At 42.1% G+C, this 243,793-nt stretch overlaps 9 protein-coding genes and 1 pseudogene across 14 annotated transcripts; 7 read left to right on the top strand and 3 right to left on the bottom strand.

Moving 5' to 3' along the window:
• Window positions 1–2,853: 2,853 nt before the first annotated feature.
• AGK (acylglycerol kinase) lies at window positions 2,854–79,697 on the top strand. Its single transcript, XM_008150526.3, has 16 exons — window positions 2,854–3,245; window positions 6,747–6,861; window positions 37,625–37,664; window positions 40,344–40,423; window positions 48,578–48,653; window positions 52,284–52,376; window positions 54,415–54,447; window positions 55,747–55,841; window positions 58,351–58,420; window positions 61,987–62,066; window positions 64,526–64,583; window positions 69,103–69,250; window positions 69,686–69,783; window positions 75,863–75,933; window positions 77,763–77,847; window positions 78,841–79,697. Exons 2-16 carry the CDS (start codon window positions 6,761–6,763, stop codon window positions 78,976–78,978), a joined length of 1,266 nt encoding a protein of 421 aa, XP_008148748.2. The 5' UTR covers window positions 2,854–3,245; window positions 6,747–6,760; the 3' UTR covers window positions 78,979–79,697.
• A 104-nt stretch (window positions 79,698–79,801) lies between these two features.
• DENND11 (DENN domain containing 11) lies at window positions 79,802–123,208 on the bottom strand. Its single transcript, XM_028158985.2, has 11 exons — window positions 122,942–123,208; window positions 106,236–106,335; window positions 105,103–105,261; window positions 94,307–94,460; window positions 91,979–92,117; window positions 90,927–91,058; window positions 90,606–90,756; window positions 89,956–90,024; window positions 87,754–87,960; window positions 80,812–80,848; window positions 79,802–79,813 (listed from the first exon to the last, which is right to left on the bottom strand). The coding sequence occupies exons 1-9, from the start codon at window positions 123,201–123,203 to the stop codon at window positions 87,765–87,767; spliced, it is 1,362 nt and encodes a 453-aa protein (XP_028014786.2). The 5' UTR covers window positions 123,204–123,208; the 3' UTR covers window positions 79,802–79,813; window positions 80,812–80,848; window positions 87,754–87,764.
• An 8,915-nt stretch (window positions 123,209–132,123) lies between these two features.
• WEE2 (WEE2 oocyte meiosis inhibiting kinase) lies at window positions 132,124–149,560 on the top strand. The gene is made up of 11 exons (XM_054726317.1): window positions 132,124–132,192; window positions 133,122–133,318; window positions 135,461–135,512; window positions 138,381–138,553; window positions 140,002–140,123; window positions 143,122–143,259; window positions 143,966–144,073; window positions 144,192–144,277; window positions 144,874–145,044; window positions 147,112–147,254; window positions 148,772–149,560. The coding sequence occupies exons 2-11, from the start codon at window positions 133,140–133,142 to the stop codon at window positions 148,953–148,955; spliced, it is 1,356 nt and encodes a 451-aa protein (XP_054582292.1). The 5' UTR covers window positions 132,124–132,192; window positions 133,122–133,139; the 3' UTR covers window positions 148,956–149,560.
• A 5,318-nt stretch (window positions 149,561–154,878) lies between these two features.
• SSBP1 (single stranded DNA binding protein 1) lies at window positions 154,879–167,103 on the top strand. 3 transcript variants are annotated; one of them, XM_008150464.3, is made up of 7 exons: window positions 154,879–154,968; window positions 155,652–155,714; window positions 159,491–159,551; window positions 160,126–160,266; window positions 160,484–160,571; window positions 161,903–161,991; window positions 166,947–167,103. In XM_008150464.3, exons 2-7 carry the CDS (start codon window positions 155,691–155,693, stop codon window positions 166,988–166,990), a joined length of 447 nt encoding a protein of 148 aa, XP_008148686.1. In that variant the 5' UTR covers window positions 154,879–154,968; window positions 155,652–155,690; the 3' UTR covers window positions 166,991–167,103. The 3 variants fall into 3 exon arrangements, with proteins under 3 accessions (XP_008148686.1, XP_028014776.1, XP_028014778.1); XM_028158975.2 differs by lacking the exon at window positions 154,879–154,968 and adding an exon at window positions 154,971–155,033; XM_028158977.2 differs by lacking the exon at window positions 154,879–154,968 and adding an exon at window positions 155,068–155,327.
• A 17,601-nt stretch (window positions 167,104–184,704) lies between these two features.
• TAS2R3 (taste 2 receptor member 3) lies at window positions 184,705–185,658 on the top strand. Its single transcript, XM_008150463.3, has one exon. The coding sequence runs from the start codon at window positions 184,708–184,710 to the stop codon at window positions 185,656–185,658; it is 951 nt and encodes a 316-aa protein (XP_008148685.1). The 5' UTR covers window positions 184,705–184,707.
• A 12,273-nt stretch (window positions 185,659–197,931) lies between these two features.
• LOC129151484 (60S ribosomal protein L27a-like) lies at window positions 197,932–198,406 on the bottom strand (annotated as a pseudogene).
• Window positions 198,407–199,226: 820 nt separating this feature from the next.
• Window positions 199,227–200,117, top strand: TAS2R5 (taste 2 receptor member 5). Its single transcript, XM_008150462.3, has one exon. The coding sequence runs from the start codon at window positions 199,227–199,229 to the stop codon at window positions 200,115–200,117; it is 891 nt and encodes a 296-aa protein (XP_008148684.2).
• Window positions 200,118–200,664: 547 nt separating this feature from the next.
• Window positions 200,665–201,572, top strand: LOC103294078 (DNA-directed RNA polymerase II subunit RPB3-like). Its single transcript, XM_054726258.1, has one exon. It carries the CDS (start codon window positions 200,689–200,691, stop codon window positions 201,514–201,516), a length of 828 nt encoding a protein of 275 aa, XP_054582233.1. The 5' UTR covers window positions 200,665–200,688; the 3' UTR covers window positions 201,517–201,572.
• A 9,731-nt stretch (window positions 201,573–211,303) lies between these two features.
• Window positions 211,304–216,312, bottom strand: PRSS37 (serine protease 37). 3 transcript variants are annotated; one of them, XM_008150460.3, is made up of 6 exons: window positions 216,273–216,312; window positions 215,803–215,922; window positions 214,761–214,902; window positions 212,847–213,100; window positions 212,107–212,243; window positions 211,304–211,543 (listed from the first exon to the last, which is right to left on the bottom strand). In XM_008150460.3, exons 2-6 carry the CDS (start codon window positions 215,834–215,836, stop codon window positions 211,403–211,405), a joined length of 708 nt encoding a protein of 235 aa, XP_008148682.2. In that variant the 5' UTR covers window positions 215,837–215,922; window positions 216,273–216,312; the 3' UTR covers window positions 211,304–211,402. The 3 variants fall into 3 exon arrangements, with proteins under 3 accessions (XP_008148682.2, XP_028014905.2, XP_028014904.2); XM_028159104.2 differs by having other exon boundaries at window positions 212,847–213,070; XM_028159103.2 differs by lacking the exon at window positions 216,273–216,312 and adding an exon at window positions 216,069–216,124.
• A 142-nt stretch (window positions 216,313–216,454) lies between these two features.
• Window positions 216,455–229,376, top strand: LOC114234769 (probable inactive serine protease 58). 2 transcript variants are annotated; one of them, XM_054726273.1, is made up of 5 exons: window positions 216,455–216,473; window positions 221,153–221,294; window positions 227,053–227,300; window positions 228,560–228,696; window positions 229,096–229,376. In XM_054726273.1, the coding sequence occupies exons 2-5, from the start codon at window positions 221,197–221,199 to the stop codon at window positions 229,243–229,245; spliced, it is 633 nt and encodes a 210-aa protein (XP_054582248.1). In that variant the 5' UTR covers window positions 216,455–216,473; window positions 221,153–221,196; the 3' UTR covers window positions 229,246–229,376. The 2 variants fall into 2 exon arrangements, with proteins under 2 accessions (XP_054582248.1, XP_028014774.1); XM_028158973.2 differs by lacking the exon at window positions 216,455–216,473 and adding an exon at window positions 219,108–219,539.
• The last annotated feature ends 14,417 nt before the right edge of the window (window positions 229,377–243,793 follow it).

Raw genomic sequence — 243,793 nt, 5'->3', positions numbered from 1 at the left:
TCTCAATTTGTTATAAACCTAAAACTGCTCTAAAAATAAGATCTTAAGAAAGCTACTTAAGTTTGTTATAGATAGAATTTCCACCTTCTTGTTTCAGAATATTTAGAAATTGGGTTACTCTGGCAGACTGGGTTTTGCAAAACAATACTGGAGACTGCTTGATGCAATCAACGTGGATCCAGTCTTTGTCCCTTTTCACTCCTATATTAAACAGGCAGTTGGAAAGTGCCAGCCAGGGCCCAGATGTCATCAGGGGGAGTAGGTGGCAACGGATGACAAGGGGACACATTAACAAAAGAAGTCACATTCAGGAAAAGGCAGAGCCCGTATAGATCATGCACGAGAATGGGCATTACAGAGGGTTCTTGTAAGAGCCCATGTCATACTCTGGAAGACATTCCCTCTCCTAGGACCCACTGGTTTCTTGAAAGGTCTCATTTACATGTTTCCAATCTGATAGTAGTAGATGCAGTAGGTATTAAAGGTTACAATAAGGAAGAGATTTGAAGCATAAATACCATAAGAACACCATTTCATACTTTTTCTTAAAGGAAAATGAAGTAGGCTAAAGAAGGATCTGTGTGCATAAAATAAGTAAATAAACCAACATGAATGTTAAAAGAATTTGTAGGTAATTTTCTGTGATAGAAGTTCTGACTGGGGAGGATCCATTTACTACATATAAGGCTATTCAAGGTGATATTGGGGTTATATCACTGTTTCTGAACCTTTAACTCTGTTTTATTGTTAATAAACCTGTAGAATATGAGTATGGCACAGGTTCAGGGAAATAGTTGGAGAATGATTTTAGGAACAAGAAAAGTTTAAGCATACCATTGATGTCAGTTACTGTAGCTCCTTTCTGCCATCTATTTTTACCTGTTTTGTTCCTTTAAAACCACCTCACTTTTTTTAAAAAAAAAACACACCATCCTCACTGTGTCTCCTATCCATTAATAGCTTGTGGCTTGTAGTTTATCAAGTCGGTGCTCTTGACTTCAGGAATCAGAAATCCCTGACTTTGACTGGTTTAACAATAAGGAGTTTCATTATTTCACATAATAGGATGTCTAGAGTTTGAGCAAGCTCTAGGCATAGAAGAACCATTTGGGCCAATGATGTCATCAGGGACCTAGGTGCTTTTCATCTTTTCCCTCCCATCCTCTGTGGGCTTTGCCCCAGGCTGACTCCCTTCATGGCTGAACTACGGTTGTGGCAGTTTCAGGTATTATGCACACCTGTGCTCCTAGCTAAGGGAAAATGTGGGACCATCTCTCTTTTAAACAGCTTTTTGAGCCATAATTCACATACCATACAATTTTCTCATTTAAAGTTCCTAATTCAGTGCTTTTAGTATATCCATGAAGTGGTGCAACCATCACCACAACCAATTTTAGAACTTTCACCACTCCAAATGCCAACTACATTCCTTGGTTTATGGTTCCTTCATCTTCAAAGCCAGCAGATACCATCATTTTTCTGTCTCTCTTTTTCTCCTTCTCTCTCTTTTTCTTTCTCCTTCTCTCTCTCTCATCTATCTCATCTGTGGTCTCCTTCTCATAAGGAACCCTGTGATTACATTGGGCCCACCTGGATAATCCACGATAAACTTCTCATCTGAAGATCCTAAACTTAATCACACCTGTAAGGCATTCACAGGTTTCAGGGATTCAGACAGACATCTGTGTGTGTGTGTGTGGGGGGGGGGGGGGGTGTCATTCTGTGTAACATACAGTGTTCAGTGTTCAGAATCAACACCTGTGAAAAAGGGCGAGCGGGAAGCAGGACTGGGCAGAGGGAGAAGCTGAGCTGTGATGCAGCCTGTAAATGGGGGAACCAGGTTGCAAGCCCTATGAGGGCCGGAGCCTGAGGGGCGCTGTACTTGCGTGCATGCCTGGTGCCTCGCAGGAACACACTTAGCAAATGTTGTGTTGACAGAATGATGAACTGAAGGAGGAAGGAAAGAAGCCTGGACTGAATGGGTTGGCCTCCACACCACCTGGGGTTGGGGGTGGGGAAAGGAACTGAGAATTAGAACTGCTGGTTTATCTGTAGCTTTCTTGTTTTCTAGAATCATTCACTATATTGTGGCCAGAGAGACATGTAAAATGTAAACCAGATCACATCATTCCTTGGTCTGAATCCTCTCAATGCCTTTCCATCCCAATTTGGTATAATGTCTGAACCCCTGACCACCATGGCCTGTCTTACCCATCTCTCCAGCTTCTTCGCTATCCTTTACCCCTAGTTCCCTTGGCTTCACCCGCATTGACCCCTGACCTGCCAAACTGCCTCAGGCTTTTAGAGTTTTGCTCTGGCTGTTCCCTCCCCTGGGCTCTCTGTTCCCCTGGATCTTTGTTTGACCTGCTTCTTCTCACCTTTCAGGCCTCAGATTAATTTCCCCTCACTCAGAGAGGCCTACCTTTGCCTAATTTAAAATAGTTCACCCGCACCCCGCTCCCTTTATATCACCTGGTTCCGTTCTTTGTGGCCCTGAGCACTATCTAACATTGCCCTGTTCATTGAGTTATTTCCTTGATGTCATGCCAGGTCCTAAAATAGTGTTTGCCTTGGAAGGCTTTCCATAAAACATCGTTGAGCGATGGCTGGATGGATGGCAGGCTGGATGGATGAATAAATAAGTGAATGAAAAATGAAGGTAGCCCCCAGGTGGTGGCCTTTGCACTCCGCACTCCTTACGTGTCAGGAGCCCGGGGCGGAACCCGAGGGCGTCGGCAGCGGTTTCCCTCAAATGAGCGGAGGGATCTGGAGGGAGCACACAGGAAGGCGGGCGCGGAGCGGACCGGCGGCGGTGAGTACAGCGGGGCCGGCGCGGGAGGAGCGCGGGCCCTGGGACTGGGCGTGAACGGAGCCCGGACGGCGGGTCGGAGTCGCGCTCGGCCGAGGGGACCCGGCTTCGGGGCCGCGGGTGCGGCGGCGCCCCGAAGGCCCAGCGCCAGTGTCGGGGGGAGGGCTCCGCGCAGATGTCGGGGTCCCCGGTGGTCACGGAGGGAGTCCGCCGGCCGGGGTTCTGGTCCCAGGGCTGTCGCTAGCTAGTGTGACCCTTACTCACTGTCTTCCTTTGGGCTTCAGCGTAGTCGTTTGCAAAATAGGGTGAATAATCTCTGATCGATTGGTTGGTTCATTCATTCCAGGTGCTTTGCTAGGTTCTGTTCGCTAGAGGTGCATGGACCGAACCAGCCTGTGAGGGGTTCACGTCTAGTGAGAGAACCCCCGCCTTACAGGTGAGGAGGTCGAGTACAGTTAGATTTTAGCAATTCTTTGGGGAGAAAAAGCCCAACTCTGCTTTTCAGGCAAGGGGTTTTTATCAGAACATATAACATTTAGACTTTTACTAAGACTGGAGAAGAATTGTGTTGGGTACTTGGAAGGAGTGTACATTGTTAGCTAATATATTGCATATTGGGATGACAATATAAAGGCTTACAGAAAAATATGCAGAGTGCATTCAGAGCCCCATCAGATGTGCTCCTTACAGCCTAATTAGTTAATCAGAACAGGTGGTGTATCCTCATTTATTAATGAGGAAAGTACGGTACATTCGCAGCCCTATCAGATGCGATCCTTACAGCCTGATGAGCTCATTAGAACAGGTGGTTTGTCCTCATTTTACTAATGAGGACGTACGTAGGGGCAGAGGCTACATAACCCACCCAGGCTCTCACTGCCCGTAAGTGACAAAGCCTGGATTGAATCTAGGCCTCGTGGCCCTTGAACAAATGCTCTTTACAATTCCCTGGGCAGCCTCTATGTTTCCACTCTTTTTACAATATACGAATTATTCATTGGGTTATAGATGACCTTTAAACAGACATAGGGACTCTTAGATGCTTTTCGCTCCCTAACCTGGGATGATTTTATCTGCACTCAAACTTGACCTCCTTCATAGCCAAGAGTCCCAAATCTCTACGTTTTACCCTGACAATTTCTCCTAGCTTCAAACTGCTAAGTCCAGACCTTCACTGATCGTTTCTACTTGGATGCCCTACAGGCATCTCAAACTTAGTATGTCCTAAAGTGCACATACTACCAAATGTAAGGATTGAAATCATTATCATCCAATTAGTCACCCAGGTATGATCCTGGTTTGATTCCTTCTCTCTCACCTCTTACAATTAATTGATCACCAAGTGCTGCCAAATTCTATTTTATAAAGCTTTCCCAAATCCATCCTCTACCTCTGTTGCTCCTTCCTTCCTTTTGGTGACTGGAGGTTATGGTAATAACTTCCTACTGGCTCTCTCTAGTTTAAGCTCAACCTTATCCAGTCTAGTTTCCATTCTGCTCCAAAATGATCTTTCTACAGTTCAAATATAATCATATAACTCACTTGCTTAAGTCCCTTCAAGGTTTCATCATCTTCAACATAAAATCCAAAGTCCCTCACATGGATTCAAGGCCCTTCCTGATCTTTTCTGAACCTCCTTTATCTCCCAACCAGTGTTTCTCGAAGTGCCGTGTGGTGTTGACTTCCGTTAGAGACTCCTGTGTACTTGTTAAAAAATAACAGTGACAGCCCAACTAGAACAAATCGGGATCTCAGGGGTAATGCTCAAGCATCTGCATTTTACACAAGTTCTCAGCGTTTTAGCAACCTTTACACTGGCATTAGAGAGGCCTTGTTCAAGATGCTCTCCCATATTTACCCTCTTCTTTATACTGACTACCTATTTGTATTTTCCAGAACATACTTTGGTATTTCTTGTGTCTTTGTGCTCATTAGTCTCTTTAACTCCTTTCTTGGTAACTCCTCCTCATTCTTTGAGACTCAGTGTAATGTCATGCCTTTTGGGAAGACTTCCCTACCATGCACCACTGTGTCACCTCCAGTCTATTATCAGATGTGCCTTTGGGTTCCATTATGAGCTAGCCTGGACTGTGTCCCCAATTCACGGGAAGTTGTGTTTTCTGGGCTAGTCTCATTATTGCTGGTGATAAGGATGTTTCTTGCCTTCGGAGGAATTTTAACCAATGGTGGTGTTAAAGAGAAATATTATTTAGTAACACTTGTTAAAGAATGGTAAGGCAGACGTTACTCAAGGGCTGGGGGGAGAGGCATCTCCCAGGATGTAGAGAACACTGTAATGGGCATCTTGGCGTAGGGGAGGGAGGTCGGACTCAGCTCCCACCACCGAGGATGGGTGGGGGTTGGTAGCCAAGAACCAGGTGGAGGTCAGTGAGTGAAAAATTACTTAGAATATCAGAGATAAGGGATTCTTATTACAATGACTCAACAGAATTCTTGCCAGGGTGGTCAGATACCAACGGTGTTTTTTTGTTTTTGTGCTAAACTGACTTAACAAAATTCTTATTCAAACTGGATTCTGTTAGGACAGAGGGAAGCCAAAGGCTGGGCCTCCTCCTGCAGAGAGCTCAGAGGAGCCTGATTAGAGTTAGGCCAAGAAGAGAGTCTTTGTGGTTAAAGGGAGTAATAAGAGAACTAGAATTTTCATCGAAAGCAGGGGTTTTTTATTCTTAGTTTATTTACCGCATGCACACACAGTCATAAAATTTTTTCTGTTTAAATATTTATCTGTTTAGAAAATAATTTATGTTCATTTTAGAAAACTTAGAAAATACATTGCAATTTAATAAATAAAATGAATGTTACCCATTATCCCACAACTAAGAGCAAACTACTTCAATTTTTTTGTGTTTATTTCTACTGGTATTTTCTCCATTTATATTTGTGCTTGGACATAATTGGGATAATACCAATTATATATGGCTTTTTAGCCTGCTGATTTTACTTAACATTGTGTTTTGATTTTTTTCCACATCAGTAAAAATTCTTAGTGAAGAAAAATTTACTGTAGGGGAGAAAAAAGTTTTACTTGACCCTCATAGGGTCCCAAGCTGGGTCTGTAAATTAACCTGACATACAGATTAACAGGAGAAAAGCATGCACATTTATTTAATGAGTTTTACGTGATACAGGAGCCTTCAAAAGAAATTGAAGACCCAAACAGACAGACCTGAGTATTTTGTGGTAGGCTTGAGGAAGAGTGGGGGATATGAACGCATAGGAATCTGAGGTAGCTGTCCTAAATCAGAAACTTAGCAGGGGCTGCTTGCAAGGATTCTTCTTGGCATCCCTTGTCTTGGGAGAGAAGGATGCTCTTTTCCTCTAGGTAAAGAGAGGGCACCTCTCACAGGGCTTTTTGACCGGTTTCAGGCTAGTTGGTGAGGTAGGGGAGGAGGTCAGAGTGACCTTTCCACTTCTACTGTTTTCTCAGACTCTTTCAGACTCCTGTGGGACCAGGCTGAAACTGGCAGTCTGACATCCCCCAGGGGTCCTGGCACAAAGGCCAGACCGAGGGACCCCACCGGTGCACAAATTCGTACACCAGGCCTCTAGTATACATATAATAGATTGACAAATACTCTCACAGTGACTGTAAGAAGAAAGGAAAAACAAGAAGCCTAGAATTTCCTTCTTATTTTTCTGCCCCTCCTGCCTCCTAAGGTAAAAGTGATCAGAGAAGGAAACAGTGTAGTTTTAGGTGAGAAGAAGTGAAGAAAGAAATTTTAAAAGGTAGGTGGGCAGGTGAGGAGATGAAGACTGTGAGACTAGATGGGAAGAGGCCAGAGAGGCCGCAAGAAGGAAAAGAGCAAGGGAAGGGGGATAGGGAGTGGTTGAACGAATGAAAGACAGATTCGTAGGGACTGCATGCTGACCTTGGATAATCGTGTATATTTTTTCTTTTTCTGCCTCTGTAACCTAGCAAATCAATAGAAGATGACTATGTTCTTTACAAAGCTTCGAAACCATTGGAAGAAAACTGCAGCTGGAATCTGTCTGCTGTCATGGGGAGGCCACTGGCTGTATGAAAAACACTGGTAAATATCTGAGAGCCCCCCTCCCACCCCACCTTCACCTCCCACAGCAAAACTGTCCAAAGGGCCGAAGGTTAAAATGTCATTCAGCTGGGCTTGTCTCTATAAAACATTGTGGTGTAGAAAGAAAAACAGGCATTGAAACCACAAAGACAAAGGCTTCTTGTAACCAGTTCTATAAAATGGAACTATGTGGAGCTACTAGCACTGATATAGATTATAGTCATGAGATGGGAAGGGGAAAAACTTAAGGCCCCGCCTCGAGAGAGAAAAGTCTCCTGCCAGGTCAATAGTAGACAGGGACTGGGACTCAGGCTCCTCGCAGTTTTACTCCTTCAGTTCTTACTATAGCCTCTGGGTCTCTTATCACTCTGGTTGCTGGACAGTTACTGAATCTGCTTCCTCCAACCCCTGCGACTTTCCTCATCTGTCCCTTTAGCCTGGGTTAATTTGAATGAGACAAAGACTTTCAAACCTTTTGTTTAAATAAGGAATTCTGCAGAGCCCCGGTTTTATTAGCCTTCAGGCCTAGAGGGAGGAGAGAGTGCCTGAGCTCCTCTTCTGATTTAATATGGTAATAAGATTTAAATAAATAGAATTTTTACATAAAAATTATGCAGGTTATTAAAAGAACAATTTACAGGCTTTTGGGGGATTAAGGGCTACATCTTAAGTATATAGCAAGTCTCTCTGCGATCCAGGTGTGTTCAGTGACTGCTTATCAAACAGAAGACCGCGCAGCGAGGCTTTGTGATGGTCTCCACATTAGAAAGGAGATCCGCACTGATGCTTTTGTGAACATTCTCGGTTCTCCACGGCAGGGATAATTTTATGATGCAGCACAGGGTCTAGTATTTTGCAGTTGTAGAGAAGATGGAACATTCCCCCCTTTCTTTCTAAGTATCCTCAATGCTAAGCACTTGAATTCCATTAGCTAGTGTATAAAGAACAGGCCTGAGGAGCTTGAAGTTGGTAATAGATAAAAAGGAAAAGGGTGGAGGAAAGCTTTAACAAACGGAATATGAAGCATATGGTGTTTGCCTTTTCCTCCCTTTTCTAACTACGCTGGAGTCCTCAAGGAAAGGCTCTGTTAAAAAACAAAATTCAACTGAATAAATATGAAGATCTAATGAATTCAGAGATTCCGAGTCAGGCAGTAAGCACCCCTTCTAGCAGCTAGAAGGCTGCTCTGAAGGGATGTATGAAGGGGAAGGTTTTGATAGGAAGAAGAGAGGGGCTGGGGAGCTAGTAACAAAATAAAGGATTCATTTTGCTCCAGGATGTTTTTTTGGGAGGGGTAGTGGTGGAAGAGAATGGGAAGGGTTCAATCATGCCTCTTCTATGTATGGGGGATGGAGAAGGCCATGTGACAGTTAACTGGTTCTTGACCAGAAAATTCCTGAGTGATTAAGATTATGTTTCTGGGCAAAGTTGAAACTGCAGTTGGAGCAGGTCTTACGTCTGGATTTGCTATCATGGGCATGAGTGACACCGTTTGGGGCCTGGGGTTTTCTCCTTATCAGCTTCTTATACCTCTGCCACGGTAGGAATTAGGGTTTCCTTTGCAGGAGCACCCAGTGTAGTCCTTGGCAAGCTCCATCAGGGAGAACCTGAGGATTACTGCTGTTTCTTTTACTAGGTGAATGAAGATTTGAGGAAATAACCATGTCCTCTGTTCAGGATGTCTTTTAGAGGTGCCACAGTAATTTCTTGTCAGTGTAGTCCCATTAAGTCTCCAGCATTAAAGGCCTCATTTTTTTTTTTTAAGTACACAGTTCGGTGGTATTAAGTACATTCACAATGTTATGCAGTAAATCTCCAGAATTTGTTCATCTTGCAAAACTGAAACTCTATCCACTGAACAACAACTCCCCATTTCCTCCTCCCCCAGCCCTGGCAACCACCCTCCTACTTTCTGTGTCTGTTAGTTTAACTACTTTATATTCCTCGTATAAATGGGATCACATGATATTTGTCTTTTGTGACTTGCTTATTTTTTTAGTGTAATTTCCTTAATTTTCATCCATGTTGTGGCATATGGCAGACTTTTCCTCTTTTTTTAAGGCTGACTAATATTTGTTATATGTATATACTACATTTTCTTTTTCTTTTTTTTAATTTTTAATTTCTTTATTGGTTATGGTACCACATAATTGTCCTCATCCCCCTATTCCCATCCCAAACCCCTCCCCACATATGCCCCCACCCCCCTGTTGTCCATGACCACTGGTTAGGCCAGTGATGGCGAACCTATGACACGCGTGTCAGCACTGACACACGTAGCCACTGACACGAGGATGAAACATTTGCTGCTCCTGAGGATGAAACATTTGCGAAATAATGTTTTTTCCTCAAAGTGACATACTACCCGAGTTATGCTCAGTTTTTTGGCGAAGTTTGACACACCAAGCTCAAAAGGTTGCCCATCACTGGGTTAGGCTTATATGCATGCATACAAGTCCTTTGGTTGATCTCTCCCCCTTCCCCCCACCCTCCCCTGCCTTCCCTCTGAGGTTTGACAGTCTGATCGATGCTTCCCTGTCACCGTGTCTGTTTTTGTTCTTCAGCTTATGTTGTTCATTATTTCCCTTAGATGCGTGAGATCATGTGATACAAGAAATACACTTATAAGAACCGAAAATGAGACAAGCCATAATGATTATTTGCTGAGAGGCAAATGAATCAGTCTGTAGTGAGTTTCTTTCTGGGCCAACAGTTCTTTTGAGTCCCAATTTCAATGTCGAACATTTCCTTATGTGTACATGTCAGCAATGATATTTCAGTTCTGGGTGGTGGACAAATGGTAGTGATGGAGGTCCGACTGTCTCTGGTTTGGTCCTGGGCATCCTTTAGCGGCGCACAGCTGCTGTCTGCTAGTATGGCAAGGCGTTGTCAGCGTCTTCCATCTCTGAACTGTTTCTCTTCTGTCTTCATGGCTGGAGCAGTCCTGTCAATTTCTCTCTATTGCAGGAATCCACATGGTCTTGGAGTTATTTTCTGAAAATATACGAACATATTCTCGACCAAAAGTTAGTAAAGGAATATTTTCTATAAATTTGACTTGGGATCCTTTTTCTTTTCTTTTCTTTTTTTTTTTTTCCCAAATGATTTTCCTCTGGCTTGTTTTGATACCATGTGTGTTTTTCATAGGTTTCTTGCTGTTAGCATTACAAATTAAACTTAATTTTCTAAAGTAAAAATTTTCTAGATGTAATTTACTTACAGGATATTTCTCCTTACGTGATATTCTTCTACTATCACCCTCTTTTTTTAAAAAATTTAAATATTAGGAGGCTTTTGGGAATTTTATAATGTAGTCTTGATAGCTTTTAGATTTTAATTTTTTGCACTAAAATATGACTGCTTTAAGTTCATTACATGTTATGCAATTTTACCATGAGATGAATTGCCAATCAAAATTTTTGTTAACACTTTAAGAACAGCTTTTGGTACAGTACATTCAGTTTTTCTAGAATATTCGCTTGTTTCAATTAGCCAATTTAAATTACTCTGAAAACTTGACTACTATTCTACTGTCAAACTCAACACTCTAACAGCAATCTTATTTTACCCTGTGTATATTAGTGGAAAGGATTATTTGCCTTCTTGAGTAGACCCTGAACATTCCTGGTTCTAGGCTGGATTTGGATATCAAAAACCCACTTCCCCACGCCATGGCTACAAGTCATCTCAAACAAGTCTTGTTGCAGTGAGAGGGCATCTGCTGTCGGCCAAGTCTCTGTTTGTTATCTGGGTCCCGATTTGAGCTGTGCATGGGAAGCGAAGCAGCCATGGGGGCAGGAGACCTCCCTCAGAAGGGGTGAAGGTTCAGGCGCCTACAAAGTTGAGGGGGGTAAGGGTCTGTGCCCCACCTTTGTTGACCCCCAAGTTCTCTCCTGATGGCCCCTCTGCAACTGTGCCTGTCTTAGGTTGTTCCTTCCCTGAGAAATCTTACCCGTCTCTGGCTAACCAGCCATCATCCGGGGCCAAGCAGGGTGATGTGAGGTTCAATTCTGTCTCCTTGGTATCCTGTGCCCCCATGGCCTCCACGCCCAGCACCTGCCTTGGGATCCCCTCGCCTGCTGGCGAGGCCCTGGCACTGATCACATATCTTGGGGAACCCAGGTTTCTTCTCCAGGGGGGGGGGGCCCAGCTCACCCCACTGGGTGAGAAACAGATCCATGGTACCAGCTATCATGATGCTTCAACCTCGGCATGGACTGAAAGCTCAGGCAACAGCTGTGGGCAACTGGACCACAAGAAGAGGGTCCCTCTTGGCAAAAAGGGCAAGAGGTGCCAATATAGAATGCTCAAGTGCCTTCCCAGGTGGCCCTCTGCACAGTGGAAGGGATTAAATCCTTTCACGTCGTTTTTAAATTGCTGCCAGACATTCAAAGAATTGGTTTGTAAGTTTGTTTGGGATAATTGTACATTATGCTGTTGTAATTCTAAATTATCAAGAGATGTGTTACCTTTGTCTCCAATCACCAAAAAGATGATTTTTTATTGATTCCCAAGGGTGCGATGTACTATTATAGGTAATGGGGCTAATACAAATCTGGGGAAAATTATAATGACATTGTAGAATAATATCATGTAGGGATATTCTTTGCTCTAGGCCATGGCAATTCCATTTCAAACTGGCTGTCAATTTCTTTTTGTATAGACAAGGTCTTAGTTACATTTTCTGCACCTCTCCCAGGAGCAAGTAGTGATAGTCCCTTTCTTTGGTGTCCACGCAAGCCAGAAACCTCTCTTTAATTTCACACACAAAGGAGCAGTGGTTTGATTTTGTGTTGTACAAAGGGGAAGCTGGGTGGCGACCCCAATACTACATTTTCTTTATCCATTCATCTGTTGATGGATATTTGGGTTATTTTAACCTCTTGGCTAGTGTGACTAATGCTAATACAGTGAACTAGGGTATGCAGCTGTGTCTTTGAGATCTTGTTTTCAGTTCTTTCAGGCATCTATCTATATATATAAAAGGCTAACATGCTAAGTGTTCGACAACCTGACTGGTTGCTATGATGCGCACTGGCACTGCGGACCTGGTGCCCACAAGGCAACACTCAGCTTCCCCCAAGTGGGACACAGGCCCCGCCACCACCCTGGAGGGACAGCCCACCAAATTGCAGCCGACACTGCCAAGACCCCATGGTGCAAAATGTGGCCCACAGTCCAGCCTGGAAATGGTCACTGTGGGCTCCGGGTAATAACCTCATGTAGCAATGCCCGGCTTCCTCTCCCTAGCGACGACTAGCCTCCTTGCAGTTTCTTCAGCCCAGGAACACGACTTGCTTTATAGCCAGGTGCAAATATTTCACACTTTAACCAAATGTCTGTGAAGTGTTTTCCTGTGCCTCATCTCATTTGATCCTCACAGAAGTCCTGGAGTTGGTAGATAGGAGACTCGGTGGAATCCTGTTTTCTTTTCATTAGCTGGAAAACGGAGATTTAGAAAGTTTAGAAACTTGACCCGACTGAAAAGAAGTAAGAAATGGTGGACCTTGAAAATGACTTCAGGTTTTCTCACTGCGCAAAATATAGTCAAACACTGCTGTAGTTAAATATTTTACCTTTGTTCTCCCTGCATGATCTACAATAATAATCTGCTTCATGTTGACATTTATTGCTGTGTTGCTGACAATTACCTGAAAGAGAAGTTGGAGTGCTTCACTAGGCTGGAAAAAGTTCAGCTACATCAGAAAGCAGGTTTAATTAAGCAAGTTTATTCTATATCTATAAAAGGCTAAGTTGACTTGCGCATGCACGATCCATATAAAGCTCTCACTGGTGGCAATTGCACATGTGTGTTTTGATCTGTCATTGTCAATCATGAATTTGGTTGACACTTTTATTATAGAGAAAGGACGAATAGCGATATTAAAATATTTCTTCTAATTAATTTACTTTCAATGTGCACGAATCTGTGCACCGGGCCACTAGTATACTCAGAAGTGGGATTGCTGGATCATATGGTAATTCTATTTTTAATGTTTTTGAGGAACCTCTATACTATTTTCCATATCAGCTGTATCATTTTACATTCCCACCAACTGCACAAGGGCTCCAATTACTCCACATCCTCACCAACACTAATTATTTTCTGTGTTTGTTTTTATTTTTTTTATAGGGGCCATTTTAATGGGTGAGATATGGCATCTAGTGGTTTTGATTTTCATTTATCTAATGTTTACTGATGTTGAATATCTTGGTCATTTATCTTCTCTGGAGAAATGTCAAAGTCCTTTGACCATTAAAAAAAAAAAAGGCAGGTTATTTGGTTTTATGTTGCTGAATTTATGCATTGTTTAATCCCTTATGAGATATATGACTTGCAAATATTTTCTCCCATTTCATAGATTGCCTTTTCACTATGTTGATTGTATTATTTGATGCACAGAAGTTTTTATGTTTGCTGTCATTCCACTTATCTATTTTTGCTTTTGATGCCTCTGCTTTTGGATCATATCCAAGAAATCATTACCAAATCTAGTGTCATGAAGCTTTTCCCATATGTTTTCAGCTAAAAGTTTTATAGTTTTAGGTCTTACATTTAGGTCTTTAATTCATTTTGAGTCTTTCCCCAATTGTGTTATTTTGGCATCCTTATTGAAGATCATTTAATTATATATGCCTGGATTTATTTCTGGGCTCTCTATTCTGTTCCATTGTTCTACACATCTGTTTTTATGCCAATATTATTATTTTTTTGATTACTATAACTTTGTAATATGATTTAAAATTAGGAAGTGTGAGTCTTTGAACTTTGTTATTTGGGGTCCCATGAGATTTCAATTTTAGAATTTTAGATATAAATTTTGGAATTTTTTTCCTATTTCTGCCAAAAAATGCCACTGAGATTTTCATAGGCATTGCATCTATAGATCACTTTGGGTACTATGAATATTAAGTTTTCCAATTTATGAACATGGGTTATCTTTCCATTAATGTGTGTCATCTTTAATTTCTCTCAGCAGTGTTTTGTAGTTTTTAATGTACAAGTTTTTTGCCTCCTTGGTTAAGTTATTCTTAAATATTTTATTCTTTTTAATGCTATCATAAATAGAATTATTTTCTTTTTCATTTATTTAAATGAAATTTCTTTTTTATTCTCACCCAAGGTTATGTTTTTACTGATTTTAGACAGAGAGCAAGGGGGTGGGGAAGAGAGTGAGAATCAGCGATGTGAGAGAGAAATATTGATCAGTTGCCTCCCACCCACACACCAACCAGGGACCAAGGATCAAACTGCCACCTAGGTATGTGCCTTGATCAATAATCAAACCCACAAACATTTGGTGTCTGGGACAATGCTCCAACCAACTGAACCACTCAGCCAGGGCTTATTTTCTTTTTCAGATTGTTCATTGTTAGTGTATAAACATGCAACTGATTTTGCATGTTGATTTTGTATCTGTCAACTTTGCTGAATTTAGTTATTTTAACTTTTGTTGTTGTTTTGCATGGAATCTTTAGGATTTTCTACATATAAGATCATGTTTGCAAACAGAGATAATTTCAGTTATTGCTTTCCAATTTGGCTGCCTTTTATTTCTTTTCCTTGCCTAATTGCTGTGTAGGACTTCCAGTACTATGTTGAATGGAAATGGCAAGAGTGGGCATTCTTGTCTTGTTCCTGATCTTAAAGGAGAACCTTTAAATCTTTCACTGTTGAGTATGATGTGAGCTGTTGGCTTTGCACATATGGTCTTTATTATGTTGAGATAATTTCTATTGTCTTTTTTAAAAAAAATCTATATATACCTAAGTTTGTCATATAACAGTCCTCACATTCTTTCTTTATACTAATCTAGTTTCTTTTTCCCTGAGAAGCTTTTTTTTTTTTTTTTAATATATTGTATTGATTTTAGAGAGGAAGGGAGAGGAGAGAGAGATAGAAAATTCAATGATGAGAGAGAATCGTTGATCGGCTGCCTCCTGCACACCCCCTACTGGGGATCGAGCCCACAACCCAGGCATGTGCCCTTGGCTGGAATCAAACCTGGGACCCTTCAGTCCGCAAACCCACGCTCTATCCATTGAGCCAAACCAACCAGGGCTTTCCTGAGAAACTTTTACCCTACAGCTCTTTTGAGTAGAAGCTGCCCTGCCCCTTCAATGGGTTGGCATTCTCTTAGATCCTCAGAACCTATTCCAAATCATTCATCTTTCATCTTATAAAAATCTCTTCTCCTTTGAGGCTATATCATAAAACTGTAAACCTTCCAGCTTTCTGGTATCTCACCTACACTAGGCTTAGGTGCCTGGATTATCAATGGCCTTTCTCTCTAAGTGTTGTTAGCTTCCTGGGTGCCTTGAGTGTTCATGTGCGTGACCTATCTGACACTCTAACTTCATCTATTATTGGGGCTCTCTCTATTATTCTGCCCTATTTCCACTCCAAGCACTCTCATTGGTTGAACTCTTGCCCTTGTTCCACTTTGGAAATATGAAGCTTCAGTATCGTAGTTTCTCATATGACCTTCTATTAGTCCAGTTTTCTTCCCTTCTACTTTCAATGTTATCAAGACCTCTTGTCCCTTGGACTCTCCATTTTTGTCCAAATATATACCCTTTCATTTTTCCTATCCTAGATCTCTTGATTCAACTAACACCTCACTCCCTAACTCCATTTTTCACATGTTCTCGCCTGGCTTTTTCAGTCTCTCATTTCCTCCTCTTTTTCATTTAAAGTTTTTGAATAGGTTTTCTCTGTTTCCCTATGCTTCTCATCATCTTCATTAGAATTATTTTCACCAGTTTTATTTTTCATTCTTTTTGATCACGCAGCTTTAGACATAGTTGACCCTCCGTGAAACACTTTTTTCCTTGGTGTCTAACTCCCAAATTTCTGTTTTTCCTCCTATATGTTTGGCTGTTCTTTCTCATCTTTTACTCCTCCATCTAGCAAGTAGTAGGGAAGTGGTTATCTTGGATTCTGCCCTTGGCCCTCTTCTCCTTACATGGTCTCTTCCACTCACAATGGCTTCAGTTTGGCTGTATGTAGACAAACCCCTGGTTTATGTTTCCATAAAGATACCTTTTGAGGTCCATACCTGTGTATGTATTCAACTGCTTACCTTACCTGTCTACTTGGATGCTTCACAGGTGTCTCCAAATCAACAGACTAAGTAATATAATCAAAAGGTTTCCCATTCAACCTCTTCCTTCTCAGTGATTAGTACCACTCATCACCAACTCATTTCCCAAACTAAAAATTTGAACATCATCTTCCATTTGTCCTTCATACTTATTCCCCACATTCAGGTTATACATTCTAATAAATTCTGCTTTTTTTACATCTCTTAATTCGATTTCTTTTGTCTGTCCTCACTGTCACCACCTTTGTCCATATTACTATCATCATCTCTGGCCTGGATTCTTATTAAATGGCTCCTAACTATACTCCTTGCATCTACTCTTGTCTGTTTCTAATCATTTTTGCACACCATTTCTGGAATATACTTATCAAAAGTGCAGATTGCTGTTGTTTTTAGACTCAAGTTCAAAATTCTTATCAGCTGCACATGATTTGGCCCCGTGTGTATACATTGCTAGCCTTGCCACACTCTACGTTGTAGCATAGAGAACTTTCAAGTCTTGCAAAGTGACATGTTCTTTCTGTCTCAGGGTTCCTTGAAGGGACTTTGCATATGCTGTTCTCTCATGGAATTCTTTCCCGTACTCTTCCCATTTCACATAACAACAGTCCTCTGCCATTTCTCCAGGTCTCAAATATTTATTCCCTGTGTGGGGAGACAGTCTAGGTTAGTCAGTCTTCCTACATTTTCTTCATAGCACTGTGAACTTCTCTGTAATGCTCATTACTATTGTAATTATTCCATTTCTTCTTTAATATCATCAGACTCTAAAGAGCAGAGGTCTTGTTTATCTTTCTCAGTGTTGTTCCCAAGGCCCAGCACAGAGAAGGTACTTGTCATATATTTTATTTATGGAGGAAGGAACAAGTATGAGAATGTAGGTCTTGCCGAAACCGGTTTGGCTCTGTGGATAGAGCATCGGTCTGCGGACTGAAAGGTCCCAGGTTCGATTCCGGTCAAGGGCATGTACATTGGTTGCGGGCACATCCCCGGTAGGGGGCGTGCAGGAGGCATCTGGTCGATGTTTCTCTCTCATCGATGTTTCTAGCTTTCTATCCCTCTCCCTTACTCTCTGAAAAAATCAATAAAATATATTTTAAAAAAAAGAGAATGTAGATCTGAGTCAGGGGGCAAAATCCCTGGCCACTTCGGAATTCACAACCCCAGGCTGTTGGATGTTCCTGTAGAGAACTAACTATACACGAAATCTATAGCCAGGTTACTCGTCACTTTTCCACAAATTTATTTTGATATATTCCCAGATTTCTTCAGTTTCCTGCTCTGCCTTTTCCATATTCATTCTTAGACAACATTAACTCCTATTCAAGGAGAAAATAAAGAACACTAGACAGTTGCCCGTGTACACACGTTTGTTCTTTGTCGAATTGGGTGAGGTTGGTATCCTCCTGCCCAAGGCCAGCCTTGCCAGCCCTGATCTGCATCCCATTTCCCCCTCTCATGATTATCCTTTTCCTCACTGTATCTTTAACCTCATTTTTCCTACTTATTCCCCCTCCCCCCTTTTGTCAAACTTTATAGCTTAAGTCATTTCCCAACTGTGTATCCCCATTTATTTACTACCTCTCTCTCTTCTGTTTATACCATTTTTGAAAGTGTACTTCACACTTGCAGTCTCTGTCTCCACTTTAGAATAAGCTTAGTATAGATTGGTTTCTATGCCATCATTTGGTTGAACCTGCTCTTGACAAGGTTAGTAATAGCTCCTTAGTTATTCAAATCAATGGATACTTTTCTTTTTTAATTCTCACCCAAGGATATGTTTTTGTTGATTTTTAGAGAGAGAGAGAAAGAGAGAGAGAGAAATTGATGTGAGAGAGAAACATTGATGTGAGAGAGAAACATTGATCACTTGCCTCTTGTACACACCCCCACTGGGAATCGAACCCACAAGCTAAGTATGTGCCCTGACCAGAAATCGCGTCCGTGACCTTTTGGTGCATGGGATGACGCCCAACCAACTGAGCCACCCGTCCAGGGCTCAGTGGTTACTTTTCAATCCATATCTGCCACATTTGATTCTCTTTGATCATATCCTCTTTAGTTCTCTTTGGGGTGTCTTTTTGCTCTGCTGGTCCCTTAAATAAAAGTTGATGTCCCCCAGGTTCCATTCTCATTCTACTTACTTGTTAGGTGATCATAGCCACACTAGTGTTTTCGGGTGTGATATTTAGATTTTGGAGTCAGAATATTTCTCTAGTCCATGTCTTGTTTCTGGTGACATTCTATGTTAACAGTGTCCCTGGAGTTGTACAGCCATCAGAATATTCTTTCTAAAAGAGAACTCTGACCCTGTCACTCTTCCACTGACAGCCCATAAATGGCTCTCCAATACCTAGAAGACAAAGACCCACTTCCTTAGCATGGCCCTTCCTGTTTCTGTCCTTGTCTTCCTCTCTGGTCTTTTCTGATCCCTTCTCATCCTCCCTCCATAACCTTAAACTCCACCTCTGTGCTCCAGCAGTCTTTAAAAGAAGGCCTCTTTGCTGTTGTCCCCATCTCTGCCTTTGTGCATTTTCTTTCTTCTACCTGGAACACTTGGCTTCACCTGACCAATAACTCAGAAAATGTGTCACAAAACTATGTTAAGCAATGATGGCATTATTAGAATAGGAGGAAAGAAAAACAATATCTAATGAAGAATTACTTTGTATCTGGTGCTGGGCTAGTCATTTCCATGTATATGGTCTCATTTAATCCTCAAAATCACCCTGTGAGAGAGGTATTAATATTTCTATATCACAGATAAGGAAATTGAGGTTCAGAGGAATTAGTAACTGTCTGAAGTCATATGGCTACTTATTCATGACATGGGAATTTGGACCCAGGTAAATCATGCTCCAAATCTCAAATAATTTCTTTGCTTGTGACAACTTTGGAGAGCAATGTTCACTTTAGTATATACACTGTGCTATTTATTGATGACATTACCTTTTAAATGCCTTTCATATAACTTTATCAGAGCTGTACTGTTCTGTTATGTTCCTGCTGCATTTTTGTTGTGGTTGTTCTTAATCCTCACCAGAGGATATTTTTTCATTGATTTTTAGAGGGAAGGGAGGAAGGGAGGAAGGGAGGGAGGGAAAGAGAGAAAGAGACAGACATCAATTGGTTGCCTCCCTCACATGCCCCAACCGGGCTGGGGATCGAACTTGCAACCCAGGTACATGCCCTTGACCTGAATCGAATCCAAGACCCTTCTGTGCACAGGCTGATGCTCTAGCCACTTAGCACACTGGCCAGAGCCTGCTGCATTTTTATCTGCTCAGATGGAATGAAGCTCCTTAATAAAATAGAAGACATTTATTAGCATTTAATATAGATTAGTGGTGACTCTAGGCACATTGTCCAAGGGCCAAGACACTCATTGCAAAGTGTTTAGGTTCTGCCGTAACCAGTTTGGCTCAGTGGATAGAGCATCGGCCTGTGGACTGAAGGGTCCCGGGTTTGATTCCGGTCAAGGGCATGTACCTTGGTTGCGGGCACATCCCCAGTTGGAGGTGTGCACGAGGCAGCTGAACGAAGTTTCTCTCTCATCGATGTTTCTAACTCTCTATCCCTCTCCCTTCCTCTCTGTAAAAAATCAATAAAATATATTTAAAAAAAAAAGATTTTAAAAAAAGTGTTTAGGTTCTTACTCCATGCCCTCAGTTTTCTGTATACGTTTTAATTTATATTTTTGTCTGACTCTTTAATTTGTTCTCCTTTTTACTTACCTTCCACTCTGCCTTTTACTTTTTTGTCCTTTTTTTTTTAGCTGCCTTTCCTGTTTGTAATATATAGAAAAGTATATTTTTCCTATATTCCAAGAAAATGTTCAAACATCAGCAAAGTTGGAAGAATTTTACAATAAACACTGACCTATCTACTACCTGTATTCCAGATTTTGCTCTCTTTGCTTTATCACATATCTATCCATCTCTGCATCTCTTTCTCAATCTTACTTTTTGATGCATTTCAAAGTAATTTGTAGACATCAGTGTACTTCCACCTAAATATTTGAATATGCATAGCAGTAATTAGAGCTCAATATTTATTTATAGTTTGTTTCCCTTATAACATTTACAATGAAATATACAAATCTTTTTTCTTTTTTATATTATTTTTTCATTTCAATAAATCTTTATTGTTCAGATTATTACAATTGTTCCTCTTTTTTCCCCCCCATAGCTCCCCTCCACCCGGTTCCCACCCCATCCTCTGCCCTTACCCCCCCAATGTCCTCATCCATAGGTGTACGATTTTTGTCCAGCCTCTTCCCGCACACCTCACACCCCTTTCCCCTCGAGAATTGTCAATCCACTCCCTTTCTATGCCCCCTGATTCTATTATATTCACCAGTTTATTCTGTTCATCAGATTTTTTATTCACTTGATTTTTAGATTCACTTGTTGATAGATATGTATTTGTTGTTCATAATTTTTATCTTTACCTTTTTCTTCTTCTTCCTCTTCTAAAAGAATACCTTTCAGCATTTCATATAATACTGGTTTGGCGGTGATGAACTCCTTTAGCTTTTTCTTATCTGTGAAGCTCTTTATCTGACCTTCAATTCTAAATGATAGCTTTGCTGGGTAGAGTAATCTTGGTTGTAGGTTCTTGCTATTCATCACTTTGAATATTTCTTGCCACTCCCGTCTGGCCTACATAGTTTCTGTTGAGAAATCAGCTGACAATTGTATGGGTACTCCCTTGTAGGTAACTAACTGCTTTTCTCTTGCTGCTTTTAATATTCTCTCTTTGTCTTTTGCCCTTGGCATTTTAATTATGATGTGTCTTGGTGTGGTCCTCTTTGGATTCCTTTTGTTTGGGGTTCTGTGCGTTTCCTGTACTTGTAAGTCTATTTTTTTCACCAGGTGAGGGAAGTTTTCTGTCATTATTTCTTCAAATAGGTTTTTAGTATCTTGCTCTCTCTTTTCTTCTGGCACCCCCATAATTCTGATGTTGGTATGCTTGACGTTGTCCCAGAGGCTCCTTATACTGTCTTCATATTTTTGGATTCTTTTTTTCTTTTCCAGTTGGGTGTTTTTTGCTTCTTTGTATTTCAAATCTTTGACTTGATTCTTGTGATCCTCTAGTCTGCTGTTGGATCTCTGTATATTATTTTTTTATTTCAGTCAGTGTATGCTTAATTTCTAGTTGGTCCCTTTTCATATCCTCAAGGGTCTCACTAAATTTATCGGCCTTTTCTAGAAAATTCTTGAAAAATCTTATAACCGTGGTTTTGAACTCTATATCCAGTCGTTTGCTTTCCTCCATTTCTTTCATTTATGGCCTGTTTTTTTTTTTTTTTTTGTCTCTGCATTTTGGCTGCTTCCCTGAGTTGATAGAGTGGCTTTGTGTGCTAGGTGTCCTATAGGGCCCAGTGGCTCAGCCTCCCCGGTTACCTGAGGTGGACACTCTTGGTGCACCCCTTTGTGGGCTGTGTGCACAGTCTTGTTGTAGTTAAGCCTTTATTATTGTTGGTATCAATGGGGGGAATTGACTTTCAGGCCAATTGGCTGTGAGGCTCAGCTGTGTTTACGATGAGAAAACTTCTGTGCTGGAGGTACCCTTATAAAGCAAGACTTGCTTCATTGGGGCTTTGGTGCTCACTGAGTTTGCCCCCTGAGTGTGTCCCTTATGGATCTGAGGAGTTGTAATCTGTATGGTCCCACTCTGATCCCTGGGTACACTGGCTCTTGGATCTCCAAGGAGGTGCTAATTTAGCCTCTGTCTGAGGCCACTCAGCAGGAGCTACGGAGAGATCTGCAGATTCCTCTTCTTTGTTTGGGTTTTGGAGGTGCCCAGATGAGGCCCAACTGTGAAGCACTGTGCAAGCTGCTGCGGGGCCTTGGGCCTTCTTTTGGATGTTCTGGGTCTCACTGACTCAGCTGCAGTTTATTAGATAAGTTTAGTTTTCAAAGGATCAGGCCATTCATATGCAAAAGCCTCTGCACACAGCTTGGATGGGGCGGAGTCTCAGGGCGGAGCAAACAGCAATGGCTTCTCGTCAGCCCTGCCCTAAGAGGCCCCCAGGTCTCAGTGTCCCTTGGTAATCACTGTAAGCACCTCAGAGAAAGCTGCCCTCGAGTTCCACCTGCTGTCAGACAGTCCAGTTTCTCCCCGTATGAGTCTGGGTCCCCAGAGTCTCGCCCAGAACTGGAGTTCAGAGCAGTCAGGAGCTTTTGTCTCCCTCCCGCTTGAAAACGCCAGCTGCGTACTCAGTTGCCAGCCCTCTCCTCGCGTGCCTCCGTACCGCTACCTTTACTTCCACAGCTCCTGTAAGTCTCAGTGTCCTTTTCTCTTTCCTTCTAGTTGTAGAATTTCCACTCAGCCAGCCTTCCTGTGGTTCTGGATGATGTCCGTTTTGTCTTTTAGTTGTAGTTTTGGAGTTGTTGTGCAAGGCAGCAGTTCAGGTGTTTACCTATGCTGCCATCTTGGTTTCTCCTTGAAATATACAAATCTTAAGTGTACATTTGCTGTGTTTTGTCAGATGCATACACTTGTGTAACTCAGATTCGCAGCAAGATGCAGAACTCTGCCGTCAGTCTGTATGTTTTTTCTTCATAGCCTTGGCAAGGCTTTTTTCTCTCAGCAAAATGGCTTTGAGGTTCATCGTGTTGTTGTATTTATCTGTAGTTCATTAGTTTGTTCCTTTCTATTGCTGAGTAATATTCTAGAAGATAATCATAGGATAATTCTTATTTTATACATACAGAATTTTAAGTTCCTTGATTTCAAAGATGAGTGAACATAGTATTTTATATTTCTTGTTTTAAATAGCAAGCAAATTGTTTTACCAGACACATTTGACTTTTTTCTGCCCTTTAAAAGGAAAATAATATCTCCTGACTTAGAAATCATATGACAATAATAATTGCCTATATTTTAATGTTGATTTTAATATTTTAATAATGAACATGGAGTAAACTTTGGTTTGCTTTTAAGGAAAAAAGTTTTTTTCAACAGATTTGGAAAAAGTGCAGGTATTAAATCTATTTTTATATGGCCCTTTTTTAGTTGCTGCTTTTAATTTGTCTTTAGGTACAGTTATTGTTTATTTATAGGCGAAAGTCAAGTAGTTACTGTATTTGTAAGTTTTCTTCTCCAATGGGGATCATGTCCCTTTTTTCTCCCTTTCTCTCAGGGTCAAGAAAAAAACCTGGGCTGTTTTTCTCTCTGCATTCCCCCACAGCAGCTTGCAGAGAATTTAGGGATTGCTCATTCCTCTTCAACTGCTCTTCCCCAGCTTTCTGGTCTCCCTGGGGAGATTGTGTTCCAGGTTGTTCAGTTCATCATGTCAGCAGTTACCTGCAGAAGTCTCTCACTCATTCCTAGCCCTTTAGTGGCAAAGGTCTGTTAATCAAAAGCAGAGGCAGTGTAGTGTAAAAGTTGTCTGTGGAGTCGGACAGCACTGACACTTGTAGCAGTGTGACCTTGGGCTCCTCAGCCCAGGTTCATTCATGAAGTGGGGATAGTAACAGTGCCTCACTGGATCACTGAAGGATCAAGTGAGATGACACTAAAGTTCTTAGTGTAGTGCCTGATAGATCCAAGAGTTCAATAAATGCTTGTGATTGTGAGTAGACGTGATATAATACACACTAAGTACTTTGGGAGTTAGACTGCATTAATGTTTGTTAACGGCGCAATGAATGATAGAAGAGACAGCCAGTGGGGAAGGAAGACAGGACCTGCCAGATGGGCTAATAAGATCTGAGCCTTGTATTTATTTCACCCTCTGCAGCAAGACAGTTTGGGAAAGAATAGTTTTAAAATGCAGAACATAGCCTCAAAGGAGGCAGGGCGTAGCAGTTGAAACCAGCAAGTCCTGACCACTGTGCATCTGACTTGAGCTCTTAGTTCCTTTCATGGATGGAGACCTGTCCTCGCTATCCTGGCTCTGGTCTCTCCCCCATGATTTTGGCTGTTGAGCCTCGGTGCACACAACTCCTCCACTAACCCTCTTGGCTCAGCAGCTAGCAGTCACTGTGCTCCTGCTTAGTTCTGGCTCCTGGTTCTCGGCTTACTCCTTCGTTTCCGTGCTGCTGGCACCAATTCAGCCACCCACCTTGGCCTTGACCCAGGACTCCCTCCTGCTTATTTCTGTGGAGCATCTAGCCTCTCAGCTTAGCAGGAATGTGTGGTACCTTCTTGGAGATATTTAAATCCTAGCAACACCATAAATCCCTCGACATTACTAGTAAACTTGCAAAGCAAATGTGATTCTGTAGTGATGGATCTGGGTCCCAGGTCCCTAGGTCTTTTCTAATATTGGAGGTTTTTCTATCCTCTGAACATAGGAACTTGAATCTAGATTACTATGCATTGGCTTTCATAAACATTGGTGGGAGCTCACCTTTCAAATTCTTAGAAGACATACAAATAAATGGTTATGAATTTGCTGGAGGGTGGGTTCAGAGTCATTCAGTTTTATTGAGAACTTAGGAATAATGACAATAATAGCTAATACTTAATCAGTTCTTGCCACGAGTCAACCACGACTCTAAGCACTTTACATTATTAACTCATTTGATCTTCCTAACATCTTTATAAGATGATTATTAATCTCCTAGTAGTTTGAGATTAATAGCCCTGTACAGATGAAGAAACTGAAGGACAGCAAGATTAAGTCAGCTGCCCAAGGTCACCCAGCGAGTAAGTTTTGTTAGAGCCATGATTCAAAACCAGGCAATCCTTAGAATGGCTCCGATGTTAGGTAGCTCGAGAGAAAGGAAGAACTGTAAGCTGAGGTTGCTTATGCCATGAGCCCTGTGTGGCATCAGATAGATATTATAATGTCTTGCTTCAAACCTGGGCTTCCCAGTCCAGCCTGGGCTCCAGCCTTCTCTTAGTCACCTGCTGGATGTGTGCTTTGGGCAGGTTATCCCGGCTTGCTAAACTTCACTTTTCTTCACCCACAGGAACTCACTACATTATTGTGACACTTAAGTGAGATAATCACTGCTCGGGGCACATGTTAAAAAAAGCAGCTGCTACTGTGATAGACCTAGAAGGCCCTCTGTGCTGTGAGTTGTTCAGTCCATGGGAGGGCTGCCTAAGGATAAAAGGATTAGTTACTTTTTTTGTTATGGAAATTTTAAATATAAAAATTAGAATAGTATAATGAATCCGCATGTTCCATCTTTAGCATATAGTAGCATTTTACTAATCTTGTTATCTTTCTACTTTTATCCTGGAATATCTCACATATTCTATCTCGTATCATTTTATCCATAAATACTTTAGTACCTTATCTCTAATAAGTAAGGACTTAAAAAATTCACAATGCCATTATCATGAACCTTACAGAATTAAAAATCTCCCATATCACCCAATAGTCAATCTGTTTATATTTCCCCTATTGCCACCCAGTTGTCTGTTTTACAGTTTTGTTCCCATCAATATCAAAACAAGTTTCATAGATTGCATTTGGTGTCTGTCTCATAAGCTATACCCCTCAGCCCTCCTTGTTACAGGACTGATTTGCTTTAGAAACCAGGCAGGTCTCCATTGCCCTGTGGAATTTTTCATACTCTGCATTTGGCAGCTAACACAGTGTTCAGTGCTGTGAAGCCATACTGGAGTTGGAGACAAAAAGAAAAATCAGTGATACTGATTGTCTTTATTCTAAAACTGTGATATTGGGTGCACCATGGGGCTTTTTGGCATTCATTTAAATTTTTGTGTTAAAGTATTCATCTCCATTACTGTGTGTTTTTTTTGGCATTCTTTTGAATTTTGCACCTGAGGCGAGCGCCTCACTCCCCTCCTGCTAGTCCTGGCCATGAGTTAGTTGTTTATTTCTCTGTTTTGTAAACTGGGGATTAGGGCCAGATTCTAGGCTTTGCTACTCCAAGCACGGGTGGTCGTCCAGCAGCACAGGTTGTTCCTGGGGCTTCTTAGAAATACAGAATCTCAGGCCCCACCCCAGACCTGCTGAGTCAGAATCTGCTTCAGCCAGAGCCCCAAGGGATTTGAGTGCACATTGCAATTTGAGGAGCACTGCTCGGGAGGCATAATCAGATTCAGGTTTAATTGTTTTGGCCAGAATGCTTTGGAGCATGTGTGGATTTCTTGCTGTGTCATGTCAGTAAGTACACAGGTCTGATGTCCTGCTTTGGGTGATGTTGAGATTAAACTGTGGATTCAGATGGGGTTAGCCTCATCCCCCCACTAGAAAGTTAAGAGGGGGGCTCCTGAGAGTTCATTAGAGTAACGCAGTAAAGAGGAGAAGCAACTGCGTGTATGGATTTGAATGTGGACTTTACCCTTACCAGCTGCGCACCCCTGTGGGTCAGTTCTCTGTCTGTAAACAGCTTACCCACCTCAGTGGGTGGTCATGCAGGTTTCCTCATGGGCCTGGCACACAGAAAGTGCTCTGTCAGAAGTAGCACTTCCTTCCTCCTCTTTTGGCTTTTTCCTCCTCATCAGAGAAAGTGTCCTAAGAAAGGTGTCATTTGCATCGGGCCTTGAGGAGCGAGTAGGACAGTGTTCTGGGTGATGTTAATGACCTGAACATAGGCAGGAAATGGAAATGCATAGTATATCTTGGAGATTGGCAAAGAATTTGACTTCACTGTAGAGTTGCATTTAAAAAAAAGTTTTTATTGATTTCAGAAAGAGGAAGGGAAAGAGATAGGAAAGACTGATGAAAGAGAAAAATCGGTCAGCTGCCTCCTGCAGGCCCCCTACTGGGTATCAAACCCACAACCCGGGCATGTATGTGCCCTGATTGCGAATGGAACCAGTGACCTCCTCGTGCATGGGACGTCGCTCAACCAACTGAGCCACTGGCCTGGCATAGAGTTGCATTTTTTTTTTTTTCATTAGAAAGTCTAAAAGGTTGAGAGGGTATCTGTAGTTTACATATGAGGTAAGAAAGGCCAGAACGAGAGTGGTGGCATTAGAAGTAGGAAAAATAAAAGGGCAGGTATGAGGTTGTCATGGTGTGAATGATACCTGAGCGTGGGCAGTATATATAGGCAGATACACTTCTGTTGGGCTTGGGTTTTGCTACTTATTGGCTATGTGACCTTAAATTACTTAAGTTAACCTTGGTAGTGGGGATGATGGGATCTGTTTAGCAGGTTGGTTATAAAGATTGAGAGAGATGATGCATGTTAGGTGCCTGATACTGGGCCTGGCTCATAGCTACATCCCAGTAAGTGCTAGCCCTTAGTATTACTAGATGACTGGATGTTTGGGTCAAGGAGAGGAAGGTAGGAAAATCACTTTTTGGCTTCAGGACTAGGATAATTGGCTAACGAGGAAAATTGCCAGGAGAACTGGTTTAAGGAGATGGTAGTATATTCCCTTTCAGAAATGTTGAGTTTGAGATCCTGACAGGATACCCAAGGGGAAATGTTAGATTCCAGGGGGAAATTATGCATGCACTTACAATAACCATTAAAGTGGCGGTGGGTAGGTAGAGAGAGATTGACTAGACCTGTTTTTTGTGTTGTTTTTTGTTTTATTTTGTTTTTGGTACAGATAATGATTTTAGTAATGTCTTGTGCTTCATTTGTCTGTATCTCTGGGATTTTGGGCAAAGCAGATGTTTTACGTGACGTCGGAGAAGCCCCTGGCTTGGCAGTCAGGGGTCCGGGCCTGGCTGGTTCAGCCGCAGCAGAGGGTCGCCAGAGCTTCTCCCCCTCATGGCTTCTCTTCATTTCAGATTTTGTTGCAATTTTAAGAAAGCAGTTTGTTTTACTTTTTAGCTGTTTCAAGGTTTGTGTGTCTCTCTGTGCATAAGTGGATGCTGAAATTTGGGGTATTAATAGGTGCTATTTAAAGAAGCTCATTTATGAGCAATTAAATAATATGCCTATCAACCCAGATTTGATTGGGAATCAGGGAACCTTTTTATTTTTTTTTTTTAAGTGCAATGTAATTTCATTATGTTCCCTTTTCTTTCAGCTCTTTTGGCAGATTGTTTAGAAACAGATTTTTCTTTTAAAAAATAAATCTATATTATTTTGTTGCTTCCTCATGTTTATTGGTATTTGGGCGGGGGCGGGGGCGGGGGCGCTGAGATGGAAGGGCAGGAGATATATTTAAGCTATAGTTTTGTTGATGTTATAATTTTTAGTGATATTTAAATCAGCGGTTTAGCTGCTCCCAGCACTGCAGATAGAATAATCATAGCTGATGCTAACACTGACCCCTCTCCAGGTAATAACTGACTTCTCAAATATGTCATGCCATGGAACAGCACAAATACTGACAATATAATTTGAGTTTATAGATCAGAAGTTGTCCAGATCTACCCTGTATCCTGGAGCCCAAAGTAAATACCCCTTATGCACACGGTTTATACAGAATAACTTGTTGGGTGGGAGACAGCTTGTCTTCTTGAATAGCTGTCATAATCTCTATAGATTCGAGTTACCTTGTGTATAATCGACACTCAACATGTATATGTTTGTAGTTGTGTATGCAAATGTATAATGGTCAATAAAACAGAAAGAGCTAGTGTTTTGATTGCCTAGTAAAGTTAATGTTATACAGTAAGTGGAAGAAAAGTATCTGGCATAGAATGTTTAAATTGAGGTGTTGAGTGAGAATGAACAAATGGGAAAAAGAGCAGGAAGTAGAAGAAGTAAATGAACCATAAAAGAATGTCACTGGGATACTTAGGAGAATTATGCCTGGGTAGAAATCATTGGAAAAATGGTAGGTGGTAGCAGCTCAAAGAATGATGCCCTTTAGTGGCAGCAAAAGTCTTATCCGAAGGAGTTGCAGACTGGACTTGAGCATTAATGTAGCAGCCAGTCTGAGACAGTCCATGGAACTCCGCCAACTTACTTGGCTCCTATGAATATTAGGATGTTGGAGTAGGATAGAAATTGATATTTTGTGGAAAGCTGAGGCTTGAATAAGAGGGCGAAGATAGAATAATTACATGTTCTAAGAGGAGGAAAAGAGCAAGATGTGGCCCTGGCTATTGTGTCTCAGTTGGTTGAACACTGTCCTGTGCACTGAAAAGTTGCTGATTTGATTCCTGGTCAGGGCTCATGCACGGGTTGTGGGCTGGATTCCTGGTAGGGGCCATGCAGGAGGCAACTGATTGATGTTTCAGTCTCACATTGATGCTTCTCTCTCTCCCTTTCCCTTCCTCTCTCTCTAAATATCAATTATATATATACTAGAGGCCTGGTGCACGAAATTCGTGCACGGGGGAGGGGGGGTCCCCTCAGCCCAGCCTGCACCCTCTCCAATCTGGGATCCCTCTCAGAATCCAGGACTGCTGGCTCCCAACTGCTTGCCTGCCTGCCTTCCTGATTGCCCCTAACCGCTTCTGCCTGCCAGCCTGATCACCCCCTAACCATTCCCCTGCCAGCCTTGATGTCTAACTGCTCCCCTGCCAGCCTGTTTGCCCCCAACTTCCCTCTGCCGGCCCGGTCACCCCTAACTGCCCTCCCCTGCAGGCTTGATCGCCCCCAACTGCTCTCCCTTGCAGGCCTGGTCCCTCCCAACTGCCCTTCCCTGCTGGCCATCTTGTGATGGCCATCTTGTGTCCACATGGGGTAGGATCTTTGACCACATGGGGGCAGCCATCTTGTGTGTTGGAGTGATGGTCAATCTAGATAGGATAGAGGCCTGGTGCATGGGTGGGGGCCGGCTGGTTTGCCCTGAAGGATGTCCCGTATCAGGGTGGGGGTTCCCTTGGGGCTTGGGGCGGCCTGGGCGAGGGGCCTGTGGTAGTTTGCAGGCCGGCCACGACCCTGGTATCTGGGATTTATTTATCTTCTACAATTGAAACTTTGTAGCCTGGAGCAAAGTCAAGCCTTCTGCTCACTCTGTGGCAGCAGCCATTTCTGTTGGGATTTATTTATTTTCTATAATTGAAACTTTGTAGACTTAAGCGGAGGCCAAAGCAGGCCAGGGCTGCAGAAGCTTGGCTTCCTCCATCGCCAGGGGCAACCCTAGCTTCCTGCTCTCTCCAGCTCTGTGGCTGCCACCATTTTTGTTGGAATTTATTTATCTTCTATAATTGAAACTTTGTAGCCTTAAGCGGAGGCCTGGGCCAGGCAGGGTGTGCGGAAAGCTTGGCTTCCTCCATCACCGGGGAAACCCAAGCCTCCCTCCTGCTCTCTCTGTGTCCGAAGCCATCTTGCTTGGGTTAATTTGCATACTCGCTCCTGATTGGCTTGTGGGTGTGGCTTATGGGTGTAGCAGAGTGATGGTTAATTTGCATATTACTCTTTTATTAGATAGACTATATATATATTTATTTATTTTTTTTTTTAAAGAGTGAGATATGAAGATATAGGCTTTTCCACTTCCATTTTTCTCAGTAGAATGGAGGGATAACCTACAGAATCCATTTCCATCTTTTTGGTTGAGGAAAAATTCTACAGAATAGACCAAAATGATTAGCTGAGTTATGTGAGAGACCCCCTCAGGGGATGCCATTTTTCATTAAGTAATTTCCTATCCTGAATTGGAGAGGGAGCAAATTGTTGTGGAGAAAACCCAACAAGTTAGGAGGTACTTGAAATCCCTACAAGCAGTGGCTTGTTACATTGAAGTGCATATAGGTACAGGGTGGGGCAAAAGTAGATTTACAGTTCCTTCCCCTCCCTCTCTCCCTCTCTCCCTTTCTTCTTCCCCTTCTTCCTTTGTAATCCAGCAAATTCAGTCTTGGGAAAATGCTCTTGTTTGCTTTATATTATTATTGTTAAAAATACTGATTTTTGCATTGCCAAATATACCACCAAACTAAAGAAATCCATTCGGAGGTACCATTTAACCTCAAAAGTCCTGAACACAAGTGTAGTTACTTTTTACTGGTCCAGATGAAAGCAATGCCACACACTCATCCTTTGCATTTGATGATAGACATTGTTAACTTTCCTTTTCTTTTGCTAAACTTTTGCCATCAGCAACAGAGATGATGGAGTTTTAAGGCCAGTGATTGCCTGTGGGGCTCCTATGTTCTCCCTTCTTTTATGCACTCTAAAGGGTATTGAAATGAAGACAGTCACCACTTACTGTATGGTAATCAATAGGATTTCTTCCTGACCCTTTCTACTTTCATGACATTAGGGAAGTTCTTTATCTCATTGTGCTCAGGACAGATAAGAAGATATAAATTCTTAAGTAGCAGGTGACATGGTGGGGAGTCCTGGAGAACAAGAAGACACTATCATCCTTTGGTTGGTGGAAAGACCAGACCGGGAGGCCCTAAAATCCTTGTAAAAATCATTAACATTTTTACTGCTATCTTAGAGTTTCTGACCTCTCACACTGCGCATTTTCTCCTATCTGAGGGAACAATCTTTAGGTCCAGAAGGTCAGGCGTTCTTCCTTAGCATTGTCATTTCCCCCTTTGTATACGTCTTTCTCTTGGGCAGACGTGGTCAGCATTTTCCCATGGATGCAGAGCCTCACTGCCAAATCATCATCTGTGTGGGTGGGGAGTGGGTGTATGGGAAGTGGGGGGTGATGTGTAGTTTGAAAAAGCTCTCCTGCTCTGCACACAAGAGCATCCCTTCTCTGAGGTTCATTTTCATCCTTGCTTCCATTTCTATCCCATTCCCGCTGTTACATGGGCAACCAGTGGGCATCGCCCCTGGCAATGTAATGATTAATTATCCTGGAAAGCTTGGATAAGTGGAAGTCGTTGCTATAAACATCGAAACTTGAAATGTGTTTTGTGTGAAGCAAAAAGTATTTGCATACACCAAGGGAAAAGCGGGTGTTAGAAATTGTACGACTTGCCTCTGGACTGTAGCGGGAAATACTGGTTTTAGGGAAAGAGGATGGATCAATGTGATTTTTCTCTCTGTGTAAAGTTGTTATTGAAATAACAACTTATCTTATCTTGCAGTCCTAAAGTAATAAATAAAACATTTATGGCTTAGAATAAATCGAGAGCGTCTCATTTCCTGTGGAAGCAGGCATTGTCGTGTGCTCTAAAGCCTTGGGCTGAGTGACATCAGCATGCTTTTTCATTTCATAATCCAGAAGCTTCTAATTCCTCAGAAAGAAAACCCGCATTTGAGGACTGAGCAGGGCTTTGGGGACCCTTTCTGATATGACTACATCTTGTAGCACCTCTTTAAGTTGTGTTTAACCACAGTTCACCCCGGAGACAGCATGGTGCAGTGCAAAGAGGAAAGAACATGGGCGAACAGGGTCTTTAGCTCACATTCAGATTCTTGACCCATTAGCAATCAGGGATTTCTCTGATGACCAGTCTCAGCCACTGGAACATTTCTTGTGGTTCCTTGCTTAGCCTTTTTAGAGGATTCTAGTTCCATTACCCTCTCCCCAAACACACACTCACACACACACACCCTTGGGTCATCTTGCTCTAGTAACACTCCTGAGACTGTTGTAAGTTTTTAATCCTCTCCTGTGCTCAGCACAGTGATGCTTCCTCTTGCCTTTGGTGGTAATCACACTGAAGGACCATCCCAGTTGATCCCTTGGTTCAAGCTTGCCAAATACTAGTACTCACACCAAGAATAACCTTCAGTTTTCCCCACAGGACAAAGCCAGCCTTTCTGAGCACAGTGTGTCAGTCTCTCCTGTTCAAACATTTGCCCCGTATTGATTAAACGGGTATTTATTGAGTCCCTTCTATCTGTGAGTCTGTGCTATAGAAGACTAAGTGGTGAATTAGCCAATCCACGACTTTAAGACACAGTTACGGAAGAAAGCTAAGACAATCAGTTTTATGTGTGGTGGGGGAAGGGTGTGGGTGGTATGTGTTTGGCCTTCTATTTCTTAAAGATGGAGGGATAAAATGGTCAGTCCTTGGAGAGGTAAGTCATTGTGTCTTTTAGGAACAGCAAAACATGCAGTTTGTCGAGAGTAGAGGCAGCATCAAGGAGAAGATGGGAGATTAGGAAAATGTGCTTAACCTTTTCCTCTGTCCCACCGCATTTTTCCTTTGGCTTTCAGATGAGGTGCCATGTCAATTTCCTTGGGCTTCAGTTGGTGTTTTCTGACAGCTGTCCCAATGCCCAGCGAATCTCTTTCTGCTGCTTCTACTGCTCACCCTACTCGTACAATATTATCCACTCTCATCCCTCCTCTCACCATGTATATCTTTAGTCAAGATGGCAGACTGCACTTCCAGATGTGTGTTTCCAGCTGTCTCCTGGACACCTCCACCTGAAGTCTGCTCACTATCTCAGGTCAACAGATCCAGAGCTAACCTCAGCTGCTTCCTCCTGGACCTGTGCCTACCTCCTCCTGCATTTCATCTCTGTGAAGAGCACCAGCTTAGGTCAAATGGGTCAAGGCAGAAACTCGGGCACTGTCTTTGATCCCTCCCTTTCCTTTAATTTCCACAAGCCAGCTCTTAAGTTTACCTCCTAAATACTGCTGAATCTGTCCTCTTCACGCTGTCCCTGCTGCCAGGCTCCAGGTTCCTGTCATCATCGCTGTTATTACCGACCTGCAATTCTGGAAGAGCCCTCCCTAGATAGCCTTCCTTTGACCAGCGTCATGTTCACACTGCAACCAGAATGATCCCTCGGGAATTAAAGCTAGTTACATCAGTTCTCTTCTTAAAACCTTCCAATGGCTTCTTATGGCCCTTAGGATAAAATCCAAATTCCTTAAGTCGCTTAAAAGGCCCCTGACTCCTCAAACCTCTTCTCTCACTGCCCCTCCCAGGGCTGCTGCCTCCAGCTGCCCCACACTGCCTTCAGGGTCCCACATTAGTCCTGTGCTAGCACTTGCGGGCTTTTCACTTGCTGCTTCCTTTGCCCAGATTTAAATTCCTTGTTATTTTTGCCTGGTTACTTTTGATTTCTCCCCTGGATCTCAACTCCAGGGTCACTTCCTCAAGACTAGGTTAGCTACCCTTTATAATGTGTCCCTTTTATGGAGCAGATAGAAGTCAAATCACATGATGATTGCCCGTTGAGTTGTCCTTCCTTCTAAACAGTGAACTGTATGGAGATGGGGAATGTTGGGCTTATTTACCAGTATATCCCAGTCACCTAGCATAGTGTCTGGCATATTATTTATCAAGAACATGCCTTTTCCTATACCACTGATTTTTACCAAAAGCTGTTCTTTGTCATTTGGTCCAGAGTTTCTTCAGGACAGGACCAAATTGTGTTTATTGTACTGTACCTGGCACTTCGTGTTTAACGAGTTTGCTTCACCAATTATTTGGGGCAGTTTTATGCACCAGAGCTTATACAAATATTAAGTAATGTATATCTAAAAGTTAGATTAGATAAGACTAGAAGTAATGTGATGAAATTAATAAATGTCCTATAAAATATACATCCAAACGATCATTGCCCATCTAGTATTGTCTGACATTATGAAGAAAATGCACTGAAGCATTTGTATCAGCGTCAGGTTGGCATGGGCTTGGATCTCAGCTCTGCCACCTAGTAACAACGTGCTCTTGGGCAAGTCACTTTCCTTCTCCGGGCCTCAACTTCCTCATCTGTTAAAATGGGAATATGATGCCTGCGGTGCCAGGTTGTTACAGAGATTCAAGGTTTATGAAACCGTGTGCTGTGGGACCCAGTACATGGTAGTTGCTCTGTGAATTTTAACTTACTTTCTCTTTTATTCCAACAATGCTGCTGTTACAGAAACAGTTTTGGAATTTCTTTTTTGTAATAGTTTTCAGAGCTTGCTACAGACCACCAGAATTATCTCAGTGGGAGAAATCTTTTTTTCTTTGAGAATATGTTTGATTTTTAGAAACAGCTTGGTTCACAGAGGAAGGTCAAGGTGGTTAACACTATTTTTGATATTTAATAAAAGTATGATTTAATGAGGTTTTCTTCTATAGTATCTAAATTGACACATATTCTGGCTTTCTCACAGATAGGACTGATAGCATAGTCCATTTGACACATTCAAATTCAGCAAATTAACTATCAGAAAAGTCTTTTGATTTTGACAGCACTCTGATAAAATAAGCAGTGTTGGTAAGCTCAAGAGAGACATCGTTAGTAATATTCTTAATTACAAGTTAACCATCAAAATTTTACTTCTAGTGAAAAAGAATTGAGGAAAACATGATCCAAGGTGCTAGCCCATATTCTTGTCCATATTTGGGACTATTCTCTTGCCAGCTAGGTCCACAGGAATCAGTGTGGCAGAAATACCGTGAGTCAGATGGTCTCTGCTGTGATCCAGTGGAGCCGGAACCTTCAGAGGCCTGTCCCTAGGAAAAGGGAGGAGCCGGCTGGGGAAAGGACAGGGACATTCTCTGCTTTTATAGAAGCAGAGAGGACTTGTACAGCGTAATCCTCAGGATATGTTTGTAGGATCAGAGATTGGAGACACAGGTTAATCCCTGTACTAGAAAAGGCATTAAAGCAGGTAGTAGGAGGAGCAGTCGGCCAGGCTGGAAGCGGCATCCTCAGGGTAAGGGGGCGCAGCTGGATTGGGGATTCCAGTCCAGGGGGATCTGGTCACAATGCTCAGGTTAGCACACGGAACCTAGTTGTATTCTGTGATGCATGGTTGCTGAGGGCTCAGTATTTTACCTTGTCATTGTATAAAAGATTATGAATGTGAGAGATCAAGTCAACTATAAAGGGTTGTGGACATGTTAATTATTTTAAAATGTGTTACTAGTTTGTACCCTGAATTTTCCTCATCGTGTGTGTGTGTGTGTGTGTGTGTGTGTGTGTGCGTATACACATATGTATATATGTACCTGTATTTGTTGATGTTAGAGTAATTCACTAAGGGCCGTGATGGAGAGGGATGAGGGTTGGGGAGAGGACTGCATGAATATCAGTGGATCTTGGGTGAGGGCGGAGAGGAAGCTTGTACAGCTAACTCCCTTTGCCACCGGGTGGTCGTGGAGCAGTGTCACTCAGGCAACTGGGGACTGAGCCTGGCAATAATGGTCCCTGCGGGTGAGACTTCACAAGGGACTGGTGCCCATAGGTCTTGGTTAGACAGCGTGCACTTTGCGGTGTCATTGTGGTTTTAATGGCACAGGGATCTGAGGTTAGATGGGCAGCACTGATGTCTCCCCTTGGCTAGTGTTTCCTGGTTGGAGCTGAAAGCTCTCTGAAACCTGACACTGGCTCTGCAGCGGGCTGGGGGAGAAACGTCATTGGGCAGCCTTGGACTGCACCTGTGGCAAAAAGCAAGTGGTGGTTTATTTTAATTTCTTTTAGTTCAAACTTAAATACCAAAATTAGATTTGAGTTACTGTAAAAGTGCAAAATTTGAGGATTTTGATGTTACGAAAAAGGTCTAAAAAGAGAATTTAAGTGAAATACCCATTTCTTAATTCTTTTCTATAAATTATTTATTGGTCATCCTTTCTGGGTACTTGTTTTCTTAACCTCAACCTAATTAAGAACAGATATCTCAGCAGGGCCAGCAACATGTATTAGAGATGTCTCTTACAAGTGTGAGGTGATACCTCATTGTCATTTTAATTTTCATCTCTCTGATAATTAGTGATGTTGAGCCTTTTTTTATAGGTCTCTTGGCCGTCCGCAACCTTTTTAAAAATATATATATATATTTATTGATTTCAGAGAGGAAGAGGGAGAGAGAGAGAGAAACATCAGTGATGAGAGAGAATCATTGATTGGCTGCCTCCTGCAAGCCCCCCACTGGGATCGAGCCCACAACTCAGTCATGTGCCCTTGACCGGAATCGAACCTGGGACCTTCAGTTCACAGGCCAACACTAAGCCAAACCGGCTTGGGCATCCGCAGTCTTTTTGATGTAGGGATGATGCTCCAACCAACTGAGCCACCAGTGCAGCAGTCAGCCATTTAAAGTGCTCTTATGATATAAATAATAAGCACATTTTAGAGACCTTGATGTTAGATAGATAACATATTTTGACAGAATTTTTATTTTTATTTTTGCAAGCCAAAATTTTGCCTCATGCCACAATTTTCCATTTATGATTAGTGAATGTTTGACAATGTTATAAAGAAAAATAAGCGAGTTAGATAAAACAGTAGCAGAAGCAACTAAATATCAGATTTATTTCTGGTGAATAACCTAAGGATTTCCACTGGTAAGAAAATGCAGGGTAGGTGCATTAGTTTTCTGTGGCTGCCCTAACAAATTATCACAAAGTTAGTCATTTAACACAACACAATTTATTATCTTAACAGTTCTGTGGGTTAGACTCCAACACAGGTCTCACTGGGCTCAAATCAAGGTGTCGGCAAGAGCTGCACTCCTGGAGGCTCTAGGGAGGAGCCCATTTCCTTGCCCTTCCAGCTTCTAGGAGGAATCCACTTCCCTGACTTCCGTCTTCAAAACCAGCAAGGTTGCCTCTCTGAACTTTGTTCCATAATCGGATTTGCTGCCCATCACAGCCAGCAAAGGTTCCCTGTGATTAATTTAGGCACACCTTCACAATCCATAATAACCTGCCCAGCTCCACCCCTAAACTTAATCACATCTGTAAGGTAACATACTCTCTGTTTCTGGGGATTACGATGGACGTTTTAGGGAGCATTAATCTGCCTGCCTTATACTGAAATAATTAACACAGTGTTTCATTTGGAGAAAAGTATTTTTCAGACATGGTCATAATTTGTTATAAGGTCTTTAAGAAACTTTCACTTGGGCATTTTGTAGGGAAGGTTGTACATATTTAAAAAAAAAACACAAGTTTTGTTTGGATTTTGATCTACTTATTAAAGCTAACCTTCACTATCTTTTGTTTCCTTTGATAGTGATAACCTGCTAAGGAGAGCAGCCTGTCAAGAAGCTCAGGTAATGCCATTTGCTGTGGAACAGTTAGAACCGCCTTGTCTCCATCGTGCAGGAAACTCGTGCTATTCAGGGCACTTGTGCAGTGCCTTGCATCTGGGAGGTCTGGCTGTTTTTTCCCACTGTCAGGGGATGAATCAGGCCAAGAGCCAACTCTGAATAGAACCGGCGGAAATTGACCATCTGGTGAAGAGCAGTTCTAACGCCCACCTCTTTAGACTTGCTTACTTCTGGATTAGTCCTAAGAGCACATGGGAATTAGTTCCCATCTGTAGTTGTCCTTGAGGATGGGACATCCTGAATCATCCCTGATCCGAATAACCCCCAAAAGATATCAGTTCAGAACAGGTGTTACTTCAAGTCAAACTTCTTAAAACTGTTGGTTCATATTTTTAAAGCCTTTCTCTTTTAGCCCAATTGATTCATACCATGTGCATTGTTATCCGGCCCATAGAGGGTGCACTTCAATGTTCATGCATCTCGCTGTATTAGTTACAGTTGACTTGTGAATCCTTTTAAGTTAAAGACCATATTTTTGGTCTTCCCTTTCCTCCAAATTTGTACATTCCACCTTGCAGGTGAATTTCCGTGACGGAGTTGCCCTTTTGTTATATGTCATTTAAGTTTATGATGTCAGAAATACCAAAAAAGAAACAGGAATTCAAAAAGGTATTATGCTTATAGTAGGAGACGTGGGAGGTGAGCGTACTGATTGTTCCTGAAGTGTTTTCATGGGTGACAGTGACAGTGACAGTAGGTACTATTAGTCAGCTCCTCTCTTGAGTGGTTATCTAATTGTTCTAAATCTGTATTTCCAGAATTTGATTACTTCTTTGCTTGTTTTATCTCACATGACTCTAGTTGTTTTGGAAATCAAACTTTATATTCAAGTAGAGGTGGTCCCCACCCCAAACTAATTTGCCATTAGCAACTGGAAAGTTCCTTGGGACGCGGAACCTTTTTCCTCTCTAAGAAAATAGTGGTCGTAGGGTCCTCCCTTTCTTAAGGTAGGTGCCTCCACCTCTGTTCTGAATTTCATCTCCTCTTACTTTTTCAGAGACTCTGTTCCTTGAGTTGTTTCCTCCCTTCATATATTTTACCTCTTCCCACTGTTCTAATTCTCCACTTCCCAGCACACGTTTAGCTCCTCTATCTGAAGTAAGTGAATTTATTCTTATAGCCTCCTGTGGTTACTTTTCCTGTTTATGTCCTTCCCTTCACAGTCTAAATTCTTGAAAAAATATGATTCTTTTTTTTATCTCATGAAAACTTAGCTCACTGTAGTCTTACATAAACTCATTTACCAGCTATAAACCTGAGACTTGAGTTGCAAGTGAGAATTATAGAGACTAGAAACCAGGATAAAGAGGAATAATCTGGAACTATAGATCTGGAGTCGTGTTGGCATGGGAACCTGGTTCATTATATTCTTTCTGGCCACATTACAGAAATAATATGGATAGAACAAGAACAAATTATAATATTTGGAGATTTGGCAGCAAAATGTTAAGGTCTAATTCAGTAAGAGTGAAAACAGTAGAAATTATAATATACCAGAATTTTTTTTTTAACAAAGAAACAGTATATCTTTCTGAAGTATTCAGAAAAAGTTTATTTTTTTAAAGCAGGAAATAGACAATGGTGAGAAAGGATCTCCAGTAGACTTTCAGGGTGGAGGTGGATTTAGAGACAGCTATTTAATAAAAATCTTATTAACTTTCATTTTTTCCTATATTTACTTTGTACTTCTATAGTTGAATTCTGCCTTCTTGGCCCAGACCTGCTCCCCACCATCTAAGACTTGGAATTTTGTGGTGCTTTCTTCCTCCCATTCTTTTTGTTGATCTTGTCTAACCCAGACACAATAACAGTAGCTCCCTCTAGTCCCCAGGCCTACACATCTGCTTCTTCATTCTGCCTTGTCCTCGATCTGCTCTTTAGAATTGATAAAGCAGGAAAAGTTTGGGTTTTGGCTTTAGATAGATGTAAATTCTAGGCTGCAATTTATTAACAATGTGACTCTGAGTTAATCTTTCTGAATCTTGTTTTTCTAATCTATAAAAATGGGAATATTTAAGACCTCTGAGGTTTCTGAGAACTAAGAATGTGTGAAAGTGGCAAATACGAGGTGCTTAGTAAACATTAATTACATTTCTTTCCCTGTGACAGATGATGCTATTTAGTTATCATACAAGGTAGCAAAGAAGAGGATGCAGATAGCATATTAGGGTAATTTGATATATATAAAGATATGAAGATTAATTAATTAATAACACAAAGATTCTTCATGAATAAGCTTTCGTAGTAAGTTGAAGTAGGAAAAGATTATACTCTGAAATCTAAAGACAAGTGGATTAAAATTCCCTTCTGACAGACTGATGTCTTACTCATGTTGGGTTTATAATAAACCTAGCCATATCATATGGAGAAAAGAAAAGTTACTTCTAGTAGATAAAGTAGGGTTTGTTTACTACAATATAAAAGTCAGCTTATTAAATAATGGCACACTTTTGTGCTGTTGTTTATGGTGTTTTTGTGAATATGAAATCGAGAACATTTTTTCTTCTGCTGGAGTAGATATTACATCTTCTGGGAGTAAATTCTTTTGCAGCGAAAGAATATATGTGATCACTAACTGAATAAAAGGACATTGACTTACAACTTGTCTTTTTTCCTTTTTAGGTGTTTGGCAATCAGCTCATTCCTCCCAATGCACAAGTGAAGAAGGCAACCGTCTTTCTCAACCCTGCAGCCTGCAAGGGGTGGGTGTCTTGTTACATATTCAGGCTTCATAAAGTGAAAAAAATCACAGACTATCAGGCAGCTAGTTGGATTGTTTGGGGTTGGAAGGACTAGGTTCAATACTCTTCTAGCAATAAAAGATTTATTTGTAATGGAGAAATAATGGTTAATGGGATACAACTGTAAAACTAACTGATGTTTAGCAAACTTGTCTAATCGAAGTTCACTAATCATTCCAGAATTAACACTTGCAAATAAGTCTTCTTTGCTTGACAGTAGCCCCTTGCGAAAACTCCTGCTGCTGTGATGTAAATTATTAGACCTTCTCTGTTATGAGATGTTCAGAGATGGCCCAAGGCTCTGTGGGCTTGCAAGGTCAAACACACTCTTTCCTAAAGGAGTGATCCCTGAGCCAGGTCTTGGAGGTCAGTAGAGGGAGAACACTCAGTCTTCTTGACTGAGGACATCTCCATGAGACAGGGGCCCGGAGACAGGAGTAACTAATCATGTCTCTTGCTGTGTCACAGGATAGTCAGTGAACTGGTCTGGCTGGCCTGGAAGGGTCATGCGAGGGAATTGTGGCAATTAAGGTGTGAAGAATATTTAGATAATACTTGGATAATAATCGTATCCATGTTCATTTATTCTAACAAATGTCCCACACTGGTGTGGGTCGTTGAAAGTGGGGTAGGCTGTGTGTGTAAGGGGGCAAGGGGTTTGAGGGAACTCTTTGTACTTTTAAAAAAAAATTTGGGGTAACATTGGCTAATAACATGTTTCAGGCATACAGTTCTATAATACATCATCTGTATATTGCATTATGTGCTCACCACCCAAAGTCTAGTCTCCTCCTATCACCATGTATTTGACCTCCTTTTCCCTTTTCATCTTCCCCCCTCCTTCCTCTCTGTTGTCTGTCAATGAGTTTATTTTTGTTTGTTTGTTGCTTTCTGTTTTATATCCCACACTAGAGGCCCAGTGCATGAATTCATGCACCAGTGGGGCCCTCAGCCTGGCCTGCAGGATCGGGCCGAAACCAGCTCTCCGACATCCCCCGAGGGATCCCGGATAGCAAGAGGGCACAGGCCAGGCCAAGGGACCCCGCTGGTGCACGATTGGGGTGGGGAGGAACGCGGGAGGTTGGCCAGCCGGAGAGGGACTGCAGGAGGGCTCCAGGGCATGTCCAACCTGTCTCACTCAGTCCCGGCCGGACCCCAGCAGCAAGCTAACCTACTGGTCGGAGCATCTGCCCCCTGGTGGTCAGTGCACATCATAGTGACTGGTCGACCATTCGACTGTCTGCCCCCTGGTGTTCAGTGCATGTAGTGGTTGAGCGGCTTTAGCATGTCATTAGCATATTACACTTTGATTGGTTGAACGGCTAACTGGTCGACCCGACACTTAGCATATTAGGCTTTTATTATATAGGATATGAGTGAACTCATATGGTTCTTATCCTTTAGCATCTGACTTATTTCACTTAGCATGATACTCGTAGGATCTATCTATGTTGTCGAAAATGGCAATATTTCATCTTTTTTATGTCTGAGTAGTATTCCATTGTGTGTATGTACCACATCTTCTTTATTCAGTCATCTGTCGTGAGGTTGTTTCCATGGCATGCTATTCTACCTAATAATAGACAAATATGCAAATTGACCATACCTCCGACACACCCACAAGCCATGCCCACCATCCAATCAGAGTGGGTATGCAAATTAACCCAACCAAGATGGCTACAGCCACAGAGAGCAAGGTTTCCTAGGTATAGAGGAAGCCAAGCTTTCCGCCTGCCCTTGCCAGGCCTAAGCCTCCACTCAAGCTACAAAGTTTCAATTATAGAAGGTAAACAAATTCAAACAGAAATGGCGGCAGAATGGAGCTTGAGAGAGCAGGCCAGGGTTGTCCCCGGCAACAGGGGAAGCAAAGCTTTCCGCACACCCTGGCCGGGCTCACCCGCTTAAGGCTACAAAGTTTCAATTATAACCCCAACAGAAATGGCTGCCGGCCGTGGAGGGAGCCCCAGGCTTGGCTCCGCTCCAGGCTACAAAGTTTCAGTTGTAGAAGGAGAATAAATTCCAGATACCAGGGCCTCCCTTTGGGTTGCCAGGGGGCGTGGCCGGCCTGCAAACCACCACAGGCCCCTCGCTCAGGGGGGCCCCACACTCCAAGGGAACCCCACCCTGATCAGGGACACCCTTCAGGGCAAACCAGCTGGCCCCCACCCCTGTACTAGGCCTCTATCCTATAATAAAAGAGTAATATGCAGATTGATCATCACTGCAACACACAATATAGCTGCCCCCATGTGGTCAAAGATCCTGCCCCCATGTGGACACAATATGGCCACCACAAGATGGCCAGCAGGAGAGGGCAGTTGGGAGGCACCCAGCCTGCAAGGGAGGGCAGTTGAGAAGGACCAGGCTTGCAAGGGAGGGCAGTTGGAGGTGATCAACCCTGTAGGAGAGGGCAGTTAGGAGTGACCAGGCCGGCAGAGTAGGGAAGTTGGGGGCAAACAGGCTGGCAGCGGAGTGGTTAGGGGTGATCAAGCTGGCAGGCAGAAGCGGTTAGGGGCAATCAGGAAGGCAGGCAGGCAAGCAGTTGGGAGGCAGCAGTCCTGGATTGTGAGAGGGATGTCCGACTCCCCATTTAGGCCCGATCCCCATGGGCAGTCGGACATCCCTCGAGGGGTCCCAGATTGGAGAGGGTACAGGCTGGGCTGAGGGACAACCCCCTCCATGCACAAATTTCGTGCACCGGGCCTCTAGTTAAGAATAATGCTGCAAGCCGAAACCGGTTTGGCTCAGTGGATAGAGCGTCAGCCTGCGGACTCAAGGGTCCCGGGTTCGATTCCGGTCAAGGCATGTACCTTGGTTGTGGGCACATCCCCAGTAGGGGGTGTGCAAGAGGCAGCTGATCGATGTTTCTCTCTCATCGATGTTTCTGGCTCTCTATCCCTCTCTCTTCCTCTCTGTAAAAAAATCAATAAAATATATTAAAAAAAAAAAAAAAGAATAATGCTGCAATGAACATATGGGTACATATATCTGTATGAATAAATGTTTTCACATTTTTCAGGAAGGTACCCAAAGAGGGATTGCTGGGTCATATGGTAGCTCTGTTTTTAATTTTGGGGGACCTCTATACTGTTTTTCATGGTGGCTGTATACATTTATATTCCCACCAGAACTGCCTGAGGATTTTTTCTTGCCCACATCCTCTCCAACACTTATTTATTTGTCTTACTGATGATAACCCTTCTAACAGGTGTGAACTGGTATCTCATTGTGTTTTGATTTACATTTCACTTACAGCTAATGAAGTTGAGCATTTTTTTATGTATCTGTTGGCCATCTGTATGTCTTAGGAAAAGTATCTATTCAGGTCTTCCACCCTTTTTAAAATAGGATTGTTTATTTTTTTGTTGTTAAGTTATATGAGTTCTTTTTATATTTTGGATATTAATATTAGCCCCTTTTCAGAGGTATCATTTGCAGATATCTTCTCCCTTTCAGTTGGTTGCCTTTTGTTTTGTCGATGGTTTCTTTTGCTGTGCAGAAGCTTTTTAGTTTGATGTAGTCCCATTCATTTATTTTTAGTTTTACTTCTCGTGTCTTTGGTGTCAAGTTCACAAAAACCCCTCTGAGACCATGGTCCATAAGTTTAGTTCCTATGCTTTCTTCTATGTATTTTATTGTTTCAGGTATTATGTTTAAGTCTTTAACCCATTTTGGTTAATTTTTATGTATGGTACCTGATAGCAGTGTCTGGTTTTATTGTTTTGCATGTGGCTTTCCAATTCTTCCAACACCATTTATTGAAGAGACTTTCCTTTCTCTATTGTATGTTTTTGGCTCCTTTGTTGAAAATTAATTGTCCATATATGTGTGGGCTTGTTTCTGGGTTCTCAGTTCTGTTCCATTGGTCTGTATGTCTATTTTTTTGCTAACACTATACTGTTTTGATTAGTATAGCTTTCTAATATAGTTTTATATCAGGGAGCATGATACCTCCCATTTTGTTCTTTTTTAAGATTTCTTTGGCTATTTGGGGTCTTTTGTGGTTCCATATAAATTTTAGAATTAGTTGTACTAATTCCAAGAATGCCATTGGTATTTTAATAGGGATTGAATTGAATCTGTATATTGCTTTAGGTAATAAGGATATTTTAACAATATTAATCCTTTCAATTTATGAGCAAGGTATATCCTTCCATTTATTTGTATCTTGTTTAATTTCTTTCTCCAATTTCTTATAGTTTTTGGTGTACTGGTCTTTCACCTCTTTGGTTAAATTTAGTCCTAGGTATTTTATACATTTTAGTGCAATTGTGAATGGGATTGTTTTCTTATTCGTTATTGGTGTGCAGAAATGCAGTAGATTTCAATATATTGATTTTGTGTCCTACAACTTTACTAAAGCTATTTATTAGTTCTAACAGTTTTTGGGTGGAGTCTTTCGGCTTTTCTATATGTAGTATAATGTCATTTGCAAATGATGAGAGTTTTACTTCTTTCCCTTTTGTATGCCTTTCATTTCTTTATCTTGTCTGATTGCTGTGGCTTGGACTTCAATGCTATGCTGAATAGAAGTGGTAGAAGTGGTGAGAGTGGGCATCCTTGTCTTGTTCCTGATCTTAGAGGAAAGGCTTTCAGCTTCTGAAATAAGCTTCTCTAGTAATTTCTTGGGACTGAGTGCAGCTCCACAGGTATGGGGACAAGTCATGCCTTCTTTTAATTCAGCAGTTTAAGGTATTTACCTACAGATTGTTTAAATTGGCTCCATTGCTCTGCCTAATTGAACCCTATTTGCCTGGCATCGTTAAAGCCACTTCCTTCCCCCATAAACACATCAGTCATAATGCCTATGATCATTCTTGTTTAACCACATTACTAAATAATACCAACAGTTGAACAGGTCCTAACACAACACAGCGATAACTAAGTGGTCAGTGGTGGTCTGTGTCAGAATGCCACAGAACTCTGTGGGCTTCAGAGTTGGAAGGGTCAGATCTATAGACTCTTTTCTGCTGTGTGATACTGTGGGAGCTACTTAATTTAAATGCTCAGTTTAGTCATTTGTAAAATGGGAGAATAGCCCATCCCATATAAAATTACCATATATAATAGGTGCCTTTGGATTAAATGAGATGATCCCTTTGAAATGTTTGACTTCTTTCCATTTCATAGTAATAGCATGGATAAAAGGAATATAAGCTGCTGCTGTTGTTGTTATTTACCAGTGGGCTGGGTTCACAACATTCTCTACTTTGCTCTCCCACCCTTCCCAAAAGTCCTTGCACCCTTCCTGCTGCCTACTTGAACTATTCTAGGTCCTATTCCTTTAGAAACCTAGTAAGTTAGCCACTTGCTAATTCTGATGAAGGAAAATATATGGCAATATATTTTTGAGCTATAATCAGTTATTTTGAGTTTTTACTTCTAAGAGATACGTACATTTTTTAAAAATTAAAACTATTTTTTAGGTCCATTTACATTTTACATATAAATGTATTTGCATTTTTAAAGGTAGATTATTGTTTAAAAGTGTAACATCTTTCTCTAAGGGTGAGGCTAAGGAAAGGCTTTCTCTCCCAAAGTCACTGTCCCTTTCGCAGGCGAATCCCTGCACAGCTCTAGGAAGCAGCCACTCTGGAACTCTCCAGCATCTCTTTCAAGCTGTCACCAAAATTGCACTCTTTGTCATCTTGACTCTGCCCTGACACATAATTAATAATTTATTGTGTAGCTATTTCATCATGTAGTACTGGTTTAAAAGTACATCAGAGCTTTAAGAAATTAGATGACTGTGTGTTTAGCATTAATAAATAATACATTAAGGAGTAATTATTTTTTTGTGCTTGTGTGAACTTGGAAATTGCTACAAGTATATAAAGTTTTTATTTCCGGTGCTATCTCACCCTTAATTATATAATAAATAATGCATTTCTTACTGGTAGCACCTGTTTTTCAACCTTTTATATGGAACGTTAGAAGGAAAAAAAAGTCTTCACTTTTATTTCAGAAATTTTCTGTACCCATAGCATCACATAAAAGTGTGAATAAAGTCCAAATGTTCCAGTCTTACTTCTTAAGCCAACATAAAGGAGTTGACAGATTTGCTGTACGTGAATATAGCAGATTGAGACTTCTCCAGAGTCTTGCTTCTCAGAGGTAGATCCAGTCCACTTCAAGCAGATCTTTTCTCATCAATCTAGTAATAAAAGCATCCCAGGAAGGAGAAATATTTGCATTATCACTGCCTCAGCCCATTATTGTCGGGTTAAGGCCCAAAAATGGTGAGCTGGGAAGGAGAAACTTCCATTTAGTTTTTCATGTTCATTCTATTAAGCATTCAGAGCAGCAGAAAACATAGGGGACATTTGTTTAATTTGCTTATTACCTGCTCAGTTAGGCCCTGGGTTTGAGATATTCTCTTGAATGGTTCTTGTGAACATGTATCCAAGCTTCTCAATTTCCATTTAATTCATAATAGGAAATGTTTTGTGTTCTGTCTGCATTGGTGGTGGTTCTCTTTAGTGTAGTGGATGTTGAGTTTGGTCTATACATGTTCCTCACTGGCTACCTCTGCATCTCTTTCTAGTATAAAACGTTCTCAAGAAAGTCAAAGCATGCATCTCTGGTTAAAAATTTTATTTCTTTAAGAGAGCCGAGTAATGTGGATGTAAAAGTTAGATGTTTGGCTAGTTGACTGTTTTGAAAGTACTAATCAGTTGACCTGTCTTTTACCCAAACATTTCTCCAGGGATTTTATTCAACTTTGAGACTATGCCATTGGGGACTTTCTGCAACTTCTACATCCTTTGATTCCTAGGCGTTTTCAAATCCTGACGTGACTTGGACATGAGTCACTATTGGAATGATGTGTGACTTTTAAAATACACAGACTCTTCTAAGGGCTTTGTAACTGTTTCTCTTGTTAAAGACATCACAATCATGTCATTTCCTTTTCCTCAGAATTTACAGGCCTGCATTTTTGGGATGGGTTTATTCATTCATTTGTTTATTAACTCATTAGATACTTATTAAATATGTTCTCCCTGTGCCAGACATACTCTTGAAGGCTAGGGAATTCAGAGATGCATAAGATTTGATGTCTGTTTGTGCAAGGCTTCAAGTCTAGTCCTGAAGATTGTCTTGCAATTCACTAGTCATCATTTGCTGTGAAAGTTCCCAAGATAGGTGTGTACATAGTGCTGGTTAACACACAGAAGGCATGATGGTGCCTGGAAGTTTGGGGCAAGCTGCTGATTATCCTGTAGTTAGATAATTTCTAACTTTTCCCTATCCCAGCAGAAATTTGGCCCTTGTGGAAAAAAATTTTGCTCTTCAGGGATTTTACTGCAGGTTTAAGACTTAAGAAATGGATATAGTATTTGGAATTGTTACAAATGATGTGCTTCTTCAAACCCAAAGGTTGTGTCCACTGGGTTAGAATTAAGCAATATTCTGTTTGGTTCACTCTGTTCCCTTGGGGCATATGAAAAATGTTACAGTAAATACATTCTCTTCCTTCCACCACTGGAATATAAATAAGCTCCTTGAGGATTTAATACATTATACTTAAGTTACAAGTATTTTTATCTGCTTTGTCATGTGGTATCTCCAGCTCCTACACCTGTCTAGCACATAGTAGGTACTCAATAAATACTTGTTGAATGAATCAAACATTGCTTCCTGAGTGGAGCCATATCCCATGTACATTCTTCTCTAGAGCAGGGTTGGGGGACCTTTTTTTCTGCCAAGGGCCATTTGGATATTTATAACATCATTTGTGGGCCATACAAAATTATCAACTTAAAAATTAGCCTGTTATATTTGGTCAAACATTTAACTAACTCACCTCTAATGCCTTGGCAGAGCCAGACCAAATGGCTCATGGGCCAGACATTTCCCACCCCTGCTCTAGAGGAACCACCATAAACAAGCATCCCAAATGGATAAGAGCTTATTGTATTAGACAAACAGTAAACTCCTGAGGCCCCTGAGTGAGAGAGTCTATGTTTCTATCAGTAGAAACTCATTTCTCATTGTTATTTGAACAATGAGTCTTCCCTAGTCTGTTTGTTCTACACTAGAGAAGGTGGTTTGGCTTTCTGTTCATCCTCTTGAGAGCTCATGATAAAATTTTTGTATTTTTTTCTTTGTCTACAGCAAAGCAAGGACTCTGTTTGAAAAAAATGCTGCCCCAATTTTGCACTTATCTGGCATGGATGTGACAGTCGTTAAGGTGAGACTGCCCCAGAGTGTCGACTTGATCCCAGCTCCTACTCCTTGTAACATAGCCTCTTCTCCTTACTTGTTTGCAGAAATCACTTACCACTTAAGAGCAGAGCAATCAATGTTGTGTACTTGTTCTGATAATTAAGGCAATTTTGTCTTTGTAAAGCATTGTCAGCTTTTCATCTTCAGAAAAGGATTAGATGGAGGCATAAGCTTGATTTCCTTTCATGTGAAGATAGGACGTGGAATTATTGTCTCTTAGAAGATGAAAATAGTGTGTTTTTTCCAAAAAAAAACACCATAAAACCCCTGCAAATCTGAGTAATTAATTTAATTTTTTGCTAGTTCCACAGACAGGTAAACATTTTTTCTCTGATGAGGAATTATCTCTGGTGAGGAATTTAAATGGTAAAGCTTCAGAATTTGTAAGATTTAGGTAAGAAAAACAGGTGACAAAAATAAGTTTGAGGGAATTGTGTTGTCTCAGAAGATGCTCAAAGACTCCACTTTTGTTGGCTTTTTAAAGTGATATGTGTGTGGTGTGTACAAGGAGTGCATATTTGAAAATCACTGTTACTATGTTGGTAAGTCTATGAATAACCTATTTTTAACATTACACACTTTCATTAAATAACAGAGTAAAAGGTCATTTAGTCTAATTTACCATTTCATGGTGAACTCTCTTCTCTAGTTTGTCTGAAACTAGTGCTAAGTTGTCTGCCTCCAGGATGGAGGAACGGGGAAAAAAACTAACATTTATTTAAGTACCTGTAGTGCATACTCTGTGTAGTAGAGATCATAGAATGTTTACTTAACACTACTATTACTAGTTCCTGGAATGTTTGGTTGAACTCACAAGTAAAACGATCTGGGCCTGGAGCTTTCTTTTGGGATTTATTTATTTATCTATATTAAATTTATTTAATGGCTCTAGAAGAACTCAAGTTCTATTTCTTCTTGAATTAACTTTGGAAAGGTAAGTTTTTCAAGGAATTTGTTCATTTCATCAGTGTTTTCAAATTGAGTTGTTCAATACTGTCCTCTTTTTAACTTTCAGATTTCTGTAACATCTGTACTATCTCATTTTCATGCTTAATATAGTTTATTTGTCCCCTCTTTTTTTTCTTTCTTTTTTTTTATTTAATATATTTTATTGATTTTTTACAGAGAGGAAGGGAGAGGGATAGAAAGCTAGAAACATCGATGAGAGAGAAACATCGATCAGCTGCCTCCTGCATACCCCCTACTGGGGATGTGCCCGCAACCAAGGTACATGCCCTTGACCGGAATCGAACCTGGGACCTTTCAGTCCGCAGGCCGACGCTCTATCCACTGAGCCAAACCGGTTTTGGCATCTTTTTTTTTTTTTTTCTTTCAATAGTCTTGTGAGAGGTGTGTCAATTAATCCTTGCCAAGAACCATCTTTTGGCTTGTTGATCCTCTCATTTGTTTCATTAATATCTAATTTGTCTTTACTGTTTCTTCATTCTACTTTCTTTGGAATTTTTTTCTGCTGCCCTTTTATGACATTTTAATGTGGATATTTATTTTATTAATTTTACCCTTCTGTCCTATATAGCATTGAAAGCTATAAATGTACTCTAATTCAGCTGCATCCTAAAAGTTTTTGTTCTGTTAAAATACATTTTTATTGCTTTCAGAGAGAAAGGGAGAGGGAGAGAGAAATAGAAACATTGATGATGAGAGAGAGGTTCAATTTTGGTCAAGGGCATGTACCTTGGTTGTGGGCACATCCCCAGTAGGAGGTGTGCAGGAGGCAGCTGATCGATGTTTCTCTCTCATTGATGTTTAACTCTTTATCCCTCTCCCTTCCTCTCTGTAAAAACTCAATAAAAATACATTAAAAAAAAAAACAAAACTACCTACACTTTGATGTTGCTTCACTGAGCATCTCACTTTGAGCCTAGACAGTCAATTGGTAACTAATTTAATTGTATTCTAACATATTATTGCCATATTTCCCCACCATGTCTCCAAGGATATTATTAAATAGCTTGCCAGGTGCCTTGCTGAAAACCAATTATAATGTCTGTCTTGTTTCCCAGATCTATGGATCTAGTGACCTGTCAGAGATGAGCATAAGTCTGAAATGTGTCAGTCAAACCCATGCTCATTCCCAATGATCACCCATTTCGGGGTGCTCACAAACCATCCTTTTAATTAGGATTGGCATATTTTTTAATGAAATATTTGAAAATATCTATATATATAAAAGGCTAAGTGATCGTCCGACCGGTAGCTATATTGTGCAATGATCACCAGGAGGCAGACGCTCTGACCAGTAGCTATGATGTGCACTGACCACCAGGGGGAAGATGCTCAACACAGGAGCTGCCGAGCTGTGATGACTTGACAGCGGCCTTATTGCAATCCGGGACCCCTCGGGGGATGTTGGAGAGCCAGTTTCGGCCCAATCTCCGCAGGCCAGGCTGAGGGACCCCACCTGCCAGAGGGTCCCCGCTCACTCCACAGACTCCCTTCAAGCCACAGGGCCACCCCAGGTGTGGCTGGCTGGGGAGGGACTGCGGGAGGTTGGCTCCAGAGCATGTCTGGCCCGCCCGTCTCGCCCAGTCCCACCCTGCCGGCCACCTTCTAATTAATTTCTGTTCAATGTGCATGAATCCATGCACCAGGCCTCTAGTATAATTATAAAACCAGTCATTCCAATTTTTAGAATAAAAGTAGGACCATTCATCATAAAATTAATCGTGTTAGTTTAGGGACTTCCTTTTTCCTTTGTGTTAACTGTGACTTATTGGCTCAGGTGCTTTAGCCTACGTGAAATTCAAATCTTCAATTTTTATCTATTAGTCTAGTATAGTGTCAGATGGAGGGAGTATTTCCTTATTTTAGCATTAGTTGCACTATGTCTATTAAAATTCAATGTTTGGTTTTAGAGGTGGTGGCTTAGATGGTCCATTAAGTCTACGTATGTATCTGGGATAAAATATTATCAATAAAAATGATGATGCCTAGGTGCGTCTTGACTAATTTGAATTATACCTGTATTTTATGTACAATATTCCTATGTACAGTAATAATCTCCTTTGATTTAGTACAGGACCAGTTATGAGCAGTTACTTTGCTAGTTGCTTTACAATGGTATTATGGGGAAGCTATGATTATCCCCTCTCCTAACACACATACTTTCATTGATTAGGAAATTAAAATCTGAGAGTTTAAGGCTTCTCAGCTAAAAAGTAGCAGAGTTGAGACTTAATCTAGGTCTCTTGGGCTCCCAAATCTGTGCTCTTTTCATCCCATTTGCTTCTCCTTATTTGCACTTGCACTTCCTGCTTTCAGATAAAAGGCACTGGTAGATAATGTCATAGACTGTACTGGACTGGAAATGGGTTCTCTGATGAGCTTACTGTTAACAGATAAATCAAGTAAGGAGCTGACTGGTTTCTGAGGTCCCTTCCAGTTCTAAAGGTATAAACTATAAAAACTGGACAGAGTTGCTTTGTTAGCTATTTAGTGTTTCATGTCTATCAATTATGTAGAATTTAAGAAAATACTCAATGTAAAACTTTAGAGCAAATAACCTGTATTTTTTTAACCTTTCACCAGTGGCCCTAGGATGATAAATTGACCCAAGGCTTCCTTTGTATTTCAGACAGATTATGAGGGCCAAGCCAAGAAACTCCTAGAACTGATGGAAAACACAGATGTGATCATCGTTGCCGGAGGAGATGGGACATTGCAGGAGGTATGACCCTTTTCCTGTGTGAAACCATTTGGTGAGGGAGACAGAAAGTTGATCTTAGAGAAGTGGCATACAGTGGTTATAATTTAAGGAAATTATTTTCTTGTAATCCATTTTTTGAGATTGTTTCTGAAACAAGTATAGCATTACTTTTTTCTCATGCATTTTTTTTTTAAAGTCTGATAAAATTGAATAAAATAAGAAATAAAATGGTGGTGGGTACGGTAAGCTTTTTATATTCTGAAGACTGTTAAGACAATCATAGTTTCAATGATGAGGAAAGTTTCTTATAAAAGTAACAAATACAGATTCCTTTAAAAGAGGCATCTGTCCATTTTCACTTCATTTCTATCACATGTTTCATCTCCTGAGAGCACATTAGGAGGCATTGGTCTCCATGTTCAGATGTATGCATCTGCCTTTGTTCTGAAGTTCCATATCCTTAGTGCTTACTTTGGTCCAATAAGGACAGGAAGTGCATTGTCCTGAACTGCTCTTCTTTTCTGAGCAATAGCCTAGAACCGCCATTATGTATTGGAAACCCCTGAAGAGCCTGGCACAGGCAGCCCTTCCACTCACCTTCCCATCCTGTGTACAGTTCACATCTACACCTCTTCTCTGATTGCCTTTTGCCCTCATTTGGTGGTTTCATCGGTGTTCAGGAATCAGGAGCTCACCGCAGACAGGGCACTGTCCTATGTGTTTGTTTTTTTAACTATGCTTTTACTGATTTTAGAGAAGAAGGGAGACAGGGGTAGAGAGAGAAACATCGATAAGAGAAACATAGATCAGCTGCCTCCTGCATGCTTGCTACTGGGGATCAAGCCCACAACCCAGGCATGTGCCCTAATGGAATCAAACCCAAGACCTTTTGGTGCATGGGACAATACTCACCCACTGAGCCACACCGGCCAGAGTTGTCCTATGTTTGACTCAACAATTATGTGAGCCTTAGTAAGCTTCTTTTTAAAAGGTTGTGCTAATGATCTTGTAATTGTTTTTATGGCTTTTTAATGAAGTGTGAAGAATACTGATAGCATGCCAACAAAGAATGAAGGAGACCTCCTGACAGCCCCATTTAATCCTAGAATGCAGGAAGGCAGGAGATGAAAGGAGATGGGCATTAGCCTTTTTAAGAAAGATACCAAATTGTGCATTTGGTATGATCCAGCCACAAAAATATGCCCTGATGAAAAAGGAATTTGCGGGCAGTGTACCAAAATATAAATGACTGACTAATGATAGTTATTCTGCATAGTGGGTTTATGAAGAAGTATTTTTTCTTTAGCTATTTTTCCATTTTTACAAGACATATGTACCACATTTTTAAAATGAAAAATAAATTATGTAAAAATTGAAATAAAAAGTATTCTTTTCATAGGGGGACTGCTGTCCCCCGTGCCTTTACCTTCATCAGTGAGAAACATTTGTGGAGAGCAGGCATCTCGGAGTGCAGCCACAGGGTATGTTTTTCCTATATGTGCACTTCATTGTGGCAGACTAGGCTCTTGTATACAATTGATGTGAGCACACATTTAGACCCATATTCTAGAACTAAAACATAATTTTGCTAATATAATGTGGAGATTTTATAGTTATTTTATCTGAGTCTGGCCAGCATGGCTCAGTGGTTGAGCATCAACCTATGAACTAGGAGGTCAGAATTTGATTCCTGGTCAGGGCACATGCCTGGGTTGCAGGCTAGATCCCCAGTGTGGGCCGTGCAGGAGGCAGCCAATCAATGATTCTCTCTCATCATTGATGTTTCTATCTCTCTCTTCCTCTCCCTTCCTCTCTGAAATCAATAGATATATTTTAAAAATTAATTACTGTATCTTAGTCTTGATTGTACTATGGGCCTTCAGTCAAGAATAAAATTTAAGTTAGCTGTGATCCTATTGGAGAATACTGTGTGTTTCAATAGCCAATGCATAGTTGACATAGTTTCTAGGAAGAAGTTTGTGGCCCATGAAAACTGAATCCAGTTCTTTTATGATAAAGGAAATACATGTTGTTCATAATTTTTCCGTAACATTTGTAGGTTGTTACTGGAGTTCTTCGAAGAGCAGATGAGGTGAGCTTTTAAGAAGAGTCATTGCATTTTAGTTTTATGTTTCTGTTCTTCTTATATCTCTTTACTTCCTTCTTTTACCTTTTCCCCATTTTGTATTTTACGGCAGCACAAGTGCGGGTCCTTGGATTGTAGAGGCAGGTGGGGCTGCCTGTGTCCTCGGACGCCTTTGTTAGCCCGGGGCGGACTGAACTGCTTTGGAATCCAGAGTAGCCAACAGCTTCCACCAGGAGTTGTTTAAAACTTACAACTTCTTATACAATGTTTTTCAGATGATTCCTTTATAAATAAATTGTGGTATAAATATTTACATGGTGAAATCTAAAAAAATATTAAGTAAAAAAGGCAGGTTGCCAAAGTACATTATACATTTCTGCAAAGTTTTAAAATGTAGAAAATGGATATATGTTAGTGGATGCCTGGTGTAGTAAAAGAGTAACAACATGGATGGAAAGGCATCACACCCTTGGGATAACGGCTTCCTCTGCGGGGGGGGGGGGGGGGGGGGGGGCAGGGGGGTGGGAGAGGAGGGGGGAGAGAGAGAGAAATAGGATGAGAAGCAACTTCAGTTATTTCTGTATCATTTTATTTCTTAAAACATCTGAAGCAAATATGGCAAAAAGTAACATTTGTTAAATTTGGGTGGTGGGTGTATGAGTGTTTGTGACATTATTTTAAACTGCTGTTCTACAGCAGTTTAAAATATTTTGCAAATAATACGAAAGAAGACCCTTCCTGGTCCCTTTGAGGATAATAGATCATCCTCAACATAGTCTTTAGGGCCTTACAGTGTCTCTTTGTTTGTGGCATTTAATTCAGTGGCTGTGCCATTACTTTCTGCTACACAAACTTGCTGATCCCCTTTGCCCTAGTTATACTCGAGATAGTTTATAAAGCACTTTCCCTGTCATCAGCTACTGTACATGTGTTAGATATTTTTAGTTGAATTTGATCTGCAACTTTTTCAAATGATGTGACAACATAATACACTGTCACAATTGTGCATCCATCTAATATCTTTAAAACCCTCCTTTTTTTGACCAGATTTCTTTAAAGCAGTTGCTATTAATGAGCACCAAAATATTTCTTTCAAATTCAAAGTCCTGTCATTTTCCTGGACGGCCTCCTTTCAGAAATTGCTCTAGGCATGGCCCGATTGCTGGTCCAGGGCCTGGGAAGGGAGACAGGGATGTGGGCCCAGGTCGCCTCCAGTTACTTGTCTCATAGTAGACACATCTGTGCCTCTCTTTTCAGCCTGCTTTTCTGACCATGACAATAAAACTTTCCTCTTCTTTCTCCCAGGCTGCCTTCAGCAAGATTCCCATCGGATTTATCCCACTGGGGCAGACCAGTAGTTTGAGTCAGACTCTTTTTGCCGAAAGTGGAAACAAAGTCCAGTAGGTTGTCAATGTGGGATGTGGCATTTGTGGCTGAGCGAGCCTGGGAATGGGCAGTTCCCCTGTCGGATATGATATTTGTGTTCAGTTTTGATAGCTTGGATCCTCAAATCATTGAGAGGACCTAGATCAGAGACTAGCCTATCAGTTCATTGGGAAGTTTCCCTGTTGGGTTGTGGGACCCTGGTGATCTGACATGAAGTTTCCAGGTCAGGTATGGAGGTGAATACTGAAATCCTTTTCAGTCATAAGGATGGCCTCCCTGATTCAAACTGTTTTCATACTTTTGCATTGTAAGATTCCCTAGTGAAAACAGATTTGCACTAATCATTTGTTTGCTTTAAATATACCCGATGACAAATAGCAAGTCCCTTGTGAAAATGGGTCCAGTAGCCTTGGCTTCATTATCTTGATTGTATAAACAGCTAAAACAAGGAAATACAGTCACATCCTTTGGGGAATGCCTGACGTGGAAGGTGTATGGATAAAGCAGGCAGGGCGAGCAGTGTAGCCTTGACGTCTAAATTAAATTGCTGTGAGTCTAACGGTGTCTTCAGGAGTCGGGCAAATTGTTATTGCTCATTTCTATCCAAAGCATTGTGTAGAAAAGCCCTTGCCTTCCGAGGAGATAGGATTCCTGAGTTCAAGGCTTGAATTAGGGATTAATATGAACTGGAGCAGATGGTTCCCAGGCTCTCATGGTCAGTTGCCTGACCTTTACCGTAAGCTAGGTGACACCTGAGGGGCGGTCAGCTGAAGAATATTTGTGGAATGAATTAATTAAAATCTTATGATGTTTTTGGTTATAACCCTTTAGAATCAATAGCAATAATGATACGCAGGTGATTTTCTTCTTTCATTTTTTTTTCCCCTTCGTATTTGGATTAGGCTTGTTTTGTGGATATATTTTTGCTATTGTAATTTTAGGAGTCATCTTATATCTTTTAATTCTATATGTCCTCTATTTTTTATAAAAACCTGGGTTCGCATATCAAACACTAGACATAAACATAGACATATATCAGAGCCTTCATTGAAACGTTGCTTGTGTGTCAAACCTTAACTAATAGGAAGTGTTTAGCTCCTCACAGTCATGCTGAAGCCCGTTTCAGTTCACTGTCCTTTCATTCCCAGCTTAGAATTTCTGGGGCAGTGGACATGGCAATGAATGACTCGAACAGTTTTGTTTACCCAAGATAAACCCCATCTGGTTTAGGTCTTGGTGACTGTAGAGAGCTAGTCTTTCCCTTTGTATCAATAGTGACTATTTGACCTGCAGAGCCAGCATTCTCAAATATGTCACCGATCAGGAGGGAGCCCATGTCCTTGGAGAACCCCTTGCCAGTTTGTGCCCAGCGTGGCCACCCTGAAGGTCTTCATAGCCTTCGGCCTTGGGGAGCTGATTTTCCCTGTAGTTATTATGTTGCTGCGTCTAGCTCTAATTTAAAGATTTAGGAAACATAATTTAGAGCACCCCCCCGGGCTCTTAGGTAATTAAGTCAGTCTGCCCTGGGTTCAGAATTGGGTGGGCCTCTGAACATGGCAGATGCCTGAGGCTATTGGGAAGAACAGGCTTTGCTTTTTGTACTGCTGTCAAGATTTGTTGTCCCACAATTAGTGTGGAAGGAATCTTGGATTGGAAGATGGCAGGTAAATTATCATTAAAAAAATAGCTGTAATGTGCTATGGTGCTGATCTGTTTAGAACTTGGCAGTTGTTGCTGGAGAATAAATTTAGGTTGCGTTTTAGCTGTCTTCTGCCAAGCAGTTTTGAAAAAAAGTATTAATATAAGAAGGCTTTTTTTTTAAAATAGTTGCAACATTTGTTGTTAAGGTCAGTCTCTCAGAAGCACTTCCTAAACCCTCTCAGTGTGCTAACTACTACGCAGAAGATGTACAGTGACTCCGACCCTCCCTACTGACTTTCTTCACAACTAACATATCACATCTGGGTCGTCTAAACTTGTGGTACTGCATCTGCTTTTTCCTAAATTGAATCTCATTTTCTAAACTGCTATCCACTTCATAGATAGTATCTGTATTGGAAGGAAAATATGGGGTAAAGGCACTTTGATAAAGAAATATGAGAATGTAAAATAGGTTGTTTCTTATGTCCCAGCTTGCTTACTAAGGAACCCAGAATATAACCTAAGCATTTGCATTAATGTGCATGTTCTTGGGTTTTAAGGCCTCTGAAGTTGTATCTAACTTCGTTAGCAATACCCCTTCAAGTGGATATCATTCAGCCTGACCACACCGAGGGGGAGGTCTATAGGGCTATGTCAGAGCCTTCCACTATATTTGTGTCAGTCGTTCTTTTATACTTCTTTGTTCTGTGTTCTCAGTCTTTTGAAGAACTATGTGTTTTTTTCCTGAGCCAATTATTAGTACTGTGGGTGGGAGTGTGTGTGAGTGTGAGTGTGTGTGTGTGTGTGTGTGTGTGTGTGTGTGTGTTGGGGGGAGCTGTTGCTTATTTTTCACAACATGATCATTTCCTTGTTATCTTTCAGACATATTACTGATGCTACACTTGCCATTGTAAAAGGAGAGACAGTCCCACTTGATGTCTTGCAGATCAAGGTAAGTCCTTTCTTATGTTTGAAAATATTAACCAAGTAATACACATAAAGAAAACAAAATGTAACATTTCAAATGAGATCATGAAAGCTGCAGTCCCTCTTCTTACCCTTTCCTACCCCAAGTATAACTTCCCAGAGAAAAAAAAACTTTGCCCATTTATTCTAGTCACCACAAATAAATATGCTTATGATGCTATTTTTAAAAATTGTGTTAAAAATATACGTAAAATTACCATCGTAACCACTTTTAAGTGTCCAGTTCAGCACTGTTAAGTATACAATACTAGTTTTTGATTTATAAATTTTAGACCTTATCTCTTGGCTTCTTTGTTATACATAAGAATTGCTCTGCATCTCCTTTCAGTATAGTTGTCACTATTTTTAGTTCCTTTATTGATTAACTTTGTACCTCAAGTATTTCTCTGCCTCATATGGCTGTTTTGAGTATCAAAAGAGCTAATAGCTCTGACTGGTGTGGCTCAGTTGGTTAGAGCATCGTCCCATACTCTGAAAGGTGGCGGGTTCCAGTCCTGGTCAGGGCACATACTCAGGTTTCAGGTTGGATCCCCAGTCGAGATGTGCATGGGAGGCAATTGATCAATATTTCACTCTCACATCGATGTTTTTCTCTCTTTCTCCCTCTCCCTCTCCCTTCCTCTCTCTCTAAAATTAATTTTATTTTAAAGCATGTCCTCGGGTAAGGATTTTTTAAAAATTGAATAAAAAGAGCTACTAAATATAAAGCATTTAGGGCCTGATTTCATCTTACCTATTTGCATGGTAGCCTTCTCTTTCTCCCATGTTCTGCTGATGGTAAAATCCTTCTTTTGTTCCGTCTGTCCTTTGCTGGGGCTTGTCATTCTTTGGAATTCAGGTTACTTGGTTGTCTTGCAATCTCAGTCCGCAGGTGGGCATAAGAAGTATTATGATTTTGTTAGATTATCTGGCTTTTCCTCCTTTTGAGGATGGGAACAATGTTCTTTGTAACTTCCTACATCCTAGATGGGAGCAGAATTTCCCATTTTTCTATTGGGCTGTCTCATGCTTTCTGAGTGATTTATAGATGAACTCATGAATTGTGTTAGAAATATATTTGCTAGCTATGCATATACCCTTAGTGGCCAGATTATTATGATCTCTGAACGCATAATAATCTGGCCACTCAGTGTGTGTGTGTGTGTGTGTGTGTGTGTGTGTGTGTGTGTGTATCCTATATAATAAAGAGGTAATATGCAAATTGACATCACTCCAACACACAAGATGGGTGTCCCCATGTGGACAAAGATGGCCACCAGAAGATGGCCAGAAGGGGAGGGCAGTTATGGGTGATCAGGCCATCAGGGGAGGGCAGTTAGGGCCAATCGGGCTGGCAGGGGAGTGGTTAGGGGGTTATCAGGCTGGCAGGCAGAAGCGGTTAGGGGCAATCAGGCAGGCAGGCAGGTGAGTAGTTGGGAGCCAGCAGTCCTGGATTGTGAGAGGGATGTCCAACGGCCCTCAAGGGGACCCAGATTGGAGAGGGTTCAGGCTGGGCTGATGGACATCCCCCCCCCATGCATGAATTTCATGCACCGGGCCTCTAGTATATATATATATATATATATATATATATATATATATATATATATATATATATATATATATACACACACACACATACATACACACACACTAGAGGCCCGGTGCATGAAATTCGTGCATGGGTGGGGGGTCCGGCCAGCCTGGCCGGGGGAGGGGACATGGGCGATTGGCCGGCCTGCCTGCTGGTCGAACTCCTGGTCAAGGGGACAATTTGCATATTAGCCTTTTATTATATAGGATATACACTGAGTGGCCAGATTATTATGTGTTCAGAGATGATAATAATCTGGCCACTCAGTGTATATTGCTTAGAACCAGTAGCACCCAAAGCAGTGAGCATCCTGGTACCCAAATTTTGGTCTATAAAGCCATTCTCTAAGATGAGTTACCAGGACTCCGTGAAGGGCTGGCTTTCAGAGGCAGGGCAAAGAAGTACTCAGAAACTAAGAGAGGCAACACAGAAGACATAGAAGACAGCCTGATGGTACCCAACTGGCCAATTTTAAAACAGTTGGAACATTAAAAAGAAGTATAATGCAATGGATTATAATACATTAAGTAAAAATGAAGAGTCCACAGTGATATTACAGAAGAGTTGCCAGTTTGTAAATACAGAAGGAATGATAGAGTGAGAGAATTACCATTTTGTAATCACCAATGAAGTCATTGATTTCAGGCAGAGATCCTCAATAGCTGCTAAAACTATTAGATAAATGGTTGTTGGGAAACAAATACTCTTACAGTATCACAGATTACTTAGTAATTGCAAAGGGAACATATGCCTTAATATAACTGCCATCCTAAAATGTTACTATTAGTTATATAGTGTATGCTGTAGGCATATTTACAATTGGCTAACCCATGAGTTTTCAGCCTCTTTTCTTTTGTTCTTGATATTTGGACTCTCCACCTCATTGGTCACAATAAACATAATTTAAGTTGCAGTTGAGTCTTTGGCATATAATAAAGCTAAATTGTTCTCACAAAATGGGAGGACTGTGCTAAAATTCTAACCTAGCAAAGTTACTACAGATCAGCGTATATGAAGATATTAAAACTATTACTCAAGAAGGTGAATATGGATATATCTTAATAATTGAGTGATTTAAAAGTTTGCTGCTTCAGGTTGGATCCCCAATCGAGATGTGTTTGGGAGGCAACTGATCGATAATAGATATTTCACTCTCACATCAATGTTTCTCTCTCTCTCCCTCTCCTTTCCTCTCTCTCTAAACTAATGTCACCCTGCACCTGCTTATCTGGTACCAAGTGTGGGAAGTAATGCATTCCAGAGTAACTAGGAATTAACTGGAAATTATTTTATTATATATCTTGGTATATATATTCATACTTTAAGGAAGTTCCATCATGGAGCATAAACTCTCAGAGGTGGCTCCATTGTGTATGTTCTCTATGCATTGCTTATCTCACTGACTTACTAGAAACTTGCTGATTATAATATGTATATGCAATATTTCACCATAAAGCATTGGACCAAATTCAAATCACTTTGTGTTCTGACTTATTACAACAAGCAGCTGACTGTATTTTCACATATTCAGGTGAACTATTCTAGAGTGCCAGGATTCTGATCTTACTTGAGAGCCCCTGGCCCTTTAAAGGGGATGCAGGCTCAAATCCTCTTGAGCTCAGGCAGGTGTATGAGCAGAAGTTCTGGCAGATCCAACACCTAAAAGGTCCAGGAACCAGAATAGTTAGGTACTCCTTAATTTCCAGGCTGAAGTATGATAACATGTTCCCTTGCCAGCCGGTTTATGATATCTAATATATAAAAATTAGTTTCATTTAGAGTATGGTTTATTCAAGTACTTTTCCTGAACACTCACAGAGTTGATTTCTTAAATTGTGAACATCCTTTTAGAATTTGCTTGATGAAAAGTAGGCCGTGATCATTCGCAGGGTACTTACCTGTAGACAGTTCCAAGTTATTGTCAGCATTACTTTAAATTACATGTGTTTTACTTCCAGGGTGAAAAGGAACAGCCCGTGTTTGCAATGACTGGCCTTCGGTGGGGATCCTTCAGAGATGCCGGTGTCAACATTAGCAAGTAAAGGATTACTGTATGGATTGTGATGGTTTTTATGAAATCTTTTTATTCTGTTCCTGTCTCTGAGGTATCATTATACATTGATCTTCCAGGAATAGATGTGGTGGGTCTGGAGGTTGACTTATCTATGACTAATAGAGTCAGAGGTTTGCATCTTGTGTCCAAAGGTTGGGGGAAGTTCTGGTTTCCTCCACACTGGCTTGGTGGTTGCCAAGGAGGAGAGGGGGACCTGTTTCTAGAGGTACTGCTTCAGGCTCACGCTAGACTGAAGGGGAACTAATGGCCTGTCACCCTGCACCCGCTTATCTGGTACCAAGTGACAGGCACGGCTGGGGACACAGTCTCGGCAGCTTCCCCAGCCCTGGCTGGAGGACTCCCTGAGAGCTCTCTTGGAAGGCTGGCAGGTTGGGAGACCCCAGGCTGCCTCTTGGAAGGATGGCTTTTAATGGGAATGGATTTACTTTTGGAAAATTTATGTGTAACATAGAACTCTTGGCTGGGAGAATGGCTGCATCCTGTCTGTTTGAGGGGGAAGGAAAGGGCAGGCAGAGGCCTCCTGAGACGGGACCCAGGGAGCCGCTGTGTGAGGCTGTCCCACCTGGTGGGTGTTGATTTTGACCTTTCCAAAGATCAGGCTTACAATTTCAGTATAGTTTGAATGGATTAGGATGTGTCTCACACACAGATTTTATCTTTCACTTCATGGGCATTCCTGCCACAATTTCTCCGCAGATTTCTCTTGCTGTTGACTCATTATTCCTGCTAATGATGTTCCCGACACTGGAATGTCAACAGAGGTGTTACTGTGTTGTTTTACACTCTGCGTTATTTAATAGTTCCCATCTTTTTATTTGCAAGTCTGCCAGGAGTACCTTGTGCTTGATCTGTAATGTCAAATAATACCAGCAATTCACTGAGAGGAATAGCTTAGTTTTCCCAGAAAAAGTCTGGTGAGGACAAATTGCTTTCGAGTATGTTGATCAGTAGTTACACACAAGCATAGGTCAGCCCCTTTTAGGACTATCTCACACACTTGCCCATATTTTGATTGATTTCTGAACAATGAATTTTAAAATTCCACTTGTTATGTAATACCTCAACCAGGACCATCCTCGCAGTTGCTCTGTTTATGAGGAAACTGTAAAGGGGCAAGAAATGACTTCTAACTGGCCATGCAAGGTGACCAGCATAGTGACAAAATTTGCTCTTGGTAGATATGAAGGGAACTGCAGACATTTGGAAATAAAGTGCCTTCATCGGGATGTATTTCTGACTACCAGGGAGACAAAGCAAATCATAACATTAGCTGAAAAATGCTTAGCGTGGCTCCCCATGGCTCCCTGGATTTTCTCCTCAGTCTTGCATTCAAGGCCCACCTTAGTCCATCACCACCCCTGATTGCACAGTTATGTACATTTCCTTTTTAGCTTTTGCTCTGCTCTGCTCTTATCCTCAACATTTCCTGCACCCTGGCCACTCCTTTTGCCTAGAATGAGTTCTTTCCCTCCATCATGTACAGTATCTAAGTCCAGTGCCTCTTTCTAAAGTACACGCCATACTGTGTGCTCGTGCCATTTGTTGTACAAGCATGGCTGTTCCAGTGATTTTAAGCCCTTAATGATTTCTGTCCCTTCTTGACTCTCCTTTCCAATAAATAGTAATCAGTTTATATGATATCATATATATTTATATAGTTGCCTACTGTTTTCTGTTACTTTTTTGGACCATATTTTCTCAGATTATAAGCCCTCAAAGGCAGGAATTTTATACTCTATATTTCTTTAGTTTTCTCCACAAGCGCTAAATAAATGCGTATTGATGAGAATCAAATAGGGAGCAGTTAAGATGGGCTGGTTGTGACATATAAATTTTAAGAGGAATCTAGTTTTTACCACTTTTCCAATTCCAAGGAGGCACCTTTCTCTCTTCAGCAGCTTTTATGTATTTCACAATATGAAGTAAACCCTCTTCACTCCCAGGTTTTATATTTGCCGTTTTAAAGTTGCATAACACGAGCAACGTGAAATTATGCTGCTTCATAAATTTTAATGGTATGTTTGTCTGTGTGAAGGCACATTTAGCTTGTGGGTAACACATCAGGTCACCAGCATTGCATCTCATTGTGGCTTTGTCATTCTTTACTCAGTGCTCCTTGGTTGTGTACTCAACTATATTCTGTGGTTAAGGATGCATTACAGCAATACTTATGAATTTAGAGATTCAAGGAGACTCTGATTATATATCCCTCCTAAATTGCAAGGATCTATCTCCTGTGTAACTAATTGCATACTGTTTGACATGGCATTGAAATTCAGATTTAAAATGTTCTATAATACTCTCTTATGCTAAGCCATAATCCCCAGGCCTCAGAGCAGACACTCTTAGTAGGGGGTGTAATTTCTATCATGTTGATCATTCCTTTAATATTCTAATTAGATTTTTATCTTGATTTTTCTCAGGTACTGGTATCTTGGGCCCCTAAAAACCAAAGCAGCGCATTTTTTCAGCACTCTGCAGGTAAATGCAGTTTCTAATGTAGAAGTGATCCCTGAGTTATCTTGTTATTATACCAGGATGTGCATATTTGGATATTTAAAAAATTCTTTGTATCTGACAGATGTATCTGACATGCTCCAGTACTAAAATGGGGGATATTTACTTACAAGTTCAGAAAGCATTCCTCATGTACCAACTCATTCCTTCCATTACCAAGCCTATAGTTAATTTCTTTCTTTTAAATTTTTTAAAAAATAAGTTTTTATTGATTTCAGAGAGAGGAAGAGAGAAGGAGAGAGAGAAAAAAAAAACATCAATGAGAGAGAAGCATCGATCAGCTGCCTCCTGCACACCCCCTACTGGGGATCAAGCTGAAACTCGGGCATGTGCCCTGACCGGGAATTAAACTGGCAACTTCCTGGTGTCTGGGACAATACTCAACCAACTGAGCGACACTGTCCAGGAGTTAATTTCTTTTTTATATTTTACTTTCCTTTGTCTATTCATTTACTCACTCTGGCCGGACAAACCTTGAACAGAATGACCCATATCTCATCAAATCATTTGCATGTCTGAATTAGTATCTAGAAATGAAGATTTGTGTCTGAATATATCTTATCATACAGGTTTGATGTATTTCCCTGATTAAGATTCAATTAAGTCCCACCAGTGTAATAACAGGTTTCAAACCATGCTAACCAAATATGGGTGGTGGTTACTGTATTGGTCAGTCCATCCCCAGAGGAGGTTCCATTAGTGGTACTCCTATAGGCTCTATACTGAAAAATGTTCACATGGAGAAAAACTGAACAATGTGTGTTAATGAAAATGCTAATATGTATCATCCTTACCTGTGGACTACACAGTGTTCAGCTTTTATACAAATCAAAGTAGTATATTTACAATTTGACTGGCTGATCTGACGACAGGCAGATGAAGTGAAAAGTTTGGTTAATATTCAGATTATCATGTGGTTTTCTAATTATGGAAGTAGTATATGTCCATTGCAAAACATTGCTCTCTTTACCTTCCAAATAAATTTCGTTTAGTAAAATGCATTAATTACTATTGCTCAAAGGAATCCTTTCATTGGTGGAGTAATGAGTGCATTTAGGAAGAAATCTAGTAACTATATAGTTAAGTTGTAGAACCTGGGTGAATCAAACTATTCCAACTATTTCTTCATCAAACAATTATTGAATATCTGTTGCGTGGCAAGCCCTTCTATGTGCTTGGAATGCAGAGTCCAATAAGACAGGTTTCTGCCTTCAAGAAGTGTGCATGTGCTGAGAGTGAAGTACAAGTAAACCAATTTGGCCAGTGTGATGAGAGAAACACAGAAGGACTAAGATGGAGGAGAGAGGAGGGTGCCCACCTCTGACTGAGGGCCAGCAGTCTTTGCAGGGCAGGTGCCACTTCTAAATATTGAAGTATCTGTAGGACTAGATAAAGGACATTCTTGGTAGAGGGGCCAGGGTGTGTGAAGTCACAGCGGTGAAACCTGGTCTTTCATATGGCAGTAGCATGGCCGGAAATGGACTTTGAAGGTTAGGTACGGGCAGCTTATGGCAGGTGGGATCTGACATTTATTGATAAAGCACTGGTGGGGACTTATTGAGTCTTAGGGAAATGACATGAGCAGATCTGCATTTTAGAGAAATCTTTTGGCAGCAATGAGGACAAGAGATTGTGTATGTAGCTAAAGGCAGGGGCATCAGAAGATTGTTAAAGTAATCTGGGTGAGAGTGATCATGAGGTGTAGACTGAGGTGGTAACAGTGAGCATTGATAACAGAGATGGATTAAAGAAATAATGAGGTGGAATCCTCAAAGTTGGAAGGAGAAGCTAGGATTTTGAGATTTCTGGTTTGAGGGACCAGTTTGGTAACTAAGAGCTTTCCATTAATGTTGATAATATTGGCTTAAGATCAAGTTTCTGAAGAAAGATGAAATTTTCAGTTTGGCACATACTGAGTTTAACATACTCCTGGTACAGACAAGTGGAGGTACAGTTGTGACTTAGGTTTAGAATTTGGCAAAGAGATGTGGGCTGAAGAAATAATTTAAATGTCTGAAGCATATAAATAGCATTGAAACTATGGGTTTGGTGAAGTTACCATTGAGAGAACAGATGGTCAGAAATAGCCCTTAGGAACCAGGGAAGATGCCTGAGAAGTGCTAAGAGGAAGTGGATGAGAAAGTACTGATATAGGAGCCAATGGAAGAGAGACTTTCAGGAAGAAAGTGAGATTTCAAGAAGCAATAGCAAAGAGTAAGTAAAGACAGGAGAGTATCCATTGAATTTGGTAACCTCTGAAGGTTTGGTAAGTGGAGGGGCTGAGCCATACTGAAGAAGGTTAAGGAATAAACAGGAAGGTAAAGTGGAGGCACCAAGGGTAAGCAACTCCTTTAAGAAGCTTGACTTTGAAGGGAAGTGAGAAAGGCAAAAGCTAGTGAGAAAAATGGGATCAAAGGAGTGTTCATTTTTTTAAATGGAAAGATATCCATGTCTTTATACCGTGAAGCAACAGAAAAAAAAAAAAAAAAGAAAAAAAGAAGGGAAGAGGTGAAAGAAAGAGAAAAAGCATGACTGAGTTGGCAAAATCCGTGAGCAGGTATAAGGGCATGGGATCTAAAGTACTGGGTTAGCCTTGGACAGAGGAAGAGACACTTGTTCCTTGAGACAGGAGAGAAATGAAGGAATGGTCCAGATGAAAACAAACAGGGCGAGTTAAGGCAATTTTCACTGAGATGCTGGTATCCTCTCTGAAGTGTAGGAAGCAACGTGATCTATTGAAAATGAGGTGGTGATGGTGGTGATGGTGATGATGGTATGGGGAATTTAAAGATGAAGAAAATAGGGAGGTTTAGAAGGATTATCAAGTGACATTGAGGAACTGAGACCAAAAATTGGTTGTGACACAAATATGCTTGCTTGGGTGATTGTTTTCCCTGTATCAATGCTCAGCAGGAATATTTTCCCCTTCCAGTAATGCTGAGCCCTGATCAAGTAGTTCAGAAACTTAGTGACAAGATTGATCCAGAATTGGGGCTTCTCAGGGCATGTATTGTAGAAGACTAAAGACATGAGAGGGCTAAGAGTGATGGAAAAAGAGCATTAAAGTAATTAATAATTAGGCACTGAGGGAAAATGGTGTGGTCAGGGACTGGACTTCTCCATGTGATAGAAAACTTTGGTGTGGGCAGGATCTTGAGGGGCCAAAAAATAACTTCCCTTTCTTCCTCTTCTGAGTTTGAACCAAGTTATAAAAACAAATGCAGGAACAGGCAGATGGAGATGAAAATATTAGCTTTAGAAATGTCAGCAGGAGTGATGGACACAGCTGAGATGTGTGGTCACTGTCTGATTTCTCAATACCCCAAACTGAATTTATCCATTCAACACATCTCCTTTAGGGCAGACTGCCATAGTAAGCTCATTGCGTGACAAAGCAGCACACGTGTGAGTCAGAGAAGAGGGGCTGGGTCCATGCATTGAGGAGAAGTAAGAGATGGAGTGAGAAAAGTCAGAGTTGTTTCTCTTTTGTAATTCACCCGTGAAAACTTGAGAACAGGGATTAGTTTGCCCAAAAAGACGTACTGGGCTCAAAAGAATCAATCAGATAAGTAGATTATTGGTATGATTACTGGGGTATAGATGCCCAAGATGGAATAATTTTGGGTGGCAGGAAGGACCAGATGTGGCTGTGGAAATGAGCAGCTGTGGTGAATGAGAGGTGATGTTGAGGGCTAGGCTGTTGTTTTAGTTGTTCCTGTGCACACTGTTGAAACCCAGTATGACACTGGACTTGGGTGCAGGAAGTAGAAGACAAAACACCTAGAGTATAAGCATGATGATCTTTGAATCAGGAGGAGCCTGGAGCTGGGTTGCAAGGCTGGGCTACATCATTCTGGCTGCCGTGGGGAAGATGATTCCAAAAGTGAAGAAAGTATTGATGCAACTGAATTCTTCAGTTTCTTTTATGTGTCATCATCAGTTTGCCAAAGATAAATTTATCCTGGAGTAGATTCTATGCTCATTCATATTGGGGTTTGTGGACAAGTATAAGCAATTGTTGATAATCCACATTGATCTCCTCTCTGCTCCACGTGACAGATCAGTGGAGGCAGCAGTCACTGAGTTCATGGTTTTCAAGATAGGCCTTTAATAGGAAAAGAAAACCTGAGGCTTCCATACTCCAAATTAGAGACAGTTCCATCCAGTGAGAAATTAGTGCCCTGACCGGTTTGGCTCAGGGATAGAGCATCGGCCTGAGGACTGGAGGGTCTCAGGTTAGGTTTCGGTCAAGGGCATGTACTTTGGTTGCAGTGAGGGGTGTGCAGGAGGCAGCTTATCGATGTTTCTCATTGATGTTTCTATCTCTATCCCTCTCCCTTCTTCTCTGTAAAAAATCAATAAAATAAATTTTTTTAAAAAGAAATTAGTTGGCTTTCTAGCAGGTGTAGGTAGAATACTAACCATTGCATAGAGAAACTCCCATATGTTCATGACAAATGTTTTTCTCTCTTCACTTTAAAAGAAGTGGCCTCAGACTCATCAAGCCTCTATCTCGTACATGGGACCTAAAGAGAGACCTCCCAGTGAAGCAGAAGAGACCCCTCCACGGCCCTCTCTGTACCGGAGAATATTGCGAAGACTTGCATCGTACTGGGCACAACCGCAGGATGGTGAGTGGGTGCTCGAAGATTGAGAGTCCTGGTCGGTTCAGGACTGCCTAAAGCAGACTCCAAAATCAGTGTCAGGCTGACCTGGAGCAGATGCCTCTCAAGGCCATTGCAGTCAGCCTTCTGTGCGCCACACAGCAGGGCCCAAGCCAGCACAATGTCCCGTGAATGGGACACCCTGGGACATTTGAGACAAATAGTGGCTCCCTCTTTCAGTCACTGACCTTTATGTATTTCTGGCTGTGTTGGTATGATGTTTCAGGCAGAGACTCCATTCTGAGCCTGGCTCTTTATCCCATGTGTAAAAAGTATGCAATGAAGAAAAAGGTGGAGTCAGCAGACCAGCGGAGGCCAGCTAGCAGCTGGCAGCTGGCCGTGGGTGGTGGAGGGTGAAATGTTAATGGGAGAAATTGACCTGTGTCTAATACATTAACACAGGCATTTCCAAGGAGGTAAACCCTGAAGTCTGGCAAGATGTGCAGCTGTCCACCATTGAACTGTCCATCACGACACGGAACGGCCAGCTTGACCTAACGGTAAGTGTGCTTTTTATTGGTATCTGGGAGAAGTGACAAAGGTGACATGCTCTTCCACCAATTCAGTATTTTTACTTTTACCCTGTGGCGGTAGAGAGGAAGAAAAAATAGCAATGAGAAGAAACAGCTGAGCAAAGTAGTGGCTGAAAGCTTAAGGAGCTTGATCACATATTCTGGGCATTGCTTAGTAGAAAGACTGAGGGCTAAAGACCCTTAGAATGAAGAGTTAGCCTGCTCTCATTTGTCACAGGAATAAAAAGTCATGTAACTTTCACTTGAGTGACTATATTAAATATGTAGGTTTAGGTCCCCAGGAGAAAAAACTACACATACACACACACACCCTATCACAGAAGTTTACTGGCCCCCGATATAGAGAAAACCTTAGTACTTTATATTAATGAGAATGCCAATAGAAAAGTTATCCTGAACTCTAGACTAATATTATAACCAGGTTTTATGCAAATCAGAATAGTATGCTTACAGTTAACCTGGTCAGTCGGGAAACGGGCACATGGAATTGAAGGCAGTGATGAATGTGTGAGTAGAGTGAGGAATGCACTGAAAATTTTTAATCCAATGTTAATATTCAAAGTATTGAGTTGTTTTCTAATTATAAAAGTAATGCATGCTTATTGTATAGCATAGCTCCCTTTACCTTCTAAATTAATTCCAGCTGGATTAAGAATCAAATGTAAAGAAATAGAACCATTAAAGCCCTAGAGCAAAATCTAAGTGATTATCAATATAAACTTGGGGAGGACCAGGCCTTTCTGAGCATGGAACCCAAGGTAAAAACCATATTGATATATTTGTCATGTATTATTAAAAAGAAACAATAGACAACATCTTTAATGACAAATTGTGGGAAGTAATAGAATATGATAGACCAGGAGTTAATAGCTTTCCTTTATAACAGACTCCTTAGGATAAATCAATAAGAAATGGGCAAAAGACTAAAATAGACAATAGGCAAAGGGCAATTTATTTCTTCACCAAAGAAATAAAGCTGAAAAAAAAAAAAGCTTATATTTACTGAATATATACTACACGCTATGCCCTGTCCTTAGAATTTTACATGTCAACCTTCATGTCTACATTAGTAGGTAGATATAACTTTTAGCTGTATTTCATAAGTAAGGAAACAGAACAGGTGCTCAACATCCAAGAAATGCAAATTGAATAGTAACTACTGAACTGTCATAGATTAAAAACCATTCTAGTGTTCAGTGTTGGCGTGGGTAGGGAAATGGGCAATCTTGCATATTTCTGATGGGAATATAAATCAGAACACCCTTCCTCAATGGCATCTTGGCTGTATATATGAAGCATCTAAAATATAATCATACCCTACAGAAGTCATCAGACTAATACTTAATGTAGACAGCCCCTTATTTCTAACAGCATGGACTTCTGGAAACACTGGTGAACGTGAATGTATTATGGTTTAAAAAGGTAGGTTCTGTTCTAGAGGGATTTAAAAAAGAAAGATAAGATTTCTAATTGTACATGTCCTTTTGTACCCAATCTCTGATAATATGTATTTCCAGTATTTTGTTCATGTTCTTGAACACCGTTCTTTTCTCTGATGATTGAATACCAGTGAACTGATTGAGTTCAGTGAGGGTGCGATTGTGGCTCAAGATTAGCCACATGCAGCAGGCTGAGTGCTTTTATCTCTGTGGCAATTATAAAAGTATATGATACTGTGCTGCTTATCACTAGTAGCAGCACATTCATTTTTTTTCATACCTCTTTATAAAAATAAAAGCAACTGCAATAAAATATTCAGAGACAATGAAGCTGCCAAGTCATAGCTCAAAATGTTCCTTTATCATTTAAAGATGTATATTCAGAGTCTCAAAGAAGCGTCAGGGGTGTGGAATGTGTGAAAATTAGGATCTCTTGTGCAACTATGCTCAATGTGTAACAGCAGAACATATGAAACAAGCTAATCAGGGGACTGATTCAATCCACTTATTTAAAAGGTTGTCTCTGTATTTACTGACTTGGAACGATGATCATCATGTATTGTTAAATGAAAACCAGGTTAAATTGATTTGCACCAAATGATTCCATTTTTATTTTGAAAAGGAATACTTCCACCTATAAAGCAGTTTTGTGAATGGTAGAGGTAAGGCCCCAATTTTATATTCTTTCCATGTAGAAAGCTAGTGTTAACTACTTATTCAAATGTCTACCTCGCCTCACACACACACACAACACTGATTGCAAAACCTGTCAAACATTAAGTGTCTGCATACGTGGAAATGTCTGTAGTTTCTCTATTCAGTTGCTCTATTTTCCTATAGTTGCACTAGTTCTGAGCTTAATTAGTATTGTTTTACAGATCCATTTTTTCCTTATTTTTAAAGAGTCTCCTAGCTCTTCTGGACTCTTTGACCTCTATGAACCCCTTGGGATGTTTAGTTTATTAAGTTCCACATAAAAATCTGTTACACCGATCAGAATTACATTGAACCTGTATATAAATTTGAGAGGAAATGACATTTCTACAATATTGACTCTCCTATTGACTGAATGGGGCATAGCTCTATATTTATTTAGATTTGTATTTTTTTATTGAATTTATTGGGATGACACAGGTTAACAATTATATAGGTTTCAGGTGTAAAATTCTATAATACATCATCTGTATACTGTACTGTGTGTTCCCCACCCCAAGTCAAGTCCCCTTCCATCATCGTCTTACTCCCTTTACCCTCTTCTATCCCTCCCCCATCCTCTGCCCCTCTGGTAATCACCATACTATTGTCTGTCTCTGAAGGGGTTTTTTTTTTTTGTTTTTTTTTTCTTAATCCTTCCACCTTTTTCACCCAGTCCCAAAACCTCCCTGCCCTGCGACAGCTGTCGGTCTGTTCTCTGTGAGTCTGTTTCTATTTTGTTATTTTATTAGATTCCACATATGAGTGAAATCATATGGTACTTGTCTTTCTCTGCTTTCACTGCCTCATTTCACTTAGCATAATGCTCTCCAGGTCCATCTATGCTGTCACAAAGGGTAAGATTTCTTTCTTCTTAATGGCTGAGTAGTATTCCATTGTGTAGATTTTCAATGTCCTTCAATGAAGTATTATAGTTTTCTTTTATAACATTTTTGTCTTTGCTCTCTCTGTGTGTGTGTATATATATGGTAATCTTACTTTTTGATGTGACTGTAAACAGTATTGCCTAAAGTTTCATTTTTTAACTATCTGATTTAGTAGAATTGATTTTTTTGTATCAATGTTAAATCAGCAGACTAAATTCTAGTTATATTAAGTTTATGGATTCCTTTGGATTTTATATTGATTTAATCACATCATCTGCAAATAGTGCAAGTTTTGTTTTTTCCTTTCAAATACTTAGCATTCTAATCTCATTTTACCTACCCCATTGGCTAGGACCTCAGCACAGTGCTGAAGAGAAATAGTGATAGAAGCATTACTGCCTTATTCCTGCCATAGAGAGAAAGGTTTCATTGCTTTGGTCTTGAGTGTGATGTTTTTTTGTAGATGCCCTTTATAAGATTAAGGAAGTTCCTACTATCCTCGTTTGCTAAGAGTTTTTATCATGAGTGGATATTTAACTGTGTCAGGAACTTTTCCAGCATCTATTGAGATAAGGTTTTCTCATTTTATCTGTCAATGCAGAACAACACATTGATTTTTGTAATCACACTATTTGCAAAAGACAAATCCTAGACTAGTATGTATAACTGTCTACGTAACCCGTCCTCTTAGATATTTAATACACATTTCAATCTCAGCATGTCCAGAACTGAGCACCTGATTCCTCCCCTGAAACCTGTCTTACCCACTCTTCCCCTGTTGTGGTTGACTATAATTCCAGTCTTTCATTTGTTTGGGCTACACATCTCGGAGTCACTCCTGGCTGCTCTTTCTCCGCACATCGATCTTTGAGGAAGTCCTGGTGGCTTCACCTTCTAAGTACTGCCAGCTCTTCACTGGATCTCCCCGCCACCTGATCCAAGCCATGCAGCAGGTTCCTGCGTGGTCTCCCACTTCTTCCTTCTCCCCCTTTATTGTAAACATGGTAGCCTGAGAGATCCTATTCAAATGAAGCCAGATCTTTCTCTGCTTAGAACCTTCCTGTGGCTCCCATTTCACTCTGCCTAACAGCCAATTCCGTGGAATGTCTACAAGGCCCTGTGCGCTATTTGCAGTCTTCTCTGGCTTCACCCAGGTATCCCCTCGCCTTCTCATCTGGCCATGCCGGCTCCTCGCTGTTCTTTCACCTTTGTGTGGATCACTCTCCCCTAGACCAGTGGTTCTCTAAGTGTGGGCCTAGATCAGCAACAGCAGCCTCACTTGGGAACTTTTGTTAGAAACAAAAATTCGTGGGCCTTGCCCAGATCTACTGAACCATCAACTCTGAGCATGGGGTCAGAGTCTGCTTTTTAACAGGCCCTCCAAATGATGCTTGCCAAAGTTTGCGAACCCTGCCCTGGATATCCACACTAATTTTCTCACCTCCTTCAGGTGAGCTCAAAGGCTACCTTCTCAATGAGGCCCATGTGGACCCTCTTTAAAAGTATCAGTACTACACCAATGTCACTTGGTGTTCCTTCTTCTCTCATTTTTCTAATAGACTCTAACACACCGTGTTCTAATCTCTCTATATAAAAGCCTAAGCAGCTGTTCGACCGGTAGCTATGACACGCACTGATCACCAGGGGGCAGACGTTCAATGCACAGGCATGGAAACATGGAACAGACTGATGAATCTCAGAGGGAAGGGGGGAGGGTGGAAAGAGATTAACCAAAGATCTTATATGCATACTAGAGGCCCAGTGCACGAATTTGTGTACCTGTAGGGTCCCTCAGCCTGGCCTGTGGGGATCGGGTCGAAACCAGCAGTCCGACATCCCCCGAGGGGTCCTAGATTGTGAGAGGGTGCAGGCCAGGCTGAGGGACCCCAGTGGTACACGAATCCATGCACTAGCCTCTAGTGTACTTTATAATTTATCATTTATGCCATATATATTCATTCACAATTTACTATTTTTACACTGGTATACTCTAACATACTTCTAATATGCTCTAGCATTTGTATTTTTAAGTTACGGTTACTTTTTTGTTTTGTTTTTGTTTATCCTCTCCAGTCTCTCTGGTAGAATGTATTTCATAGGCAGAAATTGTTGGGGTTTTTTTAGCACCTAGAGGAATTCACTCAGTAAGTCGGTTGATATTAAATAAAAGATGAATTTAGAGCAAAGTCATCTCTATGTTTTGTAATTCCCAGTTGAAAGATAAAGTTGTGCTCTGGTCTGGCCTTTAATCTTTGGCAAAAGCTGTCAGAGGCCTGCGGGTTATCCTGGGGCTACAGATTTTGAACCTGTCCACAAAGAAACAAGCCTCTATTTGAAGCAGACAAGGAAGGAGTGACAGGACTGAATTTCAGAGGGCCAGGTGTGTACTGCTAGCCACTGACTGCTAGTAAATTGGGGGAGTGATATTAGAACTAAGTCTATTTTTATAGCCACTTCCTTGTAGCTCAGCTCTCCCAGAACTTTCTATGGTTGGAATGGAAAGTTCTTAAAGCATTACCATGTCATAAGTGGATTGCTTCTCCTAAGCTCTGGCTTCACACCAAATCTGCGTGTACAGCATTTAAAGAGAGACACTGGGCCCTACCAAGCACGCTGCTGTAGCAGGTGTGGTGTGATGCTGACGTAGAGTAAGACTTCCGGGGATAGTGGGCTGATAGCTTGGCCTGCAGGGAGTGAATCCTAGGGACTCTAACAGCTTTGATTATTTGTGACAGAACATCACAAACCTCCCACTCTTAGTTTTGACAAACCTCCAAATCTGAGTTTTTATTTATCTTGTATATGTTGCAAAAAACAAACAGTAGAGATGAATTTTATGGTATGTAAATTATATCACAATGAAGGTCTTAATGTAAAAAGAAAAAAAGGAACCAAAAATATATTCAGGATTAAGTCCCCCTCCCACCCCCCTTCTTACACAGCTTCACAATATGAGCTTGCAGGGCTTAAAGATGGCAGCAGGCAGCATCAGCAAGAATTCAGAATATTAATGTCTTAATCTTTCAGAGCACAGAAGACTTTATGAACATCTGCATTGAACCCGACAGTGTCAGCAAAGGAGACTTCATCACTATAGGGTAAGTAGATTGAGATTTCATAACTGGAGGTAGGTGGACTGGTTTGGAGGCAATGAGGCTGAAGTCGTTTGTCTTGTATCGTGTTCAGAGTACCCATGAAGTCTACGATAGAGACCCAGCGCGGGATTTGTTTGGGAGTCACAGCATTCTTTGTTTCACTGGGTGGACATGTCTAGCGCTCTTTTCTCTCTGGCCTTCCCTGTTCATTTTGGAAAGATCCGAGGATGGGAACAGTCTTGGCCTTTCAGTTGAAATGAAAGAACTCAGTGTAGCATGGCACAGTGTCTGGAATTTCAGCTTCTGGGTTGGAACTGCTGGTTTCGGCCACTTTCTGGCCTCATGTTTTGGACAAATCCTTACTTCTCTGAATCCTTTTCCCTGTGTGTGGAATGGAGTAATGGAGTCACCTCTAACCTATCTCAAGAGTGTTTCTGAGTCTCAGATGAATGTGGGCAAGCCTTTTTCATTGTGACAGACTTCACAGTATCACTGCAGTTTGTCAGTCCACTTGTCCTATTCTCGGGGTGCTAATGAAAAACCTGAAAAGGTATTGAGAACTTTGGACATGTTCCAGGTTTCCCCTTTTCCAAGTCCTGTCTGATTTGTTAAGCCCTATTGCTGCCCGGGTTTTATTAAGAATGCTCTAGGCCCTCCCCCATCTTCACAGCCTCTTTGCAGCGCCTGTTACCATGCCCACTGGTAATCTGCTCAGCGGTGTTTTCTGTGCTTTGGCTCAGAGCTCCCTCTCGTGCCCATTGAAGGGTTAGGCATTTCCGCTGCAGCGGCTGGGTTTCCATGGCTATCTCATTATCTGCACCGGTAGTGGCAGCACAGTGTCTTTCATTAGTGTGTGGTGGTTTTGCCTTTGCTACAAATTCTTCAGATGCTGAACAGCTGCTTCTGCAGCCTTGGTTTACTTGCTGTATCTGTAATAAAAGGAAGAAGGAAAACCATATCCTTCCTCTATAGAGTGTGCAGAAGCCATACAGTGACTTAAGAGTCTGACCAGTGGGGCCAATTATATTCAAATCTCGTTTAGGACTGACCTCCAAAAGTAGAAAGAAAAACTGATCATTTTGCTTAAGTGAAGCCATTATGTTCCTCATTACTACTAGCATCAGCAGCAATAGCACGGTCTCCTTTTGGTCTCTACAGGAAGTGAAATCGGGTAATGTCTGTTTCCTCTAGGTATCTGAATAGGACATTGTGGAGTTGCTCTAGCAAACTGATTACTGTTGTCAGTTAATGAAAAAGAATGGACTAATTTGCTTGGATCAGATTTTGTTCTTTTTCTACTCCCCATGACTAGCTGTGAAGCGGGGACTGTGTGTGGATAGTTATTTGGATAGTTGACTCTAACGCCATTTAGTGAAGGTAAAGATGTATCATGCTAAGTAGGCAGTTCATACGGAGACTCAGCAGACAGCTTAGTGTAAAATGGGTGGTTTATATATGGTATATATTATATAAGAAACATCTACCTTAAATTAAGTTTCTACTTTAAGAGTTGACTCACAAGAAGTACCAAATAACAGAAGTTTAGTACTTTCCCTAAATAATTTAATTTCATTCTAATTTTTGAATTTGGGGTTTTTAATAGCCCAAGAATTGGGTACATTTAGGACTAACAACATGCACAGCTCTCCACAGCAAGTAGACCTTCTCAACCCAGAACGCTGAGCAAGAGTTCTCATGGAAAAATTACAGAACCCCACGGTGTTCAATGGATGAGTCCTTAATCTCACCAAAAACGGAAGAAACTTGCTACGTTCCTGCAGGCTACTGCAGTCACCAATACTAGTTTCCAAGCTTGCTTTTTCCCCTCACAGAAGTAAAAAGGTACGAGATCCCAGGCTGCGTGCTGAGGGCACCGAGTGTCTCCAAGCCAGCCGGTGCACCCTGGTCCTGCCCGAGGTAAGGGGCGTGGCTGGCCCACAGCTCTCAGCTCTTCTTCCTTTGGGCTTTCCCTCTATTCAGACTCTCGTTCAGGGACCTAGGATGTGCTGAGCACTTTGCCAGGCTGTGGGTCACATAAAGGAGACCTGGAAGATGACAGAATCTCATGTTTTTAAGCCAAGGTTCTCTAAAGGGATCGCTAGGTCTCCTGAACTTTTCCCCCATATGTAAATTATGCAGAGTGTTACTGTATTATCACACACAGAACATTCTCAAATGTTAACAGTGGATTCTACCTTCACACTTGTCATGAAGGATCTGGAAGCAGTTTTCGGAATGGCACTAAGTTTTTCTGTGAAATGCCAAGTCTAGAGAATAATCTATGTAAGTGGAAAAAAGTGGGAAATTCCATCTCAGTTGTAAGGTTATTCTATTAGTGACACCGCAGGAGACAAGCTGCTGCAGACTGTCCTGCTTTACCCAGGAAGCACTGCAGTGCCCCCCAGTTTCATCACAGAAACGTCGAGTTAAATGCATCGACAGGGAAAAGCCGGTAGACTCTGCAGTGGTGCTTGCTACACCTTAAGTACAGAGCTAAGCAAGTCCTAAAGGGAACCTTGAACAGTCAGGTGGACATAATGGCTCTCCGAGGAGAATGTGCTGTCTTGCTCACTTCTCAGAGGAGGACCTGCAACGTGACTATGTTTATGAATTCCTTCCTCCAAGATGTGGCAGGACCCCTGTCTTTTAATATATATTTGAAGATTGTAACCTTGCTTCTCAAATCCCAAATACTCTGGTAGGAGATAGAGATTAAAAAAAAATAATAACCTTTTTCATGGATGGCGGAATTGGGATATTTCCAGAACCAGCATGATGCCCATAATAGACACTGAAATATTTTCCTAAAAGAACATTAGACTAAATCCTCAGAGGATGAATGACTTGCTCTGGTGCTGACAGGACTCTGCCAGGTGTGGTGTGTGCTGCTGAACACTCTCTTCCTCGCAGGGCACAGGGGGCTCCTTCAGCATCGACAGTGAGGAGTACGAGGCGATGCCTGTGGAGGTGAAGCTGCTGCCCCGGAAACTGCAGTTCTTCTGTGACCCGAGGAAGAGAGAGCAGCTGCTGCCGAGCTCAGCCCCGTGAGCAGCCAGGAGACGGGGCCCCCAGGACTGCACTGAGGCCACCAGTGGGACCAAAAGGGAACAAATGCCTCAGCTGTCCCCACAGTGTTGTCAGAGGATCCCCAGGGCATTTCCATGGCAAGTACCTCTGCCCTTCTCTCATTGCCTCCCAAAGTCTGCTCTGTGCACCTGCTTTCCATTAGCGCATGCTTTTCGACTCTGTGACACAGTCCTTCCCCCAGCTAAGTTCAAGGACACTCACCCTCAGCGGCTGGAAGAGGACTAGGCTAGACTTTGTCATCTTCCCAAGTACAACTGCAGTGGCAAACAGGCTCCCAGACTCCCTCCATCTGTCTGTCCTTTGGCCACCCTAGGACCTCTGCTCCCGAGTCCCGGCTGCAGGCCTCCCCTGGGCGCTGCTTGGTGAGCCCTGACTTGGCTTGTTTCAGGTCGATTGTCAACCCTAAACTGTAGGTGAGGTGTTTCCCTCTTCAGCCTGGGCTGAAATACTGTAAAATACTCCTTTTTGTTTTTTTTAAATAATGTTTCTTAGATGTTTTCAATGTTAGTTTGCATGACAACCAGCTGGGGTGCATGTTGAAAATTGACTGACTTGGGGTCCAACCCAAACCTACATAACTCAATCTGGATGGAGCCCAGGAATCTGCATTTTCCTAACAAGCAGCCTCCCTCCCTCCCCAGATAATTGTATTCCAGGCCACCCGCAGCCTCACCTGGACAGTGTTGTAAAGCCGTGTACTTCCTAGAAGTTTTTTCAAAACCAGATGTCCCGTCCCAATTTAAGTTGACATCTAATTTTTCATGGGAAGTTGCCAAAGCATGTACTTTCTGCTGTCCTGTAAATATTGATATTTTGAAATAAAATCCGTTACTTCACTCTTTTAAACATATCCGTTTACAAAAATAATAAGTTCTTTATTAGTTGAAAATTTAAAATTTTTCTCCTTGTATGTATATTTCCATACTACTTTCAGCAAAGAATGCTATCATAATGCCATCTATTTTTATGCTTGAATTTTTTAGTTCTTAAGTGTTAACTCAGTACAGAGTAAATGTTATATTTATAAAATTGATAAAAAGAATTTGATAATTAAAAATTAACTAATTTTAAGATTTAACTAATTTTATTAGAATGTTCTTTATCCTAATTATTTCATTTATCCAAGAACACATTATTTGTAGCTAAAATGGGATAGGAATGAACACTATATTCTTTGTTCCGTTTTTTATAGATTTAAGCACATCAAAGGAATTTGAAGAGCTGCATGACACTGTTATATGTCAAAAATCAGGGATCTGTTAGCAGCTTGCCGACATCTCCCTTTAGTTGGTTGAAAGCAGAGAACTAGAAACTCCCTGGTCTGCTAAGGATTTGTTAGCCAGTCATCTTCCTTTACTTTTAATCTCACCATCACCCTTGTTCAGTGCCCCTGGGTTCTGTATTCTAGAGGGCAAAGCACCTCAGTAAGGTGGATGAGAAGCACGCCTTTTGTAAAGTGGAAGGAAAAGTGGGAGCGGGCCTGGCAGGCCTACACCACGGGCGGACCAGCTTCAGGGCAGCACGTATGCTTGTGAGCCCCTTGCTGTCTGATGCTTTAAAGCGGGGCTGGGGACCTTTTTTCTGCCAAGGCCATTTGGATATGTATAACCTCATTCAGGGGCCATACACAATTATCAACTTAAAAAGTATGTTGCTTTGAAAAAAAGCTCCTAGATTTACTGAATGTCGAGTCCCGCCTACAATTACCTTGGCAGGGCCGGACGTCCCTCAGCCCTGCTTTATAAAGCAGCTACAGAAAGCCGATGTGTGAAGAGCACAGAAAACAAGGCTTACCTGTGCCTTCTTCAGAGAGGTGTTGAAAGCTGTGCTTCTGCAAAATAAATAACAGGTGGGTCTGAACAAGCAGAGTAAGGATCATCTACCCACACTGCCCATGGAGGGGAGGAGATGCTGTGGTAGAAGGAAAAGGTTTCCACATGAGCCAGAGAATTGAGCACATCCTGATTCTAGAATACAGTATAAAGGACCAGCCGGAATCTGGTAGGCAACCAGCATGTGTGTGTGTCGGTGCTTCTGTTCCTTCCATCAAAATAATGGAACTTAGCATTGGGGAGGATATTTAATCCAGATTCCTATTTTTAGTCACTTTAAATATAAATATGCCCCCATTTAAACTATATCCGTGAGACTATGGTTTCCTTATCTACTGCCTTGTCCTTCCATATAATGTCCATGCAAAGGCCATTTCGCAGTGCAGCCAGGAGAGGGTCATCCTTGTCAGCCACACCTGGGATGCTGAGGCATCCAGAGAACCGGAGCCCCTCGCCTCCTGTTTAGTACAAACCTTCTGTCAGACCAGCTTCACTCACAAGCTAGGGATATTTCTATTAAATAATTTAATGTAAAGCCTTTTGCATGCACGGTTTTCATTACTACGTGTCTGGTGCTTTACACAAGCAACTGATTCATTCAGTTCTCATAGCAGCCCTAGGAAGTAGGTAATATCATGGTCATGTAGCTTGGAAAATAGGAGCCTGGCTTAAAAACACATCAACAATGTTAGCAATTTACTGCCTTATGTTTAAAAATCAAATAAAACTAAAACTTTCGTGTCCACATACACACACATATGATACATATATGTACTATATACTATTAGAACATCTTAAAGTAACCTTTGGTCTCTGTGGGGTCCTCCTCTAGAAGTTGTCTGATGGGTTCGAGGTCCTGGCTCCTCCGGATTGCAGTGATTCCGGCTTTGGTTCCCATTACCTGGAGAATGTCTGTCCTTGGCCTCCAGGAGGACAGGCCCAGCTCTCGTGTTTCCCACACTGCCGTGGGAAGTGAGGTCAGCCGTGGGTTCTGCTCTTGCATTGGGCCGTCACTCCCTACTACAGACACATTTCTGCACTCGGTGAAGGACTGCACACACGTGTTCATGTTAAAATGTTAATTTTAATTGTAAAAATTATTTTCTGTAAATATAGTTATATCAACCTCTCTACACACAACTTGGTTCAGATATATACAGATATGATATACACAGATGTTATTTGTACCACAGAACAAAATCAATTCAAGAAACACTTTGAAATTCAGGATAATCCCAACTTTCTCTGGGCCTTTAAAATTATCATCATTGAAAACAGAGCAAGAATAACATACCTATAAGCAGTGGTACTCAGGGTAAAATTTATCAACTGACTTAGATATCATAAGATGAGGTAAAGACTTGAAACAAAAGTAGACTCAGTTTCTCTTATTGCTATAACTCTTATACTGGGGTGTTAATCAAAATAGGGGCTGGACATTTAAGGTGACAAGGGACACTATGCTTTTCCTAACTTGGGAAAAATAGGAAAATCTTTTTTTCCAAAGCTACAACTTTTTCAGACAAGGTTTATTTCTCAGACCCACAAAAAGTTTAGCCCACAAGCTGGGGGTAAATAAAGGATGTTACTTTTGTTTTCTACTCTGTACCCCTAATGGCCCCTCCCAGCCTGTCTGACAAACACCCAGAATCTATACCCCCCTCACCATGGTCTTCCTGGGCATGCTAGACTGAAACTCTCTTCCTGAAAAAATTTGTTTATACTTTTATCTTTGCTTAATTCTCCCAGAGGAAGTTTTCACTCGAATGTCAAATTAGCAATCAACTAACTCAGTGACCTCTGTGTAGACTTGTCCTTTTTTGGATCATCTCTGGCCAATCTGTAATCCCCTGCCCCGCCTTCCCAGCTATCCTTAGAAAGCAAAGCAAACTGATCTTCAGTCTAGCTGTGCTTTCCACAGCAAACAGGTGATTCCCACTGATCTCCCAGTAAGTAATTAAATCAAGTTTCTGAACTTAGGTCCTACTGTCTCTGAAAGCCCACGCTACGCTGAGCTTCTATAATAAACGGAAGAAATGAAAGCAGAGATTTACTTCCCCATCGTTACCTATATGGCATTAGAAAATGCTGATTTCCTTTCTTAATTAATGTGCAGCTTCATCCAGCTGCCCCTGTTCTCCAGCTCCAAACGTGAGTTAAAGTGCCAGTTATACTAGTAAAACTGCCTCCCACAGTGAGGAGGCCTACTCAGCATTATTACAGTTGCCCCCTTTGTACGGGCATTTTACTTAAGGTTGGGGACTATATGTCATCCTCCCTAGGACTGTCAGGTCTATCTCCTATAGAGCTCTTAAGATTTCACAGTGCTGCCCAGCCAGGTTGGTCCAGTGGTTGGGCATCGATCCATGAACCAAGAGGTCACAGGTTCAATTCCCGGTCAGGGCACATGTCCAGTAGGGGTCACACAAGGAGGCAGGTCAATGTGTCTCTCTCTATTCCTCTCCCTTCTCTCTCTAAAATGAATAAAAACACATGTGTAAGAAGATTTCACAGTCCTTGTTCACTCTCCAAAACATCTAAGTCATAAAACTTTTATGGGGTCTCAGTTGCTTCCAAATTCCCAAACTGCCCATTTCTTCTAGGATTACAGTTGGGAAAGTTCCTTCCATTCTAACATCTGCATACTCATTTCATCACACAGTAATATTGATATAAAAATAAACTTCAATTTCTTATAAGAAAAACATTAACTAAATTCACAGCCTTTCCCCATAATACTCAGTACTCCACTGGCTCCTGGGAACAGAGGTATATTAGTAACACAATGGAATATTAAAAATCTACAACTTGGGAGTAAAAGGAGCTCTTAACTCCTTCTCTTCCGTGACCTGAATCAGAAAACGGTTTTCCTGAAATGTGGGGGGCGGGGCCTGCGGATATAAGCATCTGGGTCTGCAGGATCCTCACTGGCTGCAGGACACTAGGTAGAGTTGAGCAGGGCTGGGGAAAGCCCGGGGCTGGACTTTTCTTGGATCCTCCGCCCACTAGCAAGGAACCTAACAGAGATAAAGCTGTGCATGCGTGTTGGTCCCCAGATGAACTTCCTTGCTGTTTTCTGTCATCACACTAAGGCAAGTTCACTGCCCATCAGAACACTGTCTTATGATTTCCTCCCCTCCTGTACCTCTGCAAGAATGAGCTGCTCTGGGCCTGGAGAAAGCATCTTAGTCCATTCACTGGGCCTTGTAGTTTCATAAAAAAACACACCAGAAAAACAAAACGGTCCCTGAGGTCCTGGCCTCTTCCTGAAGGGTTCCTATACCACCATTAAAAGGTTAATTTGTTACTGCCCTTTGCAAAAGTTCCCCTAACGGCCTCAGTTTAAAGGTGAATGATCTCCTCTTTTTATTGTGCCTGAAGGGCTCTCAGTGTATGAAGACAAATAGCTGGCTTCTCCTCCTCGCCACCAGCAGGAGAAACAGTGATTCAGCTGTGATTTAATTGAGCTTTGTCTTTATCCTCTAGCTAAAATATCACAGGTCGTTACACTGATAAATGAATCTTCACACACCGTATTTAGAATTACCCTGTGCTACACTTAAACTCCCCATCGCGACTTTCACGTGGAACCAAACAAGGTCAAGTTATAGATGCAAATTCCTATGCTAACTTATTTCCACCAATACATCGATGAATTCGGCTTCCCTGCCCCAGCCAAATGCAAGAAGAGGTGTCGCATGCATGACGGATATGGGAGGCATGTCTCCTAACTCAGGGCAGTCACAATTTACTGAGGCCCAGGGCCCCAACTGGGACTCCTGCGTTGGAATACATCTCAATCAGCCTGGGCAGGACGAAAGCCAAAACAAAATTCTCAACAAACCACTTGGCCCGGACTTTTTAATTAGGAGGAGATATGCCCGACCATTTCTGACTCCTTCCACAGAGAGTCCTGACTAGAGGATAACTGGTCGCAAAGGCTGAATACTGCCATCTGCCACGCCTGCAAACTTGAAAAACCCCACTTTAACAGCAGTAAAGCCCACGCCTGGATTTAGGCCTCACCAGGATTCTCGCGACCTGGGATTTCTTCTAACGCGATCTCAGGATGTCAGCGCAGCCCAGGAGTCTCAGGTCAGCCGTTCCCAGGTTGGTTCACGGCTCCCAGCACGACACAAGCTCAGGCTGAAAGGTGCCCAGGGGACCGGACAGCTGGGGCAGGAGGGCTTGCTCCAGCAACGGCCCTCAGTCAAGGGGTCACACCCCAGGTTAGGTTTCCAGCAGGTTCCAGAAGGTCAGTGGTCACGATAGGCATCCCTGCGGGCCCTCCCTCCCCCGAGCTTACAGACCGAGAAGGCAGGACCTCGAAGGATGCTCACCAACATCTTCCAGACTATAGCGATGGTTTTAGTATTTCAACAGTGACACTTAAAACCAAACCCAGGTGGCTTCCGGCTTCTGCTGCCGCCACCCAAGGATTCCTGCCTCAGACCTCACACACTCATTCCCCCGCTAGGAAACAGGCGGCGAATGATGCTGGGCTGGGCTGCCCACCCGAGACAGTGGGGAGGAGGCAGGGGGATGGCAGTCAGGTACCAGCTTTCAAAGGGGAATCTCCATATCTCAATCCAAGCAAGAAATGCTCGGGAGATGACAAACTGCGACAAAGGTGATACAGAGCCAGCGTGCACGCTGGTCAGCCAAGCAGAGGTGGCACCACACCGACTTCCTGGCCCCATGAGGAAGCTGCAGGGCAGGGAAGGAAGGCAGGGAGGGGACAGACAGGTTCTGCTTTGGGGGTCAGCTGGGCCCAGGTTCCCCATGATTTAAGACATGGCACAGCCTCGTGGGTATGTTCCCCACTGGGGCACCCAGACCCCAGCCCTCTGCATGGCATGAGGGTGGACGTACAGACATGCCAGACAGATGGCTGCCCACAACAGTGGAGTTGAGCGAAGCCCACAGCCCCTGACCCCCATTCAAAGGGGACTCCAGGAGCCTCGTTTTCACCCCACCACCTGTACCTCAGCACTGCCGAGCTCCGAGTTACAAGACCACAGACACAAGTGTCCGCATGCACACAGACCGGAGCCCAAGTGCTGAAAAAGCCTTCTTCCAACACACGCCCCAGTTCCACGGACACAGTGTCTGCCCGTGTCCTCCACGGGAACCTGTCCTGCCCTTCCACCCCACCCCTGCTCCGACCCCCCCACCAGCTTTGCACCCCTGAACCTTTCGCACACCACCGACAGTAACCAGGACTCGCCCGGTGAGGCTGCCCCCGGGTGAGAGGGCGCTCCTCTAGGAAAACCGCAGGGCAGCTTCCGCTTGCACACAGATGTTTTCTTCTATGAACACACATACGATTGACGTGACTGCAGAGAGAGAAATGTACTGCACAGTCTACATTTCAATGCCCACGCTTATTTACATATTTACAGAAAAGGCACTGCCGTGATGGCTCGGTGCCTGTCGGCGGTCCCAGGTGTGCATTTCTGTAGCCTGGAATTCCTTCGTAAGGAGCCGCAGTGAAAACACTGAGCTCAGTCATGCGACTCACCCACTGGAGGGTTTTTTCTCTCTGCTGTGTGCACTAGCCTGGCTGCAGCCTGGCCACAGACACGATACACTGATGGCTATTCCAGTAACAGCCGGGCAGGAAGGGGGCAGGGGAAGGAATTATTTCCTTAAGTCAAAATCCTAAATTACTGCCCTAAGACTACTCACAGGAGCCGGCTTCCTAGGTCACCGAAGCTGACATCCATCGAACGCCCAGCCAAAGCAAACAGGCAGGGACCGACGGGAGCTGTCTGGACTGAAGCCTCTGAGAGGAAAGCAGAAACTCACCTGATACTTGGGTTCCCGACCGCTCTCCCGGGAAAGGCACTGTCATATTTGCTAACAACCTGATAGGTCCCTGTCCCCAGTTACTTAGCTCAAGGAACGTCCTCTCTGCAGGAGGAGCTCTGTGGGCTTCATGCTCGCCCACGGTCTTGCTAACGTGCTCTCAGCTCGGTGTTAACCAGCTCAGATCCCGGCTGGATCACAGAATCCAGGGAGGCTCTGCTTTGATCCGAGGCTCTACTGGTCACGCCTCCGGAGGGCTCACCCGGATGAAGGCACATCTTCTATCCTGCACCTCAATTCCTCCATCTTTGGGCAACAAATGCTAGTCTTTAAAAATACCCAAATTATTCTAAGAGGATGGGTAGCCCTCAAAGGAGACTGAACTGGAAAATGGATTTGCCAACCCATCCCGAGAGGGGGATTCTGAGGAAGAGGAATACTACACTGAGTGGCCGCCAAGAACTGGGAGGAGTCTCAGCTATCAAGGAGCCTCTCCTGTCGCCCTGACCCAGGAGAAGCTCGTACTTGGGGTCAGAAACATCCTTCTGTCCCACTCTGAGCTCTCTCCTCACAGGAAGACACAGATTTGCCTTAATAAACAGAAAAGTGGACCTGACCCCCAGACTGGACTCTCAGAACTGATGACCTTGAAAGGTCACCTGGTCTAGCTTCCGCCACGGGACACCCACCACCACACTTAGGGAAGACGTGGTCTCATCCTTGAATCCATCGCGGGCCACAGGCCACACAGAGTTCCGGAACAGTCCACCTGTGTCTCCAGAGACCAGCCCACTCCTAGCGACACTTGGCCTTTGCCGCATCTCAGGGCATTCAACAAGGAGATGAGAGAGTCAACGCGGATGAGAACACCCGACACCAAAGCAGGCAGCAACTCTGGGAGAAGGTGGCAGACTGCAGCGGCCTACCGAAGCAGCACACAAAACCGCGGCAGTCTCATCTCACCTCTCCGGAGCAAGGGAAGAACGGCGATTGCAAAAATTACATCGGTTGGAAAGTATAAACAATATCCCTTTGTATCCATGTAATAAAAAGTGAGCCCTGGGGGGGCCTGGCAGAGTCCCCCGCAGCAGCTCACCGACTCCCCTCCTATGGGCAGCAGGGGTTGTCGATGACCAGCATGACGTCGATGCCGTAGGCCTCCAGCAGGTCCATGAGGAAGCTGCGGTCGCCCTGGGGGTCCAGGCCCATGCCCCGGGCATGCTCGGCTGTCAGAGTTTTGTCTTGACTGGCAGACACCTCCAGCAGTGTCTGGAATATCCGGTTGTTTTGCTCGAGGAAAAACCTGCATTCCCGGGACAAGATACAGAAGAGGGAGGGCAGAAAAGACAAGAAGCTCACCAGGGAGTCCACGCCTGGGGAACCAGGCCACACTGTCTTGTTGAATATACCTTCCAATGGTTTAAAAAATCAGGAATCTCTTTTTAAAAAGAAAACAGGACCAAAGTTAAACGGAAGGGATATTCAAGTAAAACTAAGATTGGCAAAGAAAACACTGGCATTAATCCCGGTATGATTCGGGGAATCTCTGAGCAAGCGATGGCCTGCCGAGAGGGGACCAGAAGGTTAAACACGGCCTCGGGGGAGGTATGGGGGGGTGGTGGCCCTGTGCTGTGTTCCTCTCTCTGCTTAGTCACAGGGGAGTTAAGACAACAACTGGGGCTCCAGTTCTGAGGTCAGGACTTTCAGAAAGAAACAAATGCACCTGCTGAGCCTGGGCTGGGTAACAGCGGCGGCGGCAGGAGGCTCTGAAACAACTGACGCCTGGGCCTCTGCAGGCCACACTGGCCGACACAGGTGCCCACGTTAAAGGTGCAGCTCTGAGGAGCTGGGGCGGGCATGGGGCGCTCTGAAACCAGCAAGGCTGCGGGTGACAGGTGAGGGAGACACAGAGCCAAGCTGCAGGAACCAGCACTGCCACAGCTGACCATCATCCTTGGTGTCTGTTTCCCTTTGATTACTTTTTTAAAATTATTCACAGAGCATGCTCTCATGTCACTGATTTGTAGAACCACACGAATATATGAACCGGGTCCAGAGAAGGCATTTGGTGTCTAGACTGCTCGGCTGTGTCCCACAGTGCTCTCGGGCTCTGCAACGGCGCCTCATGCCCAAGGACGCCGTGGACAGCCAGGAACTCCAGGTGCCTGGAGCTGACATCCATCGAACGCCCAGCCAAAGGAGACCATTCCCAGGTGCTCTGACACCTCAATAGCTTGTAAGTGGGCGCTAGAAAGTACACTTTCTCAGGATCACAGTCCTGCACGTTGTTGAAATGTCAATATTACATTTTCAACACCAAAGCCAGAGAGGGTTCTCGCAGCAACCTGTTCCCCATCCGACCCAGGACGGGGCGCAGGGAGACCACACCCCACCCAGGACGGGGCAAAGGAAGTGACTGCACCTCTGTTCTCCTCACTGAGCACTAGTTCAAAGCTGCTCAGGAATGAAATTGATACTCCGAGGCATACAGGCTGGGGCTCCCACCCTGACCACCAACAGATCTGGGGGGGGTGATTTCATTAGGTTCAAGGGTTAATTTTTTCAGATTATCCCATAAGATTCAGTGCAAAGACTGCTCTATTCAAAGGCAGCAGTGGAAGAGAAGTCCCTGAGTCCTGAGGGACAGACAGCTCCTATGCAGTGGACAAACCCCAGGACCCCATTTCCTCTTAATGACCTTCCCCTGCTTCTTTCCTTAACTCCTCTGGGGCCCCCCACTAACAGCATGTCAGGGTTCAGGGCTGACTGTATGGAGCCCAGCTCTGAGTGCCCTGGGCAGTGGGAAGGAAAAAGGGAACGTGCAATAAACCTGACAAGCTCGGGGGGCACATGGCGGCCTGACAAGCTCACTGACCAAGAGTGACCCCACGGGACGTTCTGACCACCAGTCCCTAACTGGGCAGGTCACGGCAGGCAGTCCCACCCCAGGCGCACAGCTCCTCAGCAAAGGTCTGACTCTGCCTTACGTGAGCTCCGCCCACTGTTGTCGTGTAGCTCGGACAACACAGTCAGTGCGCTCCATGCACCGTCCTTCCGTCTCCTCCTTTGATTCTAATGCATAAAATCAGCTGCAAAACTGCCCTTCTCCAGAGCATTTGAGATTTTGCTTCCCAGCAATTGTCTCTCTCAAAGTCAAAAACTATGTTTCTTACATGGACAGCAGCAATGAGGCACCTCCCTGGACGGCAGTGTGACCTGGGAGGGATCCGGCCTACATCTCTGGTGCTAATGGGGCCCTCAGGGAGCCCCCACAGCCCAGCCCAGCCCAGCAACTTACAGCACAAAGAGGTCCTCTTCACACGGGCCGTAGTCCCCCTCCACCTCCTGGGAGTACAGCAGCGTCTGCCTGTTGTGGGGAAGCACCATGAGACTCTGCAGGGCTGCAAGGTCTCATTGGCTAGGTCATCGTGAGGGCGTCCATGGACCACCTCCACCAAGGAAGGAGGAGGACCCAGAGCAGGGCCCCATCCAAAAGCAGGGAGAGAAGGGGCCAGACAGGAATAAATAGGGCTGGGAGTCAAACCCTGGATCCAGGGTTGGATCTGGTCCTGTGTCACCTCAAGCAAGTGGTCATCTTTCCCATTTGCCCATCAGGTGGGATGCTAATGAGGCCACTGGTTTCGCAGGACAGTGAATTGTGGGGCATTATGAGGCAGCTCAGTGCTGCGGTGCACATGCCAGATGCTTCATGCCTGCCTCTGCCCTGGGCTTCGCAGATTCAAGTCCAACAGAAAGCAGCCCCCCGACACAGATCTGCTATGCTGTCAGGAGGCTGTGCTCGGCCCTGCTTCCTCACCGCCCAGCACCCAGGCCTGCCATGTGTTCTGAGGGGAGGGGTGGGCTGGATGGGATGGCACAGAACCGGGCCCAGGAGTCCCACCTGGGGACATCTCCCCGAGAGCGTTGCCGGGGCTGCCGGGGCTCTACCTCTGCTCGTTGAGCCGCCGGTACTTCTCCCGGTCGGCGCTGTTGATCTTCAGCAGGGGCTGCAGGTGGTCATGGTGTGTCTTCACATTCTGGTTGTCCACGTAGACATCGTATAGCTCCCGCTTCTCCTCGAAAATCTTCTCTGTGGTGCCTGTGAGACCCGAGGGCAGGAGCTGGGACCCAGAGGCCGTCACCCGCCGGGGAACAGGAGCCCAGGAGCCCGAGTCCCTGAGGAGAAGAGCCCCTGGGGAGCCGGGAGGCTGTGGAAGGTACTCGGGGCAGGGGTGTGTGGGCAGGAGGCGGGGAGGGCCCTGTACTCACAGGCCACATAGGACACCTCTACCTCCAGGCTCTCGATGTCAGCCACATTCACATAGAAGAAAGGCTTGGACTCAGGAATGGTGCCCCCGAGGCCAGGCAGGGAGACGTTGGCCAGGCAGCAGCAGCAGTACACTGTGGGGACAGAGACTGTGAGGAGTAAAGTCTGTCCCTCCCAGCCCTTCCGCCTGCGAAGCCGACCGGCCCTCTCTGAGCCCTCAGCCTCCAAGAATGCTATGGAGGGCTTTGCTCTATGCTGCCCAGGCACCTGAGTAGCAGGTGGTCCTGATTCCAAGGAGGTGATGGAAGCCTGTTAGGTACTGCAGCAGAACTGAGGTCCTCAAGGCCACACCAGTGATGCCTACAAGACCCAGTGAGCAGGCCTCAGTCTTCCCCGCACTAGGGCTTGCTTAGGAGGGGCACTGCTGACCTGACCTCCTCAACATTCCCGCCTACTATGACCTCCACCTTCTGGCCCCTCCCTCCTGACAGTCCCAACTCAGTCTCCTCTGTCTTTCTCCTTATGGTTTACCTCCTGAGCCTCTCTTCCCTCCCTCTCCCCATGGTGATTAGCCCAACATTCCCCAGGGTCCTGACCCAACTACACCAGTGCCCGGTGGACATCTGGAGAAGGCCTCACAGCACACACTCACCATGTCCAAAGTTCACCCTCACACCACCTGCTCCTCTGGTGGCCCTACCATCCTTGTCACCCTAGACTCTTCCACCATTACAACCTCACAAACATCTGAACCTTACAACCCAACCACGCACCAAATGCTGTCAAGCTTATCTCTTAACTACAATCCATCTTCTCTGCTCTAATCCAGACCCTTATCTGTCATGGCACCACTGGTACGTCACCCAGTGCATTTTCTGCATTGCCACGAGTCCACATTCTAAATTCAGATCCAACCAGGTCACTCCAGGCTTAAAACTCTGGCCCTCTCCCTTGATATGGCCCAGACCCTTCTGAACTTGGTCAACAATGGAAAGACTCGAGCATTTGCCCTGGGGGAACTCAGGAAGAGCCTCTGACATTGGCCTCTAGTTACCTCGATAGCACACGACACCCACAGGAGGGGGAGAAAATATCAGAATGCGCTTTCGAAGTAAGGCAAATTTCCAAAGAATGAGGATCTGTTCTCCAAAGAACTTAATAAACTGAGACATGCAGCCAGCTGGGTGTGTGATCTGAAAAAATAAAAAGAGAGGAATAGCTTGTTAGAAACGTCATTCAAAAAACATTCAAACAATAAAAACAATCACAACAATTAAAACACTTGGAGGCTGAACAGCACACTATTAAATAATGAGTGGGTTACCAAAAAGATCAAAGAAGAAATAAAAAAACATCCTGGAAACAAATGACAATAAAAACACAACAATCCAAAATCTTTGGGACACAGTGAAAGCAGCTCTGAGAGGGAAGTTCATAGCATTACAGGCCTAACTCAAAAAACAAGAAAAACTGGTAATAAACCATCTAACTCTGCAACTTAAAGAATTAGAAAGAGAGCAACAAGAAAATCCCAGAGTGAGCAGAAAGAAGAAAATAATAAAGATCAGAGCAGAAATAAATGACATAGAGACCAAAAAAACAAAAAAAAAAAAAAAACAATACAAAAGATCAATGAAACCACTTCTTTGAAAAGATAAACAAGATTGATGAGCCTCTAGCTAGGCTCACCAAGAAGCAAAGAGAGAGGACCCAAATAAACAAAATTAGAAATGAAAGAGATGAAATAACAACAGACCACACAGAAATACGAAGAATCATAACTCTATTCCAACAAACTGGGCAACCTAGAAGAAATGGACATATTCCTACAAAAAATATTCAATACAGGTGGGTGTGAACCCCTCTAAAATAAACACCAAATTATAACCAAACAGATGCAGGGATGGTTACTTCCACATAAAGTGATAGTTTCCTCTTTCAAAGTCTCATCTTTAAATTAGATGCCTATCACTCAACAGTTCTCCTGACACACTGAAGTTTGAGTTCAAGGGTCATTAACTACTCAGGAGAGACAGGTGCTGGGAAAACAGGACCGAACAAAACTTCTTAAAAATCATAAATAGAAGTATCTGATGTGACAGTACACCCCAGCGAGAATATTTGACTCACAAACATTACTGGGTGCTGGAAGGTATAAAATGATGAGCAAAGGGTCCCAAATTAGGTCCGCAAATACATGGGGACCCAGCTGCTGTGCGGAATGAGGTCTCTGCGAAGCTTGGTGGCCGCCTCTGAGCCCCTCAGCCTCCAAGTATGCTATTGAGGGCTTTGCTCTGTGCTGTCCAGGTACCTGAGTAACCAGGTGGTCCTGCATTCTGAGGTCACTGGGAGGAAGACCCACAGGGCCTGCTGGCGGAACAGTCCACTGCACTTCAACTGCAACCATCTCTCCTTTCATGGTAAACACAGGAGCCTATCACTCAGTCAGTAAGTTACAGAGGCCCTCAGTCCAAAGCCCTTAAGGAACCCAATGCTCCCAACAACTACGTGAGCTCAGAAGTGGGTATACTTCTCCAGTCGAGCCTTCAGATGAGATTCAAACCCTGACTGACACCTTAACTGTAGTCTCACAAGAGATCATGAAGCAGAGTACCCAGCTAAGCCGTGCCTGATTCCTGACCCACAGAAACTGTGAGATGATAAATATGCACTGGTTTAAACCATTAATTTGGGAGCCACTGTTGGCCATGCCTTCCCTCAGCTTGGAGTCAGCATCCCTCACTTTCTGCCTATCCAAACACATCAGGGATCACCTCCTCTTCCAAAAAGCCTTCCCTGATTTCTCCCTTAAACTCATGACATAATTTCTCTATCAGGAAGCTCAAGGTTTCTGAAGTATCTTGTGATCACCTACAGGGTCACAAGTTCATAGTCATCTTTTTCCCTCCCAACACCTAACACTTGGCCAGGTATTTTGTTAACTGTAAACAAATATATCCTAGTACAAAGGCAAAGTACTTCAGAAAAAAATACACATAAAGCAATATCCAAAACACTGTAACAAAAAAAAAAAAAAAAGTGATACCTGCTTTAACTCTTCATCGTTAGCTCAAATGTCTGACTTTAAAAATGTCTGAATCAATAGATTCAAACCCACCTCTTTCCCCCCAGAATCCACCCCGACTGGCCTATCAATACGATTTTGCACAAAGATTTTGAAGGAAGGGTCTAGAAAGCAGTGTTTAAGGTAACTTGCTTTACATTTTAAAAGAACCCAAATGCTAGTTAGCAATCCTATTCTATCAAAAGTGGATGTTGGGCACGAGCCCAAGACATAAATTCCTTATTAATTAAAAACACAACTAAGCACTACTGTATGCAGACACAAGCCCAGGATGTGCAAGAGTACAGCAGACCTCACCTTCATCTCCGGGTACATGTACCGGTGGATGGAAGGCAGCCAATAGACGGGGGGCAGGCTGCCCCCCCTCCCGGGACCAGCATGGAGCACCCCTTTCTTGTCCTCGTAGAAGGCAGCCAGATGGGAGTAGTGTCCTGGTGTCTCCAGTTGGTGTCTGCAAACAGGCACATACAGGGTGAGATCGAGACCTGGTGGCTGCCACAGTTCTGTCCCTCACCCCCCGCCTCCACATCCCCATCCCAAGGGCTACAACACTTGGGCAAAGGCCCTGATAAACTGAAAGACCCCTTTTCTGAGGTTGCCCAGGACGCCCCTTTGGGAATTACAGGAGATCCTTAGGAAAAGCTCCAACATGGGATCCGATACTCCCTGACAGGTGGGGGACACATTCCCCTGCTCACGGGGAACAGGCAGAATTCTCAGACTGTGACCAATGCCTATCGTTCCTGGGCGAGGTGTGCTGACCACTGTGTGGGGCTTCCCAGAGCCTGGCTGTGGGCCTGAGAAGGGGGGCCTGGGAAGACCACGATCCCTGTTCTGAGCTGCTCTTTGTTGAGCAATCATGCTTGCGGCTTTGTTGTTGTGAGAGAATAAGAGGAAGCAGTGTTTCAAACAAGAGGAAACAATTATCGGATGTCGCTAAGGGCTCAGAATTTCTGCACCAAGTAATGAACAAAAAGCTCAGAATCTCTTCCTCCCCTCCCCGCTTCCCCACTTGGGATGGCAGGGTCTGGTGGTGGGCAGCCCTGCCAACTGACCCCAAATCAAGAAAGCTGCCTGGAGGCCCTGGACCACTTGGACAATAGGGATCCTGCCTTCAGGGCGAATGCGGGAGTGCAGGGAGTACTATTTGGCACTGTTTAATGGGGGTGTTAAGGGTTGAACTGTGTTCCCCCCAAAAAATATGTTGGAGTTCTAACCCCCAGCACCTCAGAATGTGACCTTATTTGGAAACTAGTGACCTGGTGCATGGATTCGTGCACATTGAAAGGCAATTAATTAGAAGGTGGCCGGCGGGGCAGGACTGGGCGAGAAGGGCCGGACATGCCCTGGAGCCAACCTCCCACGATCCCTCCCTGGCATCTGCAGAGTGAGCGGGGGTCCCTCTGGCAGATACGGTCCCTCAACCTGGCCTGTAGGGATAGGGTCGAAACCAGTTCTCTGACATCCCCCGAGGGGTCCCGGAGTGCGAGAGGGCACTCTGCAAAGTTGCTGTCGTACAAGGTGTGGAACGCAAACGCAAGTGTGCAGTAAACCAGATTTGGGGCCGACAGTGCCCCAGCAACAACATAACCCATGGCTGAAGGTGGAATCGTGCGGCCCCGTGAGGAATCAGGCTCTTCCTCTCTGGATTTGGGGTGCATCACCCGAGAACCGCCGCTGCCAAGTCACTGCAGCTTGGCAGCTCCTGTGTTGAGCGTCTGCCCACTGGTGGTCAGTGTGCATCATAGCTAGGTCGGACGGACACTTACTAGTAGCATATTAGCCATTTAGATAGATAAATAGATAGACAGACAGATAGATAGATAGATAGATAGATAGATAGATAGATAGATAGATGATAGGGTCTTTACAGATAATTAAGGTGAGTCTTAACCCAAAGTGACTGGGTTCCTTATAAAAAGAGGAGATTTGGACACAGCCACACACATGCAGGGAGGACGCCTTGAGAAGATGAAGGCCGAGAGCAGGAGTGATCATCTACAAGCCCTGAAGGCAAGGCCGCCAGCAAACCCCACTGTGGAGAGGCAGACACATCACCCCTCCCAGCCTCACAGGAGCCAGCCCTGCCAGCACCTTGATTTTATTCTTTGGCCTCCAGAATGTAAGAAACACATTTCTGTTCTCAGTCACCCAGTTTTTGGTACTTTGTTAAGGCAACCCTAGGACATAGGGAGGAAAAAGAGAGGCACCTACACCGTTTTAGCCCATTTGTTCTTTCTCGGCACCCTACAATTTTCTCCCACTGCAACAAAAAGGAATCCAAATCTAGCTTTACGGTGCAAAGGGAGGCTCCTCTACGGCTGGAACATCAAAGACTAACACAGGCCATCTCCCCAAACTGTCAGTGTTGCTGACCGCAAATGCTGACACAAACCACTAGACCCAAGACTTTCATCGTCCAACCAGCTCCACTCCAGAGTGACCAGCGCCCCAGCCTGAGGCCACGGCTGCTACTTCACCTTGAGGTCCCAGGCAAGTCACTGCACTTTTCAAAACCCACGTTCTCCTTCCTTAAAATGCAGATGGTACATTTCAATAGACACTGGCACCACCTAGATTACTTAGAGATGTAAATGAAGTAGAAAAGGTGCCTGGCGCCATTTGTGACACATCAGTCACGGCACACATCAGTCCCAGTGATCCTGCAGCGGCTAGCCAGGCGCACAGGGAGGGCTGAAAACCAGGGGCATGGGGAAAGCTCTGGGCAAACCCAGGAGGAGACCTTCAGGCAAATTTACATTTTAAAAAGAAAAAAAAAAATTAACTACCTTCAATGAATGATTACTAAAATAAGTGTATCCTGAGTAATAGCTCTCTAACTCGGGGGTTCCTGTACATTCTGCTTTAAGCTTTGCCCAGGGAACTTATCATCACTTCTCTCCCTCTTACAGAAAGGTTCCTGCGGATGGGAAACCTGCGGTGACTCACTCAGTTGTGTTTGTCTATCTGAGCAGATGGCAGCTTTCAGACACTCTTCAGGGCTGTGTATCAAACTGACGCAAGTGTGATTAATACAAAATAACACAAAGACGAGATTATGTTCAAGGGTGTTTTCATTAGGACCTAATTTCCCTAAAGAGAAGAGAGAGATTCGTTTACTGTTTCTTTTGTACTGTATTTTCCGAATTAAAGGGGTAATTTATGTAACGCTTTATTACCGTCTCGGTTCATTGGTGATTGGCTGCTCTGCTGACTGTCTGTTCTGCTTGGCTGCATTAAATGCTATGCTTGAACCAAGACTCTAAAGAAAAGCTCTGAGTCAGGGTCCCTTAGACAAAGAGCTGGCTTCAGGATCCTGTCCTCTGACCGCCTCAGACACTCCCAGCTGATGGAGTGGAGTGGGCAGGAATATGAAATGTAGAATATGAACATCGACATCAACACAAATTGGCAGTTCCTGCGTAATTGGTAAACAACTGTGGTATGAAAGCCTCAAAATGTGAACACTACAGATTTTGCAATAAACAAGACTGATCATCAAACCATAATGCCAAGATAAACCGAAAGGTGCTGCAACAAAGCTCAGTGCCAGAAGGTAAAGGGGGCATACAGATTGTGCAGGAGACCTCCACGGTGATCTTACCTAGGAGGATGCACAGATTAACAATTACCATGTGGAAATGTAGGCCACGCATCTATGCAGATGTCCAAGAGGCGTGACATGGTAAAAGCTGACGAGTAATTGACATAACACTAGTACATGCTACTGATATGAAGCTCAGGCTTCTGGGCCAGATCAAGGATCCCGGCAGGACCAGAGACACTGGCGGTCTCCAGAAACGCACAGCCTCTTCACAGATACGGGCGTTTATGAGACCATGCAGACTCCCACTGCGGCTCTCCCTGCCTTCCCCCACCACACCCAGCAATAAGGCATCCGGGGTAAGAATGAGAGATGCCGCTGGGCAATGACTACACCATCGCTGGGAGTGTTCATTACCCTCTGAACCAGTCTGTCTTCTGGCTTTGCAAGTGCAGGAAAACATGCATTTCCACAGACTGCTGGTGCAGGTCCATATGCTACCATCTTCTGCAGGGTCACTTGCAATGTCTATTAAATTGTACACTGTATATACCCTTGACCCTAGGGTTCCATTTCAAGGAATATGGCGTAAAAAACTCCATATATGGATGTGAACAATCATTTACCTACAGGGATGCTCATTTTATAGTGGTGAAAAAACAAGAAGCAATCTAGAAGCTCCCAAATGGTGAAATAGTTACATAAATTGTGATCATCTATATGCTGAAATGCAATGAAACCATCAAAATGACGGTGAGGACTCAGTTATTATATACTAAAAGGTTAGAAAATTTAGATAGTGAATGACTTGTGTGTTTTTTTAAATTAACATGTATGTGCTTATTTATAAAAGGGCAAAAGACTAGAAGGATATAAATGTTAACAGTAGATATGTCTGGCTGGTGGTGTCATGTTCTTTTTTTCTTGGAGTTTTGTGTTTATTTTTCCAAGTTTTCTATGTTAAGTATATGCTAATTTTATATTTAGTCTTTTTAAACATTTTATTATGGAATGTTTGAATTATACGCAGAAAGTAGAAAGAAGAAAATAATAAACCCTCTATCCATCACTTAGCTTCAACTATGATCAATGTTTTATCAATATGGTTACATCTATATCCTGTTCCCCTCCACTCTTTTTCCTGAAATGTTTTAAATATTTTATAATATTTTACCTATAAATACTTCAGTTGGCATCTCTAATGGATAAAATCTAATTTAAAAAATAGCATAACCACCATGCCATTATCTCACCTATATTTATAATGATACCTTACTATAAACTAGTATCCAGTCCACATTCAAATTATGCCAGCTGTGTAAGGAAAAATATCCTGCAAATAAATTACATCTAGAAAATTTTTACTTTAGAAAATTTACTTTCATTTGTAATGCTAACAGCAAGTCACCCAGGTAAAACATACATGGTGTCAAAACAAGCCAAAAGAAAATCATTTGGGCAAAAAAATGAAAAAGGATCGTAAGTCAAATTTATAGAAAATATTCCTTTATTAACTTTTGGTCGAGAATATGTTTGTATATTTTCAGAAAACAACTCCGAGACATGTGGATTCCTGCAACAGAGAGGAATTGACAGGAGTGCTCCAGCCATGAAGTCAGAAGAGAAACAGTCCAGAGATGGAAGACGCTGACAATGCCTTGCCATACTAGCAGTCAGCAGATATGCGTCACTGCAGGTTGCCCAGGACCAAACCAGAGAGGGTCGGACCTGCATTACCACCATTTGTCCACCATCCAGAACTGAAATATCATTGCTGTTATAAACACATAAACAACTGTTGGACATAGAAACCGGGACTCAAAAGAACTGTTGGCCCAGAAAGAAACTCACTATAGACTGATTCATTTGCCTCTCAGCATAACCATTATTGCTTGTCTCATTTTCGGTTCCTATAAGTGTATTCCTAGTATCACATGAGCTCACTCATCTAGAGGAAAAGATGAACAACATAGACTGAAGAACAAGAACAGCATCGATCAGACTGTCAGACCTCAGAGGGAAGGTAGGGGAGGGTGGGGACAAGGGAGATAGATCAACCAAAGGACTTGTGTGCTTGCATATGAGCCTAACCAGTGATCACGGACAACAGGGGGAGGGGGGCATGCGTGTGGGGGGGTTTAGGAAGGGAACGGGGGGGGGGGGGCGGTTGATGACAAATATGTGATACCTTAATCAATAAAGTAACCTTTAAAAAAATTATGCCAGCTGTCCCCAAAATGTTGTTTGAGTTGGTTGTATGAATCAAGATCTAAGCAAGGTCCTAAAATTTAGTGACGTGTCTTAACTCTTTCACTTTATAACTCTCCCTCTTCCTTTTCTCATTGTTTTATTATAAAGCAGCTCTCCAGCCTCTTGGGATTATTAAGGAAGAGTCACAGAAAGGAGTTGTAGATGAACCACTAATAAGTAAGTTTGGGATATCAGAAATAAGAACGAATATAAAACAGAAATTAAGTGTTTTCAGAAATCAAGTCTGGTTAGTTTATATAAACATCATGACTGCAATCTAGTATCACCCCGGCCTAGACCCGGGCCTCCCTCACGATGCTTCTTTCTTTTCCTCATAGTCTCTCTTTCAAGTCTCTTCTCTCGTGTTACCTCAAGCCCTCTTCAACCACCTTTCTAGCTATAACTCAAAATCTAAAAGCCAGAAAAGATTAATGAATTCACCGAAGGAAAGAATCTGCATGACAAAAAAGTAATGTTAGACAATAAATGACAAAGTGGAAAAATATTTTCAATTTATGTCACAAAGAACAAATCTCCCATTGTACAGAGAACTCCTATAAATTAATTTTTAAAAGGCCAACAAACCCAAAACAAATGTATGGGAACAGTTCACAGAAAAGACAAATAATTCAAACTCAACCTCACTTGTAAGAATAAAAATGCAGCCCAGGTGGTATGGCTCTGTGGTTGAGCATCGACCTATGAACTAGGAGGTCACAGTTTGATTCCTGATTCCCAATTCCCAGTTGGGGCACATGCCCAGGTTGCAGGCTCGATCCCCAGTAGGGGGCATGCAGGAAGCAGCCCATCAATGATTCTCTCTCATCACTGAAGTTTATATCTATCTCCCTCTCCCTTCCTCTCTGAAATCAATAAAAATATATTTTTTAAAAAACGCAAATTAAAACTACTCATGCACCACGTTTTACCTATCAAAATGCCAAAAATTCAAAGCTTTTATCTTTGTGTTGGCAATGTGGCGAGGAAACAGCACCCCCTTGGGCATGCAAAACGGTACAATCTCTATGGAAAGCAATGCAATGATCTCTCTTAACATTATAAATACATATACCCTTTGAACCACTAGTTTTATTCCTGGGAATTGAATGTACACATATCCTGCTGACTTATGAAATGATACTTGTTCATGGGTGTTCAGTGCAGCGTTATTTGAAATGGCAAAAGACTGGAAAGAACCAAGTGCCTATCAATGCAAGACTTGACAAAGAAAACCTGGTTCTTCTATACAGGGCACATTAACAACTGTAAGAAACAAAAAAGAAACATCGTTGAAGATATGAAATATGAGAAGACCACCCAAATATAGTGTTTAATGAAAGAGGCAAGGCACAAAACAGGTAGAGCATGTCACCTTTTATATGAAGAGGGGGAAATGAGAATCTACATTTGTATTTGTATAGACACATACACAAGGTCTAGAAAAATACATGAGAAATTGACAGTGATTACTGGGATAATTGGATGGATGTGGGAACTGGGTAACAACTTGTTTGCTAGTGGTAGAGACTGCCATTCTCTCCTTCCTTTAGTAAAAGACCTTCCAAATTTTAGCTGCTCACATGGCCACCAAGTTTAAGACCACATTTCCCAGACTTTCTTGCTGTAAGGTGTGGCCAGTGATTAAGATGTGACCAATGGAAAGCGAGCAGAAGCAATGTGTTCCTGGGACATGCGACATGCTAATGATCAGTAGGCTTCTACCATGTGGATAAAGACAATTCTCTAGAAGATGGCAGAAGACAAGACAGAAAGACCTGGGTCCCAGGATGACCCAGAAGAACAGAGCCACCTACCATCCTGGAGGGCTTCTCCCTTTTGGGACAATCATGCTAAAAAAGAGCTGTATTTCTATCTTGTTTGATTCGCTGTATTTTGGATCTCTTTGTTAAAGCAACGTAGCCTAGCTAAAGCAAAAAAAAATGACACCCAGAAATGAGTTGCCACAGTGTCAAAACCACATGTGGCATTGGCTCAGCAGCTGGCAAGGGAAGGGGGTAACAAAATAGATATTGCAGACTCAAAAGAAAGCTGGTGACCCTTGTTATATTGGAACATAAAAATTGCTAGCACTTCAATAACTTGGAAGACAAGCCCTGCATCACCTGAGGGGCAGCAGTGGGAAACAGAATGTTGACTGCTCCTTGCTGTTGTTAGTGAGCTATAAATTGTCACATGACCGGCCTGTAAAAGTCTGACTTTTCAACCCTCAAAGAAACCACTAGACACCCCCAAATCTACACCAGCAGAAAATGTGTTCTAAAACTGGGCAGCCTCAAGAAGTGGTTGGGAAGTGGTCAGGAGGGAAGTGGACATGACTTTAGAGAGCAGAAGCAAAGCCTAGCCACGGGCATCCGCTCTGTCGGGACAAGGCGCCTGCAATCCTGCTCCGTGGAATCTCATTGCTGTTATGGACTAACGACTGCTTGTACTTCCCACTCTTCCCTTTTCCAAAAGGAGTTTATATGGTGGTTTCCGCTCTAGCTTCTATATTGTATCTGGGAGTTGAGGAATGGACGAATCTGTCTATTCTTTGATAGGTTTTTCCTAAAGAGAAGCATGTCCTCACCTAATGAAAAGGACTGCCTCAGATCACATGGAAACCCTGGGTCTTGGCCCGGAGGCATTAACAGAATGAGCCTCTGCAATGTCTCTCTTGGGGTGGGAAGAAGAGTCCACAAGGGTGCCCAGGTAGCCAGAGGGCCAAACGGAAGCAGAGGTTGCTAATTTCCCTTCCAAATCCATTCTTCCCTCTTCCTGTTTGTAACAGAAGCTCCAGAATTTTAACTGGTCGCAAGGTCATCCACCTAGCAAGGGCCTTCCAGTCTCCTCTGATGTGAGGTGTCTCTGTGACTGAGGACATGACAACGGAGTGAGAAGTGATGCAGGCAACTCCCAGGCCTCCCTGTCCCCCGTGGTCCGGATGCAGCCGTAGTACTGGGAGCAGCTCTGAACACGGAGGGCAGCTCAGAACAGAGAAAACCACTGAGAACTTGGTGGGATACTAAGAGAGAAGCAGCATGGGTACCAAGTGGAACGGTAGGCTGTCTGCCCTGACCACCTGCCTCTCTACAGATTGTTCCATGAGAGAAGGAACCTTCTATCTTATTTGAGCCATTGTATTTCTTATCACCATTTATCCAGGGTCCTAATATCTTTGTATAATTATAGAAGGTACTGCCTATTTGGGAAATTAATATTTTCAAAAGGAATAATAATTTTTAAAAAGTGTCAGGATCTGATAAGAAATGTTTTCTTTTACTCCATAATATTACTTCTGAGACTCAAAACTGAAGGTATATTTCAAACAGAGAGAAAAGATACACGCAGTGTTCACTGCAGCTCTAAAACACAGAGAAGCAGTTAAAAAAAGTTAGAAACATGCTAAATCCTCAGCCCCAGGGAATAATAAAATAAACTGTAGGCCAGCTCTAGCATTACAGAGCTTATTAAAATCATCAAAATGATAATACAGAGAGAACATATGCATGACTGGTACCCCTGAAAAAGGGAAATTTGAATATTTTATTATAGAAGGAAAGATTCCTGAAATTAAAAATAAAAGACATATCTGTATATCAAAGGTGACAAACTATCCCAGAAAAAGAAAAGTTAAGAAACATCACAGATAGAGAAAGAATCTAAGGTACCAAGACAGAAACAACTTCTCCAAAACAACTAATATTAGGAGATAGGCCAGCATTCTGTGCAGCATCCTGAGATGAAAAAAGACTCAAGAATCCTATAACCATTCGAGAGCACAGGTAACAGACCAATATGATTGAGCAGGTAAGACCTCAGAGAAGGCAGCACTCACAATCCTTTCATGGGGAAAAAAAAAAGTGCTTTATGGCAAAATCCAACCAACCAAGAAATAAATCATGTTGGAATTCAGGACTGTATGTAGTAAGCCATGTCGAGTCCTGGAAGAGGTAAGAAATCTACAACTGAGAGTTAAGAGCTGAGGGGATTATAATTATAGAACTTCATGTAATAGATCTTGCAAACTATAAAAATTGAGATGGGAAGCAGGGGAGAAGAGCTGGGAAGGAGTATAAGATAATGGACTCCTTCAACAGCTGAAATGCAATTTAAAAACCAATGACACCTATACAAAGATTTCTGCACTTTACTGTACATGTTATTCCTCAATAAAAATAAGAATGATACTGCATCTTCATGTTTTTCATCTTTTTTCTTAACTTTGGAGGAAGAGATCAAGAAATAAGATATCGTATTGTGAAAAAATATATATTCCCTTAAAGTCTGACAATTCCTTCAGTTTCATTTACTCTGTTCCTAATAGATCAAGTAAAATTAAATATATTTCATTAAAACAGCCTGCTATTCGATAAAATTAAATCCTCATAAAATGTTAATGTCACTTTTATAAAATTATTTCTATTTTATAATGGTATTCACTGCATATTGAAAATGGATCTCTCGCTGAGTGGGAGGATTTTAAAAAATGAACATCTCTCTGAGTGTTTGGGAGGATTTTAAAAATTCATTTGTATTTCTATATGAATTTTTAAATAAACATGTTTCCCCCCACAAACAATAAATTTCATGTTGTTTCAAAGATAATGATCAAGAGAGATTGTTATATAAAAAATCAAAATAATGACATATTTAAAAAATATAGGAGATAAAAGTGTATGTATATATATCATATAATGCCAAGGATATATTTTTTATAGTATACACATACACACACACACACACACACACACACGTCAGAAAGGAGGCAAATGTACTAAAATTTTAACAGCATTTAAAGGATCAGGGATAGATTTCTCCCTCAAAATCTGAAATGAAATTGGAGTACTTACATAATGAAAAAGAATATTAAATGACTAATAGTTTTGCTGCTTCTGCTAAAAATTCCCTTCCTATTACCCAAGTAATAATAATTACCCTAAATAAATGATTAGGCTTAAAAAAATTAAGCATCTGTTTGCCTCCCTGGGGCGAGGAGGTTATTATCATGGCTCCAGGAAACAAAGGTCATGCACATGGCAGCACATTATTTAATCAGACGAAATGGATGACTGTTAAAATAAGGCAAAATCTACCCCAGCTTTCATTATAGTATGAAGAATTATTAGGTGATACCTTAGCTGAAACAAAAAGACCACCACCTGAGGCATGAAACATGGTCGAGGATGTTCTTGGAAAGGCATCTGTTACTTTGGCACACAACCTTGATCGCCAAGGACTCATCAAGACACCAGCTGGCAGATCCCTGCTGCCTCCCCGCACGTGTATCTAAGCCACGTACCGAACCTGGTTCTCCAAGAAGTGCATGTACCGGTAAAGCAGGGTGTAGGACGGAGACAGGATGCCCACGGACTTCATGCGTGCTCCGCGCTCCAGCTCGCTCTCCACGGGCATGTTGGCGAAGCAGGCCAGGCCGAAGAAGGGCCCCTTCCGGAAATAGCTAAAATGGACCAAATAAGCAGTGTGGTTCAAAATCAGGGAGAGAGATTTTGTTTTGCTTTGTTTGTTTGTTTGTTTTTTCATTTGAGATGCAGTCCCCAAGAAAAGAAAAAACTGTGGCCAGGGCTTTTTGTAAGAAAGCTCAGCCTAAAAATAACACTTTTAGGATCTCAGGGGAACAATTAGCCTAGGCTACTCAACCTCCTAAACGAGACGCCCAAGTTCTAAAGAAATGATGGAGCTCGCCAAGGGGCATCCAGCTGGAACCAGGACTGATCTCTGGCAAGCCTGCTCCCCAACTGCCCATGACCATGAATTTGTCCCTTCTCCTCTCCTGCATAACTAAGGACTTGATGGAAGACCTAGTACAGAGACTCAGCTCCAGGCCTGTCTGGAACCAGCAATCCGTGTCATCAGCATAAACAGTGTCGTCTTTTCCTCTCTTCCTGAGGCTCTGATCTAACAGAGCCTGTGACCAGAGCGGCTTAGCAGATTTCCTTCCTCTTTCTCACACTGCATCAGTCATGGGTTCAGCCCAAGGGGAAGGTTAAAGCTACTTCGTTACGCTCCTGTTCTTTCTCTTTGCTCCTTCTCCCAAGAACCTTACTTACACAGGACGATAATTTGGCCTGACTTAAGCCTGGAATTTCAAGTTTTAGCACATAAATATCTTGAGTTAACTGAAACTAAACCAAAACTCCATGCTTTCATTAAAGCCAAACCTCAAGTGAGGGCCAACCGTTTTTTAGAAAGGGAGAGAATCTCTACAGTAGAAGCTCTTAACTTCTGTGGGTCACGAAACCCACTGAAAACTTAATGAAATGTAAGGACCTTCTTGCTAGAAAAATTATATAAATGCAAAACTGTATATATTTTTTCAGGGCATTTATACACACCTCCTGAAGACCGCCTTATGCTCGGGCGAAGTACAGGGTGGAGAGAAAATGGAGAAGACTTACATTCAGAAGTACTTACATGAAATCAGACTGGATTTTATGGGACCCACTGGCCATAGACTTGAACTCAACGCCTTCAAGGTCAATATCTTGAGGTAAACACCATTCCACCATGTTTCCTGTGGGGAAGGGAGAACACAGTTAAAAGAAGCAAAGTCATTCAAAGAACAAGGCTGAATGCAGGCTCAGCACACCTAGCACCGCAAGAAACGAACTCAATAACTTGTTAAAGTTTTAATTTACCTAAATTCTGTACTGTGTAGGTATAGAAAAATACTATACAAAGTGCCATCATAACTGTTCAGCTCAGTGGATTTTTCCCAACGTGCATACACCTGTAACCAGCGCCAAGACCAAGATGCAGAACAGATCTGCATGTCAGAAGCCTCTCGAGCCCCCTCCAAGTCACCAACCCTCTCCTGACTTCCAACACCATGCATTAACTTTACTGTTTTTGAAATTTGTATAAATGTGATCATCATGTATGTTCTCTTTCGCTCAATATTTTTTGCAAGATTCATTCACATAGGTGCGTGGAGCAAGTACTTCCATCCTATGCATATAACACTGTTTATCTACTTAACTGTTGACATACATTTATGGTTAATAGCTCATTTTCAATTTAACGCCATTACAAATATCACTCCCGTAGACTGTCTGGTGGATACAATTGGAGGCCGAAATCCCTTCCCTGTGTGTTTCGGGTCCACATGGGAAGGTGGAAGTGAAGCAGTGGCTGGGTTGTATTCACAACAGAAAGTGGTGCAGGAGCACCGAGCAGCTCCCGGTGTGGGGCGCAGCCAGGCCTGCTGAGGCCACCCTCCCCTGGATCCACCTCCTTGGGTCCTCTTCCAGCTCTCTGACTCCCGAGCCAGGAGTGCCTTTAGTTCCATAATGCTGGGCGTTGGCTTCATCAGGACACTCACACGCTAAAGCTGGAGGCATTGATGGGCTGACCCAGGTTCCCATCCATTCTCATCAATTCCAGCTTGTTCTCTTTCTCCCCAATTTTACCGTCTTCTTCCATAACTGCTCACTAGTACACTCCGAGCTACATGATCACACACCAAGACGACAGCTGTACACAGGATCTAACCAGCTCCCACGCTGTGCAACACCACATTCCTGAAATAAGTCCCTGTATGTATCTCCCAGTGGTTCTCTCTTGGATTAACCTTTGACTGACACAATAAACACACATTTCTGTTGACTACATCATGAGAAGAAGTGCTGTAGTAATGCGTGCATCACTGCAAACTAGAAAACGTCAATAGTTCCCCAAGTAGTATTTCCCAAAGCTTAGGTGGACAGGGCTTCTGCAAAAAATAAAACAAGGTTTTGAAAAGGGATTTGAGCCAAATAAGTTATATAAAGATGGACAGGACACATTATTGCAGAACTTCTCAGAGCCTTTATATGTTACTCTGCACTGTGAATCTCTATGAAATGAATACAGTGTTTAACGTTTCCACAATTATTCGGCCAATAAACCTATTTTAAGGAGCATCTAAGGGACATTTTATAGACATGCTAGTAGATAAGGGGAAGAAAGTTAGCCCTTGGTATCAATTCTTCCTTGCTCCTAGGAAACAGACCCTTCTATGTTTAGCTTGTCACATGGCCTTCCAAATGATAACTACGTTTCTCAGCACCTTCTTGCATACAGGTATGGCTGTCTCCGTCAATTCTAGCCATCTCATTTACTCAACCAATGAGATGTAGACTGACGTGAGGTGTGTGGTTTACAAAATGTGGCTTAATGGGCAGGAAAATGACGCCCCTTCCTCTATCCAGCTGCTGGGAATGTAGACGTGGGTACAAGCTATCCTGAACCATGAGGGGGACGGCATCTGCCTACTTGTCATGGAGGGGATGATGGAGCAAGAGCCACTCTGAGTCTAGGTCCCTGGATGACCTCGTGGGTCTGAAGCAGCATTCCCGCCCTGGGCCAGCCATCTCCTGATACATGATAAAGAAAAACCTCCTATCTTGATCCAGCCACTCTTAATTTGGGTCTCTGGTATTCATGGCTGAACCCATGTTTTAGCTGATTCAGCTGACCAGTGGAAGCAACCAACCATCCTCAGCCTGGTTCTCAAAGCCTCCCTCCTTGTTCCTCTGTGCTTGGCCATGCCTCCTCGTACAGAAACGGAAAGAATCAGATGGACTAACGACATCCTGTTCACATCTAGACAGACGCAAGCATGTCAGGGCTGGGCAGAAAGGCGCGTCAGGCTGAGGAATCAGGGAACAGAACGCAGGCTCCCAAGCAGCACTCGGAATAGTTCATTATCCGCAGGGAGAGTATTCATGCTGACACCCTCCTGGAGTGAAGGGAGGTAGATAAAACTACTGCGGCCCTTATCCCAGGCTATCACCTCTGTCTTAGATGTCTGTCTCTCCAGGATTCTGAACTTTTAAAAAATATGTTTTTATTCATTTGAGAGAGAGATGGAGGAGAGAGAAACAGGATTAAACCAGCAATCTGGGTATGTGCCCTGATTGGGAATTTTGGTGCATGGGATGACGCTCAACCAACTGAGCCATACCAGCCAGGGCAGGAGACTGCATTTCTTAAAGGCAGGCACTTTGCTTATTTATCTTCACATCCCAACATAGCACAGTGATTAGTACAGGACAGGAATTAAAATCAAAAGAAAAATAGAAAAAAAACCTCAGCTTTATTGAGGACAGGAATGTTTTTTGATGAATTAATGTTAATTACCCTAGGGCAGTGATGGGCAACCTTTTGAGCTTGGTGTTTCAAACTTTGCCAAAAAACTGAGCATAACTCGGGTAGTGTGTCCCTTTGAGGAAAAAACATTATTTCACGATATTTATAGTTTAAATAACATAAATGTCTCATCCTCGGCATGCGGCCGCCTCAGCGGCCGCGTGTCATCAGAAATGGCACTGACACGTGTGTCAGAGGTTCGCCATCACTGCGGCCTAGGGTCAATAATAGTGGTTATATAGGTTAATGTCTTTCTTCTTAGGGGACTTATACACAAGTACTTAGAAGTGAAAAATCACCGTTAACTTTCAAAAAGCTCAGGGGGAGAAAAGGTATATCTGTATATAATAAGTTCTGATATAATGCTGACTTTGGGTAACACAATTGATATTTTAGGAATAATTTGAGTAGAGGAAATTTCACATTTGCTTATGCTATAGACTCAAGGCAGTTTCAATCAAAACCTCAGCAAGTTGTTTTGTGGATATTGACAAATTAATTCTAAAGTTTATATGAAAAGGCAAAAGGTCCAAAATAGCGAACATTATGCTTAAGAAAAACAGTCAGAGGACTGATACTATCCAATTCTAAGACTTACTATAAAACCATGGTAATCAAAACGTTATGGTATACAAGGGAAACAAAAGGAAAAATAAAGATAGGGAACTACACCAAACTAAAGCTTTTGCACAGCAAAAGAAATCATCAAGAAAAGACAACCGACTGAATGGGAGAAGATATTTGCCAATGATACACCTGAGAAGGGATTAATATCCAAAATTTACAAAGAATCAACACCAAACCCCGCCCCTCGCAAAAAAAAAAATCCAATTAAAAAACGGGCAGAGGACCTGAACAGACACTTCTCCAAAGAGACCATACAGATGACCAATAGACATATGAAAAGATGCTCAATGTCACTAATTATCAGAGATGCAAATTAAAACCACAATAAGAGCCCCAGCCTGGTGGCTCTGTTGGTTGGAGCATTGTCCCATATACCAAAAAAGTTGTGGGTTCAATTCCAGGTCACAGCACATATGTGGGTTGTGGGTTCGATCCTCAGTTGGGAGGCAACATATCCTTGGGTGAGGGTTAAAAAAAAAATACACAAAAAAAACTACAATGAGATATCACCTCACACCTGTCAGAATGGCTATCATCAATAAATCAACAAATAACAAACGTTGGCGAGGATGTGGTGAAAAGGGGACCCTCGTGCACTGCTGGAGGGACTGTAGACTGGTGCAGCCACTATAGAAAACAGTATGAAGTTTCCTCAAAAAAATTAAAAATGGAGTTGATCTATGACCCAGTGATCCCACTTTTGGATGTTTATACAAAGAAACCAAAACAATAACTTGAAAGAATATGTGCACTCCTATGTGTATTGCAGTGTTATTTACAATAACAAGATATGGGAGCAACCCAGGTGCTCATCAATAGACAAGTGGATAAAAAAGTGGTGCTACATTTACAATACGGAATATTACTTGGTAATAAAATCTTATCATTTGCAATAGCATGGATGGAACTAGAGAGTATTACGCTAAGTGAAGTAAGTCACACAGAGAAAAAAATACCATATGATTTTACTTATATGTGGGATCTAAAGAAGAGAAAAAAACAAATAAAACTGAAGCAGACTCATAGATACCGAGAACAGAGTGATGGTTACCAGAGGGGAGTAGGGTTGGGGGACTGGGTGAAAAAGGTGAAGGGATTAAGAAGTACAAATAATCACAAAATAGTCATGGGGATGTAAAGTACAGCATAAGAAACAATGATATTGTGTTGACTGTATATGTATGGTACCAGGTGGGTGCTTGGGATAACCGGGGGAGCACTTTGTAGGGTATTCCATATGGCTGTCTACTAAGCTGTACTCCTGCAACTGGTACAAAATAGTATTGAATGTAAATGGTAATTTTAAAAAAATCCCAGCAGTCTTTGTACATGAAAATCTATTCTTTTTTTAATGTATTTTCACACACACCCCATATTCTCTTCATTTTCTATCTTGTTATCTCATGTATCTATTTAAAATATAAATGTTCTTCAAAGCCTGCTTTTGCTTTATTCCTCAAATATTGCTATGCAATGTTTTCATATCATTCAGTTCTAGGTATTTTAAATTTGCATTAATTATTTAGCAGTGTGGTTTTACATTTTCAAAATACATGGGGAATTTTAACAATTTATCTATTTACATTAACTTATAATTTCATATTTGGTAGTCAAAGATAATCCCTTACAATATTTTTTAAATTTTTGATGTGTTCTCTATGACTTGTTCATATCAATTTTTATAAATGTTCCATGTATAGTTGAGAAAAATGTGTATTTTTAAGTTGTTAGATATAAAAATCTATGTATCCAAAAAAAAAGGAATGTGGTATTGGCGAAAGATTAGACAAGATTAAGCAAACAGATCAATGGAACAGAAGAACCCAGAAGTAGACCCACAACAATAGTCAACTGATCTTTGCCAAAGGAGCAAAGGCAATACAATGAAGAAAAGAGTCTTTTCAACAAACTGCTGAAAACTGGACATCTGCATGCAAAAGAATGAATCTAGACATAGACTGCACCTTTCACAAAAATTAACTCCACATGAATAGTATATCTATATGTTTGATACAAAATTATAAAACTTCTAAAAAATATTATAGGAGAAAATCTGGGAGACTTTGTGTTTAGCAATGAGTTTTTAGATATAATAACACCATAAGCATGATCTCTGAAGAAAAAAATTGGTAAGTTATACTTCATTAAAATTAAAAACTTCTGATCTATGAAAAACACTGTTAGGAAAACAAAAAACATGCCACAGACTGGGAGAAAATATTTTTAAAAACATATCTGATGAAGGCTTATATCCAAAATACACAAAGGAATCTTAAAACCCAACATTAAGAAAACAACCCAATTTTTTAAATGGGCAAAAGATATGAACAGATATCTCACCAAAGATGATATATGAATGGCAAATGAGCATATGTAGACATGCTCAACATCGTATGTCATCAGGGAAATGCAAATTCAAACACCAAGATACTACTACATACCTATTAGAATGGCCAAAATCTGAAACAGAGAATTCTAAATGCTGGTGAGGATGTGGAGCAACAGGCACTCTCAGTCATTGCTGGTGGGAGTACAAAATGGCAGTCACTTGGGAAGACAGTTTGGCAGTTTCTTACAAAATTAAACATACTCTTACATATAATCCAGCAAGCGTGCCCCTTTGCATTTAACCAATGAGCAGAAAACTAATGTTCACCCAAAAGCCTGCACATGAATGTTTACAGCAGCTTTATTTATAATGAGAGGCCCGGTGCACGAAATTTGTGCACGGGGGTGGGGGGGTGTTCCTCAGGCCAGCCTGCACCCTCTCCAATCTGGGACTCCTCGAGGGATGTCCAACTGCCCATTTAGGCCCGATCCTGTTGGGATCGGGCCTAAACGGGCAATCGGACATCCCTCTCACAATCCAGGACTGCTGGCTCCCAACTGCTCGCCTGCCTGCCTTCCTGATTGCCCCTAACTGCTTCTGCCTGCCAGCTTGATCACCCCCTAACCCAGGCGTCCTCAAACTACGGCCCACGGGCCACATGCGGGTGTTTTTGCCGTTTTGTTTTTTTACTTCAAAATAAGATATGTGCAGTGTTCATAGGAATTTGTTCATAGTTTTTTTTAACCTTTTGCACTCGGATGTCGAGTGTGACTCGACATGGTTAGCATCGGTACCAGCTCTTTTATACTCTTTGAATGTATCAATAATTTGAAATATAAAAAAATCCAAATAAATAAGTTTGTAATAAAAGAAACTCCAGTTTTTTATTCTACTGCCGCGCTTTGTAAAATCTGGGGTATTTAAAAAATTAAATCCCGAGTAGAATAAAGGAATCGAGAAAAAAGCAAGCGAGTGCAAAGGGTTAAACTATAGTCCGGCCCTCCAACGGTCTGAGGGACAGTGAACTGGCCCCCCTGTTTAAAAAGTTTGAGTACCCCTGCTAACCACTCCCCTGCCAGCCCGATTGATGCCTAACTGCTCCCCTGCCAGCGTGTTTGCCCTAACTGCCCTCCCGTTTAGGCCTGGTCACCCCTAACTGCCCTCCCCTACAGGCCTGGTCCCCCTCAACTGCTCTCCCCTGTAGGCCTGGGTCCCACCCAACTGCCCTTCCCTGCAGGCCCCGTCACCCCCAACTTCCCTACTCTGCTGGCCTGGTCACCCCTAACTGCCCTCCCCTGCAGGCTTGATTGCCCCAAACTGCCCTCCCTTTCAGGCCTGGCCCCTTCCAACTGCCCTCCCCTGCTGGCCATCTTGTGACGGCCATCTTGTGTCCACATGGGGGCAGGATCTTTGACCACATGGGGGCAGCCATCGTGTGTGTTGGAGTAATGGTCAATATGTATATTACTCTTTTATTAGATAGGATAGAGGCCTGGTACATGGGTGGGGGCCAGCTAGTTTGCCCTGAAGGGTGTCCCGGATCAGGGTGGGGGTTCCCTTGGGATGTGGGGCGGCCTGAGCGAGTGGCCTGTGGTGGTTTGCAGGTAACCTACGCCCCCTGGCGACCCAAGCAGAGGCCCTGGTATCTGGGATTTATGTATCTTCTACAATTGAAACTTTGTAGCCTGGAGTGGAGCCAAGCCTCCTGCTCGCTCTGTGGCGGGCAGCCATTTCTTTTGGGGTTTGTGTATCTTCTATAATTGAAACTTTGTAGCCTGGAGTGGAGGCCTAGGCCAGCCAGGGCTGCAGAAGCTTTGCTTCCTCCATTGCTGGGGGCAACCCTTGCCTCCTGCTCTTTCTAGCTCAGTGGCTGCTGCCATTTCTGTTTGGATTTGTTTACCTTCTATGATTGAAACTTTGTAGCCTTGAGTGGAGGCTTAGGCTGGCAACAGCAGGCAGAAAGCTTGGCTTCCTTTGTTACTGGGGAAACCCAAGCCTCCCTCCTGCTCTCCGTGGCTGTAGCCATCTTGGTTGGGTTTATTTGCATATTTGCTCCTGATTGGCTGGTGGTCGTGGCTTGTGGGTGTGGCTTGTGGGTGTGGTGGAGTTAGGGTCAATTTGCATATTACTCTTTTATTAGGTAGGAATGCCCCAAACTATAAGCAACCAAGTTGTACTTCAATAGGTGAAAGGATAAACAAAATGTGGACTGTCCATACAATGAAATACTATTCAGTAATAAAAATAAATTAGCTATCAAGACATGAAATAACATTAATGTATATTGTTAAGTAAAAGAAGCCAGTCTGAAAATAATTAAATATTGTATGACTAGAGGCCCAGTGCCCGAAATTGGTGCATTGGAGGGGGTCCCCTCAGCTCAGCCTGCACTCTCTTGCAGTCCGGGACCCCTCGGGGGATGTTCACCTAAGCCAGCAGTCAGACATCCTTCTCACAGTCCACTCCTTACCACCTGCCTGCTCACTGTTCCTTACCACTTGGCTCACTGCTCCTTAGTGCTGCTGCGGAGGTGAGAGAGGCTCCTGCCACCACCGCTGTGCGTGCCAGCCATGAGCCCGGCTTCTGCCTGAGCGGCGATCCCACAGCGCACTGACCACTATGGGGAAGCTCCTGAGTTGAGCATCTTCCCCCTGGTGGTCAGTGCACATCATAGTGGCCGGTCATTCTGCCGTAACAGTTGCTTAGGTTTTTATTATATAGACTAGAGGCTCAGTGCACGAATTCGTGCACCGTGAAAGAAACTGTGCACCACAAAGCTACAGTGGGCATAGGGGCGGGTCTCGGCCCATCTTCCGTGCCCCTGCCTGGCCCCTCCTGCTACGGCCCCCAGTCCCCTGTCTGCTGACAGCCCCACTCGCGCCGCCGCCACTCCTATGTACCGACAGCGCCAGCCTGCTCACACCCACTGACAGTGCAGAGTGACTGGGGCTGGCACCAGCAGCAGCAGGTGTGAGCAGGGCCGGTGCCGTCAGTGGATATGAGTGGTGGCTGCTGCTCCGATTGCCCCTCAGGTGTAGGGGGAGGTGCAGAAGCCCTCAGGGGTGATCAGGGCCGGCAGCCACCACTTGCACCTGCTGACAGCGCCAAGTGATTGGGACTGGCACCGGGCACCGGCAGTGGGTGCAGGCAACATCTCTGGCACCAACAGCGGGTGCGAGCGGGACCAGTGCTGGCAGCAGATGTGAGTGCCATGTGGGACCACGGGGCGCAGGAGCAAAGAATTTTCAGTAACCACCAGAGGCTCACCCTGATGACAGTGACCGGTGCCCCACCTTGGTCTGGCACCCCTGCTCACATGCCCCACCATCCCGCTGCCGCCGATACCCACCATGTTCTGTGCATGCCCCCTAGTGGTCAGCACACATCGACCAGTTGTTCGGTTGTTCTGCCATTCGGTCTATTTGCATTTTAGAATTTTCTATATATAGATGATAAAGATTCTAACTTTATGACATTCTGGAAAAGAAAAATACTATAGAGACAGTAAAAAGATCAGGGGGAAGAAAACATGAATGGTTGGAGCACAGGGGATTTTTAGGCAATAAAGCTATCCTGCATGATACTGTTATGGTGGATACATAACATTATACATGTTTCAAAACCCTTAGTAAGTAGAACACAAAGAATGAACCCTAATGTGAACTACAGACTTTAGTTAATAATATGTCAATATTAGTTCATCAACTGTAACAAAATACCACATTAATGCAAAATGTCAATATTAGGGGAAACAATCCTATATAATAAAAGGCCAGTGACCATAACGGTGTAATGACCAGAATAACCCATCGACCAGTCGCTATGAGGTGCACTGACCACCTCTCGGTCCCTCCCCGACAGCCCACAGGCTCAGATCGCTGGATGGTGAACAGGAACCACAGGGAACTGGGGTGGGTGGCGGTGGGGCAGGACTGGGGACTGGCGAGTGGGTGGAAGGCAGACCTCTTGGTCCCTCCCCCAAGCCCCCTGCCTCTGATCACTGGATGGTGAATGGGGAACCACGGGGAACTAGGGTGGGTGGTGGTGGGGCGGAACTGGGGACTGGCGAGCGGGCGGAAGATGGCCCTGATCCCAGGCTAGGCCTAAAGACCCTACCTGCACACAATTTTGTGGGCTGGGCCTCTGATGGTATATAGAAACACTATTTTCTGCTCAGTTTTTTATAAACCTGAAACTGCTCTAAAAAATAATTTTTTAAAAAATTAATAGATAAATTAACCTAGGTTAATTAAGCCTGTGCAGTAATGACATTGTGGTTATGCCTTATTCACAGGAAATTTATACTGAAGAACTTAGAAATGAAATGTTATGATGTCTGCAAGTTACTGTCAAATAGTTCAGCAAAATAATTTTAAAAGCTTATCTATACATAGTCAGTTCTGCTATAACGCTTGCTAAATTTGTTCCACATCAATTGATACATTAGGAACAATCAGATCACAGGGGATTTCATGTTTGGTGATGTGTGATTTCAACCACAAGGTTCACAATGTGAATGCAGAAAACTACACGCAGCTGAACTGAGATACATAGGAGTACACAAAAGGCACCCTCCCCCCATACAAACCTCAAACACCTGCCTGTTGCCTCAGCTGACTGTGTGTGTGATGAGCCATGGCAATCACCTCTAGCGTTACCACTTTCCATCAAATTTCACGTAGCTCTTCATCCACTATTTCACAATAACTCACAAGCTCAATCCCTCCAACACTCACCATCATATGCGAATCTCAGGTCTCTCTTAAGATAAAGTGCCATATTTTGAGTATTTGTAAATATAACTATTGACCATATGTAAAACTGTCCTACCATTTTTATTAGGTTCCTATCATATTTTTAATGGGTCACTGGCGGTTTTTGAGTGTTGTGCCCCTGACTCCATTTTTCTTGTAAACCTGTGACTTTTACTGCATGATTTTCACAGTACAGTGATTCTTAGGAATGCATATTTCACGTTACAGCAGAACTGATTGCATAAGGATAAAGCAAATAAGGTAAAATGCCAACAAAAGAGGACTCTCATGAAGGATATATAGGTTTTCACTGTACTATTCTTCCAGCTTCTCTGAGGTTTAAAATATTTCAACATACAAACTGGAGAACATAATTGAAATAATAGAGATGTGTAAAAACATAAGGCAAGCATAAGGGCCTTTGCAAAAGTAAAAAATAATTGAGGTAATGTGTTATAAACAGGGGGATGAAGAGGCATCATGACTAAAGATCATCCTTTAACAGAAATATTCCATTATTCTCAGATATTGGAAACCAGTTTGTATAAGAAACTTGTACGGCTTAAAGGAGAGTGATTTTTCGAACATAGCAATCCTTGTGGCAAGCCATTTAATGCTAGAAAACCTGAACACGCCCTCTCCCAGGCTCAGTCTTCCCAGGCCAAGCCCTTTGGCTTTGCAAACATTCTCACTGCACTTCGGGAGCTCAGCCAGGAACCTGGGGCCTGGACAGATTCAACAGAAGGGCTCACTCAGGGGTAGTCAATCAAAGAGAGATGCATCACAGTTGACGGTATCTTTTCCCCTTAATTCTCTCTCCTTCCATCTCCACATTCACCCTTTTCTGGGCCTATGGCAGGTACCTACAGACCCTGCCTAGCCTCTAGCTGCAGAGAGACTTCTGAGGAGAGGTCCACATGACTGCACGAGGCTGTCCCTTTGTAAGATGACAATCTGCATTGTATACATTCAGCAAATATTGGTGGAACATAACTCGTGCTCCTGCAAAAGCAAATAAGCCCTGTTTAAAGGAAAGTGGACTAACAGCTTATTGGGCTGGCAGCTCAATTACCCAGGGGGCAGTGCTGATCCTGGCTGCAGACGTACCTGCCATGCCAAGGTCAGCCTGGCAGCTCTGTGTGAGGGCCTCCCAGGGCTGATGTGTCACAAGCTCCTACGCTAGGTCAGATACATTCTGACCTCTCCACATACAGGGCTGCCTAATGACCACACCCAGGCATATTTGGGTTTCATCAACCACCATTTCTTTAGGGAGAACAGACATTAGTTGCTGCTGCCTGTTAGAAAGTTCATCTCATATATTTAAAGTAGAAAAGGCAATGATCTTGAACCAAAATGATCTCTTTCTAATGGGAAATACATGACTTTCTGTCCTCCTTCTCTTTTGTTGTTGGGTGTTTCCCAATCAAGAATTTCCTGTTGATGTCTTCATTTCATAAGCAGTGGCTGCCTCAGCAGAAGGTCTGGTTACAGCTCCCTATAGCCAGTTTTCCCCTCTCCAACATACGCCTTGATTTTTACTCTTTCCACAGCTTTTTCTCATCAGCATATACACTGAGTGGCCAGATTATTATTATCTCTGAATGCATAATAATCTGGCCACTCAGTGTATATCCTATATAATAAAAGGCTAATAAGCAAATTGTCCCATCGACCAGGAGTTCAACCAGCAGGCAGGCCAGCCAACCGCCCATGTCCCCTCCCTCTGGCCAGGCTGGCCGGACTCCACTCATGCACGAATTCATGCACCGGGCCTCTAATATATACACTGAGTGGCCAGATTATTATGCATTCAGAGATCATAATAATCTGGCCACTCAGTGTATATGTGCCCTAATTCCAAAGGGGAAATAGAGGAATCCTGTCTCATGAATAAAGGCAAGAATCCATGGCCCCAACACCACATGGAAGAGACCTCAAAAGATTATTTGGTTCACAATCGAACATCAGAAAAGTAAGTAGCCCATATCACTTGATTTTTGTTCTTAACTAGTTTTAAATATGTAGTCTTAAAGTCACCTAGAATGAGGAGATTTCCAAACAAAGAGGCAGTATAAAGAAACTCGGGGCAGGGAGAAACTCATCCTGGTGATTTTGAGTCAGCCACATGCCATCCAGGCCTGAATTCCAGTGCATTCAATTGGCATGGAAAAACCCTTCCATTTCTCAGACCCCATATCGTTTTACCCTGGGCGGTGTGGTGTGGGGAAGGAGGTCAGGCACTGGAGACAGGCTGGCCTGGATCGCCTCTGGGCTCTGTCCCTCTCCACCCCATGAGGTAAGATGACGTAGGCTCTGTTCATCAGTTTTTCTCATCATTACAGTCTAGAATGTTGGAAGGATTAGTTCCTGACACACGGTGGGCACTCAATACCCAGTGGGCATTAGAATTCCCACTCCTACTTTACCCTCCACAGCCTTTCAAGAGAAGAAGCAGAATTCACAGCAGATGGCCACAAACTGACTTCTCCCTGAAAACCACAGTAGGTGAGTCACCTGGGAAAGACTCCCACTGTGGGACTAGTGAAATTAACCACAACTGTATTTCACTGGCATCAGATGGAAACTTCAGAGAAAGGACACAACAGAGTTAATCATCCGAAGAGACCTTCCTGTTGGCTCTCAGAACTGGCCTTCTCTTGGCCTCTTTCAGCCAGCCATTCTCAGGACTGCTCTTCGCATCTCAAAGTTACGCTCCAAATTTTCCATCCTCATTGCTCTTTGTCACTTTCCCACCCATGGCTGGAGCCATTTATTGTTTGCACAAGTCAGATGACCTGGGCAGTATCCAAGTCATGTCCCAGACACCACACCTAGCCCTAATCCACCATCTCCACTGTTTAAAAGAAAATGCTCATATGACGTTGACTACACAGAAAGCGCATGCAGACTACAATTAGAGTGATCTTTGTACACTCATTTGACATAAACATAGGAGCATTCAGATGCACTAAATTAAATAGGTGTTTAGATGTAATTTAGGCACTTGTAGAGACTGAGGGAAGAACAGGTAGTAATTCATCCCTAATCAGGAGAACAAAGGGAAAAGAAACATTTTAAAAACCTCAATGGGTTCTCTTTCCCTCAGCCAGTCTCCCTGCAACGCTGCCCCAATACACACCCACACCCACACACCCACAAAATACCTCTGGGGAAAATGTAGCCATTCAAAGTGAATCTCATAAAGAAATAGCCCAATGGGGCAGATTCACAGGTGTCAGGCTTTGTAGGTCCAAAGCTTTATCTGCCTCAGGCCCACACACAAGTCCTCAGTCTCATGGTGAGACAGCTATGTCACCTCCATAGACAGAGAGAGGCATGCTTTCCAAATGTGACAATATCCTTTCCCTTAATTAAGCAGAGAAAAGAACATTTTACTAGAAACCCAAAGAGCAAAATAAAAACTTTAAATCAAGGCTCTAAATAAAGGGTTGAACACATGAAAAAGCAATATTCTGGCTGCCGACCTCTCCCACCAGCTTGCATCGTTAGCATCTGGGCCCAGTTTCAATAGCAGCTTTGTAGCCCAGATGGCCAGCACTGCCATCCTAGGGCCTCCCTGCTCCAGATAAAGACAGAGTGTGTGAATGTCCGGGTGTGTGTGCGTGCACGCACGCTCCTAAGTCCTCACATCGTTTGTGGATCCAACAACGATCATTTTCAACCATGAGTCCCATGAAAAGAACATCCTTTTACGTCTCTACCCTCTTCTCAGATTTTTCCTACAGATGCCCAACCCAGCTTTCCAAACCTTGTATCTAAATGTATAAAGGAATTACTCTCTTCTGTAACCAGAAGAATTATACTCTGTGTAAACTGGTTATAAATGATCACCAAATAACAGCGGTGATTAGAATCAAATGAAACACCATTGTAGAAAAACGCCTTCCTACATAAAGTGTCCAGGTGTCATTTACAATGCCTTCTTTCCACACTAACCTTAATCTGAGAACCATTACACATACACACCTGTGTCTATATCGCACAACCCCACAAAACCACGCTCACCAGCTGTGACTGACAAGGCAGGGCGGGTCCCAGCTCTGCCTTTCAATTTTATCAACTCCACCTGTGGTTAGTACAGGATTTTTCTTTTCTCCTTCCCCTCCCTAAACTCTGAATCACTGTTACTGTCCCATTTCTTCTATTACTCTTTAATACTTCCCAGAATGAATCTTATGCTCCCATCCACAGTAAGGCCTCACTTAACATTTGTCTCAAGGGTTTTGGAAACTGTGACTTTAAAGCAAAATGACATACAACGAAACCAATTTTACCGAAGGCTAATTGATATAAAAAAGGAATTAAGCGCCTATCCCATATTTCTCGTAACAAAAACATCACCAAAGTTCTAATTAAAGACCCAAATACTTCAAATATTGAACACTGAAATAAATGTTAGCTATACATGCATTTAAGGAAAATTAATACAAAGGGTCCAGTTAAGGGTGGCAGGTGGCTGGAGCCTCCCCCGGCAGCTCAGGGCACAGGTGAGAATCCACCATGGACAGGATGCCCGTCTGTGGCAGGGCACACTAATATCCACACACACTGGGACCATTTAGAAATGCCCTTCACTTCATGTGCACATCTCTGGGGTTGGGGTAGGGGTAGGGGTGGGGGTGGGGCTGGAGTTCCTGGAGTAAACCCATGAAGAGATAGGGAGAATGTGAAAACTCCACAGATGGTGGCCCTAGCCAAGCCAAGAATTGATCCCCCCACCCCCACCCCATCAACGTTATTAACCAAACTAGTTGAATGAAACAATGCTACTTGAGGCCCTGCTATATTTACTTGCAGGTGATGGGGTAGGGCCTAATGAATATTATTAGTTACAAAGCATCTGTTTTTGCCTAACAGTAAGGGTTACTTTGGTCAAAAAGGAGCAGTTTCTCAAACTACTGGTATCTGGAAGGCCTAACCTTATGCCAATAGCATTTAAAAACATTTTTTTTTTTTTTTTTTACAAATGGAATAGGAATATGCACTATATATAGAAGGGACTGGTATTATTTCATGAAACTTTTGTCTGAGTTACATATGTATCCATATGAATGTATTGATTGTGATGTAAAATTCATTTCATAGGGTGGGTCATAGTCAAAAACAGTTTGAAAGCCACTGGGATGGGGCCAAGGAACCGTCAGAATGGCCTGGTCTCCTCCCCACGAAAACTGTCACCTCCTGTGTCTTGCTGGTGGGTAAGCCCTGACCAAAGTTACAGCACCCTGCCAGGACCTATCTCCTGCCGGTCTGCATCCCCACCTCAGGGTCCTTAGGTGCATGGCACCCATAAAATTCTTCATGATGGGATCCCTGCTCATCGTTGGAGGACCAGGAGGGGAGTTCCAGAAAGAAGTGTTATCTATACCCTTCATTAATAGGCACTCCACTTTCCAGTAACTCCGCGGGAGTGATGGACACAAAGGCACACCTGGGCTTTCTTAGACCACAGCATCACGGCCTCGGCTCTCCTGCCTCCAAGAATGACCACAAAGCAGCTCTCTCAGCGAGAGGCTCCTGGCGGCCAGGACCAGCTGAGAGGATCTAGTCACTCACGCTGACCCCCAGGAAGTCTCCCACCACTCCCGTGTACACACACTTCCTGACTGGGTGGCCGGCTAAGGGCTCTGTGCCAATACCCTTTCATCGCCAAGCAGCCCAGCAAGAGCCTACCTGAGCAGGCTTCCCTTTTCTTTAATCCTTCTCCAGCTCCGTCCCTCGATCCTGTCCCTTAATGCCGCCGGCATTAATTCCTCAAAATAATACGGTCAGAGAAAGTAAAGTTGGCTGCTGGCAGAGTTACCGGCAGGGACAGGTGGGGAGCGAGGGCGGGAAGCATAGGACCCTCAGTTTCAGGAGGGACGGTCCAACTCTTAAAGCGGAAAAAAATACCCTTTTAGCCCAGCAAGAAGAGAAAACAAAAGCCACACACAAGACCCTCCATTGGCGCAGCACAAACGCGGCAGTGAGGGTGGGCGCGCGGACCGCGAGCTGCTGGGAAGCAGCCTGACGGAAAGGAGAGGGGGTCGGGGGGCGCCAGGAACAAAGCCCCGCGCCCCGCGCCCAAACTCAGGGGGGACATCCTGCCGGGGACGTCCCGCTCCCTCCGCAGGAGCCCGCGGCGGGGTGGGGGTGCAGGTGTGTAGGTGCGGGTGCGCGCGCAGCGGGCCCCTCCCCCGCCACACACCCGCCCCCCCGCCCCCCAGCCCCGGTTGGGGGCGACCCCCTCCCACCCCGGGTCTCGGAGAGGCTCTCACCCGAGCGGGGATCGAAGGTGACCACGAACACGGCCACCACTTGGTCCTCCTCCACGTCGCCCAGCTCCAGGCGCCCGGGCTGCAGCAGCACCTCGGAGGCGCCCAGCTCCTCGGGCTCCCGCCGCCTCGGCGGCTCCGCGGCCCCCCGGCCGCCCCCGCCCCAGCCCCGGCCTCCAGCCTGCAGCTCCGGGGCCTGCGGTGGCGAGACGGCGGGGCCCTCGGCCCAGCGCAGCAGCGGCGCCGCGTCGCCCCGCTCCACCATGGCGAAGCGAGGAGGAGCCGCGGGCGAGAGGGGCGGGCGCAGGGGCGGGCTGCGGAACTCCCCTCGCCCGCGGCCCGCGGCCCGTTCCCGCCGCCGCGCCCGCACCTGCCCCGGCGGCCCCGCCCTGCCCCGCTGCCCTCCCGCAAGGGGCGGCGGGCGTCCTCCCCTCGGGCTTCGCTGGACTGCGTGCCCAGATTTGGGAGTGCACGGATGCCTACGCGCTCGGGTGCAGGAAATGTGGGGTGGCAGTTCGCGCATCCACCTGGATCTGTTTACCTGTGCCTGGCTCATGGCGTCCTCTTACCTAGAATTCCGTGGGATAACTGTTCCACCGTGAATTTTTACATATCACCATTATTTTTGAAAGCCCCCTTGTCATATGGACCGTGACAGATGTGCATTACATAATCCTGGATGTGTGGCCAGAGCCACGGCTGTGCTGGGAAGTGGAGAGGGAGCAGGGTGCTTGGGATGGGGCTGGTGTCCTGGAGCTGGGCGCTTTGGTGTCTGGCCTGGGGTAGTGTGTCTGTAACCCAGCCTGGTGTGGCCTGGCCCTGGCCTTCCTGGACTTTGGGGCTCCCCACCCATTTCAGACTGTTTCCACACAGCTGCCCTGGCGGGGGCGGGGGGGGGGGGGGAAGGTTGAACTAAATCTATAAATGACTAAAGCAGTTCCTATTCTTTATGGGGGAGAGCTGCATAAATAGATTCTTTATTGTGCTGTCACAGTTTTAGCCTGGAAGTAGCCGCCTTGGGCGGTCATTGAGTATCTCCTTGGGAAGAGGGGTTAAATCATATTATCATTGCATCCCTGGCACTGGGACAGGAATCCTCACAAACACCCTCTGGGTAACACAGCGTGAGTCCACTGGGTCCTTCTGAGAGGGGCAAGCTGCCCGCCTTCCTGAGCCTTGGATGAATTAGGCATCTGAACAAGTCCCTCTCCTCACCATGGTTTTTCTCATTATTTAATAGCCGTTCCTAGTTCTTATTTCCCCCTCCCGTAAAGGAGTGATTTAGCCACCACATTTGTCCCAGGGTTGAGACATTCAAAATGTTATTTTAAATCCAGAATAGGGGATTCTAGAAAATCCTCAAGCAATTTCCAAAGATACCAGCTTTAGATGACTTTCCCCTTTCTCCCCTGAGGGACTTTCCTGGTCTTTGTGTGAGCCCAGCCTCCCACCCCAGCATCCCTGAGTTTAATATCCTCAAGCTGTATATATGCCAGGAAATAAATTCAAAATACTCATCCCAACCAATTTTCTATATAAACAGGAGGCCAAAATGTCCAAAACCTAAACCTAGAGCCTTTTCCGTATTTCATTTACGTAAGGGTTCTAGCTCACCAGCCATCATGTCTATCTTCAAATTCCCACTGCCTTGCTAACAGGAACTTACCAAGTATTTGTCAACTAAATGAATGAAAGTAGAGATCTCTACCTCTGTACCACTGGCCCCTCCAGCCAGCCTTAACCTAGTAGTTTGTACATAATAGGTGTTCAAAATGTTAATGATGACACCCCCCTTAACACATTCACAGTCGGACCATGAGCTTTTTCTTCTCTGTGTCTACTGAATTTCACAAATGGTAGGAAGGGAACTCATGGAATTTAGCTATTAGAATAGCTCTGGTGGAAAACGAGTGTGAGGAGTAAGAAGGAATGAAGGGCACTCACATTCAGACACCCTAGCATAATGTTAATGTAGATCTATTTTACAGAATGTATTTTATATAATGAAGATATATTTAGTATTTGGAAAGTAAAATAATTTTATTTTAAAATTTTGACATATGGGGTTCTCAAGGGTACATGCCCAGGTTGGGGCTCAATCCCCAGTAGAGGGCATGGCGTGCAGGAGGCAGCCCATCAATGATTCTCATCATTGGTGTTTCTCTCTCTCCCTTCCTCTTTGAAATCAATAAAAATATACTTAAAAATAAATAAAGTGTATATAAAATACATTATATTGAAGTACTTTTGATCCATAACCTCACCACTAATTGGCCCCTGTTAAGATTTTGCTTGTCCTAGTTCGTCAATTCTAGGAAGCAAAATGTTTACTTGTTCACATTGCTATGGTGACTCGTCGTTGCTGCAGGCCCCTCGGAGGTCCTGGTCTCACAGAGGAGATCTGTGTTTGCCTTTGTCAGCCATCTGGAGACACCACCAAGCCGAGAGTATTTTGAGTTAAATTCTCTGCTTGAGGTTCTTTGAACCACGCTGGTAGTATAAATTTAAAATGCAAGCTAGGGTGATCCCTGGATTATATTTCAAATTCTTTGGTGGGGTTTCTCCTTTCACCCAAAGGCAAAATGGAGAGAAACAAGTTTCCTTGCCTGGCCCTCTCTGCATGGGAGGTTTATTGGTCACAGCTGTATACAGTGTATCATCTTAATTACCCATCATGGGCATTCTTTATTCTTAGTGGCAGGTAAATAATGGTATATCTTAGAATAGATGATAGATTTAGATGTTTTTCTTTTCTATATTTACATGTAGAAATCATACTGTATATTGTTTGTATTTTTATTCTTTAACCTCAGGACACGACCATTTTGCCATTCTATTAGAACTTTTTATATGCATGATTTTAAAGGTTTTCATTGTATGTTTGGAAAATTTACTTAACCATTATCGCTCTCATTGTTGGAAAATCAAGCCCTCTCCCTTCTTTTTTGGTTGTGCCAAAAGCGTTGTGGCCAAATTCCACTCTGAACTAACACTAGATACCTATTATATGCCAAGCCCTGCAGTGAAGAAGACAGACATCCCTTCTCGTCAGGCTTACAGCCTGGCAGGGAAGGCAGCTAGCAAGCAAGAAATGAAATCTAGAATGAGGGGTGACAGGCAGGGCAAATGCAATCAACCATTGAGGTTGCTGACTATGACAGGTTGCCAGAGGTGGGAACACCGGGTTAAACTGTATTCATGTTCTTAAGGTTCTCTATTGTACTGCCAAATTGTTGATTCACAAGTGTGTAAGGGCATCAATTTAATTTCATTCCTGTCCAACTTAGATATTGCCACTTAGAATATTTTTTGCCAATTTTTCAGATGTAAATGACACTTTGCTTTGAGATAATGTGACTGCATCTAATCTTAGTTTCCAAGTATATGCTATTGACTTGTGGTTCCTCACTTATCATGTGGGGTCTTGATGCTCTTGTTATCAATTTGCATAACTTCTGTATACACTAAGAATATTCATCTTTTGGCTGGAACAATTTTTGTTAATATCATTTCCAATTTACTGTGTAGTTTAATGCTGCTTAATTGCTTGATGAAATGTTGAAATTCTACATTTTATGTAGTCAAAGTTAGCAATTCTTTTGGTGATTTTTTGTGCTTCTTTAACATATGGGAAGTTGGTCCCCACCCATAAATTTGATCAACATTCACTTTTATTTTCTTCTAGTTACTTATAGATTGATTTTCCACATTTGATATCTTAATCTATTCAATATTTATATGTGATCCTATCTAATAAAGAGGGAATATGCTAATTGACCCTCATGCTGTCACAATGATGGCAGCACCCACAGTCAATAAGAAGGGAATATGCTAATTGACTGCCATGCCCTCAAAGATGGCAGCGCCCACAGCCACAAGATGGTGGCACCCAGTCCCCTCAGCCCCGCCGGGGCAGCAAGCACACAGACAGGCTGTGGGCTGGATCCTCTGTGGGCCTTGGTACCGGGTTCTGGCTGTGAATTCTGAATGGAGTGGGAGGCCCCAGAGGATCTGAGGACAGGATCCTTTAAAAAGGATCCCTTTGGCTACTGGGTGGAGAACCTTATAAAGTGATATGGGTGACTTTTTTTTATCTTCAAAGAGTTTTTACACTTCCTGCGGGGGGAGGGGGGAGCAATAGAGAGGGAGGGGGTGCCTCTCGGAGAAAGAAATTGAATAATGTGTGCTAAAGATATCCAAACTGCAAGAAAACATGTTTTACAAAATAAGGTTTTGGGGGCCGAAGTAATAGCCGTTTTCAAGGGATACATATCTGCTTCTCTGTGTTACTGATCTTTCTAGAATTCTTTTGTCAGTTTGAAAATTTGTCTGATTCCTTAAAAGTTTTAACTGTCAATACCTGGAGGTGGGAGGGTGGCTGGGGGGCTGAAATTAAGGCAGGTGTATCCGGCAAAGACCTAAGGTGTGTGTCCATTTGGGAGATGAACTCCAGCCTGGAAATGATAGAGGCTGCTTACGGATCATTATTACACCCAGGTGATGCTGAATTCTAATGAACTCCTCTTAGCCATGGGTGGGGAGTGGAAGAGGGGGGGGGGATTTCTAAATGGCAGAAATAAAAGAGTGAAAATAATTTATTTCTAATAATGAGCTTGTAGCACATGGGTGCAGGGAGTCTATGTGTGATGTCCACAAGAGTTTTAACGTAAATTGAATTTAATTACTCAAAGCGTTGCTGGCACTTTCTTTAATCAGAATGGAAATAAGGACAAGCTGAGAGCTTAGGACACGTGGTACTTAAGGGAGGACATGAAAGGTGTGCCTCATGCAGCGGTGAGTGAGCAGAGGCAAAGGCAGATCAGGACTGCGGAGCGTGCTGGCTTAGGTTCTCTCCTCGCTACTTCTGCATCTCGATACTGTGCCCCTCTGACAGGCCTTCTCGCCTACCGTGGAAAGTTCTTTGGCTGAGATGGATGACAGCAGTATTAACAGAGAACTGAAGCAGAAATTGAGCTTCTCCTGTGGTGAGGAAGAGAGTGAGAACAAAGAGCAGAAGGAAGCACAGGAGGGCTTGGAGGCCCAGACCCTCACCCCAGAGCAGTCTGAATCTAAGGATTCAGAGGCCCTGTCTACACCACCCAGAACACACCTGAGGGATGAACGCGAACTCCACACATTTCAGGAAAAACGCCGAGTGAGTCCAGAGCCTGTTTTGGGGACCCTGGTGTCAGAACCGCCCAAGTGTCCTACAACACCAGCCCAGCCAGATGACAGAAGCAAGCCGCTGTACTGTAAGAGTCCTGTCACTCCCAAAGTGAGTAAGTTTTGGGGAGAGGGACCCAGGTTCCTTCAGCTCAGTTATTAGAGAAAGAGGACCAGTCCATTATGTGTATAGGATGGATTATCCCCAATTCCGTATTTATTGGTAAAAATAAACAAGCGCTTCACACATTATCAGAAAACAGAATTAAATGTCTCGCCAGCTATCTTCCCAAAACCACTGCTACCAGCAACTATTTGGTGGAGGCCACAAATAAACGTTGGGTGGGGGGAAAGTTCCTAGTTAAAGAATATCGGCACTGGAAGGAATATTGAGATCTACAAGAAAATCATGGTCAATGGCAGAGACAGGACTAGAAACCTGATCGTTTTGGTCTCAGTCGATTCTTCCCATTATACCAACTATTCTTTTACGATTATTTACTCATATTTCCCAATATGAGAAGGTTCACATTCTCTGTTTGAACATATTCATATCTCCTTGTGGCTGCTCTTCCCAGAGGGAAGTCCTCTCCCCTCCCTGGCCTTGTAGCATTCAGCCTCTTCCGTTATATGTGAGCAAAGAGGGAACCTGTGACGCTTCTGTAGAAGCCGAGGATTGCCGATAAGCAAAGGTCGTGAGTTGGCATATTCCTCTAGTCTTGTTGTAACTGGTCTCCTGCTACGTTTTTTGTGTTATTCAAGCCAGGGCTGGGACAGAGCTACCTCTAACAGGCTGGTGCTGTGCTGTGGGGCCTCTGGAATGGTATTAGCTCTAATTTCTGCTGGCTCAGCTTGAGGTACTTAAGTTCATCATCCTAACATCTGTGCTTCTGATTGTAGCACAGTCACTGCCGGCAGGTCTCTTTAGTACCTGCTGAGTGTGGGCACGGTGTCTACAGGAAATACTAAGCTTTTTGGTCTGAATTGTAGACAAACTACTCTGGTGTCCATCAGTGGGTTTTTCAATGGTCCCAACACCCACCAATCAGTCATCCACTGATTGTTTTTGAGAACCTACTGTGGGCAAGGAGTATAAGACAATCTCTGAGAAAGAGGAGATGTGCCTATAGACACTATGTAACAGGTGCTTCAAGAATGGTCAGAGTTCACGGGGTGGATTGCTTCTCAGTGGTGATTGGGAAAGAAATAAAGGTGAAGGAAGCATATGAAGATCAATGAAGTTTGTATGGTTTTAACATATAGAAAGTAGAGAGTGGCCTGAGAGAATATGGTGCTGAGAAAAAGTACACAGGTGAGAAAACATGACATGGTGTGTATATGTCATTCATTTAAAAGTGCACTGAATACCTCGATATGCTAGCTGACCCTCTGCTGTCACACCCATTTACTGCTTTCAAAGAGTGCCCTCAAAATAAAGGTACATACAAATCTGAAACAATTAAAGTTCAGGTCAGGTATGTTAGAGGAGTGGTACCACATGATGAGAAAGAATTAGAAGTTAGGTCTCAAGATATCAAAGAAGCCTTTCCCAAGAGACCAGTGTTTGAGAGAAGTCTTAAAGAATGAGTTGGAGGTCACCAGGCAAAGAAGGAGGGAATGAGCACTTGAGGCCAAAGGAAAAGCATCTACTAAATTGTTGAGGGGGAAAGACCAGGGAAAACTGCATGTTACCCAGTAGTGACAGGGTCTGTACCTGTGAGAGTTCAGACAGTGACGCCAGAGTTGGTAGGCAGGAGCTAGATCAAGACTTTATCCTAAGTGTTGAGAAGGCTATTAAATGGTTTTGAGCAGAGGCACCTTTGAGAAATCATGACCTTCAAATGGAGGATGGAATGGAGCAGGAGAGATCCTGGGCAGTATTCGCAGTGGAATTGTTGAGAAAGGAGAAGGACTTGAATTACAACAGCAATAAATTGAGGGATGTTTAGGAATTGGTAACTGACTTGATGGAGGAGTTGAAAGAAGAGAGAGCTGGGGTGCAGCCAGGCTTCTTGCTTGAGTACATGGTAACTTGAATCAAGACAGGTGACACTAGAGGATGTACAGGTTTGGCAAAAGCAGAGATGTCATGCAAATAATTGGATACATGGGTCTGGAGTACAGGGAGACGATCTGAGTTGGAGATCAATATCTGGGCACCATCAGCATTTAGGGAGCTGTTGAAGCCTTGGATGGATAAGTTCATGTAGCCTGGCATTATTCAAGACTCCTTGAGTTAGGAGTCTTGAATAATGCCAAGATTTGAGAGACAGGCAGAGGACAGAGTTTGGGAGGGAAACTGGAAATTCAACTAGGAAAGTACATACTTTATAGTTTGGCTCGGGGTCAGAGGAGGGAGGCTACAGCAATAATAATTGGAGATGTTATACCAAAGTCAAGGATGCATAGGGAAGGAATGTTGGTTTAGTTTAACCTTGACAAAGGATAGGGCCAGAAATCACCCAAAATGTCTTTAGCTCACTGTAGGGACTTCCTAGCAGGATGGTGATAGAGATAGAAGAGCTTCCTTAGAAGGTAGTAAGGCGCTTGTCACTGAATGACCACTTGATAAAGATATAGAAGGGATTTGAGCATCAGGGCACTGATGATAGTGACTGGGCCTTTCAATTTTTTCCCAATCCCAAGACACTGTGATGTTGTGCCTTAGTGGGAGGTTGCCTCCTTCTCACACCATCTTCAGAAGTCAGGGAGCTATCACCCAAACTTCCTTTCTTTCTCTAAATCATCTATAATGGAGCTGTTAAACTTATGGCATAGCTCCACTCTCTGGACCATCTTTATACTCTCAACCTGGTCATCTTTCCAGAAACTTTCAATCTGCTTTATTTTCATGAAATCCCTTTCATGATACTGGTCCAAAATTATGTTCTTAAGGTTTCAAAAGGATTACTCATAATTCTGTCATTCTGGCAATACAATCTTTATTAATATAACTAATATCCTTCCCTCTTTTTTAAGTGGAGCTCGTAGAATCTACCAGCCTTCACATTTCCAAACTAGGAATTCTGACATTATCTGCCCTGATGTGAACACTTTTCCTTCCTTTTATTTGAAAAATGTCCAGGCCCTTTTTGCTGTCCTGGGGGTGTGGCAGCCAGAGCTGTGCAGCATTCCAGGTGTGGATGCCCGTTTCATAGGAGAGAGATGTGCTTTACTCTCCATACGAGGATCAGCATCACAAAACTGTTTCTCAGATAATGATTCACTATCATTCTAGGTCCATTTCCTGAATCACATTGACAACAGAAATATTATACAGTTGTACTTCTTTTGAACCAATACTCGGCCCTATAATAAATTTACAGGAAGACTGTGAGTTTGTCATTGGTGGCTTTCTCTGACAATAGCCCCAGGGTGGTTCATCCTTTGAATTCTAAGATATATATAAAACCCTTGCAAAAAATCAACTCTGGCAATGATATCTTTTTCTTCATTAAAAAACAATAAATGTAGTGTCCTGGCCGGTGTGGCTCCGTTGGTTGGAGCATCATCCTATGCACTGAAAGGTGGAAGGTTCGATTCTCGGTGAAGTCACATACCCAGGTTGTGGGTTCAATCACTGGTTGGGGTACATATGGAAGGTAAGAGATTGGTATTTTCTCTCACATCAATATTTCTCTTTCTAAAATCAATTAAAAAATGTTAGGTTATTACGTGTGCTTCCTTCATTCCTGCTTGTATCAATCACTTAGTGAATATGTATAAGTTTAATATTTTTTTGTAGCCTCACATTCTTTAAATTTCATTTGCATGTAGTGAATCATGTTGTAACCTACCTTCTGCTTCTACATTGAAAAGTCATGGTCAGAGACTATGAGGTAGTAGAATTCTTTAAGAAAGAGCCTCACAGTATAATGCTTATACTACAAGGTTTATCATGGCCCCTGTGTCTACCATGTACTCCTGAAGGCTTATGACACAGGTATTCCGCTGGCCCCTGCTAGTTAGGTCATAATGGCATTCTGCTGTCTCATCAGAATTCTCTGTCTTTGACCACTACCCTCTGTCTTTTGGTTTAGTTCTGGGTACGTTTTAGGCCTGTGTTCTCTTACTGTAACCTAGTTGGAGTGGTAAGTCCTGCACATTTTCTTCTCATTGATATATTGGCTGAAGCCACTGCAAAGCCTTATAGCCCAAGGGCTTAGAGCAGTGGTCGGCAAACTCATTAGTCAACAGAGCCAAATATCAACAGTACAACAATTGAAATTTCTTTTGAGAGCCAAATTTTTTTAAACTTCTTCTAACACCACTTGTTCACAATAGACTCGCCCAGAGCCACACTCAAGGGGCCAAAGAGCCGCATGTGGCTCGCAAGCCGCAGTTTGCCAACCATGGGCTTAGAGCATTACTTCTCCATTTTTTAACCCCACTTCATGGAGCTCTTCTCATTTGGAGCCTACATTTTAAGAGGAATTAGGAATATTTTCCTCCATGTTGAGTCTATGAAATCTTTACCTTACAAAGTGATTATTTCTGAAACATCAATGAACAGCTACTTAATGGACCATTTAAGAGCTGGAATTCATCTCTGCACCCCTCATAGCACTCAGCTCAGAATCAGCTACTTAGTAAGCAGCAAACACATATTTCAATAAATGATGAGAGGGAGTTAAAGTACACACTCTGAGACATAAGGACCAGGTCTTCTAAAGTCATTTTCATTTGTCTGAGCTTAAATGTCATCCTTAAAAAGTTGGAGGTGGGACTCAATTTGGTCTTCCAAGCTGGTTATCAGAAGTGCCTAGGGGAAAGAGGGGGAGTGTAATGACAGTGGATTCCTGTGTGGGTCCCATGAATCAAAATATCTAGTGATAGACTGGGAATCTGTATTTTTCACCAGAGGACCAGTTATGAAGCAACTAGTTTGCTCTGAACCAGATCACATTCAAGACCCCTTTCAGCAATAATAGTATTTGGTTCAAATATTAACTAGCTAACTGATATGGAAGTTTTTTTTTTTTAACTAACATCATTCTGATTTGCCTTATGTCATCCTCAGGACCAGCCAAGCCAGTCCATGATTTCTTCAACAGGGAAGCTGCCCTCCCGAGGTTCTAAGCATTCTAGGCTCACACCTGTCTCTGTTAAAGATGAAAGGACCTCATTAGCTCTGGTTAATATTAATCCCTTCACTCCAGAGTCCTATAGAAAAGAGATCCTTCATTTGAGTGGCAAGAGGAAAACCCGAGGATATCTGTAAGTATACTGTGGCCAATGATTTCTGAGAACTGATCTTACTTACTATGGTCAAGAGGAAGAGAGAATGCTGAAGTGAGATTAGGAGCAAGAACTCTGTTAGAATGAAACTGGCATTGGTTACATATCCCCCTCCTTTCTAAATGTCAATGTTGGTTTCCCCTTGTGTGGGTTGTCACAGAGATTCTAGCCTCTTTCCATTCTGAAGTGTGCTGTGAGGTGCCTTCTATAAAAGGACAGCAGACCTCTGACTTCCATTAGGGAGTTAAATGGGCTATGGAATTGCCTTCAAGGGGTCTCCTGTGGTCAATAGAAGGTTAGCAGGTGGGGAAAGGACAGTTCACACTTCAAAGAGTCTGTTACTGTTTCTAGTCCAGCTTGTCTGACTGGTGATGAGAGCTGTGGGACAAGGATTTGAACTTCTCTGTAGGTGTTGGAAGACTGGCTGAAGAGAAGAGGAGAGTGTTGCTCTCAGAAGTGGTAAAAGCCAAACTGCACCACTGTGTGTCTCATGCAGGGACATTTCTTTACCGTGTCCCCCCAAGGCTCCTTTTTTGTAGAAAGAAACCACCTCTAAAATGAGCCAGTCTTTGTACCTGATAATGTACTTGGCAAAATAAATGCACAGCTAACAATCTGAAGTTTGCAGAGCATTTAATGTGTTACCTTGAGTTGTTTCTTTGGGGATCAATGACTATGTATTAACCAGCCTTAGGCCTAGAATAGGTTTTCTCAACACTGTCTCCTGGATCTTAAGTAAACAGGACTTCAGCACAAGTAAACCACCCATTTTTGTTACCAAGAATTCTGTTGGTTTTAGCTGTTAAGGATTATTTATAAGTCATCAGAATTTGTGGTTTCACTTGCACTGAAGCCAGCTAGACCAGAGAGTTCATCTGAATTCCTGGCAACTAAATTGGGAACACTTGAGTAATGTTGCTTAGTGCTGAGAGGGCATTTTTCTTATTGTATTTAATAAAGTTTCAAATGTCATATACAATTTAGGTCACACATGTCAAGTTTCAATTTATTTCCACGAGTGTGATGCCCTCCATTTGCCATTAATACCCTGAACTTCTCCAGAAGAAAAATGTATAGCTTGGCTGAAAGCAAGATAGAAACTAAAATCTTGCTTAAAGATTCATGATTCAACTGCTCATGCCAAAGAGGAGATTTGTTAGAGACTTCAGCTAACCTATTAGTATTTTTATTAGCTTGGCATTACACTCATAGATTAGGAGAGTTGAGATTTTTACAACAATTTTGTTTTTTTGTTTTATAATTTATATTTAATCTTTATATTTAATCTTTGTATATTGTTTCTGACATTCCTTGTTATTTAAGGTTTCTAAATTCTGTGTAGTTAAAAAACGTCTCTTGCCGAAACCGGTTTGGCTCAGTGGATAGAGCGTCGGCCTGCGGACTGAAAGGTCCCAGGTTCGATTCCGGTCAAGGGCATGTACCTTGGTTGCGGGCACATCTCCAGTAGGGGGTGTGCAGGAGGCAGCTGGTCGATGTTTCTCTCTCAACGACGTTTCTAGCTCTCTATCCCTCTCCCTTCCTCCCTGTAAAAATCAATAATATATATATATATATATTTAAAAAAAGTCTCTTTAAAACAAGTTTTTTTTAAAAGAACTGTCATCGACAATATCTTAGCCAGGGTCAGAGCTCCTTCTGGTCTACCCAAGAACCTCATAGATACACAGCCAGGTTCCAGGGGAGAAGGAAGGGGAATGTGTAGGTGGCAGTGAAGAGCAGTGACAGTTTCACGTGTGTTCTGTGTGTGTTCCTGCCTCCAGTGCTCAGCCGACGCTGTTCTATTTGCCTAAAACTCCGCTCCTTTCCTTTATCTGGTTCTGACTCATTCTTGGAAGCCTAGCTTACATATCCTCTCTTTTGGGAAATACTTTTATGCTTGAAATAATTAATTGGGTGCTGTCTGTAGTATCCCTTGAATCTTGTTCTTATCCTCACCTGGGTTCTTATATTGAAATGTCTGTTTTTTTCCTGTCCCCAAATATAAATTGAAGAGGGGAAGGAATTGTCTTATTTAGTCTTATAGCCCCAGAAACCAGCATGGTACCAGGATCAATGAGTGCTAATCCTAATCATATGTTGACATCACTTTTTTTTTTAAAGTGAAGCTGATCCGGGGGAAGACAAAGTAGAAGAACAAGGGCTGCCAGCCAAGGTGAGCACAGTTCTGTGGCCCTTGCCTCTGTCTCCTCCCTTCTCTGTCCTCTCTCCCTCCCTCCCTCCCTCCTTCCTTCCTTTCTTCACTCCAACCCTAGCCCCAGCACTTCGTAGCAAATTGCTTTGCAGATGAATTTATTTGGACTCTCATCAGGGTCTATATTATTAGCTAGTTGTTACTTTATTTCATTTCTTTTTTATAGAGGAGGGGGGAGAGGAAAACATTTGTTCTTCCACTTATTTATGCATTCTTTTATGTGCCTTGACTGGGGATTGAACCTGCAATCTTAGCATATTGGGATGATGCTCTAACCCATTGGTCAGCAAACTCATTAGTCAACAGAGCCAAATATCAACAGTACAATGATTGAAATTTCTTTTGAGAGCCAAATTTTTTAAACTTCTTCTAATGTCACTTCTTCAAAATAGACTTGCCCAGGCCATGGAATTTTATGGAAGAGCCACTCAAGGGGCCAAAGAGCCGCATGTGGCTCGCGAGCCACAGTTTGCCGACCACGGCTCTAACCAACTGAGCTACCTGGTCAGGGCTAGCTAGTTATTAACTTTACCAGACTTGTCTGATATATGCTGAATCATTTTTGCTGAATCATTACCTTGGAGTATTTTTATATGAAAGGTTAATTCTTATGTCTTTGATCTGAGGGGAAGTTCTGTATTCATAGGGTAGAGAAGTGAAGGAAAAAATCAAGATATTTAAGGTCCCAAAATAGAAAAACAGAACAGAGAAAAAATGCATGGAACCATTTTTATATGTAAAATCTTAGCTCTTCCATATGTCAATATCTATTGATTTTTATAATGTTCAGAATCTCTTTTAAAATATAGTTTATTGATTTTTACAGAGAGGAAGGGAGAGGGATAGAGAGTTAGAAACATCGATGAGAGAGAAACATCAATTGGCTGCCTCCTGCACACCTCCTACTGGGGATGTGTCCGCAACCAAGGTACATGCCCCTGACCGAAATCTAACCAGGGACCCTTCAGTCCCCAGGCTGATGCTCTATCCACTGAGCCAAACCAGTTAGGGCTGTTCAGAATATTTGATCCAGTATCTATTATTTGATAATCTAACCTAAGAAAATAATGCTGAAAATATTATCACAGAAGTGTTTATTGCAGAATTAACTATAAGAGAAAAAAAACTAAATAAAATGAAAGAGGAGGGAGTACTAAATGTCCAATAATAGAACAGCCAAGCAAATTACAGTTTAAAGACAGGGGAATATTACATTGCCATTAAGATCTTTGTCATAAAAATATGGCTATGTTTAATGTTCAGCAAGCAAAAGGAGGAGAAGGGCTGAGGTTGGGGAATGATGTGGATGGTAAGCTGGCTTATTAGGTGTCTGAGATGGGGATGGGAAGGGAGTGGGTGAGCTACTGCTAGACAGCCTTGAGGCCTCTGATTAGAAGTTTGGAATCTTCATGGGAAACAATGAGGTGTTTCCTATTCTACAGTATCATTCTGCAAAAACCATTCTTACTATTAGAGGACATGGAGTGAGGGCTGGTTGCTACAGCAAATCTGGACATGGAGGAAACAGAGCTTGAGACTGGATAAGGGCAATGGAAAGTGTAGATCTTACTGATGAAGGCTGACTGATACTGGATGTTGAAAATGAAGAGTGAGAAAAAGTCAAGATTTTTAAAACTTTAGATTTAAAAGTTCATGCTTATGGAGACATTAGGAAAAAGTTGGGTTTGTGGAGATAAATCAGCTTGGATCGAGGTTCATATAAATTTATGGAAATCAGAGCCACCATTTATTGAGAAGGTACTATGTGCTTGGCATTGTGCTAAGTTACACCACACACACACACACACACACACACACACACACACACACACACACACACATTTTCTGGAGTAGTATTTAAAAGAACCCTGAGGAGTAGTTATTATGAACCTGTTGAGGTTTATACAGATATAAAAAAACATTTAAAAATGCAACGATTTGCCTGGGGTTCTTTACTAGCTGGGCAATCAGTGATGTTGCTACTTGGCCAGTAGGGGGAGTGGTTGTTATATCTGAGCATGTAATCTGAAATTTGACAATTTTGTTTTCCAGACTAAGATTTTTGATGAAGCAAACTGAACACAGTATGTTTATTCAACTTGAGATAATTAGCAGCCAGAGTGTGAGACCTGTAGACTACTGTCAAAGGGAGATTGTTTGTTTTGTGTTTTTCCCTAACATGCCCTACCCAGCTCCCAGGCACTGCTTCAGCTGAGGATGGTAGAGTAGCTCTGGCTGTGAGTAGAAGTATCCCTCTAGGAACATACAGATAAGAATATGGCCAGCCCTGACCCGTTTGGCTCAGTGGATAGAGCGTTGGCCTGCAGACTGAAGGGTCCCGGGTTCGATTCCAGTTAAGGGCATGTACCTTGGTTGCGGGCACATCCCTGAAACCAAATGGGGGGTGTGCAAGAGGCAGCTGATTGATGTTTCTCTCTCATCGATGTTTCTAACGCTCTCTCTCTCCCTTCCTCTCTGTAAAAAATCAAATATATATATATATGTGTGTGTGTGTGTGTGTGTGTATATATATATATATGTATATATATATATATATATACACACACACACACACACACATATATATATGTGTGTATATACATATACACACATATATATTATGGCCAGATCGGAAATTATAGTGCAGAGAAGGTAGTCAGCAACTGGGGAGGTTCTTGGTACCATGACTATTGACACAGATAAAATCCAATGGATTTGCCCCAGAAGTACTTTTGAAAACTTAGAGAAATATAGGAATATAATATGCCTCAACTTTATTGCTCACATGTTAGGAAGGATTATTTTAACTTTTTTATTAAAATATTTCAGAGAAGTGTTCTACGAGAAACCGACATGACTTCCCGCTATGAAAAAGAATTCATGGAGTTAGAAATTATTGGGGTTGGGGAATTTGGTACAGTCTACAAGTGCGTTAAGAGGCTGGATGGATGTGTTTATGCAATAAAACGCTCCACGAACTCTTTTGCAGAAGTATATAATGAGTGAGTACCTTTGAAATGTATAGAAGCACAAACTTGAATTTGGAAAGCTTTTTCTTGTCAAAATATTTTAAATAATAGAACTGATGCCATTAAAAAAATTTTGCTACTTTTTAAAAAATCACCCCACCCGCTCCACTGTATGTTGTCTCACATTTATAACCTTTCTGAGTTTTCCATATCAGACGTCAGTTATTTCTTAAAATATACCATGATCATTTCGGGTCATTTTGGGGTGTGTGTGTGTGTGTGTGTGTGTGTGTGTGTGTTGTTTTTGTGGCTTTTACTACTGGTTTTATTGCTTTTTAATAATTAATAAACTTATGGAATGATTGTATGATTTCCCTTCAGTTCATCAGAAATATTGCCAAATAGTTAACTCCCTGGTTTATCTCTAGTTTATATTAATAATGAATTTAATAGTCAAGTTTCAAGGACTATAAGGAAAATTAACAGAATTAAATTTCATTTCCAGAAGTAATTGTTATTCCTTTTCACAAGGATAATGATCATTTTCCGATTCAGCCAATGTTTTTTTTTATTAACTATGCCGAATACTTTTTAAAACTTATGCCAAATCTGAAATTATTGATTTTAGAATCCTTCATTTTCACTTTGTTTTTTTAAAATATATTTTATTGATTTCAGAGAGGAAGGGAAAGGGAAAGAGAGAAAGAAACATCAATGATGAAAGAGAATCATTAATTGGCTGCCTCCTGCATGTCCCCTACTGGGGATCAAGCCCACAACCTGGCCATGTGCCTTGACCAGGAATCAAACCGGGACCTGGTTCATAGGTCAACACTAAATCACTAGGCCACAACAGCCAGGCTAGAATTCGTCATTTTTATACTGAAACTCACCAAATACTGTATTTTGCTTTTTTTGTGTTGGATTTCATGTTCGCTATAAATATCTCTTTCCAAGAGTGTCCCCTGACTGCATATTGGCAAGTTTAATATTGACTCTGACTGTCTAGCCTTCATAGAGAAGATAGAAGGCTCATGACAATATTCACAATCAAGTCCATGGTGTCCTTCTTGTGAAGCCCATCAAGTTATTTTAATATAATACAGTAAAATAAAGATCCAAAGCACATCTGCTGTTGAGGTAGCACCACCTAAGCCTTCTCTTTACTTGTGCTATGTTTAATTAAAAAAAAAAAAACATGGACTTTGGTGTCAAGATGACCAAGGTTCTAGTCCAAGGTCTCCTATCACTTGCTTGAGTTTGGACCATCCACTAACCTTGCTAAAGCTTTTATCCTTGCCACTGTATCATTATGAAAATCTCACTGCATCATTATGAAAATTAGGGATAAAATAATAAGCAAGTACTGAGCATTCAATAAGTGTTCTACCATTGTTAATGAGTCTTATCTTGTCTTTTAAATAAACATTTGCATGCATATTATCCTGATTCATTTTTCTCAATGCTTTTCTCTCTCTCAGGAATTTAATTTTGCATGAAGTTTATGCTCATGCAGTACTTGGTCATCACCCCCATGTGGTACGTTACTATTCTTCATGGGTAGAAGATGACCACATGATCATTCAGAATGAATACTGCAATGGTAAGTATGTGGACTAATGTCTATGGAGAGGGAGATGAATTTTTTTAAAAAGTTGATTTGAGAGAGAGAGAGAAACATCGATTTGTTGTTCCACTTAATTATACATTCATTGATTGATTCTTGTATGTGCCCTGACTGGGGATCAAACCTGCAACCTTGGAGTATGGGGACGATACTCTAACCGGTGGTTGGCAAACTGCGGCTCGCGAGCCACATGAGGCTCTTTGGCCTCTTGAGTATGGCTCTTCCACAAAATACCACGGCCTGGATGAGTCTATTTTGAAGAAGTGGCATCAGAGGAAGTTTAAGTTTTAAAAATTTGGCTCTCAAAAGAAATTTCAATCGTTGTACTGTTGATATTTGGCTCTGTTGACTAATGAGTTTGCCGACCACTGCTTTAACCAACTGAGCTACCTGGCCAGGATGGGAGATGAACTGTTAAGTCTTCAGAAAAAATAAACCTTTTCCTCTTCCTTGTAGTTTATGCTGGGTGTAGCAGTCATACCTAAAATGTCTGCCCTGCAATTTTGCTTAGAAGCAGAGAGCTGGAGGAAATGAGTTCAGCTGAAAAGGAATTTCAGGTTTACGCTATTACGTATTTCTTTTGAAGCTGATGTGTAGCTGATACATGAAGCTCTCACTCCCTTCACACTTTACTTAACACCAGAGAGAGAACTTTACCCTAGTGATTTGAATGGTAAATTGCCCTTTTACCATTTGCTAGGTATTCTAAAAAATGCAAGCATAGTCCCTACAATTTTAGGGAGGGGAGAAGGTGGGAGGTGATAAATGTATACGGACAACTCCTGAGTCTGGGGATTGTTCCTGCTTCTTGCTGCTTCTTAACCTTATTGAGCCTCAGTGTTCTCACCAGAGTAAGGGCATGGGGAGGGGGCTGGGGTTGAAACACCGTGACTCCAGATCTATTCTCCAGGGTCCTTCAGAACTGTACGTACACAGTAACCAGTAAAACTGTTGTTTTGAGCTATTTAAGTTACAGAGTGGTCTTCTGGTTTAACATATTTCTAATCCTTGACGAAGGGGTTGACATGACATCAGTTATGTGTTGTTAATGCTCGGAAATATTTTTCATTAGAAAGTTCAGCGGTTAATTAGAAAAAGTATTACCACATTGAATAGAAACTTGCCATAATTTGAGGAGTAGCAATTATTTGGCATTTCCTTGTTGTTTCCTTATAGCTTGATTTGTTTGTAGCCTTACCTGTGAACTTCGAGGGGGTTTTCCTCCAACAGGCTCACCCCAAATCCTTTTCTTTGTCTCTTGGGGATAAAAAAAATGGACCCCATCTTTATACTTAGGATTGAAAGTTAGAAACTTGTTAGTCATCTTCTTTTCCTAATTTCCTCTCATCATGACCTGAGATTCCTTATTCCTTTACTCCCTCTCTCTATAAGAATACTGATTTTTATTTCTATGACTTCTAGTTACTAACGAAGATAACATCAAATAAAAGTTACTCAATAAAGCAAAACAATACAGATTTGAGGCAATATATAGATTTCAAATTTTCAAAAAATGAAAAGAAATGGAGTGATTTTTCCTATTACAAATCACCTTTTCATTCTTTCCAACATTTAATACCTCCTACAGGACTGATACTTATTAAGCTCCAGGGTAAGAAACAATGTAGAGTGAGATAAGTCCTTATCTTCAAGGAGCTTTATTCCACTTGGTCTGTGACAGTGAATACACAAGAGACAATTAGGTGCAGAGCCAGATGTGCAACTATGAATAAAAAGGGTCCAGAGAAGAGGGATGTGAGCAAGAGGCAGCGTGGAGTGGTACAAGGGGCCAGGGCTTTGAAGTCAGCAGACCTGGGGTTGACACCCAGTTCTGCCGCACACTACTTGTAAGATCTCTGGGATGTCACTTAATCTCACTGAGTAGAGAGACTGCAGTAATGACTTAAGGGAGTAGTTTGAGAATTAGCAACCATCTATGTCAAATGCTAGCACAGTGACAATGCCCCATACATAGGGAGAAGTCAGTAGTCAGTGTTATTTGAGTAGCCTGAGAAAATCTACAGGAGGTAAGACTTGTCAGAGACCATACCAAAGGCTTAGGAGAGTTTAGGGAAGGGAAGGGAAGGGCAGAATCCAGTTAGGAAAACAGCCACAAGCACAGGGCAGGATGGTATTGGCAATGGGTCTAGCCTAGCAGACAATAAGGAGACAATAGGACTGAGGGGACCCCTATAGAAGGAAAGATTAACAAAGTAAAGTGTGGGAAGTCTAGAAAGCCCTGAAAGCCAGATGGACTAGATGTGATGGATTATGGGGAATCACTGTCTATACATCATGGTGGTCCTCTAACTTCACTGAGTACCTACTAATTAAAATGTAACTATGATTTATCAAATGGAATTCACACAACTTTGAACCTTTCAAATGTGAACTAATCATGGAAAATAACGCATGCCCTTCTACCTTGTCTTGTTTTTAGTTATGGATACTTCATGTTGAGACTTTGCCCTGTGGCTCTAAATAAAAGATAAGTTCCAAGTATCTGTAAGGTTGCAAGAGTAGCCAATGGCTTGTTCCACCTCCTTCCACTCTTCCCCCTACAGCATTCCCTACCTTCATCTTTTCCCCCTCCTGCCCTGTCTGCCCACACCCATCCTTACCCTATGCCCCCAGCATGTCAGAACAGTCAGGTCTGAACATACGGCTATGGCTTTAACTCAGATGATAAATTAGATATGATTTAGACAACTTAGATTATAATTCCTAGAGACTAGCAGTCATCTGATTTCCCCTATTGTCCCTTTGGAGCCCTGAACCAATTAAATATTCCCTCCGCCTCCCCCACCCTTGCCAAGATCCCTACAAGTTACCTCTGGGTCAGCCTCAGCAACCTGAAGGTTTTCAGCAGCAGGTTAATTCTGCAAACACCAGGATTCTATCAGGTTCAGGGCTGGATGGTGAATATCTCCCAACAGGCAGTATTTTCTTGTGACCCTTGGTTATTCTTTCCTAGGTGGGAGCTTAGAGGATGCTATAGAGGACGCGAGGTCTGGCTTTGAAGAGCCAGTACTCAAAGACATCCTTCTGCAGGTTTCTCTTGGGCTCAAGTACATCCACAACGCTGGCATGGTGCACCTGGACATCAAACCGAGTCAGTACGCTCCACTCTGCCCCTGCAACTGTATTTAGTTCTTTTCCCCCTCTTGTCAGAATATGTGCCTATCTGTCTATCAGTGTCAAAGATGCTGTTAGCTGGTAGAGTCCTTTTCTTTTTTCTTTCATTTGTTTCTCCTAAACAAATTCAGTTAAACAGCTTTCACCATTTTCTCCCTGGGGACATGGGGGAGAGAGAGAGAGAGAGAGAGAGAGAGAGAGAGAGAGAGAGAGAGAGAGAGAGAGAGGCGGGGGGGGGGGGGAGGACTTTCTCAGATAGTGAAGCCAAAGTATGAAAGTAATTAATTTACCACATAGATAAGTGACAACATACTGGCTACATCCTGACTGTGTTTACTGGTGCTATACCCTTTCTAATTCCGATTGAAGTGAGCGAAATGAATGCACTGGGCCCTCATCAATGTGAAACTCAAACTGTCATTACTGTATTGCGTGTTTTTCTTATTTCTTTGTTTTGAGGCCACTAACCTCTTCAGAGGATGTTTGACATCAGTTTCACTTATCAATCACTGAGCTGTTCATAAGTAGTGTTAGAGATTCCAGGGAAGAAGAGGCCCCTTGTACTGTTGTTACAGACGCACAGAATAGGAAGAGAGGAAGGTGGCTGTAGTGGCAGATACAAAAAAAGAGTCTTCGGGGTGAAAAAACATAGGAATCATTATGTCAATTCTGTATTTTTACAGGTAACATCTTCATTTGTTATCAGACACAAAGGGACTCTTCTATAGTCCAAGAAGACATTGAAAATGATGCTGATTTTTTTCTCTCTACCAATGTGATATACAAAATTGGTGCGTCTGCCTTATACTCTGACCTGTATTCTATTATCCTATAAAATGTATACTCCAGTTACTCCCGTTTTAAGACATGCTTATAGAGTTCTTTTTTTTGTTTGTTTGTTTTTTTTAGGAGACTTGGGTCTTGCAACATCAATAAGTAAACCCAGAGTGGAAGAGGGAGATATTCACTTCCTGGCTAAGGAGATTTTGCAAGAGGTATAGATTAGGGAAACGGAGACTATTTTATAATTCACTGAACCTTTTGACTCTCAAATGAAAGAAATGGAAAGTATATATTTATAATTTAAATTGATATTATCCCTTTTCCTATTCAGAATGGAGACCAAAAATAGGATAATTTTTCTCTAAAAAAGCATGAGAAAGCTGGCTCATTTATGGGTTAATCAATATTTGTACTGTTCTTTTGTAAAGGTCCCTTACTGTTTCTTAGAATTCCCAAACTCCTGGATTGCCTAGTAGGAAGAAAGAATTGATTGGTCCAGCCCATCTTTATCTTACTACTCTCTTGTTGGTAGCATACTAGCTCTGGTCATTGAAATGACCTTTCGTTATTGCCTACCTTCTAGGACGTCTGTGGAGTCAGGCCTGGCACAGTGATGTTAATTGGGTGGATTTGTGCTCTATCCTCTATCTTCTTAGAGGTAAAGCACTAACCACGGAGGATGTGACCTTGCCCAATGTGTCTGTTTAAGTTCACATGCATTCGAACGAACCTTTCTTACCAGTTGTATTTTAGTCTAGACTCTTTTCGCTTGGCAAACAAACTGGCCTTCCTGTCCTCTGTTTTGAAGGATTATCAGCATCTCCCTAAAGGAGACATATTTGCCTTGGGATTAACAATAGCACTGGCCGCAGGAGCAGAGGAATTACCCAGCAATGGTGACGAGTGGCATGACATCCGCCGGGGTAACCTTCCAGATATTCCGCAGGAGCTCTCAGAAGAATTTTACAACCTGCTCAAGGTGATATCTCTTATGAAATGAAGAGAAGATAGAAATACTGATAAAAAAAAATGTAAGGGCAAGTGGTTGGGGAAAGGGGGATGTTGGCAGTGCCACTGACAGAAGGAAAAGTGATTCGGAACCAGGAAGCCCAGCAGAGAAAGGGCTGATTGAAAACGTCTCAAGGACATTTAGAAAATATCATAAATACCTTTTATGTTATGGTTTAAATATCCTGTTGCATTTTTATTATTTGCCTTTCTAAAAAACCCTGTGAAGTGCATAGTTGAGAAGACCCAGGCTCACAGCAGTTTCTGGACTTGTATCCCACCTTTGATAATTGATTAACTCCAAAATCAAACCTGTTCTTTCTGCTCCTATTTCAGTGTTTTAATTAACCATTGTCAGTGGTAACAGTGATTTTATTACTGAAACACACACACACACACACACACACACACACACACACCGCCTGAATTTTGAGTGTATAGAAGAAAGTATAAGCTAACTTATTAATAATTGACAATACTACCAGTCATTTGTACTGTTGGAAGAAAGGGCATGTCAATTCAGGAATCTATGTGTTACTTGTACTCAATGATATCTGTAGGAACTAGGAAAGGGAGGTATTACATTGAAACAGAGAGAGGTACAAAAACTCTACACTGTCGAGAAGCTTAGACTTATACTAAGAAAACAAAAGGTATATGTAAGACTTACTTTAGGACTTAAGGAACAGGATTTGTTAGGATCCCTAAAAGCCTTAGAAATATCTATTCTTGGGGATTAAATTTGAGTTCCACAGTTCACCTGAAAACTTCAAATTTAGTTACAAACTTCTCCTTCCTCACTTCTGCTTTCCTGAAAGGAGACAAACCCTTCCTCAGAGTGGTTTTTGTTCACAGTGAATCACCTGTTTTTATGTGTAAACTGCTCTTCAATTTAGTAGATAAGTATTGAGTACCTCAGTGCTGGTAGTACATATATGTTAATTAATTTAATTCTCATAACAGCTGAAAGGTGAACATCACTGTCCCACATATCAGGAAAGGGAAGCTAAATTTCAACAAAGAGACTTGCCCAGACCCTAGCCCAGTGGTTGGCAAACTGCGGCTCGCGAGCCACATGTGGCTCTTTGGCCCCTTGAGTGTGACTCTTCCACAAAATACCACGTGCAGGTGAGCACGTACAGTGCGATTGAAACTTCGTGGTCCATGCGCAGAAGTCGGTTTTTGGCTCTCAAAAGAAATTTCAATCATTGTAATGTTGATATTTGACTCTGTTGACTAATGAGTTTGCCGACCACTGCCCTAGCTGGTTGGGCTCAGTGGACAGTGTCAGCCTATGGACTGAAGTGTCCTAGGTTCAATTCCAGTCAAGGGCACATGCCCAGGTTGCAGTCTTGATCCCCAGTAGGGGGTGTGCAGGAAGCAGCCAATCAATGATTTTCTCTCATCATTGATGTTTCTCTCTCTCTCTCTCTCCCTCTCATTTCCTCTCTGAAATCAATTTAAAAAAATATTTTTTTTAAAAAAGAGACTTGCCCAGAACTACATAGTAAACAGGAGCTGGCTCTGAATATTGCTCCCCAGATGGAGATGAAGTGTTTTCTTCATTATATGACACTGCTAATTGCTGCAGATAATTAGGCATTTTCTATCGTATTAAAATCATTTTATGTTAGACACCCCCACCTGAAGGTAAGTGCTGTAGGAATATTGTTATGGTGTGGTATCCTTAATTAATTTAAGTGTAAAAGGAGCATGTTGTGGTAGAAAGTCAACTGAACTAGGTGTTGGGTAACCTGGATTTGTCTAGGTCTTGTCAATGATGTAGACAAGTCACTTTATTTCAGGATCTCAGTTTCTTCCTCTTTAAAATTAAGACTTAATCATCCAACTAGCTCTAAACTATGACACTTAAAGTCAGAGGTATGGATGACTGACCTACCAGATAGGTCATCTATTTCTTTCCTCCACACAAAGGAGAGGCAGAGTTTCACAAAATCCATAGCGGAAGCTGGCTTGTTGTGGGCTTGGGTGGGCTGATTTCCCAAGCAGTGAAGCTTCTATTTCCTCACATTATCAGAAAATGATCCACCCTGATCCAAGGGAGAGACCCTCTGCAGCAGCTCTGGCCAGAAGTCGGGTTCTCCGTCCCACCCTGGGGAAAACAGAAGAGCTCCAGCAGCAGCTCAACTTGGAAAGGATGAAGACAGCCACACTGGAAAGGTAGATTTTTTTTGGGTGCTGGAGTTGAGAAAGAACCTCTTTATGAACTGCTCATAGTGATATGATTAGTGTATCTGCTTTGTGGTTTCACAAGTGTAACTTGTGTCTGCAAGTGGAACCCAACATTATACTACGTAGGTCTCTGCCCACAAAGAGACTAGCAATATGCAGCCCTTTGAGCACAGGGCTGGAGGCTCTGTGATTGAGACAGAAAATTCAATTAATGCAAAGGAAGCAGAGTGAAGAATGCAAGGAAATACAACCGGTAAAGAAAACTTAGTGAGATTCTGAGTGACAACAGGTGTTCAAGAAACTGGTGATCTCCCAATGCCAGGTAATCCTAGTTAAGGTGGGAAGAGACTGATTTTAGAATCCCATTAAATTTTAGGAGCAGGCAGATATTCTCGCTTGGTACATGTTCAGAGGAAGAGATATTTTCCAAGCTAAAGGAAGCAGTCTGATGACTTATTCATGTAAGCTTATATTCATGCGTGCATTAATTCCTTCATTAAACAAATGGGAATTAATTAGATGGGACGGGCTGGTATAAAGGTCAAGCAGTGATATTTGAGTGGAGTTCTGAAGGCATTTTAAAGTGATTTTTACATACACTGTGCACTATTAAAAAATAAAAGAAGATGGTCCATGTGTAAAATAAGCTTAGAAGTCCAACTTCTTTTGGATATACAATCCATTGAAGAATAATTACCTTGAAAAGGCCACAACATGACGTATTGGCAATGAGTTGTGGAGACTTTAGTCAGGCAATACTTCCTAATAAGTAACTTACTATCTTTTTGCTCTAGTTTTGTTTATTAGCTAAGAAAATGGAATCCAAAATACAATCCAAAGTATTGCTCAATCAAAAATTTATATTCCTGTGACATATATATGTCACAGGAATATAAATTTTTCTTTGGGTGTAGTGTGTACATTCTGCAAAACCAGCTATGCAGGCACACATGGGATCATGTGTCATCAGCCATTACCAGCAACGGACATCCATTAGAGATGGGGCAGATGCCTGCTTGAAATTGTCTAGACCAGGGGTTGGCAAACTTTTCCATATAGAGCCAGATAGTAAATATTTTACACTTGTGGGCCATGTGATCTTTGCTGCAATGACTCAACATAATGTAAAAGCAGTCATAGGCAACACATAAGTGAATGGGTGTGGTTAAGTTTTCCAATAAGACTTCATCTAAAAACAGGTGGCTGGCCAGATTTCACCCATGGCCACGGTCTCCACTACAGGATAACCTATAGTTCCCTCCTTATTTTAAAGACCATTTATGCCCCAGTCAGTAGCATTTAGGAAACCGAACTTGCCACGTGTTGTGGCACATGTGGGCTGGCCATTTTTTAAACAATTGCAGGTGCAAATTTTCTGTGTGTAGATAGCTTAGGCTTGTTTCTATAAATACTGAAATAAAAAGAAATCTCTATATGGTAGTTTTGATCATGAACATCTCTAATTTAGGATGGAGTAACATGTGGTTTTCCCCTTTCATTGCTAGGGAACTGAGAGAAGCCCAGAAGTCCCAGAAGTCCCAGAAGTCCCAGGAGCCCCAGGAGCCCCGGGAAGGCCACAGTGACTCTGAGGTCTCGGGGACCCTTACAAGATCAGGAAGCACCAAATGCCTAGAGGGAGGAAAGAGTGCAAAGTCTTCAAGCTCCACCTGTGGGGATTCTTCCCCATAAGAACTCATTTCACATCAACCCACAATATATATTACCATGCCAAACTACCTCTTATAAAAGGAAAGGTTTAACCCACTTCAATACCCAAAGATGTCAAAAGCTACTCCTAATTTAGCCAAGATACGAAAGCTACTGAGGCCTTTTATTAGCAAGGGTCTCCGGTACCATAATCTCCTCTATTGTTATATTCCTCACACCACCTATCCATAGTTCATTTCTCACATTCATTGGACACAATGGGGAAAGCATGAGCTTCTGAACAGATGGAAGAGAAGGAATCAGCTCTCAGTGCCACCCATGGACTAAGACGTTGCTCTAGCTAATTACCTATGAAGGATCCCAGTGACTCTTCCTACACATTGAAAAATATACAATTTTGTGGAGTTGTAACAGCTTACAAGAAAATGCACCTGGATTTCAACAAATGTTCCCCGAGTATCTGATGGTATTTATTTGTAAAAGAATTCTCAACCACTTTAGTTTTCCTACTGTGTTCTCTGAATGGAGATCATCACCTCTTTTGATATTGTGTTTACTAGATATAAATGACTTCACCATTATTTGAGGTAGATAAAAATAAGGCTATACATAACTTGAAATTTCTGAGCTGGCTATTAATTTATGGGATAAAAACACTGGTTAGGGGTCTGAGGGAAATTTGATGTGATTATTCTCCCTCAGTTTATTTGCCCTGACCCTGTTGTAACTGTTATGACTAGTTTTTATTTTCTGGGTGTCACCAATTTCTCCTTGATTTGATCAGAATTTGGCTTTGTTTCCTATGACTTTTATCATATTTTATCCAAATCCTTTTTCCTGAATATATATTTTTAAAGGAATTGAATGTTTGTAAATAAAGGTTTTTATCTTGTCCAAAGCCAAATACAGGGAAAGCACTCTTCTTTGTAATATGTAACTAACAAAGAGTGAGAAATTTATGTTGGAAACGACTTCATGAGTAGATAGGTGAGACAATTTGGTAGGTTTGTATTAACAGGTCTGCTTCGGGGATCAACTTCACAGGTCCAAAGCTTATAATGGCCAGACTATGATATAAAATAATATTGGTCATAGATGCATTTGCTAATTATGTCATATTAATAAACATAGCCTGTAAATAGTTTGTAAGTTTTTTTTCCTGCCTTATTCTATTTTGCCTTAATTTTAAAGTTATTTTTTTTTAATTGAATAAACCATCAGACCATTTTTACTTCTGTCTTGGAATAGCAATTCTTTCCATGCAATTAAATGGGGTATAGTGTTTCATATTGCTCATTGCAATTTTTTAAAACCAATCTTTGTTCAAGGTTTTAAAATTGAGTTAATTTATCTCTTGCTTCTCCCAATCCAGCCATGCCCTTTGCAGTACAGTGCATGGTCAACCACAATTTGTGAATTATAAACAGGTGTATTAAGAGTATGCAATGTATAGACCAGATTTTTTTGGTTATACTTGTCTTCTCAGGCATCTACACCTACTACTGTGAGGGTCATCTCGTGACACCTGAATGCACCTGGTGTCAGACTCTTGGTTTCTCTCCCTCTTCTTTTTCTGGGCTCCATGGGAGCAGGAAGTCACCAAAGGAGCAGGTAGCTGGACAGACACTACTGAGTGTGGAAGGGACTGGGTCTGTTTTCAATTTGCATTGTGCTTTCTGCTTTTTAAAATTCATTTACTCATTTTAAATAACCTTTTCCAAGCTTCTCACACCAAATTATTTGTGAATACAAAGAAAGAGGGAGAGATTAGTGGCATAATGAAGAAAGACCTTTTAAGGCCAAATGATTGGATATGGTTGGATAGATGTAGGTGATCAGGGAGAAGTTTCAAACTTAATTCCAAAGTTAAGGTCTGGGAGAATCTTGGCACCACTAACTGATTAAAAGGGGCACGCTGTCTTTGAAGGGAAGGGTGCATTTAATTTTTCATTTGACTGAACCGCTGAAATGGAAGGATATCATTGAAGGACACTGACAGTAGTTACTTAGTAGAATGTAGAATGATTAATACCTGTGCAAGGACTGAAGGCAGTATAAAATGGAATAAACATTGCTAAGGGAGTCACTTAAAACAGTCAGGAGGCAATTAAGGAAGTAAGGCCCACCTTGTTCCACAGTTCTCGGAACAGCTATTAAGTTGTTAAACCTGTTGCTAACCTCAGCTCAAGGCCCAGCCATAAACATCCTATCTAATAAAGAGGGAATATGCTAATTGACCATCACTCCATCACAAAGATGGCTGCACCCACAGCTGAGGCCAAGTTCCCATAAAGAGCCTTAATGAGCAATTAGCAGGGACCTGAGGCTACGCCCTCCCCTGCCCCTGTGGGGCTTGACAGGGGAACTCAGGCTGTGTCCCCCACTCGGCAGGGCTTGACAGGGGACCTCAAGGTGCACTTCCCATCCTGGTGCTGGGCTAGGGGACCTCAGGCTGCTCCCCCCCGACCCCAGTGCCAGGCCAGGGACCTCAGACTGCACCCACCCGGTGGGGCTTATCAGAGGACTTCAGGCTGTGCCCCCCACCCAGAGGGGCTTGACAGGGGACCTTAAGGTGCACCCCCAGTGCTGGGTTGGGGGAACTCAGGCCGTGTCCCTTCCCAGTGGGGCTTGATGGAGGATCTGAGGCTGCGTCCCCCTGCCGGTAGGGCTTGTCGGGGGACCTTAGGCCATGTCCCCCATCCTGGCACCAGGCCAGGGTACCTGAGGCTATGCCTCCTGCCAAGCAGGGCTTGACAAGGGTGGGACTGGCCAGGTCTGGATCTAGCCCAATTGGGTCGGGGGGCAAGCCGGGTCTGGGTCTCATGCGATTTTGAGTGCATGTGGGTGGGCAGGGATTTGACTCTGGGTCCCATGGTGAGCCCCAGACTCTGACAGGAGTAAGGTTTTCATATACATTTTACTAATTTTCTTTCATCTTTGACACTTCTATTATAGAGAAAGGGCAAATAGCAATATTAAATTATTTCTTCTAATTAATCTTCTTTTAATGTGCACGAATTTTGTGCACCGGGTCACTAGTCCTTTATAAACCCTGTCTTCTTTTGTTCTCTCCAGAGTGCAGTTGGGTTGCTACCTAAATCTGCCTTGTTTGGATTTGAATCCTTTACGACCCCAAATAAACCTTTGTTTTACAGCCTCAAATCTTTATTAGTTAACAATGGCATTTCAAAAACTAAATTGTGAAGTAAAACTTGAGTTAAGCATCTAGAAAAATACTGTGAATGAAAAGAGTGGTTATGCACTACACTTGACAAGCCGGGGTGTGTGTGGGGGGAGGGGTTGTTGTTGGTGATGGTGATAGGGGTGGCACATGGCAGGCCTGGCAAGCTCAGTTACCAAAAGTAACCCCACAGGATAGTCTGATCACAAGTTCCTAATTGGGCATCCCAGGTCTTTGGCAGAGGTCAATATTTAAGTGAGCTCTGCCCATTCTTCTTATGCTTCTAGGATAACATACTAGCAACGTTAGGGGGTAAGGACATGTAGTAAGAATAGAACCACAGCTGTCTAATAATTATTCACCTTACTTATGATAGATGAGAAGTTTTCTTACAGACCCTGGATACTGGAGGATGAAACAGGCCTATAAAAGATGAGACACCTCGGAGCCCAAATGGGTCCATTACTCGAAACACATTTTGAGAACAGACCCAGGACAGGACACGATTTGATTTGGTTGCTGTGCCTGGATCCTGACCCCCTCCGGGAGTTTTTCTCAGGAACGCTGACCATTCTCCAGTCCCAGGAAGGGGCTGAGCTATTTGTAACTTCATGGAAGATTAGCCACCTTGTTATCAGACTTTGAGCTCCTGAAGGCCGAACTGCAGACCCTCCCCTCCCCTTTCCCTGTTACACTTTTAGCTCACAGCTGCACGTAGCTATCTTCTCCCTCGAGGGTATATAACCAGCCAATTGGCAAGGGGGTGTGGGGTCAGAGCAGATTTTTGTGGGTGACCGACTGCTCTCCCATACTGCTGGCATTATTGAAATAAACGCTCACATATGATTCAACCCTGTCTCTGCTTAATTGGCTCAAGTGGTGACAGGCAGCCCGGACCCCTCGGTTGTCTGGTTACAGTACCTTTGAAATGACAGAGTAATTTCCTTTTCCTATGCCTGGAAGACACTACCTCAGCACCAGAGCCCAAGACCACCAGAGTGTGAGGTCACAGAACCCCTCGTTGTTATCTTGTCTCTGAATACCATCTCTATGTGCTGTAAATGTTATTAACTATCCTTTACCCACCAATGTAAAAGAAGTACAGGGTATCCCCAAAAAGTGTATACCCACTTTAACAGCTGATGGCTCAATTTTGAAAATGAAGTGTATTTTAATAAACGCTGCCTTTATAATCACTCAAAAAATTTGCTCAGCACGGTTTTTTTTTTTCCTTCATCGATTGTGTGTGCATACATCTTTGGGAGACACCCTATATGTTTCTCCATTTTGCCATTTATCAGAGGTTTCCTGCCACCCCGTGCTTTCTCCCAGCTCCTTAACCTACCATCAGTGGATTTCATGCATCTTAAGTCTTCTCCTTTGATTCTAATATATAAAATAAGCTGCAAAACTTCCATTCTATGGAGCATTGGAGATCTTGCTCTCTGGCATATGTCGTCAGTTTGGCTCAATAAAATTGTAAAAATTCTCCACAGGTTTGGACGGACTACATTGACAATGACAATTAGTAAATCTACTTTTAGAGTGGGTTAACGTGTGTCTTAGAAACCATGTTAAGCCATTCATATTTTTTCCTTCAAGGACAAGAATAGGCATTGAAAGGTTTTAAGTTGAGTCCTGAGGAAATTTGCGTGTTAGAACGATGTGGAGGGTACCTTCCTTTTCCAGAAGTTGGGCAGGGCCAGGGCCAGGATAAGGGGGAGACCCTTTCTGGCCTGTATTCTGCAATCTGTGGGGTTCCATACCCCTCTTCATTATCAGGGCCAAGATTAGGGTGTATGAGGAAAAATTTAAGGGATGTCAAAAACCCACCTTTAAGATTAATGATATTTTAATGCAATAGTTTTAAAACATTAAAATTAATAAAAATATCCACAATTAACAAAACACCAGAATTTTAAATAAAGATAAGACCTGTAAGCTGAAGTTAATTAAAATTATTATTTAAGACACTTGTAAAAAAATGTTGTCAGACATGGCAATTCTTGCAACTGGAAATAAGAAGTAGATATTGAAAATATTGACCATTTTATGTCCATTAAAGCCAGGAAAGTAAAATTATAATAGTTTTTGGTATAAGTAAAATATTTAAACCTAAAACAATATTGTGTTTTCATACACATACCTTTCAAATATTCAATATTAAATAGTTTTCGGTATAAATAAAATATTTAAACCTAAAACAATATTGTGAGTTTTAATACACCTACTTTTCAAATATTCAATATTTCGCCAAGTAACTTAGTGTTCTGAAAAAAAAAGTTTTTAAATATATAAAACTATAGGAGCACATATTTTTCCTTGTGCCTCAGAATACTTGTATCTTGTATTGAACTAAGATTTTAATTTTTTCTCAGCACGGATTTTTTCATTGATTTGGACTTTTTTAAACACTGAATTAAAATATTTACCTGGATTGCCAATTTTTTGACGTCACCTTAACTTGTGCTCTAATAAACCCTATTCCCGCTCCTTTTTTGTTTGGTTTTCTGCATTAGGAGGTCTGGAACTTTCCAGTGTTTTCCAGAGGCGGAGCTATCTTTTGTGTCGCCTACCTCGCCCCGTCCTGGGCCGGGTTGGGAACCTCATCAAATACTTTCTTTTCATTATAAACTTGAAATCAGCGCGACTCACCACCAGGCGGTGATGACCCAGAAAAAAAAGCTCCCGGAACTAACGCGTTACGGGGCGTGTTTCCCGCGGCGATGGCCGGCAGCATTTCCATCAGGCACGCCACGGCCTTTCCGGTTTCTCCTTTCTCTCGCGAGCCTTGCGTCAGGGCCGCATCGGGAAGTGTCCTCCGAGCGCGGAGCTGTGCGGCTGGAGCGTCCGGTGAGCGCGGGAAGGAGGCGTGAGCTCAGTGCTGGGTGTTCGTGCAGCCCTGCGTCGGTCGGGAGGTGGTGCTGTGCTGTCGCTGTCTGTCCCTTCTCTTTCCACGCGCGGGGAGGACTTGGCGTTTCCTCTCACCTCCCGCCCCTTTACTTCGTTGGCTGGGAGCGTCACCTTAGAAAGGGCACTTGCCCATCCTGGCGATGAGGCCGGGAACCCAGGAATCTCCCTTCGTCTTTACTAACAGGGAGGGAGGCAATTTTTGCAGCAACAAGTTTCAGATTTAAATCCCTTGATGACAATGTAATATTTATTGAGCCCTCCGTATGTGTTAGGAACTGTTAGGTGGATTGGATTTGACAGTGAGTAAATCCGACAAAAATCCCTACCCTCCGGGAGCTTGCCTTTAAATAAAATTTTAGAAGACAAAAGCATGGAAATGAGAATAACTCAGAGTAATAATTTTTTGTATGGGTTGGAGGAGGAGGAAGTTAAAAGGGAATAAAAAAAGATACAGGTGTAAAGTTTCTTTTGGGGGGAAATCTCTCAAATGTGCAGCAGTGTTAATGTGTTATGGTCATACGATGGATTGCATAAATATCAGGAATGCAAGTTAGAAATGTAGGATTAGTGAATTTGTGCTCTTGCTATACGATGTATTAATTCACTTTTTTTTTTTCCTTTAGGAAAGGACTAAAGATTAGATTGTAGGAAAAGTAGAAGCAATGTTTCGAAGACCTGTATTGCAGGTAACCAATCACTTTTCCATAATTGTGCTGATAAAATTTTTTCAGGCTTTTGACTGCAGAGGCAAAGGAATTTTTGAGCCCACCCACTTTATGTATACTTATTTGATATGGAGGTTTGGAGAAGATTTTACCTGTGTGAATAATGTTCACTAAAACAAAAATACTTTCTAGTTTTCCATATATGAAAATGAGGTGTCATTACTTATTAAAACATGTTACTTACATTTAGGTCAGTTAGATAACAGTTAAAGTCTTTATTGATCCAAAGACTGAGAATCATTGTCCTAGCATTTTTTAAAACATATTTTATTGATTTTTTTTTTTTTTTTTTTTTTACAGAGAGGAAGGGAAAAGGATAGAGAGTTAGAAACATGGATGAGAGAGAAACATTGATCAGCTGCCCCCTGCACACCCCCAACTGGGGATGTGTCCGCAACCAAGGTACATGCCCTTGACCGGAATCGAACCTGGAACCCTTTAGTCTGCAGGCCAGCTCTCTATCTATCCACTGAGCCAAACTGGTTAGGCTGTCCCAGCATTTTTCTATAAGGCATGTGGTTCCTTTTCTGACCACCTACCTTTTTTTTTTGAAATTTTATGAGAGTTTGTTTGAGCCAAAATGCGGACACATACATGCCTGTGTACAAGTACTCAAATGCTCTGGAGAATAACAGTTTTGCAGCTTCTTTCATGATGCTATTGAGATTAAGAAGGAAATTTAGGGAAGATTACATGGAAGTGGGAGAAAACAAGGTAGGGATTGCATTACAAGGTAGTTAACAAGATTATGTACTCTTGAGGGTGGTAGTTGTGGCTTATTTCCAAGGTGTGTTAACCTAGATGCACAGAAACAATGGACAGGGCTTGCTTCAGGCAAAGATAAACTTTTCACTACATAAAAGTTATATACTTAGGGAATGACTACCCACCATGACCTACCCAGGTAGGAATTTAGGGTCATATCACACTGTGAGGTGACTCTTCGCAGAACCCCTGCTTTCATTCACATAGTCTGTGTAGGATGATCTTGATAATGCAGAATAAGATGAAACTCTTAAAAAATATATATATGTATGTAAATACACACACACACACACACACACACACACACACACACACACACACTAGAGGCCTGATGCACGAAATTTGTGCAAGGGGCTTGGCCCTCAGCCCCGGGTTTATCCGGAAGGTCCGAAGGTCCAGAAGGTTGTTCGGCTGTCCAATCTAATTAGCATATTACCCTTTTTATTATTACAGATATACATATTGATTTCAGAGAGGGAGATAGATGCAGAGAGAAACCATAATGACTGGAGAGAATCATTGATAGGTTGCCTCCTGCACACCCTTACCTACCTTCTTTGTTATAGTCAACTGCCTCCCAACCCATCTCTTCATACTGAGGAGAGCAGCCAAAGTCCCGACATCACAATTTACTATGCCCCGAATTCCTCCTCATTCCACCCAGACTCATCTCCCCAGACACTTGAGCCAGCCTACTCTACCTCTTTTCCTTACTTACAACATAGATTTTTCTTTATAACACTTTTTGCTCCCCATTCTGTTAAGAATCAATTCCTCCATGAAACCTGTTCTCTTCTCCCTCCTTCTGGAGAATTGACCCTATGTTCTTGGAATCACATTTTAACACGTGTGTGTGTGTGTGTGTGTGTGTGTGTGTGTGTTGAAGTGTAAAACTTGGAAAAGTTACTACAGTCTTAATACTCAATATTATAGTTTTAAGATAAAAATCAGATATAAAAATCTAGTGATAAAAGTTTAATTTAAAAATATTATCCAAGTTAAAAAATTCTTTCCCTATATCTTTTTCTATTAGGTCTTGAGTTTTGTGTACCTAAAATGAAACATATTATTATTCTACTAGAGGCCGGTGCACGAATTCGTGCTTGGGTGGGGTCCCTCAGCCTGACTGGTGATCAGTCCTATTGGGGCGCCAGCCAGCTGGGAGAGGGACCCCGGGAGGTTGGCTGTCCAGCCCCCTGATCAGGGGTGATGGAGGGGGGGGCAGCCGGGGTGGAGGGACTGCAGGAGGTTGGCTGTGGGAGTGCACTGACCACTAGGGGGCAGCTCTTGCATTGAGTGTGTCATAGCAACTGGTCAACCGGTCATTCTGGTCATTCCAGCAGTTCAGTCGTAATGGTCACGTAGGCTTTTATATATATAGATAAGACTTAAGAGCCAGCCTGATTTATCTGAGTACTCAAATTAGTACCTTTCTAGAATGGTACAGATACTAGTTAGCAGTTTGATTCTTTAGTATGTTCTGATTCAGGTCTTTATTTTTTTACCCACTCTCGGCCCCAAAACATAGTGATAGGATTCAATAGCCAACAGTACTCCGGGAATGAATGGGTGTTCATTTGATTGGTGGACATCTGCTTTATATAGATACATATTTTTGTTGTTGTTAATTCTCACTTGATATTTTCCCATTGATTTTTAGAGAGAGTGGAAGGGAAGGAGGGAGGAGAAAGAGACAGAGAAAAACATCGATGTGAGAGAGACACATCGATTAATTGCCTACCACACATGCCCTGATTAAGGCTGGGGATCTGACAAGGCCCAGGGATCAAGCCTGAAACCAGCGTACATGCACATGACTGGAATCGAACCCAGAACTCTTCAGTCTGCAGACCAACACTCTATCCACTGAGCCAAACCAGCTAGGGCAGTGGTCGGCAAACTGCGACTCACGAGCCACATGCTGCTCTTTGACCCCTTGAGTGTGGCTCTTCCCCAAAATACCACGGCCTGGGCGAGTCTATTTTGAAGAAGTGGCGTTAGAAGAAGTTTAAGTTTTAAAAATTTTGACTCTCAAAAGAAATTTCAATCGTTGTACTGTTGATATTTGGATTTGTTGACTAATGAGTTTGCCGACCACTGAGCTAGGGCCATCTGCTTTTTATATTAACAGTACTACCACTTGGCACATGGGGTTTTTCTAATATAATGAACAGTTTAGCACTCTGAACCCAGCCATGTGCCCAGTGTGTGTACTCATATCTTAGGAGGGGCCCTTGAATAGAATGTTTTTAAGGAGGCAGCAGAGGGCATGGGAAAAGCAGCAGGCCTGTGCCAGAAGGTTCTGGGTTCTAGGCATGACTTGCCACTTGCTTCTTGTAGGGTTTTGTGCAAGTTACTTAATCTCTCTGAACTTCATTTTTTTTTTTCATCTCTAAAGTGGGGATAATTTTGCATAGTTTATAGGTATATTCTAAGGATGAATTGATAAGAGCTAAAGCACTTAGCTGGAATTGAGTGATGATAGCTGTTATTGAGTGCTGCTGTTATGTGCCAGCAACTACCTTTCTCTGACAAACTGATTTGGACATATCTTTGTACTTTATCAGGGAACCAAATTTATCTTAGACCTTTTTCTTGGCCTACTGAAAGCATGAGTTTTTCCAGCATATGTTGGATTTTACCTTTTGTGTGCAGCCACAGAAGCATCATAAGCAGGAGGGTTATCACACAAGAAACAGGAGAGGACCATAAAGTAACTTTCTTGGGCATGCTCTCTAGTGCCTCCTTTGTACCTTTGGGCTCTGTAGTAGACTGCCCTTAAGTGTTGCATGTTCCTTCTGGCGCTGTGTGATGGAAAACATGGGAAGCACGTCTCTTGTTTTCCGTGGATGTAAGCTATAGGAGCAGCTGACTAGATGGTGACCAAATGTGAGTAGGTCTTCTGTTTGCATTTGCTTTTCCCTGAAAATTCCAAAAACTTACAGCCATTTTATTCATTTGTTCCGCTTTAGGTATTTCATAAATTTGTGAGACATGAGTCTGAAGTAGCAAGCAGCTTGGTTCTGGAAAGATGTAAGTAGTAGCTAATTTCCAAGTGTAAACTGTATTTGTAGCAATGTGCTAATATTCTCTCAGATGTGTTGCAGGGGCACACTGGTGTTTTATAATCTGTTAGTCACCATGCCTTTGGCTCACATTTGCCTCTTGGATCTTGGCCTTGCCCCATCAGGCTGCAGGGCCTACTATAAATTGGGTCCTTCTTTCTTTTATCAGTCAGAACTCACTCCCTCTTGTCACTGTCCTCCCATATAATTTTCTTGAGTCATAGTTGGTTAAGTTACCTAGCGTTATGTGCTATTTGTCTGAGGGACTGAAAGTTTATGAAACCTATAGTTTCACAGAAATATTTTCTTGTATTTATGAAGATTTTCAGATCTCAGATGTTATTTTAGTGATAGTTTTTTTAAAGGTATTTTAAAGAATTTAAGATAAAGAGCTTAATATTTGTTTTGTGGGCTACTCTAAGAATAGTTTCTCCTTTCTTGCCAAACCTTTTTTCCTCCCAGCTTCTTCTTTGTTACTTCAGCCGATTTCCCTATTCAAGACACTTCTCTCAACCGTATTTTATCTATATATTGCATTTCAGCTCTGAATCGTGTGCAGTTACTGGGGCGAGTTGGTCAGGATCCTGTCATGAGACAGGTGGAAGGGAAAAACCCAGTCACAATATTTTCTCTAGCAACAAATGAGATGTGGAAATCAGGAGACAATGAAGCATACCAAATGGGTGAGTATGAAAGACGGGTGATAATTTTATCATCAATAAAAAGACATTGTTTAGTTTTAATTAACTAGAGATAAGTTACTTTTAGAAAAGATCGTTCTTCTCTGACTTTGTTTTGTTCTTTTTGACACTCTGATGTTGGTTTTGCCAGGCATGTTGTTCTTTGGCATTTATTTGTCTGCTGGCATTTGTCACCATGTTTCCTATTCTTATGATTTAGGTGACGTCAGTCAAAAGACAACCTGGCACAGAATTTCAGTATTCCGACCAGGCCTCAGAGATGTGGCATATCAGTATGTGAAAAAGGGGTAAGTGGGGGCAGGAAGAATCTTATAGTTTGAATGGTTTAAAAACTGACAAGTGTTCTCATGAATTGTGTAACTACTTTGTTCCTGAGTACTATTAATATATGTTAACCCAGGAAATATTCATTCAGTGCTTAATAGTATATGCATGTGTTGCTCTGTGTGAAAAGGTGTATAAAAGCTGGTTTAGCATTCTAAGAACTTAAAGTTTAGGGAAAATAGAACGTGAATATAAGTAGAAGCAGATGAGGCCAGAGGGAAGGCAAAATGTACCAAGTGCCCTGTGAACAAGGCAACACACATTGAAGGAGTTCCCAGGCTGCCACAGCCAGGGGTCCTGACGGCCGGGTCGTGCGTCTTGTCTTCCGCATGATGGCCTTAGCAGAGGACCTGGAATGTGTGAAGCCTGACACAGTGAGGTATTCTGGTCCTATTCACAGCAGTTTTTTATATCTGACTATTTTATGTAGGCTTCATAGGTCCCTTTTGAAATGCTTGTATTGATTATCAATAAAAAGTGCTTTTTCCAAATCCACAGGACAGAGGGGTATGATTTATAGCAGTTGTATTCACAGTTAATATATTTCATGAAAAGTAATTTCAGCAGAGACTACAATTTCAATTTCTTTTCCATAACTGCATACCTTTTCTTCATATGTACCTCCATCGCCATTTATGTATGTCTGTATGTCTGAATATGTGCATATACGCATATAAATAGATGTAGGAAATTTCTAGGGAAATGTCTATGCAATTTCACCTGGTGTGTCTTCTAGCTCAGCCTTCTAGATAGTGCAGAAATAGTCTTAATAATTAACTCTGAGTGAAATACTAAGCTGAAAACCTCTATTTAGAATTTTAATTATCTAAGTCTCTTGAGGAAAACTTTAGGAATTGAAAAATAAGTGAAAATCAAATCTATTAGGGAGTCCAAAATCAAAGGTCAAGGAAAATGGCACATTGGAAATCAATCCTAGATGGCTGTCACTAGATTACCCTTTCATTTTCACTATCTTTGCCTTTAGAAATTTTTTGAATTTTAACTTAAGATTTTGAACAAATTTTTTAAAAGTTCCTTATAGACCACAGTCAGCTCAAGGATGAAAACATTGTCCTTTTTACTGAGATGAGTCATCTTACTGAGATGAGAATGTGTGTACATTCTGTTTCAATACACTTAATTTTGAACTTTATAAAGTAGTAGCAAAAATGAGGTTATGTATGATTATATATTTCATCCTTAGTGTATTCTCATTACTGCCCCTGATCTGACTTCCCCTTGTAAAGCATATTAGAATCTCCAGACTAAAAACTGTAAATTTTATTTATTTCAGGTCTCGAATTTATGTGGAAGGGAAAGTAGACTATGGTGAATATATGGATAAAAATAATGTGAGACGACAAGCAACAACAATCATTGCTGGTAAGCTTATGATAACAGCAGTTCTTTTCCACTCCCTCCCTTCTTTAAAAGCTTGGTTGTGCTATAAGTAACTTTAACTGGGGCTGAGATGCTGATGCTAATGAGATTGTAAGGCAGCTCACTAGAAGAATGCTGAGTGTGCTTTGTAGGCTTGCTATGAGTTTCTACACTTATCTATTCCTTTAGAAAACTATCTCTACACTCAAACAGTCTTAGTTCACAAGTAATGTTTAGTAGGGTATAAATGGAACTATCTGTGCCCGTTCTTATTGTTGGAGTTAGGATCTAGAGTCTTTGAAGGATATGGCCTAAACAGGGAGAAGCACGTGGCAAGATAGAGTTACATTAATTGAGTGGTGTTAGACATTTGTGCAGATTTATTCAGAACCTCTTTGGTACTTAACATGATGCTTTTGTTTTAAATTCCTATTCTCGTTAAAATAACTTTGAAAAGATGGACACACAGAGTTTAAAGAAGGTTAAGAAGCTATCCCCTTGAGCAGTTTTCAAACTTTTTTGAAAATTCTACAAAAATTTTGAAACTGTACCCCTTTGGACATCTTTAAATTGACATTAACATTTTTTTCAATATAACATTGTTATTCTTCAATGTGTTAATGGATCTAAATATAGCAATTTGATACAAATCATTTTTAAAAAATCTATGAACAAGCTCTTCAACATTTGTAAATTTTATAGTACAGTCATGCACCGCTTAATGACGTTTGGGTCAACAAAGGACCACATACACAGGAGTGGTATTATCTGTATATATATAAAAGCCTAAGCGACTGTCCAACAATTCGACTGGTAGCTATGACACACAATGACCACCTAGGGGGCAGGCGCTCTGGCCAGTAGCTATGATGCGCACTGACCACCAGAGGGCAGATGCTCAACACAGGAGCTGCCGAGCTGTGGTGACTTGGCAGCTGTGGTTCTCGGGTGACACACCCGGAATCAGAGAGGAGGGAAGCCCAATTCCAGGTGCGTCACCCGAGAACCGCCCTCTTCAATCCGGGACCCTCGGAGGATGTTGGAGAGCCAGTTTCGGCCCCATCCCCGCAGGTCAGGCCAAGGGACTCCACTGGTGCACAAATCCGTGCACCAGGCCTCAAGTCCTATATAATATAATAAAACCCTAATATGCAAATCAACCAAATAGCGGAATGACTAGTCGCTATGATGCACACTGACCACTAGGGGCAGATGCTCAATGCAGGAGCTGCCCCCTGGTGGTCAGTGCGCTCCTACAGGGGGAGCACCACTCAGCCAGAAGCCAGGCTCACGGCTGGTGGGCGCAGCAGTGGTGGTAGGAGCCTCTCTTGCCTCCATGGCAGCGCTAAGGACCCCTTGGCAGGTGGACATCCCCCGAGGGGCCCCAGACTGTAAGAGGGTGCAGGCCAGGCTGAGGGGACCCAGCCTGGTGCATGCACAAATGTCATGCACCAAGCCTCTAGTAATATAATGGAGCTGAAAATTTCCTATCGCCTAGTGACATCATAACCATTGTAATGTCAAGCACAGTGCATTACTCACGTGTTTGTGAGATGCTGGTGTCAACAAACCTATCCTGCCAGTCATATAAAAGTACAGCAGATACAGTTATGTACAATATATAATACTTGATAATAAATGACTGTTACTGGTTTATGTATTGACTTTTTATCATTATTTTAGATAGTACTCTGTCTACTTCTTAAAACAAACTTTGCTATAAACAAAATGGGTGTTACACCCAGCAGCTCTTGATTGCATCGTTTTTTCTTGTTGCTTGACTTAATCTTGTGTACTTTTGTACAGTAATAGGCTGTACAGGCTTGTGGCTTAGGAGCACTAGGCTATATCATACAGCCTAGTTGTGTAGTAGGCTATACTGTCTAGGTTTGTGTAGGGAACTCTACAATGTTTGCACAACAAAGGAACTGCCTACCAAACGATATCTAAGAACCTATACTCATCATTAAGTGGCACATGACTGTATTCCTTTTTCTCTGTACTTGTTTTCCCATCCCAGTTTCTTCTCCGAAGCTTATCTGAATAGATTGTGTGGTTAAGAATCTTTTATTATTCATCCAGTTATATTTGTAAGAAAAATACATACATAAATAGAAATTTTAAAATATTTTTTAAAATTCTGACAGTAAGATGCTCAGTGTTACATTTCTTCATTGTGTTATCATTATAGTTGTTGTTGGTACATAATTGACCAAAACAACTTTAATATTTAAATGTAAAAACTAAAATTTTATTGGAAATACATCTTATAATGAGATAGGTGGTTCTTTTTTCCCCCCATTCTTGGAGAAAGTGCTAAAATAAGACAGTATTAAGAACTAATTCTGTTCTTTTCGTTTTTATGGATATAAACACTGAGAAACCTTGTTTTTATAGATAAGTAGATGGGAATGAAAGACATTTGATTGTAGTAATAATGTCTCAATGTTTAGGATATTCTGAGTCATGCCAAAATTATTTAAAAATTAAATTTTTCATTATGGAAAATGTCACACATACAAAAGTGGAGAGAAATTTTTTTAAAAACATTTATCATTTACCTTCAACAATTATCAACTGAGAGCTGATACTACTTCATCTACACTCCCAGCCACTTTTCCTCTACCTGGGTTATTTTGACATGAATTTCAGATGTTATATCATGCATAAATATTCCAGTAGGTATTTCTGAAAGATATGGGCTCCATTTTAAAACACAGCTACAGTGCGGTTAAGAAATTATTGTTAAATTTTTTTTACCAGTTATCACAGTGTTCATAGTTCCTTGATTGCTCAATAAATCCAAACATTATCGTACATTATTTTCATGTGTCTTAATTTTTAACTCTCTCTCATTTTTTTTTTAAACAATAGAAATTTTTTCTTACAGTTCTGAAGGCTGGACATCTGAGAACTTAACCCTTTGCACTCGCTTGCTTTTTTCTCGATCCCTTTATTCTAATGCTAACCGTGTCGAGTCACACTCGACATCCGAGTGCAAAAGTTGAGTCTCTTTTATTAATCCTCACCAGAGGATATTTTTCTATTGATTTTTTTTAGAGAGAGTGGAAGGGATAGGGAGAGAGAGAAAAAAAACATGGATGTGAGAAAAACTCATTGATTGGTTACCTACCACACACACCTTGACCAGGGCCAGGGATTGAGCCTGCAGCTGAGGTACATGCCCATGACCAGAATCAAACCTGGGATCCCTCAACACTTTTTTTTTTTTTTTAATGTTTCTCTTCCTTGCTCCAGAGTTCATGTCTTAACCACTATACCTTATTGATAGATTACAATTTGTTATAAATAATAATTACAATATGTATTTTCTTACTGTTTTTTTTTTTTGAAAGTATATTGACCTTAAAAACCAACATAGGTAATTTTCTGCCTTCATTATCAGACCTTAGACAAGGTTCTTCCTGACCATTTTGTTTTCATAATTCTTGAGTGTCTTTAGAGTAAATCATGTCCTGTTCTTCTTTTGGCCATATCCAACTGTTCAAATTTTTTTCTAGATCTCCGTATCGTATATATATCTACACCTATAATTTCAGCAGTGGGAAACCAAGCTTTCTAACAAAATAATAATTGACAATTTCTAAATCTCTTAACTATTTATTTATGAAGCATTTAACATTTTCATATTTTACTATAAACCAATGTGTGGGTTAATTTTGATTGTGTAAATTGTTATGAACTTAGCCAAATGGATGCATTTGTATTTTTCTTGTCACCAGTATTCATATAGGTTTCTAGTCACCAGTATTCATATAGGTTTCATTTGAATTGAAGGGAGTAGAGTTTAATTTCGTTGATCTGTTTTACAGGCCATGTTTTTTCCTCTTAGGGGTCATGTCTGTAACTTAAAACTAACCACCAGCAGATGGCACTCTTATCTTTACACATTGATGCAGTTCTAACAATCTCTTCTGAAATAACCATTCTGCACCAAAATATTCCATTTTTTGAAGACTAGATAGTCAATAAATATTCAGTCATTATATAATAACCATTTTTAAATAATTCCAAAATTAAAAGAATCTAGATCTTTTGGAGTTATACAGGAAGTACTACTTAAATCTTTTCCTTTGCATGTCCTAAACCCGTGGTCGGCAAACTGCGGCTCGCGAGCCACATGTGGCTCTTTGGCCCCTTGAGTGTGGCTCTTCCACAAAATACCACAGCCTGGGCGAGTCTATTTTAAAGAAGTGGCGTTAGAAGAAGTTTAAGTTTTAAAAATTTGGCTCTCAAAAGAAATTTCAATCGTGTACTGTTGATATTTGGCTCTGTTGACTAATGAGTTTGCCAACCACTGTCCTAAACTAACAGCATTTTAAGAGTAATGTCTGATGTTCTTAGATAAAAATGCTCTCTTTGTAATATTGATTAGTATATCTTTTCCAAAGAATGAGTATATAAAAAGTCATTCTGTTTTATCATTTAAAAATAAAATGTCTTCTATATGAATGTTCAAACTTCTTTTTAAAACATAAATAAATCTGTCCTTGCCAACAAGGCCATTTGTTGAAATGAACACTGTCCTTCCCCCCACCTCCAGCAGGAGGAGTGTCCTGCCTGGTCCTTTTCCACGTGAGGATGTGCTGCCTGTTTCATGGCACCTGCCTGAGCATTGAAAGCTTTGAAATCTATGATTTGTTGCTTGGTAGAGAGTCATTGCTGAGAAGACCTTAATTGTTCAGAAAAGACAAGAAATATGCCACCTCTTTTAACAAAGTCTGAATTGTTGACAGATAGCTGAAGCCCAGCTTTGAGCTCCATCCTGCCAATTGTATATACCTCTAGTGAACAGCAAGAGTTGCTCAGTATTTTGAGAATTGGCATAAAATCCTTTTAGGTAATAGCACTGAAGTATGTATGTATTAGAGAAGAATGATTAAATGGGATGGGAAAAGTGTTCTGAAAATAATATATATACTCTGGCTTCTTTACAGATAACATTATATTTCTGAGTGACCAGACAAAAGAGAAGGCATAGAGCGGACCGTTCTTCTTTGGCCAGTGTTTGGTATAGTCTCATTTCCAAATCATGTATAGCCTTTATAGTTTCTAAGGACAAAAATTAAAATATTCTTTTATATAAAATGATAATATTTCTCCTTTCTCCTGTTGCTCTCCACCTCCCCTTTTCGCCATCAACCTTGGTAGTTTCTGTCTAATGCGGTGTTCACTAATTGTTTATTCTTTTAGGGGTGGTTTCTATGTACAAGTGTACAGAATAGTGAACTGTCAGGTTCATCTGTGCAACAGCAAAGGAATAATGTCCTTTGGGAAGACCCCTTGGTTTTTGTGCACATTTCTGTTATAGTATTGATTCAGTATTTATTGAGCATCACTGTATGTTAGGCATCTATCTCCCTGTTGTAAATATTGATCTTCTTACCTGTTTGCTCTGTGTACCTGCACTTTAACCAGAGGTTGGCATAGAACAGACAGTGGATAAGTCTTGACAGATGCATGATCCCAGTGGGATATTCAGCTTTAGCCCAAAGTGAAAGGAGTTGCTGAACAGGTTGGTATCTAGCCTGCCTTCTTCAAATCTTTTGTTTGTGGGCAGTTTCAATAGTAGCATTTATGACATGAAATTACCTAGCAGCAAAGACCTGAAACATAGCTAGGGGTGAAGCAGTTCATCTCCAGGGGATGGTACAGGGCTCTGGTTCCGATTCTCTTTCCTTTTATTCTCATCCAGAACTCTCAGGGAAGACCCCTGACCAACCTTTGACCTTGCCTCCCTAGGTTAAAGCCTCAGTATGACATTTTTCCTTTTCTTTTTCCACATGGTCTGGATGCACATATACATAGAGAAACTTGTGTACACGCAGAAAATTGTGTGCTTTTATTATAAGGTTCTGGAAATTACAGAGTACTAATAATTTACTAACAAGGATCACATGAAATAGACACAGCTTTTCAGTGCATCTTTTATTCTTAAAGTTTGCATCAGTCCTCCACAGGTTTGCTTCTGGTTTGCTGCAGGGTTTTAGAGGTTGGCTGCTATAGAAGTTGTTCATTCCATCTGGGTCAGGCCCAGCCTATGTATATGTGCCCTGGGGGACACGTCCTCTCCCCTCTGCCCGAGAGCATGCTGCTCACTGAAGCTTAGGACGTGCTGGACTTGAACAGGTTCAAAATTCACACACTGCGTATAGAACCTTAATGACCACCTGAAAGGAATTCTGAGCCCGGGGCGCAGGAGCAGAAATTGTGTCCTACGGGATCCTCATAAGCCGAGGGCCTCTTCTCCAAACTCCGCCTGCAGACTTCCTGAAAGGCTCCGAGGCTGGGCGGCAGAGCCTGCAGAGTCAGGTGTTCAACGCGGAGGCCTCAGATGTGCTTGTGCTGCACACCCGGCACTTCACAGCAGACAGGCTGTGGGAGCACCAACTCTGCCCTCCCACCGAGGCAGCCCTGTCTGCTGCTCCCAATATGGTCTAGGCAAAGAGGAGATGTGTGGAACCCGATAGCAATATAGAATGTGGGGATCATCTGGTCCAAGTGTGTCCCACATTTCCCTTTTTCAGGTATGGTGTCGGATATACCCGCCGAAATCTGCCCTGTGACTGATTTTGAGATTCCTTGTTAAGTGGAGAGAGGAGTATGATACATAGAACAGTGGGAGAAAAAGTATCAAACAGCATGTGTGGTGTTATCCCAGTTTCCAAAGAAGTTGCAGTTAATATATGCTTAGAAAAGTCTAGAGGAAGAAACATTAAATGTTGTGATCTCTGGATAGGGAGATTTTGTGTGATTTTTTTTCCTTATTTCTTTAAACTTTTATATATCCTAATTTTACTTTTTAGCTTTGAAAGTGTATTACTTTTATAATAAGAAAAAATAAAGCTGTTTTCATTTTGGGGGGAAAAAACACCTTTCCATTATTTCCAAGGCAGGCTTGCTAAACTCATTCACCTTGAGGTAGTACTGCTTCAGGTACTGGAGGTGAAAGGTAATCAAACGTTCATGTTTTTTCCCCATCATCTGCATCTTGGCCTCTCATGCTTAGACACTCACCTCTTTTATTTTATTTTTTCTTCCTCTTTTTCTTTCATTTTCCTCTTAATATGTGTATACAACCTAGAGCAATCAACTTCAGAGACCAACCCACATGAGATGCACTGTTCACTGCCTATACGGTTTTCTGCCAACATCCATTTCTTAAATACCACCAGACAATTAATCTAGAGATGTCCAAAAATACCAAGGACATGCCTCTGTGGCTGTTTTGAGAATTCCTTGTCATTGCCAACCGGATTACAGCCTAACCTTTGTAGCTCAGGAGAAATTAGTAATAGTTTCTCTTTGTTCCCTAAAGAATATGCAATTTTTCTCTTTTTTTCTTAAATATATTTTTATTGATTTCAGAGAGGAAGGGAGAGGGAGAGAGAGATAGAAACATTAATCATGAGAGAGAATCATTGATCAGCTGCCTCCTGCACGACCACTGTTGGGGACTGAGCCCACTACTCTGGGATGTGCCCTGACTGGAAATTGAACCATGACCTTTTGATTCATAGATCGATGCTCAGCCAGAGCCACCCCGGCTGGGCCATGCAGTCCTTAAGGCAGGTTTACCGTTGATTCAAACTACCCTTTGCCTCCGCCCAGCTCAGCCTGGCACAGCGACATTTTAGGGCATTATGAATGTTAGTCGTTGAGTTGGAGTTCACTGAAACACTGACATGAAAATGAGGGCAGGATCACTTTACTGAGCTATCTGTCGGGGTTTGCATTGTGTGCCATGCAGATGGGTGGGAGCAATGCGAAATGATCACAGGTAATGAGTTGTAGAGAAATCTCTTATAGTAATCGTACGAATGGCTGACATTCATTGTGTGCTTACTGCCCTGCCAGGCTAAGTGCTTTTATCACTGTCTCATTTAACTTTGACCCTAGGAAGAAGGTAGTATTAGCTTCATTTTACCTTGGAAGAGGAAACCCTAAGCAGAGGTTGAGTAGCATATTGAAGTCATGTAGCTTAAAAGAGGCAAGCTTTAGGTATGTGAAATTTTCATTTTGTTTTCTGCCCACTGCCTGTTTCCTGCCTTCCTCCCACTCCCATTGCCCCTAGAATCCACTGCTCCTCACTGCTAACCTGTGGGAACCCCTTTCACGTCCCGTGTGGTTCAGGGTTCCGGTTCAGGGTTCGGGTTCTGGAGAAGGCCGCACACAAATGAAAGAGACTAGAAAAGTATTAATTTGGGAATATTGGGGGCCAGGCGGGAGTCCACCTCTAGTGGGAGGACTATGCTTTGCTTTGGCCTTGCCATCCCTTTTATTCAGGTTTGGGATACACCCATTGCCCTTAGGCAGGTAATTCCAGTAACAGGCAGATTATTTTATCAGTAAGGATTTACATGATTATTTGGTGGGGAAGTTGCTTCAGCTACCATTGTCTTAATTAGATAGGGAGTGGTTAGCTCTGACCATTCAGAGCTTCAAGGTTGACCAGCCTTCCGGGTTCCTTGTCCACACCTTTCTAATTAGAGAGACAATGATCGGTTTCTGGCACTAATCTTTGACCAGCCCCCCATGCAGGGAGCATATGAATCTCACAGGGAGTTTAATACATAATTGGTCGGGGGAGAATCAAATGTGAGGGAGAAATACCTCTATCTCTTTACTCTGTCTGATTTTCAGTCTGATAGCCTTCAGGAAAATAAGCCACAGCTAATTTCTCTACCAGGTTATCTTTATACATTCCTCTTTTAATCAAGCATTGTCTCTACTGGTTAAAATAAGTTCATTGTGTCTGCTCCTCATTGTTTCCTTCCTACAGAGAGATGAAATTGTTATGTTAACGAAAAAACCATTGAAACCTGTAAAGAATTTTAGTGAGTTTATTTGAGCCAAAATGTCGACATATGCCGGGAAGCAGAACCTCAATGAATTGAGGTAATGCTCCGGAGAATGCAGAATGTAGAATGCATTACTACAAATCTCTTATAGTAATCGTACGAATGGCTGACATTCATTGTGTGCTTACTGCCCTGCCAGGCTAAGTGCTTTTATCACTGTCTCATTTAACTTTGACCCTAGGAAGAAGGTAGTATTAACTTCATTTTACCTTGGAAAAATGAGACAGTGATTTGCATTCTCCGTACACCCAAGGAGGGTGTACGGAGAATGCAGGGTTACATCTATATTTATACCTTGAAATCAAAGAAAAGGGACGTAGGTGAGTTACATGAAATCCATTGGTGACAGATTAGGGAGGTGGGACAAAGCAAAGCGGGGAAACCTCTGGGATTGGGTGAAAAGTGAAATGATGGACATGTGCTTCTCTTACAGAGATAGATACAGGATACTTTAACGTAATTAACAGTTGACAATTAACTTGATAACAATAACAATGAAGGAATGTCCCGGTGCCATTTGTTGTGCCCTGAGGGGTCGGGGTAAAAAGGAAGTTACAAGTTACCCAGACATCTCACAGACATCTCACAGATATGTTATCTAGAGGCAAAAAGGCAAATGGGCTCAGTAAAGATCTAAGTTGACCTTTGTCAGGGAAGATATCGGCCTAGGACATGGCTGGAAGATGGTTCTAGAATTTGTCAGGCTCACTGGAGAATGAGACTTGGCATGTGTCGACAATATTGAGCCCCCTCTTACTGCTGTATTTGCCTCTGTGTCAGCCCCAAGTCTGTGATAGGACTGTGGGTGGTTTTCTTGGCCGTCAGAATCATGCAGCCATAGTAATGAAATTTCTCTCTTTGTCTCTTTCCTCTTCATTCTTTTGCTGTTTCCCGTGTTTTGACCTCAGGGTCTTGTTAGTCCATAAAGTAGTACATCTTGACATTTTAGTTTTTCTATTGCACCTGTCATTTGAGAAAAAATGGTCTATCATAAAGCCTGGATTTGAATCCCTGCTTCCCTCATCAGCTGAGTGGTCTCTGGTGAGTTTCTTAACTTTCCTTGCCTTGGATTTTTGTTGTTTTGTTTTTCTGTGAATAAAAAGGGACAATAGTAGTATCTACTTTATAGGTCTACTGTAAGAGCATAATAAATAATGTATGTAGCTTACTTAGCATGTAGTGACTGGATCAAGTGCTCAACACATATGGGCTATTGTTATTGCTGTAATTTTAAACAAGGCATATCACTGAGCCTCCATGCCCATTGCATCAAATCCCATAGATACTTATGAGAGCATATTAACTTCATTGTATTGTACTTGACCTTTTTTGTTGTTGTTACTAACGTCCATGGATTACTGAGCACATATCCCTCTTGGGAAATGTTTTGTTGTTTGTTTTTACTCTTCCATGGCTTTTTACAATTAATTTGGGCATCTGTTTAAACTCAAAAGTCAATTAGATACTTGCTGTATGCCATGCACCCTGCAGGCCTGAGTGTATGGATGAATATATCAGGAGTCCTGCATTGAAGGAGCTCCTGATTTAGGTTGATGAAGGTTGTGTGGGGAGGACAAGTAGGAGCCTGTGTAGCTAAGTGTAATATGGTAGAAATAAAGTCCTGTGTGGGGCACAGAAGAGCATAAAAAGTGGGTAAGGCTAGATCAGAAAGGGCCTTGAAAGCTTGCAGAGGACTTTGGCAGTGGGAGCTCTAGAAGGTTTTAAGACGGACATCTCATTGAATGAACAATGAAGGCAGGTGAAGGGTTAGAGGGAGAAAGTCTGGAGGCAGTTAGAAAGGGACTGAACAAGCCTAGAAAGGTTGGTAGGGTAGGTAAGAGGTAACATGAAGGGCATTTGGGGTTCACATTGATCCATTTGTTGTGTACCGGTTAGGTGTTAGGCTCCTTTTAGGCTCAGGGTTGGCAATACTAAGAGCATATATCTCCTCCCAGAATCTAGTGGTGACAGAATAGATGGTAAAAGACAACAGATAATTCTGAAGCTCCTGCCTGGACAGCTGTGTGGATAGTGGCACTTTGTTTCTGAGACTAAGGAATATGGATGTGGGAGCAGATTTGAGAAGAGGGAAGATAATGAGGGTACAGTTTAGTGTTTTGTTCTGTTTTTAATCCTCACCTGAGGATATGTTTTAGTGATTATAGAGAGAGGGAGGAAGGGAGGTGGTGGAGTGGGGGAGGGGAGACATTTATCATCAGGGACCAAACCTGCAGCATAGGCATGTGCCCTCACTGGGAATCAAACCGTAGCCTTTCTGTGCACAGGACAACGCTCCAACCAACTGAGCCACAATGGCCAGGGCAATGAGTTTAGTTTTAAACATGTAAGTTAAAGCTTATATTTGTCAGGGTGCTGATTAATGAGAAGATAAGTTGAGACGAGCAACTTTTTTCTTCTTCTTCCAAATACATTGTAAATAGATTTTGTGAAATAACTTTTAAATGTTGCCTGTATAGCAGCTTTCTGTTGTGGAAAACTATAATGTGGGAAAGATTTGCAGTTGCCTTCTTGTTTTATAATATTCCTGGGATTTGTTTTATTTTTAAAGATATTTTTATTGATTTCAGAGAGGAAGAGAGAAGGAGGGAGAGTGAGAAACATTAATGATAAGAGAGAATCATTGATCAGCTGTCTCCTGCACGCCCCTCACAGGGGATCGAGCCGGCAGCCTGGGCATGTGCTCTGATCGGGAATCAAACCGTGACCTCCTGGTTCATAGGTCAACGCTCAACCACTGAGCCACGCTGGCCTGGCTACTGGGATTTGCTTTAATTGGATATGATGGGATGACAGACATGGAGACACCTGCCTTTGAGAGAGAAGTTTCTTACATACTGTTCCCAAGAGGAGGAACCACACCCAACCATGCAGGACCACATGGGAAGCTCCAGGGTAGGTCAGGAGGCAGAAGGAGCAAGGAGGGTGTATGGGCCAGAGCTTTTATTATGTTTTTTTCATGAGGAAAGGATGGATAAGTTAGGATAGGCAAGTTGAGCAAGTTCAGGATTGGACCGTGGAAATAATTTCCAGCAAGCCCTGGGCTATGTAGGCAGTCCCTGGTTGTCAGGTACAGGCCTAGGGTGATGTTGGGTAGAGGAGTAGTGTGCTGTACTGGAGAAGCCTGATAAAAGGAGGCTAATGGAGCATATGGACTCAGGATTGCTTGGTTTGCATAACAAAAGCATGCTCATGGGCAAGTCATTTACTATTTCTAGGAATTAGCTAAACCTGGGAGGGGGGCGGTCCCTCCCATGGTCTGCAAGGCCCCAAGATGTCAATGCATCACAAAATACAGAAAATAGGAAACATGATTAATATACTACCCAATATCCATTCTCCCTTCTGCATTTACAGAACCCAGGTGTTATTGGGGGTGACAGTGTGCACAGCTGAAATATTGCATTCCTAACCTTTGCTGTTAAAGGTTACTTAAGGGGGTACAAGCAGAAATCATTTGGTGGTGCTTTCAGGCAAGTTCCTTAAATGAGGTGACTCTGTTGTAGTCCCATACTTTGTGCTTCTCCAGACCTTCATATCTGGCTGTTTCATGTCTGAAATGAAAGCCATCTGGGAACATGAGACGATCTTCAGGATGGAAGAAAGAAGAAACTGGGGTCCGAGACGACCGTGAAGCCATCATCAGTCCTGGCAATCTACCTCTGGACTTCTGTGGGAGACACAAATAAACCTTGTTTAAGCCACTTCTTTGTGCATTGTAGTTAAACCCAATCCTTATGAATTTACACATTTTTACCTTTATTTCCAAATAACGTGATCAACTTTTTATTCTTATGCTTTCTCTTAGATGAGTTCCACTACAAGTAGAAGTATAATCTTACCTGTGCTCCCACAATCCTTCAGGCTTTTACTCGATGTCTCACTTTAAGTTTGGGGAGGGAACTTGGACATAAAATGCACACTTTAACCTTGGCCTTAAAAAGAGTGAATATAAGCACATTAAAAAATATATGTCTTTATTGATTTCAGAGAGGAAGGGAGAGAGAAAGGGAGAAACATCAATGTTGAGAGAATCATTGATTGGCTGCCTCCTGCAAGTCCCCCACTGGGGTCAAGCCCACAACCCAGGCATGTGCCCTTGACTGGAATTGAACCTAGAGACACTTCAGTCCATAGGCTGATGCTCTATCCACTGAGCCAAACCAGCTAGGACAATATATAAGCCCATTTTTTAAATCAAATAAGTAGTTTAGTTTTGCTTGCAGTTCCTAATGAGGGCCCTTAATTAATAGCCCCTGTTAAATAAAGAAGCACTTAGGTTAAGAAAAGAAATATTGCCCTAATGTTTCCCCTGGTAGAATGCAGACTAGATAATCTAGAGTGAGGAGGCCTCCCATTGCAAAATAACTGGATCCTAAATATGACATAGTTTTTATTGCATCATTGGTGTCTTAGCTCAGCCCACCATAACAAAACACCATGGACTGCTTTATAACTTGCATATATGTAGCATGTGTTATATATATACTAGTAGCCTGTTTGCACTAAGATTCGTGCAATAGACCTTCATACACCTGGCTGCCTGCACCAGTTTTCTGCTGGCACCGGGGACCCAGGCCTTGGCTGTGGCCACCGCCTTCTACCTTCTTTCAGGGTCCCGGCTTGGCCCTGGGTGGTGGCCTTGGGCTCGGCTGCACCCAGCGTCCCTGCTACCCGATCTCAGGAGCGAGCCGACCCCCGATCGGAGCAGGCGCTTCCCTGCAATGGTTTCCTGGTGGGCGTGGTTGATGGGCGTGGCTTGGGCGTAGCGAAGGTGCGGTCAACTTGCATATTTGTCTATTATAAGGTAAGATTAAATTCTACATTAAACAAAAAGTCCATAAAAATGTTCCAAGTATAGGTGATGTATAGTGCAATGACCCTGTTAATGCTTATGGTAATAGTAGCTAACATTTAAAGAACACGTTTGCATTATATATTTTATAGGCACTGTGTTGTTTAATCACTGTAACAACTGTATAAAATAGGTACTATTATTATGCCTATTTTACAGATTAGCAAATTGAGGTTTACAGAGATTAACTTGCCCAAGGTCACACAACTAATGAGCAGTGGCACTCAGATCCAAATCCAGATCTGACTCCAGAACCCAGGCCCTTAACCAACTAATTTATATTGACTGGTTCCTCCTCACTTGATTTATTATTGAACCTAAAGGTCAGAAAGGTCAAGAAGTCTGCCTAATGTCACATAGCATAAAGCATTGCTAGGACAATGATGCCAGTATCCTAGGATACTATGTTGAGTTTTTCCAATTTACCATGGCAGCAGATCATTACATGATACAATGTGTTATACAGAAAAATGAGTAATGTTGAAAGCATGGTAGGGGACCCAGAGGATTATATAGGATCTCATTAAACACCTGTTGGTTTGAGCTGTATCCATAATTTGAGAGTTTATGGGGATTATAGGGAGCCAGAGCAGATGAAGCCCTGTGATATAAGAGAAAGGGGAATCTAAGATCTTGTCCTTGATCTAATGTTACTGCTCAAGGCCCCATTTCTTTCCTTTTATTTATTGAGATGCCATCAATAGGTGGTCTCTAAGGTCTTTAGTGAAGGCAATGGATTCTGAAGCCAGGTGCCTGAGTAAGAATCCCTGCTCTGCTGCTTACTATGAAAATCTCCAAGTCTTCGTTTCCTCCCCTTAAAAATGGGGTCAATAATGTAACTCACCTCATGCATTGGAAATTAAGTGACTTACTCTAGCTACCTTAAAATTATGCATAGCATATAATTGAGCACTCTGTGTATTTGTTATTTTCTAGCTCAGATAATGTGTGGTATTAGCAGAAAAATCATCACCCTCATTATCTCTTCTATTTATGTAGTGCATGAAATTCCCTTTCTTTGCTTGCCAGGTGAACTCGCTTTCATTTTTAAAGACTTATCTCAAATATCATCTCTTCTTCTAAGCCTGTGACTATTTCTGGCAGAATTTGGCCCCTTCCCTGTGCCAACATGAGTTTTTTTTTCTGTTAATCCTCACCCTAAGATATTTTCCCATTGATTTTTAGAGAGTGGAAGGGTGGGGGAGAGACAGAAAGAGAAACATCCATGTGAGAGAGACACACATAGTTGCCTCCCACACACGCCCCGATCAGGACCTGGGATTGAGCCTGCAACCAAGGTGCATGCCCTTGATCAGAATCAAACTCAGGACCCTTCATTCTAAGGGCCAATGCTTAGCCACTGAGCCAAACTGGCTAGGGCAACCTGTGCATTTTGTATTGGTGACATCATTATGTAATCTTTTTATTATGTAATCTCTTGCTCACTAGCCCATGATTTCCTGTACCCAGCATAATGCCTGTCCCATAATAAATGCTCAAGAAATGTTAGATGAATAAATGGTAGATAAAGGAATTGGATCTAACTTCCAATTCACTTATTTTCCCTTTATGTTTCCTGAAAACTAACATTAAACATTTGAAATAAAAGTTGAGCTAAAAACAAAAATTGAACTTCTAAAAAATTCACTTATTCAATATATATTTAGTAGAGGTCCGGTGCATGAAATTTGTGCATGGGTAGGGTCCCTAGGCCTGGCCTGTGATCAGGGCCGATCTGCAGGGCGACTGGCAGGGCAATTGGGTGGCCTCCACTAGCACCTGCCTTGGCTGGCCTGGCGCCGCCTGCTCACCAGCCTTGCCCCCCCGCTGCCGCCAGTTGAGGCCTGCAGGCTGGGGGCAGCTCCTGCATTGAGCGTCTGCCCCCTGGTGGTCAGTGCATGTCATAGTGACCGGTAGTTCCACCAGTTTTTCCGCCATTCAGTCAATTTGCATATTAGGCTTTTATATAGGATTGAGGTGCTATGTTCCAAGGACTGAGTCTATGGCCTGAGTATTCAGTGGGTAAAATATCAAAAGGGGCATTATTAATAATTTGGAGCGGCAGGCACATACCAGGACTGTCCTGGACAAACAGGGAAATTAGATCATTATTGTAGGAAATTTATACCACAATGAAGAAAGTTGTCCAAAAAATGACCCTAGAAGTTCAATCTAGATTGTCTGGACAACAAGCTGGGAAAAGAGAATTTCTTCCACTTCTCCCAACAAAAAGTGCTCACATAAGCTTAGTTCCCACAGAATTGGTGGCTTTCTCCTTCTAGCAGTGGGAACTATAACATCCAATGGGCTCCAAGGTCCCCAGGTGCTGGGCAGCTGGCCCTCCCAGAGAAGTTCTATAATTGCTTCCCAAATCCAGATTTTCCAGCATGAAGCGGACTTTATTCTCCTACTGACAGTTACTTTCACACTTTCTGTTTAAGAAGTGAGAGCAAGAGAGAGGCCCCATTGGCATACAGAAATACACTAGTAACCCATCAATGACCTGGTCCTCTGTGTAATCGCTGGAGGATGGGAAGAGCCATGCTTTCATTTCTGTTGATGTAAGTTTTACTCCAGTAAAGCCTATTCCCTAAATCATGTAATGTAAAATTTATCTTGAATCCTGGTACATGCAGGAGGATGTGCAGAGGAGATTATAAGTATCCTATCTAATAAAAGAGTAATATGCAAATTGACCATCACACCAAGACACAAGATGGCTGCCACCCTGTGGTCAAAGATGGCTGCCCCCAAGTGGACACAAAATGGCCACCCCCATGTGGACACAAGATGGCCGCCACAAGATGGCCTGCAGGGGAGGGCAGTTGTGGGAAGTTAGGGGTGACCAGGCCAGCAGAGGAGGGCAGTTGGGGGTGACCAGGTCGTCAGAGGAGGGCATTTGGGGGAGACCAGGTCAGCAAGGGAGGGCAGTTGGGGAGGAGCCAGGCCTGCCGGGGAGGGCAGTTGGGGGGGGACCCAGGCCTGCAGGGGAGGGCTGTTGGGGGGGACCAGACCTGTAGGGGAGGGCAGTTGGGAGTCAGCAGTCCTGGATTGTGAGAGGGATGTCCAACCGCCCTCAAGGGTCCCAGATTGGAGAGGGTGCAGGCTGGGCTGAGGGACACTCCCCCCCCACCCCCCCCCCCACCGTGCATGAATTTCGTGCACCAGGCCTCTAGTACAATATAATGTAAGGACTTTGTATTTTCTTGTAATTGGTCTGGGGAACCATTGAAGTGTTTTAAGTAGTGGAGTGAAGTGATTTAAGTTACATTTTAAGGTCATTCTTGTGGCCATATGGAGACTCCATTTTGGGGTAAGAGATCAGAAGTCAGAGAAATGAGGTAGAAGACTACGGAGTAGCTCAGATGAGAGATCCTGACAGCTTGGACCATGATGGAGGCAGTAGAAATAGAAAATCCTGTATTTAAAATAGGTCTGCCATTGATGAATTAATGTGGGGTGATAGAAAAGAGAAGAATCAAGTTAATTCTTAGGTGGTGGTATTTGCTAAAATAGGAAAGATTGGGGGTGAGAGAGATTTTTTAAAAATGAGACTAAATTAAGAATTTTGTTTTGGGTATGTTAATTTTGAGATGTCTGTAAAATATGGGATTATAGTGCTCAGAAGGGTGGTCTCATAAAGTTGTGCATTTTGGGGTTATCAACATATGGATGGCATTAAAATAATAAAAATAATATGCATTATAAACTCATTGGCAGGAGTTGCAGTATGAAAATGGCATTATAGGTTAAACAGTTTGCCTTTTCTTCTTGGAAGTCACCCAGAAACCCAAGGAGAATGAGAAACAGAAATGTATGTTAAATCTTTGATGAAACTAGGAGACAACTAAAACTCCAAACCACAGAATTGGTGGAAGGACCGGGTATCATTCAGAGTCCAGTCAGGAAAATGGAAGCCAGTATAAGTATTTCCAACAGGGGGAATTTAATGTAAGGGATTATTTACAGGAATGAGGGAAGAGGGGAGAAGGAAGGGGTTCTGCAGGAACCAAAAGGGAGACAGTGTCATACCCAGAGCTCAGAAACAGTAACATCCCTGGGCTGGAGCCTCTGAGCCTGCGCCTGTTGCTGCGTTCCTGGAAAAGTGTTTATAAGTTGTTTCTGGTGTGGTGAAGAGGTACAGCCTTGGGCAGGGCTAGCAGCACTGAAGAGATGTTTTTTTCCAGGTTCATGCAGTCTGTATTCCCATCCTTTTCCTAATCAAAGGGACTTCCATCAAGTGCCACCCTGTTGGAGCAAGAAGCAGGATTTTTCTTTCTCCTTCCTTCTCATCTGCCAGTTTTCATATTGGCAGACACTAACAGCAAGGCATCTGGAAAGGGAGTCTGGGAAATGGTTTGTAGAATCCTGGACCCCATGGTGTAGAGTGGAGTGTAGAAGGAGCTTAGGAGTCGTGGAGTAAATAGCTAGAATAGGTTGCCAAAAGCAATGGTGATCAAATTGATCTGGGATTTGATTTTACTTGATTTACAAGCTAATAACTTAGCCTATCACTGTTTCATGCTTGCTGGCAGAAGACGTGAAACTTCTGGGTCAGAGAGAAATGATCACATTAATCACAGCACAGCAGGCAGCATGAATGTCAGCATGTTTGTATCAGTTCCACCTGTCCAGCAAGACCCACAAAGGCAACACAGAGGGCCCAGATGGATTTCATTGTGCAGAGGTGCACTGAGCTTGGGAAAATCACTGCTTTTATAGTGAGCAGTAAGCAAGACTGCTGTTTGTCCTGGAGGGGGACATGACCTCTACCCTCTTCAAGGTTGCTTGCAGCAAACAACACTACAAAATGGCCCAGCTGAAGCCTGGTCAGAGCCTTGCATATTTAGCACATCTGGCAAGATGTGTAGGAGCATGAGAAACCCCTGGAGGAGTGTCTCTCCCCAGTGTCCGGTAGGAAATGACTGGTTGGACATTTTTGGGTAACACTATAAAAGAATGGGGCCTATACCTGGTGTTTATTGTATCATGATAGTGAAAACATCTGGGCAACAGACACCTGTTCTGTTTTTGTAAAACATAGTTTTATCAGTTTGGGGGTTGGAACTGAAAGGGATAAATGAAGCTTGTGTTAATTCTGAGTGGGAAAACTGTATAGCTCTGTGCAAGGGGATTGTGTACAGTATGAGACCAGGATTGACAAAATGTGCCTTGTCTGCATTAGCCATAGACAGAATATGTGAATGTGTTTGAAGGTGAGCCTTCAGGACTCTGATGAGAAGCTCACTATGCAGGCTTATTACTTGCCATTGAGTACTCTCCAGGTAAGGGTTTTAGGGACCTGGAAGCCTGCACTCCATTTATCATCTATAATAATAAAATGGTAATATGCTAACTAGACCAAATGTACTTTTGGACGTCATTCCGGATGTCCTGACGAAGCCGGGGCTGGAGGGAAGCCAGCCTGGGTCCCGGGTGCCTGCAGGCAGCCAGAGGAGGGAAGCAGCCTGGCTCCCGGGTGCCTGCTGGTGGCCGGAGGAGGGAATCCCGGGTCCTGGGTGCTAGAGGGAAGCCGGTGCAGGCAGCGAGGGAAGGAAGGCCTATTCTTGCATCAATTTTCGTGCATCAGGCCTCTAGTTATTTATATTTCTGATCTCTCTGCTGTGTCCATGTGACTGTGCTCATCAGATCAGTATTGTTAACAGGTATCCAGGACTGGTCTTGATGTCATTCTGAGTGTATTTCTGATGTTTATCAGCACAGTTGTCATGCAGATTAGTATCAGAAACAGGAATGATGCAAAGACCTGGACCATTCTGTCTAAGTCTCTGTGGAGAAAGTGTCAGGAGAATGAAGGGGCAGAAGATGATATTGGACTGCATGCCTCATTAGTCCATGCTGACCTCTGCTGACCTGGGGTTTGAGGTCTATTCTCTCAGCTCACTCTCTTTAGGGTCACCCAACGGAAAAATCTCAACTGCTGTCAGGAGGGCCCCTCCACTCTCTCTCTGCTTGGTGTGGTGGTATTGTGCCCTGGAGAACTGCTCTATCAGTTTAGGGTTCCTCTATACTCTGCCTACGCTCTTGTAAACATGGGCATATCTCGGAGATGTTGCAGGTTTAGTTCAGACCATCTTAATAAAGCAAATAACACAACAAAGCAGGTCACACAGTTTTTGTTTGTTTGTTTCCCAGTGCATAAAAGTTATGTTTACACTGTACTGCAGTCTGTTGTGTGCAATAAGATTATGTCTAAAAATGTACATTCCTTAATTAAAAATACTCTATTGCTAATGCTAACAATCATCTGAGCTTGTTGAAAAAAATGGTGCTGATACACTCGCTCAACACAGGATTGCCATGAACTTTCAATTTGAAAACAGCAATATATGTAAGGCATAGTAAAGGAAAGCCCCAATAAAATGAGGTGTGCCCTTTTTAGAACTCATAGAATTATCTAGCTTGTGCCAATTGTTTCTTGTCATGGCCCTGACGGATGCACTTGCTTCGATCTTTGACTCAAAAGAATGGTTTAGAGTACAGCATGATCTCTCAGTCGTCTTTGTAGATGTTTGCAGCCTGCAGTGCAAGAGCCAAGGATCTGATACCATGGCTGTGGTATTGATCCCCCAATAAACTGCGTTTAAAGCTGCAGGCTTTATAGAACTGGACTTGGAATGTCTATGTGATTATTTTGGTGGATCGTGCTCAGCATTCATTTTGGAAACAGCCATTACTAATGCAATGACATTTAATCATAATGTGATAATTTTAGTATTTATGTTAAAAATTGGAATGGTATAACTGTGGGCTTATAATTCATATCAGCAGACCCTGATGGAATAATAGCAGTGGTAATGATGGTATCCAACAAAGTCTTTGAACTCTAGTCACCAGCTAATGTGGTGCCCATTGTCCTGGGCAAGGATCAAAAGACAAGGAAGGAAAATTAGAGTTAACCCTGAATTGCTAAAAATCAGCTTATAAAAAGTTACAAGTTCTACCTTTGGAAGGGGTAAAAGTAATGGACTAGTAAAAATGTGTGATCAAACATGAAATAGTATGTGACATATAATCTAGTATGTTGGATATTCTAAACCTTGTTCTCATTGGTTAATTCTAACACATGGATGGGGGAATCTTAGTGTATTTCTTCTCATGAGGGGATGTAAAAGGTGTTATAATAACAAAAATCTGGATCTAGAACTGAGGCCATCAGAAAACCACAGCAGGGTGGGTGGCAGGTTGTGGGATAAGCCCTAAAACTGTGGTCCTGTTACAGGACTCCCTGAGAGAGCTGGGAACTGGCCTCCTGATTCTGCAGCACGCAGCTCTGGGAGCACTTGGCCAGGCTGTTAAGTTAGCCCGAGAAAGCTGAGGGGGATTAAAGAGTATTGTGCTCATGCCCAAGTGGACTCTGCAGTGTTCTGAAATCATATTGTACACCACGTGATGCCAGGATTGAGGAGGCTCACTTGGCTCAGGTGAGTGGCTCCTTGGCATTCATTCAGAAGAGCCTGTCTCATTCATTCAGACTTAGCATCTGCTACTCTGTGAGGTCCTTTTGAGAGGACCTGAAACCATAACCTTCTGTCTTTCATTGGATAATGTTGTTGAACTCTCTGTATCTTGAATTCTCTCTGTCCTCCAGATAAATACTATGTTTTCAAACAGTATTTATCACAACTCATTAGTAGGTTACAAAATCAAGTTTGTGATCAGCAAGCAACATTGAAGGAAGTAGAATATAATAGAAAATATCAGAAAGCCACACATGTAGAACGGGGAAATATGGTTTTGTGAAAACTTTGTGTTCCCAAACACACATATATACAGTATATATTACATACTTATATTTAGATTGTGACATATATGTTTTTTATATAGTGACATATACTTGCATATATGTCACATAAAATATTATTGTTAGTCATGGTCAACATTTGTAAGGCATTTCTGTAAATAAATAAGCCTCCTTTGCTTGACAAGTGCTATCTATGTGTGATCTCTGTCAGCTCGATTACTTATCAATATGGGGTGGGCAAAAGTAGATTTACAGTTGTTCATATGGAAAAAGACATGCAGGTTATGATAATTACAGTAGTTTTATTATTGAAAAGGATGTCACAATGGTGCAGTGCTCAGAGATACAATCCTGTAAGTGCTCGGATTGCCGGCCTTCATTATTCACTCGTTCTCGTAGTCTTTGAAAATCAGTAAAGGAATGTGGATATCAGTGACCTGCCTGGGTCATCCCACTGCCTCCTGAGGTGGTTGAACTCAGATCTGCTTCTGCCCACCCCTACACAGTGGTCATGTATTCTGAAAATTCGTCTTTTGAATAACTTATATGCTGTGTTCCATTATTGCTATCACGCAGGTGTTTGGGTAGCTGAGATATGTTATATTTCTGATAATATGGCTCACTGGGGAGGAACTTGGGGCCCCCAAATAAGGCATACTTCAAGAGGAGCAGTAGTGGTAGTGGCTAAACTTTTTCTATTTATAGACTTGGCCTTCCTCCAGGGTGATTCTGGGGAGCACTTGACAGTGCCTTATGGTGGAATTCTGTGATTTCCCCTTTCTGTGTCTCCTCCCTCTTGATCATTTGTGTGACTCTTCCAGTGACACTCACTTTTCTGTTCTGGGTGGCTCAGAGCCCTGCTCCCTTTGAAATTGAATCCAAGTCCTCCATCTTCTTTGTGACTCACATCTCTCCCTTCTCTGTGTGACACTGGACACGACTCTATTTGCATGTTGACAACAAGCAGCTGAGTTTAGATCACAGATCCATGTTATCTGTGAAGAGGACAGACTAACCCGAAAGAGCCAGAGAGGTTTCCAGAAACTGTGCTCTACAGCAGCCTAAACTGGGAAAAGAAAAGAGACAGGTTCAGTGAAGCAGCAGGTAGAGGCAACAGGTTCACAGGGAGAAATTTCAAATCAGCAGGGCGCTTGTACAGCAGCAGAAAGAACAAAGATCAGGTCTGCCTGGTAGCTGGAATGTCAGGACTCACCAAGTGGGTGTTTCTCTTTCTTTCTGTCACTCTGTTTGTTCTGGGAATGCTGGTGAATGTCTTCATTGTGCTGGTCAATGGCAGCAGCTGGGTCAAGAGCAAGAAAATCTCTTTATCTGACTTCATCATCACTAACCTGGCTCTCTCTAGGATTGTTCAGCTGTGGATTCTCTTGTTCGATTGTGTAAAAAAGATATTACTTTCCAAACTACTTTTTAATGGGGTATTACTGCAAGTTACTGATATTTTCTGGACATTTACAAATCATCTGAGCATTTGGCTTGCCACCTGTCTCGGTGTCTTCTACTGCCTGAAAATCGCCAATTTCTCCCACCCCACATTCCTCTGGCTCAAGTGGAGAGTTGCCAGGGTGGTAGTATGGATGCTGTTGGGTGGGCTGCTCTTATCATGTGGTGATGTCATGTCTCTGATTCATGAGTTTAAGATCTATTATGTTCTCCAGGGAGCTAATAACTCAGGGAATGTGACTGAGCACTTTAGAGAACTAAAGAATGAATATGAGGTGACCCGTGTTCTTGGGACACTGTGGAAACTCCTTCCCCTAATTGTGTGTTTGGCCTCCTACATCCTGCTCATCCTCTCCCTGGGGAAGCACACGCGGCAGATGCAGCAGAACAGAACCAGCCTCAGCGATCCAAGCACCGAGGCCCACAAGAGGGCCATCAAAATGGTCCTCTCCTTCTTCTTGCTCCTCCTGTTTTACTTTCTTGCCTATTTACTCACATCATTCCAGTATTTCCTACAAGGAACTGTAATGACTGAGCTGATTACAGAAGTAAGTGCAATGTTTTATCCTGCCTGCCACTCGTGTATTCTCATTCTGGGAAACAGTAAGCTGAAGCAGACGTTTGTGGAGCTGCTCTGGTGTAAGTCTGGTCATCTGAAGCCTGGATCCAAGGAACGCTTTTCCCCATAAAATGACAGAGGGGATAAGAGAGAGCAGTAGGAGAGAGACAGTAATGCTAACCTGTCCCCCCTGGGACACTTCTCTTGCCTCTCTTTGCATGGTTGTTTTGGAGACCATAAAACAGTCTTTGGAAAATGTCAATATATTTAGAGCACTGTCACTATGTAGACATAGAGTTGTATTTTAATACTGTGAGCTCAACGTAGTGAGCTGATACCTAGCTTTAAGGTAAAGTTTATACTGACGATAAACTTTTGTAAGTAAAACAGTGTAGTGGACTTGAGGGAAAGAGCAAAACCATCGTAGTCCCACAGACTTTGGTTTGAATTCTGGTTCTGTCCATTTTCCAAGACTTTTGTCCTTAAGTGAGCTGCTTTAATCACCTGTCTGGTCCTCGCATCCCTCATTTTAAAATGTGGACTGTGAGATCACCTCACAGGGTCTTAGAGATGCATGAGACCATGTGTGCCACCACTTTAGCACAGTATGTTGTATAAAGTGCTCAACAGGTGAAGCTCTCATTGTAACTAACCGTGAACTCTGCAGCAGTTGCCACAAGATACCAATTTCCACAACTCCACTGTGTGATGACCAATGCTGAGGAATGGCGATCAAGACCCTTGGATCCTATTTCCAATCCAGTCTTCCAGTGGTGAAGTCATTTTCTTTCTATTGCAATTATCCTTGCATTCCTTTGCCATTTTGCTAAAGTAAAATTTCAAGTACTTTTATTTTTTAGATTGAGCAAAAGTCCAAGCATTTTTAAAATGACCCCAGATGGACATCTGCTTTTAAATTTTCAGAGTTTTATTTAAAAATAATATAAGTAGCCGAAACCGGTTTGGCTCAGTGGATAGAGCGTCGGCCTGCGGACTCAAGGGTCCCAGGTTCGATTCCGGTCAAGGGCATGTACCTTGGTTGCGGGCACATCCCCACTAGTGGGTGTGCAGGAGGCAACTGGTTGATGTTTATAACATTTAATATATATGTATAAGTAAAATATATTAATTTATATTTGATAAAGCTTTCTATGTGACTTCGAGTATCAATTGGCTTAATTAAATAAAAAAATTTCTTTTAAGAGAGAACAGACTTTTGAATATTTCAGGGCCCAATGAAATGTTTAAAAATCACTCTCAGTCTTGAAATAATTTGGAAAGATTAAATATATATATGTATATATTTACATATATGCTTTAAAAATTATATACCTAAATTATCTTAATATCAATTATATTTAAACTGGATTATAGAATTAATTCTCTTTTTAAAATCAGACCAATAACTAATATATTTTAAATTCTTAATTATTAGAGAAAACAGCATTTTATTTTCTCAAAAATATATTTTTTTATATTAGGTAATATAATTACTATATTTATAATTTCTCCTAATTTAATCTGTACTTTGAACTTTTAGAGCTTGTAAATTAAATATTTTTAGTAGTTCTTAGATTGATGACACTTTTATATTTCTAAGAGAAATACAAGACATAATCAATTAATGGCTTTAATTCTGTCCTCTAGATTTTTCTTATGAGGTAAATTTAAATTTTACTTTTTATTTGCTAATAACTCTGCTGGGAGAAGGGCATCTACCCCTTCCTCTAATAACAAAGGGTGTAGTTAGTTATCTGGGCTACTTAGATCTTTATAATTAATATGTTATTTATATTTTAATAATTTCTGAGATTCAAATCCAATTCTAATTATTTTAAAGTATTTACTTTGGATAAATTCTATAACAGAGATAAATTTACATATATTCTTGAAGGCTTTAAAAGTTAACTTTTTAACAAGGTTTATTAGCATTTTAAAAACTACTCTTTATTATGGAAATGCGAATCTTGTTGCTGGAATTAGCTTGAATTTCTTTTAAGAAGACTTTTTCGCCTTTTCTCTTAGGAAAAATAACCAGTTCTGGGTTTTTAATTTTCTATAGCTTTTGCAGAGAGATTCTAGCTGAAGACAGTCTAAATGTCTGAAATCAGACTATGCGCGCATTCTGTCTTACAGCTAAGTTCTCTCCCCACCAGCACAGAAATTCTAGATACATTTCTAAATTTTTAAGGCTTTTTCATGGCGAGAAAGGAAACTTTAAATTTGTATACTGGGAGAGTGGGCATCCATATTGGATCATCACATGTCTCTTCCTTCCCCCATATCCTGCTTACTTCAGGGGAAATATTAGTAACGGATCTGGCCAAATTTCTGTTTATGCTTAAAAGAAAGACAGATCTCAAATTTTTATTTCTTTTTTTTATGCTTTCTGAAGTAATAACTTATACCTAATTTAGCCAAGATTCGCATTTCCCTGTAAGTTCTTTCATAATTCTTAAATGTAACTTTAAGTAATCTTATTATAAGTAATCTTATTGTGGGAGAGCAGATAGCCCTGTTTTCCTGTGCCCAATGTTTTCCTCTTTTACATTTAGGGCACAGTCCAGGTTGTTTGGGACCTCTGCCATTTCCTTTATTAACCCCTTTATTAGAGGGACACTGTTTTGCCATGTGTCCTGTTCCTCCACAAGTGAAACACTTGTGTGTTTGACTTTTCCTTGTGCCACTCCTGGTGTAATCCTTTTATAGTTAAACTGCTTCTACCTAGTAAAAGGCTAAACATCCCTTCAGGAGTAGGTCTATATACCCCTGTAGGGATGGCTTGTGGTCCCAATTCTGGAGTTAATACATATCGCTTTATGGATCCAAGGTCCACGCTGGCACTTCCAGGGGTTGCTCGGAATAACTCCTGTATCCATTTTGCTCCTGGGGCAGGCTGGATGCTGCGCAGCCAGCTGGCCTTGAGGTGGCACAGGGACAGGAGGGTAAACAGATAGTGCCCCCATTATTTGCTGGGGCTGAGCTGGCCCCTTTCAGGAGTTTCCTGACTGCTGCTGAGGCAAGGGATTTCCCTGGATATCTGTCTTAGATTTACACTCATTTGCCCAATGTTTTCCTCTTTTACATTTAGGGCACAGTCCAGGTTGTTTGGGACCTCTGCCATTTCCTTTATTAACCCCTTTATTAGAGGGACACTGTTTTGCCATGTGTCCTGTTCCTCCACAAGTGAAACACTTGTGTGTTTGACTTTTCCTTGTGCTGAACTGTTGCTGAAGAATTCCTTCAATGGTGGTTCCCTTTAATGCGGCTGCAATAGCGACTCCTTGTATATACGAGGGACCAATATCTGCACAAATGCGGATATAATCTGAGAGAGTCCCCTTTCTTTGATAGGGCCGCAATGCAGCTTGGCAGGCAGTGTTAGCATTTTTATACACCAACTGTTTGACTATTAACATGCCAGCCTCTCTATCCACCACTACTCGGCCAACAGCCTGTAACAGCCGAGAGACAAAATCCTGATACTTTTCGTCTGGCCCTTGAATAATCTTTGAGAGCTCCTCTGTTTTCTGACCAGAGGTGGGAAGCTTTTTCCAGGCTCTGATCCCAGCTCTATTAATTTGCCCATAAGCTTCCTGGGGGTATTGAATTTGATTATGGGTATCAGCATAGGCTCCTTCTCCTACTAACATTTTATAAGAAATATTAACTTGTGCAGCTTGATTACGAGCAGCTTGCTCCTTAGCCTTTTCATCATATTCTGATTTCCACAAGAGATGATCTCCTCCTGATAAACAAGCCTTGGCAATAGCTCTCCAATCATTAGGTGGGAGAGCCTCTGAGGCTATAGTTTCCAAGATGGTTAAAGTATAAGGAGAAGTAGGCCCATTCTGAGCACAGGCTGTTTTTAACTCCTTCAGGGTTTTAAAAGGAAGCGGGTCATAAGTATGCTCACCCTGTCCCGTGTTAGGGTTCACCCGTTCCATAACGGGGAAGGCGTGAATGCCTAAGTCCTCACCAGCCTTTCGTGCCTCCTGCAAAGCCATCTGGAGAGGGGAGAGTGGAACTGGTGCTGCACAGGGCAGCGGAGAGCGGCGGGAACGGCCCCCGCGGCTTCTCTTTTTCTTGCCAAGACGCTTTAATCCTTCTAAAAATTGTTCTAACACATCTTCCATATCACTACCCACTTCAGTTCTAGCAGAAAAATAATCTTCCTCCTCTTTTGCCTGAATAACACCTGTATCATCATCTTTTTTAGACCCCTTTTTTGTGCCAGTACACTGCTTCTCTTTCTTTCCTGGCTTAAGAGATGGTTGATTATGTTCATGCCTGGGATCTAAACAGTCCCGTATTGAACTCCATAAAGAAAATGCATCAATCGGGGTCTTATTTGGCCCAAAGGCTTTATAATGATTGCGCATTTGTTCTCCAACTTTCTGCCACGTTTGTAAGTTAACGGTTCCTTCCTCAGGAAACCAAGGGCAGACTTCTTGAATGAATTTAAAAAAATTTTCTACTTGCTTGTCAGTAACTTTAGTTCCTTTACTGTTGAGCATAGACTTTAACATTTGCCCATAAAGGGCATTGTCTCTAGATTCTAACTGCCCCATTTTACTCCCAATTATCAAAAAGATGCTCCTCCCTTACCTTTATGAGTGCACTCTTTTTTCCGGAGGAGTTCCTCACCTTCTGTGTCCCAAGTCCTCAGTGACCTGTTCAGGCGCCAATTGTCAGGTCCAGCCTGACGATTGAACCGGGCTGAGGTAGGGAGGTGGGAATTGAGAAATAAAAGAATAAGAGAAATAAAAGCAAGAGAAACAACAGCGGGGTCAGGAGGTCCAGAACTCTCGAGAAGCTCTGGCAACTTTTATTAGTAATACAGTGCTTTTTATACATAAGACACTAAGCAGGGAATCACTCACAAGGAAAACATTCTTTGTTTCTCTAAAATCACTACTGGAGGGATAAGTTGAAGGACAGGTTTCTTGTTACAATAAATCTCACTAGCTGGATACATATTTCTTGGTAAGCCATGAAAGTGGCTCTTATCCTACTGATAGCAGTCATATAAACAAACCCTGGGAAAGCTCTGTAGGCAGGGGCTGCTCTCGTTATACTGATTAGTTGCCATCCAAACAGGCCTGGGAAATCTGTGCGGGTAGGGTGCCAGCCTTGCTAGCCCCTACAGGTGCAAGGACCGTGTCAGCTTACAGCCCGTTCCCCACAGGGAACCTGCTCCATTTGTGAATCTCTTAATTAAAGCCAATTAGATCTTCAAATTTTTTTAAAAAGCAAGTTCCAAATAGTGAAATCAATACAAGCTGTGTGCAACTTTACAAAAGAGTGTACCTCAGCATATGATGTGGAATTCAGTGGAAAGCCAAGCGGAGCCATTGGCCTGGTAGTGAGAGTGCCTGACTTTTGGTGACTTTATGCCACTTCTTTGTGAATTTATGCATTGATCTGTATGGGCACTGTACAATTCTCCTGGAGAATGCTGCCTTGGTTATTTTGTTTGTTTGTTTCATTTTTTTCTTTGTTGGAACATCAGAATTATGGCTATAGAGGAGCAGGAATGTGAAGATGGAATATTGATCACTTTTAGAATGGGAATTGGGGAATAATAATTTATACAGTCTTTTGGTGTTTATAAAATACTTATGTAATATTTTCAGACCTCAAAATAAATAGTCTTATTAAAATAACATTCTCTTTATTAACAACAAAAAAGAGAAATCACCAAATTTTACAAATCATCTGAATTTTCTCATTTTGGCTATTAGAATCTTGACTGCAATATTTAGTAGGAATAATCCAAACCAGTTTTTTATACTACAGGACCTGGAGGTACTCATTATTTTCTAATACAAAGATTAGGAGATAAAAAGATTACTGAGAGTGACTAAATGCACGTTATGACATAAGAACTCCAAATGAGTAGCATGAACCCTCTTGGTTCCCCAATATCTGTTATCTTTCCTCTCTCTGTCATAGTAACAGAATTTTCAGCTAATGAAAAATTTGGCACCTGATTACATTTTACAGATTCCTCTTATAAGTAGGTGTTGCCATGTGATCAAGTTCTGCCAATAGAGTCTGAGAAGAAGTGATGTATAATTTCTAGGTGACATCCTTAGGCAGGTAAGCCCTTCCTTCCCCTTTGCTTTGGCTTCTTCCTTGTTCTGGAAGATGTTTGGTCATCTTGGACCACGCAGGTGAGGTGACTACCTGGGAAATGTGGAACAATTATCCATCCTACAGTTGGCTCCATGGTTCCTGACACCGTGGAGCTGTAACACCAGCTCTGACTGCTTATACCCTAACTGCAGGACTGTTCGTGAGAAACAAGCATCTCCCTTCTTTTAGACACTGTAGTTTCTTTTACCTTATACAAATAACTCAGGCTATACCATAAATGCATACAATATATATCTTCATGATGAAATAGTTTTAGTTATGTATTCTTATAGTAAAAAAACATGACCTGAGAAAATACTTGTGATATATTACTAAGTGAAATAAAAAAAAATCTGTATGATACCAATATTTGTAAAATAAAACATGTATGCCCAAAGAAAAGTACAAACAGCAATTATTTTTAGGTGGAAAGTTTTGAGTAATTTTTAAAAGCATTTTCTAAATTTTTCATGATGAACATATGTTTCTTCTGTAATTGGAAAAAAACATACTTTAAAATAAGCACTGCATATATCTGTCTATTTGTCTGTCTATAGGTCTATTTAAAGGATATATAGGGTGTTCTTATGTCAGCATCCAGTTTCTCTTCACTGAGAAAAGCTAAGTGAATGACTTTTCCCCTGGTTAGTCTGGATTCTTTTCCTTGTATTGGCAAAGTTCTGCTATTTTCCTGATTGTCCTATATTGTATTCCTTTTTCCCCATCGGGGCTGGATGTTCTCTTCTTACTTTAGGACTTGTATTAGGATTTTTTTTTTTTTTTTTTTTTTTTTTTTTTTTGCTATTTGAAGAAAGTCTTGAGTCTTTGCTTAAACACTTGCCCCAACTCCTCCTTGGGCACAATTTTAGCAATACTGTGGGGTTTAAGTTTTGCTGGTTCCAATATACTCTGCCACTAGGTGCTTATTAACCAGGTATTTAAAAAATACTTTTGGAGTTAGTTTCTTCAAGATGTGACAACTTACAGGTTCTCTAATATAAATAAACTAGAGGCCAAGTGCACGAAATTCGTGTACAGAGGGGGGTTGTCCCTCAGCCCAGCCTGTACCCTCTCCCATCTGGGACCCCTCAAGGGATGTCCGACTGCCCGTTTAGGCCTGATACCACCGGGATCATCCCACAATTCAGGACTGCTGGCTCCCAACTGCTTGCCTGTCTGCCTTCCTGATTGCCCCTAACCGCTTCTGCCTGCCAGCCTGATCACCCCTTAACCACTCTGCTGCCAGCCTGTTTGCCCCCAACTTCCCTCCTCTGCCGGCCTAGTCACCCCTAACTGCCCTCTCCTGCAGGGTTGATCACCTCCAACTGCCCTCCCTTGCAGGCCTGGTCCTTCTCAACTGCCCTCCCTTGCAGGCCGGGTGCCTCCCAACTGCCCTCTCCTGCTGGCCATCTTGTGTCCACATGGGGGCAGGATCTTTGACCACATGGGGGCAGCTATATTGTGTGTTGCAGTGATGATCAATCTGCATAGTACTCTTTTATTAGATAGGATAGAAGCCTGGTACAGGGGTGGGGGCCAGCTGGTTTGCCCTGAAGGGCGTCCCAGATCAGGTTGGGGTTCCCTTGGGGCGTGGGGCAGCCTGAGCGAGGGGCCTGTGGTGGTTTGCAGGCCGGCCACGCCCCCTGGCAACCCAAGTGGAGGCCCTGGTATCTGGAATTTATTTTCCTTCTACAATTGAAACTTTGTAGCCTGGAGCGGAGTCAAGCCTGCTGCTCCCTTCAGGGCGGCAGCCATTTCTGTGACAGTTAATTCACCTTCTACAGTTGAAACTTTGTAGCCTTAAGCGGGTGGGCCCGGCCAGGGTGTGCAGAAAGCTTTGCTTCCCCTGTTGCCGACGGCAACCCTGGCCTGCTCTCTCAAGCTCCATTCTACCGCCATTTGTTTGAATTTGTTTACCTTCTATAATTGAAACTTTGTAGCTTGAGTGGAGCTTAGGCCTGCAACGGCTATCGGAAAGCTTGGCTTGCTCTGTTACCTGGGAAACCTTGCTCTCTGTGGCTGTAGCCATCTTGATTTGGGTTAATTTGCATACTTGCCCTGATTGGCTGGTGGGCATGGCTTATGTAGCGGAGTGATGGTTAATTTACATATTACCATTTTATTAGAGAGGATATAATCTAATGCATTTGTTAAAATGAAGAAACTAGCATTGATACATTCATTACCTATTCACTAAACTACAGACCTTCTCCAAATTTTACCAGTTTCTTTTCCAGGATCTAATCAAGGATATCATGTTGCATTTCATCCTCAGTTCTTAGTGTACTCTGCTCTGTAATGTTTCTCTACCTATCTCCCTTTGGTTTTCATGGCCTTAACAGTTTTGGAGATTACTGTACAAGCATTTTGTAAAGTGTCTTTCTATCTGGGTTTGTTTGATCTTTTTTTCATGGTCAGACTGGGATTATGGGCCTTTGAGGAGGGGAAGTGCCCTTCTCATCACATCTCCTCATGGGTAATGATATCATTATGGCTAATCACTGGTCATGTGACCCTCCATGGCTTGGTTAAGATGATGTCTGCTGGGTTTCTCCGATGCACAGTTCTTTAGTTCCCTTTTCAGACTCTCTTGCTTAGAAATCTCTAAGTCCAGCTCACTCCCCAGGGAAAGGGAATAAAGCCCAGCTTCCTACAGTGGTCTCCTGAATCTTGTCTACTGTGCTTAGCTCTCTTCCCCAATCTTCATACTTATGGAAGCAGACAAAAAGGGCTCCTGTTCTGTCATCTGCCGAGTCGCCCCATTCATTCATGTTCTCCATCCCTGCTCGTGTTTATCATGTTCTTCCCCTAAGACTGTGATCCTTGCTGCATGCAGGCCAGGAATGCTTCCTTTCCCCCTCCTAGGACCTAAATTATACCAAACCAGAGCCCCAACCCCACCTCTTCATAGGGCGGTGGGAAAGAGGCTGGAAAATTTCTGAATATCTCCGCTACAGTTTTTGTTCCTGTTACACATGCATGTTAATGATGTGCCTAGGCAGCCCAGTTTCTGAATTTCTGGACTTATTTCGCGCATTAAGAGAACTGATTTGCGTAGGTTATCAGCAGCTATAGAAGAACTGCCTTGTCGCCATCTAGTGGCAATGCAGGCACAATTCTAGGAGGCCCTGAAAAGGCTGCCTGTGTACTGGAATACACACTGCCAGTGACATATGTCAGATGTAGACGAGGGATGGAGCTGTACTTAGCCTTGCAACTTTATGGGGAAGGGAAATTTTTGGGTGAAAGTTTCAGATCCGAGTCTTTGAAACTGAAATTGTGTAGCTACTTCTTTCTCCTCGATTTGGCTTTTTGTGTCATGGCTATCCTTCTCCCATCATCTCCAACTCTCCCCACTCCGAGCTCACCACGGTCCCATCTCTGAGACACACATGGTGGCCTACACTTCTTTCTATCCATTCTATGGTAATGGCCACGAGGAATCATACTTATTGGAGAATTCTGTGGAAGGAGGGCTGGGCTTGAAGATACTAGAGGCCATGGCATGGGAAAAAGATCTAGTTAGCCCTTACTCCACATACTTGCCAGCATACAATTAATTTACTGTAAAATTAAGTAAAGTTTACATTTTTGTTCTCAATTCTTCTTTGATTTTACAATAAAATAAGAGGGTAACATGAAAAACAGAGTAGAAACCAGAGCCATTGCTCTCTAAGCAATGCAAAGTACATTATTTTAATAAAACCCAAAACACAAAACTGAGTCTTCATGTTTTGCATGGAAGTATCATATTTTTCTAAGTTGCTGTGGATAATTCCATTTTCTTCACCAACACACTATGCCTCTCCTGATGAAGGGAAGTAGAAAGTAGCTATTATTTTGAAATAATGTGTGTTTTTCAAAAAATACAACTCTGTACATTAATTGCTAGATAATTTTAGGCAAGCATTTTTCTTTTTTAAATTTTTTTATTATTTTAAAAATATATGTTTTTATTGATTTCAGAAAGAGATAGGGAGAGGGAGAGAGTGATAGAAACATCAATGATGAGAGTTAATCATTGATTGGCTGCCTCCTGCACATCCACACTGGGGATTGAGCCAGCAGCTTGGGCATGTGTCCTGACCTGAATCAAACCGGTGACCTTTTGGTTCATAAGTCTACTTCAACCACGGGCCTAGGCAAGCATTTTTGTTATTGGATTTAACCAATTATATCAATTTCCTATGTGGTTTAGCCTTTTTAAAATTATTGTTAATTTATTTTTTAAAGTTTATCTTTATTGTTGAAAGTATTACAGATAACTCCCTCTATCCCCCATTAACCTCCTCTACCCCGAACTCACCTACCCTCCAGGCCTTTACCACACTATTGTCTGTGTCCATGGGTTATGTGATATATGCACATAAGTTCTTTGGTTAATCTCCCCCTCCATAAGTGAGCCTTTTCCTCAGGCCTTCCCTCTGAGATTCATCAGTCTGTTCCATGCTTCTATGTCTCTGGATCTATTTCATTCATCAGTTTATTTTGTTCATTAGATTCCACATATGAGTGAGATCATGTAATACTTGTCTTTCTCTGACTGGGGTTAGCCTTGCTTAATACCAGTAATAAAGTAGTATCAATAAACCATTATATTTATGGCTATATGTATGTATGTATGTATGTATGTATGTATATATGTATGTATGTATGTATCTATCTATCTACCTACCTATCTACCTATCTATTTTTTAGACCATTCTAGGCTTTCTGGATATACATCAGTCAACTGCTATGCTTTGTATGATGTTCCATGGCCCAGACCCTAGAGAGGGGCAGGGCAGGGTGCGAGAGAGGAGCAGTTATGTCTGCTGTCAAAAGTCACTATAAAAACCCTGCTCTTGTCTTTCTCTGACTGATTTCACTTAGCATAATGCTCTCCAGGTCCATCCATGCTGTCGCAAAAGGTAAGATTTTTGTCTTTTTTTATGGCCAAGTAGTATTCATTGTGTAAATGTACCACAGCTTTTTTATCCTCTCATTTACTGATAGAGGCACTTGGGTTGCTTCCAGATCTTGGCTATTGTAAGTAACGCTGCAATGAATCAATGTCACCCTGATAAATTCAATAAAAATGGAGAGGTTCATCTCTCACCCAGGTTTTCTGGCCTGTGGCAGATTATGAGTTTCTCTTCTGCGTCTCCACAGCTGTAGGCCCGAGGTCTTACAAGATGTGTTCCCAGGAAGCAGGGTCCATGCATGCTCACTGCTGTGCTCCTGTGCCTGGTACACTGCCTGGTACATAATACGTACTTTTACCCTATCTGAATGAATGGAAATCTGATCCTAAAGTCCACTGTATTATTAGTAGACCAGTTGAGGTCCAGAGCGGACAGTGGTTTGCCTGCAGCTTTGTAGAGCGCCTGAGACAGCTCTGAGTCCAAAAGTTGGAGCTCCCTACTCCTCCTACAGAACTCTTTCCACCACACTCATGCTGCCTTCCTAAAAAGCTAGCCCAGCTTTCCTCCTTCTTTCTCATCCAATTCCTCTTTCTTCTCATTTCCTCAACGTTGCTTCTAGCCTGTTTTGAACACTGTGTTGCTTTTCTGTTTCTTGTGTAGCAACACAAACTTAGAAGCTTAAAAGGACATGCATTTGTTGTGTCACACCTTCTGGGATCAGGAAGTTGGAGTGCAGCCTTAGTGGACGCTCTCCGCAAGGTCTCACAGGATGCAGTGAAGATGTTGGCTAGGCTGTACCTTCCCTGGAGCTCAGGGCACTCTCTCGAGCTCACTGGTTGTGGAAAGAATTCAATTGTTTGCAGTTGTAGGACTAAGGTTTTCTTACTGGCTGTCAACTGGGGGCCAGTCTCAGCATCTAGAGGCTTCCTGCAGTTTCTCACCATGTGGCAGCTGGACTGTTCAAAGACGGCAGGAGAGCCCTGTCCTCTTCCAAGACTTTAGGTGATTAAATTGGGCCCACCCAGGATGATCTCCTTTTTGATGAACTCAAACTTGAATGATTTGGGATCTTAATCACATCTGCAGAAGCCCTTCATCTTTGCCATGTAATGAAAGCAAAGACATGCCATCCCATTTTTTTCATAGCCCCATTGCAGCTCAAGGATTATTCCAAGTGGGAGTCTTGGGCCATCTTAGAATTTAGTCTTCCACAAACACATCTGTGCTAGGCCAGTCCCAGGGAAGTTTGAATCTGGACAATAAATGAAGCACATTCCTTTTCCTTCCTTCCTTCCTTCCTTCCTTCCTTCCTTCCTTCCTTCCTTCCTTCCTTCCTTCCTTCCTTCTTTTACTTACGGACATTTTAATGAACTTCCCTCCATGTAGCTTCAAGCTACCAGGACACAGGCCCCACCAACACCCTTCATCTCCTCGGCTATTCTGCTGAAGACCTTGGCCTTCACAGTGACAGGCTGCTTTGGGAGCTCTCCCTTCCCCAGAACGTTGTAGTAGCCGATCGCACCACCTCAATGATAGGAGCAGCTCCAGTCTTGCTCTTGGCAGCATTTACCCTTGTCTGCTCACCAGGGTCCACAGTTTATCAAGGTTGACAGTTGGGCAGAAGCTCTGGTTCCCCTTTAGGTGGTGATGCCTCACACCAACTTTTCCAAAGTAACTGGGTGATATTTGTCGAAGTTGATCCTGTGATGATACAAGCCAACAGCATTACTGTGCCTCCCCACCACACCCCGGGTGTTTCCTGTGTTTGCTGATGCAGCTGTGGCCGTGGCTCATGTGGCCCCAAAGTTTTTGGGTCTTCCTCAGTCTGGATGCCATGTTGGTGGCCGAGCTGCAAGAGGGAGGCCCTTGCAAAGTCTCCCACATTCCCTATATTTTTTGATAACTGTGCTAGTCTCCCCCCCCCCCCCCACTTCTTTGAGCTCATCTTCTTTCTCATTTCCTTTCTCTAAGACCTTGATGTGAGATATATGCCAAGTCAAGTGTGCGAGGATCGTTATCATAAAGGGCAAGTGACTTCAAGACCCTGATTAACAAGAATGGCTTCTCTACCTAACCTACATTTTTATTATTTGGCACTTAATGTTTTGGTTCCCTGATTGATTTCTTCTCAAAACTTCCCCTACTTTTCTCTTTGATAATGAAATATTTTGAAAATTTCTGCATTTATTCAGCTTTTATGCTTATATGTTCAAAGTTCTTTATATGAAAATAAAATTTATCTTTATACATAAGAGCTCACATCTGGCAAGGTATGGAATCAGAATGTTTTGTTCCCACCTTTCTTGTTGGGAGGTCTTATCATATTATGTGCTGGTGTCTAGATGTTAGCTCGTGACCCTGGAGGAGGAAAGTTGGTGTCTGTTCTACTGTTTCACATCTCTGAGTAGGGTCAGAGTTCATTCATGTGGATGCAAATACAGAGGGGATCATATCTTCTGAACTGTCTGTTCCTGGTCACAGCTGTTCAGCCTCTGCTTGAGGATAGGTTACAGAAGGACAAGGCTAAATCGTTTTGTGGTATGAAAATTTACTGTGAGTGTGGTGTCACCCTCAGGGGATCTGAAGCTCATACACATTCATCAGCAGGGAAGCAAGGCACCTCCTGAGGCTGCCGTGAGGGACTCTTTCCCCAGCCATGCGTATTGCCACCCTAGGACTGCTGATGGTGGTGGCAGTGGCCGAATTTCTCATTGGCCTGGTTGGAAATGGAGTCCTTGTGGTCTGGAGTTTTGTAGAATGGGTAAGAAAACTCAAGAAGTCCTCCTACAACCTCATTGTCCTAGGCCTGGCTGGCTGCCGACTTCTCCTGCAGTGCCTGATTATGGTGGACCTAATGCTGTTTTCGATTTTCAAGAGCTGCATCTGGTTTCGCTATCTCAGTGTCTTCTGGGTTGTGGTCAGCCAGGCCAGCCTGTGGTTTGCCACTTTCCTCAGTGTCTTCTACTGCAAGAAGATCACGACCTTTGAACACCCTGTCTACCTATGGCTGAAGCAGAGGGCCTATAGTCTGAGTGCCTGGTGTCTTCTGGGGTGCTTCCTGATCAATCTGCTAATTATAGCCGATGTTGGCTTAAAGTCCCAGAGTCCTTTCCAAGGAAACAGCAGCATTCTGTACTCCCTTTCAGACTGGCAGTATCTGCATATATTACAGCTCAATGCAGGAAGTGGGTTGCCTTTCTCTGTGTTTCTAATTTCCTCTGGGATGTTAATTGTCTCTTTGTATAGACACCATAAGAAGATGAAAGTCCATACAGCTGGCCGGAATGATGCTCGAGCCAAGGCTCACATCACTGTCCTGAAGTCCTTGGTCTGCTTCCTTGTACTTTACTTGGTTTACGTCGTGGCCAGCCCCTACTCTATCACCTCCAAATCTTCTCCTGTTAATCTCACCACTATCTTCATCTCGGAGACACTCATGGCTGCCTATCCTTCTCTTCATTCTGTCATATTGATCATGGGGAATCCCAGGATAAAGCAGGCTTGTCAGAGATTCTTGTGGAAGACAGTGCGTGCTTGGAAGTCCTGAGGCTTGTGAGCTTCAGAGAAGGAAGTGGCCAGGATACTCTTTTGAGACACTCCTTTGATAGATCTCTGTAAGACTTTTACATCTTTTAAATTTTTCCCTTTTTTTTTTTCACACATATGGGCAACAGAAAATACAGAATAAAAGTCAATACTGCCCGGCCGGTGTGGCTCAGTGGTTGAGTGTTGATCGATGAACCAGGAGGTCACAGTTTGATTCTCAATTGGGTACATGACCAGATTGCGGCTCAATCCCCAGTTAGGGGTGTACAGAAGGCAGCCGATCAATGATTCCCTCTCATCATTGATATTTTTATCTCGCTCTCCTTCTCTCATTCTCTTTCTGAAACCAATAAAAATATATTTTAAAAAATCAAACTATTTCTCTCTTGGCAATGCAAAGTACATTATTTTAATGTATTATAGAAATCAACGCTAAGGGCAGGGGCTTGGGTGGAGGTGGGCAAAGGGGGAGAAAATGGGGGAAATCTGCAATAGTGTAAACAATAAAAAATTTAACTAAAAAGAAAAAGAAAGAGGGTTGACGCCGGCGGCCCGCCGGGCCACGGAGCACAATGCCGTATGCCAACCAGCCCACCGTGCGGATCACGGAGCTCACCGACGAGAATGTCAAGTTCATCATCGAGAACACGGACCTAGCGGTGGCTAATTCCATTCGGAGGGTCTTCATCGCCGAGGTGCCCATAATAGCCATTGACTGGGTTCAGATTGACGCCAATTCCTCAGTCCTTCACGACGAATTCATCGCTCACAGGCTTGGATTAATCCCCCTCACTAGCGATGACATTGTGGACAAGCTGCAGGACTCCCGGGACTGCACGTGCCAGGAGTTCTGCCCCGAGTGCTCGGTGGAGTTCACTCTCGACGTGCGGTGCAACGAAGACCAGACTCGTCACGTCACGTCTCGAGACCTCCTCTCCAACAGCCCCCGGGTCATTCCAGTGACGTCCCGGAACCGAGATAATGACCCTAATGACTACGTGGACCAGGAAGACATCGTCATCGTCAAGCTGCGGAAGGGCCAGGAGCTGAGACTCCGTGCCTATGCCAAGAAGGGCTTTGGCAAGGAGCATGCCAAGTGGAACCCGACTGCAGGGGTGGCTTTTGAATATGACCCCGACAATGCCCTGAGGCACACGGTGTACCCCAAGCCAGAGGAGTGGCCAAAGAGCGAGTACTCAGAGCTGGATGAAGATGAGTCTCAGGCTCCGTATGACCCCAATGGCAAGCCGGAGAGGTTTTACTACAACGTGGAGTCCTGTGGCTCTCTGCGCCCTGAAACCATCGTCCTCTCAGCCCTCTCTGGGTTAAAGAAGAAGCTGAGTGATTTACAGACCCAGTTGAGCCACGAGATCCAGAGTGACGTCCTCACCATAAATTAGCCGCAGCTCATCCGCCTGAGCGGAAAAGGATCCGAGCAGCAGCCGTGTGCAGGTCTCCTGAGACCCTCATAGCTCCAGGATCTGGCTTCACCCGTACCCAGGGATACATGGTCTCACCCGGACCCAGGGGCACTTGGCCTCTCCCAGACCCAGGGGCACGTGGCCTCTCCCGGGCCTAGGTGCACGAGGCCTCACCCGGATCCAGCGACACATGGTCTCACCCGGACCCAGGGACGCTTGGCCTCTCCCAGACCCATGGGCACGAGGCCTCACCCAGATCCAGGGACCCATGGTCTCACCCGGACCCAGGGACGCCTGGCCTCTCCCAGACCCAGGGGCATGTTGCCTCACCCGGGCCTAGGCGCACGAGGCCTCACCCGGATCCAGGGACACATGGTCCCACCCGGACCCAGGGACGCCTGGCCTCCCCCAGACCCAGGGGCACGTGGCCCCACCCGGGCCTAGGCGCACGAGGCCTCCCCCGGATCCAGGGACACATGGTCTCACCCGGACCCAGGGGCGCTTGGCCTCTCCCAAACCCAGGGGCGCTTGGCCTCACCCGGGCACGGGACCCAGCGTCATCCGGGTCCAGGGGCACTTGGCCTCACCCGGACCCGGAATCCGGCCTCACCTGGACCCAGGGGCACGCGGCCCCACCCATACCCGGAGGCACGCGACCACTCCCGAGCCCAGAGGCGCGCAACCCCGCCCGCACCCGGGTCCCAGCGGGGCCCCGTCCTACCGATCCCAATTCCCGTCGGTCAACCTCCCCCCCAGCAACCCCCCCGGCCATCCTGCCAGAGCTCCAGGGCGGCCGCCGCAGAACTCGTCGGGCGGCTGCTCGGCGAAGCTCCGGTGCGCCTGGTGCATGGCGGCGGGCCGGTCCGGCGTCGCTGCGCCGGCCCCTGGGTCCGCAGCGGCGGCCGGTCGCCAAGCATGCGCACCCGGCCGCCCCCGGGGCCCCGAGATTCCTGAAGGACTCGGAGGCCAGCAAGCGCGGAGTCCCCCACCCCACGTCTCACAGGGGCCTGTCTGTCTGTGCTCGGCAGCAAGTGGAGCCGCCCCCTCAGCTGGAGACCGCCGGGGGGACCGCGCCGAGCACGCTCCAGGTCGCCACTGCGTCGCCCGAGCCGCAGTTCCCAAAGTGTGGTCCTTGGGTCATCTGCATCAGCATCATCCCACATACCCCTCTTATTCTAGCTGCAGAGCATCCACTCAGCCAGCCCTACAGTGGTCTTGGGTGGTGTCTGCTCCGCTCTCCCGTCGCAGCCTCAAAGTTGTTGTGGCAGGCAACATCCAGGCCTCCGCCCTATGCCTCCATCCCGGTCCTCCCTTGTATAGTTAAGTCTTGATTGTTGCTGGTGCCACCGGGAGGGCTCTCTTTGTCTATAAAGGAAGAGTTGCTGTGCAGGAGACACTCCTATGGGCCGGGTCTTGGTGCAGCAAGGCTTTGGCGCTCACTGAATCTGCCTGTTGGATGTGTCCCTTATGCGCGTGGTTGAAGTCTGGTGTCATTTCCCACAGACCACCAGATGCCCTCGTTTCCGGGTCCCCAATGGGGCGTAGATCAGCCACTGCCTTAGGCACTCAGCAGGGATTACAGCAAGAACTGTAGTTTCCTCCTCCTGTCTGAGTGGCTCTGGAGCAGTCCGACTAGAACAGCAGTTCATCTGGTCCGCTGCCAGAGGGCAGGCCACCCACATGCATAAGCCGTTGCTTGGAGCGTAGGTGCGCCTGCAAGACTTGCGGGGCGGGTCTTCAAAACGTGCGGGGCGGGTCCCAGGGCGGGGCGGGTCTCAGGGCGGGATGGGTCCCAGGGCGGGGCGGGGTCTCAGGGCGGGGCGGGGTCTCAGGGCGCCAACCGGCCATGGTGCGGCGAGCCGCAATGGTTGCGAGTCTGCTCCTTCTGCCTTCCAAGTTTCTAAGTCCCCTCATTCCGCGCTCTAGCGCAGCAAACACTGATTGCTGGGCGCACCTCCGCAAGAGTCCCGCCTCTCCCCGCAGGCATCTGGGTCTCCCGCGGGTCCCCAGAAGCTGGATTTCAGGGTGATGGAGAGCTAATCTCCCCTAGGTTTGGAACAAAAGCCCCTTTCCCCCGCCACCGGCCCGACCCACGCGCCTCCGCACCTCGTCCCCTCCGATTTCGCTGGTTTCCTCTTCCTTCTTAGCTGTAAATCTGCCGTTCAGCCATCTCTCCTGTAGTTCTGGGCTGCAGACGCTCTGTCCTCCAGTCGTGCCCCTGAAATTGCTGTGCGCGGCGCCGTTCGCAGTTCCTTTGTTTATCTTAGCCGCCTTCTTGATTCTCCTCCGTCAAAATGGCTAGAGGACTTGAATGTAAGATGAGAACTCCTAAGAATCCTCCAAATCGGTGTTGGCGGCCTCCGGGGCCCCGAGGCTCTCAGTGCGCAGCTCGGCCAGGTCGGTGGCGCGGATGAGCCCCTCCTGCACAAAGATGGTCTCTTCCTTCACCGAGAGCCGCTGCGCCGAGTCCGCGGCCGCCGCCACAGCAGCCGCCGCGGCCCCCACGAGCCCATGGCCCTGGCTGCGGTACTGACTGAGAGGAGCAGCTGCCCGGTCTGGGGAGACGCGAGCAGCAGTCGCCACCCTCAGCAGTCCATGTTTCAGTTGTATTTCCGAAACTGCCATGCGAGGCAACAGATCAGCCTTTCACCTCCGCCGCCATCTTTTTCCCTCCTCCCCAAATGTCTTTAGACCCTGGCTGCTCCTCCTCCTCCAGCCCCCCGCCCCCAATAAACCCTGTATTTCATTCTCTAAAATAAATAAATAAAAATAAAATAAAAGAAAAGAAAAAGAAAAAAGAAATCAACACTTGAGCTTTATGTTTGGTAAGAAGATGCTCTGTTATGTATATATATATAGTAAGTAATTAATTTCTTTTAAAATTACATCGACAAGTTACATTTTTCCTATTATAGAAAACAGAGATTAGGAACAATTCAGTGATTATGAATTTTTATGAAATTTCACCTATGCATTAATGTTAGTCATTTTGGATAAGCTTAAAAAAAAAGATGTATCTAGTAATTTTCTCATTTCTTTAAGATAGTAGGTCTAGTTATCTAATTAAAAAACAAAACAAATCATCTTTATATTTCTGGAAGGTTCCTTGAGTCGTAAAAGTCAGTTGGCCGCCATGATCTGTATTGAGTTTCAAAGTCCAAACCTGGACTGGGGCAAGACAGGTGTGGGGGGCACTTGCTTCTGCTCTCAAAAAGAACACTTCTCCTTGAAGAGGTCAGGCTGCATCCTCTCTGGTCATTTACCATCCACACTGCCCACGCTGGCATTTCCGCAGCCTGAAGCCAGAGTCTGAGCATGCATGGCTTCGAGTAGAGTCAGCTCCGTAGCAGCAGGAACTGTGTCTATTTTTGTTTTCTTCTAGGTTCCTGGTGCCTAGAACACCATCTAGCCCATCATAGGCACTTAATAAATATTTTCTAAATGATTGGTTTGCTGTGCTCACTAATTTTACAACTTCTCTTTCTCTTTATATTATAAAGAAACGGAGAACCAGAGAGGGCTATGGCCTGCCCTGAGGTTCCTAGAGAGCCTATGGCAGTGCTGGGACCAGAACTTAGTGTCCTGACTGCTGGGCCAGGGCTCTTTCCTGGATATGCTACCTTCCTGAAGAGCTAGCTTCGCCTTCCCCTGAATCCAATCCCTCTCTCTATGTACTTTCTCAGCCGTAAGTTTTAGCCTTGTTTAAACACATGGCTTTAGGTTTAGTTCTAGAGGATCTGGAATCTAATGAACAATCCTTAATATACCTAATTTTTTTCACTTCTTATACACCATGCTAATCTACTTTTATGAATCTATTCTCTCCAACATGTGTCTTTTCCTTACTGAAAGTTATGGACTGAGGTTCATGCTAGGCCCATTCGAATGCTAGTCATTAAGCGGGGAGCTGGCTCCTCTGACATCACTGTGAGTTGTGTGAGGTCAAGCAGCATCTTTTGTCTTCTGGGATAATCCATCCTTTCAAGTAGAGAGATGCTTCTCCTTGGTTATATTTTTAGTAGCAGGATGAATTTTTCATTATGCCATGGCTATGTTTACGCAGATGTCCTTTGTGACCAACTGTTGTAATGATAATAATAGTACCTAGTATTTTTTTAGGACTTTACATTTTATCAAGTATTATTATATATAGTCCATAATTTTATTACGTTTTAATAGCAACTCTATGCAGTTAGTGATGCTAAGCCCATTTTATAGACAAACAGCCTTTGGCTGGAGTGATGATTGGCTCAAGATAATCAACTGTCAGCTGGCAAAAATGCAGGTAAAACAGTCCCAGAATTTTGGATGCCAAGTTTTGTTGTGTATTCCAGTAAATCTTAAGTCCCTCTTATTCATACTTGGAAGAATTTATGCTAGCCTTAGCCTGTGGAATTCTCAAGTTTATGAGTATTTTTAAACAGATGAAATAAGCAACTAATCTTGCAAGTTTGGTTTTGGCCTGGCAGTCAAGGTCAAATCATGACAGATGGACATTTTTAAGACTTGCTTTCCTAGGGATAAAACACTTGCATTTTCCCAGTCACCTTTTGGGATTGGATTCCTTCCCTTTCTGAACCTGATTTAGCTCATGATGGGTGTGAGGCTGCTTTGTGTTTTATCCAAAAAAACAAATCTGGAGGCAAATCTGTCTTCTTGATTTGATTCCTATGTAATTAAATCTTTTATAGTTTGCATTCTCAGAGCTGCGGCGCTGTAGTTGGCTCCATGTGCATGTGTATGTACATATTACTAGTATTCCTTTCTATCATGGGGTATGATCTGTGATGATGTGGTCCATGGGAGGACTGAAAAAGATTTAAATGGTGTAGAAAGGTAGAAAATTAAGTGTGGCACTTGCCCATTCTACTCTCTAGTATGTTTCACTGACCAAATATAGTCATATTTTACCATTTGCCTTAGTTCTTCCAGTGATTATTTTCACAATTCTAAGTAATAAGATTTGCTTCTCTTATTTGGTTTTATCAACTTTGAACTGTAACTTCTGAATCCCATTCATTAAAGTTGGGGGAGTATCTCAATCCCACATCTGTTCCCCTCTCCTAAATTTGATTAGTTTTATTTATTTGTCATTCTACCTATCATTCATTTTAAAACTTTAAGTACTATGTTTTTAAACTTTATTTATTTGAACCACAACTTATGATACTATCTGCAGAATCTGAATTATGTTGAAGGAAGTAATTGGTGCTTCAATTCTCCTATACTTCTCCCAGGACCCAATTCATATGTTCAACTTCATATGAGATAATAAACCTGTTGGAAGAGAATAGGCTATCTCAAAGAATCCATGGGAAGGCCAGAGAGTCAGTGTCAGTATGGGAACTAAGAGGGTTTAAACCACTGAGAACACAACCAAGTCACTGTACAGGACTGATACTGGCATCCCCCCCCCAACACACACACACACACACACACACACACACACACACACACACACACACACACACACACACACTGCACCTGTCAGCATTGGGCCTGGACACTGCCACTGCCTCTGTGAATGGGTCCCTTTATGTTACAACTCCAAGGTCCAAAATCCTGGCCATGGACCTCTGGTTGGCTGACGATTGTAGGTTACAATCCTGCCCTAGTGTACAGTCCTAGTGGACAAGTCTGATTCCCCTTCAGCTTCTGAATTATGTATTTTTAAATTCGATGAAAGAAAGTACTCAACAATTAGATTAAGCAGCAGAATTGACAGAGCTGATGATGAATTGATGAATGGGAAGGCCAGTTCAAATAACTCTCTTAGAAGGTATTGGGAAGTAATAAAGAGATGGAACATGTAAAAGAGAAGAAAAGCTGTTTGGCACATAGAAATAACAGAGTAGGGGAGGAGCAGCGCCTAAATCAAAGAACTTGTTTCTTTGAGCTCTTCTGGCAGTGATTCTGACAGTGAAGGTGACAAAGTGAAGGAGGAAGAAGCACATTACTCCAGAAAAAGCTATAAAGAAGCAAAAGACAGGTGAAACTTCAAGAGCTCTGCCATCTTCCAAACAGAGCTGCAGCAGCAGACAGGGTAACATGTCTCAGGTTGTGAAAACGAGATACGTCAGCGTTGGGGACTTTAAAGGAAAAGACCTATATTAGAGAATACTGGGTGGATCCAGAAAGTGAACTGAAACCAGGAATAAAGGTTTGTGTTTTTTTAAGTCCTGAGCAATGGAGCCAGCGGAAGGAAAGGATTGTTGACTGACTGACTATATAGTAAGAAACGGTGAAATCAGAGCCATACAAAATCTGCACTGTTTTAGTTGTTTTTATCTGTCTTTTTACGTTGGCTTTTGTTTTCTAAACGTTGTTTTCCAAGCTATTGTATGTTTGGATTGCAGAACAATATGCAGTAATACTTTTTGTTAATGTGCTTTATTAAAAATGTTCTGAGTGAAGCTAATTGTCAACTTTATTAAGGAGGATTGCTTTGTGCCCACCACCTAGTGTAAAATAAAATCAAATAATAAAAAAAGATAAAAGAAATAACAGGGTAAGTGTCTGTGTAACTGGATTCCCAGAAGGAGATGTTAAAAATGAAAAGAAGGAATAAAGTATTTGAAGAATTAATGACCAATTGCACTGAGTAAATACAGATAAAACAAATAAATAAAAAAAATGAAAAAAACTAGATTGAAAAGGCTCACAGGGTGTGAAACAAGATGAATAAGTTGGGACAGAACCCTTCACTCTTATGCACATTATGGGAAAAATTAAGAATATCAAAGATAAAAGGAAAGCTTATAGAGCTTTACGAAAGAGCAGATCCAGAATCAGAGTGACCTTCTCAGCAGACTGCAGGTCAACAAGATTCTGCATTACATTTTATTCTAGTAAATGTTTTATTCTTAATTTCAAATGACACCAAGAAGAAAAGTTTAGAAATGTTTTTCTGCCTAAAATAAAATATCTTTGGGCTTTAAAATGTGTGTGTGTGTGTGTTTGTGTGTGTGTGTAAAATGAATATATATATTCATACAATAGAATATTATTCAGCCATAAAAAGGGAAGAAGTTCTCATACATGCTACAACATAGATACAAATTGAAAACATAATGTTAAGTGGAAAAAGCCTGTCATAAAAGACTATATGTATCATATGATTCCATTTACTATATAAAAGGTCCAGAATAGGAAAATCTATAGTGATTGAAAGTAGATTAGTGGTTTCCAGGGGCAAGATATAGAGAAAATGGGTAGTGATTGCTTATGTGTGTATGGATTCTTTAGGGATCATGAAAATATTCTAAAATTAAATCGTGATAATTGCTTAACTCTATATGAATAAACACTGAATTTACACTCAAAGACATATTAAAGACATAAAGATTGTTGCAATGTTTTAAAGGTAGAACTGGCAGGATTTAGCTATAGAATGGATATGAGATATCAGAGAAGAGAGGAATCAAAAGTCATTCTGTTCCATGCCTCTGGACCTATTTTGTTTGTCAGTTTATTATGTTCATTAGATTCTACTCCTAAGTAAGATCATGTGATATTTGTCTTTTTCTTAATGGCTTATTTCACTCAATATATCTCAGGGGTGGAGGGAGATGGGAAGCGATTAACCAAAGAACTTATATACCTATATGCATAACCAATAAATACAGACAGTAGTGTGGTGAAGGCCAGGGTGGGGCAGGGGCTGGGAGGAGAGAGAAAAAGTGGGGGGAGGATTGAGGGACATCTGTAATACTATTGACAACAATAATAAAAAAGGCTAATAATATTGAAAAAATACATTGAAAATTCCATCAGACAGTCTTATAAATTTTTCTTTCAACAGTCATACCACTTTTTAAAGAATTTTAAAATGAGGGGAAAAAAGTGATACGAACATTTTTGGCTTTAGTAACTTTCAGGGTCATCACCTTATCTGGGGAAGACAGTGGGTGAAGTATATTGATCTGGGGGTAAGATTTTGGAGTTTTGTTTTGGACAAGTTATATCTGAGATGTTTATTAGAGATGCTGAGTAGAGAGCTGAACATATGAGACTGGAAGTCAAGGGAAATGATCAAACTGGAGATGTACATTTGGGAGTTGTTAGATTAAATATGGTGTTTAAAATAGTAAGACTGGTATAGATCAATAAGGAAGTGAGTGTATATAGATAAAAGAAGAAGTCCAAGACTAAAACTCGGGAACTCTGATGTTGAGAGATTATAGAGATATGGTGGCATCAGTAAAGGACACTGGAAAGAAGTAGCTGGTGGACAAAAGATCATGATGTCCTAGAGGCCAAGTACATGAAGAGGAAATGACTAACTTTGTCAAATGATGCTGATAATATCAAGCAAAAGGAGAGCTGAGAATTGACCTTTAGGTTTAAAAATATACAAGTCATTGGTGATTTAGAAAGAGCAGTTTTAGAGGGGGCTGAAGTCCCTATTTCCTTGCTAGTTGGTGGCTGAGAGTCCTTCTCAGTTTCTAGAGACTATTCTCATTTCTTGCCTTGCAGCTTCCTTCTTCCATCTTCAAAGGCTACAATGATGGGTCAGGCCCTTCTCATGCTTTGAATCTCTACGGCCTCTTTTTCTGTTGTTACATCTCTCTGGCCAAATATTCTGCCTTCCTCTTCTACTTTGAAGGGCTCCTGTGATTACATTGGTTTACCAGATAATCCAGGATAATCTCCCCATTTTAATGTCCATAAACATAAGCACATCTGCAGAGCTGAATTTTTCCATGTAAGATACCATATTCATGGGTTCGGGGGGTTAGGGTGTGGACATTTTTATGAGGGGCATTTTTATGCCTCACACAGAAGTCATTAAAGTATAGGTTGTACTTTAAACCTTCAGAATAGAAAATATTGCCCAAGGATATGGTGTGATTGCTTCCTGTATCTTCTTTTGGGAGATTATTTTACCCATCCTTGTCCTATATGCCCCAATCTCTTGCGTATTTAGAATTCCAGATTTGGGATATCTGGATAGGCATTTTACCAAGTTCTCAACAAAAGGACTGGTACCTACTTTCTTGACCTTGTTAATCTCATGATCTGTGGCTAAGTCCAATTTCTACCCATCCTTCACCTTCTCTCAGCCATCTCTGCCTCTTGGGCTCTGCTGCTGCCCTGAGCGTATGCTCTCCTTATATGTAGGTGACTTATTCACCTCGCTCTGGAACTGCCAGCCTCCTTTTTTACTTGATTCATGGCTGTTGACTCTTTCCTGGAGTTCCATTTTTTGCTTCCTGTCCATCCACTAGCTCTCTCCCTGCTGCATGCTGCATACAGTACATTAGTGGAATCAAGCATGACTATTCGTAGGAAAGCTTACTCCCACACCCAGGGTCTGAGCCCCAAGTGAGAGCTTCAAGCCCTTTGAATGATAAAAAGAAGTAGCAGGAAAATAAAAGACAACATCTGTTGTGATGCCACACAGACTCTCCTGTAATTTTGAGGGTAAGAGCATGGGATTGAGAATCTGACATATTGGGGTTCCACTCCGGGATCTGATATCTACCAGCTATGGACAATGTTAAGTTACCACTTTAAGTCAGAATTTTCTCATTTATAATGTGGGGATAAAAGATAACCTCAAAGATTTGTTATGAGCATTAAATGAGATAGTAGATGACCCCCAATCCAGTGTAACAAGTGCTCACTTCATCTTTTTTTAAAATAATTTATTGTTTAAGGTATTACAGATAGTAGTACATATGTCTCCTTTTTCCCTCCCATTGATCTCACTTCATCTTTTTTCCTGGTTCTCCCCATCAAATAAGAAAACATAGGCTACTTGTGTGATGCCTCCAGATATTTCTATCTGGACACTTTTATTTTGAGTTTTGGGGAAATAGCAGAGTCGGGTGTGGAGCTGGTGGGCTGCAGAGCGAGTAGGGTCTCATTTGTCTTTAGTGGTGTTCTCAATCCAGGGTATATATTTGTAAACATTGGTGTAGATGCCGACATCCCCGCCCATGAAGTGTCCGACCTCGATCCCCTGGAGCTTGTTTTTGCAGATGACAGTAGCGACAGCCACTTCCTATCAGAGATGGTGCAGAGAGAGGCACAGAGAGAGAGATGGTCAGATTTTTTCCTCAAAGGAGCCCTCTAGTCCCCAACTTGGGAAAGCCCTGCCTAGAGGTAGCATGCTGGGTCATCACCAGAGCACTGAATTGGGAGACAGGAAGCTCTAGACATATCTGGCTTTGCTCTCATTAGCCTTGTGTGATCTTGAGAAAGTTAGAGAAAAACCTCTTTAGAACTCACATGTAAAATGAGTCAAACCCCATTTATTTGAACTGGTGAAGCCAGCATCAATTTCTGAAAAGTGTAAATTATTTTTGTCAGCAATGCCCATTTTCACTTGCAGCTATGAGAATAAAAGTATTATGAACTGCAGGCCCGACACGAAGCCCTTAAATGAATAGAGACATTTGTAAGGAGAGCCCATTACTGAAGAAACAGTGGGGCTTGCTGCAGCCTTATCAGATTCTCAAAAAATTTGAGATGATGAAAACTTTCTATTTCTTTTTTAAATATCAGGATTAAGTGGTTAACTAGATACATACATTTTCATGAAAGCTAAAATAAAGGAAAGATTACCCCAAAAATTCGGCTGAACACTTTGACAAATTTCACACATAAGGCGTTCCTGTGGCTTCTTCCTTGCTCGGTTGTCTGGCACTCTTTATCAGACATCACGGGGGCCTCCAGGGTCTGCCTCAGGTCCGGGTGCCTGCCTGAGGGGAGAAGGGAGAGAGAACCCTTCCTGTTCACAGCTGGTACTTAGCCCTTCCACCCTCTGCTGCAGCCGGGGTTCTGGTTGTGTGTCTGAGAAAAAGGAGGAGTAAGAAAAGGGGAGGAAATGATCCTGGACATTTATGAGAGTCACTCCTGAGGATTTTGAAATAGCATTTATGTCTCTGTAAAAAGCACAGTTTTCTTTCTACTCTGTGTCCAGGCTTGGAGGAATACGAGGTGACCTGACTCAAGTCCTCAGAGGTCTCCTCTGCATATTAATGAGCCTGTACGAGAGGGAGGAGCACAACCCCTTTAATATGAATCCTGCTTCTGACAATCAGGACCCTTGTCCTCTGTGCAGTGAGATGGCCTGTGATCCAGCTGCCGAAGCCCTAAAGAGGCAGTGGGGCATCAGACATCCTGGCAAAGGAGGAGCTTTGGACTTCTAGGGTAGGGGGTCTCTTTTTGCCAGGCTGCTCCTGTAGTCTCTCCCTCCCCCCAATCCTCCCAATCTCCTCCCCTCTCTCCTCATCTCTACAGACATGAGTGATCTTCTTGAGGGATAATTGATGGCCCTGACTTGCTGTGAGAGGTGCACTCACCACTGTTGTCATGGCTCCAGTCCAGACCTGAAAGCAGACAGACGGTGCCTGGCCGGACGTTGCTGGTGGCGAGGGCGAGAGGCTGGACTTTGTGGCTGAAGTTGGCTGACTTGGCCAGCTTAATGAGCATGAGGTCATCCTGGGGGGAGCTATCACTAAAGTTCCAGTAGCGGATAATATTGATGGGGCTAATGGTCTGCTCTGTCCCATCTTTGACTCTGATCCTGAAATTTCCCAGCAACACTTTCAGATTTCTGGAGGGAGAGGGTTTGGAAGTAATCACTGTCATCACCATCACCATCACCAAAGCTGATATTGAATGTCACAATGTGCCAGGTACTGTGCCAAGTACTGTACCAGGGACTCCATCTGGATTCTGGGTTACCTCATTTAATATTCACAACAAACTAATGAATGAATTCTATTTTTAATCCCCATTTTTCAGATGAAGTCACCCTTAGTCCCACAGCCAGTGGCGGAGCATTTAACTTCTATATTTTTATGTAGTGTCCTTAATGGGGAGGAGAGGGAGATTATGCATGGATGACTTGTATGCATGCATATAAGCATAACCAATGGACACAGACAGTAGGGGAGTGAGGGCCTGTGCTTGGGGAGGGGGGACGGGAGCAGGTGGGGAGAGGTCAATGGGGGAAAAGGGAGACATATGTAATACTTTCAACAATAAAGAATGAAAAAAAAATTGTGCATAGCACAGATATATTATTTCCCTTCTTTCCAGCGCCAACCTATCCAGTTGGGCATTTCTGTTCTGGCAGAAGTAAGAGAATGGGATGACCTGAATGTTGGATAGCTCCTGTTTGCTTCATCAGATCCACTCCCAGCCCTACTTTGTCCTGCTCTGTACCTTTGTAGCATATGTTGATTTAAATCAATGGGTTTTGGTTAGTAGGAAGCACTCGAAAGTAACCAGAGGAATAAGTGTGAGGTTGGAGTATTTGTCCTCCTGGCTCCTTTCCTGCATGGTTGCCACAGATTGGCTGTTGGCTGTGTCTCATGACGAAAGTTTACAACTCATATAAGGTGGTCTTTTTATAAAATGATTCCTTTAGCTCTCTTTCCCCTACCCCCTCCCTCTCGCCTCACCCCTTTAGGTCTAGGGGTAGTAACTGCACCTTTCTTTGTTTTTTGTTAATCCTCACCAGAGGATATTTTTCCATTGATTTTTAGAGAGAGTGGAAGGAAGGGGGAAAAACAGACAGAGAGAGAAATATCGATGTGACAGAGACACATTGATGGGTTTCCTCCTGCATTCACCCCAACCCTGGGGACAGGGATTGAATCTGCAACAGAGGTATATGGCCCTTTACCATAATTGAACCTGCAACCCTTCAGTTCATGGGCCGATGCTCTGTCCACTGAGCCAAACCAGCTAAGGCTGCATCTTTCAAATACTAACCATGGGAGTACTGAACTATTCTTTGTGTTTTTCCTATTTCCCTTCTCCATACCTTTGTTGTTAGTTCTTTTTAAAACTTCTCCTCAATTTATCCAGTTTGAGTGCATCATAAGTTATCTGCTGGTCCTTAACTTATCAAACACATATTGTCAGTACAAAACTTGAGAAAACTGATGAGAGGTTGAGGCATAATATCTACAACATACAACAGGGTTCTTCAATGGCAGCACTACTGACATTTTGGGCTAGGTAATTATGTGTTGTGGGGGCTGTCCTGTACATCGTAGACGTTTAGCAGCATCCTTGCTCTGGCTTCTGTTCACTGGATAGATGCCAATAGCACAGCCACCCCTACCCTCACTTCCATTGTGACAACCAAAAATACCTTTGGACTTTGCCAAATGTGCCTGGCGGGAAAGTTGCCTCTATTTGAGAACCACTGATACAGAATGAGTAGTAGCTGATTTGGAAGGGTGGGGATGCCCAACACTCACGGTAAGTAGCAGTGAGCTGGGGCCAGCACCCAGTTTTTTTTGATGAGGACACCCACACAGGGGTTGAAGTGAGACTTGAGGTAAGCCAAATAGGGAGCATGGTCTTCTTTCTGCACAGACGAGTGAGTGGAGAAAAATGCTCCTGAGAAAACAAAATGTCTTCATATATAAGACATTCTTATAACAAATAATACCATCAATAACTTCCTAGTTGAAAAGGAATATATACAGTTTTAAAGAAGTAATTGGCCAGGAAATATTTGACATTTTTTTCCTAATAAAAATGTAAATTGAAATGACATACCATTTTATATAATATTTACAATAATCATTTTTGTTTAATGTTGATAAGATTAAATCAAGGAAAGTACAATGAGAAGAACTCTCATTCACTGTTTGTAGGAATGTGAATTGATTCTTACTTTTTGAAAAATAATTTAGAAATAGGTATCAAAAATTATAAATGGTTCATCACCTGTGATCTAATAGTTCCAGCCCCAAGAATCCATTCTACTAAGATAATTAGATGTAGAAAAAGTTATGAATAAATATGCTCATTTTAGCACTCTTTATAGTAGCTAAACATTGGAAACATAAATATCCAATACAGTAATGTTAGACATTGAAGTGAAAAAGTACATGTACAAATGGAGCATCATACATATTAAATTGTATAAATAATATTTATAAATATGGAACAGCAAAGGAAATATTGGTAACTTTTTTAAGTTAAAAATAATTAAATCCAGTAATTCAATGGTCTAAAATAAGAAAAGAAGCAACAAATAAACCATTTAAATGCAAACATATATATATAAATAAAGTCTGGGAGTAAATTCAAACCAACTATTAGCACTGGAAGAGTGGGCTCAGCCTGTCCTGAAAGCCCTTGAATGGGGCATAGGAAGGGAAAACCCTAATTCTGCTCATGACCCTTTCTCTTGACTCTTTTTTGCACCCTCTACACACTTTGCGTCTGCCTTACTCCATCTTACATTAACCCATGTCTTTCAGGATAGATTAGAAGGTCATGGATACATACCAACAAGGACACTCAAATAGAAGATAAATTTCATAGCAATCTAGATCTTTCCCTGTGACATGTAGGAGAAGATCAGTAGAGTATGGAACTTTTTCAGCTCAGTCTTCTCCTTGAGAACACCTGGTAGAATCAGTGGATATGGTTAGGCATGGGAACGCACAATGGCAATGAGATTGGAAAGCAGCTCTTGGCTTAAATGGGAACAGAAGAGGGTTCCACATAGACAGATGGAGGCCCTTCTGCACCAGGGAAGGAGGGGACTATACCTCTATTGGGGTCTTTCAGGGAAGGAAGGAAAAAGAAACCTATCTCTTTAGACTTCTGGATACAGGTTTCTATATCTGCTGTTCCTAAAAGCCCATCTGACTAAAAGTAGTTCAGCTGTCTGTGGGAAAGGGAGCTTTAGACTCAAGACTTATATTCTCCATGGAGTGTCTGAGGCCAGGACTATAGGGGACAGGATTCTGCACCTTAGCTCAAGAAGACAGTGTCCCCAAGTTTGCTCTGAACCCCCTAGTAGTTATTTATACTTTCCCTCAGCCCCTCCCTTCTTTATTACATTAGCTTCATCTTTCCCTGGGGTTACTGTTTCATCACTTGGTCATCACCACCAACTTAGTCTGGCCATCCTGATCAAGTTTTGAGCTAAGAAAATCTTATATAATAAAGAGGTAATATGCTAATGGTCATTACGTGGTGACGGTAATGACCTATCAGCAAGAGGGTGGGGCATCGAGCTACAAGTGGCAAGAGCTACAGAAGGGTGGGGCAGCCAGCTGAGGCAAGCGGCAGTGAGCTACTTGCGCACTGATTCGTGCGCAGGGCCACTAGTATAGGAATAAAAAGCATTCATAGAGCAGTTATTTTGACATTTGGAGAATGGTTTGAATTCTAGATTGCATCAGCTATAGGATCTATTGTACGTAGATGACAGTTAAGAAGGCAGGATCTCTAAGTGGTTTTTTTAACCTAATGAAAAGATTTCTCAGCCAATTATCTGCCTCTTTCATCTTGCAATAATTGGGAATACACTTTAACAAGAAAAAGAGCAGTGATGTTGATAGCTAACACCCATTGAATGCTTACTGAATCCTAGCCACAGAACTAAGTTCTTTAGAGACATTGTTAGTAGTGATTTTATATTAAGTTACTTTAATATGATGTAAATTACACTTTGTATCACTATAAACCTTTAAATTTTCTTAAGCCCACAATCTCATTTCAATGTCACAGCTGGGGAAAAGAGGAGACAGGTCTGGGCTGATACAATTTTTTTCTGGAGCTGTAGGTGACACCTAAAACAGGGAGAATTTAAGTAATTTTCTCAAAATCACACAGGACTGGAAAGACTAGAAGTCAAATCTGGGTCTTACTGGATAAACAGCTTTTCAAGCGCATACTCTAGCCTGCAACTAATCAACCAGCATTCATGAATCTTGGAAAACTACACAAAGTTCCCTCACACCAAGTCCCTCGAGTGTGAAATGAAAAGCAGATGTGGCACATACTTTTCTGAATGTTGCAATGAGCACAGAGGTACATTGTGGAGAGGGCTGCTTAAGGAAATGCAGTTGGGGCAAAAGTAGGTTTACAGTTGTGTGTACATGAAACACAGAGCTTATTCTTGTATTACTATTTATTAATTATTGTATTATTTTCCATAAGAGCAATTGTAAACCTACTTTTGCCCTACCCTGGATACTGAGGTCCAAGACAGCATGGAGTTGTGGAAGGTTTCCTGTGGTGTAGCATGGACGTAGTTAACACAGGTGAAAAGTTGAGAAAGAGATATACTTACTCTGAGGTTGTTTTCCCCAGATATTTTGGAAATACTATGGGCTAGGACAGGAGTGTGAGGCCTGGTTTGGGAGTGTGAGATCTAAGAGCAGAAAAGCGGGGTCACTATCTAGGAAAAGATCTCTAAAAACAATAGATTTTTCTGGAGGAGGTTAGCACTGGGGACTCCGACCTCTCTATGAGTTTCAAATTGGTATCTCTAGCCCAGACTTCCAATCCCACATCTTCATATGCCTCTTAGAAGCCATTGTTGGCATCTTTGTTAGGCCCCTGACATTTAGCATGATAAAATTACACCCCTCATTTCTCCAGCCTTTCAGATTCATTCTTTTATCTGTTTTCCTTATTTTGGGAGATAAATCTACCTTCCACTTGTTTGGTTTCTCTCTTTTTCTCACCACTCAGTCCCCAAATCCTCTCTATTTTGAGGAATCCCTAAAATCCACCCATATCTTCCCATTCTCACTGCTATCATTCTAATCTAGGTCATAAACTTTTCTCCCATGAGCTAATGTATGTGACCATCCACTGTTTCCCAAATTGACTTTCTCTCTGACTCAGAATTGTTTTTTCTCTAAAATCCAAATGAGGTCATGTTAGTCTTCTTAAAACTCTTCAGTAGTTCCCTTCTGCCTAAAGAATAAACCCGAGCATGGTTGAGGGACCGCCCTTGATCCTCATTTCATTTTGTCTTTGTCAGCCTTTCTTTTCATCCCTCTTTGACACCCCTCTCCCACCTGGCCAGCCTACTTTTTTTTTTGAGGCCTACCAAACTTAATGTGGGTTTTCTTGTTTTAATATTAATAACTTTAGCCCTTAACTCATCCTTAAGCTTATGAATCCCATTCATTTTTTCCCTTTTTGTTTTAGGTTATTGATAGTTCTTAAAGCTCTTTGAAAAATTAACTTTAGAATCTTATGGATGGGTAGATGGTATGTATGTGTGTGAGATATTCAACATTTTCTCATATGTTTTTAAATTAGTTGTTATTAAGTTCTTTGTCTATTACTGTTATTATAGCTTCTCTGTACATATGGAGACATATCTGTCCCCAGCCTTATTCCACAGAATATCTCAAGTTTATGGGACTCTAAATCTATTATTGTTATTCTGCCATCTGGTTTACCATTTAAGTAATACTCCTGTCATATTTTGCCACCAAAAATAAAATTTAAAAAGGCAGATCGAAAATTCAGAGAGAGAGAGAGGGAGAGAGAGAGAGAGAGAGAGAGAGAGAGAGAGAGACAGCAAGTGAGCATAAGCGGGCCATGTCTGAGGGGGCAGTGTGATGGGTATTGGTTGGGAACTTTTATTCAAACTGATATCTGTGGTTGTGTAGTATGGATATGTACAAGTGAAGCAGTTTTGAGCAGGGGTGGGCTGAGTGTGACATATGCATAAAGGGGAGGTGAGTCAGTGTCACACAGAGGGGTGGTGACAGCTCTGCTTCATCAGAGTAGTCCAGAGAGGGGTCAATGGGACATGTAGAGGGAGGGGTGCAAGTCACACACTGTGGGGAAGGAACTGGTGAAAAAACTGAGAGGCAAGGGAATGAACTTGGGATGAATTTTTAACTCCACAGAAGGTTAATTGACTCCTACTTTGGAATTCTTTCCCCTAGATGAGGTGGATAAAGCTAAAATCCTAGGAACTCATCATCCCATAGGGTGGATTTTTACTTAGGCTGAGAAGATTTCTATATCTACTGTCCTGTTTTACATTGAGGCTCAAGACCAGAAAGAGAGCCCTTGAGACTACAAACTTGTATAGAGTCCTCATCCTGGTTCAATCTCCTGCACCTCCTCCCACTGAATCCCCACGCAGGTTATAAGTTCTATCCCTGCTTTGTGCCTACAAGTTTCCACTACATCCTTATCTTCAGAACAGGATTCAGGCATCAACATGAAGTGTGTCCTATTAACCTTACTGATGGTGACTGGTGAGTGACGGCCAACTTGATTAGGACTCTGTTGGGGGGTGGGGTGAGGTTCGGAGCTTGTTGGAGAGGGAGAGCTGGTGGATCAGGAACATGGAAGTTTGGGAAGTAGGTAATATACCAGTCATTTTCTGTACAGGTTCAGCGATTTGGTGTATCTAACTACACCTTTTTATTATGGGCTTAAAACCTCCTCTGAATGTCTGATAACCTTCTTTGGTTGAAACATGGAGGATGTCAGAAGGGAGGATGGAGATAGGATCCTGGAAGAGGGCATAGAAATTTATAAAAGAAAATAAAAAGCAAAGACAGCAGGTATTTTGCTGTATGATTCAAAAGGAAAAAGTAGATTTGGGGGGAGGCTTTCAAATGTGTAATAAGTAATAATAGTCAAATCACCACCACCACCATAAAAGCATATCCTATATAATAAAGAGGTAATATGCAAATGGTTGTTACACTGTGACTGGTAATGACCAAACAGCAGGAGGGCGGGGCAGAGAGCTATGTGTGGCAGAGAGCTATGAGTGGTGGTGGGCTGGGTGGCCCCCTGAGGCAAGTGGCAGTGAGCTACTTGTGCATGGATTCGTGCAGAGGGCTACTAGTACTTATATAATGGACACTGCCCTGTTTTCTACATATTAACTCATTTTATTCTTATTAAAACTTTTTGAGATAAGTATTATTGTTCTTATTTAGTTGATAAGAAACTGAGGCACAGAGAAATTATCTTGCCCATAATGAAATTAGTATGGCTCTGTAATTAATCAATAATGCTCTTCTACTTAATAGTTAAGTGGCATTGGACAAATACCCTAACTTCTCTGAACCTCAGTTTTCTTATATGAAAAATGGGAAAAATAATGTCTGTCTTTTAATGATATGTAATGCTTCCTAAACCTATAGTAGACTGACTGTAGTTAACCAAGTTAAGTGCAGTAGGGGATGGGTAGGTTGTTTCACTCACACAGAGGAACCAGCAAGTGTGAAGGTCATGAAGTGGGACATACTTAACAAAAAGACCACCCCTATTGCTGGGTGCAGAGGAAGGAATAAGATTAAGAGTTATATAGTATAGAGGGTCTTCTAGCCTTGCTTTTAGAAATGATTCTCTTAGAGTCATGATGTCTGGTCCTAGGGCATCCCTACAATTGACTAGTAGGAAAAGTCAGGGAGCTGTGGCTGGATAGAACTAAGAAATAGTAATATTTTAAGAGACTGGAAATGAGCAAGGATGTCTGGAAAGAAGTAGGGAAGTTAGGTAAAGAATAAGTGCATACATCAGATTTGGAATCAGATACACTGAAGTCTGAATCCTTGAACCAACCATAATCCACTATTTGTATGGCCTCAAGGAACTTTCCTAATGTTAAGTTCTTAATCTGTAAAGTAATATAAAATGTATCTACCCTACAAAAAAAAATCTGAAAGTATGGGAAGTGCTTAGTACAGTGTTTTTATTGTATGGTTTTCTAGTACCATAGTATGGGGCCTACGTTATTAATAAGTGGTAAATACTGATATGGACTGACACTGGCATCCTAAAATCTCCATAACCAGCCCGTTTCCTTTAATCAGCTGGGTTATCTGTTGATTCTCTTCTCTCTGTGCCCCAGGTGTTGTTCCATTTATTAGTGAAGATACGGAAGACTTAGGTCATATGCTGTACTTATTATATCTGAAATCTAGTTACCAGCCCTGTGTGGGGACTCTGATTGCCCCTCGGTGGGTGGTGACAGCAGCACACTGCTTCTTACCGTAAGTACTGAGGATCAGTCCCCTCTGTTCTAAAGCTCCAAAGCTGGGCCTCAATACTACTTGTGCTGGTCAGGAAATCCTAGGCCTCTGATGGTCCAGGAGAGCTCAGCTAATCAGGTAACATTTGACCAAGGAACGTCCCATATTCTTATGTTTAACATGTCCAGAAGGAAAAATAATGTGGTATAATACCTTAATGTATGTAAAAATAATTCTGCAAATCATTCTTAATATTTTTAAGATTCATCCAAAGTGTTAAGCATGTGATTATATTTCATTTTTATTTGTTGTATAATATTTCAGTTCAAATGTCCCACAACTTGTTCATTCTTTTCTTAACAGACATTTGAGTTATTTCTAGTTTCTGTTATTTTGAACAGTATTACTGTAAGCATATTTGTACCATGCACCTTAAAGAATATTTTGTGTATATATCTGCAATATTTATATCTGTTGGTGGGTACCCATATTGATTTATATCTGCAAGTATACCTGTTGCATAACTCTAGAGTAAACACAGAAGTCCGCCCTTATCCATGGTTTTGCTTTTCATGGTCTCAGTGACCGGTGGTCAACTGCAGTTTGAAAATATTAAATGGAAAGTTTCAGAAATAAACAATTCATAAGTTTTAAATTGTGCACCTGTTCTGAGTAGCATGATGAAATCTGGTGCCATTCCGTTTTGTCCTGCCCAGTATATATATGGCTTGGTGCTATCTGCAGCTTGTCATCCACTGGGAGTCTTGGAACATATTGCCCATGGGTAAGGGGAGACCACTGTAATTAGGAGTGGAATTGTTGGGCCATAGAGGATGCAAATATTAGCTTTTACACATCCTCCAGTAATTTATTCTGCCAACATTGGGTATTGTCCAACTTTTGTTGTTGTTGCTGACTATCAAATATCTTATTATGCTCCTAATTTTATTACCTTTATTAGTAATGATGATTAACATTTTATTTCTCCTCCTCCTTCTGCCAATAATGTTTCTTTTAGGAAATATCTTTCTTTAAAATTTATCTTTATTGTTGAAAATATACAGCTGTCCCCCCCTTCTCTCTTCATTGACCCCCTTCTTCCCCCCACCCTGCTCACCCGCCTCAGGCCTTCACAACATTATTGTCTGTGTCTATGGGTTATGCATGTAAGTTCTTTGGTTAATGTCTTCCCGCTCCTTCACCCCTCTTCCCTGAGATTCATCAGTCTCTTCCATGTCTCTGTATCTATTTTGTGCATCAGTTTATTTTGTTTATTAGATACCACATTTAAGTGAGATCATGTGATACTTGTTTTTCTCTGAGTGGTTTATTTTGCTTAGCATAATACTCTCCAGGTCTCTGCATGCTGTCTCAAAGGGTAAGAGATCTTTTTTTTTTTTTTATAGCTACATAGTATTCAATTCTATAAATGTACCACAATACCTTTATCCATTTATGTACTAATGGGCATTTGTTCTGTTTAAAACGACAATGAGGTATAACCTTACACCTGCCAGAATGGCTACCATAAACAAATCAACAAACAACAAGCAGGGACTACTCTTTTGAATATTTGTGTATTTTTTTAAAAATTGCTTTGTAGGACTTTGACAAATGCTCTAGTTATTTCTCTTTTGTCAGTTGAATATATTTTGAAATTTTCTTCTTCCAGTTTGTGGCTTGATCTTCTTTTTATGATGTATTTTGATGAATAAGAGTCTTAACTCTGATATAATTCAATTTAATACTTGAATTATCAATCTTTATTTGTGGTTACTGGGTATTGATTGTGCTTAGTTGAAAATATTCATTATGACCTTAAGATCAGAAATATAGTTCTTTAAATTTACTTCTACAGATTTTAAAGCTTTAATTTCATATTTAAATACATCATTTGGAATTGATTTTTATGAATTTTGTGAAATAGGAATCTAATTTTATTTTTTTAGCAGAATAAACCAAATATCCAAATATGATTTATCTAACAGTTCCCTCTTTCCCTGGTGATCTGCAGTGCTGCTCCTGTATCTATCTAAGTGCCTGTTTCTGGGCTCTCTATGCTGTTCTATTGTTTTAGTTATTTTGGACCAATACCACAATCCTACCTAATAATAGACAAATATGCAAATTGACCATACCTCCGACGCACCAACACGCCACGCCCACATGCCATGCCCACCATCCAATCAGAGCGAGTATGCAAATTAACCCAACCAAGATAGCTACAGCCACAGAGAGCAAGGTTTCCTAGGTAACAGAGGAAATGATCCCTGCCTGCCCTTGCCAGGCCTAAACCTCCACTCAAGCTACAAACTTTCAATTATAGAAGGTAAACAAATTCAAACAGAAATGGTGGCAGAATGGAGCTTGAGAGAGCAGGCCAGGGTTGTCCCTGGCAACAGGGGAAGCAAAGCTTTCCGCACACCCTGGCCGGGCTCACTCGCTTAAGGCTACAAAGTTTCAATTATAACCCCAACAGAAATGGCTGCCAGCCGTGGAGGGAGTCCCAGGCTTGGCTCCGCTCCAGGCTACAAAGTTTCAATTGTAGAAGGAGAATAAATTCCAGATACCAGGGCCTCCGCTTGGGTTGCCAGGGGGCGTGGATGGCCTGCAAACCACCACAGGCCCCACGCTCAGGCCGCCCCATGCCCCAAGGGAACCCCACCCTGATCAGGGACACCCTTCAGGGCAAACCAGCTGGCCCCCACCCCTCTACCAGGCCTCTATCCTATCTAATAAAAGAGTAATATGCAGATTGATCATCACTGCAACACACAATATAGCTGCCCCCGTGTGGTCAAAGATCCTGCCCCCATGTGGACACAATATGGTCACCACAAGATGGCCAGCAGGAGAGGGCAGTTGGGAGGCACCCAGCTTGCAAGGGAGGGCAGTTGAGAAGGACCAGGACTGCAAGGGAGGGCAGTTGAGAGGGACCAGGCTTGCAAGGGAGGGCAGTTGGAGGTGATAAGCCCTGCAGGAGAGGGCAGTTAGGGGTGACTAGGGAGGCAGAGGAGGGAAGTTGGGGGAAAACAGGCTGGCAGCAGAGTGGTTAGGGGGTGATCAGGCTGGCAGGCAGAAGCGGTTAGGGGCAATCAGGAAGGCAGGCAAGCAGTTGGGAGCCAGCAGTCCTGGATTGTGAGAGGGAAGTCGGACATCCCTCGAGGGGTCCCAGATTGGAGAGGGTACAGGCTGGGCTGAGGGACAACCCCCCTCTGTGCACGAATTTTATGCACCGGGCCTCTAGTATCATAATAATTATATCTCTATCATGAATGTATGACATCTGATAGGGTAGACCAGCCATCTTATTCTAAATCAGGACACCTAGGTATTCTTTTAAATAAATTTTAAAATCAACTTGTTAAGTTCAATTAAAAATTCAGTTGGAATTTATTTAGAATTGCTTTGATTCTTTTTTTAAAAAATATATTTTATTGATTTTTCACAGAGAGGAAGAGAGAGGGATAGAGAGTTAGAAACATCGATGATAGAGAAACATCGATCAGTTGCCTCTTGCACAACCCCCTACTGGGGATGTGCCCGCAACCAAGGTACATGCCCTTGACCGGAATCGAACCTGGGACCTTCAGTCCGCAGGCCGACGCTCTATCCACTGAGCCAAACCGGTTTCGGCATGCTTTGATTCTTTATGTTAGTTGGGAAGAACTTCAGACATAATTTTAATATGAATATTTAATGCAACAAGGTCTAAAGTTAAAAAATATCCTAATGCCCTCCTCGTGTCCCTTCTCACTTATATGCCATCAATATCTCTCAGAGGCAACCACTATTTTGTTGTTTTTCCACCATAGTTTATTTTTAAAAATATATATATTTTATTGATTTTTTTACAGAGAGGAAGGGAGAGGGATAGAGAGTTAGAAACATCCATGAGAGAGAAACATCGATCAGCCGCCTCCTGCACACCCTCTACTGGGGATGTGCCCGCAACCAAGGTACGTGCCCTTGACCGGAATCGAATCTGGGACCCCTCAGTCCGCAGGCCAACGCTCTATCTACTGAGCCAAACCTGTTAGGACCATAGTTTAATTTTTTATGCCATTGAGTTATTTTAAGCCCCAATTTACTCAACATAATTTACCTGAGTCATCTGTTTATCATGAATTCTCACCAATGTAAACTTCTGTATTTACTTGCAAACATCTTTTATGGCAAATTAAAGTAGTTTCTTAAGAGAAGGTAAAAAGGGAAATTGAGGGAGAAAAGAAAATATAAGAGGGGACCCCTTTTATATAGCTATTAACACTGTAAATGTGAGTGATTTTTCTTCTACAAGAAAGGAGAGTAATCTTAGAAGCAGAAAAAGCCAATTTGACAAACACAGACACACAAGAGAGCTGCTATAGCTGATTTACACAATAAGTTGGACCTAACAATTCCATCATGTCGAATAATTAAAACATCAATTCTTATTAATTCCCAGGGATGAAAATGGAGGAGGTGATCCAGTAAGGGATTTCTCATTTAGACAGACAAGAGAGTCTCTTATCACGAGGGTTTATTCCCTTTTTGTTCTAATGTATCTCTCAAATGAACTACCTTGCTCTTGTCAAAAGTTCCTCAAAGTAGCCACTGCAATTTCTTGACAGCCTATTTGAATGGGAAATTATGCCCTTTACAGTGATATCATGTGAACTTACATATGAAGGAAGCACATGTTTGGTACAGATGACCAAACAGACTGATAAGATCCAAGGAGAACTGCGATAGTCAGTAAAACAACTTGACCAAAGACCTGTCATCCCCACCTGAGGCCCAGAAAAATCCTTTACTCCAAGCAGGTGAAAATAGGACAGTAGTTCTCAGGGACACAAAAACATGACAAAGGAAAGCTCTTGTAATGTACAATGTCTTGTAAAATTGACCCAAGGTATAGTTTATCAACAGGATGCTGCTTTGATGAGATCTTCTAAACTTGTCAGTCCATGGTGTTTGCTCAAGGATGGACTTATCAGGCCCATTTCTGTCTTATCCCTTTAGACTTTATCTTATAAACTCGCAACAAAGTTACAAGAACAGACTGAGAGACAAAGGGTATTGTTGTTAGGAGACAAAATAAACTTGACATTTGGGAGTTCAACAAAAAAGTGGTGCTCAGTTACCAATGTGTTGCTTACCTTACCTTCATGGTTGGAGAGACCCCTGAGTGAAAGACTCAGGGAGGTGTCCTGTTCTGAAACCAGAGTGTTGAGCCAGGATAGTAAGTAGATCTCAAATGGATCTCAGTGGAACATCCAGGATTTTTTTACTATTGTTCTCCTAAAGGACCACCAGAAAACCTTGTTGATCCAGTGAAGTTTTGATAGAGTTGTAAAGCATAGTGTATTCAGGCGAGCCTCCCTAGCTTAAAAATATTTCAACTCTCTAAGCTTTCTTTGTACAATCTCACATTTCTTGTTCCCTCCCATCAAAGGAGCTTTCCTAATATAACCTACTACTTTCATAGAAGCCTTGACAACCCATTTGCATGCATCTTTCAACTTTCTTGGTCTTGAATTGGAACTACTCTCAGGAATTATGCTAAGAGTAGAGCCCAATCACATCATAGGCTGTGGAAATGGCAACTTATTGAATTTACATAATATACAACCTTCATGGTAGCTACACATAAAAGATCAAATGAACAAAGATGAGAAGAGAAGGTGGAATGAGTAATTATAGAAGGAGATCAATGTGTGTGTATGTGTGTGTGAGTGAGAGAGAGATTAGCCTTGTGATGTGTGATACTATCATTTTCCCCCCCTTAATTTTCTAGAGATCTCCAGGTCATCTTTTTTGGTGGTTCTCAAAGTTTTCAAGACTTTACAGGGGAGATTATACCTTATGAGAAGATCTTCATTCACCCAAACTTCACTGCCACTTCTCCTAAAAACGACCTCATGCTGATAAAGTTGTCTGTACCTTTCACCTTTGTCACTGAGTTTTTTCAGTTGCCTACTCTTGTGAATAATGAAGTTAAAGATTGCATCGTTCACACCTGGTTACAGGGTGAAGATTATTTTGGTGAGTGACTGTCAAAAGGAAGAGTTAGTTGTATTCTTGGATATATATTCACACCTTCAGACCTCTGAGGAATTAGGGAAAGGAATTGGAATTTATAGGCCCAGTGCCAGATTTCTAAGCACATGTGTGAAACTAGAAATGGAGCAACTAGATTGACTCTCTAAAGTAGAAGGGCCGAGGGGGGGGGGAGGGGCTCCTTTAGGGCTTTGAGAATCAAATCCTAAATCAAGGGGTCACATGTATATATCATATCGGCACATGCAGCAGGGAGCTAGGATGCAGTATCTATGCTTGAGTGTTGGTTCTGCCATTTATTATAGGGTTATGGACACATTACTTAACTTATTTGAATCTTAACTTGAAAATGTGTAAAAATCATATTTTCCCTTTGTCTAACAGAGTGATATTGTTATCATTACATCAACAATAGATACCATTTATTGAGCACTAATTATGTACTAAGCACTAAGTCCCCTCCACGTATTATTCAGTTGTCATCATACATCATGTTTTCTTAGGATTTATATCTTTTAAGTGAGAGAACCAAGACTCGGGGAGATTAATTCATTGTCCATGGTAATACACTTGGTGATGGCAAAGCTTGGATTCAGATCTTGCTTGCTCATTGATGATAAACGGAGCAGGAGGACATGTTTAATCCATGATGTGTTACATCAGTTCTCTGCATTTCTTTTTTTTGTTGTTGCCAATCCTCATCCAAGGATATTTTTTTCCCATTGAGTTTTAGAGAGAGTGGAAGAGAGTGAGGGGGAGAGAGAAACATCGATGTGAGAGAGACACATTGATTGGTTGCCTCCCTCCCTTATGTGCCCCAACTGGGGCTTGGGTTTGAACCTACAACCCAGGTACATGCCCTTGACCTGGAATTTAACCTTTTGCACTCGGATGTCGAGTGTGACGGTTATTGAATGTATCAATAATTTGAAATATAAAAAAATCCAAATAAATAAGTTTGTATGAAAAGAAACTCCAGTTTTTTATTCTACTGACGCGCTTTGTAAAATCTGGGTATTTAAAAAATTAAATCCCGAGTAGAATAAAGGAATCGAGAAAAAAGCAAGTGAGTGCAAAGGGTTAACCCATTATCCTTCAGAGTGCAGGCTGATATTCTAACCACTTAGATACACCAGCCAGGGCTACAGTCTATTTTAACCAAGAATAAGCCCCAAAGGAGGAGGAGGCAGGATGCCTTATGAAAATGCAGACAGGAATGGAAATCTCTTATTTCTTATGCTCAGGAAATCAAGACTATGACCTGCACAACATTCGTATACAATTGAATCCTCATTTAGACTGCACAAAATTACTGGGTGAAAAATTCCTTGAAGACATGTTCTGTATGCGAAACAAAGTAGGAAGCCAAGAGGCATGCCAGGTAACTTTCCTTATTTCATTTTTATATATGTAGCTTTTCTTCCTGGGTTTGTGTCTCTGTTACCACTCATCCTTTGTCGAGGCTATGGAATTTACAGTCAGCCTAAGAGCTCTGAGAGCAAGGAGCTGAAGAAGGATGACTCTCTATCCTCTTCCCTGTGTTAGAGGTGAGAGAAATAGATATTCTGTGAATTCAAAGCTATTTTCCAGCTACTGCTTTGAAATTTCTGTCTCTATGGGTTACTGGGGGGTAGTTAATACAGTGAAGAGAAGCCTTCAAAATATTTTCTTATTTCCTTGGCTCATTTGCATGGCAAATACAGTGGCTTTCACTTTTGTTCAGGTGTTGAGGAATTCTCAGATGGGAGGGAAGTTCTGATCGCTCTACTCTGTCTGGCAGGTGGTCACAGCTGCACCAGTCATATGTGGCTATGAATTACAAGGAGTTATGTCTTGGGCAACTGGATGTATTCTGACAGGACACACTATTGTCTTCACTGACCTCTACAGCTACAGTGCATGGATCAAGAACATTATTTCTACGAAATAAGCTGATCTGGAGCTCCACTGACACCTTACATCCCAACTGACCCATGGCAACCACATTATGCATCTCAGTCCCAGGCTTTCCTAGGATCTAGGCTTGGTTGAAGTTTCAAAAGAGATCAGTGATGACACCTGGGTGTTGGCATGGCTCTAGTTTCTTTAACTGCTTTCTTGCTTATCCCCAACTCATGAATACCTGCTTATAACATTGAAAACATGAATGTTGGTGTCAAGAAGTGGAGGTCACCCAAGAAGCTTTTGGATCCTACTAACTCAGCTACTTCTCTTAAAATACTCTCTGCTCTATCCTAAAAACAAAAAACAAAAAAAAGACAAGTAGAAATGAGGATCAATAACTACCAGGAGTCTGTCTGGGCAACATATAAACCACATGCCACAGTATGTGAACAGTAATTTTCTAAAAATTGATTAGATGATTTAGCAATTCTTCTAAAGACCAACTGTCTATTGGGTCAATGTGGGTGCACGTGTGTGCGCTTGTGTATGTCTATGGGTGGTTGTAGTTAATTTTTTTCATTAGCTACTTAAAAGATCTCCAGAATTCAAGTTTTGCTCAGGTTTGCTGAGGCTACATAAAGATCAGTATAATTTTTGGAATAAGGATTTCTTTATTTAAACAAGAGCTATAATACAAATATTACGAATATCAAGGATTTCATAAATGGTAGGATGATTTTTTCCTAATACATTCTTACCCATAAGCTGATCCTATCATGCCAAGTTGCCACACTACTTTAAAACTTATAAAAGGGCATTTATTTTTATTTTATTTTTTTGCCTCAGTGTGTGCTTCCTGAGTTACTGTCAAGGGGTAGAAGGTACCATCAAGAATCTGAGTAATTATATCCTGTGCATGAACTTTGAGCAATGAGACAGGAGAGCTACACAAACTCCCACTGTTCTCTCCCTGCTGGGGCCTGCTCTGAGATGTGGCTTTGTCTTTCACATCTTCCTGTAGCTTTGCTTCATGTCTCTCTTTGCCTCACTCCCACTTGATTCATCACCCTTACTTCCCTGGGTTTGTAACTTTCAAATAGTGTCTTTAATCCCTATCTCTGCTTTCTGAAGAGCCATCTTTATTCTAATAAGGCAACTGAAGTTCAGAGTCAGTCAGGGAGCTCCTGAATTTGTGTCTGGATCTCATACCAAGGCAGGTTGCCATAAATGTTTTTAAATATTTACTTTTTGGTTTGTAATTTTTTTTTTCACAGCACAGTAGCAAACAGTTCAAGGACCAGTATTGGTCCACACACCACACATACACAGACCTGATAATGCTAGTTCTACAGAAGCCTCACAGCCTTGAGTTCTGTTCTTGTTGCCATCTCCACCCCACACCTCCGTCCCGTTGGTGGACTTGAATGGTTCAGAGGATGTCAAAGGGACTTACATAACCCATCCATTTATGAATTAAGTAATTCACATTTCATTGCATTTCTTCTTTATTTGGAGATGGGATTGATGGTTTAGGACCCTGGAGCACCTGCCAGGTATTTGATATAGCATTATGTTTGATGGGGGAAAATAAAAATTTGTTTCTTAGGCATTGAGATGACCTATAGATGGCTATCATATCTATAGATATTTATAATATTTATAGCTAGATATAAATATATAGATATTCTAGATTATTATTTCTCCTAGACTCCATCCTATTATTTGTCTTATTGAATTGAGGCCCAAAACTTTGCCACTCACACAGGAGAGGAGGTTCATTTGTAAGGGAAGTAGTAGATGTTAGGGGTTGATATGAAGCTGTAGAATCATATAGTTCTATTTTCAAAATCCAACCTCACTATTAATTAACTGTGTGTCTGGAGGAAAGTTAAACCTTCTAAACCACACTCAGTTTTGCCATTCCACAGATGGGTAAGAATAACTACTGACTAAGGAGTCAGATTGTGGAGTCAGGCTGCTGGCATTTATATCCTGGCTTTATTATAACTTATGAGAATCTTGGGTATGTTCCCTCACCTCAGTTTTATTTTCCTTATCTCTATTAAAATAGAGATAATGCTACTACTACCACACCGAATAACTGTGGATTATAAATCATGTAATAAGTATCTAGTTCTTAGAAGAGGATATAGTAGATAGTAAGATCTCAATAAATGTTATAATCTCCTTTGGCAACAGGGCTATTGCATTGTTTGAATGAGATAACCTACAGCTGTAACGCCTCTGACACACAATAGGTATGCCATAAATTGAAATCATTGCTCTATCATTATTCCCTCAGAAGAACATCACTCTCTTTGAAGATCACAATACCTGTCTGCATTTAGCAAAGAGCATTTGGGTTTTTAGTTGGCAAAACTTTTCTAGATATGTGCATCTGGGGACTCCATTTATTCACAAGTACATTTATTCCTCTTTTAACAAAAACTTACTGAATACTTGCACTATGTTCCATACTGCACCAGACTCTGTGAACACTGCAAAAAATGAACCCTGTCCCTGAACCAGGAACTGTGAACTAAAAGCCACGTAACTGGGATAAGACTTATCCACAAATAACGACAGTGCAGTGCTGAACCTGTGAAGTTCTTGAGGAGAGGTGCTGAGGGCTTGGGAAATTCCAAGAGGAAGAGAGCACATGTAGATGGAAGAACAGCTTACTTGAGCTAGTCTATAAACTCTGGGTAAAATATTAATGAACAAAGATGGGAAGAGAGGGCATTTCAAGAACCAGCATGAACAGGAGTCTGAATTCAGGGAGATAGGGATAGCATTTGGTAAGTAAGCACTAGGCAAACAGTAAGTAGTCCAGAATGGGGGGACAGTACAGGGTAAGTGAACACAGAAGATTAACTGGATATAACCGGAAGGGTAGATTGTATGATAGAGTGTGATAGGTGATTATTAGGGTAGTTTCATTTACTCACTGTCTCACTGGTTTCTAGGAGAGGTTGTCCCTAAACACTTCTATCTCTTGCCCTACTCCCCCCTGTATTTCTAAAGGAAGGTGGAGGGATCTTTCTGCTTGTTGAGTTCAGGGACAGAGACCAAGCTCACCTCCTTTCCCCTCCCTTTTATATGGCTCCCCTGAGAGCCAAAGACCCAGCAATTCCATGCAATGGGTTTGTAGGGGCAGAGCTAGAGAAGGGGTGGGGGTGGGGATAAGCCTGCAGCTTATTATCACTGCCTGAGGTGTATCCATCCCACCTATCCAAGCCTTATACTTTAGCCAACTTTTATCCGTGATAGGCTATTTATTTATATGTACATGTTTATCTCCATCAACTTCTCTTCCTTTTATGTGTGTTCTTGAGGATGTTTTATCACAAGACATAATCCAAAAGTATCAGTCTCCTATTAATACAGAACAGAAAGAAACTTAGTCTCCACATTCCTCAGGATAGTAAGCAGACACCCCCACCCCTGCCCCACCCTTTTTCTCTGTGAGCCTCCTTGAATCTTCAAGGAGTTGGTCATCAGAGAAAGCAGTTTTCTCTGTTCTGCTTCAGTCTTCCAAATAAATCAGTTTGCCAGTCTTATTTGTCTTGTGTTTGACTTTGCTCAAGGTTATTTTGACAGGCAAAAGTTAAACTTTAAGACATTTTTATGTAGTCAAATCTATCATTTATGCTTCTGGGCTTTGTATCACAGTGAAAATATTTTTGTACTCCAAACTTTAAAGGAAATTTACCAATTTTCCATTTAAAAATTTTCCATTTAGCTCTTCTATCTATTTGGAGCTTACTCTAGAATAAGATATGTGGGGAAATTTCACTGAACATCTATTATGTGCCAAAATCAAGTGATTTCTACAGAATATTTTTGAGTCTTATAATTTCAAACTTGGTAGATTCTAAGAGATCTTCCAGAACAATTTATTATGTACAAGAAACCCTCTACAAAACAGTATTTTATATTAATAATGATCACTAGAGCAGGAATCAGGAGACCCTAGTCACTGAACCCATTTTGCTATTAAATTGCTGTGTGACCTTGAGTAAGTCATTTGACCACATATTCTCTAATATTGGTGTTGTATTATAAATCATCGAGCCGACATGAGACGCCTTAAAAAGCCAAATTTTGGAGTCCTTTAATACACCAGCGGGCTTAGAGGAATATTGTATCCAAAGTCTAAGCAAAAAACATGGAGGAAGCTCTCTCTATTTATACTTTTTTCAATCCTTTGTCTTCCAAATTTGGAATGAGACTTCCGGACCTTCTGAGAAAGAAGGCCTGTGTGCTGAGAAGGGGCCATGAGACTATATCTCAATGCCTGGTCTGGAGCCAGCACTGACAACTCTGTCTGGGGCATAGTTTATGGCCTCTCTGGAATGGGAGTAATCTTATTTTTTCCATTATTTAAGCAAGCAAACATTTACAGAAGCCAAAATAGCAGGGTTAAAATTTCAAACAGCAGTTTTTACACAAGATGGAGGTTACTATGCTTCATTAGATATTGACTATCCTACATATCAAAGAATTTTTTACTTATATCTATAAAAAACTCAATCAATCACTTTGTAATTTCAGAACTTACTGCAAAGCTTCAATAATCAAAACAGTCAGTGTGTTACAAGTATATTGGGTAGATATGTAGATCACTAGAATAGAATTGAAAGTCCAGAAACAAACTCATATGGCCAATTGATTTTCAACAAGCGTTCCAAAAAATATTCAACAGAAAAAGAATAATTTCAATTATAAGTAGTTCTAGGAAAACTGGATTTCCACCTGTTAAAAAATGAAGTGGGACCCCTACCTCATGCCATTTATAAAAATTAACTCAAAATGGATCAGTGACCTAAATGTAAGAGCTAAAATCATAAAAATCTTACAAGAAAAGATAGGGGTAAATCTTCATGACTTTGGATTTGCCAATAGATTCTCAGATGACACCAAAAGCATGAGAAACAAAAGAGAAATAGATAAATTAGTTTATCAAAATTAAAAACTTTTGTTCATCAAAAGACATTATCAAGAAAGTGAAAAGACAACCTACAAAATAGGATGAAATGTTTGCAAATCAGTTATCTATAAGGTTTACTATCCAGAATACAGAAAGGATTTCTACAATTCAACAAGAAAGACATAGTTATTATTTTCTGTACATTTATTTTTTTTAATTATATAGGAAATAAAGTGGAGTTACAAATAAACAAAAAAACAACAATAAAATTGGCTTATATTAACCCTGGCTTTTATGTTAATAAATCTTTATATTTTCATGTGGCTTCAAGTTACTGTCTAGTGTATTTTCATATCAATCTGAAGGACTATCTTTGGCATTTCACTTAGGACAAGTCTACTGGAAACAAACTTCCTCAGGTTTTGTTTATCTCAGATTGTCTTCATTATCCCTCATTTTTCAAGGAAATTTTTGCTGGATCTAGAAATTTTGGATGACAGTTTTTTCTTTCAACACTTTTAAATTTATTTTTTGTTAATCCTCACCCGAGGATATTTTCCCATTGATTTTTAGAGAGAGTGGAAAGGAGGTGGAGAGACACACAGAGAGAAACATTGATGGGAGAGAGACACATCAATTGGTTGCCTCCCTCACACACACACCCTGACCAGGGCCAGAGTTCAAGCCTGCAACCGAGATACATGCCTGGACAAGAATCAAACTCGGGACCCTTCAGTCTGAGGATGGATGCTCTATTCACTGAGCCAAACTGGCTAGGGCTCCTTTCAACACTTTAAATATGCTACATTACTGCTTTCACTGTCCTACATAATTTTTAATGAAAAATTGGCTGTTAATCTTGTGAGGATTCCTTGTACATGACAAAGTGTCTTTCTCTTGCTGATTTCAGGATTGTCTCCTTGTCTTTCTCTTTGACTTGACTATACTGTGCCTTCATATAGATCTCTCTGAGTTTGTCCTACTTAAAGCAAAAGGTTGGTGTCTTCTCAGCTTTTTTCTGAATATGCATCTTGTCCTGTACATATATATGGGCTTTTAAATTCCCTAGTAAGTGCATATGCTTTTAATTCCCCTATTTTGCCAAAGAAACTTTCCCCAGTTTCCCTGCTGAGGCTTTAAATGGTCTATTGTATCCTTAACAATAACCTTTTGCCCCAGGTGGCTGCAGATTTTTAGTAAACAAAAGCCCATTTGGGCAATACTCATCTCTTTTCACCCTGAATGAGCTCTGTATTACATTAAACAAAGATTAATCTCCTGTATGAATCCATCAGGTAGCCAGACTGGTTAGAACACACATGCACAATACTTTGCATAAGGTATCCTCTGCTCTCTCCAGAACCAGGAAATGGGGTCCCATGCTGGGAATGCTGATTGCTGTTTTCAAGATTGCGGTCCAAAAGAGTGGGCACGGAGAAGTAAAAAACACCACAAAGCTTTCCTAACATTTCTAACTTGTCTTTTTCTTGAATCAGTGTTTCCTTGGTTGCTTTAACTTTTTGAATGTTTTCAAAATTCTGACAAAGTTCTGACAGCTTCTGTGGAAATACTTACTGCCCACTCCACCATTTTACTCTTGCCACTTGTCCATCCCTGGCCTGTGGTTTTTTTGATGTGCACCTTGGAATTAATTGTGGTATCTTCTTCTCGGGGGTATCTAAGGCTCTGTAGGGCTAAATGGGATGAGATGGATACACAGGAGAGAACAGGAGGCTGGTTTGAACTCTCTTGTGGTAATTAGGACTTTGGGTCTAGGAGGAAGGCAGCTTGGCTGCTAAGAAACTCTTGATAAGGGAGATTTCAAGTTTTTCTATAAAAAAACTTTAAAGAGTTTATCAATTTGATTTGCCTCAGGAGAGAAGGGCTGAAAGTTTCCCTGGCTTTCCCTTGATTGCATCCCTGGGGTTCCTCAGTGTGTAGCTTTCCTTGGGGACACACTGGGGAGAAAAAGAAGGAAGGAGAAAGTCCGAGAGAGACTGTTGAGCTTCCTACAGCACTTCTCAAACTATTCCAAAAATTTGAAGAGAAGGCTCACCTGATAAACTCATTTTATGATGCCAGCATTATCCTGGTACCAAAACCAGACAAAGACACTACAAAAAAATAAAAATAAAAATAAATAAAATTATAGGCCAATATCCCTAATGAACATAGATGCAAAAATCCTCAACAAAATATTAGCAAACTGAATTCAGCAATACATTAAAAAATCATATTCCTTGATGAAATGGGATTTCTTTCTGGGATGCAAGTTTGGTTCAATATCTGTAAATCAGTTAATGCAATATACCACATAAACAAAATTAAGGCTAAAAATCACATGGTCATATCAATAGAGGCAGAAAAAGCATTAGACAAAATCCAACGTCCATTTATGATAAAAAAAAAAAAAAACTGTCAGAGAACAAACATGGTTTGCCAGATGGAAGGGAGACTGGGGAAATGGGTGAAAAAGGTGATAGGAATAAAGAAGCACAAATTTCCAGTTATAAAAATAGTCACGGGGAAATAAAGCACAGCATAGGAAATATAATCAATGATATTATGATAACTTCATGATGCCAAATGAATATGAGACTTCTTAGTGTGATCACTTTGTAAGATATAAAATGTAATCACAATATTGTATGGCAACTGTAATTGAAAAATTTAAAAAGAAAATGGTATATAAAAATCAAAGATAAAAGGCTAAAAATAATTAGAGGAAATGTGATCAATTAAAATAAATTTAAAAAAAAATCAAATGCAATACATGAACCTTGATAGGATCTTTGAGTTTTAATAAAGCTATAAAGGTATTTGGGAAAAAATTAGAAAATTTTAATATGGACTATACGTTTTATATTACTGAAGTAATGTTATTTTTCTCATGTGTGATAATGATTTCCTTATTATGTCAGAAAATATCCTTATTCAACATAAAGTATATTCTCAGTATTAGAAACATGGTAGATTCTTTATACCTCTTACTCCCTTTATGAATCAGGATGCAGATGAAGTAAGAATATGGGAAGCATAGTTATCCACCATGCTGAATTCCAGAAAGCCATTTTAGGCCACTTTTGCAGAGGAGTAATGAGTAGTTCACATAAGCAGTCTCCCTGCTATGCTCACCCTCAATCGGTCAGATAAGAAATTGAAGTCAAGTCTCATCTTTAGATTTGAAGGGAGATGCCATAAAACTAATCTAAGGATTCCATTTAGCAAGTTGGTGTATCCAATTCACATTTCACCTCCCATACAAATACCATCTAAGAGTTTCCCACATGGCATTACATATGCCTATGGTCTCTGACAAATCAAGAAAAAATGTAAGGGAACCAAAGAATCTAAAGATCAATCTCACTAGGACAGATTTTCTCTCAATTTTCAAGATACCCTTTCTCCTAATTCTAGTGAGATTTTGGAAGCTGAATTATTTGATCCAGCTTACCTAAAAAGTTAATACAAAGCTTAAGTTAAGATTCCTTAGGTTCTAACTCTCAGACTATCTTCAGCAGTAAAATCTGGAAGAATAGTCACTAAGGAAAAAGGTCTTTAGACAATTAATGGCAAATAACTTATAAATACTCCTTGAGTGAGGTCCTTCAGGTCCAAGGTTAAGAAAATACCTGCCTAATAGTGCCATAATAACATTTATTTTATATTAATCTAGATCTGAGACATAGTTGTTTCTGTATGATTCTGATGATGATGGGGTGATTTGTTTATCCTAAACCAATTTCCAAACCCAAAAGTCAAGAACTTTATCACTTTAGAAGAGGAGAGTAGGAATGAAAGGTTTGTGTGCTTGGCTTATGATGGGGAGAGGGCCATGATTCAGAGGTTAGGAGAGTTGCAGCAAAGAGTCTGTCAAGAGGAAATTCTGAATGATCTTGTGCCCTGATGTATTAGTACAAGTCGAGTGAAAATTCACGCCATCTAAGAAGGAGATAATTGCTTTAAGTTATTACAAAGTTTTCAAAGTGAGGAAATAATTGGTCCCTTGTGTTTCAGTGCAAAGAAACTTTTCAGGTGGAGAGAAATATTTTTCCTGATTTAGAGATGCCTCCTGATATTTACAGATGCTCAGAGATGGAGAAATCTTTACCTACTGTCTAGTGGCATTTGGAGATGTTAATGAAGCATTAAACAGCTGTATGTTAACTAGAGAGTAACCTCTGTAAATTATGTTCTTATGATTTACGCATGTGAGCACATACATGCAAGTGTAACCCACATTCCACTTCCTAGTACAACACCAGCAGTCTTGGGTCAGAGGGCAGCCCTGCATTGAGATGTCTGTGTTACATGTTGTGAAAAAAGCTTCTTCTCCAATTATAGTGTCAATGGCATTGACGTTGGAAGTGAGCTATCTTGGTTCCGTGCACTATTTAGGGGCAATTTATGACTATTTCTTTTTCTACTTTCCCTAACCCTTTTGCCAGACTCTGTCTAGACCAAGAAAAGAGGGTATTTCCCAAGTCTCTGTGACCAGAGCTGTTCGTACATCCTCTCTCCATGCCTCCTTACGCAGCAGAGAGAGAGAGAGAGAGATCAGAGGAGGAACCTTTCCCAAAGCTACTCTTTCTTCAACCCTTTCCCATTCCTCTCCACCAAAATGCAGCTCTAGTTCTCGAGTTCATAGCTCTGGTTCTCTCCAAATGGCACCACATTCACTATATATACTTACCTAATAACTCCTATATGCCCTTAGTCCATGGCTGAAACATAGGGGGTAAAGCATCAGGAGGATCAAGATTCCTGAAAGTCAGAGAGTTGACCCCTCACCCAGGATGCTATAGTAAAGGGAAAAGAAGAAATAAGTAACTTGACTTTCAGTTTAAAATGCTCAGTTGACTATTTATTTCTACTTGCTCCACCAATCATACTAAAAGGCACTATAGGAGTACAAAAGAAGTTAACAAGGGCAAAGACAATGGGGATGGGGAGGTAAAATTGATGATATTTTGCAATAATTTTTTATATGGAAAGCAGAGTGAAGTGTTTTCCAGAAAAATAAGACTATGAAATACAAACTAAGTTTGTGCAGAGGGGAAAACAAAAAAGAAGCAGGCCCATTCATCTGGTTGAACCATTGGGAGACTCAGCATGTGGAGGTGCCAGCCACCATAGGAAGTGTGAGGGTATTGGTGAAAAATTTGTATACAAATTTTTAGCAGTTAGGCACCAAGAGTCCTCTCTATTTTCTGTGTAGCTAAGGAAATACCTGTTTCACAAGTAGGGTGACCACTTGGCCAAGGATTGTCCCGATTAAAACTGAAAGTTGCACAAGCTGGGAACTCCTCAGTCATCTCTCAGGCCAGGACGTTGTTCGCTTTGTCCACATTCCACCAACCCACCACAATAACCGGAGATAAGACTTTATTCCCTTTAAAAGTATTAAGTTGGGAAAGCTCTAGATTTTAGGACTACAGATACAAAATTTATAGCACAAAAAGAGTGAGGGAGAGAAAAATAAAAAACAATTACTAAAGGAAAGTCAAAGATAGATATACTTGAAAAGAACTTTCACTATGAGAGAAGTAAAATAAACAGAAAAAAGGAATTTTGAGAAAAACAGAGATTATATAGAGAAAACAAAACAAAAAATACCCCTATAATGTTTATCTTTAGAAAATAGAACATAATACTAAAGAAGAAGAGGATACTATGTAAAATACAAGTATAAGAAAGGGCTCCTAGAATATTTTAGGACTAGCAAAAATAAATTTATACGTAAGTTGACAAAAAAAAAATAAATATCCACAAAAAATATCAATAATAGGCCCCAAAGTTGGAAAATTAGCAAGTTAAGAAATTTAAAGGATTAATTCAGGAGTCCCATGTCTGAATATAAGAGATCCCTAAAGATAGAGTAAGGGAAACATACTAGTAGATAAACAAATTGTAAAAGAAAACATAAGAAAATCTGCCAGAACTGAAGGATTTGTCTCTGCAGTTAGAAGTCTCTAAGTACAAAGCACATGAACATATAGAAGAAATCCCACAGCAAGACACCTTGCATCCAAAGGTGGGTAGTCTGGAGGTTGGAAGGTCAAGATTCCATGGCATAGTTATTGGGATGGATAATACTTCGTACTTAAGATTCAAGAGGGAAGACATTTAAATATCCATGAAACCCAGAAAAATAGAAATTGGACCATGGGCGAAAATTACATTGTTAGTTTAAGGTTAGACATATAGTTCAACAGTTAAATATTAAGTTGGTAAAGTTCTGTTTACTATCCCTAGAAATTGTTAAGCTATATTTCAATGCCCATCAATTAATAATGTTATGGAGAAGATTCCCTCAATAGGTAACCTCTTCGGTGCCTTCTAATCTATAAGTTTTTTTTGGACTCAGTCACATAACTATCACATTTGGGAGAGTCATTCCTTGATGCTTCTCTGACATATGTCTCAGGACAAATGGACAAAAAAGTAAGAATAAAGGGCCTAAGTAAGAATAAAGGGCCTAAGATAATCACTAAGGTAGAATTTAAGACTATAAATGCAGATCTCTTATAGTTGTAAAATAGATGTTTTCTTCTCATAATTCCTTTAAAAGACATATGAATCTATATAGTAAAATTTGTGATTCTGTATTTTGGGGATTATAGCACCTGTACATTTAACATATATAACAATATCATAGTAGGTATGGCCATAAATGTAACTGTACCTTACATTTTATGTAGAGTGTTATAATATCAACACTTAGTAGATTGTGATAATTCAAGAATACATATTATAATCCCAGTAGCAAGCACTAAAATAATCCCCCAAAATATATCTAAATGCCATTAAAGGTATTGTAATTGGAAATAAAAAATATTAATTAATCCAGAAAAAAAGTAGAAAGGGGAGCATAGAAGAACAGAATTATAAGACAAAGTAAAAACATAGAAAAATGATACACTTAAATTAAAAAAAAATCAACAATCATAGTCTATGTAAATGGACTAAACACTCCAATGAAAAGACAGAGATGATCAGACCAGCTCTATGATATCTACATGTTATATACTTGAATATAAAGACAAATTGAAATTAAATTGGTAGAAAAAGTTATAACATGCAAACAATAAGCTTTAAGAAACCTGGAGGTGTTCTGTAATATTAGAAACCACAGACTTAAGGCAAGAAATATTACAAGATGGAGAGACTTTCCAGATATTCCAGGATAATCTCCCATCTCAAGAGCCATAATCACATTTTAAAGCCCTTTTTGCCATGTGAGGTAGCAATCACAGGTTCTGGGAATTAGGGTGCAGATTTTTGGGGGTGGGGTGGGTATTAGCTACCACAACCTATAATTAAAAACTCCCACAAAGAAAATCCCCAGCTTAGATGTGCTAACTAATGAAAACCTTCAAGCACTGTAGGAGGAAATAATACTAAGTTTTTCCATAAAATAGAAAAAGGGGACATATTTCCCTATTCATTTTGTGATAGCCAAAATGACCTTGATACCAAAACCTGAGAAAGACCTTATGAGAAAGGAAAACGACAGGCCAGTATCTCTCAAACATAGAAGTAAAAATAGAATAGTTAGCAAATAGAATTCAGCAATATGTAAAGAGGATAATATATCCCAGAATTTCCTCATAATGTTTTCCAGTCTATTTCCTCCCAGCTCCACAGCAATCACTTTGGGGCTTTTTAAAAACATAGACGAGATTATGTTTGCCTATTCTGGAGCATTAGATAATGGAGTCAGAAAGTATGCATTCTTTGGTGTCTGGCTTTTTTTCATCCAGCACAATGTATATGAGTGAGATTCATCTATATTGCATGGATTGGCAGTTTGTTATTTTTCATTGCTGAATAGTATTAGTATTTCCTCATATGAATATGCAATTGATTTTCATTATTCATGATAGTTATGTCCTATAAAGTTGCTGGAACACTTAGAGAATACTAATTAGAGAATACGTTGCTCCTGGGAGAAACTCTGGGATACGGTCCTGTGAGTTTCTGTCACAACATTTTCATAGACACCTTACTTAATATATATTGTTGATTCATTAACATTGAACTCACAGCCAGCAGCACAATTACTCATGACTGAATGAAGCTTATCTGACACTCATCTAAGCTTATTTTCTCCCAGCCTTCTTGCTCTGAGGAATACTCCATAGCACTTCAGCACTACACTTGGGAGCCACCTTGAATGGCAAAATCACCAAAAAAAAAACAAAACAAAACACAAACACCCACAAAACCACACACACACACACACACACACAAATACCAAAAACATGGTGCTGATTAGATAGCTAAAAAGATGCTTGTTGACAGTATGAGAGCTGAAACAAGAAGTCAGGTTTGTCTTCTTCAGCCTCAGGTGGAACACATGCATCCTATGGCTCACATTTTTACTGCTCAGAGCATCCATGCCCATGTCAAAAGCGCAGCATGAGTAATTGTGTTGCTGGCTGTGAGTTCAATGTTAATGAATCAACAATGGAGTTACAATTAAATTTTAATGAGCAGATGAATTCACAAATACTGGATCCGTGAATAATGAGGATTGACCATATCATTTTCTCGTTGATAGATATTTGTTTGGTGCCCATTGCTAGCATGAATTAAATTGCTATGTGAAGACATATGCTTTTATTTTTCTTAGGTAGATACCTGGGAGTAGAATTGCTGGATCATAGGGTAGGGGTATACTTAGCTTTAAAGAAATGTATGAACTTTTTCCAATGGGTTTTACTAGTTTACCTTCCTTCCTACTTCTGAATTGTCTACTGGGCTACTGTGGCCTTAGACAACACTAGAAGGACATCTAGATAAACTGAACTGTACCTTGAATTAGGGAAGTTGGTTCTGTAATAAGGATTCTGAGAGGAAGAGTCCATTCTCTTTGGATTCCTCATTTGCCATCAGCCAGGCTTCACATTTCTCCAATAGTCATCACATGACCCAACACAGCTGCTGAGAGGCTCCCAGGCAGATGCTAGGATGGAGGAGTCCTGTGTACCTGGCAGCACTGTGCCCATGGGGTGAGGACCTCTGAGTTGTTTCCTTACTTCACAGTGTAATCACTGACTCCTAATATGTTAGTGTCATTCTGGGATCTGCACAGGGTTAACATTGAAATGAAATTTTCTGCAAATTCCTGCAGAAGGCTAGGGGGATGGTTCCAATATAATCTCATTTCAAGAGATTATAAATTGATACAGCCTTCCAGAGGATAATTTGATAACAGTGAGTAAATTTAATAGGAAGATATAACTATACAAATGCACAGGCTTACATGTGCAGATATTTATTGCATCATCATTTAGGTTGTGAAAAACAATGTTTTATCAGCAGGCTACTCATTAAGTAAATGATGGCTTTTTCATAAGGTGAGTATTTATTTAACAATAACTTGAAATGTGAGATATATATGGGTGCTCACATGGGAAGGTTTAATGCACACACACATATACGTATAACAAAAAGAAAGTAACAGGACAATATCGCTACTAAAATTGCAAGTAAAGATTATATAGAGGTATGTTGTGTATGCACAGAAAACTTCTGTATGGACACAACAGAAAGTCCTATTAGTGTTTACCTGTTGGAGATAGATCAGGAAAATTAGGCATTAGTGAAAGGGACATTTGCATTTTGTTTCATATTCCTCTATAAAATTTTAGTTTTTAAC

Source organism: Eptesicus fuscus, chromosome 14, assembly GCF_027574615.1.
Source record: "Eptesicus fuscus isolate TK198812 chromosome 14, DD_ASM_mEF_20220401, whole genome shotgun sequence".
In the NCBI taxonomy this organism is placed as follows: domain Eukaryota; kingdom Metazoa; phylum Chordata; class Mammalia; order Chiroptera; family Vespertilionidae; genus Eptesicus; species Eptesicus fuscus.
Note: the sequence above shows the minus strand (reverse complement) of the source record. Positions and strands in the feature narration are given on the sequence as shown.

Excerpts from the sequence above, each read along its gene's own strand:
- SSBP1 (XM_008150464.3), top strand. The coding sequence starts at position 155,691 with ATGTTTCGAAGACCTGTATTGCAG. Across the intron at positions 155,715-159,490 it reads TTCGAAGACCTGTATTGCAG|GTATTTCATAAATTTGTGAG; the intron begins GTAACCAATCAC and ends GTTCCGCTTTAG. Across the intron at positions 161,992-166,946 it reads AGCAACAACAATCATTGCTG|ATAACATTATATTTCTGAGT; the intron begins GTAAGCTTATGA and ends GCTTCTTTACAG.
- TAS2R3 (XM_008150463.3), top strand. The coding sequence starts at position 184,708 with ATGTCAGGACTCACCAAGTGGGTGTTTCTCTTTCTTTCTGTCACTCTG.
- TAS2R5 (XM_008150462.3), top strand. The coding sequence starts at position 199,227 with ATGCGTATTGCCACCCTAGGACTGCTGATGGTGGTGGCAGTGGCCGAA.
- PRSS37 (XM_008150460.3), bottom strand. The coding sequence starts at position 215,836 with ATGAAATTTATCTTCTATTTGAGTGTCCTTGTTG. Across the intron at positions 213,101-214,760 it reads CCAGCTCACTGCTACTTACC|AAATCTGAAAGTGTTGCTGG; the intron begins GTGAGTGTTGGG and ends CTCTCCCTCCAG. Across the intron at positions 212,244-212,846 it reads CTGGAGCCATGACAACAGTG|GCAGGCACCCGGACCTGAGG; the intron begins GTGAGTGCACCT and ends TTCTCCCCTCAG.
- DENND11 (XM_028158985.2), bottom strand. The coding sequence starts at position 123,203 with ATGGTGGAGCGGGGCGACGCGGCGCCGCTGCTGCGCTGGGCCGAGGGC. Across the intron at positions 91,059-91,978 it reads GGGTGTCGTGTGCTATCGAG|TGTACTGCTGCTGCTGCCTG; the intron begins GTAACTAGAGGC and ends CTGTCCCCACAG. Across the intron at positions 87,961-89,955 it reads GAAGAGGACCTCTTTGTGCT|GTTTTTCCTCGAGCAAAACA; the intron begins GTAAGTTGCTGG and ends CCGGGAATGCAG.
- LOC114234769 (XM_028158973.2), top strand. The coding sequence starts at position 219,503 with ATGAAGTGTGTCCTATTAACCTTACTGATGGTGACTG. Across the intron at positions 221,295-227,052 it reads GCAGCACACTGCTTCTTACC|AGATCTCCAGGTCATCTTTT; the intron begins GTAAGTACTGAG and ends TTAATTTTCTAG. Across the intron at positions 227,301-228,559 it reads ACAGGGTGAAGATTATTTTG|GAAATCAAGACTATGACCTG; the intron begins GTGAGTGACTGT and ends TCTTATGCTCAG.
- LOC103294078 (XM_054726258.1), top strand. The coding sequence starts at position 200,689 with ATGCCGTATGCCAACCAGCCCACCGTGCGGATCACGGAGCTCACCGAC.
- WEE2 (XM_054726317.1), top strand. The coding sequence starts at position 133,140 with ATGATTTCTTCAACAGGGAAGCTGCCCTCCCGAGGTTCTAAGCATTCT. Across the intron at positions 135,513-138,380 it reads AACAAGGGCTGCCAGCCAAG|AGAAGTGTTCTACGAGAAAC; the intron begins GTGAGCACAGTT and ends AAAATATTTCAG. Across the intron at positions 138,554-140,001 it reads TTTGCAGAAGTATATAATGA|GAATTTAATTTTGCATGAAG; the intron begins GTGAGTACCTTT and ends TCTCTCTCTCAG.
- AGK (XM_008150526.3), top strand. The coding sequence starts at position 6,761 with ATGACTATGTTCTTTACAAAGCTTCGAAACCATTGGAAGAAAACTGCA. Across the intron at positions 52,377-54,414 it reads GAGATGGGACATTGCAGGAG|GTTGTTACTGGAGTTCTTCG; the intron begins GTATGACCCTTT and ends TAACATTTGTAG. Across the intron at positions 58,421-61,986 it reads TTGATGTCTTGCAGATCAAG|GGTGAAAAGGAACAGCCCGT; the intron begins GTAAGTCCTTTC and ends TTTTACTTCCAG.